This window comes from Mytilus trossulus, chromosome 1 (assembly GCF_036588685.1).
Source record: "Mytilus trossulus isolate FHL-02 chromosome 1, PNRI_Mtr1.1.1.hap1, whole genome shotgun sequence".
NCBI classification, from domain to species: Eukaryota; Metazoa; Mollusca; class Bivalvia; order Mytilida; family Mytilidae; genus Mytilus; species Mytilus trossulus.
The window spans coordinates 109,069,003-109,314,968 of record NC_086373.1 but is presented as its reverse complement, the minus strand read 5'-3'; the positions used below and the strand labels follow the sequence as shown (position 1 = coordinate 109,314,968).

The window sequence follows — 245,966 nt, the reverse complement described above, 5'->3', positions numbered from 1 at the left end:
TACGGACGGACGTACAGACGAACAAGGGCATACCTGCCAACTGTCACTATTTGCGGGGGATTTCCCCCATGGAGGCTCCCAAATTGAATATTTTATATAGCAATTATGTGCACAATTTTTCCAAAACAATTAATTTTACAATGAATTGAGGCTTGTAAAGGTATGAAGAAGCCAAAAAACAACATTACACTGTATTTGAAGGCCCCTTTGAAGTTTTTTAGGAGTATGGCAGCCATCTTGCACACAAAACCCCCATGGGCATTTTGAAAACTTGGCAGGTATGCAAGGGTAAAACTTATTGCCCCTCAGCTTAGGCGTGGGCCTAAGTTATAGAATACAGAAATGAAGGATCCACCATCATGACCCTCATAAGTAACCAACCATTCATCTTGGGAAGGGGGCATAAAAGACTAAATTGTCAGTTACATTTAAAAAAAAATATAATTTTTGTCATTAGATAATATAAAACCATTTTTAACCACCTTATTGGAAAAAAAATTGGCAAGTAATTAAGAATCAAACAGTAATCTAAAACAGCCCTTCCTCCAAAAGAAAAAAAGAATCAGCATGTAAAAAAGATTCCAGGACCAGAAGATAAATAATAAGTTCCAGCTGTATACAGAATAATGATGTAATCAAAATAGTTAAAAGTTTCCTACTCCATCAACTAGAAGGAAAATGTCATCAATCCTATAAGTCAATCATTTGTACATGGGATTATAATACATTTTACATACTGTTTTCTATACAAAGTGTCAATTAAAGGGAAATAATTAGCATCCTTAATAGTATGTCAGAATTTATCATTGATTCAATGACAGATGTTTTGGTGAATTATTAAAAATAATGAGAATGAAAAACATGTTATTTACAGTTATCACTCAACTATCAAGTCATTACCTCTATATTCTATAGTCATGGATTAATTCAATTTATGGGTAATAAAATGTATGTTTTTGAGCCTATTTGTTAATAACCTATAAATGAATGACCTTTATTGGATAGGAAGTCTGATGGCATAGAGAAGATGATCTTGTAAATCAATACCTTAAATTACTGGGAAATCCTACAAACTTAATGATTTGTCAATTAGTTTAATGTCTAATGCCATTTATGCTATTTCTGGAACATATTAAACATGATGTCATGGAAACTCAAGAAAACAAAGAACTGTTTACTGTTGTAAGGAATTATATTTGTGATGGTGCTATGAGCTGAAACAAACACATCAACCATGACGACTGAAAACATCTGCTGGTTCCAGCAGAGACATATATATATTTATACTGCAGCCTATATCTACCAAATATTGTTATCATATTGATATTTCCTGCAATTTCATTTTCATGCAGTGTCACTTTTCTTCACCGTTTGGGAAACATTATAAGAGATGGAAATGCATTTTATATTTTGTATAAATATTTTCATAACTATAATATACGCTTATTTTCTTATCGGGCCTTTTATAGCTGACTTAAAAATGGGGTATGGGCTTTGCTCTTTGTTGAAGGCCGTACGGTGACCTATAGTTGTTAATGTTTGTGTCATTTTGGTCTTTTGTGGATAGTTGTCTCATTGGCAATCATACCACATCTTCTTTTTTTATATTATATTCGGTCAATGTCAGAAAAATATCAACTTTCTTGCATTGTGCACTAAACAGTTGAAGGGCTAGGTAAACCTAGTGTATCCCCAGTTCCTAAGCCTCATACAAAAAGTTGATATTTATCTGACATTGACCTTATATTGGACATATGTCTCTGGTTCTAGCTATGAGATTTAGTTTTTTATTATTGCATATCTCAGAAAATGTGCATATTTTATTTTCTCTTTATCTAATAACATTGTACATTCTTGGGTCCCAACTGCTGGATTCACAAAATATAAAAACACAATCATTGTGACAAAATCATGAAACTTTCTAAGACCTTCTATATATCTTATCAGGGAATAGTATACTAACAACATATTATAATCCAGGATTTATAAAATGATTTTTTAGCATGAAGATTTCTCAATATATAAAAGGGGAGATAATTCATGTGCTTTGCATTATCATGATTTCTTGTTAAGTTTTCCTGGGAAATGGTCAAAATAAAAAAAAATTAAATAACTGATTCATAAATAAATTCAAAACCTTGAATCCTTATAACTACTAAATCATGTACAATAGCCAAATCAACAAGTATGTAGTCTATGAAACACCCCTTTCTCATTTTTTTTAAATTTTGAAAATAATCTGTTCTCAGTGTCCGCCCTTTTTTTTTTATAAGTTTGCTCTGTAGTAACTTTTGTATGGCTTCCTAAAACTCAAAACATTTACATGGCTTCATTATTAAGGGCCTGATAAAAATAGGCTTCATATACAATTTTTGATATTTTATCTCTTTTATCTTACAAACTATAAAAAGGATAGGTTTAAATAACAATATAAATACCAATATATGATTGTTATTCTTTAATGTAAGAATGTCGGTTATTGTTGTTAAAACAAGGTCATGTAAATGTTTTCTTTGTCATCTGCCAAGGATAATCTTTGATTGATTCAGAATAAAGACATTGGGTTCGTGTGAGAAAAAACAACAAAGTTTGATCCTTTTTAAAACACTCATAGAAAGAATTAAAATCTTTACAAAACTGTAACACTTTAAAATGTATGTGTGAGTAATTCACAAACAAAACAATGCCTCCCTCCTACACACCATCAGCTACTTATAGTTATGTACTTTATAATCAGGTCAATGCTTATTTTCAAAATAAAAATATAAAGCAATAATAATTGTATGATTTTTTGCCAAATATTGAGTCATCATAAATGATCAGAATAAATGGGATTAAAATCTAAATTGATCTAATCACTTTGCAGGTGGGTAGAAAATTTAAAAAGTACTTAGCAATGACTACAAGGTTATCGATGTGTAGGAGACACAAATATTTTACTTTTCTATATTGCATTAAAATTTGTTTGAACATTAATATTTTTAATGACCCATTAAGTTTTAAAGAAATTATTTTTTAACTTAATATACCTACACTTGGGATAATTATACATGATATACATGTAAAGCTTCAATAGCTTAACGTTTAAAAAAAATCCTTTTGAGATAATTTAAAACCAGAAATATTATTGATCTGTATGTATTTCCTACATCTAGCAATGTATAGTACAGGGGATCGTTTCCTGTCTGGTAGATCTGTACATATTCTGAGATGTAAAGCTTACATATACATATTGCTTTTATTCAAATTAACAAATATTGTGTAATAACAGACTTATATACTCCGTGGAGTTCATTACTTTAGCTATTGTGTAAACAGATTTACTCAACTACTGTTCATATAAAGTTGTCGTCAAAATATTTACATCTTTGAAAAAATAACTATATTAAAATTTATTAGAAGTATTGTTAGTATCGGTTTTAATTTCATGATCAGACAATAATATAAAAGTTTTACATGAAAACACATGCTTAAATCTGAAATAAGTTTCTATAAATAAAATCTAAATTGTTAACACTTTTGGCTGCCATTAGACGTTAAAATATTGGATCTCTGGGAGTATCAATGACTTTTAAAACATAGAAAACTCATAAATTCATAATAACAAAACAACTTTAAAAGCACAAATTACTAGTAATAATATAATCAACCAAGTTTTTGAAATACTGCATACTTCAGTCATACAAAACTGGCCTTGCAGATCAGATGAAATTTCACCATAATGATTTTTATTTAGAGATACTTTTTAAACATAACTAGACTTTTAAAATAATTACATAATTACTATACAATCATCTAGGATATCAACATTAACACAGTAAAATAGCCATAAAGTTACAATCCAGGGAAAAAGCAACAAAAGATAATTGTGATAATGATATGGTATACCCAGGGGATATTGTTTCACTAAATTATCTGATATGTTTTATATTATAGACTAGACATAGTTATCAACACAATTAAACAAAACATCAGTTACATAAAGGTGATAAATAATCAGTCTGAAAAACTACCCCCTCCCCCTTCTACGGGTGCAGAGGGTGAGATGAAAATCTGTCTGCATCTATACATAAGATTCCAATTTCACTTTTATAAATAAACTGCTAAGCCCCATTTGACTTATGGTCATTTTGATACAAAAAACATGTCTTACAACATTAAGATGTAAAGATATATGTGACCTTAAATATTCCAGCATCAATTGGATGATCATGTATTCCAGCAGGTTTTTCAGAGGGCTAGATAAAGCTTTGCCTTCTATTCCTTTACACAGGTGACAGGAGGCGAGATAAATTTCTGTCCTCATTTTTACCTGCAGGTTTTCAAAAGGCTGGGATCAAGCTCTGCCTTCTATCGATAAATTGCTACACAATTCCTTCCTGCAGAGGGCGAGATAAAACCTTATCCCCATCCTGAACCACAAGTGGCATAATACTATGGCCTGATTGCCTCCTACAGGGGTCAGAGATTGGGATAAAACTCAGCACCATCTTCCTCTGCAGGTGGCAGAGGCAAAATAAGACCAGCTTTTTCCAACATTTTAAGGTGTCAGTTTGGGTGACTATGCCATAGAAAGGGTTTTATAGTTTATTGAAAAACGTAAGTTATAATTCATTCCAGCAACCTGATCATATTTATTTTTATAATTAGTTTTTGTAATTGGTTACTTCTGTAAATCAGTTAATGCAGGATGTTACAAGTCATTGGATAACTACCTAGTGTACCTTCAGTTACAAGTCATTGGATAACTACCTAGTGTACCTTCAGTTACAAGTCATTGGATAACTACCTAGTGTACCTTCAGTTACAAGTCATTGGATAACTACCTAGTGTACCTTCAGTTACAAGTCATTGGATAACTACCTAGTGTACCTTCAGTTACAAGTCATTGGATAACTACCTAGTGTACCTTCAGTTACAAGTCATTGGATAACTACATAGTGTACCTTCAGTTACAAGTCATGCAGTGTAACTTCTGTAATATAATACTGATCACATGGTGTGTTATACTATCATTATAAACTACTGCACACTGACTAATAGACCCCGAGTATACTACTAAAACCCTGAATATGACTATACTATTCAGTGGCAGATCCAGAAATTTTCAGAAGAGGGTGTGCACTGACTGCCTATTATAAAGAGGGGGCACACTCCAGTCAGTTATTCCCTATATAATCAACCAAATTTTCCCCACAAATGTATGGGGCGGGGCATGCTCTATCCCCCCTACATTTGCCTCTGCTATTTCTATACTACATCAGGATTTTATACACATTGTTCTGTTCTTTTATTTCAACCAGGAAAACATCACATGACTTATTTGATCTAGATGTAATACAGAGGTTACAGTCGATTAATAATAATTCAAAATATATAATTTATTGTTTTTAATTTCTATGAATGAATGATGTATGTTTATTACAATCAAAATAAAATAAAGATATTTCACATTGTAAAATACAATGATTTATGATCAAAATGATTATTGGTATGTCATCAAAGAAGGTCACGATTGATATTGCAAATTAAAAATTCAAAACAATGTGAGATGAACATTAACATATATATCATTAAAATGTAACTTGTAGTATATCACATGTACTCTCAAGGAAAAACCTTATTTATTGAAAAAAATTTAACCCAATTGTTTTAGTAAATATTCTGTAAAATTATCTATACTATATTACAATAAAAGTAATTTATATATGCTGCCACTCAATTCTTATTTTCAACAATTCTTAAACTGAAAAGCACCACTTTAAAATTGGTGAGCAAGGTTTTCAAAATGTGTGCACACTACTTTTAATCTAGTGGACATGACTTTTAACCCCTAAAATGGAGTGTGAATAACCATCATAGTGCCAGTTAGAGTTGAAATTAAAAATATTTAAGAGTTAAAATTATTAGTTAAAGGGATATCAGGGATTTCTACCTCATTTCAATTTTATCTTCCATTTCTTGAATGCAACCAATTATATTTTTCCTACATTATCAAAAGCAAACCTTTTTTAACAAACAGTCTTCAACCAGATTCTCCGCAGGGCGTAGCTTTATACGACCGCAGAGGTTGAACCCTGAACGGTTGGGGCAAGTATGGACACAACATTCAAGCTGGATTCCGCTCTAAATTTGGATTGTGATTAAATAGTTGACACAGCATAGGTTTCTGACACAGAATGAATGTATTCAAATGAACTTAAAATTTTTGTTTTCTCTTAGAGCAATTCACTATGCTGTTGAATATTAATCCTCTCAAAAAAATGTTTGAAGAAATTTTCTTTTTATTTATGAAATTTCAAATGAGAAAAATTGAACCCAATTTTTTAATCACATCCCCCTTTCCCTTATTCCAAAACTAATTTCAATTAAAATATTCTAATGGAGTTTGCAACAATTACTACTCATTTAAATACATCATAAAATATTAAGATGTAAAAAAACTGCTTGTTATCACTGAATGGTAAAGATTATTTAAATTTATCAGTTGGTAGTAAAAAGTGAATATACATTGTATATTGTATATAACAAAGATTTAAGTTGATTCTGGACAAAGAAAGATAACTCCAATTAAAAAAAATTCTTGCAGATATTTCTTGCTTACTATACTGGACAAAGAAAGATAACTCTTAATTAAAAAAATAATTTGCTATTTCACAATATTGTGAAATTAGATATTTCTTGCCTTTGCACAATACTGTGCAATTGAAAAGACTTGCTATTGCACAATACTTAATATAATAATTTTAGATCCTGATTTGGACCAACTTGAAAACTGGGCCCATAATCAAAAATCTAAGTACATGTTTAGATTCAGCATATCAAAGAGGCCCAAGAATTTAATTTTTGTTAAAATCAAACTTAGTTTAATTTTGGACCCTTTGCATTTTAATTTAGACCAATTTTAAAACTGGACCAAAAATTAAGAATCTACATACACAGTTAGATTTGGCATATCAAAGAACCCCAATTATTCAATTTTTGATGAAATCAAACAATGTTTAATTTTGGACCTCGATTTGGGCCAACTTGAAAACTGGGCCAATAATCAAAAATCTAAGTACATTTTTAGATTCAGCATATCAAAGAACCCCAAGGTTTCAATTTTTGTTAAAATCAAACTAAGTTTAATTTTGGACCCTTTGGACCTTAATGTAGACCAATTTGAAAACGGGACCAAAAATTAAGAATCTACATACACAGTTAGATTCGGCATATTAAAGAACCCCAATTATTCAATTTTGATGAAATCAAACAAAGTTTAATTTTGGACCCTTTGGGCCCCTTTTTCCTTAACTGTTGGGACCAAAACTCCCAAAATCAATACCAACCTTCTTTTTATAGTCATAAACCTTGTGTTTAAATTTCATAGATTTCTATTTACTTATACTAACGCTATGGTGCGAAAACCAAGAAAAATGCTTATTTGGGTCCCTTTTTGGCCCCTAATTCCTAAACTGTTGGGACCTCAACTCCCAAAATCAATGCCAACCTTCCTTTTGTGGTCATAAACATTGTGTTTAAATTTCATTGATTTTTATTTACTTTAACTAAAGTTATTGTGCGAAAACCAAGAATAATGCTTATTTGGGCCCTTTTTTGGCCCCTAATTCCTAAACTGTTGAAACCAAAACTCCCAAAATCAATCCCAACCTTTCTTTTGTGGTCATAAACCTTGTGTCAAAATTTCATAGATTTCTATTAACTTAAACTAAAGTTATAGTGCGAAAACCAAGAAAATGCTTATTTGGGCCCTTTTTGGCCCCTAATTCCTAAAATGTTGGGACCAAAACTCCCAAAATCAATACCAGCCTTTCTTTTATGGTCATAAACCTTGTGTTAAAATTTCATAGATTTCTATTCACTTTTACTAAAGTTAGAGTGCGAAAACTAAAAGTATTCGGACGACGACGACGACGACGCCAACGTGATAGCAATATACGACGAAAATTTTTTCAAAATTTGCGGTCGTATAAAAAGTAAACATTTTTTGTTTATACATACAGCCTTCAAAAGTGAGCTTGTTTCTATGTCTAAACCGTCCAAAATACTGTTTCAATCTATTCCCTATTGTGCATACAAATACAGTTTGACTCATAACTTCTTCTTGACATTCATTGTTTAACTCATAACTTCTTCTTGACATTCATTGTTTAACTCATAACTTCTACTTGACATTTGACTCAGTTTGAGTCAGCTGAAATCTATATATAACTTGTCATTTGTAAGAGTTTCCTTTCCTCTTTGAATTTTATGCCGATCAACCAAGTTTTCTCGCTCAGCATAACTTACTAAAATGATTTGTTCTTTATTTTTGTTCTTGTCATGTTTACCAAACATCAGGTCCGAGTACACAGTTATCGTCCTTTGATTTTCGTTGTCCACGAATATAGTCCTTAGTGTGGACAGTGTGTTACTTGTCAATTTTTGTTATACCCCTTCCAAATTTATTTCTCCATGTTTTATGACTCATATAGCAAGTTGGGGGGTCAAATGACACTGTAAAAAAAACTGGGTCATAAATATTAATGTAAAGTAGTGATAAGGTCCAGCTGAAAAAGGTCAAAAATTAGCACTTCGTAAGCTGTCAAAAGATTGCAAGACACCCTTAACACAAAATTGTCCATATTTTGAGTTAGAGCTGATGAAGTTTTCTATAATTTTGATATAATATGTCCCAAAAGTAGTACAACACACTGTAAAAATATTATTGAGAAAGCGCAGGTGGGATTTTTTTAATTTTCTAAAAGAAATGCACTACGAAATAACTGTGTACTCGGACCATCATTCAATTTCAAACAATCAGTCATGATTCAAGTATTGTACACTCTTAAACCAGAGTTTATATTGGTTGTTTTAAAACTTTTAAGGCAAACAGTCATTTATTGTCCAATAAAACATTAAAGTTCTTGTATGCTTTTAAGAAACAATTCCTTGCTCCAGTTTTACTAAACCAGTAAAAAATAATAAGATACTTTGATAATTTTTATTCAGTTAACATGTACACTTAATGGGAGATAACTCTTACGTTACAAATTGAAAGATAAATGTGAAACTGAGAGATTTTAAACTATCTGAAAAGAGAGATAACAAGTGCATAACTTGATAAAGGTAAAGCAAAATATAAACTGAGATCTAGTTTAAAGCTGTTTGTTCTTCAGTTAATCAGAACAGAATAAATGCTTAAAATAACCTGAAAATACAATAAAGAGCTCAAAACAATATAATGAGGCAAGATATCCTAAGATTATTGCCTTCCTTTTTTGGAACTCCTTAATTGAACTCATGTTTTGTCTTTTGATTTTAGTTTGGCTATCTGTGAAATACTAAATAAAATTTCAAAATATTGCACTTTTCAAAATAAATGAAATCTTATTAAAGCTAAAGCAAATGCCCTTCCTGTGACTTTAGATAATAATATCTTAACCCTAATGATAACAAATAAAATCTGCCCAACTTAGATATCAACATCAACTGGTATTTATTTTCAAAAACAATTATTATAGAAATGACATGTCAAAAATATATTGACAAAATACCAGGCATGATGAAATAAAACTTAATATATAAGTATTTTACACAACTATCTACAGATTTGAAATAAATTCACCATAATAAAGAAATAAATTAAAATACCCTAGCTATCAACAAGTCCATGATACTTAAATAAGTTGTAATTTAAGTTATTATTATTCTAAAACTTTGTGGGAAATATTTGGAACAATGTTATAAAATCTATTATTACAGTTAATGGTATATAGCTATAAATAATATTATATAGCTGTAAATTAATGGAATATAGTTATAAAATATAAACAATAAACAAAAATAAAAATCTGTAAAAGATGTAAATACTGTCACAACCACAACAAGGATTATATTTGGTTTTTAATTTTTTGGCATGTAAAGTATAACTAAATGTATTCTGAATAAATGAGAAATATTTTTCTGCAAAAGATAATGGCTAATAATTTTGAACCTTACATTAATTCATTCTCCAATACTGCCACATATATAGCAGAAAGAAACAGTGTAAAACAGAACCATACTTCTTTAGAAAGAAGTTTTATATTTATGATAATCAAATGTGATCATACCTAAAGGGAAGTATCAAACACCAAAGAAGTAAGAAAATCCTTGCATATTTCCTCCCTACATTCTTCGCATGTTTAATGTAAACATGGAAAAACTTCAATACATTTTACCTTATGATTAATACTGTAAATTCATAAATTATTGCTTATTATTACAGGTTTATAATCGCATTAATTTAAACTTGCATTTTGATTTTTTTTTCTGAATTAAAAACCGATTTTTTTGCAATATTGCAAATGTTTAAATCACATTTTAGTCCAAAATGACAATATCGCAATAAGAAATGCACCCAATAATTTCTAAATTTACAGTAATTAATAATAAAAAACATAAAACAGAAATATTTCAACAGATCATATAGCTGTCATAATGGCAGACTTCCCATGTATGTTGAAATGATGATCAACCCGTAAAAATCATGAGACAAGAAAAATTATTATTTAAAAAAAAAAAATTAAAACAGTCTCAGCACCTTTAACAAGAACAATTAAAATTTCAGATATTTCAAATTAAATTATTATGCTTTAAAATTAATAAGTATCCATATTACATAAAATTGAGAATGTTAAAGAGAACATGTACATATCAAAGACATATACAGATAATGTGTTTGAAGGTTTATTAATTTAAGACTACATAAATAAGTATTTATGTATTTGAAAGAACATTTTATGAATAGGAAAGTCCTTTTCATGTATAGAAAAGTCATTTTTTTCAGCAAACAGAAAGAAGTGAAAACTTGTCACATGGTAGTTACTGACAAAAATGTAACAGAAAAGTGGTACACAGACTCAAATAGGTATTCCAATTCTTAGCAGGTGTAAATAAACCATTTAGCTCCTCCTTCAGTTAAAATGTATAAAGTTGACCAAACATAAACTTTCTCAAAAGCAATACATGGTAATGAAAGAATCCTTACAAGTACAATGTTTACATTTTTTTCATAATTAAAAGCCTATAACAAATATAAAGAACACAATAATGGAATTTATAGTTGATCATTAACTCATTATTATACAACATATATTACAAATTATAGACTCTGTAAACATAACCAAATAGATCATATCAATCAGAATGAAAGACTAACTTGATCTTAAAATTATTACTGTATATAACAATATATTGAAAATGCAATACCGGAAGAAAGATAAGTATATATGTCTAAGCTCCTCTGGTGCAGGCTTTAGAAAGTTTAGTTTGTATGATAGCTTTTATACACTGATTCAACCAATGGGACTAAAACTTAACGATAGAGGTATTCCAAACTTTTTATATGTATATACAGAATATCAACATCAATGGTAGATTAAAATTTATGAAATTTCAAGTTTAAGGATAACCTCATCCTAAATAAAGGGCTATTCTCCACAACTTGAATAATATTACATTAATATAATGTATGGTTGAAAACGTTCTGCTATTTGTAACATGGTATTTTGTAAATTTAAAAAAGTTGGCTGTATTTCAAACATACCAGTTTTTTAAAAGATGTTTGTCAAGTTTTATAAACAGTTCCTTAATTACCAGTATTTAAATTCAGATCTGACAATTTCCCATTATGTTCTTATCACAGATACTTTTCATCAAGTCTTCACAAATTTTGTTGGTTCTGGAATGTATATTGGTTTTATATTTTCGGGCTTATGAACTCTGAAATATAAAATACATTTTTTTTAAATAATCTTCTGCATTTAGTGTACAACTGCCATGATTTTACGGTTCATTCTCATTTATCCAACTTTTTAAAGTTATAGGTAGTTCAGGTAAAAAAAAAAGTTGGATAGATGAGATAAAAGGTAATGAAGAACAAATGGGTTTTCAATTAGAGTTTGGGTTGAATGACAGGTGAAAAATTAGACTGAAAATTATACCCGGATTAAATTTTCTGTAGTATTATTTAGCATATAACATGTTAAAAGGTGCAACTGACATTTAGTTAATGTAATGTTAATCATTTGAAAGTATTTTAAAGTTTTTTAACTGTTAATTAAAATGTGAATTGGATAGAAAATAGTTGCACTTTAATTCATGAAAACATCTGTCAATGAGATGGAGTTTTTTTTTGTAATAGATCCTCTTCGTTCTTTTTTTCTGTTCTTCTGACCAAATGATCAAAATGGGACAAAATAAAAGTTGAATAAGTTTTACTACACAAAGACTGAACAGAACAAAATTCACACATCATATATACTAGTATGTATATATGGCAAAACGAATGAGATTTTTCTAGTATATGAAGTAAAACAAACATGGAAAATAAAAAAGGGGAAACATGAAGCACACAAATCAAGGCAAACACAAGAAAACGAGAAATAAAACGTTTAAAACACGAAATACAGGAAATAAAAGATAGAAAACGTTGCACGAAAATAACCCTTTACCACCTTCTAAAATGGCACTAAAGAAATGTTCAGTATCAGTTCACATCATACACTTTTTTTTTAAATAGTAATGCATTATTTATTTGATACTAAATTTTATTTAAAAATGAATTGTAACAAGTTTACTATTGCTTATTATTTATATATTTTAAATAATATAAAAACATACATGAACAAATTTACTGTCAAATTTTAGAAAGACACCTTATTATAACTAAACAAGCAACCCAATAATTAACAAAAATAAAAAGTTGGCTAAATGAGAATACCTTATTATAAAAAGTTGGATAAATGGGAAGACACCAATTTTACTCCTATGAGTAATTTTTTGTGTACAACTGTAATCTATAAAACCTGACTGTTATGTTTTGTGTACATTTTTTATTCATTCAGTAATATTGTGTACACTTGTTATCTTTTTATTCTTTGTGTACTATTTTGTGTACAACTGTTATCTTTTTATTCTTTGTGTACAACTGTTATCTTTTTATTCTTTGTGTAATATTTTGTGTACAACTGTTATCTTTTTATTCTTTGTGTAATATTTTGTGTACAACTGTTATCTTTTTATTCTTTGTGTACAACTGTTATCTTTTTATTCTTTGTGTAATATTTTGTGTACAACTGTTATCTTTTTATTCTTTGTGTACAACTGTTATCTTTTTATTCTTTGTGTACAACTGTTATCTTTTTATTCTTTATGTAATGTTTTGTGTACAACTGTCACCTTTTCAATTTCTACAATGTGTAAATTCTTCAATAAAGTTGTAATAAATTGGTGGAATGTAGGTAAGAGGTCGAAATTCAGGTAAATCTAAGGTTTAAAAAAGAATAAAGTACACATTTTGTGAATATATATTGACTTATTACCTGTAAGGCGAGGCAGGAACACCAACCATCATTACAGGGGTACCATTAATGAATAATCTCCACATACTCTGTATAAAGAAAATTAACACTTTACTTGCAATAAAATACATTACAATCATTTTTTAATCATCAATTTCCTATATTGTAAAATGTATCTGTTAAATTTGATCTAACTTTTGATCTTAGTTGTTTTCTTTTCAAATATTCAATTTAACAGATTGCAATTATTATGAATTATAAATCATCTACAAATTAATAAAGAGAGTTATCTCCCATTTTTCTACAAAGTTTGAAGCCTCTATGAAAAGATTAACATGTGTTAAGCCATTGAGACCTCTGAATATTTTATCAGGATAGTCTATTGGTATAAAAAGAAGGAGGACCACTATTTTCAATGGTGGAAAAATTGGAAAACTATTCTCCATAAGTACAATCTGTTTTACCTTATGAAAACCTCTTACATCTAGGTCCCATAGATGATAGCACTAAAAAATACAAAGTGATATTATAGTATCAGATAACACTTTAAATCAATACTTAAACCATTTTTGTTTAAAGTCAGGCTATTATAGCATCATACTTCAGTATTGACAACACATTATGAAAGATTTCAACCACATTAAATTTAAACACTAAGTTCTCGGTGTTAAGTGCGAGATTTAATGTGCATTGTGAAGGCATAAAAGCAAATAATGTCAAGATTATACACAGCAGCAAAAGTGAATTGAAAACTAATATCAACAAGAGTGCACACGCTGAAATGTCTCGCCTTCTTTTCTAATCATTGATATTATGTTGATAGTCCTTAATTTAAAGCTTTATTACAACTGTCACATACACTTAACATTAACCAAGATAGCTAAACATAGACCAATGAACCATGAAAGTGAGGTCAAGGTCAGATGAACCATGCCAGGCAGGCATGTACAGCTAACAATTTTTTCATACAACAAATAAAGTTGACCTACTGCTTATAGTTTAAAAAAACCCAGACCAAACCACAAAAACATAACACTGAGCAATGAACCGTGAAAATGAGGTTAAGGTCAATTAAAACCTGCGCAACCGACATATAGATCATATCATATAATATTCCCATACACCAAATATAGTTGATCTATTGCATATAGTATTAGAAAATAAGACCAAAACACAAAAACTTATCTTTGACTACTGAACCATGAAAATCAGGTCAAGGTCAGATGACACCTGCCAGGTAGACGTGAACACCTTACAATCATTCCAGACACCAAATATAGTAGACCTATTGCATACAGTATAAGAAAAACAGACCAAAACACAAAAACTTAACTATAACTACTGAACTATGAAAATGAAGACAAGGTCAAATGACACCTGCCAGTTTCACATGTACACCTTACAGTCCTTCCATACATCGAATATACCTATTACTTATGGTATCTGAGATAAGGACCTTGCAAGGTAGACACATACCAAATATAGTTACCCTATTATTTATAATAAGAGAGAATTTAACATTACAAAAAATCTTTTTTTCAAGTAGTCACTGAACCATGAAAATGAGTTCAAGGACATTGGACATGTGACTGACTGAAACTTCGTAATATGAGGCATCCATATACAAAGTATGAAGCATCCCAGTTTTTCATCTTCTAAAATATAAAGCTTTAAAGAAGTTAGCTAATGCCACCGCCGTAGCCAGATCATTATCCATATGTCGAGCTTACTGCGACAAAAGTCCCAGGCTCGACAAATATAGATTTGCAATTTTTGACGTTCTATTATGGCAAATATGTAAATGTGAGATCTCAAAAGCCTTCACCTCATGGAATATAAACTCTAAGCCAGGAATGTCACATAATATACCCTATCTGAGACCTGAATAATATATAATATCATACTGGAGTGAAATATCCTGGCTAATCCTCCAACTTGATTGGTAAACTTGCTAGGGAATAAAGCCCATATCCGGTGAAGAAAATGAAGACCAGAATGGTATTTAAAGTTGAAATCAGAAACACTCCATTTAATTATAATTGAAATATTCATATCGTTTTACATTGTCTTATTGGGGCCTTTTATAGCTGACTATGCAGTATGGGTTTTGCTCATTGTTGAAGGCTGTACAGTGACCTATAGTTGTTAATGTCTGTGTCATTTTAGTCTTTTGTGGATAGTTGTCTCATTGGCAATCATACCACATTTTCTTTTTTATATATTCCCTGATAGTGTCCTATAACCTCTTAGACTTACAGTACAGGGAGTATAGAGCACTGACATTGAATATGAGCCCATATCCCCTGTGATAATCCTAAATAAAACTTATAATGTTTAAACTACCTTTGCTAACTGTTTCCAGGTAACATAATCTGTTGATATATTCATGGAAATATACATTAAATGAGGTTCTAACTGAAATAAAAACAAAAATCTTTAAATTGTTATATACACATACTTGTATGAGGCAAAAACATACTATAAAAAAACAAGACTCTGAATCACTGATATCTGAAAATATATACTTTACATTTGTTATCTTATCTATGGCTTATTATCAAAACACAAGCTAGCAAAACAAATAATGTTTAATTCGGAATAACAAATTCAAGTTTAAATAAAATAGCAGGACTGAGACATAACAAAAACAACTGATTTTTAGAAATATACATAATTTTTCATCAATTTATATGTGCTTCTTGAACTGTTTGTATGTGCTGTAAATGTATATGTTGGTAAAAGTGATGCCACCAAAATTAAAAAAACTTGATCTGAGTTTTGTGGTAATAACCATTGTGTATTAGATTCATAACATTTGGTTGACATGGTTGAGGCAAACTTAATTCAGTGAACAGAAACGAACCATTCCTCAATTTTTCCATATGTAAATGGGCATAACTCTAGAATGGTAAATGATGCCATCCAAATTCTGTCTTGATCTGTGTTTTGTGGTTATGAGTATCGTGTATTAGTTTCAAAACATTTGGTTGAAGAAAACATAAGTATGAGAATAGAAACCAACAATTTTGCAATTTTTGCATTTGTAAAGAGGCATCATTCTTCAAAGGTTAAAGTGACACCACACAAATTCTGTCTTGATCTGTGTTTTGTGGTAATAAGCAATGTGTTTTAGTTTCATAACATTTGGTTGAGGCATGCTATAGAAAATGAATGGAAACTAATTTTGGGACGTATGTATGGTCATACAGACAAACAACGGTAAAACTTAATGCCTCCTCCACTACGGCAGGGGCATAATTATAGAGAACTTGCCTGATTATGAGGTATAAAGTTTTCTTTACATGGATCTAATGTATGGTCTAATATTACAGATGACTTGATTAATTCTACAATTAATTCTTCATATGCATCTTTCTTCATTCTGAAAATGAAAACTTAAATGTACTTTACAAATAATCATTTACTACAACAAAAACATATTATTACACTACATGTATGTTTCAGATGTTTTTGATTGGATAACAATAAATGCGCCTAATATAAAAAAATACTTTTATATCCCAATGAGATGGAAAATTTATGATGACATGTGCCATCACAATAAAGTGCACAGGTTAATATGGGGACAAAGTCTCCAATTACGATAGAATTTTATTTTTTTTTAAATCGGGAAAACTTCCAGAACTTTACATTCTACTAATGCACTCAAAATTGTTTATTTTTTATTTTTCAGACTTTTTTAAATCACTGCATTTGTGCAGAAATCTACTTCCTTTTTTCAGATTTGTTTGCATGAGACTTTGAATGAAGGAAGGAATTCAATTTTTAATAATTGTGTGATATGAAAAAACGTTACCTGATGACAGGGTTTCTTTGTTTACATTTAATATGACGTCATAACTTAAATAATGTCACAACTAAAATAACGTCAAAACTAAAATCCTAAACAGCAGAACCAAAATCAGAAAAGTTACAGTATTTCCGTTTCTTTATTCAACATGTTTAAATTAAAAAAAAAAAATCACACAGGTAATGCCTGCCTCATATTTAAAGAAATAAATGATAGATCGATATTTCATGACCCTAGTGTAAAATGTCATTATAAGAATTGTATGCTTCTTTTAGTTATTTTATAGGGTTGTTAAAGTTTTGATTGTGCAAACATTTCTAGGATGAATCTAACATCAGACATATTTTTCTATGGAATACAAAAGTGAACTGAAACCTTCCACTCTGTGTTTTAGTTAAATTTATTTCCTCTTAATATCCATGGTAGTTAACCCTTTTTTAACTGATTTTTATAGTTTGTTCTTATGTTGTACTATTACACTACTGTATGTATGTGCCTGACCCAAGTCAGGAGCCTGTAATTCAATGGTTGTTGTTTGTTGTTTGTTGATGTGTGATTGTCATTTGTTTATGTGTTAAATATGTTTTTCGTTAATTTTTGTACATAATTAAGCTGTTAGTTTTCTCTGTGGAATTGTTTTACATTTGTCATTTTGGGGCCTCTTATAGCTGACTATGCGGTATGGGTTGTTGAAGGCTGTGTGGTGACCTATACATAGTTGTTAATTTCTGTGTCAATTGGTCTCTTACGGAGAGTTTTCTCATTGGCATTCATACCACATCTTCTTTTTTTTTATATATATAATACACAAATATAGCTTTATACATATTTAGCAAATAATATTAATTAATACTGTCAGATGTTAGAAGCTATATTAAACTTGCAGAGATGACCGAACTCTTGCTGCTTATTTAAATTTTACTTTGAGATGGAGAACCACAATCCTCTCTTTTGGATTTGTCAAGTGCATGTTGGCACTTTGTGAGTCGAAATCATTTTTCAATGGAATGTCATACTGCTAGTATAAAAACAAGATTACTAATACTAATATAAATATTGACTGTCTTACCTGTCTACATCCTTTAATTTAACATTAGGTTTTGTGAGAAAGGAATGTTTTTTAAAATAGACTTCTTGGAAGTATGGATTCATATTAAGTCCTTTAGAACCAAAATGATATGTCCTTGATATATCTGGTATAATACACTCTCTGTCTTTACGTATCATATTGGTTCTCATCCACATATCCCAGTCCCATTGCTGTATAAATATAAAGATTGAAAGAAAATATCAGTTACTGTTCACATATCCAAGCCCCATTGCTGTACAAATAAAGACATTTGAAGAACATTTATTCGTGTTCAGATAAACTTCTTTTTATAAAGCCTATTAAACAAAGAAAGCAATATTTTGAACTGAATTATCTCCCTTTGTCTTAAGTTGCAGGTCTAATAGAGTAAATTATAATCCATGAAGCGTAAATTCAGAAATTATTGCGATCTTTTATCAATGTTAATAATGCAACAAAGTTTTACAGATTACCAGTAATTTAACAAATAATCAAATTTGAAATTACTTTTTCAGGAGTCGGCCACTGTGGTTCTAGTTCATTTTTATATAACTTTCTTTTTAAGAGCCATCCCAAACCTGGCATAGTTTCTACTTTGTATAATAATGTCTCGTCTTTACAGGAATGGTTATAACCCTGAAATGATACATGTGAAACTCTCAAATAATACCCAGGTGTAAAATACGTAGATTCTCCTTCTGTAGGAAGGAAATAAAACTCAAAATATCAAAAACTTATTAATGTAATAAAGAATCTGTGATTATGACAGGGGTGAATACTGTTCAGCAAATAAATATTTTGAAAAGAGATATACAATATATCTACAAACCAATGTTTACCGTACTTTGTGAAAAAGCAAGAAGAAAAGAATGGGAATCCTTTCTTTCTCTCTTCATCACATTTCAATTGGTTCACATCTATCTCTTTTATATAAAAGGACAGTCCTCTTTGCAGGAGTCTTGATGTTTCAAAGATAACCACATATCTATCTAATTTTTGTTCTCTCTATTTTTTTCTATCTAATTAATCTAAAGAATTCTAATGTAATCCAAAATTTCTCTAAATACCTGATCATTCCAAGCAGATATGCAGTAAAGTGATTCATCTTCTTCTAAAAGGTGGAGGGTCTGACTAAAATAACTTAAATAAAAACATAAGTAGATTATATAACTAAATTAACTTGTAGTATAAACCAAATTCGCATAGTTCCCACTAAAATACAGAGATAAAAAAACCATAGAAATCGATACAATCTGTTAAAATTTTTGTTTAGCTTTTGATTTGCTGTCTGTTACAACTACCTCCCAGATCTGTTCTTGTAATGCCAGTTCATGAAGAAATTTATTAGCATTTTTTTTACAGTGGCTCTTGAATTCTATCATTTTACATGGAATTCTACATACTTTATATATTCTGAGAACAAGGACTGTGTGGAAAATACTAGGTAAAAAAATCCAATAAACAGCCTGAAAATCATTTAATTGTAAGTCTGAAGACCATGCTTTTTTCAAATAAAGATATGTATAACACTTACTTGAGGAAATCTGGAGAAACATCCAAATCTTCTTCTATAATGATGGCATACTTCGATTCCTGTATAAGATTTATATTTAACATGAACTGAAATCCTGAGTATGGATATGATGTGATATTTAGAGAAAAGATAATGATTGGACATGAAATACTTTCACTGCTCACTTATTGACAGTTTTATGCCCTTAAAATCAGTTTCAAAATGCTGTTATATTCTAAATCTTTAGTGCATAATTTGCAAAACATAGTCAGATTAATTTTCAAAAATGAAAATCCATATATGAATATCACAGGATAAAGATTAAACATAGCGGTCAGACTAGCTTTATAATGTTGAGATACTCTGGTATTCCTGACACCTAATAGGTCAAGTTACTTACAGGATGAAGATTAAAAGTAGCGGTCAGACTAGCTTTATAATGTTGAGATACTCTGGCTTTCCTGACACCTAATAGGTCAAGTTACTTACAGGATATAAATTAAATGTAGCGGTCAGACTAGCTTTATAATGTTGAGATACTCTGGCATTCCTGACACCTAATGGTGTATGCTGTATACCACGTAAACCAAACAACTTTGTCACTTGTAAAGGTTCCTGGAAAAAAAACATTAATCATAAGTGTATATGTTTGCTGATTAATGGGTTCTTACTGGAATCTACACTAAAATTGGTTCATTTCAAGAGCGGAGAAAAACAAAACAAAATTACCTGTATTTTATTGGCCAATCATAATGCACAGGATATTTAAATCATTATTATAAAACAAGAAAACAAAATTTTTAACACATGTTGAAATAGTCTGACCTTTAATTTTGAATAAGTGAAAGAACTGTGTTTCCTCTGTTAAACATAAGGTTTAAACTTCTTTAAAACTTGTCATACTGGGTAGCTGTTCAAACTTTATTTTTTTGTTGTTTTGTTTGATTTAACTTTATATATCAACAAATTATCTGGTTGCTCAATAAATACAGCTTTTTTGGAGTTCAAATGTATGTCCCCCTAATTATGCCAATAATTGATCCCTTACTCCATGACTCGTTTTACCCTATTCCTCTATATAAGTACTTACATCAAAATATCCATCAATGAATACTGTAATCATCTTAGGATCAGCTCCTGGTATCTGTAGTAAATTCTTTAACATTCTGTAATTAATGAAAATAAGGATTTTATAGTTCATCTGTTGTATATCAAACTAGATATTTTACAATTTACTTGAATGAGTTCCACAAATCTCTTGTGAAGAAGTCCAAATGCTTTACATAAATTAATATGATAACAAATTAAATCACTAAAAAATATTTCAATACTGCCACCAAAATAATTCTCTTTGACTTTGTTACAATATAGATATAGGTTAATGATGATCCTTTGATTTGCACCAGAACATAAATATCGTTTTAACTCCTATGGACTAAATTTTAAATTATGTATATGGCATAAATAGAAATTCCAGCATTCCAGAAAAAATTGGGAGTATGGATTATGACTTTCTTAATAATAGTTGTCTCCACAAAATGTTTTCAGTCTAGTTATACTCAATGAAGAAAACTTCGGACTTGTAAAAGTGCACATGCTGACCACTATATATTTGTTCAATTTGTGTTGTTGGTTTGAGGCTTCCCAACATCATCTTGCATAATTCTTTTGTTACAAAACTTTTAACACAAATGTAAAATTTTCTATGATCTTTTGTTCTATTGTATTATTAGATAAAAAAATCAAAGATTAAATCTAAATTTGGATGTGGTCTCAAAATCACATATAATGGAGATGTAACCTTCAAACTAATATAGCTGAAGCACGGTACATTAGATATTTATTTTTTCATAAAGTTACATAAAATTACTCACCTAAATAAATAATGTGGTCTGTCACTAGCTATAATAACTAATGGTACTTTTCCTATATTATTAGGTATCAACTGAAAACATACAAATATTCAAATATTCAAATTAATTGTCCAAAATTGTAATAAAAGCCATGTTACAGTACCGGTATGTATATACTAGAGCTCAATATATAGAATTGATAATATAACAAAACTGAAGAAAGAATTCATATTAATCATATGACATAAGAAAAACACTTTAAAGCTTTAAAGGTTTATAAAATGCAAACTTTACCAAGTGTAGCTCTACAATAACATATACTTATATCTCACTGAATCTTTATAATAACTGGACTAATAAATCACATTTGAAAACTTAAGCTTACAGTAATCAGTGTCATGATCTGCTAACTTATAAATAGATGAAGTATCTAAAACGACAACTAGCTGTATTACCAAACATACACTGTAAAACTGCACCAATATAATAATATAACCCAACCTTTTTCTGTGTGAAGACAACAGGATCTGGATGAGTACAGCTACATATATCACCATACCCCTCAACTTTATTACAGAATGTCTGTCTTCTCTGGCTTATTTTGGTCTCTCCCCAGTGACACTCAGTGTCTACAAAATAAAACAGGAACATTGAGGTGTGTGGTATGATGTAAGGGAAGGATTATAAATGGTTCAATGACAAAACATTCAAAATGACCATTAACAATTTTCATTCTTATATTTCTTTCAGATATTGTTTTCATTATTTAATAAGGTGAGCTGATTGTTTTTACCTTTGATATTGACGAGATCTATGGTTGCTTGGATTGTAACTTTCTCTCCCCAGCTATCTAAAGCAGGAGATTTTCCGTGGGTTTCTGCAATTTTTCTTCCTGTAAAAACAGAATAAAAGTATTCATTTAAAAAAAAGCCTGTAACTTATTTACACATAAAATTAAGTTATGATCCTCTAGCTGTAGAATATTTAATTGTTATCAAACATTCATTAATTGGAAATAGAGATAGGTTTAGATTTAGGCAATTTGAGCAAGAGTAACTAAACTAATGTTGCCATGTCGGAGGTACCTGTGCAGAAATAAGGCCGCTTGATTCTAAAAATTGCTTCACTAATTTGTTTGGGAATGAGTCATTCATCTGTTCTTGCAAAAACAAAAACACCCAGTATCTTTAAACTGAAAGTAAATATAGTTTAATTTAATACTATGCATATGAGAAATAAATGGGGAATGTGTCCATAGAGACACAGATGATGCCCCAGCTAGCATATAACACTATAAAGGGACATAACTCAAGAACTGTAAAAGTGAAGCTTCAAGAAATTGTACTTAAAAGACTTTTTTTGTGGTAAAAAGCAATTCATATACATTTCATTACATTTAGTTGAGACAAACTCAAGTGAGAGAATTGTAACAGAAAATTCAGCAATTTTTTATTTGTAAAGAGGCATAACCCTAGAACGGTAATTAATGGTCGTGTAAGCACTGAATGGTAAAGATTGCTTCATTTTATCAGGAGGAATTAAAATTATAAAGCATGATTTGTAGTTGATTCAACTACCATTCTGGACAAAGAAAGATAACCCTGATTTTAAAAATTACTTGATTGATATTTTTAGAAATTTTCCATTTGTAAAGGGCAAATTCTAGAACAGTAAAAGTGATGGCACCAGAATTCAAACTTGATCTGTATTTTGTGGTAATAAGCATTGTGTATAAGTTTAATAACATTTGGTTGAGGCAACTTAAGTGACAGAATGGAAATGAAAAGTTTAGCAATTTTTTCATTTGTAATGGGGCATAGCTCTAGATTGGTAAAAGTGAAAATACCAAAATTCAAACTTAATCTGTATTTAGTGGTGATAAACATTATGCATAACATTAGGTGGAGGCAATCTAAAGTTAGAAAACGGAAACCAACTTTGGGACGTATGGATGTAGAGGGATGAACGTACAGACAGACAAAGGTAAAACTTAATGAAAAATGACAGCCATCATCCTACAGTCAGAGCTCAGACATAAACAAGTCTATTTCTGTTTTTGACTTAGAGAAGTCAAAACATGTATTTTTTATAAAAATGTGTTTTCAATTTTAGACTTATCTAAGTCACAAAATGACAGACTTGTTTAGGTCTATTTATGTTGATGAAAAAACTTAACTTGACTTGGTGGCCAAACTACACCACCTATGACAGTAAAAACCTGTATGAGAGTTCACAAGGACTTGATCTATCTATATTTAATTATCTTATTGAACATCCTTACTAAACACAGATGTTTTACCTCATTAAGTGTGGATCTAGGTGGTTGCATTGTGAGGTTAATTAACATGATCCCCGATTTTTTACTCTCATTCATATTTTTCTTTAGAAGACAAGGCATTGGCTATCAATGTTGTCATTATTTGATTTAGATGCATGACCTTTTTATAAGTATGCATGGGTCTTGAAGTTAACCAATTTTGGTAACTAATCGACTTTAGGAGTCGACATTTGCAACTTTTTGATTCTGGTCAATCATTTCTTGCTTAACAATATTTGACTTATTTAAGTCGTATTTTGTCTTGCATTAAAGGGAGACAAATCCTAAAACTTACAAATTAAGACCTCTATAAGTCAAAAGCAGATTCAGACTTATTTATGTCTGAGCTCTGACATGTCCTAATATTTAAAATTTAATAAAAAAGTCAATATTCCTTAATAGTCTTGCATAAGGCCAGGATTTTTTAATTTGTTGGTTTACGGATCCGCCGACCCGATTTTGCCGATTCCGAGAATAAAAATAAAATTGACTTTTCATGCTTTTAAATTTTTATTCCCGCAGACCCAAACAAATACATTATCCCTAAAAATAATTAAATTCTTCTTTTTTTATGAAATGAAATGCATGAATCACTAACAAAATTGATAACACTCTCTGTTGTGAAAAAATAAAACTTCCAGTTTACGTTTCTAAAAATAGACAAATCAATTATAACTGACCTTAAAATGTCGTTTACGCAAATAATTTTGTGGAACGAAATCTGTGTTTAAAACCCATTACACAATAAGTTCCTTTCCCTTATTTGTCATCAGTCTGTAAGATGCATAATCTCATAGAAATAGACTTGTCCAAATGTGGACAGGTGGAAAGCACCTTCCAAGTAAAATTACTGAATATCAACAAGTCATTTAGAATTTTCTTGTTTCATGGATAATAAAAAAAAAATATCGTCCATTTGGATTAAAAACGGGAATGCATGACACTAGATTAACCCAATATTCTCGTTTTCCGTGGACGAGTCTATTACGTTTTTGACACCTGTGTTGAAACTTATTTTCGTACGACATTTTTTACATTTTTTTCTTTATCAGTTTTCGTTTTTGAAGATCATTACTCAACAAGTTTCCTGGAACTGATTAAGAGCTACGCGAATTTGTTTTTCTTGTTTTTGAAAAGACTATTTAATTTCGTCTTTGTCTGTGAACACCCCCCTTTTCTACGGCAAATCATTAGACAATGTCATGCGATATTTATGACAGCTGAGCAAGAATATTTCATCGAACTAAAATTTGAAAAGATGACAAAATAGAATAAAAACATTTTGTTAGAAAGGTAAAATGTATATTAATTTTGCATTTTTTTTCTGTCTTGAAAGATATTTTTTTTCCGACCGACCGACCCGACTTTTTCATGAGGAAAATCCGTAAACCAACAAATTAAAAAACCGTGGCCTTATGTTCAAACTAATAATTTCTTAGCAATGATATTGGACATTTGACTGAGGTTAACCATCTGTGAAAATGTCTCAAATTTATGAAATTAGTCATCACACATATCAAGGTGGATAAATGAATGAATGAAAAGTCAACTATTATCACCTACCTGAAATGAATTGTGCATTCTGACTAATATAGTAGTGTCTTTAATAAATAATACCTTGCAGTTTGTCTTACCTCCTTTTTTTACAATGAATGCCCATGTATCCCTGAATGCAAGGTTTTCTATCTTTTCACTTCCCATTTCTTTTAGATACTGCCTGGCTTCTGACTTCAGATGGAATGAAGCTTCATCCTTGTTAAAAGACAGAATGTGTTAGTTGGTTAATAGTCTTTAGATCTATCCAGAATTTGAAAAGATTTACCACATTCTTAGCTTTTAGACATTTTCAAAAGTATGCGACACCTTTCAACTTAATGAAATAAATTTAAAATCTACAAACATGTGGAGTTTAACTTTCAGCTTATATTTCCTACTGTTGTTATCATAAGTTGACTTGAAAAATTTGTGAAATTTCGTGATATGTGAATGATTGTACATTCAAGACCAAAACAACAACAATGTGTCCATAGTACATAGATGTCCCACTAGCATTATTATTTTCTATGTTCAGTGGACGGTGAAATTGGGGTCAAAACATAATGCCCTTAGGTGAGGCATAAAAACAAAAGATGAGTCTTCATCGAGTTGGTGTGCGTGTACACTACAGTGAAAATGTAAATGCATATAATGAAAGTTGCATATTTCAATTTTCTAAACTTAAAATCTAAGTGGAAAATACCTTTATAGTAAATACAATAATTCTACCAATGGAAATCTTCTTCAGATAGGATAGTAAAGCTTCATCTTCATGCTGGCTATAGGTATCAAATATGTTCTTAGACATAACACTTCCCTGAAATCGCAAACTACGTATTTATATATATCAAATATATTCATGAACACAACACTTCCCAAGAATCACAAAGAACAAATAGGTAAAACATATATTGTTAGGGGGAAGCCTCTGTGGACAAGTGATCTTAGATGTCAAACTACTGTATCACTCACCATTCAACACTGAGGTTGTGATTTCGAATCCTGCACGGTGCAGGTGCACTCAAAATGTTTAGGATTGCCAGTTTTACCATAAGTAATAACTATCTCTGGGTACTCCAGCTTCCTCCACCAATTAAAACTGAACACAATAAAATAGCACAATAGTATTCAATACAGTGTTATACACCAATCAATCAATATATTCTTAGACAAAACATTTCCCAAGAATCACAAAGTACAAACAGGAATCGGATACATTTTTAGTCATATCACTTCCCAAAAATCACAAAGCATGAATAGATATCAAATAAAATTTAAAACATAAAACTTCTATTTCAAACATAAAAGAAGCAATGAAATAACAAAACACAATGTTATATTATTAGACATAACATTACTAAGCAGCTCACACATGTTGTTAATCAAAAAGACTGAAGGAAAGAAAAAGCCACACTTCAAATAAGAATGAAATGTGATGATAATGTGAAGAATGATAATAAGATCTTATTTGCTTCTACTGTTGTATGTTTTGATAAACATGGTTAAGTAAGATTGCCTATGAGACCACTACCCACCATCAAAATGACATGGATGTATGCAACCATAAATCACTTTACCACCTTCAACAATGAGCAAAACCCATACTGTTTATTCAGCTCTTAAAATTTACGTGTTTTCTGTTAGGCATCATCTTCCCAATTCTAGAACAACATGCTACCATGAGAATATCAAGGTGGTTGCAGAAAGCTTAATGCTATTGAAAAGAAACATGCATACATAACGTTTTTTGTTAATAGAGATGTCCCCATTTATCGTTAGCTGCAGAAAGAAAAGGCCAAAATCTTAAATCCAGTAATTGTTTTACTAATGTTTATATTGTCAGCTTTAAGGGAATTGAATCCACTCATGTGTTATTTCATAGTCGGGTAGGTTTAAGGACTCAACACTCCACAAAGAGATATGGACAGACTGCTTGGCTAAAATGTGTCTTGTGTTCCCTTCAGCTTACTTCTTGCTTTGATAAAAAAAAATATATGAACTTTGAAAAATATATCAAAATGAATGTTGTATCCCTATTGTTTTTTACACAAAGACTGGCTACCACAAAAAGAGTGGTTTTTTCACTGAACCATCAGAAAATCCCTGACAAATTCTGAAAGGTCATATTTAAGGTGTTGAATGAAAGCATGTTTCATTGCTAGATTTCAAGTTAATCTATAGAGAATATTTTTACTTAAACTTTGAACAAAGGAGTAGGGGCAATAAGGCCCTTATTTGGCCCAAAAATTACTGTAAATTTAAAAGTTATCGAACATTTTCTTAAATTACTTAAAAATTTACTAAGGTTCAAGGTATTCAGAAAAACAAAACAAATATGACCTTTAACAAGTTACCATGGCAACAAATCATGACTTAATTTGCATATTTTGTAAAATTTTGTGATTTTGACCTGTTTTTCATCAAATTTTTAGGTACATTTTAGATTGAAAAAGTATGTGCGCACCCAAGAAACAACTTTATATTTTTTGAGATTATGTAAATAGTTATAATAAAGCTTCTGTTAGATTATTTTGTTGTTTCTCGGCTGCGCACGATGTTTCCATAACAGAAATGAAGATAGAAAACTGCATAAATTATGTATTTTTCATCGTTTTTGTGAAAACCGTACATATTATGACGTAATTGTGACGTCATCAGATAAAAATCTTTGTTTTTCATTCATATTTCTTCACCCTTTGCATTTCTAAACATTATATGCTCATTTGAAATAGTTATCAAACATTTTATTTTCTTGGGCCAAAATCAGGCCTTAATGCCCCTACTCCTTTACAACTTACAGTAGCCTGATTCAACACAGCAATATGGATGCCTCTATTTTTCTCAAATTCTTCATCTTGTATAATCTATAAATAAATTAATTATCTAAAATTATAAGACATTTCAATACTAAATAAAAGAAGATTGTTATCAAAATGCTTCAAGAACTGAGTAGCTGATAGTACAGCAAGATAATTCTTCAATAGATACTGTAAACCAACTAAATTTTGCGAGTGATTTATTTTCGCTACTTTCATGAATAGAACAATAACGCGAAATTAAATCGTCACAAAAAAGGAACAACTTGGATCTTTCCCTATCAAACTACATTAGGAAAATAGGAAAATTGAGAAATTAAATCGCCGCAAAGTTGACTAGCTGGGTATAAACTCCAAATAAAGTATGCGTGAAAATAAGTTGGTTTACAGTAATTAAGTGTGTGTCCAAGAAGCTACATCTATAAGTTCATTACCATAGCTCTTATGTCGGGCTGTTTACTTTTTGAAATATTCCCCATAACCATTCTCAATTTCATTTTATTTCAGTTTGTCTTTAGTGCTGTGTGGAGACAGTAAAGTGCCTCCCCATGCTTCATGTGTATGATCTTATAATATACTAGATAATGGAGTGTGTGTCATAGCAGAAACTTTTCTATGTTTATTGCTTTAAGATTAATCATCTGCTCTTTGATCAGGTTGTTGTCTTATTGACATATTCCCCATTTCCATTCCCAATTTTATTTCAAAGAGAAATTACTCCTTGAAAACAGTTTCCACTGACACTTGATTTTGAATTTGATTGAGATTTTATAGAGTTTCATGTATCAAAGTTTGTAAAGATCTGTAAGGGAGCACTTACAAGGCAATTTGCAACCTTATGTTTCATAGATTTCAAAGGAGCATGATTCAAAATATTTGTATTTTTTTATTCTTAAATTAGATATGTAAGGGTTAAAGCTTTTTTAGGCTGACGACAGAAAGTTCAACAATAAGAAGAAACAAGGTAAAAAAAACATGGATACTAACATAATGGTTTACTTTTTAAATTGTTATTTGGATGGAGAGTTGTCTCATTGGCACTCACACCACACCTTCCTATATCTATCTACTTGCAACTGATTCAGACTTACCACAGTTTCATCCACTTTGACTACAACTGATGTCTTACTAGATTGTACCACTACAGACAGGAATTTAGGTTTTGTCATTTCTACTACATTTTCTCTTCCCTCTTTTCCTGTGGACCCACCATTCACTTCATCTGGAAGATATAAGACAAATCATACATTTGACTTTTTTAGTGCTATTTTTTACTTTTTTCTTCAATAAGGCATACCTCCAGTCTACTTTTAAGCAGTGCTCCAACTAAAAATTCCTTGATGTATTCATCAGGTTAAAGTTCTCATACTATACATGCTGTAGATTAGTTACTACTAAGTACGTACAAAGCTTTAAAGATAGCAAAACAGTAAGTATAGAATAATTTATCAAAGAATAGTCAACAAGACCTGGGCAAGAAAGAATTATCAGAGGTGTGTGCGATTGTTAGATAAATAATTTTGGATATTTTAAATCTTTGATTTGTTAAGTTTTTTTTTACTTTCACTTTTAATGTTTAACAAAGTAGAAACTGAAAGGAACTGTTATTTTTTCAACAAGTTCTCACTTTATTTTGATGGATCTTTGCTATTGTACCTGGTCTTGTATAATGTTTCATATTCAAATATAGATTTGCTATTTCATTGCAAACAATGTAACAAATAAAGTATCAGAACCAACTAACTTTGATATATGGCTAATAGTATGATTGATGTTCAATAATGTATATATTTTGACAAATAATAAAAAAAAGAGTTTCAGTTGACATCAGTTAAAACTGCTTGCTCTGTCAACTAAAAATCCCATCAGTAAATTCACTGTTTGAAAATTAATAGCTATATTTTACAAACTTTAATATCATCTTACATGTATGTTTAGCATATTACAATATATCAATTCTTTTGTCAGGCAGTTTAACCTTGTATTTAGTGTACCTTAACTTATCAACTCTATGAACTAAAAATAACATCAGCACATTCAAAATGTTTTAAAAGAGTAACATTTACTTATTTTACAAAACTTCAGTAGAAATATATAACAATATATTTTTGACATAGTTTAATCTTAAATATATTGTCTATAAACATACATGATACATGTATACCACAATATTTTTGACATAGTTTAAACTCTTATTTATTGTTTATAAACATACATGATACATGTATACCACAACTGTGTAAGTCTGAACAGTATATCTCCACTGTATAACCTAAACTCCATGTCATAATAATAATCCAAACCAGCATTATATAAGTCAGCTACTATATACATGATGTACACTAGTATACAAACAAAACAATTATCCCTCAGAGCAGATAATTAAGATAGGAGAATACATGTGTTTACCTATCCACGTAAACAATTGTTTATATAGTGTAAACATTAAAGGGACTCTGGCTACAGCTGTTGGATAGATGACAATGAACTCTATAACAATGTCAAATTGGGTGGGGCAATAAATGTGTCTATCTTCCTGATTATATTGATGATATTTGATACTTTACAAAGTAATATTATCCTGATTATCTGAAAATAAAAGTCAGCTATGCTCTGGTATAATATGTAACATTAGATACTATACTAAGTGAAAAAGATTAGCAACAAATATCTTAATTTTCTGTTTGAAAATTCAACTATACCCTTAAAGATAGAAAAATCGTTATTTTTGTGGCATATAAAATGAAACCATAAGGTTCAACTTTACTCTTCAAAACATGATAATAAAATGTATTTTCACCATATTGAAAATTTTGTGTTTTAAGTTTTTTCAAATAATGTTGCTAAACTTAAGTAATCAGTATAAATACAAATGATCAAGGGGAGATAATTAAGACATTAGTAACTACTTACCCATTTACTGAGGATCGTTCATCTTTCTGCTGGTTTCCTCAGTATAATTACAAATTATTAAGGGGAGATAATTAAGACAATAGTAACTACTAACCCATTTCTGAGGATCGTTCATCTTTCTGCTGGTTTCCTCAGTATAATTACAAATGATCAAGGGGAGATAAGTAATACACCAGTAACTACTAACCCATTTTCTGGATCGTTCATCCTCCTGCTGGTTTCCTCAGTATAATTACAAATTATCAAGGGATGATTATTAAAACATAAGTAACTACTCTACTTACCCATTTTCTGAGGATCGTTCATCTTCCTGCTGGTTTCCAAGATGAATGTTATATTGATTACTATGGTAACAATCAGCACAATCACAATACCACCCTAAAGAAAAATTGTTATAATGTTTTAAAAAAGTCTTTAAAAGCAAATTATAGGTTTGTCTTAAGCTTATTATATTTAACCTTAACGATAATTAAATATATAATCATAGGGCCATTTTTGCCAAAGTTTTTCCTGTTTAATTTTTTTTACAATATCTATGGTTATTATAAATTTTTATGATAACATCTGTGCCCATGGTCACTATGATTAAATGACCTCATTTTTGTAAAAAAAAAATCAAGTTGTTTTATTAAATAACTTCAGGCATAACACAACTTACCTGAAATATTTTGGAAATACATTTTCTCTTTGAAAATTCTGTAATTCCAGAACTGTTAGATTTGGCAGAATTCCTCAATCTCTTTGGTATGAATGGCTTGGCATTTGTGTTGGGTATCCAATTATCCATACAGTTATCTGTAAATTGAAAGTTGTGTTCAAACCCATGAGAAATAATCTAACTGAATAAATATTGTGAAAACTTTAAAGTTAGTAATTTTGTAACATTTTTTACAGAAAGTTTAAACAGGTACACTTGTACTAGTGTATTGTAACTCAGTTATATGTCCAAAGTTGTAAAATAACATGTTGTTACAATTTTAAATATCAAGTTAAATACAGTTTATCAACACTTCTACTTCAAAGTGGGATTTATACCAGTATACAGCATAGTTTAACCATAAAAGTAAAACTAGTCTCATTCAAATTTTACGTTTTTTTAATTCTCCTCAAATTTCAAAGTTGACATATAGGTCTGGATGTCAGCGCTATTTGACTTTTTAACAAAAGTTTACATACACCAGCTACACATTGCAATTAACATATAAAAACAATGCACTTGATAAGCAAGCTACAGTATATATTGCACTGAGGTAATGTCAGTATCTGCCAGCCTGCATTGATTTTATATAACAACTAATGAATAATCAAATTGATTTTCTATTCCATAAATGATTCAATTCAAAAGATATTAAAATAGTACAACTGGTGAATTAAATTTAACTCTTATTTAACTAATATTATCAATATTTATTTTAAATATACATCAGTTTGTAATTAGGTTATAGAAATGTCAATTTGTTTACGGTATAAATTGAAGGGATGGTACATGGAATAAATACTAATTACAAGACATTAAATAATTAACTACAGAAAAAAATCTTCAAAAATAACTACAGAATGATAAAGGCTTCTCAATTGACACACTGAAAGGTGATAAAGAATACCCCTTCTCAATTGACACACTGAAAGGTGATAAAGAATACCCCTTCTCAATTGACACACTGAAAGGTGATAAAGAATACCCCTTCTTAATTGACACACTGAAAGGTGATAAAGAATACCCCTTCTCAATTGACACACTGAAAGGTGATAAAGAATACCCCTTCTCAATTGACACACTGAAAGGTGATAAAGAATACCCCTTCTCAATTGACACACTGAAAGGTGATAAAGAATACCCCTTCTCAATTGACACACTGAAAGGTGATAAAGAATACCCCTTCTCAAATCAAACTTTTCCAACAGTTATGAATATGACAGAGAGCTGTAAATACAAATTAAGCAGAGAATGGAAATGGGGAATGTGTCAAAGAGACCCAACCTTAGAGTGAAACAAAAACCAGCTGAAGGCCACTAGTGGATCTTTAAAACAGTAAGAAAACATACAGGTATTTTCTCCAAAACTATAAAGAAAAAAAAAGAAAAAAATACATAAACTAGCCCTTAGATATTGAACAAATATTGATCAATACATATTATAAAACCATGTCCATAAGCTCTAAAGCAATTCTTTTCAAAGACACTTTGAGAGATTTTGATTTTGCCATTTGATAAGGGACTTTATATTTTAAATTTTCCTTTGAGTTTGGTTAGAGGTATTTTTGTAATTTCACTTACTATATTTTACATTCCTCTCTTTTTTGTCCCATTGAGGCTATTTGTTTGGTGATTATCTTACTTTGTTCATAAATTTAAAATTCATATTATAGTACCTTCAAGTTTATCATTTATGCATTAATAAATAAATAGCCCCAGGAAATATGGTCATGATAGTTATCAGTATCTGTTTAAATCTTCAGGAACGTGAAACAATATTATTTCATTTGCTAAACTAGAATGTTAATCAAGTGATATAGACCCAACTCACTATTATAAAGGTCCTTCTCCTTAAAACTTTCCAAATTAAGATAGATATGGGGTTCTTAATTTCCTCTAAATTCAGGTGTATCAAACAAGAAATATAGTCAATGCTATATATGTATCCAATACAAACAACACATGTCCTTATTGGAATTTTTGAATTTTATATTTTTCATCTTAAATTAGATGGCAGATTCCAGTATCAAGATTTTACAATAAATAAGTTAAATAAAATGAAATTTGAAACCAGAGTATCAATGGTCAGCAAAATATAAAACACTGGACACTTGACCTCTTATTGTTTATAATCATAAAACATACCTGTTATACTATGAATACCAAATGAACATACAATAGATAAATGATAAAGAAATATATCAACTGAGACATTGCTGGGTCAGTCATGCATACATGGACATTGTCACCAGTAGAGGTTAAACCTTCATCAATATATTATATCCTGAACTATGTACATCTTTCAAATTCTTTGTGAATACAATGTTAAACTTTATTATTTATTACATGTACAATCATAGAAATTGAGAGTGGAACTTCAGATATATGCAACCCCAGTTATAAGTGATTTGTCTGTTTATTGCGTTTTATTATCATATTTTTAATTAATTTTTTTCGTAATATATCATTTCGGCCAAAATTAAAAATATGTTTGTTTCCCCTCCCACCACCCGGGTCAAAAATAAGCCACCAGGTCAAAAATTATTTTCCACAAAAAAATCGAAACTATTTTTTTCCGGAAAATAATTTGTTTCCATTTTTGGAAAGTGTTTTCTAGAAAGCAGATGGATTCATAATCTAAATAAATTCACTCAAGTTGAGTACAAACAACTGATAAGTGGCCTGGACTGGACAAGTCAAACCATTTCATGTGACCATGCTATGACAATCACATCCAGTGAAAAAAAAAAATTGCCTTCCTGGCATGGTCTGTTTACAAAGGGTAGACCCGGGGGAGGGGAAACAGACATTCTTTTAAATGTGGCCTTACCAAACTAAAACTGAAAACCAAGAGCCTATCAAACATCATGGCAAAAAGATGACAGTAATTGATACAACCTGACCTATATCAATATGATTTGAGGAACTGACCTATATGTACATTAGTTGTATAGGCTGGAAAATAATTTGTCTGAGAACTGCACAAAAAACAAAGATTTTCACAATAAATTTGATGATTCCATCCATCTCATCACTCTCCTAAGGTACCTTAGTTTTAATTTCCAAACCATAATCAAGTCACCCTAAAAAAATTATTAAATTTGAAAAAAATGTGGAAATATGTTTCTTTAGTTTAATAAACATATTTATTTATAGAGGATTGGAAACAAGTTTTGCAACTTATATTAATCCCTTTCCACTTTGCGGGTGCGAGTGCTGTCTTTTAGCGGCATTAGCCTACTCTTTTTCGAAATCTACAAGGGTGTCTTTAACGGGCAAGAGATATGTCTCTCTCTTAACATGGTTCAGCCATTTATCTTCCCCTTCTGACGGGCTATCCTCGTTTCCTCAAGACCATACTCGAGGATGGTGTCAAGGGAGAGCCGAAAATTGAGTTCCTGAAATTTTCATCCCGAACAGGTAAGATTCATGCTGATGTAAGGATAAGGTGTAGTTTCGACATGAAATAACTGCTACTTTATAAGAAATTAAGACAAAGTAGCCATTTAATAATGCTTGAAACTGCGGAATTTAACATTTAAAGCAATGGGGCTATGAATTAGTGGTTTTTATATGTATATACCATAAACTGGTATCACAGGTCATTTAAGTTACATCACACCTTGTATGCTAGTTAAGTGGATGACTTCATTGCTTTCATTTCACAACTAAATGCTGTAACCAGTAAACCAGTTCCTTACAATACTGTATACAACTGTAGTTGTAGGAGATTTTTTTAATAAATCAGACCAAACTGTGAACTTTACTGTTACACACTCTTTCTTGAAAATGAGGCCAAGGTCATATGAACCCTTTCAGACAGACAAGTGCACATTACAATCATTCCATACATCAAAATTTTATTCACTTATTGATTTATTGTTTAAAATATCTGGAAAAGAGAATTAACCTTGAAAACTGAACATTCACCAGCAAACAATGAATGAAAATGATTGATTGATTTTTGATTGTTGATGTTTTAAAGACACATTTAAGTGCCACTTTTGGGCTATATTGTGCCAGCCAGTTTTTATTGGTGGAGAAAATGACAGTGCCCAGAGAAAACCACCAACCTTTGATAGGAAAACTGACAATCCAGTAAATTAAGATTAGAGTGGAGTGCACCATCACAAGCAGAGTTGGAACACACCTCAGTGTTAACTGGCTAGTGAATACAGAAGTAGAACTCTACTTAGACCACTTGGCCATTGAGGCCCCTATGCACGAGCAGAGTTGGAACACACCTCAGTGTTAACTGGCTAGTGAATACAGAAGTAGAACTCTACTTAGACCACTTGGCCATTGAGGCCCCTATGCACGAGCAGAGTTGGAACACACCTCAGTGTTAACTGGCTAGTGAATACAGAAGTAGAACTCTACTTAGACCACTTGGCCATTGAGGCCCCTATGCATGAGCAGAGTTGGAACACACCTCAGTGTTAACTGGCTAGTGAATACAGAAGTAGAACTCTACTTAGACCACTTGGCCATTGAGGCCCCTATGCACGAGCAGAGTTGGAACACACCTCAGTGTTAACTGGCTAGTGAATACAGAAGTAGAACTCTACTTTTTTTTTTTTTTTTTTTTATTATTTATAACTTCCAATTTACAACATAATATACACAAATATAATAGCAATATATAATATATAAATCTATAGATATTATCTAATCAATACATCTTTCTATTAGGAAGCAATTTTTTTTTTATTTTTTTTTTAAATATACAAATATAAGATAAAGAGTAAAGCAGTTTGAACACCGGAGAGAGAGAGATAGAAAGAGAAAGAGAGCGAGAGAGAATAGTGTGGTGAGTTTTCAATATAATTCATCTAGAAATTGAATTCTATTTTAGTATAGTAAATACAGCATTTTCATTTATAACATGTATATACATTTTTGTACTTAACTAAGCATGCTAAGTAATATATCAAAAGCATTCCATTCTCTGAGAAACTGATGTTCACATTTGTTTTTCATAGCAATATTTTTGTCCATTGCATACACATATTTTATCTTTTCTTTTACTGAGTTTATTGTCAGTTGTTTTTTAAAACATCTGGAATTATAAATATATTGCTTTATGGTAAGAAAAATAGTATTTTCTGCATTGCCTTTTGATATTTTTGCAGTGTTACCAAACAAAAAAACTTCTTTTTTAAAAAGTACACTAATTCCATTGGTTAGAAACCAATTTTCAATCTGTTCTAATAATAATTGTGTATGTTCACATTCCCAAAATAAATGTTCTAATGTTTCAATTTCTCTATTACAAAATGTACAATTTGGATTATCATAAATCTTAATTTTATGAAGAAATTTGTTTGTAGCTAAGATTCGATGATTGAATCTAAACTGTAGCCACTGTAACTTAGTATTATTTGTGACAACAAATGGCAGTTTATAAATTTTTTTCCAATGATTTTGATCAAAGCCAAAAATTTCAGTCCATCTTAACTGACTAGTGGGAACACTTCCATTTTTATTCAAAACAATATACATATCTTTAGATCCTTTTGAACTTTTAACAAGTCTTTTAATAGCAGATGGAATTAAAGGTAGTTCTAATTTGTGATTTTTTCCCACAAATGATTTTGATGCTTGATGTATAGCAGATATAATACTATTATATCTCATGAAATTCACATTTATCTGATACATTTCTTCTATCTTTTGATGAGAGAAAAAGGTCCCATCTTCATTTACAATATCATTTATAAATCTTATACCATTTTCAAACCAGTCTTTATAAAAAATAGGTTTATTTGCTACCTTTATATTATTGTTAAGCCAGATTGGACTAGCAAGAAAGCATTCCCAACTGTCATATTCATCTTTTTCTCTAAGAAGTTGCCATGCTTTCAGAACATCTAGCCAAAATTTATTTTTGATATGTTGCTGTAATTTTTGGATATAAACACTTCCACAACCATAAAATTTTTCAAGTTCTACATGAACATTTGACAAAAAAACATTCTGCCATTTGTTGTCTGTTTTAAATAATCTCCTTATCCATGTACACTTCAGTGCTAAAATAAATGCACTAAGATTTATCATTTTGAGTCCACCATCTTCAATATCATTTTGTAAAACATCTCTCTTAATTCTATCAATTGGTGAACTCCATATAAAATTGTACATAAGTTGAATAACATTTTTTAAAATATCATCACTTGGATTTGGTAAGGATATAAACAAATGATTTAAAATAGGCAATATCAATGTCTTTACTACAGTAATTCTACCAATAACAGTAAGATTTCGTTTTGACCATTGTCTTATTACACATTTAATTTGTACAATTTTTTCATCATAATTAATTTTTACAATTCTATCAAGATTAACATCAAAGCTTATACCTAGTACCTTAAAACATGTTTCTCCCCATGTAAGGTTTCTATTTTGGCATAATACCTCATTACTATACTTTTTATTTCCTATCCAAATAACTTGTGTTTTAGAAAAATTAATATTTAAACCAGATATATTTCCAAACCAATCTAATTCATTTAATGCTTCATTCAGAGATTCTTCTTTACCATCTAAAATAAGAGATGTGTCATCAGCAAATTGTGAAAGTTTGTGCTCAACTTGTGTAATTGTAATACCATTTATTTTATCATTATTTCGTATTTTTAATGCTAATATCTCAGCACAGAGAATAAAAATATAAGGCGACAAGGGATCACCTTGTCTACAGCCTCGTTCTATAGAAAAAAATTCTGATAGATGTCCTCCCTGGTTTACAGCTGATTTGATATTGTTATAAAAAACTTTAACCCAATTAATTATTGATTCTCCAAAATTGAACAACTTCAAGACACTGGTTAAAAATTCCCAAGAAATCGAATCAAATGCCTTTTCGAAATCTATGAGCAGCAAAAGTCCTGGAATATCTTTTTCCTCAGTAAATTGCATAATATCATAAATTAAACGAAGATTTTCTCCAATATATCTCCCACTTATAAATCCAGTTTGATCGAAATCTATCAGTTTATCTAAAACTGTTTTAAAGCGTTTTGCTATAACTCCAGAGCCAATTTTATATACTGTATTTAATAAAGATATAGGTCGCCAATTTTTTAAGAAATGTCTAGGCTTATTTCCCTTCGGCAGGCATGTAATGATTCCTTGTTTTTGCGTAACAGATAGTTCACCAATCTCAGTACTGTAGTTCAAGGAGTTTACAACAAAAATTTTCAAATCTTTCCAAAAAAATTTAAAGAACTCTGTGGAGAAACCATCAGATCCTGGTGTTTTATTATTTTTCATATTTTTCAATATCAAACCAGCTTCTTCAATTGTTATTTCACCTTCAAGATTTTTTTTCTCATCATCAGTTAGTTTTTTTAATTTTATATCTTTCAATCCTTCTTTAAGTTTACTGAATTTATCTCCCTTTGACTTGTCTTTATTCTTGTACAAATTTTCATAAAAAGATTTTACTTCTTTTAAAATATCTTTTTGTTTTGAAATTACATCTCCATTTTCTTTTACTACTTTTGGTATTATCTTATTTGTAAAATTTTTTGATTCTAGCCCACAAAAATAGCTAGTAGGTTTTTCACCCTCTTCTACCCATTGTATTCTTGATCGAATTATCTTCCCTTTAATTTTTTCTTTTCTTATATTTTCTAATTCACATTTTTTATTTTCCAAAATCTGTATTGAACCTTCATCTACCTTTTCTTCCAAAATAAGAATTTCATTTCTAAGATCTTTCTCTTGTTTTTCTTTTACCTTTTTCTTATAACTTGAATAAGATATAGTTTTACCTCTAATTTCCATCAACATTGTCTCAAGAAATAAGTGACTATTAATATTAAAATGGAGATCTTCATTATTCATGTCTTCAATTCTATCTATATCATAAATTACATATTGTTTTTTAACTTCTACTATTTTTTCTTTAACAATCTTTATATATTCTGGATCATACAATAATGAATTATTAAATTTCCACAATCCTCTACCTCGATCAAAAGGATTAAATTCTAGATTTAATACAACCATAGAATGATCAGAGCGATAGCTAGGCTCGATATTACAATTTTTCAAACAGCATAGTAAATCTTCAGATAAAAGAAAAAAATCTAGCCTTGCTTGTTTAAAGGGGGTTCTTTTTCTCCATGTGAAACGCTTCAAATCTGGGTAAAGTTCACGGAAAGGGTCAATGAGACACCTTTCCTGAATGATTTCTAAAACTTTCTCCCGAGCATTTGGGTTATTTACATGTAAATAATTATAATAGTCTATATCAGGGTTGAGAACAAGATTAAAATCACCACATATCATATAGCTATCATTACCAAAATCATCTATAATTGACATAATTTGATCATAAAAAATAGGAGTATCTATATTTGGTCCATAAATAGTTACAAATGTAAAATGTAAAGTATCAACAACTAAGTCTAATACTAAATAATTACCACCAACATCTTTTTTTTCTTTTAGGACCTTTAACTCAAAGTTGTTATTAGACATAACTGCTACACCTCTTGAATTTGAGCTATAAGATGAAAAATAACTATCATATCCCCACATAGCTCTTATATTATTTTCATTTTCACATAAGAAATGAGTATCTTGTAAACAGTAAATATTGTAATTCTTTGTTCTTAAATAGTTAAAAACATCTCTTCTTTTAACACTATCTCCTAAACCTTGACAATTAACAGTTAATACCTTCAGGGCACACATGATATGATGTCAGTAAATACACTAGCACATAATATGACCTTAAAAAAATCTAACAGTAATATCTGATTATTCTCAATGTGTGTAAAAATACTAAAGAAAAACATTTCACCAACATAAAGATGCATAAAAATGATAAACAGGATAACTCACCATAAACTAAACCAAAACAAAATGTAATGGAATGATATTGCAGAAATGCAATAATTAATAAAAAGAATAAAGGACTGGAAAGAAAAAGAAAGAGATAAAAACAAGAATTTAGCATCAAAATGGCAGACATTTTTGATTGAATTAATGTCAAAACAAAATTCTAGTTTTTTGCAGTATAATTGTTCTTTCAATTTTATATATCCTGTATATGATTTATCAGTTATGACATAGTCAACTATTTTACAAAGTGGAGACAACTTTTATAGTATTAAGATTTGTCCCATGAAAATAAGAATGGCACTTTTAACATGTTTAAAAAATAGATCAAAGTTCATCAAGACATAATGTACATGTAACAATGAGAGTCAAGTACTAAGTTAACTACTTATTTCCTTTGTCTCAATCTAAGAAAAATGTCATCAAATATATTGAACTTCAGCTGTAGACCATCAGATATCCTTCCAAGTACTCTACTTAGACCACTTGGCCATTGAGGCCCCTATGCACGAGCAGAGTTGGAACACACCTCAGTGTTAACTGGCTAGTGAATACAGAAGTAGAACTCTACTTAGACCACTTGGCCATTGAGGCCCCTATGCACGAGCAGAGTTGGAACACACCTCAGTGTTAACTGGCTAGTGAATACAGAAGTAGAACTCTACTTAGACCACTTGGCCATTGAGGCCCCTATGCACGAGCAGAGTTGGAACTTACAACCTCAGTGTTAACTGGCTAGTGAATACAGAAGTAGAACTCTACTTAGACCACTTGGCCATTGAGGCCCCTATGCACGAGCAGAGTTGGAACACACCTCAGTGTTAACTGGCTAGTGAATACAGAAGTAGAACTCTACTTAGACCACTTGGCCATTGAGGCCCCTATGCACGAGCAGAGTTGGAACACAACCTCAGTGTTAACTGGCTAGTGAATACAGAAGTAGAACTCTACTTAGACCACTTGGCCATTGAGGCCCCTATGCACGAGCAGAGTTGGAACACACCTCAGTGTTAACTGGCTAGTGAATACAGAAGTAGAACTCTACTTAGACCACTTGGCCATTGAGGCCCCTATGCACGAGCAGAGTTGGAACTTACAACCTCAGTGTTAACTGGCTAGTGAATACAGAAGTAGAACTCTACTTAGACCACTTGGCCATTGAGGCCCCTATGCACGAGCAGAGTTGGAACTTACAACCTCAGTGTTAACTGGCTAGTGAATACAGAAGTAGAACTCTACTTAGACCACTTGGCCATTGAGGCCCCTATGCACGAGCAGAGTTGGAACTTACAACCTCAGTGTTAACTGGCTAGTGAATACAGAAGTAGAACTCTACTAAGACCACTTGGCCATTGAGGCCCCTATGCACGAGCAGAGTTGGAACTTACAACCTCAGTGTTAACTGGCTAGTGAATACAGAAGTAGAACTCTACTTAGACCACTTGGCCATTGAGGCCCCTATGCACGAGCAGAGTTGGAACTTACAACCTCAGTGTTAACTGGCTAGTGAATACAGAAGTAAACTCTACTTAGACCACTTGGCCATTGAGGCCCCTATGCACGAGCAGAGTTGGAACTTACAACCTCAGTGTTAACTGGCTAGTGAATACAGAAGTAAACTCTACTTAGACCACTTGGCCATTGAGGCCCCTATGCACGAGCAGAGTTGGAACTCACAACCTCAGTGTTAACTGGCTAGTGAATACAGAAGTAGAACTCTACTTAGACCACTTGGCCATTGAGGCCCCTATGCACGAGCAGAGTTGGAACTCACAACCTCAGTGTTCACTGGCTAGTGAAAACAGAAGTAAACTCTACTTAGACAACTTGGCCATTGAGGCCCCTATGAACGAGCAGAGTTGGAACTCACAACCTCAGTGTTCAATGGCTAGTGAAAACAGAAGTAAACTCTACTAAGACCACTTGGCCATTGAGGCCCCTATGCACGAGCAGAGTTGGAACTCACAACCTCAGTGTTCACTGGCTAGTGAAAACAGAAGTAAACTCTACTTAGACCACTTGGCCATTGAGGCCCCTATGAACGAGCAGAGTTGGAACTCACAACCTCAGTGTTCACTGGCTAGTGAAAACAGAAGTAGAACTCTACTTAGACCACTTGGCCATTGAGGCCCCTATGAACGAGCAGAGTTGGAACTCACAACCTCAGTGTTCACTGGCTAGTGAAAACAGAAGTAAACTCTACTTAGACCACTTGGCCATTGAGGCCCCTATGAACGAGCAGAGTTGGAACTCACAACCTCAGTGTTCACTGGCTAGTGAAAACAGAAGTAAACTCTACTTAGACCACTTGGCCATTGAGGCCCCTATGCACGAGCAGAGTTGGAACTCACAACCTCAGTGTTCACTGGCTAGTGAATACAGAAGTAGAACTCTACTTAGACCACTTGGCCATTGAGGCCCCTATGCACGAGCAGAGTTGGAACTCACAACCTCAGTGTTAACTGGCTAGTGAATACAGAAGTAAACTCTACTTAGACCACTTGGCCATTGAGGCCCCTATGCACGAGCAGAGTTGGAACTTACAACCTCAGTGTTAACTGGCTAGTGAATACAGAAGTAAACTCTACTTAGACCACTTGGCCATTGAGGCCCCTATGCACGAGCAGAGTTGGAACACACCTCAGTGTTAACTGGCTAGTGAATACAGAAGTAGAACTCTACTTAGACCACTTGGCCATTGAGGCCCCTATGCACGAGCAGAGTTGGAACTTACAACCTCAGTGTTAACTGGCTAGTGAATACAGAAGTAGAACTCTACTTAGACCACTTGGCCATTGAGGCCCCTATGCACGAGCAGAGTTGGAACACACCTCAGTGTTAACTGGCTAGTGAATACAGAAGTAGAACTCTACTTAGACCACTTGGCCATTGAGGCCCCTATGCACGAGCAGAGTTGGAACACAACCTCAGTGTTAACTGGCTAGTGAATACAGAAATAGAACTCTACTTAGACCACTTGGCCATTGAGGCCCCTATGCACGAGCAGAGTTGGAACACACCTCAGTGTTAACTGGCTAGTGAATACAGAAGTAGAACTCTACTTAGACCACTTGGCCATTGAGGCCCCTATGCACGAGCAGAGTTGGAACTTACAACCTCAGTGTTAACTGGCTAGTGAATACAGAAGTAGAACTCTACTTAGACCACTTGGCCATTGAGGCCCCTATGCACGAGCAGAGTTGGAACTTACAACCTCAGTGTTAACTGGCTAGTGAATACAGAAGTAGAACTCTACTTAGACCACTTGGCCATTGAGGCCCCTATGCACGAGCAGAGTTGGAACTTACAACCTCAGTGTTAACTGGCTAGTGAATACAGAAGTAGAACTCTACTTAGACCACTTGGCCATTGAGGCCCCTATGCACGAGCAGAGTTGGAACTTACAACCTCAGTGTTAACTGGCTAGTGAATACAGAAGTAAACTCTACTTAGACCACTTGGCCATTGAGGCCCCTATGCACGAGCAGAGTTGGAACTTACAACCTCAGTGTTAACTGGCTAGTGAATACAGAAGTAAACTCTACTTAGACCACTTGGCCATTGAGGCCCCTATGAACGAGCAGAGTTGGAACTCACAACCTCAGTGTTAACTGGCTAGTGAATACAGAAGTAGAACTCTACTTAGACCACTTGGCCATTGAGGCCCCTATGCACGAGCAGAGTTGGAACTCACAACCTCAGTGTTCACTGGCTAGTGAAAACAGAAGTAAACTCTACTTAGACAACTTGGCCATTGAGGCCCCTATGAACGAGCAGAGATGGAACTCACAACCTCAGTGTTCACTGGCTAGTGAAAACAGAAGTAAACTCTACTAAGACCACTTGGCCATTGAGGCCCCTATGCACGAGCAGAGTTGGAACTCACAACCTCAGTGTTCACTGGCTAGTGAAAACAGAAGTAAACTCTACTTAGACCACTTGGCCTTTGAGGCCCCTATGAACGAGCAGAGTTGGAACTCACAACCTCAGTGTTCACTGGCTAGTGAAAACAGAAGTAGAACTCTACTTAGACCACTTGGCCATTGAGGCCCCTATGAACGAGCAGAATTGGAACTCACAACCTCAGTGTTCACTGGCTAGTGAAAACAGAAGTAAACTCTACTTAGACCACTTGGCCATTGAGGCCCCTATGAACGAGCAGAGTTGGAACTCACAACCTCAGTGTTCACTGGCTAGTGAAAACAGAAGTAAACTCTACTTAGACCACTTGGCCATTGAGGCCCCTATGCACGAGCAGAGTTGGAACTCACAACCTCAGTGTTCACTGGCTAGTGAATACAGAAGTAGAACTCTACTTAGACCACTTGGCCATTGAGGCCCCTATGCACGAGCAGAGTTGGAACTCACAACCTCAGTGTTAACTGGCTAGTGAATACAGAAGTAAACTCTACTTAGACCACTTGGCCATTGAGGCCCCTATGCACGAGCAGAGTTGGAACTTACAACCTCAGTGTTAACTGGCTAGTGAATACAGAAGTAAACTCTACTTAGACCACTTGGCCATTGAGGCCCCTATGCACGAGCAGAGTTGGAACACACCTCAGTGTTAACTGGCTAGTGAATACAGAAGTAGAACTCTACTTAGACCACTTGGCCATTGAGGCCCCTATTCACGAGCAGAGTTGGAACTTACAACCTCAGTGTTAACTGGCTAGTGAATACAGAAGTAGAACTCTACTTAGAACACTTGGCCATTGAGGCCCCTATGCACGAGCAGAGTTGGAACACACCTCAGTGTTAACTGGCTAGTGAATACAGAAGTAGAACTCTACTTAGACCACTTGGCCATTGAGGCCCCTATGCACGAGCAGAGTTGGAACACAACCTCAGTGTTAACTGGCTAGTGAATACAGAAGTAGAACTCTACTTAGACCACTTGGCCATTGAGGCCCCTATGCACGAGCAGAGTTGGAACACACCTCAGTGTTAACTGGCTAGTGAATACAGAAGTAGAACTCTACTTAGACCACTTGGCCATTGAGGCCCCTATGCACGAGCAGAGTTGGAACTTACAACCTCAGTGTTAACTGGCTAGTGAATACAGAAGTAGAACTCTACTTAGACCACTTGGCCATTGAGGCCCCTATGCACGAGCAGAGTTGGAACTTACAACCTCAGTGTTAACTGGCTAGTGAATACAGAAGTAGAACTCTACTTAGACCACTTGGCCATTGAGGCCCCTATGCACGAGCAGAGTTGGAACTTACAACCTCAGTGTTAACTGGCTAGTGAATACAGAAGTAGAACTCTACTTAGACCACTTGGCCATTGAGGCCCCTATGCACGAGCAGAGTTGGAACTTACAACCTCAGTGTTAACTGGCTAGTGAATACAGAAGTAGAACTCTACTTAGACAACTTGGCCATTGAGGCCCCTATGCACGAGCAGAGTTGGAACTTACAACCTCAGTGTTAACTGGCTAGTGAATACAGAAGTAAACTCTACTTAGACCACTTGGCCATTGAGGCCCCTATGCACGAGCAGAGTTGGAACTTACAACCTCAGTGTTAACTGGCTAGTGAATACAGAAGTAAACTCTACTTAGACCACTTGGCCATTGAGGCCCCTATGCACGAGCAGAGTTGGAACTCACAACCTCAGTGTTAACTGGCTAGTGAATACAGAAGTAGAACTCTACTTAGACCACTTGGCCATTGAGGCCCCTATGCACGAGCAGAGTTGGAACTCACAACCTCAGTGTTCACTGGCTAGTGAAAACAGAAGTAAACTCTACTTAGACAACTTGGCCATTGAGGCCCCTATGAACGAGCAGAGTTGGAACTCACAACCTCAGTGTTCACTGGCTAGTGAAAACAGAAGTAAACTCTACTTAGACCACTTGGCCATTGAGGCCCCTATGCACGAGCAGAGTTGGAACTCACAACCTCAGTGTTCACTGGCTAGTGAATACAGAAGTAGAACTCTACTTAGACCACTTGGCCATTGAGGCCCCTATGCACGAGCAGAGTTGGAACTCACAACCTCAGTGTTAACTGGCTAGTGAATACAGAAGTAAACTCTACTTAGACCACTTGGCCATTGAGGCCCCTATGCACGAGCAGAGTTGGAACTTACAACCTCAGTGTTAACTGGCTAGTGAATACAGAAGTAAACTCTACTTAGACCACTTGGCCATTGAGGCCCCTATGCACGAGCAGAGTTGGAACACACCTCAGTGTTAACTGGCTAGTGAATACAGAAGTAGAACTCTACTTAGACCACTTGGCCATTGAGGCCCCTATTCACGAGCAGAGTTGGAACTTACAACCTCAGTGTTAACTGGCTAGTGAATACAGAAGTAGAACTCTACTTAGACCACTTGGCCATTGAGGCCCCTATGCACGAGCAGAGTTGGAACACACCTCAGTGTTAACTGGCTAGTGAATACAGAAGTAGAACTCTACTTAGACCACTTGGCCATTGAGGCCCCTATTCACGAGCAGAGTTGGAACTTACAACCTCAGTGTTAACTGGCTAGTGAATACAGAAGTAGAACTCTACTTAGACCACTTGGCCATTGAGGCCCCTATGCACGAGCAGAGTTGGAACACACCTCAGTGTTAACTGGCTAGTGAATACAGAAGTAGAACTCTACTTAGACCACTTGGCCATTGAGGCCCCTATGCACGAGCAGAGTTGGAACACAACCTCAGTGTTAACTGGCTAGTGAATACAGAAGTAGAACTCTACTTAGACCACTTGGCCATTGAGGCCCCTATGCACGAGCAGAGTTGGAACACACCTCAGTGTTAACTGGCTAGTGAATACAGAAGTAGAACTCTACTTAGACCACTTGGCCATTGAGGCCCCTATGCACGAGCAGAGTTGGAACTTACAACCTCAGTGTTAACTGGCTAGTGAATACAGAAGTAGAACTCTACTTAGACCACTTGGCCATTGAGGCCCCTATGCACGAGCAGAGTTGGAACTTACAACCTCAGTGTTAACTGGCTAGTGAATACAGAAGTAGAACTCTACTTAGACCACTTGGCCATTGAGGCCCCTATGCACGAGCAGAGTTGGAACTTACAACCTCAGTGTTAACTGGCTAGTGAATACAGAAGTAGAACTCTACTTAGACCACTTGGCCATTGAGGCCCCTATGCACGAGCAGAGTTGGAACTTACAACCTCAGTGTTAACTGGCTAGTGAATACAGAAGTAGAACTCTACTTAGACCACTTGGCCATTGAGGCCCCTATGCACGAGCAGAGTTGGAACTTACAACCTCAGTGTTAACTGGCTAGTGAATACAGAAGTAAACTCTACTTAGACCACTTGGCCATTGAGGCCCCTATGCACGAGCAGAGTTGGAACTTACAACCTCAGTGTTAACTGGCTAGTGAATACAGAAGTAAACTCTACTTAGACCACTTGGCCATTGAGGCCCCTATGCACGAGCAGAGTTGGAACTCACAACCTCAGTGTTAACTGGCTAGTGAATACAGAAGTAGAACTCTACTTAGACCACTTGGCCATTGAGGCCCCTATGCACGAGCAGAGTTGGAACTCACAACCTCAGTGTTCACTGGCTAGTGAAAACAGAAGTAAACTCTACTTAGACAACTTGGCCATTGAGGCCCCTATGAACGAGCAGAGTTGGAACTCACAACCTCAGTGTTCACTGGCTAGTGAAAACAGAAGTAAACTCTACTTAGACCACTTGGCCATTGAGGCCCCTATGCACGAGCAGAGTTGGAACTCACAACCTCAGTGTTCACTGGCTAGTGAATACAGAAGTAGAACTCTACTTAGACCACTTGGCCATTGAGGCCCCTATGCACGAGCAGAGTTGGAACTCACAACCTCAGTGTTAACTGGCTAGTGAATACAGAAGTAAACTCTACTTAGACCACTTGGCCATTGAGGCCCCTATGCACGAGCAGAGTTGGAACTTACAACCTCAGTGTTAACTGGCTAGTGAATACAGAAGTAAACTCTACTTAGACCACTTGGCCATTGAGGCCCCTATGCACGAGCAGAGTTGGAACACACCTCAGTGTTAACTGGCTAGTGAATACAGAAGTAGAACTCTACTTAGACCACTTGGCCATTGAGGCCCCTATTCACGAGCAGAGTTGGAACTTACAACCTCAGTGTTAACTGGCTAGTGAATACAGAAGTAGAACTCTACTTAGACCACTTGGCCATTGAGGCCCCTATGCACGAGCAGAGTTGGAACACACCTCAGTGTTAACTGGCTAGTGAATACAGAAGTAGAACTCTACTTAGACCACTTGGCCATTGAGGCCCCTATGCACGAGCAGAGTTGGAACACAACCTCAGTGTTAACTGGCTAGTGAATACAGAAGTAGAACTCTACTTAGACCACTTGGCCATTGAGGCCCCTATGCACGAGCAGAGTTGGAACACACCTCAGTGTTAACTGGCTAGTGAATACAGAAGTAGAACTCTACTTAGACCACTTGGCCATTGAGGCCCCTATGCACGAGCAGAGTTGGAACTTACAACCTCAGTGTTAACTGGCTAGTGAATACAGAAGTAGAACTCTACTTAGACCACTTGGCCATTGAGGCCCCTATGCACGAGCAGAGTTGGAACTTACAACCTCAGTGTTAACTGGCTAGTGAATACAGAAGTAGAACTCTACTTAGACCACTTGGCCATTGAGGCCCCTATGCACGAGCAGAGTTGGAACTTACAACCTCAGTGTTAACTGGCTAGTGAATACAGAAGTAGAACTCTACTTAGACCACTTGGCCATTGAGGCCCCTATGCACGAGCAGAGTTGGAACTTACAACCTCAGTGTTAACTGGCTAGTGAATACAGAAGTAGAACTCTACTTAGACCACTTGGCCATTGAGGCCCCTATGCACGAGCAGAGTTGGAACTTACAACCTCAGTGTTAACTGGCTAGTGAATACAGAAGTAAACTCTACTTAGACCACTTGGCCATTGAGGCCCCTATGCACGAGCAGAGTTGGAACTCACAACCTCAGTGTTAACTGGCTAGTGAATACAGAAGTAGAACTCTACTTAGACCACTTGGCCATTGAGGCCCCTATGCACGAGCAGAGTTGGAACTCACAACCTCAGTGTTCACTGGCTAGTGAAAACAGAAGTAAACTCTACTTAGACAACTTGGCCATTGAGGCCCCTATGAACGAGCAGAGTTGGAACTCACAACCTCAGTGTTCACTGGCTAGTGAAAACAGAAGTAAACTCTACTAAGACCACTTGGCCATTGAGGCCCCTATGCACGAGCAGAGTTGGAACTCACAACCTCAGTGTTCACTGGCTAGTGAAAACAGAAGTAAACTCTACTTAGACCACTTGGCCATTGAGGCCCCTATGAACGAGCAGAGTTGGAACTCACAACCTCAGTGTTCACTGGCTAGTGAAAACAGAAGTAGAACTCTACTTAGACCACTTGGCCATTGAGGCCCCTATGAACGAGCAGAGTTGGAACTCACAACCTCAGTGTTCACTGGCTAGTGAAAACAGAAGTAAACTCTACTTAGACCACTTGGCCATTGAGGCCCCTATGAACGAGCAGAGTTGGAACTCACAACCTCAGTGTTCACTGGCTAGTGAATACAGAAGTAGAACTCTACTTAGACCACTTGGCCATTGAGGCCCCTATGCACGAGCAGAGTTGGAACTTACAACCTCAGTGTTCACTGGCTAGTGAAAACAGAAGTAAACTCTACTTAGACCACTTGGCCATTGAGGCCCCTATGCACGAGCAGAGTTGGAACTTACAACCTCAGTGTTCACTGGCTAGTGAAAACAGAAGTAAACTCTACTTAGACCACTTGGCCATTGAGGCCCCTATGAACGAGCAGAGTTGGAACTCACAACCTCAGTGTTCACTGGCTAGTGAAAACAGAAGTAAACTCTACTTAGACCACTTGGCCATTGAGGCCCCTATGAACGAGCAGAGTTGGAACTCACAACCTCAGTGTTCACTGGCTAGTGAATACAGAAGTAGAACTCTACTTAGACCACTTGGCCATTGAGGCCCCTATGCACGAGCAGAGTTGGAACTTACAACCTCAGTGTTCACTGGCTAGTGAAAACAGAAGTAAACTCTACTTAGACCACTTGGCCATTGAGGCCCCTATGAACGAGCAGAGTTGGAACTCACAACCTCAGTGTTAACTGGCTAGTGAAAACAGAAGTAAACTCTACTTAGACCACTTGGCCATTGAGGCCCCTATGAACGAGCAGAGTTGGAACTCACAACCTCAGTGTTCACTGGCTAGTGAATACAGAAGTAGAACTCTACTTAGACCACTTGGCCATTGAGGCCCCTATGAACGAGCAGAGTTGGAACTCACAACCTCAGTGTTCACTGGCTAGTGAATACAGAAGTAGAACTCTACTTAGACCACTTGGCCATTGAGGCCCCTATGAACGAGCAGAGTTGGAACTCACAACCTCAGTGTTCACTGGCTAGTGAAAACAGAAGTAAACTCTACTTAGACCACTTGGCCATTGAGGCCCCTATGAACGAGCAGAGTTGGAACTCACAACCTCAGTGTTCACTGGCTAGTGAATACAGAAGTAGAACTCTACTTAGACCACTTGGCCATTGAGGCCCCTATGAACGAGCAGAGTTGGAACTCACAACCTCAGTGTTCACTGGCTAGTGAATACAGAAGTAGAACTCTACTTAGACCACTTGGCCATTGAGGCCCCTATGAACGAGCAGAGTTGGAACTCACAACCTCAGTGTTCACTGGCTAGTGAATACAGAAGTAAACTCTACTTAGACCACTTGGCCATTGAGGCCCCCTGCATGAACATGAAGTCAGACAACATGTAGCAGAATTTTGGGAATTGTAAATTCTATTATTCAAATTGTTCACAGATGACTGTAACACATACAAAGCTATCAAATCATCCTGGAATATCTAAACATTTTTAAATATGATGCTGCAGAAAAGTGGGATGAAACTTGTTGATAAATTTTTATTTAAGCAAATGTAATGCACAAACAAGAAAACTCTAATAAACCAGATGCTCCGCAGGGCGTAGCTTTATACGACCGCAGAGGTTGAATTTTTTAATCACATCCCCCTTTCCCTTATTCCCTTATTCCAAAACTAATCTCAATTAAAATTTTCTAATGGAGTTTGCAACAATAACTACTCATTTAAATACATCATAAAATATTAAGATGTAAAAAAAACTGCTTGTTATCACTGAATGGTAAAGATTATTTTAATTTATCAGTTGGTAGTAAAAAGTGAATATACATTGTATATTGTATATAACAAAGATTTAAGTTGATTCTGGACAAAGAAAGATAACTCCAATTAAAACAAATTCTTACAATAAGATATTTCTTGCTTACTATTCTGGACAAAGAAAGATAACTCTAATTAAAAAAATAAATTTGCTATTTCACAATATTGTAAAATTAGATATTTCTTGCCATTGCACAATACTGTGCAATTGAAAAGACTTGCTATTGCACAATACTTAATATAATAATTTTAGATCCTGATTTGGACCAACTTGAAAACTGGGCCCATAATCAAAAATCTAAGTACATGTTTAGATTCAGCATATCAAAGAGGCCCAAGAATTTAATTTGTTAAAATCAAACTTAGTTTAATTATGGACCCTTTAGACCTTAATGTAGGCCAATTTGAAAACGGGACCAAAAATGAAGAATATACATACACAGTTAGATTTGACATATCAAAGAACCCCATTTATTCAATTTTTGATGAAATCAAACAAAGTTTAATTTTGGACCCTTTGGGCCCCTTTTTCCTAAACGGTTGAGACCAAAACTCCCAAAATCAATACCAACCTTCCTTTAATGGTCATAAACCTTGTGTTTAAATTTCATAGATTTCTATTAACATTATGTTGCGAAAACCAAGAAAAATGCTTATTTGGGTCCCTTTTTGGCCCCTAACTGTTGGGACCTTAACTCCCAAAATCAATACCAATCTTACTTTTGTGGTCATAAACATTGTGTTCAAATTTCATTGATTTCTATTTACTTTAACTAAAGTTATTGTGCAAAAACCAAGAATAATGCTTATTTGGGCCCTTTTTTGGCCCCTAATTCCTAAACTGTTGAAACCAAAACTCTCAAAATCAATCCCAACCTTTCTTTTGTGGTCATAAACCTTGTGTCAAAATTTCATAGATTTCTATTAACTTAAACTAAAGTTATAGTGCGAAAACCAAGAAAATGCTTATTTGGGCCCTTTTTGGCCCCTATTTCCTAAAATGTTGGGACCAAAACTCCCAAAATCAATACCAACCTTTCTTTTATGGTCATATACCTTGTGTTAAAATTTCATAGATTTCTATTCACTTTTACTAAAGTTAGAGTGCGAAAACTAAAAGTATTCGGACGCCGACGCCGACGACGACAACGCCGACGCCAACGTGATAGCAATATACGACGAAATTTTTTTCAAAATTTGCGGTCGTATAAAAATCATCATAAATATTGTCATGATTGTTATATGCCTACATATGTACATTGTACATATGGATTTAAACAAGAGTGCACACACTGAAATGTCTCGCCTTCTTTACTAATCATTGACATTATCTTAATAGTTATAAGTTATAAGTATAAAGCTTTATTACAACTGTCACATCAACTTAACATTAACCAAGACAGTTTAACAAAGACTAATGAACCATGAAAATGAGGTCAAGGTCAGATGAACCATGCCGGGCAGACATGTACAGCTAACAATGCTTCCATACATTAAATATAGTTGACCTATTACTTATAGTTTAAAAAAAATAGACCAAAACACAAATACTTAACACTGTGCAATGAACCGTAAAATTAAGGTCATGGTAAAATAAAACATGCGGGACTGACATATAGATCATAAAATATTTCCATACACCAAATATAGTTGACCTTTGGCATATAATATTAGATAAAAAGACCAAAACTCAAAAACTTAACTATAACCACTGAACCATGAAAATGAGGTCAAGGTCAAATGACATCTGCCCGCTAGACATATACACCTTACAATCATTCCATACAACAAATATAGTAGACCTATTGCATAGGCTATAAGAAAAACTGACAAAAACACAAAAACTGAACTATAACCACTGAACCATGAAAATGAGGTCAAGGTCAAATGACATCTGGCCACTAGACATTTACACCTTACAATCATTCCATACAACAAATATTGTAGACCTATAGCACAAAGTATAGAAAAAACAGACCAAAACACAAAACTTAACTATAACCACTGAACCATGAAAATGAGGTCAAGGTCAGATGACACCTGCCAGTTGGACATGTACACCTTACAGTCCTTCCATACACCGAATTTACTAGTCATATTGCTTATAGTATCTGAGATATGGACTTGACCACCAAAACTTAACCTTGTTCACTGATCCATGAAATGAGGTCGAGGTCAAGTGAAAACTGTCTGACAGGCATGAGGACCTTGCAAGGTACCCACATACCAAATATAGTAATCCTATTACTTATAATAAGAGAGAATTCAACATTACAAAAAATCTGAACTTTTTTTTCAAGTGGTCACTGAACCATGAAAGTGAGGACAAGGACATTGGACATGTGACTGACGTAAACTTCGTAACATGAGGCATCTATATACAAAGTATGAAGCATACAGGTCTTCCAGCTTCTAAAATATAAAGCTTTATAAGAAGTTAGCTACAACAAGTTAGCTAACGCTGCCGCCGCCGTAGCCGCCGCCACTGCCGCCGCCACTGCCACATCACTATCCCTATGTCGAGCTTTCTGCAACAAAAGTTGTAGGCTCGACAACAAATTAATCAACAAGTTCAATGCTATCAGCCTATATTGTATAAACTGTTTGATAGAGTGCTGCATCATGTGCATATTAACAAAACTATATGGTATAAAATTTAAGTGTATAAAAGGTTTCGATATTTAAATTGATAGTATAGAAAACTGCAGTTCTCTAAAGCTATCTACTGAGGGTAGCATAATTTCTAGAGAACTCCCAAAAACTGAAAATTGACCTGATAATCAATAGATGTACAAAGACATATCAAAGTAGTTTACTCCTTTGTAAAGGATTATTTAAAGGAAAAACATTCATCACAGTCATTTGTAAAAAAATAATTTAAAAAAGAAAGGATTATCTATACTATAAAACGAGAAGACCTCATTTTGGGTGTCACTTCTCTTCCTTCCACAATAAATCAATCATCATGTCTCTGTGTCCTATAGGTAACATGCATAGTCCCATTTGTCATCCATTCTTATGATTATTCAGATTGAGTTATTTTGGGAGAAAAACGACAAAAAAGTAGTTCGGATATGATTCCGTCATCGGACTAACTTTTAGTCATAGATTAGATTTCCGGTTTGAAAGATGCGCAAATACAACCAATCGTATGATAGATAACTAAATATGAAAAATAAATAAGCCAATTAGAGCGTTCTCCATAGCATGGGGTTAAGATCGCATGAACCACAACTATCATACCTCCTTATAGAGGACAAAAATTATTTTTCGTGTTCATCTATATGTAAACTACGATTATGATACTTTAATATATATAGATACTCTCTGTATTCTGTCTACTGTTTTCTTTGAAATGTTTACTATTAAGGGGTCATACCAGTTGTGTGTATATATATATATTAAAATAAGTAAAATATTTGACACAAGTACAACCAATCGTATGATGGATAACAAAAATGGAGATAAAAATAAGCCATTCAGAGCTTTCTCCATATCATGATGTTTAGATCGCAAGAATCAACTATTATACCTCCTTAGAGAGGACAATTATTTTTCGAGTTTCATATCATTGTGTTTAGATCCCAAGAACCACAACTATTATACCTCCTTAGAGAAGACAATTATTTTTTGCGTTTATCTACATGTAAACTACGTACGATTATACTACTTTAATACATAGAGACTATCTAATTCACTCAGGGACTTTCTATGTTAGTAAAGAAAGTCGGGCCTGATTCTGTCTACTGTTTTACTACTTCAGGGGTCATACCAGGTGCATATATATTAAAATAAGTAAAACATGCTTAACTTCATCTAAAACTACCTCGACCAAAACCTTTAATCTGAAGCGGGACAGACACGAACGGACGAACGAGCGAACGAACAGACTAACCTGAAAACATAATGCCCATTAAATGGGGCATACAAATTTAAAGTTGAAAGGGAAAATAGTGATTTGGCAAAAATGAAAGTAAGGTAGAGATTAAAAGTAGGCGAGCATTTTTCGGGGCGTCGGGATCGTGTGTTTTTAAGTTGATCCCTACTAGATCCTGGAATATATTTTTCGATTTCGTGATTTCGGGATATGCATTTCTTTTAATTCTGCATCTCTGGATTTCATGGTTTTAAGCGCGGGATTTCGGGATCAGGACCCCTCTGGCCACCCTTCAAATTAGCCTTAGTCATTTATACATGATTCATATCCTACCATTGACATCTTAACAAGGCTCTCAAAAGAAAAAAAGACTGACGGATTGTCCTATTTTATTAGACTAATAATGATCTATATATAAGCAGTTAGATTTATTTCATGTTTGAAACGGTGCAAATTGTTAATTTTATTTGACTTTTACCAAAAGCAGCATTGTACCAAAGGAGAAGAATAATTGTGGTCTGAGGCCAGACACACGAAAATATTTGAATTTAATTGAAAGGAAACAAATATCGGACTATTGAACTAAGATGAAAGCTTTTTATACCTTTTATGAAATTTCCCATACATACTATCTTTTACAAAAAATCATCCTACAACAGTCCACAAGCTGTATATGCCCGCGATTTCGCGGGTGTGTTCTAGTAACTTTTAATTCATACATTTTTTGGTATTTCTTAAATCAATATTCAGTTTAGGGGAAATTGTGGTCATGATGATATATATGGTACTGTTCCATTTCCATATTGTAAACAAAAAAATAAGAGCCTGTATGTAAATTTAAGATCTACATGTATGTGTTTAACAGTGAGTTAATGAAATTTTCTAGTTCTCTGGTCTGCAAGTACATTTTTTGTAAATGAAGGTGTCTAATGGAATACACCTTACACAAATTTATTCAAATTCTGAAAAGTTTTAAAATTAGTTAAAATTACATAAATTATTCATCCAGTTCAAGGCTTGAGGCTATCTAGATCTTGGGCCATTTTAAACAATGCATTATCCATATAACTTTTCAAAGAGACATTTTAAACCATAGAAAACACTTCAATAAAGCATTTTTCTTATCTTTATTTTGTGTTTCAAAAAAGTGGATCATAATCTATCGAAATTTCAACATATAAATCCCCATCTTAATAAAACCACTTCATACACTCTTTAATAGCATATTCAAATCTGGTCAATTTCCGAGAATATGGAATGAGAGCTTACTTGTTCTCTTGCATAAGAAAGGGGACAAATTTGATCCAGGGAACTATAGAGGTATATCTATTAGTTCCAACCTGGGTAAACTTTTTAATAAAGTTTTATATAAACGTTTATTAAAATTTATGGATATCAAAAATTTAATAAGTAAAAATCAAATAGGTTTTAAAGAGAAAAGTCGTACAGCTGACCACATATTCACTCTTAAGACCATAACTGATCAATATAGACAAAAAAAGAAAAAAGTTTTTGCTGCCTTCATAGACTTAAAAAAGGCATTTGATACTGTATGGCGACTAGGTTTATTTTCTAAACTCATAAAACATAATATCCCCCAAAAAATGTTTAATGTTATTTATTCAATGTATACTGATACAGTAGTAGAATAAAATTCTCTAATGGGTTGAGTCCTCCATTCCTATCAGAAAGGGGTGTTAAACAAGGTGACGTATTGAGTCCCCTTCTTTTTAACTATTTTATAAATGATCTAGTAGGTAATCTTGATAACAAACATACGGATCCAGTTGCTATTGGGGATACCTCTTTGAACATTCTTTTAAATGCAGATGATATTGTTTTACTATCTGAAAGCAAAGAGGGTCTACAAAAATCACTTGATATTTTACATGAATATTGTTCAACATGGAAACTACAAGTTAATACTGATAAATCAAAAATTATGATATTTAATTCTAATGGCAAGACATTGTTAAACCATTTTACTTATGATAATGCATATCTTGAAACGGTAACAAATTATTGTTACTTAGGTATTGTTTTAAAGTATAATGGCAATTTTTGCCTTGCTGTGAATACTCTAATGGAAAAAGCCAGGAAGGCATACTATAAAATAAAGAAAACTATAGGTCTCAACAACCCATGTAGACTTCTTGAAAAAAAATTTGATTGTTTAGTTACTCCCATTCTTACATATTGTAGTGAAAGTTGGGGGGTGGATTCACATTTTAAAGACTCTGATCCATTTGAAAAACTTCATGTTAAATTTATCAAAGACATATTAGGGGTTCACTGTAAGGCATCTAATGATGGATGTCGAGCTGAACTTAATAGAATTCCCTTGAAAAATAAAATATTATATTCAATATTCTACTACCTGAACCATATAGTTTCTTCGGAAAATTCTTTGGCATATGATATATTCACTAAATCTGTAGATTCAAACCCTTGGGTCATAAAGGTCAAGAGTCTTTTGAATGAACTTGGAATGTCTTATATCATCAATAACTTTAATTATGTTAAAGGTAATTTAAAATCTATTGAACAAAGAATTAATGACCAATGTTTGCAAGTTCAAAATGCAAATATATTTGAAATCCAAAAAGTTAGACTTTTTCAAAAGTGTCTACATAATGGGCAGAAGACCACCCTATGTTGATATATGAAAAAACAGAAGTGACAAAACTGCAATATGTAAGATCCGTATAAGTGCTCATACACTGATGATTGAAAGAGGGAGACATCTAAATATTCCCAGAAATGAGAGATACTGCTCTGTATGTAATTCTGGTCAAATTGAAAATGAAAAACATTTTCTTTTACATAGTGAAAAATACTCAACTAAGAGGGACATATTTTACCATAAAGTTTCAAATATAATCGTTGATCCTACAAAATTTCAAAAACATGAAAATAATATAATCTTTTTATTAAATAATAATTCATACACAATCCTAAAATTAACTTCCTCTTTCATCTCAGACAGATTGAACCTGCGTAAAGCAGAACAAACTCTATAAAATTGCTAATAATCATTGTTCATAATATTACATATTAATATTGTCATTATTTTCAATACTTATTATGTTTGACCAACTATGTAATTGATATATTTTTTTTTAATCATTTACTGTTGATGATATTGATATCGTTCGATGATATTGTTCGAAATATGCCTATTGATATTCTATAGATATAGGAAGATGTGGTGTGAGTGCCAATGAGACAACTCTCCATCCAAACAACAATTCAAAAATTAAACCATTATAGGTTAAAGTACGGCCTTCAGTATGCATTATTACTATTTGTATACCAGTTGTATGGGCCATTGCCAATTATTGTAATTGTGTTTGTGCCAATAAAATATTTGTATATGTATTTATATAAAAAGAAGATGTGGTATGATTGCCTATGAGACAACTATCCACAAAAGACCAAATGACACAGACATAAACAACTATATGTCACCGTACGGCCTTCAACAATGAGCAAAGCCCACACCGCATAGTCAGCTATAAAAGGCCCCGATAATACAATGTAGAACAATTCAAACGAGAAAACAAACGACCTAATTTAAGTAAAACAATGAACGAAAAAAACAAATATGTAACACATAAACAAACGACAACCACTGTATTACAGGCTCTTGACTTGGGACAGGCACGTACATACATGTAAGTAATGTGGCGGGGTTAAACATGTTAGTGGGATCCCAACCCTCCCCTTACCTGGTTACAATGTACCTGGGACAGTGGTGTAAAGTACAACATAAGAACGAATATAAAAATTAGTTGAAAAAGGCTTAACGCATCAGATGGATAAAAATATTTATCTCAATTTTTTTCATCCCTCAGCCGGTAAAACATGTAAAAGATGAACTTTTTTTTAACACTTGATCCAAACAGGAAATAATTAATAAGCTTTATTTAGAGTCAGCAAGGTTTGCAAACAGAGACAACATACATGTAGGCTCTAATGAGCTTTCAACCGACATGAAGAGTTTGTAAGTGAATGTTTACATCAGATTGGACTAAACAGCTATAAGATGTGTTGCACCTAGATGATTAAAGATCTTCTTATTTATAAAGCAGAAATTCTAGAATGACACATATATGCTCTTCTGATTGGTTTAAGTGCTATTAAGAATGAATTGTGACATCAAAATTCCATAGATAAAGCATGCATAGTTCAAATACATCTTATCGCTATCACTTTTCAATTGTGGCTTCAGATATTTTGTATTATGACATCAAAATTTTACGCGAAATTTTGTGATGTCCAGTAAATGAGGAAAAAATACTGATAAGGTGTATTCATACGACTACATGTACCAAAACATATGATCTGACAATACTCTAGTCTCTACCAAATAGAACAGTACTTAATATTCGAATATATATCCAAACTGTTTACATTTTTATTTTTGCCAATATTCATGATATTTGTACTTATCAAACCTATGCAAAAAAATGTATATATGTATATTGTATATATGTTTGTATGTACGTAGATTCCTATATTTCAAGGCATTCTTATCAGTATTAATGGAGATGTGTCACTAGCATATTGACAAGGACATTCCCCATCCCAACACAAGGGAGTGTTAGAACCCCGGCAGAGTCTGTTCTTTGGTAGAGGAAGCCAAAGTCAGTGGTGGATCCAGAAATTTTCATAATTGGGGGCCAACTGACTGCCTAAGAGGGGGCCCGCTCCAGTCACAATTTAGTTATTCCGTATATACTTGTAAGCAACCATTTTTTTCCAAAATAAGGGGGGGCCGGACCCCCTAAATCCGCCTCTGAAAGTACTCAGAGAGAACGCCAGGCTGTTCAGCGGAAACAAGACAAACCAAAGAAATATCAGTAGATTGATCTCCAGGTAAAAGTCGGAAGCAACTTTGACTAACCGAGGCCCCCATAGTCATAATAGTACCATTCTAGTTTAACTCAGGTGTGGGTACCAGAGATGTGTGAGAGGGTGAAAATCACCCTTCTGGTGTACTGTTATTTTTAGCACCCCAAATAATAATCGAACTCGGGACCTTCAGCACTGTAGCCATCGGCCTTAACCATGCCACTACACTACGAAATCACAAAAAAAATCTATAACAAGCACCTGTACGTATTTTTGTTCTTTTTATGTTTTCCTTTCTATTGGAGCTCTCATTGCAATTAACGCTTAGAACTTGGAATATGTTATTCAACCACATACCTTAAATGCTCAATCATTAACAGTGTTTTTCATTTGTTTGAAAATTCTTCGTCACAATTTCTTTTTTTCAAAACCGGAACACCTTTCGTATATTTAAATTTGGAGTCAAATTCGGAATAGACAAGTGAACATTTCCGATAATTGTAAGTGAGGGTCTAGATGGGGTTCGTGTAGAGAAAAATGTAGAAACAATTAAAAAAGAAATAGGAAAAAAGACAAATTTGAAAAAACTTAGAAGATAACGATGGGTGGTCAAATATAAAGAAAAGAGAATAATAGTTAAAAAAATATAAAGAAAAGAGAATGATTGTTAAAAATATATTTTTTTTTTAAACAAGAGGCTCTCAAGAGCCTGAATCGCTCACCTTAATTTTTTTGGTTAAATCTCTCATCAATGATTCTTTTCCCTTTTCAATTTATTTAAATGTTCTTTGAATCGTCCTATTTTCTTCAAAAGCAAAAAAAAATCATTTTCTCCTTTGTTCTATTTTAGCCATAGGAGCTATGTTTCTTGACATACAAGGAAATGATATATAAAATTTATACTAGATACTCTGAAACTCATTTAGCCTAAGTTTGGCTGAAATTGATACAGCAGTTTTAAAGGAGAAGATTTTTTCAAGTAAGTCAACATGATGAACAAATTGTGAAAAAAGTCTTTAAAGGGCAATAACTCCTTAAGGCAGCCATGTTTTTTGACAGATCAAAAATCAAAGCACACACTCTGTGCAGGATAATCTAAGGAACAATCATGCTAAGTTTTAACCAAATCCATTCTGCAGTTTCAGAGGAGAAGATTTTTAAAAGTTAGCAAATATGATGAACAAATTGTGAAAAATTGTCATTAAAGGACAATAACCCCTTAAGGGGTCAATTGACAATTTTGGTCATATTAACTTATTTGTAGATCTTATTTTGCTGATCATTTTTGCTGTTTACAGTTTATCTTTATCTATAATAATATTCAAGATAATGACCAAAAACTGCAAAATTTCCTTAAAATTACCAATTAAGTGGCAGCAACCCAACAATGGTTTGTTTGATTCATCTGAAAATTTCAGGGCTGATAGATCTTGACCTAATGAACATTTTACCCCATGTCAGATTTGCTCTAAATGCTTTCGTTTTTGAGATATTAGCCAAAAACTGCATTTGACCCCTATGTTCTATTTTAAGTAACAGCGGCCATGTTTTTTGAAGGATCAAAAATCGAAGCGCATATTTTGTGCAGGATATACTAAGGAACAATCATGCTAAGTTTCATTCAAATCCATTCAGTAGTTTCAGAGGAGAAGATGTTTGAAAAATTGTTAACGACGACAGACGACGACGGACGCCAAGTGATGAGAAAAGCTCACATGGCCTTTTAGGCCAGGTGAGCTAAAAAGGTCATCTCTTGATTATCTTTAATATTGAAAACTTGTTATGACTCTGGGCTTGTCCATCTTTAATAACTGATATGATGAAACTTTACAGTTCTATTTTGGTTGTTTTGTGTTGCTTCCTCGTTTTATTGAAATGACCATTTTGGTAGGTAGAACTGTAAGCCAGGGTATGATGTTCCTTTATAAATAACGACTTGTATATTGTTTCTCCCTAATTCATACATCTGCGCTTTGGTTTACATCTGATAATGTTCGACACCATAGATTCTTTTCAATATTAGTAAAAGCTTGAATACTTTTATTATAGATTTTTTTCATCTGTTGAAATAAATATGTTCCTGTAAAAGCTACTGATACCCACTGCAGTGCACAATAGGTTGAAGGTTGAGCAATGTCCTATTTAAAGCCATCTTCGCTAGCCAAGGGTTATGGAGAGGAGGGGAGTGGATCATAACTCTCGGCTAGTGAAGATGATTTAGGGCCCACTGAGCTTTCTTAAGAGTAAGTGCTAAACTAGTTGATAAAATTTAGAATGAGGATGCACAGAATGTGCTAATACGTTGAATATCAGCACAGTTATATGACAATAACATTTTTTGCCTGAATAAACTTATTATAATTATAAGTTGTTAATTTCTGTGTCGTGTGGTCTCTTATGAAGAGTTTTCTCATTGTCAATCTTACCACATCTTATTTTTTATAATTATGGCAAAACCTTTTAGTCCCCATTTTGTTTATTGACAACTTTCCATCACTCTTTAGACAATATTGTATAGACCCAGTCTATTGTTAAAGACTGCATGTTGCTGACTCCATATCATTTGTTCGTTTTTATTATGTGAGTTTGCTGTCTCAATCTTAATATCAGCAGATCATTTAGTTCATACATGTATATGTTTGTCTTGCAAATTAGGCACTAAGCAATCTATCAATACGTGATAATATAGATCGTAAAGATCCTGGCAATTTAAACAGGTAGATATAAAGCTGTTTTTCCTGAAGTTGTGTATTCTTGAGTATCTTAAGTCAATCGAAAATCTGACAACAAAGATGTACTGACTAAGTGACTGTTTATCATTAAGATTTGTTTGTAAGGAAAATCATTGGAGGTCTACTTGTCTAAATATTGTAAGGTTTAAATATGGCTGTCTGACAGTGATATATTCAAACTGACTTCTTAATAGAATTTTTGTAGGCATTAGGTATAAAATACTATAATAACTATGAACTATCCAGCTTTACTGAGAAGCTGTAAGTTCAAAATAGAGGTAACAGATGTACAAATGTAGTCAACAACAAAAAGAAAACAAACACTAAAACTATCCATGTATTTTATTTTGGACAGGAATGGACAAATAAAATCAACACAATTAGATCATAGAATAGTAAACTTAATACATCAAAAATACTGCACTAATTTTAGATTTCAGAACAGCAAGGATAAATCTACTTCAAACAGTCAGTGTTGTTTAAAACAAATTATAAGTACAGGGTCAATACATCTTATGCAGGCATATAGCCCGGAATTTCCAAGGCGGGTTATTTGGACTCATGAACTCGACTTTAACAGTCATAATTTCTCATCTTCTTCATGCCCACTAAAAGTTTGTGTTCTATGAGTATCAATAGTACTATATATAGCTACCATAACATTGACTTATTACACAAGGTATGCTACAACTATTTTTATTATTTGAAATTTATAAAAGTGAGAATTTGTCATTTCTGTCACAAGCAGAGAGACATTTCATACTTTCAGAAATGAAATGTCAGAAAAAGAAATTCCAACTTACTTGTGCATCAACACATGTATGTTACTTATATAAAAGTTTTATTAACAGTCTGTTTTAAATTAATGGTGATCAGGATTATTTTAATATTTGACCAATTCTGTAAATAAATCTTAAATACAGTGAGACCATAATAAATACTGTTATCAGGTAATATAGGGTTACACTGTTCATGGGGTCATGCAAGTCATTTATTCCTTTATATGTCAATTAATCAGGACCAATTCATGTTCATCTAAAAAGAGAGCATGTCTCATAAGTGTTATTTACTTTTCTCAAGACTATTTTCATAAATAATTAACACAATGATCAGTAAAATCTAAATATAGTCCTCCAGCAGACAAGGAAGTAAATTTGATATAAATTGATATAAAAGCACAACCATCAATTTTTAGATTACATTGCTGCATTCAATAGTATATTTTTATGGCTAATTTTGTATAATTTATAAGGAAAAGGATATACAACTGATCCCTATATCGGGTCTATAAAAATGACAGAAAATATTTTTACAAAACATGAAGTATAAACAATTAAAAATTAAATACAGTAAATGTATTACAATACATTTTTTTTTATCTATGATCTGTTTACATTAATTGTATTATAAATAACTTTACAACAATCAAAACATAATTTCTCTAGCGCGTAACAATGTGCTCCCACATAACAAAATCCTGGGGAGATCTTCCTTTTCAAAAGGTAATAACATGTATGTATGTCTTTCACAGAAATACTATCTGGATTAAGTATATTTAAAGAAGCCGCATCTTAAACATCGCACCAAAGCAAATTTTTTTTCTTGAGACAATTACATTACATAGGACATTACAATAAATAATTTGAAACACTTTTTACCCTTATGTACAAATGAAGTCATTAAAAGCAATTGGTGGCATTTTAATAACAACCTGCATACAAGTTTGATACTTGTGTCTATATTTGAACCTTTAGACGTTCACAACTCTGTTCTAAAATAAACTGCTATAAATTGATAGAATATAAATAACATACTAAACTTAAATAAAAAACAGGAGGTCAGTGTCCTTTTTTGAGATATAAGTAATTGAAATTTGGTTGGAAATGAATCTCTCTAGATTTTTCATATATATTTAACAACGGCACCATTTCCTTTAAAAATTAAGAAGAAAAAAATGATTTTATAATATTTTCAAAACAGCCTTCTAACAATGAATAAAAGTAATAGAACTATTAGGGTAAAAATTGGTGTTAGTTTGCAAATCTATATTTTGATGTAAAACAAGTTTACAACATTCACTGGCGTATGTTTGATGATCATGGTGGAAATGACATATACCGGGTTTGTTTCTGTGAATAGTACAACAACAATGTCAATCACAACACACACAACTTTACACATCCTATCTACATATACATTTTAAACAAATCTATTCAACATTTAAAATCTGCAAAATGACTAGATCTTTTTGACATACAACTTAGAAACAACAAAAAATATTCAAACTAAAGTTAAATCAAGACAAAATCTAAAGTTTAATCAGGACAAAATCTAATTTAAATCAGGACAAAAACTCAAATTAAATCAGGACAGAAAATCGAGTTAAATCAGGACAGAAACTAAAGTAAAATACAATGGGGTTTATTCATTATTGAATAGATGTATGTGCAACGACCATACAAGAAATGGCCAATATGTATACCAATTAATCAGAAAATTTAAGAAGAAATTATATATATGGAAGTGAAAGCATGGCACACGTTTAATTAATTTCCAAAAGAATTAGTGATGCTTCACCTGATGCCACTAGTGACCACTTTCAACCTCTAATTACATTTTCCTTATTCTTAATTTAGGATGAATATGATGAAAATAATGTTATTTCTATACAAAACATACACACCATTTAACATGAAGCAATTTTTTATATGCTTTACCCAACTTTAAAAAGTGTATTTATCAAAATAATGTAACAAAGCATCCATTCAAATATTTTCACACAACATGCATTAGATTGAGAAAAAAATATGCTCTTAAAATTTGATTTCAACAATACAATGACAATAATATACTTTTACAACTAACATTTAATTTGCTATCTATAAAGCTTTTGAATCATAATGCATAATCTATGTATCAACGATGGAATATCTTATAGTTATTAGTACTGCTTACATGGTTTAATGATTAGCACCTAAATTTCTATATTTGTGGTTAAAATGTTCAAAAATAGATATATAAATGACTAGAAGTTTGTTATAGTTCCGTAGAACATTGATAATTGCCTTGATAGATCACTTGCATCTAATGTTTTAGAGCTATAGCCTATGCTGATCTTTAAAATTGCTTCTTTTCTGCCAAAAAAATGATAAAGAAAAATTAACCCCTTGTCAGAATACCTGTAAATATACATCGACAGATCTAATACCTAGAATTAATGCTATACATGAGGTAGGAATCAAACAATATTTCACGGTCAAGCTTAAATAATATACAAGATTATAGGCCATTTAACTGACCTGTTAAAAAATACCAAACAGGCATGGTCTTTTCTATTTGTAAAATTTGAAGTTTTTTTAAAAGTACTTAATTTGATTTATTGTTATGTATCTACTCTATAAACTATCAAAACTGATTGTCAAATAAAAAAATCCTCTATATTTGATTACATCTTTTCTAAATATAAATTTGATTTCACATTATAACTACATCTATTGTTAAATACTCCTGAAGTATAGTTCAATATTATCTATAAATAATATACCAAAAATTGTGTGAAAAAAAAGGATGAGGATCATACAATTGAATGCGACATTTCAAATGTGTTTAGGTTACAATAAACAAATTTCAGCTTCCAGATATAATATGATTCAGATCACATGAACCTTTCATAAATCTCATACTGAACAAATATCACAACAATACTAAAAGTTTTACATTTCACACAAGGAATGGCAACTACTGGGTTCCAAACTAAGTGACAATACTAGCTCTCAATAGAATCTTTCTGTTGATTCCTATTGGCCAAAATGTTCGTACATGAACATTTATAAACATTAAAAAAAGTAAAATAGCCCTAGAGACAATAAGTGCGTAGAAAACAGAGTCTTGAATAAGTTTTACTTTCTAAAACTCAACCACATCAAACTAAAAGATATTTCTTTCAATGATGCTACTCTGTGTATAATTGCCTTCAATTACTTAATTCTTGTTTCTGAATTAATTGCTACAAGCATTTTCTTTATATGTTGCACATGTTTTGTAATTTTTTTTAATTCTTTTTTTACATGTTTTTACTATTTTTATTCAGTTTTTGTGGTTTCAATAGGAATGTTATAACAGAAGATATGCACCTATCAAGCAATTACAGGTTAGTTTGGCAAAAACATTTTTTTCCTACAAGTCCTTAGTCATTCTTTTTGTCTTCCTTGGTCTTTGTTGTGACATCAGTTTCTTCCTTGGTTTCCGTCTTAGTAACGGCTCGTCTCATGGCATCCCACATTCCTCCCATAAATATGGCACAGAAAAGATTCTCAAATGGTGCAAATGGATCATGGATACCTAACAATATGGCAGACAGTTTGAAGTAGACAAAGAAAATGACAACTCCGAAATAAACAAGTGGATGTGGTGCAGTGATGTAATTGAGTTTCTCCAGCAAGAACACAGTGGCTGCCACCGCTACAGCTTTGGTGGTGCTGAAAAAAAACCCAATATAATTCAAATGTTATCAGTAGAGTTTTCTTCCATGTGATACGATAGCATTAAGGCAATCTAAAAGTTAATACATGTTTAAATCCATTTAATAAACCAATGGCAATGGGGTAGGAGTTCCTAGTACTTCAAACACAGGCAAAAATGTTTATGTTGATGAAATGTTTTAACTGTATATATATATATTTCTTTTTGAATCTTATTTTGATTAAAAGCAGTATAGCTTAGATTTACAAACTGAATGATAAAAACTAACTTGGTCTTTCCCTCTCAAACTGAAGATAGAGCAGACTTCATTTAAAGTCTGAGTGATAAAGTGGAGATACACATAAATAAACTCATTAAAAATATATAGATTCCACAACTGCAACAAGTTTGTTACAATATTTCTTTACTCGAGACAGTTAAATTTTAATATTTAAAGCGAGAGGCTTTGCCGAGCTTTTTAAATATGTAAAATTTAACTGTCGAGAGTGGAGAAAAATCATAATACACGAGTGGTGGAATCTGTTTATCTAATGATTTTTATCCTTCTTTTTCAAAGAAAGTTGTGTACTTTTTATGTGAAGTCATCAGACATGGTCGCCTTTTTTCATGAAGTGACAATAGAAAAATTCAGAAGGAACAAAGAAAACTTAACGTCACAATAAAATTTCGACCAATCATTTGCTGAGAACAAATTTTTCACTAGAGATTATAAATACTTTTCTCACACCGGTCAGGAAATGTGAAAATAGTATGAAAATTAGAGAAAAACATTTTTACTATAATGAACAAACACTTCATTAAATGAAAATATTTTTTCACATGCTTTGAGTATACAACTTGATTATAATATGAATACTGTGACTAATTTTCGCTAGCTGTTTGTTTTCTTGATTTTCAAAAGTAGGAAAATAACTCAAATTAAAACCATCTCAAATGTGTATAACTTGTATCTTTCCTTATTTAACTTCATCAAGTAAATTTATTAGAAAATTGAGAAATAAGAATCAGATTATAAAGGACTGTCTGATTGTGATATAAATCATCCAAGAAAATAAGTTGGATTACAGTATATTGTGTGTCAGCTGATTGGAAACACCATGATTCAGCTTTAATTATGTATAACAAAAGATTTTTACTTACAATGAAGGTTGAAGTAATTCATTGGATCCAGGAATCCAAAAGCCTCTGATTAACCGTTCAAAATTCTTCATAAATCCACTACCAGCACCTGAAATACATCAACATATAGACTATCTTATTATGATCCTCATTTAAATATTCAAATTAGTTACCTTGCAATGACAAAAATCTGTTCCAGGTTTATCAAAGTCTTGCTCTGTTGAGGTATATTTGTTCCTCCTAACAGAAGTTCCAATGGTAAATTTGTAATAAACAATGCAATAATATCTGTTCCTGTTGAAATAACTTCTCTATACCATTTATTCCCTCAAGATTGAAAAAAAATACTTTAATAATTCTTTCAGTGAAAATAAAAATTCAGATTATTTTATCTCATTGGAACTCATATCATAAGGTCTGAGACTACAATTATTTCTTAGTGCTTAAAGTGCATTGCTTTTAGACAATAATGAAAATAAAAAAAATCCCACCTGTGCTTTCTCAATATTTTTTTTTACAGGATGTTGTACTACTTTTGGGACAAATGATGTCAAAATTATAGAAAACTTCATCAGCTCTAACTCAAAATATGGACAGTTTTATGTTAAGGGGGTCTTGAAATCTTCTTTAATATAATATATCATGTTCTCCTAGACTTAAATATCAATTAGTACACATCCAACAGATTTAGTGTAAAGACATCATAAACAGTATCGAGAAACAAGTAATTTTGTGTAATGCCAAAACATAAATAAAACAGAATGTTAGTGTTGACAATTTTTTTTAAAGATGTACTACTATTTCGAATTGAAAACCTTTAAGGAATAATTTCTTTTCAAAGGATCAAGGAGTTTACAAAGATAGTATCTACAACTCATGGCTCTATTAACAACATCACAACAAATATGAGGATGGGATTTCTGATTTTTAATAAGATTTCTACAGTTATACATGTATGTCAGTAATAATATCTTTAGCCGTGAGTCACAGAGTCAGTGACTGTTCCAATGAATACTTCATGTTGATATCTGTATCTTTTGACATCCCTATGAGTACTTCTTATATATATATGTCAATGACATTTTTACTTTTGATTGTTTCTATGAGTACAATATGTAAAATAATATTTACTTTTGACTGTTCCTATGAGTATTTTATGTAAATAATATATCTTTACGTTTGACTGTTCCTATCTGTATTTTATGTTGTTTTTTTAAATTAATCAGTTTTATTGCACTATCTGTATTTTATGTTAATGATATATTTAACTTTGTCTGTTTCTATATATGTAAGTAATATCTTTACCTTTAAGGGTTCCTATGAGTACTATAACTAAATATGAATTTGGATATAGCTTCATGGTACACTTTGTGTGAACCCTGTACTTCCTATTACTTAATAATATATCTTTACCTTTGAGAGTTCCTATGAGTACTATAACTAAATATGAATTTGGATATAGCTTCATGGTATGAACAACTGCATGGTACACTTTGTGTGAACGCTGTACCTCCTTTAGACCACAGATTACCAGTTTAAATGGAAGAAACTTGGCTACCTTATACACTATATCAAATGGAGAGTAGTTTACTAAATACCTGTAAAAAATATATGTTTTAAATGATTAAAATATTGTTTAATAATGTTACAATTCAAAACATCACAATACGACCCAAGAAACTTGGGCCAAAATCCAATTCTTATTAAGTGCCAGTGTTCTCCACAGATATTTCATATAGCATCATGGTAAACAAGGAAATTTGAAACACCATCCTGTTTCTAAAATTATAGCATCACATCCATAACACAATCTAAAACAAAATCAATTTTGATACAATCACATTCAGAAATATAGCATCACATTACCATGGGAGAACACTGAATGTCTTACATTTTCATTACATTATTTTTTACTTCTTTCTGGCACTTGACCAATCATTAATACAGAGTTCTTCTAAATCAACTCAAATTCCTGGCAAAATCTTTGAAGAATTTATTTCCTAAGTAAATTTTTCGCTGTTATTGTCAATCTGCATTTGTTAAATCTACAAATGTATAGTTTGATAATGTCTTCTGAATTTGTTATTATACTAAGACATTTCTACTACAAGTTAGTCAAATTATTGTCACATGACTTTGAATGTGAAAAATGGTTTGTTTTAGGTGTGTACTCGATCTACATGCCAAGCTGGATTTTTAACAAGGTAACAGTTGACAGTTCATCACTCTATACAGGCACATTATTTTGACTCCAAGGAGACCAGTCTTTGATCTGACTCTATGTGTTGCATGCTTAGCAGAAATATCAAATACCAATTTTAAAGTGTTTGGGTATTCACAACTGGGGTTCAAACCAATGACCTCCCACTCTAGGCAAGCAGGCTCACATGAGACCATATTGTATGTAATGTGTTATACAATATAGACCTTCCCATTCTTTTCAATTGTTTTTTTATGTAATACAGCTGACTACTGATGACCCCTATGATCTATAAAATGTAATTAAATTCGGCTTTATTGCCTATCGATCCATTAGGTGTCAGAAGTAAACTTATTATTAACTATACCATTGTAGTACCTTTTTAAAGGACATCTTACATGACATGATCTTCTGTCATATACATTCTAATAAGTTACACAGAAAATAATTAAACAGACTTACCATACAGCTGAAGCTGTAAGAATAGCTCTGTGGTCTTTTAAAGGTACTATCAGTGGTTCCCCTAGTAGCAAGTTGGCAATAATACCTCCACCAAAACATAGTAACATACTGGATAACCATAGCGATAACGGATGTTTACGTGAAAATATTGGAGAACCTAAAATAGACAAAATACATTGTAGGACTAATCTTAATTTTATATTACAATTACATTGATGTGAGAAAAAAACAAGGTTTATTGTCATTTGCGTAATGCCCAGTTTTTAAGTATTCACACATGATCAGGTCAAGAATGAATTAACAATATTTGCAATCTGTAGGTCCTGTAATAAGGGGTCATCTAGGTTGAAGGGCCAATAAAATTTTGACTGGCAATAACTTTACAAGTACAAGGGTGCTTTAATATGTGAGCGGGTATGAAATTGAATTACATAAAATTGAGAATTGGAAATGGGGAATAAGTCAAATATATAGACAACAATTATCCAGAGAGCAGACAAAGGCCACAAATGGTCTTCAATGCAGTGAGATCATGCACCCAGAGGTGGGCCTCAGCTGGCCCCTAAATAAAACAACAGTGCACACACTGAAATGTCTCACCTTCTTTTCTAATCATTGATATTATGTTGCATTGATAGTCCTTAACATAAAGCTTTATTACAACTGTTACATAAACTTAAGATTAACCAAGATAACTAAACAAAGACCAATAAACCATGAAAATTAGGTCAAGGTCAGATGAACCATGGTCCCTAAAGTAAAGGAAGGCCAAGAGTTATTTAATAACTGCAATCCCATGATTTACCATATTTGGCCGATTTCCATTAAAAAAATTACATTATCAGACATGTCAGATAAAATTTGTTTTATTTTAGTCAAATTTTTTTTCAGATTGACATAATTTTTCCTTTTGCATTGGGATGATCCTTGGCAGTGTGTTCGGTTCAAATTCAGGGCCTTCTTTTACTTTAGGGGTCCCAACATTACTGTTAAAAAACAGAGGGTCCCACAATATATAGTGTATTAAAATGTATTGTATCGTCTTTATATTATATATTTAGTTGTTGTGATTGTTTATATGATATTTCTATAGTTTTAGCTTGTAAATAGGTTTGGGCACCCCTCAAGTAAATGGAGGCTTTATAGCACTCTTTTACTTTAGGGGTCCCAGTTAAATTTATTATATATTCTGTTGTTTTGATTGTTAATATAATATTTATATAGTTTTAGCTTGTAAATAGGATTGGGCACCCCTAAAGTAAATGAAGTCATTATAGCACTCTTTTGGGGTCCAAAATTTTGTGAGGAGTAAAAATTAAATACACTTAGAAAAGTTAGGATACTGATTTTTTTTATTTAATTATTACAAAAAACTTAAATTATGGAACGGGACCCCTAACGTAAAATCTTAAAAAATCTGGATCCCTAAAGTAAAAGAAGGCCCAACTCTTGAACTTATCAATTTCATTCTTTTATCCTTTCTGAAGACAATAACAAGAACAATTTTATTTGTCTAACTGTGTTGATATGAAAAAATCTGCTAATGTGCCATATCACCAGCCGCCCAGAGACCCGGGATTCCACTATATTTCATTATGAGTTGGATCTACTTGGGGTTGGAACAACCTCAGACGGATCTACTCATTACTCACGACTCAGGGACAAGATTAGTTTGGGGTAGGAAGGACCTGATACATACTGTCAAAATTAATAATTTATATGGATACATTTGTATAGTTGACCTCAAATTAATACTGATGGAAACAAGTGCATGATGTTTTGACCCAAAAATCATGTTGATCGGATGGAAACATCATCAAAAAGAGTAATCTAGCCTATATATATTTAGAATTAGCGTTAAAATTCAAACAATTCATCGGTCTTGTCGAGCGTGTTTATATTATAATTAAAAAGATTGCGAGTATCGAATGCCAACCTGGAGTTCCTTGTGGGATATCATCTCTCACCGCCATGCACATCAACATAAAATGGGCTATATCGAAATATGGATACATCTTCAGTTTTGTTACTGTTGTAGCAATGTCAAGAAAGGTCTGTGGATCCATGTTTGCAGTTTTTTATTTCTACTCTCCTTTTTCTTGACTAGTGCTCGGTAGCCGGCGGAAACTGCTACTGCCACCTCTGATGGATATCAAATATCAGGGGAGATAACTCATTCGTACAAATGGAATCTTAGGCCACAACAAAATTTATATCTGTTTTCCGAAATGGATTTCTTCGTTTTCAACTAAATAGCCAAGAGAAAACTTTCGGTACCACGATTTCCCGAGAAATACGAGAAAATTGTAATATCCCGAAAACAAGATTATATATCCCGAGAACAAGATTTTTAATTGTGTTATAGACTATAGGTGTTTTATTGTGTTTTTACTACTTTTTATAATAATAAAGAATACTAATAAGAGATATGACTCGTTTTTATTAAAAAAAAATGCAATTTCAGGTCAAATATTCGATTTGTATGTCTTGTATGCAAAATCCTTGTTGAACACAATATAGCGGACATTCTAAAGGTAGACAACGAAAATGCAGAATGATCACAATTAGATAATGCAAATGCACCAGATCACAAAAAAATTGCCGAAATTCTACAACATAAAATCCTCAGTGAGCAAACAGTACTACAGTAATTTTTGCTCACTGAGGATTGCGTGTACTTTTATAAATTATGAACGCCATAAACCTTAATCATTGTATGCTGTTGCACTAATTTAAGCAAAAAAACACATATATCACCATTAAAAATCTTGTTCTAATTTGAATTCGGTTCCTTACCTGGAAAAAGAAGAAGAATGCTTTCGCTTTAAATTTCATTCATTCATTCATTCATTCATTCATTCATTCATTCATTCATTCATTCATTCATTCATTCATTCATTCATTCATTCATTCATTCATTCATTCATTCATTCATTCATTCATTCATTCATTCATTCATTCATTCATTCATTCATTCATTCATTCATTCATTCATTCATTCATTCATTCATTCATTCATTCATTCATTCATTCATTCATTCATTCATTCATTCATTCATTCATTCATTCATTCATTCATTCATTCATTCATTCATTCATTCATTCATTCATTCATTCATTCATTCATTCATTCATTCATTCATTCATTCATTCATTCATTCATTCATTCATTCATTCATTCATTCATTCATTCATTCATTCATTCATTCATTCATTCATTCATTCATTCATTCATTCATTCATTCATTCATTCATTCATTCATTCATTCATTCATTCATTCATTCATTCATTCATTCATTCATTCATTCATTCATTCATTCATTCATTCATTCATTCATTCATTCATTCATTCATTCATTCATTCATTCATTCATTCATTCATTCATTCATTCATTCATTCATGCATGCATGCATGCATGCATGCATGCATGCATGCATTCATTCATTCATTCATTCATTCATTCATTCATTCATTCATTCATTCATTCATTCATTCATTCATTCATCATAGTCATTCATTCATTCGTTTATTGCCATATAATCTTAAGGGCATGCAATACAGTTACAGGGGAGGTATTATAAATGACGTTGCCTACGTAAAATGTTATTTTTGTGGTTAACTTTTAAAACAAAAAAAGTTATGTGTTTCTCTGAAAGGGAAAATACGGCCACAAATCTGAATTTTGAGCAAATATACAAAACTTCGACCTCATTTATTTCAAAAAGTAGCACATGAAGGTATATTTTTTTATTACATACTTGATTCCATCTGGTAAAAAATAGCCTCAATGCAAATTTTCATCAACTTGTAAATACGGGATCAAAACTGTATCGTATGCCCTTAATTAAGGATAGATTCCTAAATTTTGAAGAGAGAGTCGGAATATGAGTAACGGGGTCATATAAATTCGAAGGAAAATATAATACAAGCCCAACGAAGGAAATTATAAACGACGTTCCAACCTATATATGATTGTATTGGATTAAAACCGCAATTTTTATACGTGTGCATGCACAACTTTCCCAAGTTGGTAGAGTGGTCTAAATACAACACAAACAAACTTTTCAACATACATGTATATATAAAGTATATATTTCAGAAATATATGCTTCTTTTTATACCTTTAATAGGTTGCCAAAGTGTTGATCGAACCCAATTGTGTACGACGAGCGGAAGCACTTCAACCTTATAAAATATGTTTGCACGATCAAGACTATTACAAATCTATCAAAAGAAGCATCATTTTCTGATAATGACATTGTTATGCTATGACCACGATAAAGAAACGTTTTATCATGTTTTCTTTTACCAGGATTGAAATTTTATATTTACGTCAGACGCGTAAATTTCTACAAAAGACTTATCAAGACGCTGGAATCAAAAATGTTTAAAAGGATTCATTTGGACGAAATAAATACGTCCTACTAATCATGGGATGAATTACCAGCTGCTATGGTTATTTTTTTTTATTAAGAATTTGAACCTGAAATGTTGTTTGAAAGATGTTGTGAATCAGATGTGGATACTTAAAAATTCCAAAGATCTTTTAGAGTACATACAATCTAACTCTCTTTCATCTTGTAACAGTATTAAAACATTTGACTTTTCTACTCTTTACAATAGTATTCCACATTCCAAACTAAAAGACAAATTGAAAGAGTTGGTATTGCTTTGCTTCATAAAAAAGAATGGCCAACATAGATACAAGTATCTTGTCTTAGGGAGGAATACATCCTACTTTGTAAAGGACCACTCTGAATCAAACAAAAAATTCTCTGAAACTGATATTATCAAGATGCTTGATTTCTTGATTGACAACATATTTGTTACGTTCGGAGGACGTGTTCTTCAACAGACTGTCGGCATTCCAATGGGAACAAACTGCGCCCCTCTACTAGCCGACTTATTTCTTTATTACTATGAGGCTGACTTCATGCGGGAACTTCTTAGGAATAAAGATAAGAAGTTAGCAATATCCTTTAACTCTACTTTCCGCTATATAGATGGTGTTCTTTCACTAAATAATTCAAAATTTGGTGACTATGTGGAACGCATCTATCCCATGGAACTTGAGATAAAGGATACTACAGATACAGTCAAGTCGGCTTCATATCTTGACTTATTAGAAATTGACAATGAGGGTCGATTAAAACAAAACTTTACGGCAAAAGAGATGATTTCAGCTTTCCAATTGTGAACTTTCCATTTCTAAGTAGCAACATTCCAGCAGCACCTGCATACGGGGTATATATCTCCCAATTGATACGATATTCCCGTGCTTGCATTTCCTATCATGATTTTCTTGATAGAGGTTTGCTGCTCACAAGGAAGCTATTAAACCAAGAGTTCCAAATGGTGAAGTTGAAAACATCCCTTCGTAAATTTTACGGACGCCATCATGAGTTGGTTGACCGTTATGGAATAACCGTTTCAAAAATGATATCGGATATGTTCCTTACGTCGTAACTACAATCCCCTTCCCTTTCGTGAATGTGACCTACCGAATTAGACTATTTACCGGATGTGTTATCACATAAGCAACACGACGGGTGCCACATGTGGAGCAGGATCTGCTTACCATTCCGGAGCACCTCAGATCACCCCTAGTTTTTTGTGGGGTTCGTGTTGTTTATTCTTTAGTTTTCTATGTTGTGTCATGTGTAATATTGTTTGTCCTTTTGTCTTTTCATTTTTAGCCATGGCGTTGTCAGTTTGTTTTAGATTTATGAGTTTGACTGTCCCTTTGGTATCTTTCGTCCCTCTTTGTGTCAACAAGAGTTCAGGAATATACCAAATTTTAATCGGAATTTTATTATCCTCAGTAAGTTGCAAAATATTCAGAATAATAAAAAAGTATGTTAATTTGTAATCTTGTCCTGTACAAAGTTAAATCACAAAAATACTGAACACGATCGGAGAAAAATTCAAAACGGAAAGTAACCTAATCAAATGGAAAAATCAAAAACATAAACCGGCACATCAAACGAATGGACATCAACTGTCATAATCCTGATTTTGTACAGACATTTTAGTATGTAGATAATGGTGGATAAAACCTGTTTTTGTAGATAGCTTATAACCTCTTGCTTGTACAACGGTCGCATCAAGTTGCATTATAATGACAACGATGTGTGAACAAAACAAATGCAAGTCCATATCACCACGAGATAATAACGAAAAGAAGGTTAACAACAGCATTGACAGTCGAGTGATACAGTAGGACAACTTAGACCAATTGGCAACCAAGTACCCCCTTTTGATGCTCTATTCTATGTTATGTTAGGCATGATTAACCCGGTGTTAACTTATTTCCTACGATTTATATGTTTATGCCATATCTATTTTTTTTCATTCTTATGACATGGCTGTCTTGAGTGCAAATGTACCCAAAATGATATGATGAACTAATCATAAATACCAGGATTGAAATTTTATATTTGCGCCAGACTCGCGTTTTGTTTACAAAGAACTCACCAGTAACGCTCGAATAAAATGATTGTTAAAAAGACCAACTAAAGAACGAAATTGAAGAGCATTGAGGACCAACAATTCCTAAAAGGTTTTTCCAAGTACAACCAAGGTTGTCTATTCCTGGGGTAGATAAAGGTAACAGTAGTATACCGTTGTTCAAAAGTCATAAAACGATTGAGAGAAAATACGGGTTTCAAACTAAAATCTAGGGAAACACATCAACTATAAAAGGAAACCAACGAAATAACAGAACACAAAAGTGCACCATTAACAAACAACAATGCAACATCCAAACAAATGAAGTATTGGATAACAACTGCCATATTCCTGACTTGGTACAGGAGATTTAAGAAAAAAATGGTGGATTCAACCTGGTTTTGTGGCTTAATATTTCAAAAAATCAAAGTTTATGAATAACTTAATTTATAATTATGGCCATATCAATGATAATTCATGTCAACACAGAAGTGCTGACTACAGAGCTGGTGATATGACAGTTTATCAGTTTTGCGAACACAGTATGTCTAAAACTAGTATACTTTCTTAATCTCTTTTTTGGGCAAGCTGTGATAGATTGATCAATTTGCTATTTGCTCGAGTAAGAATTTTTTTTATATAAGGAAGCATTTTAAACAAAAGACTTGATTAAACTCACAAGGAAGTGAACAGGAGTTTTTATGTAATTTTCACTTTCATAACTGGCACAGCTTTCTTTGAAAGTGTAGAAGGGAATATATCAAATACAAAAGTAAGTAAATAGCCGCATCACAGTAATGAATTACAAACCTTTCAAGATTAACTCGTATATTATGAAATCAAATATAAGCATGTGTCAGGCTGTTTGACTTTAAAAGGTGTCAGATCATCCTGTCAAATTGATGGATTTTTTTGTAATGAATATCTAGTGGCAAATATTGAATGTATCTGCAAAACAATCGCATTTTACAGAGTATTTATTTGTCACCAAGACATATTAAAAAAAAATCAACTAAAATGACAAATGTAAAACATTTCAAACGAGAAATCTAAAGGCCTATTTCTATTTTATGTACAAAATAATGAACGGCGGGGTAAAACATTTTTTTGAGATCTCAACCCTCCCCCTATACCTCTAGCCAATGAAGAAAAAACGAACGCACAACAATACGCATAGTAAAACTCAGTTTAATTTAAGAGAATACTAAAGAAAATGACAATAATACATAAATTAACAACGAACTACTAGCAGATACTGACATGCCTGCTCCAGACTTCAATTAAACTGATTGAAGATTATTTCTTCATCATATGAATATCAAACACAATCCCTCCCGTTAGGGGTTTTGTATTATAGCATCATAAAATATACGAGAAGAACATAACCCGTGTCATGCCAACAACTGGTTTTAGAATAAATATGTTTAAAACCGATGAAAAGACCCTATAAGTGAATCAATCTTAAAACCAAAATATACAATCTTAAATGACCTGATAAAAGTAACAAATAAATGATAATTAAAAGGAAATGTAGGAAGTTTTAATCTTATTTTTCAGCATCATTACTAACATATTATTGTTATGGCTGTATATGTAGATGGAACAATATTAAATACAAAGTGAGTTGGCATACCATATGTCATTATAATCACTATAACTGGACACATCAGTCTCTTCCATTCTAGTCGTCTGTTCTCACTTTTAAAGCTTTGTTTGTCTTTTGAAAGTGCATTCGATCATTAATCTTAACTTAAAAGCAGAGTAAATTTCGATGTTTTCGGGTGAAAAGATACATACGGTTTTAGTTTTCCCAAATTTGGCAACATTTTATGCTACTTGTTTTAGATTTTAGAAATATAGATTGAGAAATTTCTCATTCTTACCACATTTTGTGTTGATTTACTCAGAAACGGTGTTTAAATGTGTACTCGTATCAATAAGAAAGTAAAACAGTTATATGCAATATAATTGCGACCTCAAACAAATTAACTGGGTAAGTGAGTTTCTAATAATTTTAATATTAGTTTAAAACCTGTGCAAATACAGAGATTAAACCAAAGACCTTCCGCACTTGAGACGAGCATGGTACCGCCAGTGACGCGTTCACGGAGACGCTTTGTGATAAGTCAAACTCATTATTATATGATCGAACAAATAATACTATTAAATGAGAAAAAATCTATATTTGTTCCATGGAATTGACAACTTGACAACTTTCCTCCTATTTATCGAAACTGTTTTACATTAAGGAAACTTTAAATATCCTTCATCATCTAAAATTTCCTTGTTTACATTTTAAAATTCTAATTACTGTCTTTCTTGGGAAGTATTTTTAAAAGAATAATTTACATTGTTTTTCAACTTCATCGATAGTTACAACTTTTTGATTTATAAATTTCTAAAACGCATATTTGATTTTTTTTTATGATAATGAGAATAAGTAATGTGTCAAAGAGACAACAAAGAGCTAGATATAGCACAAGGTCACAAACGAGTCTTCATCACAGTGATCAAATTCGACACCCTTTAAACAATACAGTATAATGGTTCAGCGAAATTGGACGTCACACTAAAATTCGAAACATGAAAATGGACCAAAATTAAAAACAAAGATTAATGTTTAACAGAGGCCAGGAGTTCTTGACTTGGGAAGGAGCAAAAATATTGCGGTGTTAAACATGTTTTATGAGACCTCAAACTTCCAGCGTAAAAACCATATGAATGAATCATTATTGATTCCAAAAATGCTGCCTTTAAAGACCTGTCCTAAGTCAGGAATCTGATGTTCAGTGGTTATCGTCTGTTAATGTGGTTCATAAGTTATTTTTTCTTTTCGTTTTTATTTAGATTAGACCGTTGGTTTTCCCATTTGAATGGTTTTACACTAGTAATTTTGGGGCTCTTTATAGCTTGCTGTTCGGGCTTACTTTTATTAATTGTTACTTGGACGGAGAGTTGTCTCATTTGCATTCATACCACATCATCTTGTATCTTTCTACTGACAACAATATTGTAACTACATTCCTTTTGAAAAAGTCTGTTTCAAGGTTTGGTAAGATTTTGAGGTGAAAGCCGTAATTTTTATGCTTTATATAGAATATTACTATAAAAGATGGAATGTAAAATTTTGCCTGAACGTATAAGATTTTTGCACTTTGATTTATATTTATATTGTAATGATGATTACATTTAGTAATTGTTTTGGCAATTTGTGAGATTGAAATCCTTGGTGAAGTATTTTTTCAGTTACCTAGATTTTTCTTTCGATACGAAAGAATACGTTGCTACATACACGAGCGAATCGCGAAAGTTGGGATATATGAAAACTATAACATGGTGGCAAGGAAACTTCACCATCTAAAAAAGAAAAATTACCAATAAGAAATAAAACATCATCTCTTTTATTATAAGACTGGCACATTTGATAACTATTACCTCATAAACATGTTTAACCCCGCCGCATTTTTGCGCCTGTCCCAAGTCAGGAACCTCTGGTCCTTATTAGTGTTATATTATTTTAATTTTAGTTTCTTGTGTACAATTTGGAAATTAGTATGGCGTTCATTATCACTGAACTAGTATATATTTGTTTAGGGGCCAGCTGAAGGACGCCTCCGGGTGCGGGAATTTCTCGTTACATTGAAGACCTGTTGGTGACCTTCTGCTGTTGTTTTTTCTATGGTCGGGTTGTTGTCTCTTTGATACATTCCCCATTTCCATTCTCAATTTTATTATCGTAAATTTTAATACCAAGCTTCCTTAATAATAAGGATATCAATCATACTCAAAAATCTCAAATTGTAACTCATACCAATAAAGTAACATTTCGACAACTAGTGTTCCTCAGTTATTCCCTATTGGAATTTCGTAACTCGACGGAATCTCCAGTTGTCGTATTTAAGCAGGACCAATTGACATAGTTTGTTTTGTTTCTGTTTGTTGAAGTAAAAAAAAGACGTAAACAAATTTCAATATGTATTTTTGCGTTTGACTTTTGAATGATCATTAAATTGGGTATGTGAATTTTGAACAGATTTGAAATCACCTGTTCCAAATCAGGAATATGAAAGTTGTTATCCATTTTTTTTTATGTATTTGAGCTTTTGATTTTTATGATTTTACTTTTTTTCAATTTACTGCTTCAAAGAGCCGTCGTTCAGAGAAAAATGATATTTTCCGACCAATGTTAGTTTAATGTATCCTGTTAGTGTGAAAACCTCGAATAAATAAAATATATGTCGAAAAACTGATTAGACATGGACTATTTAAGATGCTTTAGAAAACCGGATAGTCCTCCTTTAAATCGTTTAGTTCGCATAGTTTATTTGAAGGATATTAGGTATACTCTTCAATTCAGACAAATGCGAAATTCAATCTACATATAAACAATTCGTGTCCCGCAGAACCCTAGTGTCTCAACTACTTTAGCTGTTGTGTATGTTTTCAGTGCGATAACGTTGTTTGGTTGATCGATGACGAAGGAATTTTGGATCGCTAGGTCTCGCTTTTTCGACAAATGTCACAGGCTCAACGAAAAATAAAAACCCGATTTACCTTTCTAGATAATAGTTATCAAAAGTACCATGATTATAATAAAATAAAACACCAGACGCGCGTTTCGTCTACATAAGACTTATCAGTGACGCTCATATCAAAATAGTTATAAAGCCAAACAAGTATAAGGTTGAAGAGCGTTGAGGACTCAAAATTCTAAATCTTTGAACTTTATCTGCAGACTGTATGTAATGTTAACTGGAAGAAAGTTTATTTATAAGTAATATACAGAAGAGGAAATATTTTTTTACAAAATTTTACTTCTAGATACTAGCATTTGATCATATTCAAGCTTCTGATTGAATTTGGTACTGACCCAAGATAGTCTAAGAAAGTTTTTTAAACGGTAACCCCAGAGTGATTGTTATGTGAACTGGAAGAAACAAGTCAATTTATAAGTAAAATTAATGATAAACAAGATATTTATTTTCCAAATTTACTTTTGCATACTATCTTGTCATCATAAACAAGCACCCCATTTCCATTCTCAATTTTAATCTGTCTAAGTTTGGTAGAAATCCAGGATAGCGTAAGAAAGTTATAAATTTTTTTAAAAACTTTAACCACAAAGTGAATATTTGTAGCCGCCGACGACGACGGAAGGTAGGATCGTAATGTCTTGCTTTTAGACAAAAGTAGCAGGCGCAACAAAATCTGTGTTCTATATCACATGCAAAGTGTTACTAAATATATAGTATTTTTTTGTAGGTAAGAGACTATACATTCAGAATGAACAACGTTAAAGACTGGTGTAAATCGATATTTATTCTCCCCCTGACAGCTGGGAACTGCAAAAGCAAAAGAGACCACAATCATATCTCCCATGATGGAAGTATCGCAGGGTTAATTATGCTTACCACTCTAGTAGTCGTTCTAGCTGAAATAATACTCATGTGCCGTTCGGTTCAGGAAACAAATAAAAGAGCACCTGATATCTCACAGCAACTACTCACTGCGTTGAACTGCATAGGAATTTTGTCCTGTATATCAGTTGGAGTACGAGAACAAATAAGAAAGAGATATATTTTGAATACTCGATCTCATGATAAAAGCCAATCCCTAAAGTTGAAATTTTTATGTTTGTTTTGCTTTGGGTGTGTAGTTTATCGTACCATGAAGATAGCTGTTCATGTTAAATGCAAGGTGTATGTCCGTATCGAGGATAGTATGGAAAGCACCGTTTTATATGATGTGTCATGTCTTTCCTTCTATCTGATACAGACATCCTTTGTCCATTATTTTTCTAGATACCAGTTCGTCAATTCTTTGTTTACCTTGTATGGTTTAGTCATAATTGTAGTGACAAACATTTCCTCATGGGTTTACCAAGCTACTAGAGAACACGATCTTTTAAGAAGTTCTCCTGAAAACACAACAGATCGATGCCTAGAAAGTAATACATCTCTTTTCATAGGTCATCTTTTTCAAAATGCAAGACCTTTTACTGAACCCATGCTTGCCGAGTATCCTCTACTGTGTTTAATATTTCTATCTGAAATGTGGCCAGGGACAACGAATAAACACTGTAATATAGAAGAGAACTGTAATGAATCTGAAGACGCAACAGAAATGACAACATTGTTACAAAGCGATAGTAGCGTTTCGCGTAGACTAGTCTCTGTTCGACGGAAAGTATGGATAACTGTATGTACGGTACTAATAAGTGGTATGATATATTTACCTAAACTAGTTACTGAACTGTTGAATTTATTCTGGGATTTAGGAACTAATTTTTTCTGGATTTCCTCCATAACTACGACACTCGAATATACTGTACAATTCCTTGCTCTTGCTGTATGCTTTCGTGCAGTGCGACGTCAAAGACCGCGTAAAGAGCACACCTCATATGACATGGGAAAAGTTCTGTTGATTCTTAGCTTTATCATATCGACAGGATATTTTATTCTGCCCTTAATGATGCAAATACTTCCCATTTTCATAAAATACCGAGGTTTCTTGATTTATAAAGATATTTTAAGAATTATTGTCCTGTATCTCCAAACCGTTTACATTTTGCAGATGACAAAGTATACAATTACATCTCCAGGATCGCAGTATTTCTCGTTTCATGATGCATGTCTATTCATCGGTCTCATCAATTTTGGTTATTGGTTTTCAGATACTTTCATCGTGGTTCAATATAAACAGAAATTCACCCATCCTTACTACCGTAGTGTAGAAATAGGAAACAGTAATATTTTCTGGTTTCCTTTCATGTTATTTTACAGATTTGAATGTTTCATGTGTTTTTATTCTTTGTACAGGTCTTAATTTCCATAACACATTTTTATAAGTCGCGTCTGAAAATAAAAGTAAAACTGAAGCACCTGAGATCACCTCCAGTTTTTAATGGAAAAAAGTACGGTGACCCATGCTTTTTATCATATTTTTGACAAAAGCATGATATAAACTTCATTTTGACAAATTATCAAAAAAATATGGATTTAAAAAAGAGGGACGAAAGATACCAAAGGGACAGTCAAACTCATAAATCTAAAATAAACTGACAACGCCATGGCTAAAACTGAAAAAGACAAACAGACAAACTATAGTACACATGACACAACCTAGAAAACTAAAGATAAACAACACAAACCCCACCACAAACTAGTGGTGATAACAGATGCCCCGGAAGGGTAAGCAGATCCTGCTTCACATGTAGCACCCGTCGTGTTGCTTATATGATAACAAATCCGGTAATTAAGACACCCAATGTGCAAAACATTCGATTATTCGAAAAACAACTATTATGCTATTGGCCACTTTAGCTCTCTTCAATTTTTGCATTTTTTGTCGTTTTTATGCAAACAATATTTTGTACCCTGTACAATGCAACGATGTGTTGCAAAAAGTCAATTCAATGCAATTAATATTTGACAATGTAGTACTTAACGTCGGAGGAGGGTTCACCCAAAGTACATGCTATTTACAGTTCTAAGAGACGGGCTATAATTAATGTGCAAATTGAGATTTAAAAAAAAACAAACAAATTCTTACATACGAATGATAGCAATGGCATAGCAGGATATGGTGTATATTTTAATGAGGTAGCAATAGGAGATAAACTTGATATATCTCACCACGCAGGTTTAAATGTTAATAACGAATCTATACAGGGCAGTTATGTCTCATTCCTCTCTACAGTGTACTTATCGGACTAACAACTAAAATATATCCCAATGCTGTTATCAAATTGACAAGAAGAAAGATTTTGTATCATCTTAAACTAATAGTGTAAAAAGAAGTAATAACAAACATGAATTAGTTTGTACTGATTATCAAAGCAGTTATTTGCTCATTCATTTGAATTATTTCTTATTTGAATTATTTATTGTATAATTATGTATGTTATGGAAAATAAAACGTAAAATGTGAATTATAGAGGCTATGGTTTATCTGAACTATATTCATCTGGAAAGCATTCCTAAAAGTCACATGTACACACATGTATAGATCTCGGGAAGTGATATTGTTCTTGACGCATACATCCAATGTGTCTACTAAATCCTTTTGATTATTATCAAAGTTAAATAAAGTAATAAATATTGCTGTGGTTAGTTTTTCTCTCAGAATTTTTACCTTGAAAATAATTATCATGAGGAAGTTTTTTTTTATCACAAAACATTGTAGAATAATTGACAAGGAATTGAAGCAAGTTTTAGCCCCAATTTTCGCTATCCTAACTAACACAATATTCCTCGCCGGGTAATGTAGATGGAACACATCTAAATAAAAATAGGTTACACATATTGATAAATATGACATTCTTTTTCTCATGAAATCAAGCACGCATACATATACATATGCGACATATCTTCAGGTATTTAACCGTAAAGTTGTTAGATTAACATATTTGGTCAAAAATATAAGAATAAAAGCTTTACATTTCCAAGAGCTTGCAACTGCTATTCAAACTTTATAAACGTCATCCGTTTCAGAGCAGAAAATTAACGAACAAGGGTGACATATATGTCAAATGACGTCTCGTCCTTTTTCTAAAATAACGTGAGCAGAAAAAAACCAAAACATTCTTGATGAATATTCTGTTGTTTATTTTCTGAATAGTCACTAATCAAATGGCAAAATCAAAAGCTCACATCAAACGATTGGACAAAAACTGGCATATTCCAGAATGACAGTTTTCTACCACACCGGAAATTTAACCTGCGACAACTCGCACTTGAAAAGAGATTGGTACCTACAATGACAAGGCCAAACAGACTGTTTTATAAAATGGCAGCATAATTATTGTATTATCACAAACAACGACATAATATGTTTGTTCCATGGTATTTAAAATATTCATTCCTTGTTAACGAACTGCTTTCTTTTCTCTTATGGTTCTATTTCTTACATGAAAAGATATTTCTAGTATCACACGCAGATACGAAAAAAAAAATTAGAAAAAAACTGCAAACATTATTCGCTTATCCAGCATCATATGACGATATCATGACATTTCCATCGGCTATTCGTTATGTCACTGATGTCTTTCATAAATTGAAATGATGAACAGTTCTTCAAAAATTTGTAAGGGTTCCTCGGAACCCAGTGTCTCGCCTACTTTTGCTGTAAATCGCAGGCTCAACAAAAATGAGGCAAAAAATCATTAAAAATATTCCTCTTGATACTATCCTATGATTGTAAGAAGGTTCTGTCCAGGTTTGGTAAAAATCTAGGTCAGTTAATGAATCTAATAAATGTGTTGAAAACTTTAACTGCAGACTGTATGTAATGTTAACTGGAAGAAAATCTAAGTTAATTCAAAAGTAAAATACAGAAAAAATGGAGTTATCTTTATACAAAATTTACTATCTTATGATCATAAATAAGCTTCTGTCCAAGTTTGGTACAAACCCAGGATAGTTTAAGAAAGTTATTCAAATTCTAAAAACTTTTACCACAGAGTGAATGTAATGTTTCCCTGCAGAAAAAATAAGTCCATTTAAAGGTAAAATACGGAATAAATGGATTTATTATTTTATAAATTTTGCCTCTGAATACTATCTAATGATCATAAACAAGCATCTGTCCAAGTTTGGTACAACCCAAGGATAGTTTAAGAAAGTTATTAAAATTCTAAAAACTCTAACCACAGAGTGAATGTAATGTTTCCCCGCAGAAAAAACTAAGTCCATTTAAAAGTAAAATACGGAAAAAATGGAATTATTTTTTTATAAAATTTGCTTCTGGATACTATCTTATGATCATAAACAAGCATCTGTCCAAGTTTGGTACAAACCAAGGATAGCTTAAGAAAGTTATTAAAATTCTAAATTTTTTAACCACAGAGTGAATGTAATGTTTCCCCGCAGAAAAAAACTAAGTCCATTTAAAAGTAAAATACGGAAAAAATAAAATTTTATTTTTACAAAATTTACTTCTGAATACTATATTATGATCATAAACAAGCTTCTGTCTAAGTTTGGTAGAAATCCAGTATAGTTTATGAAAGTTATTAAAATTTCAAAAACTTTAACCACAGAGTGAATATTTGTGGACGCCGCCGCCGCCGCCGACGACGACGGAGTGTAGGATCGCTTAGTCTCGCTATTTCGACTTAAGTCGAAGGCTCAACAATAATACACAAAATACGCACATTTCATCTGAAAATCTTCGTTTTGTCAAATTTTGTCATATTTTGAAGTGAACGACTCTTTTTTAAATGTGTGATTTTAAAGTTTGACTTCGGAAGAGCATATTTGACGTCATACTGGTATATTCTGAGCAGTTCGCGTTTTATATACATGTTTGTGTGTTTAATCCACAATAAAAATAAACAAAACATAAGACAAAGATTCTACATTTATGGTAAAGAAATATGCTGTTACCCCATAAAGCTTTGTCATCAATATACAGCAACTATAGATAGAGGTAATAGTGGCCTACCCAGTGCGTGAACCGGTGACAAAATATTACCTCCCCTGTAAACAGTGCGCTCTTATGACTAGAGGTAATCGGTAAAGATCAGCGGAAAATGTTGTACATTGTTTACGAGCTTGAAATGAGCTAACACAGACGAACTAAGACGTGTCAACGTAATGTGAATATGATAATGCACCAGGTAAATTATTAATTGTTAAGTTTATCGCATCATTGTATTTTCATATGATAGGTAAATAAGTGAATTTTCGATTTTAAGTGTCGTCAGGGCTCAAACCTGAAATCTTGCCATCCTTTCATTATTTTTTTTTAATACTAACCTATAGTCGGAACATCTTGATTTTCTCCCAATTTGTAAAGTTAATTATGCTGCTTGACATATATTTTTTTGGGGGAAAAAAATTGATATGCAGTCAAATGTGGCAGTTTTTAATATTTGTTGCTATGTGAAATAAAGGGAAGTAAATTAAAGTAAAAGAAGGCGGGCTTTTTCAAATAGTAAACAATTTTATTCAGATGCATAGTATTTTGTCAAATGATAAAGAATATCGTAGAAACTTGCTAGAAATTCATCTAATTTATAAAAGATATACAACATGACATACTGAAATTTGAAAATGGGTAAAACCATCATACCTTGAACAAATTCAGTAAAAAAAAAGGGGGGGGGGAAGAGGTAAATGCTACGAAATTTAGATTTTATTTTATTTGTTGTCGATAGCCAAAAGATGATTTGACATGCAACTAACTACTTTTTCAATTTCATTGTAAAGTAAAATTGTATTTTTTTTGGGGGGGTCTGTTGATTGTGGTCTGATATTCTCAGGTTCTCTTTGGATTGCCAAATAATATTATAATCATCTAATTAAATGTTCAAATTATTTTGCAGCGATGGTCTGTATGGAAGGAAGACTGTCATGAAACCCAACAGTTCCGAAAGGCCCTTTAAATAATTGCTTAACATCAATAGCGATGCCTTCCAGTGGTTGATTTAGCACAAGTTTAGCCAGGTTTTCCTTGTAATTGTGGCAGAAAAACCACTAGACAGTGTCATGCATTGAAAGGATATCAAACGGATATTTTATAGAATGATTCTCATACATATGACAAACATATGCATAGGAATGTGGAGCTAGTGTCTTTCATGCAGCAATTTTTAATTTCAAATATAAACTCCGAAAAGACAAGAGCATAGAAATGTATACCAATGAGAAACATTCTTTGTGAATAAAATCATTCCAAAACTTAAATGTGTCATAAGTGTCGCATTATTTATCAGTAGAGATAATCAGATTCCAGTAAGATTGTCCAACTGATGGTTTTTGTTTGTAATGTTTTGTAAATCTTAGTTGTTTTGACAAACTGGGCTGTACAGGTTGCCCGGCTGCCCCTTTCAGTGTGAGACAATACTTTGTTTATGACAAACAAAATTTATGATTCAAGACTGGAGCGGACCCCTTTTAGACAGTTAGTGCGAATTCTTTAGGTTTCAACCTTTACATGCAATACGGGGGGAGGGGGGAGATTTTTGCTACCGAGTCAAACATTTTTCCTAATAGTAATACATTGAGATTTAATATATACTTTGCTATATATAGTGTTTATATTAAAATATTGCCAAACAAAATTCATAAAATTTGGGATAATAATATTGTTTAAGAAAAACCCTTACCCCCTGTTCATCATAAAAGTTCATAATCTTCTGTAACACACGTGCATGGTTAATTCGGATCACATATTTTCTATTCCGATATTATAAGAATTTGAAGGTTAATATCATTTACAATTTCCTTCAAAAATTTTCTGGGATTTTTTTTTGCTATCAACGTTGAACCTCGAGGTAACATTGTAGTAAAAAAAAATCCAATAAAAACGTTGAATGTAAATGATATGCACCTTTAAAATCTTATATTGTAGAACTCATGTTGTTCAAACATAATGTGTAAGTTGATCAATTATGTTATGATGATTTTGATAAACTTCACATTAGGTAATCGTATATTGATTACATTATATCGAGTTGTCCCAACGATATACTTGTCGGTGTGCTCGATCATACGAATTTACCGACATTCATATAGACAAAATGACACAACTTTGAAAAATTCTTGTGACGAAACTACATTTCGGAACACGTTAAAAATTGGATACACAGAGAGCTACATTATTAAGGTTTGATATATATTTTTTTCAAAAAAAAAGAAAAATATGCAGTCAAATGTGGCAGTTTTTTACACACCCCTATGTTGAACAATAGGCTGTTCAATTAACAGCATGTTTGGCAATTAAAAAATCATATAGTAACAAATTTAGCTTTAACATATACTTTATTTATATTGGTTGTATAAAAGTTATATAATGGTTTTGTGTTTTAAGAGATATTCATCCCTATGCATATCGGGTTTTATGCGTAAATTGTCTCTCCTGTTTTTAGACCTTTTCTATCTCTTTCACGGTCTCACTAATTAGCGACAACAAGAATTTTAGCGACAACAAGCGTCAACAAGCGACAAGAAGCGACAACAAGAATGATTTTAGCGACAACAAGCGACAAGAAACTATTTAGCGACAAGAAAACATATTTTTTTTAATTAAAATTAATTATTGCAATAAAATTAAAAGAATATGCAAAAGAAAATAATTTTAGCGACAAGAAAGTTAAAATTGATAGAAAAAAATGAAACATTATTTACATATTTATTTTATCATCTATTATGTATAACAGCCAGTATTACGTTTAATTATTGTATTTTGAGATTACTTTTCCTTGTATTTTAGAACATATAATATTATTTATCTTATAATTTGTTTTTTAAAACTCTTTTCGTGCAATATATATATTAAGCTCACAAAATGAATTATTTGTGCATCATTGTCCTGAAAATATTGATACAAATTGTGAAATACAAAGAAACATCACATACAAATTTCTTTATATTTAATGTTAAAAAAAATGTTTTCTTGTCGCTAAATAGTCTTCTTGTCGCTTGTTGTCGCTAAAATAATTCTTGTTGTCGCTTCTTGTCGCTTGTTGACGCTTGTTGTCGCTTCTTGACGCTTGTTGTCGCTAATTAGTGAGACCCCTCTTTCATAAGAAGAGTGACTTTTCTATTGTTCTGGTGTCACTGGAAATCCCACTGTACCACTATTCAATAGACACATATTCTAAGTTTTATTTAGTTCTAAGAAATCGGACATTAGCTCAACAATACAATGCAATCCGTTGAATCATCTTTGTATCAACAAACAGTATTCTTCACCGTATTTAATGCTCTACTAGATAAATTGTATTTTTTTCAGGTAATGACTATACAACCAGAATGAACAAAGCCAAAGACTGGTGTAAAGCGATATTCATTTTTCCCCCAGAGAGCAGGGAACTTGACAAATATAATACCCCTTATGCCATATCTCATGATCTCATGATGGAAGTATATCGGGAATAATTGTGCTTATTAGTTTAGTTGTCATGCTAGCTGAAATCATGTACATTTCTCATACGTATCAGAAAAACACATAACAGCACCTCTTATCTCCCGATCTCGTCTCATTGTATTGTTCTACATAGGAATGGTGTCTTGTATCTCAGTTGGAATACAAGAACAAATCAGAAAGAGGTATACTTTAGATTATGATTTTCATGATAAAGCAAATCCCTTAAACTGAATTTTTTATGTTTGTTTTGTCTAGGCTGTGTAGTGTTTCGTATCATAAAGGTAACTGTTCATGTTGAATGTAAGGTAAATGTCCGTACCAACGATAGTCTTGAAGAAGCCATTTTATATGATATTTCGTGTATTTCATTTTATCTGGTGCATACAGGATTTATCTATCATTTCTGTAAATATAGATTCGTCAATTCTTTGTTTACATATTATGGTTTGATTATAATTGTAGTGGCAAATATTTCTTCGTTGACCCACTATGCCGATAGTAAACACGGTCTTTTGAGAAATTCCCCAGAAAACAACACAGATCGATGCTCCAACAAAAACTCATCTTTTTATGTAGGTCATCTATTTCAAAATGCAAGACCTTTTACAGAACCATTGCTCACCTAATATCCGCGTCTATGCCTAATATTTCTGTCTGGAATATGACCGAGGACAAAAAATAAGCCAGTTCATATAGAAGAGGATTGTTATGAATCTAATGAAGCGAATGAAATGACAAAATTGTTACAAATTCAAAGTAGCGTCCCGCGTAGACCAACCACTGTTCTTCAAAAGTAATGGATAAAACATTGTACTATACTAATAAGTGGAATAATATATTTACCTAAACTAGTAACTGAACTTCTGAGAATATAATATTTAGAAGCTGATTTTGTCTGGATTTCCTCTTTAACTACAACACTCGAAAAACTGTGCTTCTCCTTGCTCTTGTGTGGTGCTTTCATGAGGTGCAACGTCAATGTAGGCCACGTAAAGCGAATACCTTATGATATGGGAAATTTTCTGTTAATTCATAGTTTTATCATAACGACAGGATACCATACTTCTTTCTAAATGATGCAAATACTTCCCCCTTTTACAAAATATCGAAGTTTATTCATAATGGTAGACATTTTATCGATTATTTCTCCAAACCGTTTATATTTTACAGATGACAAAATACACAATAATATCCTCCAGAACACATTATTTATCAATTCATTATAGATGTCCAGTCCAAAATATCAAAAGAGGGACGAAAGATACCAAAGGGACAGTCAAACTCATAAATCCAAAACAAACTGACAACGCCAAGGCTAAAAATGAAAAAGACAAACAGAAAAACAATAGTACACATGACACAACATAGAAAACTAAAGAATAAACAACCAGAACCCCACCAAAAACTAGGGGTGATCTCAGGTGCTCCGGAAGGGTAAGCAGATACTGCTCCACATGTGGCACCCGTCGTGTTGCTTATGTGATTACAACTCCGGTAAATAGTCTAATTATATATAATTATATAATATATAAAAATCTTCCAAAATATCAACTGTCACAACCAGTGACGTATTCCGGGGTAGCGTTGGGTTATAGAGGGCGTACCTCTTTTTGATTGGAATGTATATATCTTTTTGGCAGGCAACAAAGGAATCAGTACTTTGACGCTGTTCAAAAGTCATAAATCGATTGCATGAAAACAAATACGGGCTACAGACTAAAAGCGAGAGAAACGCATCAATTATCAGAGGAAATCAACGAAACAATCGAACACTGAAGTGCAACAAAAAAACACACGACATTGCAACATACATAGAAACGAATTGATAGATAACAACTGCCATATTCCTGACTTGGTACAGGACATTTTCAGAAAACAATGGTGGGTCGAACCTGGTTTTGTGGCTTTGCGGGTCTTATTAAAAATCATCTATAGATTTCAACCAATATATGAATATGAGCTTGTTACTGTAATGTTATTTCACGAAATAGCAATTGTATTAGGCTATTTTAATTTGAATGTAATTTTCAAACTATGAAATATTTGTAAGATAAGATTATTGTACCATGTTTTACTAAAATCATGTGGTGTTGTTTGTATTTACTATGTACTGATGACGCATGTGCCAACCAGCTGGCGCTTGTCCCAGTTGTAAAGAGATAGTTTCACTGTGAAATATGTATACAAGTGTATTTTACCCATTCTCAATTTTATTTGTTCTCGTTTTTTATATAGATTTGGCCGTTGGTTTTCCTGTTTATATTGTTTTACAGTAGTTATGTAGGGGTCTTTTATAGTTTGCTGTTCGATTTGAGCATGTTGAGCAAACGCAAGTTTGAATTTTTAAGTAGCACATGAACACATATTGAAATGACTGTATGTCTGTCAGTTGTGCAACCAAACATGGACGCCTATTACACTTCAATAACCTCCTAGGCTTTTTGGGACTTCATTAAGACGAACTAAATACATCCGTTTAAACATTATCAAAGCTGAATTAGGATATAAATTGTTTATGACTAAAGTTTAGCGTGTTAATGGTGTTATAAGGAAGAATCTTAAACAAAAGAATGAATTACAATCACAAGGAAACTTTTAGTTCTACAAATATTTATCGTTATTTTCACTTTCAAAACTGTCAAAATATTATTGGGATTAATGTGTAGATGGAACAAATCTGTACACAAAGTAAGTTAGCAAAAACTGTATATTTATGCAGTTAAACACGTACTTAATATATTTCATCATTATATTAAAAATTTAAAAAGGACTCTGGCTGTTCGGCTTTTACGATATCAATCAATGCAGTTGAAAGGGCAACTTGTGGCAAGTATTGCAAACATACAAATGGTGACAACATGTGAATTAAGGCAACATTTAATTTACCGATTTACCGATGTTGAAAGATCTATATCATTTAAAGAAATAAATATGGTAACAAACAAAACCTGAGGGAATCAAATGAATTAAACAAATAAGTCAAACAACATTTAAATACTGTGCTATAAACGGTAGGTCTAAAGAATATCTTTCAACTTAACTACTACAGTTTCAATAACATAGCTTCATTCGTGCGTGTATTTTGACTTCATATGTCTTTTTTTCAAACATATGGTCAATATTAATGTGAGACAAATGATAACAGAGGGACATCCGAACTCATAAGTCGAGAATAAACCGACAACGCCATGGCTAAAAAAGAAAAAGACTAACAGAGAAACAAGGGCACATAATAAACTCATCATAGATAACATGACTAAATTTAGAACGCCATACGCGCGTTTCGTCTACAAAAGACTCATCAGTGACGCTCGAATCCACAAAAGTTAAAAAGGCCAAATAAAGTACGAAGTTGAAGAGTATTGAGGATTAAAATTCCTAAAAGTTTTGCCAAATACAGCTAGGATAATCTATGCTTGAAGAAGAAAAGCCTTAGTATTTCAAAAAATTCAAAAAATTTTAAACAGTAAATTTATAAATATAACCAACAATTCATGTCAGCACAATCAGTGCTGACTACTGGGCTTGTGACACAACAAAGAAAAGTAACGGCTGAGCAACACGATCCTAACCAAAAACTGGGGATGATCTCATGTAAAATGCTTAAAGACAGCTTAACTCTGCAATTTTGTAAGATTTTGGCATATTTTTATATTTAAATACTAAAGTATGATACGAACATTCTTAGCAAATTTTAATTAAAGCTTTGTATTGTGTTTTAGATACAGATTATTTCAGTTTGGATAAAGGCATATAATTAAAATTGAGAATGGAAATGGGGAATGTGTCAAAGAGACAACAACCCGACTATATAAAAAACAACAGCAGAAGGTCACCAACAGGTCTTCAATGCACCCAGAGGCGTCCTTCAGCTGGCCCATAAACAAATGTATACTAGTTCAGTTGAATATCAAAAACAAATGTATTTAAGTTAAAATACATTTTTGTTGTTCAACTTCCTGTACCTTTAAACAACTTTCTGATTAAAATCATATCAAAGTTAAACAGGGAAATATACCCTTCCTCTTTGTACTAGACCGTTTCACAATGTTGACTTGTTAAAAATCTTGTTATCAAGATTTATTGCGGATGTATCTTAGCTTTTTTTACTGTTAAAATTCTTTTACATTGTCATATCAGAGTATTTTTTGGCATTTCTTTGTGATTTTGTCTCCGGTTGATTCGTATCAAAGGCAATCTTACCAAATTTATTCATATTATAAGGGGGATGATAGGGAACCATGGTGAAGAAATTCTATAATACTCAATTAAATTGGTCTAAAGGTTACTGACAAACAAGATTTCGTCATACATGGTGTCAACCCTTAATTCATACAGCATGCAAATCACACCTCCAATTCATCCATCAAGACATTGCATATGTTGTTCTTTATTTTCTCTCGCTTGTCTTGGGTGATTTTTGTTGTCGTTATTTTTGTCAAAAAAAACTGTTGACACAGAGATGTGTTGCGCTTTTATATATTTGGTAGTATAATGCAATGAAAAAAAAATGGCAATACATAAACATTTAAAATTATGCAAAACACTCAAGTTCAATCAACCATGAATGAAAGGACAAGTTTAATATACGTCCCTATTAGCTTATGGTCAATTCTATTTTAATCTTATAAAGAATTTTAAAACAATACTTAAAAAAACAACATTTGTAACCTAAATTTCTCAGTCGGAGCTCAGGTATATGCATGAATGAATATTTTAATATAGGACGCAACCTGAATTATAACAAACAATTACACAAGTAATATATACAAGTAATTTTCAGACGGCCAAATAGGCTTGATGCACTGTAAATTGAGTAGCATTATTGAAAATAAATTTATGTAAGGTTAAGTCATCTCTACGCCAAAACAAATGAATAAAACTGGTTCCAAATACAACAATAGTTTAAACATCTAGATTAATGCAGATTAAGCATCGAACACAATACTAGTATTCTAAATCATATTACATAAACTGTTATACAACGGAACTAGATATTGCCATTTCACTTGTAAAATCAACATATACCCACAAAATGTACAAAAGAGGAAATCCTAAACACTGGCATGTCTGCTCTATGTGCCGTTGGAAATTCGACAAAGTATGAAGAAACTTCTGTCACTGAACTGGATACCAAACATTCTTATATTGCTGGTGTCATCAAGTTCTCCACGAAATATCGTTTATCCTAGCTTTATATAAATCTAAGTCTTTCCCCCTTTGTAATAATGTGAAATTATTTGACTTCTCTACTTTTCACCCAAGTATTCCACATTCATAACTAAAGTATTTAGTGATAAGTCAAATGTTGTTTCATTGTTGGTTTATGGCTTACTGGTATAAATGTCTTAATTTAGAAAAGGAAAAAATCCTATATGATTTACTTGATAGGAGGTACCTTTTTACAAAAAGGCTATTTGACTAAGAGATTGAAGTTAGTTAGTATATGTCACAGATAACCACTTGTATGTTCTGATGATTAAGTTCACAATCTTCTTATCTTGCCCTCGAATTTGACGTCACCAAATGAGATTTATAACCAATATATACTTGCAATGAGCAACATGACGGTTGAAAATTAGCTCATCATAGATACCAGGACTTAATTTTGTATATACACCAGTTTCGTCTACAATAGATTCATCAGTGACGCTCGAATCCAATAAAGTTAAAAAGGCCAAATAAAGTACGAAGTTGAAAAGCATTGAGGATCAAAATTCCTAAAAGTTTTAAATCAAATTGTTTTTCAGGTTCGTATATAAACTTGGTCTTTATATATCTATGAAATTTTGTGTAATCATTCTTTTAGACTTTCGTTTTTGACATGGCGGTCAGTGATACTTCGATTTATAAATGTTTTAATATTATCACCTTGATATATTCTGTCTCTCTTATCCGTCTGTTTTATATGTATATACTAAATCAAAAATGAAGAGGGGGGGGGGATAGTTCAGCTTTCTTTAATTTGGTAGTTCATTGTATATTTATAGGTGGTAACTAGATCTTCAAAATGAATAAAGTCAAAGACTGGTGTAGAGCGATATTTATTCTTCCCCTGACGGCGGGAAACTGCAAAAAGGAAACACACCAAACTTCAATCTCCCATGACGGAAGTATAGCTGGAATAATCGTGCTAACCAGTTTAGTAGCCATGCTAGCTGAAATAGTGTATATTTGCAACACCTTTGAGCAAAAAAGTAGAACATCACCCGAAATATCCAGACCACTTCTGATTGTACTAAACTGTCTTGGAATTTTGTCCTGTATCTCAGTTGGGATTCGAGAACAAATCAAAAAGAGATATATATTAGATACTGATACTCATGATAAAAGCAAATCCCTTAAGTTAAAATTTTTATGTTTATTTTGTTTTGGCTGTGTAGTGTATCGTATCCTGAAGATAGCTTTCCATGTTGAATGCAAGGTGTTTGTCCGTATCAGCGATAGTCTGGAAGGAGCCGTTTTGTATGATGTTTCTTGTCTTTTGTTTTATCTGATACAAACATTGTTTATCTATTATTTTTGTAAATACCAATTTCTCAATTCTTTGTTTACCTTTTATGGTTTGATTGTAGTTGTTGTCACAAATATTTCGTCGTGGACGTACCATGCTACAACCAGTCTAAATTTTTCGGACACGTCGCAAAATAACACAGATCGATGCTTAGAAAGCAACTCATCTTTTTCCGTACGTCAACTGTTACAAAACGTTAGTCCTTTTACAGAACCCATGCTCGCTGAGTACCCGCTGTTGTGCTTGATATTTTTGTCTGGACTATGGCCGAGGACATCAAATAAGCCTTGTATTAATGATGTGGACAGTAATGTTACTTTTGAAACGTCGGAAATGACAGCATTATTGCAAAGTCAAAGCACCTTATCGCGTAGACCTGTCACTGGAGCACAGAGATTTGTGTTAACATATTGTGTCATACTAATAAGTGTCATGATATCTTTACCTAGAACAGTTATTGAAGTTCTCAGATTATTCGGGGTCATGGGTGCTGATTTTTTCTGGATGTCCTCAATAACTACCATATTCGAACATGCTGTGTTACTTCTTGCACTTGTTCTGTGTTTTCATACAGTACAGCATCAGTGTAGACCGCGTATTGAGACTACTGCATACGACATCGGAAATGTTCTGTTGATTCTTAGCTTTATCATAACGACGGGATATTATACTCTGCATATAATGACTGAAATACTTCCAATTGTCACAAAATTTCGAAGCTTATTTATTATAAGAGATAGCATACGGATAATCGTTCTCTATCTCCAAACTGTGTACATTTTACAGATGACAAAATACACGATAACATCTTCAAGATCACGGTATTTCTCAGTGAATTATATATGTCTATTAATTGGCCTAATTAATTTCGGTTATTGGATTTCAGATACTTTCATCATGGTTCAATTTATCTACAAATTCCAAAATCCAGCATACTACAGTAGTATTTATATGGAAAACACGGATTCATTCTGGTTTCCTTTTGTTATGTTTTACAGATTCGAATGTTTTATGTGTTTTTATTCCTTGTACAAGTCTTAATTGATACTATGTACTATGATATTGTCCTGGAAATTTAATAAAACATTTTTTTAAATACTTAACCAGAAACACGTTTTCTGCAACTAATGTCGAAATACGGATATTTTTTCATTGACACCGTAAAAGATGTTACTAACAGACTTGACTCTTTCTTTTTTTAATTCTGTATGGTTTTAAATCATATCTATATTTTTGTATGAAGCACTTTCGTCTTGTAAGCATGTTTATTTCTCAAAGAGGAGTCTCAATTATAATAAAATGTTTAGTATAACTGCAATGTGTATTCATTCCTCATTTGTTCTTTCTGTATGTCCTTTCACAGTAAAGGACATTTCTGTTCTTTCAAAAAGCTCACAAAGTTTTGTAATAAGAAAATTTATAAAAATTACCATATAATTGATATTCATGTCAACATCGAAGTGCTCACTACTGGGCTGGTGATACGCTCGGACACGAAACGTCATCCAGCTGTGGCATCGACCCAGTGGTGTAAATAGTTATCAAAGGTACCAGGATTATAATTTAATACTCCAGACGCGCGTTTCGTCGTCGAAGGGCAGAATAAAGCAAGTTGTTGTTTACTTCCGCCTATGAGTGGAAATGTTTGTGAATAATATATTAATATATATAATAATATTGTGTTGTATCAGTACTCTTACTTGCCTAAGGAATGAATTGTAATTATGGCATTACAAACTAGAGTCTCTCAAGAGCATGTGTCGCTCATCTGACTCTAATTTTGCTTTTACCCTAGGATCATATATTCGGTGCAGGAAATGCTTACCCTTCCGGTTTTCACTCCATGTTTTAAGTGGAGTTCGTGTTGTTTCTTAATTATTATTTATAACTGTTGATGTAAATGTCCTTTGGTTTTGTGAGTCTTTGTTAACTCCTTGGTTTTGATTGTTATTGCCTTAAACGAAGTCCCCTGCTAGCGCCCCTGTTGATGCTGGATCCACTTCAAAGTAATAACACTTGGTTAGCACCTCATAATGAACATTTATGCCATGTCTGGTTTCATTCAATTTAGTGATTCTCTTTCTCACTACAACCAAATATCTATGCTACAATTCAGCATTATCAAGCTGCATATATTAAATCATTCCGTTCATAGAAACAATCAAAATTCTCCTTATACAGTGAGTAAAGGGAAATTTTTAATCAGGAAGTAGTTACATACAACTTTTTATTTTTTTAAATATTCTTCAATTGTTAAAATCCAACACTTTTGCTTTAAAGGAGCAAAGATAAATAAATAAATAAGTAACGACAACATTGAACCATAACAGTTTTATCATTTTCAGATGAATCTTTATTCATACCTAGGCTTTTAAACAGACTTATAACAGAATTCCGAGTGTCCATTGAACACGTTATGTGCAAGTTGAAATGCTATAAGGTAATGGAAATTCTTTGGTGACATCCTCGTCAAAAACTGAAACCCATTGTTGAAGTTTGTGGAAGTTTGGTAAATCGCAGAAAAAAACTTTTCTGTTAGTATAAAATCACAAAAACACAATATTACATTGTTTTGACTGTTTTGAGATAGCCCCCGTCATTTAAACTGTCTTACTATGACTCGTAGTCAGACTCGCGTCGGAGTCAGACAGTTATGTTAATCTCTAATACTAGCTATTGTACAGCATTGCTAAGTATATTTAAAGCACAGGTCAACTAGATATGATGAACATGATTGTCCACATCTGTTATGACAAGATGGAAATAAACGAAGTTGCAGTATTTGAATCGTTCTTGTTGATTGTTACGGCTGTTAAGTTTGGTAAACAAAATGAGACAACCATGTATTGTATTCGACAATATAAATTAATGAACTATGATTTTTGTTTGCCTTCTCAAAAATATTCCTAAATTTGTATGAGAAATTTTTTTTTTGCACATTATCAAAAGGATTAGATCAAATTGGTTTAAAAGACAAAATATGATGTATTAATTGGTAATATGTCATGCAAAATCAGTACCAGAACAACTGATTGGTGTTCGGCAATCACAATCAATAAAATAAAAGACACAATGTTCGATATGCAAAAAATCAGCGTATGCTAGTTGGGCAGAAATATTGTCTTGCAAATAAGATTCTGTTAACTCAAAATTTATCGCAAGTTTTACAAAAAATTCGAATATATAGCGACTGGGTGATATCACAATGATAAAAACTTGCATTGGGATATATAAAACTAACATTGTCGTCTAGATTTTCCTGAAATAGCATTCATATATCTGGCATTATTGTTTATTTAAAAAAAAAAAGCAGTAATAAATGCTTGCAATAATTTCTGGATTTTCAGTTATTGTTGCAAGGCTGTTTAACGTGCAAGGAGCATTGCATTTATCCTACATGGGTCAAATGATATAACATCCTCATTATTGGTCGGACGAACTGCATATTTCCACATCCCATTTACAGGTTTTTTTCTGTAGAATGGAAGGAGAAAAGGAGAAAAGTCAACCCTTGAGTATGGGTAAATATCTCTTCATTATTGACGAAATATAAAAACTGACAGGTAAAATAAGCAATCTCTAATGTATCATTTATCTCTCATATGTACATAGTTTTGAGGTAGATATTTTATTTCTGGTTCATGTGGATGTTTATCAATTGTAGATTAAAAATTGGAAGAATATATACCTAAATCAGTTGACATGTTTTTTGGTTTTTTTCTTCAACCATTTTTTCCAGTTTACTTGCAATTTCATACATTATAAGCCACAGTTGTTATCCATTCGTTTGATGAGTTTGGACTTTTGATTTTGCCTTTTGATTTTTGATTTTCCTTTTTGAATTTTCCTCGGAGTTCAGTATTTTTGTGTTTTTACTTTTTAGATCACCTCAAGTTTCTGATAGGGTTCGTGTTGCTCACACAAATTTAATACGTCCTTCCAACACCAAAGCTAAATATGGCATAAATCAAAAGCTACGGTGGTTAGTTTTGTTCTAAGAAGTTAAACCTTGAAAAAATTGTCAACAAAAGAATGAAGAATAATTGACAAGGAAATGTTCCAAGTTTTAACCATTATTTTTACTATCCTAGCTAAACAATATTTATTTGGCCATATGTGTAGATGGAGAAATATTAAATTCAAAGTAAGTTGGTATAACATATGTAAGTATACATTTATATGACAAAACACGTGAAAAAAGCTTCTCCTGCAATGCATACATCACCCGCCATACGAATTAACACTCGGTCAATATATATATCACAATCGTGTTTAGGGCACAACCGGTAAAATTACGAACCAGAAGACTAAACTGATATCCTAAAGATCTAACACCGCAAAAAACATGTCAATAGTGACACCAACACATTGGCAAGACACCAACACATTGTATCGGTCAACCAATTTGTGATAGTTACCATAAAACTTCATCCTTGACAGGGCATTGGATCGTAACCACTGTCTAGTGAAGATGATCAAACTTATGATGTGACGATTTCCGTCTTTTTTCTTCTTCATTAGGCTTGATTTTGTCCGTTTCAATGGGTTTTCCTTTTTTAATTTACCTTGGATGTCAACATTTTGTGTAATATTACCTTTTTATTTATTTTCTTATTACCCCGTTGGAGCATTTTTTTTGTGTAAGAACGAAACCTCTGTAATTATAGTCCCTGTTGTGTGAACATGCACGAGATAAACTGAGTAAATATAAACACCATAGTATGTAGCATAGAATATGTTACAAATTGTACTATTGATAACCTGAAAGCTGACAATTGTAACGTCCTTTTAAGGTTTTAATACCAAAGGAGAGAAAAGCGGCAGTTTGGAACTGACATGAATAATAGATTTTATGGATATATGAAAATTTGTTCTGTACCTGTATACAAATACGGATATTTATTTATTCAAGTTTGCTGCTATAAAATTAGGAAATGATTGTAAATTAAGGACTGTATCTCAATCAGTTCTGATTCATTGTCTGACTTTTCTTTGGGTCCTTTTAGGTTTATTCAGCTCCTCTATGTTGGATTTAAAACAATTGTTATACGGAAGTTTTTTTCACAAAAGAATAGAGAACATATAACTGACAAGGAAATTTAACAAGCTTTAACCGTAATTTTCAATATCCTTACTTGCTCAATATTCGCTGGGTCGTATGTGCTGAAGAAACAATATCAAATACAAAGTAGATTGTCATTGCATTTGTAACTTAATGATTCGCTCACAGTGGGTCCACTTGAAAGGTAAATAACAGTTAACACAAGTTATTAGTATGTACGCCAAAAATGTGACATCGTTTAATTCTAATATAAAAAAATCCACGAATGCAATTTAGCGTAAATAAAGATAATAAAGGATGAAATGTTTCACTACCATATGCGACTTAATCAAACAATTTTTTTCATTGCGCTATAATCTATAATTCTGCATATAAGTGGATATACATTTGTAAGATAAAATACATATATCATGCATATGTTTATCATCAAAGTATTAAATGCTCTTAAGATAGCTGAAAACAGCACTTAGTGTAATTAACTATAAAAGAGGGACGAAAGATACCAAAGGGACAATCAAACTCATAAATCGAAAATAAACTGACAACGCCATGGTTAAAAATGAAAAAGACAAACAGACAAACAATAATACAAATGACACAACATAGAAAACTAAATAAAAAGTGACACGAACCCCACCGAAAACTAGGGGTGATCTCAGGTGGAATAAAAGCTAACAAAAGGCACCAGATTTAAAATTTAATAAGCCAGAAGTGCGTTACGTATACACAGGACTAACTAGTAACGCCCAGATACAAAATTTCGAAAGCCAAAACAAGTATTAAGTAGAACAGCACTGAGGAACAAAAGTTCAAAAAAATTGTCCCGAATACGGCTAGGTTTTTCAGCTTGGGATAAGAACATTCTTATTGATTATAATAATTTATACTTTTGAAAACGGTAAATTTTATAAAATGACTATATAATAGATATACATGATTAAACTGAAGTACTAACTTATTACAGAAAAATCCGATACATTACATAAACCAACATAATCCAACACACAAAAATACACACACATAATCCATATCATTCCATCAACTGGTTGTATAATAAATGTGTTTATTTCCGATGTAAAAACACTATGTGTGAACCAATATTAATTCGAAAAAAAAGATAGTATACAGCTAGTTCCCTATAGAATTCGGATAAGATGACAATATACGGAATCTCCAGTCATCATATGAAGCAGGTCCAGTTGACATAGTTCTCTTGTTCGTTGGTTCTAGAAAATGACAAAAAAAAAGAGTTCGAACAAATTTTTAGCATTGTGATATTTTAAATGCTTATATAATTAGGTATGGGATATTTTTCATAAACCAGATTATGTGGCAAAGAGGTATATGTATATAGGGTAGAAGAAAATAAACTTTGAACAAATTCGAAATCACCAATATGATCATTTTTGACACTCCTAAAGTATCTAATACAACTATTTTCAAAGGCCTTATACCGAACTACGAGGAAAACATGAAAAATTAACAATATTGTATTTTTTACAGGTAGTAACTATTAGTCCAGAATGAACAACACGAAAGACTGGTGTAAATCGATATTTATTCTCCCCCTGACAGCTGGGAACTGCAAAAGCAAAAGAGACCACAATCATATCTCCCATGATGGAAGTATTTCAGGATTAATCATGCTTACTAGTTTGATAGTCATGTTGGGTGAAATGATGTACATTTGTCGTTCGTTTAAGGAAACAAACAAAACAGCACCTGATAACTCCCAACAACTAATGACTGTATTGAACTGTATAGGAATTTTGTCATGTATATCAGTTGGAACACGAGAACAAATAAGAAAGAGATATATTTTAAACCTTCAATCTCAGGATAAAAGCAAATCCCTTAAGTTGAAATTTTTATGTTTGTTTTGCTTGGGATGTGTAGTTTATCGTACCATAAAGATAGCTGTTCATGTTAAATGCAAGGTGTATGTCCGAATCCATGATAGTGTGGAAGGAGCTGTTTTATATGATGTGTCATGTCTTTCCTTCTATCTAGTACAGACAGGCTTTGTCTATTACTTTTCTAAATGCCAGTTCGTCAATTCTTTGTTTATCTTATATGGTTTGGTCATTATTGTAGTGACAAATATTTCCTCGTGGATATACCAAGCTACTGGAGAACACGATCTTTTAAGAGGTTCGCCTAAAAACATCACAGATCGGGAAAGTAACTCATCTCTTTCTTTGGATAATCTTTTTCAAAATGGAAGACCTTTTACTGAACCCATGCTAGCTGAGTACCCACTGCTGTGCTTAATATTTTTGTCAGAAATGTGGCCAAGTACAACGAATACGCAATGTAATATAGAAGAGGATTGTAATGAATCGATGGAAGAGTCAGAAATGACAACATTGTTACAAAACCAAAGTAGCCTATCGCGTAGACCTGTCCTTGTTCCAAGAAAGCTATGGATAACCTTATGTACGGTACTGATAAGCGGCATGATATATTTATCTAAACTAGTTACTGAACTTCTTTATTTGGAGATTTAGGGGATCGTTTTTTCTGGATTTCCTCTATTACTACAACATTCGAATATAGTGTACAACTGCTTGCTCTTGCGGTTTGTTTTCATTCAGTTCGACGTCAAAAACCGCGTAAAGAGAATACATCATATGACATGGGAAATGTTCTGTTGATTTTTAGCTTTATCATAGCAACAGGATATTTCATTCTGCCTTTAATGATGCAAATTCTTCCTATTTTCAAAAAATATCGAGGTTTATTCATTTTTAAAGACAGTTTAAGAATCATCGTTCTATATCTCCAAACCGTGTATATTTTACAGATGACAAAATATACAATATCATCCTCAAGATCACAGTATTTCTCAGTTCATGATGCATGTCTGTTTATTGGACTAATCAATTTTGGTTATTGGTTTTCTGATACTTTCATCGGTGCTCAATATGAAAAAAAATTTCCGAGACCCTTACTACAGCAACATGCTGATAGAAAATACCGACATCTTCTGTGTTCCTTTTGTTTTATTTTACAGATTTGAATGTTTCATGTGCTTTTATTCTTTGTACAAGTCTTAATTTTCATCTTATATTTTTATAAGTTGATTCTGAAAATAAAAGTTAAACACATCTTTAAATACAACCGTTCAAACTATTGCTTTTTTTATTTTTCAATTATTGTGCTTAAAATGATCATTGAATCTTTAACCAGTCAAATAATTATTTTCTCTGCATAATTAATTTATGTGCTCCAAGCGATCCTTGTATCACAAAAAAGTGAACCCACAAACAGTAAAAATAACCCCTTCCTCCTCAATATTGTCAAATTCTGTGTTCCAAGTGAAAATCGAGTCTATGATGCATTCGGTTGTAACAAGTTGAAATAATGAATAATTCGGGTTTACGTCAATGATGCAGCAGTTATTGACACAAATATAGAAATTTAGAGGCCATCCTACGGTTTTGGAAAATACTAGTTTACCCATGGATATCTAATGAGTCCAACTGTAACATATTTCCACTGCTGAACAATTGTGATTATATTACCTTATATATCCTATGGACAATTCTATAGGGTAACATGTGATCACGTGACATGGAATAAGTAAATTTTCATTTCTTTGAAAGGAAGAACGACAACCTTTAAACCTATTCACCAGCCAATAACCTTTTGGCCCTCAATGCTCTTCAACTTCGTACTCTATTTGTCCTTTTGAACTTTTTAGGATTCGAGCGTCACTGATGAGTCTTTTGTAGACGAAACGCGCGTCTGGCGTATAAACAAAATTTAGTCCTGGTATTTATGATGAGTTTATTGAGTTTCTTTGTTTTGTAGACAACTTATCTTCCATAAAAGTCACGTAACAGATGCAAGTATTTAAGTTACTTGAAGCCAATCGAGTGACGAGGAAACAAGGTTTTGTACATGGATCGAGTGCATATGATATCTCTTCTGGGCCATTACTATTTTACAAAGAGATATTATTGTGGTACATACGAGAAATTCTAAAACACACATTTATAATTTTCAAACTTTATATTATGTTATGTTTGCTAATATACAGTATAAAGGTAAATGCTTTGCCTACGGTTCAAACGACCCTTTTTCGGTTACTTCGGTATAATGCAATTGTGACCCGTACTTAAATAAAAAGAGATGAATATCCAAAACTGTCAACCCTAAAACATTATATCACTTGGGGCGGTGCCCTCAATGATATAAGCTTCTTGTGGACAATTTTGGATGCTCACCTCTCCTATGAACAATAATTGTATTATACATTAAACAAATACTGACAATTTATTGCCATCAATACCAAAATCTTTTAAATGACAAATCATTAAGGATATAACAAAAGAAATCATTAATGGCGTTCCAAACTTAGAAATACAAAAGATGGACATTTGGAGGGGTTATTTAAGTGATTATACACTCAAACGAACTTTATATTTCGATTAGTTGAATAGCATATTGTGTAATGAACTTACAATGAACAGCTTGGTACTCCATTTATAGCATAGTGATTTTCCATTTTCTGAAATATTTTTGATAAACTGTTGTTAAAAGAGTACGTTTCAATTTAAAATTAGTACAACAAATGTACATCAATTACCTCTCAAGGGCCAATTGATTATAAAAAAAGTATTAAGCACGTATGTACCTAATGAGTTTGACTGAACAATTAACTCATATTCCATGCTCAGTGTGAAATAACATCCAAAGTTTAAAACATTAATAAATGCAAATTAACCAGACAATAACAATACAAATTATCAGATATTTATAGTTTTGAAATTTGGTAGATACCATGGCATAGAACCAAAAGAAACGAATGATACTGATTTCAGTGTATTATATATTGAAAGGTCCACTTGATCAGGAGGGTAATCGTTGATCACTGAAATGTCATTCAACCTAGAATCATTCGTTCACTCTTTTTCAATTAGACTTATAAAACAAAATGAACCGTGACATGTGGTGTATGCAGTACCTATTTTTTGCTTATGGGAAATTCTACAAGTGTGAGGATGTAAATGAAATATTCTAACAGGATGCCTTCAAACGCTTTGAGTACACATCCGTGGTAAAATATGAAAATATAGTTTTGGCTGTTCCATTCGTACTACCACGTCATATGCTTTTTTTTCTATGAATGACCAACCCGACGTTCTAGAATGATGACGTAAGAATATAAGCATTATACGGGAAAATACACGCTTGTGACAATCATCACAACAAAGAAATGTAAACAAATTATGTTAAATTGTGTTATAAGCTCTCTTTTTTATACATATAAGATATATAAATAAATCATCATTTGAATTCATTCAAACCTATCTAATACGCTATTGTAAATGGTTTAAGCATGTCACTTATTCAGTTTGCTCCGCTATATGATGTCAATGTAGTAGTGCATTTAATAATGTAGATGGCAAATATATGCTATCGTCAAGAGCGTTAGGTCCAAAGAAATTGCCGTATTTGTCCTATCAGAATCTAAATAATTCATGGGGTCTTGAATTTAAACTGATTTTCCCACGAGTTGGCCCTTTAAGCTAGATATTTTACCACGAGCGACACCATGAATCATTTCTTAAACAATTTTGTCAGTCACTTTCAGGAACAAGGAAACACACCCAATGAGTTGTGAAAAAGGTAAATTGTGGCTAACATTGTAAGTTTCTGAAGTAAAAATATTTAAAGTTATCATAAGGAAACACTATTAAACAAAAGACTAAAGTATCACTGACAAGGAAGTGTACAATAGCTAACGTTCATTTCTGAACTAGCACAATATTATTTGGACTTGATGTTTAGATGGGACATAGTCCATGTATAAAGGCATAGACGTATACACATACCCTCGTAAATATCAAAAGTAAGTATGGTTCAGACTGTTTGGCTTATTAATATGTCAGCTGGTGCTGTTTATTAACGTCTACAATTTTGCAGGTAAACGTAAAATGATGATACCGTACAAATGAGTACAGGGTATATTATAGACATATTCATTGGATATCAATTCATGTGTATTTTGAGTTACTAACAATATCAAGGCTCATTATGTATGGTGGAATTTAAATGCTCAAATATTGCTGAATACTACAATTTGTAATAATTTGACACAGTTTTAGTATTTTTATAACAAAAGATGAGTAAGACCAAATGCTAAGCCAAATGAAACTTTTATTCAAAGTAAAGCTATCATCGTCCAGATATTTTTTTTCCTATTTGGAAAAGGATGTAAAAATATTAATTTCAAAGCGTGAAAAATCATAACAAAATCATTAGCAGCAATGTACTTTATTTTAATTCTATTTACTTGTATGTATGTGAAATTGTTGAAAAATGTTGCTAGTATTTACATAATTGCCATTTTGATTTTTTATGTTTAGCTTTCTTTTGTTTAAGTTAAACTGCTGTCTTATTTAAATCATATGAGTGTAATAAGTTAATGTTTATTTGTAGGCTAGATCCTCAAAATGAACAAAGCCAAAGACTGGTGTAATGCGATATGCATTCTTCCACTCACTGCGGGTAACTTGAAAAACAAAATGCACCGATATAACATCCCCCATGATGGTAGTATCGCGGGATTAATCATTCTAATAAGTTTGATAGTCTTACTAGCCGAAGTTATGTACATTTGCAACACGTTTGAAGAAAAAAGCAGCATAGCACCTGTGATAACGCGACCTCTTCTGATTGTCTTGAACAGCATTGGAATTGTGTCTTGCATCTCAATTGGGATACGAGAAAAAATCAAAAAGAGATATATTTTGGATACGGAATCTCATGATAAAAGCAAATCCCTTAAACTGAAATTTTTATTTTTGTTTTGTCTTGGATGTGTAGTGTATCGCATCCTTAAGATAGCTTTCCATGTTGAATGTAAGTTTTTTTTCCATATCAATGACAGTCTGGAGGGAGCCGTTTTATATAATATTTCGTGTATTTCATTTTATGTGGTTCAAACATGTTTTATCTTTTATTTTTCTAAATACCAATTCGTCAATTCTTTGTTAACCTTTTATGGTTTAATTATAATTGTGGTCACAAATATTTCTTCGTGGACGTACCTTGCTTCAAGTAGTCAAAACTTTTCGGACATTTCTCAAAACAGTACCTATCGATGCGTAGATAATAACTCATCTCTTTCCATACGTCATCTATTACATAACGTCAGTCCTTTTATAGAACCCATGCTCGCTGAGTACCCGCTTCTGTGCTTGTTATTTTTGTCAGGAATATGGCCGAGGACATCTTATACGCCAGGCTGCATAGAAAAAGACAACATTGCTACTAGCGAAACGTCAGAAATGACAGCATTATTGCAGAGTAATACAAGCGTCACGCGTAGATCAACCAGTATTTCACGAAAGCAAGTATACTTTATCATACTGATAAGTGGCATAATATCATTACCTAGACTAATTATTGAAGTACTCAGATTATTGGGGTTTATAGGAACTGATTTCTTTTGGATATCCTCTATAACTACTATATTCGAATATACTGTGTTATTACTGGCTCTTGTGGTGTGTTTTCATGCAGTTCAACACCAGTGTGTGCCGAGTATTGAAAATACTGCATATGACATCGGAAACGTTCTGTTGATTCTTAGCTTTATCTTAACGACGGGATACTATACTCTGTACTTAATGGCTAAAATACTTCCAATAGTCACGAAATATCGAAGTTTATTCATTACAAAAGGAATTTTACGGATTATCGTCCTATACCTACAAACTGTGTACATTTTACAGATGAAAAAATACACGATTACATCTTCAAGATCACGGTTTTTCTCAGTGAATCATATATGTCTATTGATTGGACTCATTAACTTTGGTTATTGGATTTCTAGTACTTTCATCGTGGTACAATATGTATACAAATTCCAAAATCCAGTTTACTACAGCAGTTTTCATATCGAAAACACTGAAAAATTCTTGTTTCCTTTTGTTATGTTTTACAGATTCGAATGTTTTATGTGTTTTTATTCGTTGTACAGGTCCTAATTAGTTTTGTATATTTTGATATTAACCTGAAAATGAAAAAAATTGAATACCCAGTGAGCAGGAAGTACTGACATGAAGATGCTGATAATGTTTAATGTAAAATGCTTTTACAGTTTTCAAAATTGAATGCTTCTCTATGTGATTTTATAGGGTTTTTAACTTTTGAATATGTGCTAACTTCAAATTGATTCGATAATAAATTGCTAGCACAATCCCAATTGGAACTCCTGATTACTAGTATGAAAAAAAAAATAATCAGACATACCAGCTCATTATAATAATAATAATAATAATAATAAATTCTTTATTTAAAGAGGGTAAACACAGTTAGTTACAATCACTAATCTTCCCTGAGGCCCTCTTTTCAAAACTTACAATAGACCCGCGTTTCGTCTAGTAGTGACTAGTATGTATGTAATATATAGTAGTCAACAAAAGAAACGATACACAACTTTTTTTCAAATTTAAGATGAAGTTTTCCATTTAAAGGACCAATATTAAAGGTAGTAATACTTAATGACCATGTAAATCCGTTTGAAAAAAAAAAAGTTTTTTGCTTTCATGACATAATTTGGTTAAATTTTTTTATTTTTTTTTACAAAAAACGGTAATTTTAAAAACAGAAGTGCCAACCTCTCATTTAAAGGTAAAGACAATGTTTGCCATCAATTCTTTTTCAAAAATCATCAATTTTCTTTATTTATTTGTAAAGCAAAGTTCGGCCCACAAGAAACCGTTAAAATGTATACATTATCATTTGATTAATTGACAGTATGTGTAAAGTATACGATTACAATCTAAAAACTAATCCGAAATGTTCCAAATTTACAGTGTGTTGTTTTCATATCGTAAGCATTGATTTGAGAAAAAAACATTTTTTTTTTCTTTTTGCATTTTTTGAGATTTCAAAAAACACTATTTTCACCAAAAATCTAAAAAGAACTATATTTCAATCTATCATTTACAACATGGACATAACTTGATTAAGTTATTGAATATTTTTAAACAAATTTAAAAATTCATTTGGTACTTAGAAAATTGAGTGTCGATTTTTTATCCAACTTTCCGCAAAACTAATTTGCGCACTGTGATCGTTTACATGGAATTTATTTACTTTCCAACAGGTTTTGTTATTCATTATCATATGTGCATACATTGAAAATGAAAGCTTTTTAAAATAGTGTATCTCATTTCGTTTTATATTTATTACTTTTTGATAAATTGTATTCCAAAGTCGTGTACCGTTTCTTTTGTTGACTAGTATATATTGGTTACTCTACTTGAAAAAAGTGCAAAGCAGACAACAATTTGAAGTCTATATCCTTCCTCAGAGAACAAAATGGATTGATATATATGTCCTTCAAAAAGGCCAATTACTCAATTATACAAAAGTAATTGGTATGGATGTATATTTATAAATAAAGGCAACAGAAGTATACCTATGTCATAATTTGTTACAGTAAAAACTAATCCGGGTAATAAACCAAGTCGAAGGAAACACATCAACTATAAGAGGAAAACAACGAAACAACAGCACATCTGAACTACCACAAATGCCAACGCCACCATACATAGAATTGGACTATATGATAACAACTGATATATTCTTAACTTGGTATAGGATATTTTAAGACAAATGGGAGGTTGAACCTGGTTTCACGGCTAGCCAAAACTACCGCTGAATAATGTTCAACAAATATAGTTAATGTGATAACATTAAGTGACAGGAATACAGTACAGTACAGTACATACTAAAGTTAATTCAAGAAAAAGTTAAGTAACAAAAAATATTCGAGGAGCGACAAGTCTCTAAGCAAAAGGCAGAATCCAAAGCCCAAACACATCAAACGAATGGATAACAACTGCCAGATTCATGAGGATAACAAGCGCCATATTCATGACTTGGTACAGGCATTTTCTTATGTAGAAAATAGTGGATTAAACCTTGTTTTACTATCTAAACCTCTCACTAGTATGACAGTTGTATAAAATTGTATATAAATGATGTGTGAACGAAAGAACAACAGACATTATAGGTAAAATGTCAAAAACTCAGGGTTGAAAAATGAAAAGTATTGACCTGTTTTCAAATGGTGAATCATGAGAAGGAGTGTATTAAATATCAAAGTAATGTTAGTTAACTTTGATTTCAGAGCAAGATTGAGATATAAATTTTCCAGAATTTCTTAAAATAGGGGCTAAAGATACCAGAGGGACATTCAAACTCATAGATTAAAAATAAATAAACTGACAACGCCGTGGCTAAAAAATAAAAGGACAGACAGACAAATAATAGTACACAATACTTTTCGTTCAACCTTTCATGATATTCATGTTGAATTTTGTTTAGATACTCAGTATTAAAATGGCTTAAGGGGGGGCTGTAAATATCAAACGAGTGGGAACAGTCTCATGTCAGATGTTTTTAGTCAAGGTCCTGCAATGCAACACTCAGCACAGAGATCAATAAATAAATGATATGATACTACATTGCAACATGAAGCCGCAGAATAACAACGGACAAATCCCATGAAATTACGACAGCACACTAGAACATCTTAAACTAAATATAAACTGCGCGTCACATATACGTGTATCATATGTGACGGTTTTTTTTTTGTGACGTATATATTATTTTTTTACATTATGGTTTGTCATTTCTGTTAAAGTGGTGGCTATTTTTCAACTAGACAGTAATCAAACGACTAGAGGTGTAGTATACTAATATGATTGCCAATGAGACATCTGAACTAAAAGTTACCACACGGCCTTTAACGCGGAACATTGGCTTGCACAGCTAATATCGCATAATGGCTTGAGACAGCTATAAGAATATACAAGCTACTGCAATGCAATCATAACACTTTTTTTCTTACACATATCGTATTTTAAAAATATTGATAGGATGTGGTTTGATTTTCAATGAGACAGCTATCCGCAAAAACCCAAAAAAATCCAACTATAACATTATCCAACGCCGCAAAGCAATTATAGAGCAACACAACGACCCGTTTACAACCATATAAAAGAGAAAGACAACTGCTTAACTTACAAACAAAACAAAAAACAAAAAAAAATAATAGGAGCATAGCAACAAACAAAAACCATTGTCTAAACTTCATTCCCATTACACCATCGAGCTGTAGCATAAAGTAATATCACAAAAATATGGAACTCCGAGGAAAAGTCGAAATTGAAAAGTCCGTTATCAAATTGCAAAATCAAAATCTCAAACAAATCAAACGAATGGACAACAAATGTAGCAATTTATACCGATGGAACATCTCACCAAACCTTTGCACGTTAGCGCGTAATAAAATCGAAATTTAGCAATTGACATGATTGATTTGAATAGCACTTTAAAGTCCTGCACACACATACTGCTATGGCATGATTGATTAATATAAAAAAAAACAAGAAGATGTGGTATGATTGTCAATAAGACAACTAGCCACCAAAGTTAAAACGAAGTGGATGTAAGCCAATTATAGGCAACCGTATGGATTTCAGCTATGAGAAAACCACAACCCGTATAGTCGGCCATAAAAGGCCCGACATGAAAATTTTATATGCCTTATTTATAACGAAACTATTAAGTCAGTTTATCAATTCGTTTCTACTGCCAATAAACCGTGACATATGTGGAATCTGGGTTTTCAGTCTATTTTGCGAATTTTAAACGCCTAGTTTACTTCATTAGCCTTCTTCTTTATTGCGACTTAAACGGTTCCGAGTAATAAGTGTGAAAGATGAGTTATGGCTAAAATTATAAGTTACTAAAGAAAGAATATATAATGTTGTTATAAGGAAACAGAATTAACAAAAGACTAAGCTATCGCTGACAAGGAAGTTAGCAGTAGGTAACTGTCATTTCTGAACTAGCACAATATTCTTTGGGCGGTATGTGTACATGGGACAATATTGCATACATGTTCAAATGAAATGTTCATTTTATATTTATAAAGGCATAGACGTATACATATATCCTTGACGAAATGTGTAGGTATGTTTCTGACTGGTTTGCCTACTGATATGCTGACTGATGCTGTTTTATAAGCCAAAATATGCATGCATGTACAGGGCCGAAATTTAACATGTAAATGTGAAATGAAGATGTCGTTCTCATGAGACGAACCATTTTTTTTACTTGCGGGCCTTTTCAAAGTTTTTCCATATTAAACTCATTATTCATACCAAGATTGAAATTGTGAACGCCAGGCGGGTGTTTCGTCTTTTGTTGGCTCATTCAAAGTTGTTCCATATTAAACTCATTATTTATACCAAGATTGAAATTGTGAACGCCAGACGAGTGTTTCGTCTATAACCCTCTTGATGCCGATTTTTTTTCTTGCTTTGTCGTCTGGCGTTCAAAATTTCAGTGACAGTTGAATCATGTTATGACGTCACTGAACTAGTACGCATATTTGTTTAGGCGCTGGTGAAGCCAACTTCGGGATTGCGGGATTTTTCTAGCAATGTTGTAGACCCTTTGGTGGTCTTCGCCTGCTATCTGCTCTTTGGTCTGGTTTTTGTCTGTTTAACATATTTCCCATTTCCATTCTTAATTTTAAATAATTTATTTTAGATTAATGCATGCGTATTTCGAGATACTTATTAGCGCTTAGGGTGATTTTAAGATTATATAATGCGCTTTTATAAATACTGTATAATATAATAATATATTTAAAGGGCATAAGCTGTTAAATTCATTCTCTTTAATCTGAACAAAATTCTCATATTTTATCTATAACATACTATAAGGTTTAACAAAATTATAAAAAGTCCAAAACAATGTGTAGGCTCTCTACAATGTATCAACATTTCGTACGTATTGTAAACCAGACGCGCAATGTAGTTATCTATCGAGATGACCTCCGCAAACTGCCGATGATCTTGTAAGCCGATTTAGTTATACATAATGAAAATAGGTAGATAGCGAACACATGAAGTCAGATTTTAGGGGAAAATTATAACATGAAAAGGTCTTTTTGGGACAGTCCGAAAAATGATGATCCGGAAGATAGTGTATGTACATGATTGTTTCTTTTTTTTTTATCAATATGCATCAAATTTTGGCATTTTTAAATTTCAGTTTCACAAGCTTATAAAGCAATTATCGCGATTAATACTGAACACAAAACTGTATATTTCTGATAACACAGTAAACAAATAACTTCTTTAAAATGTATAAATATTATTAAGAAATAACTTTTGATCAGTATCGTATCCAGTATTAGTGTATTATTGACTTCTCTTTTGTTTTCGTTCACTGGATATCAAATTGAGAACCTTTACAAAAAAACAATGAAAAAGTATCTTGCAATTCTAATTTTAATTCCAGATATGATGATGTATAAGGTTCTGTTTCTCAATTATCCATATTTCAATGAGTGCTTACATCTCATATCCGAATGAAATAATAACGGGTGCTACAGAGAGTAGATAGCCTGATTCCGATCTACATCGAAATCTTCTCCTGGATTTTGACAAAATGGACGACTTTAAACTAGAATCTATGACACATGTGAAAATTTCAGCTTTTCAAATTTCTCAGCAGTAACATACCCTTCTCTGCTCCATCGTATGGAGTTTGTATAACTCAGTTAATTAATACGTTATGCTAGTGTTAGATCACTCAAAGAGGACTTTGTAAACAGGGGTGTGCTCCTTGCAAAAAAATGTCATTGCAAAATTATGAAGAACGACTAAAATCGAAACAACAAAAGTTCACTCACCATCACAAATTGTTTGATGTGTCGGTGTTTCATCTCACTACCGATATATTTCCCGCTCTTAGATCGTTGGATACCAATACGGTGGTCCGACGATTTCTTACTCCCGATTATGAATCTAAATTTGCAAGGCAGGTGACGGTGACTTTGTCTCATTCTTTGAATATTAAACGGACGGCGTAATCACGAATTGTTTTTGCATATATGTGTCACAGATTGCCACGGATATGAACAAATGATTGTTTCTACAATCCCCTGAAATATGACATCTCCGAACGAGGCTCTCGTCGAATTTGTACTTACTTCAAATTACCATAAGGTATGTCGGTTGTTCCCATATTTTGACTATTTTATTGATTGTGACTGTTTATTTAACGCATCATGTAAATGTAACGGAATTTGATGAGACTGTTATTAAAGTGAGAGGGTTAGCGCTATAGAACCAGGTTTAATCCACCATTTTCTACATTTGAAAATGCCTGTACCAAGTCAGGAATATGACAGTTCTTGTCCATTCGTTTTTGATGCGTTTTGTTTTTTGATTTTGCCATGTGATTATGGACTTTCCAAATTGATTTTCCTCTGAGTTCAGTATTTTTGTGATTTTACTTTTTGCCACCTGTAAAGCAAAATTTCGTTACCCTTCCAGCAGACCATATATCATCCCAAATTATTGTGGGTTTACTCAATCATAAGATATCTTTGTAAAATATAATGTATAAACATCTATTGTATATTTGTAGAAGGGAACTAGATCTTCAGAATGAGCTAAAGCTAAAGACTGGTGTAAAGCCATATTCATTCTTCCCATGACAGCTGGGAACTGTAAAAACATAATACACCAGAATAACATATCCCATGATGGAAGTATTTCATGGTTAATAATGCTAACGAGTTTAGCACGGCTGGTAATCTACACACGCAGAACATTTGGTTCTGCAATGAAATTCGTGAGAGGATTTTCCGGTTGTGCTTGAGTGGAGCAATTGTCACCGCTTCAAAGGGAATAGACATTTCTAAATCGCAATTTTCTTATTCGACTGATCAAAATATTGAAAATCGGAGAATGCTATGCTGTGGTGAATACTTGAACAAAGAGATACATGTATCATTTACTGTTGTACGTTGAGTTAGACTCCTACAAAACCAGTTGCCGCACGAGATTTTGCCTAAAAAAGTGACATTTAAATTTTGAAATGGTTCTAATTACAGACCTACAAGTTTAAGGATCATCATAACAAACGGACACATGGCTGTATTTACATGCCAAAAATTACTCTGAGCAGAGACTTACCTGTAAAGTTGGAAAAGTTTTAATGCCTAGCATCCACTAGATATAAAAAAAGTTAAATCCATTTTGTGTTTCAGAAAGATAAAATCTCTTTTGGATTTTGATGGGCATTTTTTTCCTTCATGCAAAAGGTGTGAAAATTGACTAAGTTGTGGAACAACTATGAGATGCTCCCTCAGGTAAAACACCGGTTTGTATTGTTTTGTAGTCCTTAATTGACCTGGACACCAGGTATCTTCACAACTATAGGTGAGTTAAAGAGTTTATCTGAGTCAGTGAGTGGACAGTATCAAAGTAATGCAGGTGTTTGTTTATTTTTGCACCTTCTGAAGAAAGGAAAAAAAATGCCCAGCAAAAACCAAGAAAGATATTATCTTTCTTAAACACAAAATGCATTTAACTTTTATATATCTAGTGGATGCTAGGCATTAAAAATTTTCAAACAGCACAGGTAAGTCTGTACACAGAGTAGTTTTTGAGGTAAAAATACGGCCATATTCGTCCATTTGTTATGATGAACCTTAAATTTACTAATTATTCGTTCAATGGGTATGAATGTCGATTTGGGCGGCGTGTTCGCTGTCCGGTGTTGATCGACATCTTAATAAATGTAAAACCCTCATATTTTTATTATAGCATGCGTGAGGGGATCGGTTCTGATTGAGGACATCGTAAATGCGTGAGGGGACGTGAAATCATAATATTATTTCCAAACTATGAGTCTTTGAAAGTTGCCTAAATGTGGTCAGATTGTTCATGAAAAAACACATTTGTGTGCATAAACAAAATAAATGAAATAGAATTTTGAAATACCTTGTAGAAAGATATGTTTTACGAACAATAAAAGGAAAAAATATGTCAACGATTTGTTTCTAGCTACAAATAAAAGTTAAAAAAAAATCATATCAGCCCATCAGCCCAGTATATATGTAGGACTCAAATCTATGATGGGTTCCAAATCTATGGCTGATTCCTAATCTATGGCAAATGTGACGTTTCAAATGCCAAACAACTAAAATCTATGGTAGATTTTAGTTTTTCCCAAATCTATGGCAGATCTTTGACTTGCGTCACAATTAAATAACGCCCTATTTCATCGTCGCCCCTGCAAACGTTGGCGCGGAACCCATAGATTTGAACACCATTCCAAATATAGGCCTTTCCCTCGACAACAATTTGCGGATAGTCTCAATGAAGATGTAACCTTCTACTAGTATCCGGAAGTCAGAGAAAATGTGCTGTACCGGCCAAAGCCCGCGATGACCAACGGCACCGCCTTTTTCATCGATTTTTTTTTTTGAGAGAAATGAGTTATAGAAAACATTTTACTGTCAACGGCTGGCAAGGTTTAAAAAGTGAAAGATAAAAAACTGGATATCAATTTGATTTAAATCGTCATTAAATAAAAAAAAAAAGATGCATTAACGAAAAAAATAAATAGAACTTGAAAATTGAAACTATTAATTTTTATTTATCATTTCTGTTTTATTAAAAAAAAAATCCGTTCTTGTTTGTTATGGACTTACTAGATTAGTTGGTTTAATGAATGGTTGAACAGGTACCATGCAAAGATTAGAAAAAGGTTATTTTTACGGTGCACATCATTTCAATTTTGAAGTCTGTATAAATTTATATGAATTCATCAGTTATGTTTTATTTTTACCATCACGCAATTGGTTGACCATTATGGAATGTTTATTTCACAAATGTTTATAGACATGCTCCGGTTGCCGTACATGTACACTTGTTTAAGACAAATCATTGGTCGTATAGGTACTGCATTGTTTTCCATTTGCACAACATTTGCAATACATTTGGAAATCGTGAATACAAATCCGCCATAGATTAAAAATTACAAAACTTGCTATAGATTTGGGATGGCATGACGTCACATTTGCCATATATTAGGAATCTGCCATAGATTTGGGACCCACCATAGATTTGAGTCCTATATATATTTTTTACGAAAAGAGTTAACGTCCCTTATATTGCGTATTTAAAAAAAAATGGATTGCTAAAACACAAATTTTTATATTTGTTTGAATATTTTGATTGATACAATACAACACAAAGTTATCTGTATATGAATAAACCGTCTAACCAATAAATTGCAAATATGTCTCTAATAAAGGCAACAGTAGTAAACCGGTGTTTGAATTCATAAATTGAAAAACAAATTCGGACTACAAACTAAAACTGAGGAAAATACATCAAATATAAGAGAAAAACTACGACACAACAAAAACACAAGGAAAAATGGTTGGATGAACCCGGTTTTGTGGCATGCCAAACCCCCCGCTTAGAACTACGGCAATGGTAAATATATAATTTAAAGACAACATTACATGACAGGACTACAATACAAATAAATGAGAGAACATATAGGACAGAGAAACACGCCAATTATAGCTTACAAAAGGTACCAGGTTAAAAAAACTTATACGTCAGACACACAAGGCTTATCCGTGACGCACAGATGAAAAAAGTTCGAAAGCCAAGTACATTAAGGAACAAAAGTTCAAAAAAGTTGTGCCTAATACGGCTAGGGTTTCTGTCTGGAATAAGAACATCTTTTTTGTTTCCAATAATTCATAATTTTGCAATCAGTGAAGTTTTATAAAATGACTATATAATATATACATGATAAAATCGAAGTGGTGACTAACTACACAATAAAAACGGATACATAAAACAACCTAAACCAGTACATAAAAATTCACAGCCGAGTTAGCCATACCATCAACGCACAAGTGACGTCACATGAAATTCTTATACAATATTCCAAAAATAGGATAGACAAAATTCAGGATTAGATTTGCAATATTATACTGAGTTAACAATGAAAATTACAACATAAATTAATATCAAATTGTGGTAGTAAACTATACCGATTATTTGCCCTAATCCACGACTTTGGAGACATATTTGAAATTCATTGGTTAGACTTTTATTCATAAAAAGAAAACTTGGTGATTTATTGTTATTTCAAAATTCGATCTCATAATTTTAATTTATGCACACAAATGTTTTTTCATAAACAATTTAACCATATCGAGGCAACTTTCAACGACGAATAGCTTATATATAAAGATATAATTCCAAGTCCCCTCACGCATTCACGATGTCCTCAATCAGAACCGATCCCCTCACGCATGACAAAATGAAAATATGAGGTTTTTAGATTTATTAAGATGTCTATCAACACCGGACAGCGTCTACGCCACCCAAAACGACATTCATACTCATTGACCAAACAAAAAGAAAGTTTGAACTTGTAGGTCTGTTAATTAGAACCATTTCAAAATCTAAATGTCACTTTTTTCGGCAAATTCTCGTGCGGCAACTGATTTTGTAGGAGTTCAACTCAACGTACAACAGTAAATGATACATCTATCTCTTCGTTAAAGTATTCACCACAGCATAGCATTCTCCGATTTTCAATATTTTGACCAGTCGAATAAGAAAATTGCAATTTAGAAATGTCTATACCCTTTGAAGCGGTGACAATTGCTCCACTCAAGCACAACCGGAAAATCCTCTCACGGTTTTCATTGAAGAACCAAATGTTCTGCGTGTGTAGATTACCAGCCGTGTTAGAAGTCATGCTGGCTGAAGTAATTTACACTTGCAACACGTTTGAGAAAAACAGCAGCACAGCACCTGAGATATCTCGACCATTTCTGATTGTTTTGAACTGCATTGGAATTTTGTCCTGTATCTCAGTTGGGATACGAGAACAAATCCGAAAGAGATATATTTTAGATCCTGAATATCACAATAAAAGCAAATCCCTTAAATTGAAATTCTTATGTTTGTTTTGTCTTGGATGCGTAGTGTTTCGTATCCTAAAGATAGCTTTCCATGTTGAATGTAAAGTGTTTGTCCGTTTCAACGACAGTCTAGAAGGAGCATTATTATATGATATTTCGTGTCTCATGTTTTATGTGGTACAAACATGTTTTATCTATCATTTTTTCTAAATACCAATTCGTCAATTCTTGGTTTACCTTTTATGGGTTGATCATAGTTGTTGTCACAAATATTTCGTCGTGGACGTACCATGCTACAAGCAGACAAAATGTTTCGGACATTTCTCAAAACACAACGTATCGATGCACAGAAAGCAACACATCTCTTTCAATACGTCAACTATTACATAACGTTAGTCCTTTTACAGAACCCATGCTCGCGGAGAACCCGCTACTATGCTTGATATTTTTGTCTGAAATATGGCCAAGGACTTCGAATAGGCGATCTAACATAGATGAGGACAACAATGATACTTATGAAACGTCGGAAATAACAGCATTGTTACAAATCAAAACAAGCGTCACGCGTAGACAAATTGCACGAAAGCTAGTGTTAACATATTGTATTATACTAATAAGTGCCCTTATATCTTTACCTAGACTAGTTATTGAAGTACTCAGATTATTCGGGGTAATGGGAGCTGATTTTTTCTGGATGTCCTCAATAACAACAATACTCGAACATACTATGTTACTACTTGCTCTTGTTGTGTGTTTTCATGCAGTACTACATCAGTGTAGGCCGCGTATTGGGAATTCTTCATACGACATAGGAAATGTTCTGTTGATTCTTAGCTTTATAATAACGCCGGGATACTATACTCTGTACTTAATGACTAAAATACTTCCAGTTGTCACAAAATATCGATTTTTATACATTATAAAAGGTATCTTAATGATTATTGTTCTGCATCTTCAAACCGTATATATTTAACAGATGAAAAAATACACGATAATATGTACAAGATCACGGTATTTCTCAGTTAAATATGTCTACTTATTGGCCTTATTAGTTTCGGTTATTGGATTTCAGATACTTTCATCGTGGTTCAATATGTCTACAAATTTGAAAATCCAGCATACTATAGTAATATACATATAGAAAACACTGATGCATTCTGGTTTCCTTTTGTTATGTTTTACCGCTTTGAATGTTTTATGTGCTTTTATTCGTTATACAGGTCTTTATAGCTTGTTGTTCGGTGTGAGCCAAGGCTCCGTGTTGAAGGCCGTACTTTAACCTATAATGGTTTAATTTTTAAATTGTTATATGGATGGAGAGTTGTCTCATTGGCACTCACACCACATCTTCCTATATCTACTTAATTTGTTTTGGCCTGAAAATAACACACTTTGAAAATGAAACCATGCAGTAGCTAGTACTGCACAACTGGATTTGAAATACGGATATTGTCGATTTGTAAAAATTTGTTACGAACAGAACGGACAGTTTATTTTGTCATTTTGTAGGGTTTTTAAAGCCCTTATCACACGTTTATTTTTTGTATGAAGCATGTTTATACTTCCAAGAGGACTCTCCATTATAATAAAAAGGATAACCAAATTATTTGTTAGTTCTTTAAGTTTTCTCTGTTATAAATGTTCTTGCGTTTGTTTGTGCTGTATTTCTGTCACGTAGTGGTTTTTTTCTAAAGGAGTAAGTCCGGTAAAGACCGATTTTGGCCTCAAATTTCAGGTTCATCTGACGAAAGATTTTGACCACTTTTTAAACACTAAAGTGTATATTTCATTTGATTCAATTAGTTTATGTGAAAGATTTTAACATATTTAGTCATTAAAAACGCCCGATTCAAGCTCAAATATGAAAAATCTACCAAATATGTCGAAAATGTCACTTTTCATATGGTTTTGCCAAAATCGAAAGTGACCACATCCGTGTTTATCCTCAACCTTTATATATGATATGTTTTATCATCAAATACAACTTACATTTCAATATTAAGGATGAACACGAATGCGGCCACTTTTGTTTTACACGAAAACCGTCTAAAATTAAACTAAAATGCTAGAATTGTGACGATTTCAGTATTTTAGCATGATTTAATGGTGCTAGTACCCGATGTATGTGCATTGCATTGTTAAAAACAGCCCATATTTATGTAGCAGAAGCATACTACTGTCCAATAAATAACTCAAGGTTTACATTTTAACAATTTTGTAAAAGTGCTATATGTTGGGGCCAAAAAGAGGTCTTACTGGACTTTCACAAGGAAAATAATATTTTATTTAGGAAATATTTCAGTACGACCACAAATGAATGATCGGTGTTCTGCAATCACAATCAATCTGGATTAAGGGCACGATATATCAAACGCAAATAATCAGGGTAAGCTTGTATGAGAGGCCGATCATGTCAAAAACCCGATAACGTAACGCGTTAAAATTTAACGCGATAAAATCACATTTAACGCGATAAATACAGTTTTAACGCGTTAAAACAAGATTTTAACGCGAAAAGAAATCAATATATTTAACGCGTTAAACTTTGCAATTATCAAGTTTGGGATTTATCCTGTAGATGAAAATAGACGTTTATCGCGATAAAATATCCGTCGCACTGGCCACATGTGTCATAATAAATCACATTAACGCGTTAAATTCAACACAATAACGTTGCTACGATACATTATTTTAACGCGTTAAAACATCATTTAACGCGTTAAAATGTCATTTAACGTGTTAAAATATCATTTAACGCGTTAAAACTTCATTTAACGCGTTAAAACTTCATTTAACGCGTTAAAACATCGTTTAACGCGATAAAACATCGTTTCACACGATAAAGTATCGTTGGTTGGAGTTAAGGAATAATGTTGCTAACGGATACTATGATCTGTTCGCATTTTTTTGGAGTAGCGTGTTGTCCTGGCCTTGCGGTCATAACACTTTCGAGTCTGTTTTTTGTACTCGTACTCAAAAATCAACAAATTAAAATGCTGGATTTCATGTTTCGAGCACGATTTTTGTGCTCCGAGCACTGAGCAAAGTTTTATGGCTTTAACCCAGGACATTTCAGACGAGGAGGATAATGAAGATATTACATTTCGTCTTCCTCTCACGATTAAACCATTCTCCTTAACAAACCAGATTTCAAAATACTGAAAACCATACATGTTCTAATGTCCTATTTGTAACAGGTATCTTGAACAACATACTATCAAAAACAAGTGCCGCAAACAAATGAAAACATACCACCACAAACACAAGAAGATGACACCAATGAAGACGATAACAATTTAGCACACTCAGTAATGAATTACAGCCTTCAATTATAGTCTTGGCTCACACTGAACAGCAAGGCACAAAGGGCCTTAAAAAGACTAGTGTAAAATCATTCAAACAGGAAAGCCAACGGTCTAATCTATAAAAACAAATGAAAACACTTATGAAGCACATAAAAAAACGACAACTACGGTACCAGGTACCTGACTTAGGACAGGTGCAAACAAATGCAGTGGGTTTAAATGTTTAAATAAGCACTAACACCTATCCAACTTGAAACAATAGTGTAATATCACAACGTAGAAAGACACACTTTAGAATATCAACTGAAATGGTTTTACTCAATCAAATGACATATCAAAAAAACTAATGAAGATACACTGAACGAATAAATGTGATATATGACTCAATGTAAATACAAAATAAAACAATGGGGTTAGAGTCAAACAATATCAGAAAAAAAATCATAACGTTGAATAAAATTCAGGACTGATAACGGACGGACAGAGAGACAGTGTCTTTCAGCCTTTACAGGTAGGGCATTGATAATAGCGCCCATTTTAGGGGGGGGATAAATAATCTGTTCTCCGTACATGCCATATTACAAAACAACGCAGTATTTAGAGGTTATCATGTCGAAAGTGAATGATTGCGCGGCGAAAAAAAAACCGACTTAGTAAGTAGTAAAAATAAAGAATAACATCCTCCTTCCTCAATGGATATCAAATGGTCATCCTCTTACTTTTGGCACAGATTCATTACATTATTGGGCATGCTTTACTAGATGCTCGATGCACGCTCTTAAGGGCCTCTTGTTTTAAATATGTTCACACACGATTGCTAGCTGATAAATTCATAATAGATACCAGGATTGAAATTTTGTATTTGTGCTAAACGAACGTTTCGTTTACATAAGACTCATCAATGACGCTCGAATGAAAAAATAAATAAAAAAGCTTCAGTTATCTGACTGATAGCCGTGTAACAATATCCGATTGTAATGCTTAACTGAGACATGGTCGATAGATATAGTAAAGATATGTCATGTATTCACCATCTGCAGAAAAAAAAACTTCATCTGTAGAGACTTATGTAAGTATACGTCAAACTACCTATGGTAAACCATAATGTTAGATACAGACATCACTTAATGCAAAAAGACGAAGTAAAGTATCTGAAAAACCTGACATATAAACAAAATTTATTCAAGACGAAGCGTAAAGACAGGTTGACAAATTTAAATCTAAATAGCCTTTTAATTAGCATGATCAGTCAATATATATATACATATGAAAAGTAAGCTTTAATTAAATCAAACGTTGCTTAAAACACGTAACAGTAGCTTTAAACGCTGTAAAATTGCAGTTTACGCGTTAAAGTAGTGTTTAACGCACTAAAGTTGGTTTTAACGTGTTAAAATAACATTTAACGCGTTAAAGTTGCATTTAACGCGTTAACATTGCATTTAACGCGTTAAAGTTGCATTTAACGCGTTACAGTTACATTTAATGCGTTTAAGTTTATTAACGCGTTAAAATAACATTTAACGCGTTAAAGTTGCATTTAACGCATTAAAGTTGCATTAAACGCGTTAAAGTTGCATTTTACGCGTTAAAAGTGCATTTAACGCTTTAAAGCTGCTTTTAACGCGTTAAAGTTGCATTTAACGCGTTAAAGTTGCATTTTACGCGTTAAAGTTGCATTTTACGCGTTAAAAGTGCATTTAACGTGTTAAAGCTGCTTTTAACGCGTTAAAGTTGCATTAAACACGTTAAAGTTGCAGTTAACGCGTTTAAGTTGGATTTTACGCGTTAAAAGTGCATTTAACGCTTTAAAGCTGCTTTTAACGCGTTAAAGTTGCATTTAACGCGTTAAAGTTGCATTTTACGCGTTAAAGTTGCTTTTAACGCGTTCAAGTTGCTTTTAACGCGTTAATGAAGCTTCTACGTAATGTGCTGCTAATCTCAACATTATCGCGTTAATTGACGAAGATTTGACACATCTGGCCATTTCATTTATTAGGTTTCGAGTAAAATCTGACGTCTTAAAACTTAGTTAAGGCGAAAGTAGAAAGTTTTTCTGTCACTTTTTGTAGTGAATTGCTTAACGCGTTAAATTATCAATTAACGCGTTAAAAATTATTTTAACGCGTTTAAACTACATTTATCGCGTTAAATGTGATTTTATCGCGTTAAATGTTAACGCGTTACTTTATCGGGTTTTTGACATGAACGGCCTTTCATAAGCTTGTTGGGCGATAAGACATTTTTATATTTATAAATGCTCATAATGCTATTGGGTGACTGGATATGACAATAACAACTACAGCCTCTAACGAGCCTATGACATTCACCTTAGTCTATGTGTATATCAAACAAAGGACACAGCCTCTAATGAGCCTATGTTGCTCACCTTAGTCTATGTGCATATCAAACAAAGGACACTCTCCAACATCGTAGACAAGAATAGACGTCATAACAAAAACATTTCGCTCTATCCTCTTTAGCTGTTGCTAAAAACAAAACAGAGTGTAAACAAAAACTCAGTTAAGAGCATTCACACTTAAGAAGAGTGACAGTCCACTAACTATTGGCAAACTTTGCCTTTTTTTAATAGATCTTGAATGCTTAACCATTCGTGTGATTTAAAGTGTTAATTCATTTATTATAATTTAAATCATATAAGGCATAACAGAAAAAAATGTTTTCTCTCTAAATATCATAGTTTTCATGATAAAAGGCCAAAAAAAAAAAAGATAAAATTTGTCATTTATGGCCTATTGCTCCTATAAGAATTTGTCTTATAGGTTTGACATCTATGGACAATTGGCAGTAGAGCTCATTATTCTGAAATTTGTTGTTTCTTTCAGATTTTCTCTATTGATAACTGTTATAAAAAGTAATAGACATAAATGCATTTTACCCCTATGTTCTATTTTTAGCCATGTCAGCCATTTTGATTGGCAGGCAGTGTCATCTGACACATTGTAAGCAAGACACCCTAATGATGATTGTGAATAAGTTTAATAAAATTTTCTTTGTAGTTTCAGCAGTTTTTTGAAAGATTACAATTTTTAAAAAAAACACGTTAAAATTGATTATAAAGGGCAATTACTCCTTATGTGGTCAATTGACCATTTTGGTCATGAGGCAGATTTGTAGATCTTACTTTTCTAAACATAATTTCTGTTTACAGTTTATCTCTATACATAGTAACATTCAAGATAACCAAAATTTGCAAAATTTCCTTAAAATTACCAATCTAGGAGCAGCAACCCAACTATGGGTTTTGTCTGAAAGTTTCAGTGCAGACATATCTTATCATAATGAATCCACATTTACCTTGTCAGTTTTGCTCTTAATGCTTTCTTTTCGAAGAAATAAGCCAAAAATCTGCATTTTACCACTTTCTTCTATTTTCAGCCATGTATTGGTTGGCAGTCAGGGTCATTGACATATTTTTAAAACAAGAAACCCTAATGATGTCATGATCGTGGCCAAGTCTGGATAAATTTTTTACTTTTTTTAGAGGAGAAGATTTTCGTAAAAAGATTACAAAATTTACAAAAACCAGTTAAGAATTTACTATCAAGGGCAATAACGTCATAAGGAGTCAAAAGATCATTTTGAAAATTACAATTTATATCTATCTATGATAATATTAAAGACAATAATCAAAGCTTCAACATTTTTTTTAAATTACCAATTCAAGGGCAGCAACCCAACAACAGGTTGTTTGATATGTCTAATCATTTCAAAGCAGATAAATGTTGACCTGATGAACAGTTTTACAAAAATGTCAGATTTGCTCTCAATGCTTTGGTTTCAAAGATATTTAGCCAAAATCTACATTTTACCCCTATGTTCTATTTTAGCCATGATGGCCATCTTGGTTGTTGGGTTTGGTCATCAGTCACATGTTTAAACAAGATACCCCAATGATGATTGTGGCCTTGTTTGTTTAAATTTGGCCAAGTGAGTCAAAAATTATATTCAGATATCTACCGTAATAAAATATTTCCTTAAATCGCATTAATCAATCTTAATTTCTTACATTTTTGTTTATTTCTCATAAATCACAATAATAAATGCACAAAATAATTTCTGAATACATAGTAATTGTTGCACATCTTTATAAGGTGCAAGGAGCTTGGCATTCATCATAAATAGGAAAAATGATATAACATCTTCATTCTTGATAGGACAGGCTGCATATTTCTATATCAAACTGACATCCCACTTGACAAGGATTTTTACTGCTGAATAGAAGAAGAGTCAACCCTTGAGTATGGGTAAATGTCACTTCATTACTTTCATCACAAGATTAACAAGTAAAATAACCCTAATGTATCATTTATCTCTCATATGTACATAATTTTGAGGTAGATATTTTATTTCTGGTTCATGTGGATGTTTATCCATTGGAGATAAACTTGTATTTTCCTCACTCATTCCTTGTTTCTCCTCACTTATTTCTGTCACTGTCTCTTCATCACTTAGTTCAGTCAGTTTCACTTTAGAATTATCCATTTCCTGTTCTAACATTTTCTGTTGATCAGCTTTTTGTTTCAGTAATGAGAATGACCATAAAAAGTCTTCCTTCCATAACTCTTCATCAGCTGGATTTAAATGTACTGCTCTTGAGAAACTCTTTATTGCCTGAAATAATTGTTTTATAGCATTAATTCCCATAAAACAGATTGTATTTTAACCTTCAATATAGAAACTTCTATTATTCTTATGGATCAAGCTTCTCTTAAAAAGATTCAATGGGTATAATATACCTCAGGTAGTTATTTACCTGTCTCTTAATTAAAAATATTGGGAGATTGTAAATATTAATGCCTTCTGTTATAAGTGCCAGTCTGCCTAAGAATCAGGCAGTGGTGAAAACATGACCAAAAAAACTCACCCAATTTGACATTGATCTCAGTTCATAATATGTAGTTATGCACAAAAATAACATTCATTTCGGTTTTCTGTTCTGGTAATAGAAGATACAATTTGGTTGAAATGCACTAGAAATTAACAAATTTCTAACCGAGTTTTTTTATATTACCAGACACACACAAACACAAGACTTATAATTTTTAACTCAGGATGGTGGTAAGTATTTAATAGAATGATTAGCTCAGTGGGTTTTTTCTGATCATGTTTTGTTTTTACCTAAATTGCCTGATTCTTACAAAGACTGGCACTTTTACAACTTTTTTTTCCTAATTCCTTTTTTACACATGTGACATATTGTTTCCATTTGTGTTATGCAATGACAGAATGTTTCTATCAATCCTGCAGACGAACATACATATAAATGAAGTATATGAAAAACAGACATAACCATGACAATTTAATGTTGACTAATAAGGAATGAAAATAATGAACTCTGCCAGATAAAACTGTACACCCTACATTCCCCTCAAAAACCAAATGTATTGTTTAAAGAATCTAATAAACTGACTAAACAATGACAAATTAACATTGACCAATGAACAATGACAAATTTACATTGACCAACGAACAATGAAAAAGAGTTAAAAATTCAGATGAGAGTTCATGAAACCCGCCAAATTAGACTTACAGCCCAGTAGTCAACACTTCGGTGTTGACATGAATATCAATAATGTGGTCATTTTATAAATTTCCTGTGTACAAAAATTTGAACTTTTTGAAAAACTAAGGATTTTCTTATCCCAGGCATAGATTACCTTAGCCGTATTTGGCACAACTTTTTGGAATTTTGGATCCTCAATGCTCTTCAACTTTGTACTTGTTTGGGTTTATAAATATTTTTGATTTGAGCGTCACTGATGAGTCTTATGTAGACGAAACGCGCGTATGGCATACTAAATTATAATCCTGGTACCTTTGATAACTATTTACACCACTGGGTCGATGCCACTGCTGGTGGACGTTTCGTCCCCGAGGGTATCACCAGCCCAGTAGTCAACACTTCGGTGTTGACATGAATATCAATAATGTGGTCTTTTTATAAATTTCCTGTATACAAAACTTTGAACTTTTTGAAAAACTAAGGATTTTCTTATCCCAGGCATAGATTACCTTAGCCGTATTTGGCACAACTTTTTGGAATTTTGGATCCTCAATGCTCTTCAACTTTGTACTTGTTTGGGTTTATAAATATTTTTGATTTGAGCATCACTGATGAGTCTTATGTAGACGAAACGCGCGTATGGCATACTAAATTATAATCCTGGTACCTTTGATAACTATTTACACCTTATCACATACCTTCCAACTTTTCAAAATGTCCATGGGGGTTTTACGTGCAAGATGGCTGTCATGGTCTTAAAAAACCTTCAAGGGGGCCTGCAAATACATTTTAATGTTGTTTTTTGGCTTCTTCATTCTTTTATAAGCTTAATGTCATTGTAAAACTAATTGTTTTGTTTAAATTGTGGACAGAATTGCTCTTTCAAAGTTTCAATTTTGGAGCCTCCATGGGGGAAATCCCCCGCAAATAGTGACAGTTGGCAGGTATGTTATCATTCCATAAATAAATTGTGGTTGAACTGATTTTCCTTGTTTGGGTAATGAGGCAAGCAATGGGAAATAAAAATTGTGGAATTAGGTGGAACCTTACATCAACGCTGAAAGATCTTGAATTTGCAGATGATATAGCTTTACTTTCAAGCAATGCTGACCATCTTCAAAATAAAACCCTAAATCTAGCCAAATACCCACACCAAACTGGATCTTCAAAAGAAAACCCTAGATTTAGCCAAATACCCACACCAAACTGGATTGAACATCAGCAAGAAGAAAACAAAAACAATGCAACTTACTCCTACCTTCAATGCGATCAAACTAGTGGTGAACCGCTAGAAGAAGTAGACAACTTTAACCATTTGGGCTCGATATATCAAACGCAAATAATCAGGGTAAGCTTGTTGGGCGACATAACTGAAAAAATAAAAATAAAGATCTACCAGAAAAATGTTCTTTCTACCTTATTGTATAGTGCAGAATGCTGGAGAATAACACAGAAAGACAGCCTAAGACTCTCTGGACTCCACACCAAATGTATAAGGAAAATATGCAGGATATGTTGGCCAGCAAAGATATCAAATAAAGAACTGTACAAAAGAACAGGACAAAAAGATCCCTTATGTCTGACTTTAGAAACAAAGTATTGTATTGTACCTGTCTGACTTCACCCAGGCCTAGCTGGGCACGCCCTAATGTCTGATAACCAGTCCACCATGTTGGTTTTAATTTCACAACCTTTTCAGCCATAGCTAGGGCAGGGAAAACTTCACACAATGCTAATAAAACCTGTGAAAAGACAGTTATACATTAGTCTGAGTTTACTCATACAAATAGAAGTTTTTAACGACCTTGACTGGCTATACATCCCTCGAATTTACTCAGAATATTGATGGCCTTTTTATGGAGTAGGTGGGGCTGAGGGACCCAGACGACAAAACAATCTAGAACTTGTTGTAAATCAAATCATTATTGAGCATCAGACATTATGTCTAAGCAGGTTTTAACTTCAAATAGGTTTGCTACTTTCCCCTTGATATAAAACTTCAATTAACAAATAGTTTTAAACTGAAGGCCATACACAGGGGCGGATCCAGGATTTTCAGTTAGGGGGGGTGCACATTTTTATAAATTGGGGAGCGGAGCGAGGCGAAAATTTTTTGGAGTTTTTTTAAGGTAAAATTATTGAAATATTCTTCTAAAGGGGTGAAATGTAAATATCTCGAACTATAATGTGGTAAAATTAGTGAAACATTAAAGTTTCAAGCTGAAACCGCCTCAGTCCACACATGACAACAATCTACAGATAGACGGGCGGACAGACGGACGCAAAGTGAGACGAGACAGATCACAATTGCTCACCTAACCAAAATATTTTTCAAACGAAAATTTCTACTTTTACCAGCAATTTTTAATTGTCCTTTCATATATATCTATCTGTTTTTTTTTACTTTTTGACTATCGGAGGTCGTGCCAGACTTTACTGTGTTCGCCACAAACAACTAACATCAGAATGGGATGCATGCATTTACGCAGTTATATTAATTTTCTTGGGATCTCAAGCATACAGTAATACGGTACATAAATTATTCGGCTAAATATTTAGGTTGTAAGTGAGAAATAAATATAGACACAGAGATACAAATTAATAAACTAACCTTTCTCTTGAAACAGTTTTTCTATCTTTCATTAAAAGATATTATAAAAGAATATCACCTGCCGACTGTTTTCTTGACCGTGTCATGATGAAATTGTGAAAAAGAGTAAGGGATGTTTTGGAACTTCGATTATCAAACAAATTGATTATAAAAACCGCAAATACAATTTAACATTTGTTTTTACTTTAACTGCTTAAACCCTATTATATTTGTCATCAAACGCAGCTCCGCGTTTGACACCTTCCTTTGAAATTATTTATAGAACTTTAATAAAGCGTAGACGGTCAGTTGATTAGTTATCACGTTGATTCTGTTAAACTGACTGTTTTATATACTTATGATACTTTGAATGTTAAAAAAGATTGAATTGTCTCTTCTGATTCTTAAATATGTTGAAGTCAACCCATGCTTTGCAAATTTTAGGGGGGGCGCACGCCCGCCACGCCCCCGCCTAAATCCGCCCCTGATACAATCTTCAACCCATCTGAACTGATGGAAGAAAATTTGGACTCCACTAGATTGAAACTAATGCTTGTTTGATATTTCTTGTAAAACACTTGATGACGTATCAGAAGTATTTCTCAGAATACACTTTTTTAGAGACTCAGAGTCATAAGAGACCGAAAAAAAGCTGCAAGAAAATTTATTGAAAAAATCAGAACTGATTCATATCTATGCAAGATCAATTTCTGTAAATGTTAAAAGTAAATTAAAGAGCAATAGAAAGAAATTATGTTTTCCTGTTACTTAAGAATGTAATATGAAAATATTAATAAAAATCTTAATTTCAATTTTATTAAATTACAGTCCACTATAACACTTAAGCATTTGACTGTACTTTTAAATAGCAGTCTACCAGTCATTATAAAAATCACCATAAAGTATATTAATGATTGTCTTTTATTAAGAACATCTGTATAACTTGTATTTCTTTTAATATGCAATGCCAACCTAATTTTTGTTTGTGTTCTTTTTTCAATTGTTCATGAACATTAATAATGTGTTAACTGTTGATATTTATAGCCTTTTTTCTTCTTTGTTGTGAATACCACTGTCACTCTAATATAATTGTAATCAATTTAACTATTGTACGTTTATTGTCTTAATTTTGTATGCCATAACCATTTAATGTAAATGTGTTTGTGCGAATAAAATATTGTCTATTGTCTATTGTCTATGATGTCTTCAGTAACGTTCAAATATGACAATGAGACAAGTTAGCAAACAGTGTCCAAATGTCATAGTTGTGAGCTGTTCAATTTAATTCATGATTAGGAAATAATTGTTTTTACATATATATAGAATTAATATTGAAAAATACTGCATACCTGAGCTTTCATTTCATAGATTGTTTCATCTTCAGGTGTAAACTGTATGGCCTCATCCCATTTCTTAATGGCTTCCCAGTACCTATAAGTATACAGGTTTATTTAGACATTACAAAAAATCATTATTGCATCAGTTATAGAAAAAGACCAAAACATGCCACCTTTATTTCCTTTTTGTTCTCATGTTGTTTTGTGGTCTCTGAACAAATAAAAAACTAAAACTATAACCCCTCTTTCTTTTTATTCTAAAATATTTATGGAAAATTAAACAGACATGATTCATCCAATAAAATCTTTCAAATTTCAGCAACTCATTAATCTTCATCTCTGTTCTAAAGTCTTGGTTTTCTAAAAACCTTTCAAATTCAGCCACTAATGTTTCTTTATCATTGTTCTAGTATATTTTAGGACTATTCTGACATCTAAAAGCCCAAGCAATGTCCAAATAAAAATTTATTTTGAACACCGAACATTACTTTATTTGAACTTTGGTGGATAGTTGTCTCATTGGCAATCATACCACATCTCCTTTTTTTTTTTATATCAATAAAGCAAACTGCAACTGATTTTTACAGTTTGTTCTTATTTTGTGTGCAGGTATACCACTGTAAGTGGTTGTTGTTGGTTCATATCTGTAATATCTGTTATTTTGTCATATGTTCTGTTATAAATCAGGCTGTTAGTTTTTGAGTTTGAATTTTTGCACATTTATTAGGTCAGGCCTTTTATAGATGACTGTACAGTATTGTTTTCTAATTATTAAAGGCTGTATGGTTACCTATAATTGATAACATCCACATCATTAGTAACATTTGATAGTTGTAGTTGAACTGGAACTTTTTTGGATCAGATAGATATAACTGTAACGGTTTATTTCTTCCTCTGTGATATTTTATCCTGAGGATAATTTGTCCCGGTAATTTTTTTCCAGGTATGGTATTTCACAGGTAGATTTTTTCCAGACGAGTGAAAATCTTATCTGTTTTATGCGGATAGTATGTACCGGTATATATTTGCCGTACTATATTTCACAGAACCGTGTGAAATAGAGTCCCAGTAACTACTCTGTAAGTTACTCACAATCAATATATACCTGACTATAATTATGAAATGTTTCACAAAGGTAGAACAAATTTGCATAATTTATCAAAGGGAGGTAATTATGAGCAATTTATATTTTAAAGATATTAATATAATATATTTCTGAATCTATTTCATAGTGAAATGTTTCCTTGAATCTTTTTTTTTATATAAATATTTTTTTTTTTTTTAAAAGATGACTTACAACTTGATTTAATAAGAAAGATAACATTTCACAGGTAAATACTATCCAGCTGTTAAACAGGCTTTTGTTCAAATATATTGTTATGCTATGATTTATCTGATTTCCATATAATCAACAACTGCATCTCTGTCCCCAGACAAAACTATTTAATAGTTAAAAATATCATAATAAAATTATTCTATTACTGTTAACAGTAGTAATGCAACTATATTTCTATCTTACTTTTTAATTTATATTTGTACTGAGATCTGAAAACAACTCGCTTTTACATGTATTTCACTAACCTTATATAATCATGATATTATTTTCACAATTATGATCTTTGTGAAATTAATTCTGGTTTTCTTCCTTATGTTTCATGATAATTTTCGTTTTAAAAGGATGATAGTGACTTCAATATTTCAGGAATTTTTTTCAATGATAATTTGTGAAATTATTTCCCATTATAATACATTTTTTTTTAACAATTTCTCTTTTATTCAAATACACTATTATTATTCCATAGAATTTGTAAAGGATAAGTATTTGTCTAATAACTATTCAATAAGTTAACTACCCAGATAGAATTTCACGGCTAAGGAGAAAATATCCCAGGGAAATATTTTCCTCCAGATAAAAAAATAACAACAACTACTGGGACATTTTTTCCTCCGGATCAAATTTCACCCGGATATAATTTTGCTTTACATAACCACCATACACATCTTATATATGTAATTTTTGATAAAAAAAAAAAGGTCTTTCCAAGTATGGTTAAACCAATACACAAACTGTTGTAACTTAAATAGTTGTTTACATTGTTATAAATCAATAGCTTGACATGGGCATGAATAAAATCTAAAGAGTATTTACCACAATGCTTTGCGTTATTTGAACTCTCAAGATGAGGCTTGGAAGATATAATTATCAAGCCATTACACTAAAAGGCAAAGTAGCTTTATCTATCATTGACTGCAAATTATGCAATATTTGCCAAACAAAAGCTGTGGGATGCCCACCCAGTCACCTGTCTGAGACTAAATCTTGCAATTTTACCTTTCAGATTCAGCCATTAATGACCCTTCATTTTTAAGTCTGGCACTTTTAGATAAAGCATCTTCAAGACAAACAATTTTTCTGTGAGGAGCAAGTGTCAGCCAATCAACACCTTCTAACTGTTCATTGTCATCTTTAGTGTCTTCTTCAAATGCTGTTGATACAGATCGCTTTACACTACTGCCTGTTTTCTTCTTCCAAGAAAATGATTTCATAATTCATTCTGTAACAGACTAGCACATTTATTCTAAAACCAGTAACTGGTCAGATCTATAGTGGTGAATAAAGCCATAAAATTGTAAGGGCTTGGGGCAAAACATTGTAATCATTGAATTCTGAGGGCAAGTCCAATTTACCTACAAATTATACATCAGATCTAATTTTACCCAAAAGAAACAACCTTGATCCTGAGATAAATGAACAGGGAAGAATGCTAATAGATTTTTGTATAGAATCAAAGATGAGAATACTTAATGGTCGAATTGACGGTGACTCGCTGGGGTTCCATACCTACTACTGTCCAAGAGGAAGTAGTAGTATTGATTATTTTTTAGTTTCTGAAGATATTTTTCATGAATTTGTTTATTTACATGTCTTTCCACCAAATGAGCTTTCAGACCATAGTTTATTATGGACTGGTTTAAAAAACAACAGTAATTATATATACTCACAAATTAACAACAACATTAATACTAAGGATTGTGATCTTCTTCCAGGTAAATACAATTTGGAATCAGGCTCAAGAGAAAAATTTGTAGAAGCCATACAAGATTCAAAACTTTTAATTGATCAATTTTTACTAGAAGTCAATAATCCTGAAATGGATATAAATAATTTATCTGAAAATCTGAGCAATATAATTTTAGACTCAGCAAATAAAACATTTAATTTTAGACCATTCAAGGGGAAAAGAAAGAAAAAGAAAGGAAAACAGAAATGGTTTAATGGAAATTGTAAATTTTTTAAAAGGGAACTTAACAATCTTGGAAGTAGATTACAACAACATCCTAATAATCATGATTTAAAAACATCATACCACCAGTTAAGAAGGGAGTACAAAAAATTACTAAAAGATACAAAAAAGAAATTTATAACAGATATAATTGATAAATTAGATTCTCTTCATGAAGATAACCCTAAATTATTTTGGAAAACCATTAATAATCTGAAGAAAAATACAAATAGAGAAGAAAATCCTATACCTCTATCTGAAATGTCAAATTACTTAAAAAAGCTTTATGAAGAAAATAATACTGATTTAGATATCTCGAAGATAGAAATTGAAAATATTAATAATAAACATTTAGATTATGCATTCATTTGTAAAGAAGTCAGAGATGGCATTAAAAAACTTAAGAAGAATAAACAACCAGGAATAGACCTTATATATAATGAATTCCTTTTATATGGAAAAGACCTATTACTTTTACCTATTGTTAATTTATTTAACAGAATTTTATCAAGCGGAAAATTTCCAGATGCTTGGAATTTATCTTGTACTTCCTTCTTACACAAAAATGGTGACATAAACATATGCGATAATTATAGATGTATTAGCCTTACCAGCTGTCTTGGCAAGCTTTTCACCTCATTATTACAGAAAAGACTGCATAAATATATGGAAGAAAATAATCTTTATAATCCCTTTCAAGCAGGATTCAGACCAGATTATAGAACTGCAGATCATATTTTCACTATTAAAACTTTGATAAATAAATATTTACATAAATTAAAAAAGCCTATTTTTGCTTGTTTTGTAGATCTCTCTAAAGCTTTTGACTCTGTTTGGCACTCAGGATTATTTAAAAAACTATTAAATCTTAAAATTGGAGGAAATTTCTATAAGATAATTAAACATATGTACTCTAATTCAAAGTTTGTGGTAAAAAAAGAAAACTTTATTTCAGAAGCTCATAGAGCCAATAGGGGTGTTAGACAAGGTGATGGTCTTAGCCCTCTGTTATTTAATATATACACTAATGATCTGCCAAAAATATTTGATTTTTCAAAAACATTTCCTGTGTCACTCATTACAACACAATTTAATTGTTTACAATATGCAGATGATTTAATTCTACTGTCAGAGAGTGAAAAGGGTTTACAAGCTTGTCTGGACAGCCTGGGAATATATTGTAACAGATGGAAGTTGAAAGTCAATATTACTAAAACTAAAGTTATGATTTTTAGTAAGGGCAAGAAAAAATCTGCCATCAAATTTAAAATTAATGGTCAAAATATAGAAACAGTCGATAAATATAAATATCTTGGAATGCTGATTTCATTTAATGGCAATTTAAAGCATGCCGCAGAACATATGTATAATAAAGCTCTTAAAGCAGTATTTAGTCTTAAATCAAATATTCTAGATTATAATTACTCTGGTACCAAGCTTAAGCTAAAGTTATTTGATTCTCTAATTAGACCTATTACAACCTATGGATCAGAAGTTTGGATATCCGATTTTACTTTAAAAGATTTAAATAAAGATAATATACCATTTGAAAAAATACATAATAAATTTTGTAAATATCTACTTGGAGTACATAAAAAGGCATCAAATTTAGCCTCCAGGTGTGAATTAGGAAGATTACCAATTATTAATTTTATTACTAAATTGGCTTTTAAATATTTCATAAGACTGCAACAACTTCCATCTGATAGATTTCTTGCTGAAGTGTATAAAGTAGATAGAGGACTTTTCAAAGAGGGGTCAAAATCATGGTATTCATTTATTGATTATAGTTGCAAAAAATTTAAATTGGATGTAAAGAATTTGGAAAATGAAAATCTAGAATTGAAAATACACGATCAAACCATCCAACTAATTAAAGAACAGCTTCAAAATTATTCTAATTACAATTCTGACTCAAAGCTTAAATATTTTTCATTTTGTTACACAAATTTTTCTCTTCAAAAATATCTTGACTTTAATATTCCAAAAGCACTATGTAAAAATTTGACTAAGTTAAGAATTAGTGCACATTCTCTTTTAATAGAAAAAGGTCGTTATCATAGACCAAAAATTCCGCATAACTCAAGACTTTGTCAGACTTGTGATTTATTAGATGATGAAAAACACTTCATTTTATACTGTAAAAAGTTTTCAATTTTAAGACAAGATCTCTTCAAAAAATTAAATATCGACCCCTCGGATTTAAATAAAAGGGAAAAGGAATCTACTATTCTACATAACATTATGTATCCTTTAAATAAAATTGATACAAAAGCTATCTGTACTTTTATTGAAAAAGCTTTTGAACTATATTAATGTTTTACAACTTATATTGGCTCTGTCCAGATATTATTTCTAATGTATATGCATTTATTTTGTATTAATTGTTTTAATATCTGTTCATTGTGTGGAAGACATCAATTGTGCACTGTACATATATATTGATTATCCAATAAACATATTTGATATTTGATTTGTAATCATAAATAGTGCCTCATTTTCTTAATCTGAAATTGTACGTTGCAGTGCCAGTATAAGATAAAATAAATTTTATAAGCCAATTTTGGGCACTGTGTAATTATTATAAATTATTAAAAATAATTATTTGGACTAACTGTGGGCATAATGATTATAACAAACAAAGAATGAAAATTCAATGAATGAATATCAAATATAATGTTTATGGCATAATTGGCAAAGGGAATTTTTTGTTTTTAGATTTTGAAATTTAAAAAAATTATTGCATGCTTGTTTTTTTTGTTAAGTTATAATATGTCAGTTAGAATCTATGAAACTATCTATTTATCATTGTTTATTTATGTACAAAAACTGTACATAAATTAAAACATTTATTCAAATGAACAAGCAAAACAAATGTTGTATTTCTAGTCCCCATTATATGCAACTGACAATTTAAACTGACAATTTTTAATATATGTATACAATATTTTTACCCCAAAAAAAATTGCAAAATATTTCTTCTTTCACTTTCATTTTGACAATAGTCCTGAAAAGAACCCCTTTGTGATTGGTCTAATTTAACAAAAGTTCTAATTGGATAGTCATTCTTTCGGGAGTTTTCCTCTGGTAAATAATAAACTCCGAGAACTACTAATTTTGAATCCTCGCACTTGTTATGAAAACTTACAGACGCGAACTAACTTATACAGGTGCTCAGGTAGTGTTTAATATAAGCTTCAGCAAATTAACAACAAACTTTTTATTGGCATAGTACAAATACTGATATAAGAGTCAAATATTCGCCAAAAGGCACAATGCTTCAGTTCATAGTAAATAATTTTGACAAAATAGTCCAAATAATTATGACGTCTTGAAAGGCTATTTTATTTTTTTTCCAAATACGAACTTTTTTATGTTTATTATCGTAATATAACCATCTTCGCTAGCCAAGGGTTATGATCCACTCCCGCTCTCTCCACCCTTGGTCGGATTGACAGGTAAAATTTTGGAGACACAAAGTACAGATTTTTATTGGTTGCAGTCGAAACTCGCTGCGTCCTATTAAAAATTGCCTATAACATGATTACGTGTAAATGTAGAAAGTGTTCCTAAACAATTGGCCGTTTCAGAATCTAAAGCATCATTGGTAATTTCATTGTTCGTACCCCACAGTGAAAATAACGTTACGTCATCTTCTTTATAATTCTTTCCTCCACTGTCTGGAGTACCACTACTACTTTTGTAGTGCAGACCTGCCAACTTTTGAAAATCTCCATGGGGGATTTAGCGCGCGACAAGATTTTTAAGGGTTACAATTATAGCGACTTTTCTGTGAGCATTGTTTTTTACTCCTAAAATAGTCTAAGTCCTCTTCTTTTTTTTTGTATACTAATGATGAGCTTATAGGGCTTGATCTCTTTTATTTGCATGATTCTTGTACTATTAAATTATAAAATAACTGAAGACTAGAGAAAATGGCATTAAAAATAAAAGATTCAAAGTAGAGACACCCCCCTTCCCTTTTCCCCCTCCAAAGACCTTCTCATCTATGAACCTTGACTCAAAACACCTAAAACTACATGTCCTAAAGTAAGAAGGATGAAGACAGATTTTGATGTAGTCTTATGGTCTTATCAGTATCAATGAGAAAATGGATAACATTTGAGTTATCTTTCTTTGTATTCAGAGGTGCTCTTACCTGTGGAATACAAAATGGCGTCGATTTTAAATCAACAGACACACGATGTCTGATTTCAAAAATTAAACAGATTTCAAGATAAACGATATTTTCTTGAGAGTTCATTACAGTTCTCATCTTTCAATTAATTATGATTTTGCTGTGGAACTACGGCAAATGTCGCAAATTTTGCTTGTATGATGAATTGATTAAAATTGAAAGGCTGTTTGACCAAATTTGTGTTTACAAATTAATTTTGAGATCTGTCACGACCCATTAGGTAATCTGATTACCTACAACCACTAATTATGACACCTGTTGTGACTTACTCATTTACTTGTCACAATATGTCCCCAGATAAAATGATTGATTTTTTAAAATTGATCAGAAAAACTTCAAAATCGGTAAAAATATTATATTTGTTGAAATTCGGGATTTTGACTAATTTTACGATCCCGATATCGGGATTCGGGTTGAGGGATAAAAATCGGGATGATACCGCGAAAATCGGGATAGTTGGCAGGTCTGGTAGTGTAGCACGGATAAGCAACTGATTACTATACACTGTAAGCAACTGTGTGCATGTGCAGGAATATTGTACAGTGAATATATGATCGGTGCACAAACCAGTATTATTTCGCCTAAAATATATTGTTCTAGATACTGGTATAAAGGATATCAACACAGCCTGGCGTACCAACCACCAATTTACAACGCAACGGCAGTTGGTCTAATCCAAAATGAGCTAAGGCTGCGATCCCAGCCAGTGCTCAATTCAAACATAAACTTTAAAATAACTTAATGTCAAATCATTTTTGTAGTCGTGCAGGAAACTGTTCCATCACCATACTATATATACATTTGTGCTCCATATAAATCACACATGTTATGTCAATTATACACTAATCAATGTACATTTATATTACTTTAAAACTTCATGCACTGTGGCATATACTAAAATCTAAAAACACTTTGTGTACCACCAAATTATCAATGTTACTGTGACGGTTTGTAACTCAGCACATAACTCAACTTTGTATTGTTCATTCAAAACTAAACCAATATGCACATTTTTATTGGTACTTCACTCAGGTTTCCTTACACTGCACCAGTAGTCTTATATCTCCTACTTCAGTAAAGAAACACACAAGAAGTTAAGTTAGGGAGGGAATAAGTAGCTTACATAATAGTTACTTTATCACCTATTTGGGACAAATATTTATTTATCCGAGTATAATTTCCTTATACCTTAATAGAAAAATCATTTCTTAACTTAATAGAACACACAACCATTTATCAACCCTTAAGTTTCCTTACAACCTTAAATATAAGTATTGCAATAAATAACAGGACACAAGGCTTACTTAACATTAAATTGTCATATTAAACCTTAAACTATTAATTAATAGTAATTTGATAAATTTCTTTATTGGTCATTGGTTTAATTTCCATTGTTTATAACGTTTTTAACCAATCAAAACGCTTTGGTGTACGCTTTTAAAAATATTACCCAGGATGCATTAGATTCTGAAACGGTGAATTGCCACATGATTGTTGTGCAACAAGTCTTTACATCCCTAAACATACGACCACATTCAGTGAAAATTTTAATATTTTTAATAGACCAATAGAAGTTCCTTTGTATATTTCTTGCACAAATGCATGAATGTCGATGTATATTTTCGTTTCTGGCTTCACCAAGTGTGTAGAATATTGGTACAAGCATGGACTTCAACAGATACACAGAGCCTCAGCTCACAGCCTCACACCTAACACCAAGCTATACAGGGCCCCAAAAATGACTAGTATAAAACCATCTAATCAGGAAAACTAACGGTCTTACTTATATAAAAAAATGAGAAACACTTATAAACCACATCAACAAACAACAACTACTGAACATGATGTTCATCAGGTTCCAAAGACTTGAAAATGTAGAGAGCTACAGAAGACAAGTGATATATATATATCATTAATATCTTCAATTTTTAATTTACCTGCATATTGAATTATTACAGCATTGTAGCATGAATACATCAACGTGTAGTCCAAATAATTATGATGTAACAGGCTACTCTACATGTTCTATTTTTTGTTGAGTCTGCGAAACTTTGTCCCAGAAAGCTCAACATAGGGATAGCTATCCGGCGGCGACGATGTTAGCATTCTTCTTAAAAGCTTTATATTTTAAAAGTTGAAAGACCGGGATGCTTCATACTTTTTATATAGATGCCTCATGTTAAAAAGTTTCCATCAGTTGCATGTCCAATGTCTTTAACCTCATTTTCATTTTTCAGTGACTACTTTTTAAAAAAGAAAACTAGGTTTTTTGTAATTTTAAATTCTTTCTTATAAGTCATGTAAGTAATTGGATTACTCTGTTTGGTATGTGCAAACCTTGCAAGGTCCTCATGCCCGTCAGACAGTTTTCACTTGACCATGTTGACCTCATCCTCATTTCATGGATCACTGAACAAGGTTAAATTTTGGTGGTCAAGTCGATATCTCAGATACTATAAGCAATAAGTATAGTATATTTGGTGTATATGCATGGAAGGACTCTAAGGTATACATGACTAACAGGCAGGTGTCATCTGATCCTGACCTCATTTTTATGTTTCAGTGGTTATAGTTAAGTGTTTGTGAGGTGTTTTGGTCTGTTTTTATTATACTGTATGCAATAGGTCAACTTTATTTGGTGTATGGAAATATTTTATGATCTACATATATATATGTAAGTGGTGCAGGTTGTATTTGACCTTGACCTCATTTTCATGGTTCATTGCTCATTGTTAAATTTTTGTGTTTTAATGGTCTGTTTTTCTTAAACCAGAAGCAATAGGTCAACTATATTTGTTGTATGGAAGAATTGTTAGCTGTACATGCCTGCCTGGCATGGTTCATCTGACCTTTACCTCATTTTCATGGTTCATTGGTCAATGTTTAGTTTTCTTGGTTTATGTTAAGTTTATGTGACAGTTGTAATAAAGCTTTATCATGTTGATCATGTTGATATCAAGGACTTTCAACATAATATCAATGATAAGTAAAGAAGGCGAGACATTTCAGCGTGTGCACTTTTGTTGCTGTCAAGGCTTACTGCCACTTGCAAAAAAATAAAAAAGCCTATCAAATTGAATCATTTGGACTAGTACAATGTATACATCATGTACATGTAGTATGACTATCAAATATTGATTAAATGAAGAATCAAAAAATTTGTAAACAAAATTATTTGTTAAATCATGAAATACTATTAAATATGTAAACATCAAAAAAGATTTGACTCCTATATAAAATATAAAACACATTAAACATTGTTAAAGCTTAAACTGGAGAAAAGACTTATCCTGCGATTAAGGGTATACATGTACACATGTACAATACAGTTTGATCCCGTATTTACATTTTTATAAAAATTTCCATATAGACTATTTTTTACCTAATGAAATCAAATATGTAATAACAAATATACCTTCATGTGCTACTTTTTGAGTAAAATGAGGTTGAAATTTTGTATATTTGCTCAATACTCGGATTTGTGGCCGTAATTTCCCTTTCAAAAGAAAGACATAACTTTTTTGTTTTAAAAGATAAACACAAATTGTTTTTTGTTAAATATTTTGTAATTTCTGTATTTTATAAGTATCCTAAAAATTTATACATTTTTTATTCAGAAATAACTCATAATTATCAAATGTTCATGAATGTAGAAAAAAACATTTTTTTTTGCTGTGTATTTATCAAATTAAAAAAAAATTGCACTATTTACGTTTTCACGAAAATTGGCACACATAATCTTCTTCTGTAATCAAACCAAATGACATTTTAAAAAAGAGGGGTCCATGAACTCGTTTTCAAGTTAGATGAGTTTGAATGATAAAAATCAGCTGAAAACTGCATCTTTCCACGATAAGTCATAGTTTGACGTAGCGAAAATAACAATTTACATTAGCAATGTCATTACCTCCCCTGTAACTGTATAGTATGCCCTTAAAAAGATTTGGTAAACAATTAATTACTAGTATATTAAAACTCTGCAACAAAATTTTGACAAAGGATCTGACAATAAGGGGGTGTTGCTAAATGTACGCTAAAAGTTACTCTGTTATGCATGTTTGTCAGAATCTGTAAAGCAAGTCAAGTTTTTTTGTCGAGCCTGCAACTTTTGTTGCAGAAAGCTCGACATAGGGATAGTGATCCGGCGGCCACGGCGGCAGCAGCTGTGTTAGCTCACTTCTTAAAAGCATTATATTTTAGAAGGTGAAAGACCTGGATGCTTCATACTTTGTATATAGATGCCTCATGTTACGAAGTTTCCGTCAGTCACATGTCAAATGTCCTTGACCTCATTTTCATGGTTCAGTGACCACTTGAAAAAAAGTTCAGATTTTTTGTTATGTTGAATTCTCTCTTATTATAAGAAATAGGATAATTATATTTGGTATGTGTGTACCTTGCAAGGTCCTCATGCCCGTCAGACAGTTTTCACTGGACCTTGACCTCATTTCATGGCTCAGTGAACTAGGTTAAGTTTTGGTGGTCAAGTCCATATCTCAGATACTATAAGCAATAGGGCTAGTATATTCAGCGTATGGAAGGACTGGAAGGAGTACATGTCCAACTGGCAGGTGTCATCTGACCTTGACCTCATTTTCATGGTTCAGTGGTTATAGTTAAGTTTTTGTGTTTTGGTCTGTTTTTCTCATACTTTAAGCAATATGTCTACTATATTTGTTGTATGGAATGATTGTAAGGTGAACATGTCTAGCGGACAGATTCATCTGACCTTGGACCTCATTTTCATGGTTCAGTGGTCAAAGTTAATTTTTTCATTTTGGGTCTTTTTGTCAAATACTATACGCCATAGGTCAACTATATTAAGCGTATGGAAATATTTTATGATCTATATATTAGTCGCACAGGTTTTATTTGACCTTGACCTTATTTTCACAGTTCATTGCTCAGTGTTAAGTTTTTGTGTTTTGGTCTATTTTTATTAAACTATAAGTATTAGGTCAACTATATTTGTTTTATGGAAGCATTGTTAGCTGTACATGTCAGCCTGGCATGGTTCATCTGACCTTGACCACATTTTCATGGTTCATTGGTCTTTGTTTAGTTATCTTGGTTAATGTAACGTTTATGTGACGGTTGTAATAAAGCTTTATACTAATTAGGACTATCAACATAATATCAATGATTAGTAAAGAAGGCGAGACATTTCAGTGTGTGCACTCTTGTTTTACAAAGTTTAATGCAAACTTACTCTCATACAAGTTAAATGTCTTCTAGTATGGGTGATAGTTATCATGGTCAGTAAAAGAAAGGTAAATTCTGAAATAGTATTTTATTTTACGACATGTTTTTATTTTTTACTTTATAGAAAGTTACAAAGCATCATGGATATGAATCTGCTAACCTGCTCTGTAGTTGTAGAAGACTTGACAAAAACAGGAGATGTCATCAAACGCACACCTTATAAAAGTTTGTCGTTATCATTAGGTCGTAACGAATTCAATGATGTTACACTTAGAGTGGATTATGGTAAAAAAGATATCAAATATGCATTAAGAGAAATCAAACTCTTCAAAAAGTTTGCCAAAGATGGGAAGGCTACAGTCAGAATACCAGATCGGAATATCCAATTTATGTTGTCCAACTGTCCTCCTGATAAACTGCTGATGTTCTTAAGAACCATGCATACAAAGTTAGAAGTTGGTAAACAGAAAGGATTCATATCTGATCGAAAGAAATTATTATCAGAGCGTCATAGAACTTTTGATGAAATAAGCCCTCTGACTTTGAAGGATGTTGATACTGTACATGAAGCTAGAGCTAAAGAGCTGGAGAAAGACTTGTTCACACCTAAAGGAAAGAGGAAAAGAGTAGACGATAACAAGGAAAATCACCCTCCTAAGGGAGTTAAAATGGCCAGAAAATTAGTAACAGCCGTACCAAGATCAGTTATTCCAGTCAAACTAAGTAAAGAACAGTCATCTGTATTAGAGGCAGTGTCTAAAGGAAGGAGTGTTTTCTTTACAGGGAGTGCTGGTACTGGAAAATCATTTCTCATGAAAAGAATAATAGGTACCTTATAAATGTAACAAAATCAAAATTACATTTGTACAAAAAAATCCTAGCACACCATGATTTTTTTTTCATTCATACATTGTAAGACAGAAATGACGTACGACAGTGCAAACAATTACAATACCATGCATGAATACATGTTTTAGTATTGATGAAAAAATAAGCGAATGACTGATAATTAAAGTAACCTCAAGTTTTGTCAAGTATATATGGTATATGGTCCCAAAAATACTATGAAATGCAAGGTTTGTTATTTAATCTAATGTGAAAATTAAATGAATCATCTGGCATATTTTTTTCATATACGTTATGTACATGGAACATATTTAACAGGAAGGAGTCCCCAGTACACGGATGCTCCATCCCCACTATCATTTTCTATGTTCAGTGGAATTTGAAAATGGGGGGAATCTCTAATTTGGCATTAAAATTAGAAAGATAATATCACAGGGAACATGTGTACTAAGTTTCAAGTTTATTGGACCTCAACTACATCCAAAACTATATCTGACAAAAACTTTAACCTGGAGCGGGCCAGACAGACGAACAAACAAACTGACAGATGGATGCACAGACCAGAAAACATATTGCCCACAAATGGGGCATACAAATTAAGATTCTTTTCATGAAGATAGTATTATTGTAGCATTGATGATGAATAGAAAAAGGAAAGTAGAACTAATTTATTTAATTGAGATAATTATGTATTTTAGGGACTTTGCCACCACAGCATACATTTGCCACAGCTAGTACTGGTGTTGCTGCTTGCCATATAGGGGGAACAACTCTACATGCATTTGCAGGTAAGTAATTATGAAATACATGTTTATGCAACACATATAATTAGCAGTATGTATCTTATCAAATCAAGTTCAACATATACATGTATGAAGAAATAATGCAAAAAAATGAAAGGGATTGGTGAAACTACATGTACATTTAATTAAGATTTAATTTTTAAAAAGAATTCTACGCTACCATTTTAATTACATATTATAAAGATGCTTTCTATATATTCCATGTATTTGTGGACACATTTTCAAATGTGTATCATATGCCCAGCTGGTTATTTATATAAACACTAAATATATTATATATTAGCCCGAATGGCAAATATACCAATTGTCAAAAAAGTTTGAAAGGGAGGGATGTGAAAAGTTTAGCAAAAATAATTAATTTGATTTTTAAAAGGAAAGAATAGTGGCTTTCCTGAAATAATATATTATATAATTGCATTAACTAATATTCATAAACTCAGCTGATTATAAAGTCAGGCAGATAGAGATTGAGATTGCACCAGAAAGTCATTTGATAGATCATATATATTTACTTGTTGATATAATAGATCAAAAGGTTTAGGGCAATTTATTACCTGGTGTGACACAGCATCACATCGGACTGGGAGAGATGTCACTTATACAATAAACAAACGATAGCAATTATTCGAGGAAGTCGGAGGGAATACTCCCAAATTTCTCTGTGGATTTAGGGAGGGATGTCAGAGTTTCTTGGTGTCACACCAAGAAAAAACTTGGTGTTTAGAGTTTGGGAAGGCTTTCGCAAAATCTGTACTGAACATTCTACATTTTGTTCTTACAAGATAAATGCTGTCATTTCTCAAGTTTTGTTTTACTTTGTAGGTATTGGATCTGGAAGGGGTACATTAGAACATTGTGTACAATTAGCATCACGAGCACAGGTAGCTCAGCAATGGAGGAAATGTAAACATTTAGTTATAGATGAAATCTCCATGGTGGATGGAGAATTCTTTGAAAAATTAGAAGCTGTTGCTAGGTAACTTTAACATAAAGGGAGGTTGTAACTAACTCTCAGTGGTTACCTTCATTGATAATGAATAAGATTGATCTTCTAATTATATCCCATGCATAGGGTATAATGATTTTGATTCTTTCATAAGTCAGTCCTGAAACCACCCAACAGAATTTCATGAAACTTTGTAGATAATAAGAACATACTATGTACATGATGTAGATATGCATATTGACAGATAATTGTGATTCAATTTTCATTCTATAAGTTATGTTCAATTGAACCTGAACATACTTCTGCAACATTTTGTCATCCAAACTCCTCTGACACCTTAATTACACCAAAATTTCATGAAACTGTGACATTGGGGGCGTGGGGTATGTGAATGTGCTATCAAAGGCTTTTTAACTGTTGTTGGTTTTGGTAGGCTGCTTACTTGTGTAGAATGTGTTGTATATCCTCATTCTTTAATTTCTTTTTAGTATCACATTTTGGTTCTTTAATTAAGAAAATATTAAAAGAATATTGTCTACACCAGCAGATTTCAACTCACTTAAGTGTACTGCACTGTTTGATGATTTAAAATATGTTATTTGTAATATTTAAGGGATCTAATATATAGGTAAACTTCTTTTGAATGTTTGAGTGCTATGATCTAACTGCATGTTCTTTCTTAACAGAGTGATAAGAAGGAATGACCAACCTTTTGGTGGAATACAGCTGATAATGTGTGGAGATTTCCTTCAGTTACCTCCCGTTACCAAAGGCAAAGAAAAAGTCAATTTCTGTTTTCAGGTAGAGCTCAGTTCAAGAAATAGAATCATGTATTGTTTAACAATACCTCTCTTATATTGGTTGTTAATGAATAGTAAATTATTCTGTTGGAAGGACTTTATTGTATTACCTGTACTACAAAAGTTAAATAACTTTTGATCTGTTCTCATAATCATATTTAAGGTTAACAGCTTGGCCTACAGTAAATACCCATGCAAGAAAGTAACCAATAAAAATCACTAAAAGACACCCAAAAGGTAACATACTATCTTCAACAAGTAAGGGGTAAATGAAACCATGTAAACTATATTCTCAAAAAAAAATTAATATTGTTAAACCACATAATTACAGTTTTGTTTTGAATAATGCCTATTGAACTTTGAAACATTAGTTATTGTTTGAATAATTTCAGACTCAGGCTTGGAAGAAATGTATTCAGATGAATATAGAACTAACAGAAGTAAGAAGACAGTCAGATAAATCATTTATAGATGTTCTTCAACAGATCAGATTAGGAAGGTTTGTAGAAGGACAATAGTTTTATTGTCGAGCCTGCAACTTTTGTTGCAGAAAGCTCGACATAGGGATAGTGATCTGGTGGCGGCGGCATTAGCTAAGTTCTTAATAAAAGCTTTATAGTTTAGAAGGTGGAAGACCTGGATGCTCCATACTTTGTACATAGATGCCTTATGTTACGAAGTTTGTCAGTCACATGTCCAATGTCCTTGACCTCATTTTCATTGTTCAGTGACCACTTGAAAAAAAAATCTTTTTTTTTTGTAATGTTGAATTCTCTCTTATTATAATTAATAGGATAACTATATTTGGTATGTGCATACCTTGCAAGGTACTCATGTCCGTCGAACAGTTTTCACTTGACCTCGACCTCATTTCATGGATCAGTTAATAAGGTTAAGTTTTGGTGGTCAAGGCCATATCTCAGATACTATAAGCAATAGATCTAGAATATTCAGTGTATGGAAGGACTGAATATTTTTCCATAGTTCATTGGTCTTTGTTTAGTAATCTTGGTTTCTTTCAAGAATCAAGCAGGGGGGTCTTGACAAAATGAAGGTAAAAAAAAGTTTATATTCAAGATTCTATATAGATTTATAGGAGGGAAGCTTGATTACTTAATCATAAATTGTTATATCCCAAAAATATATGATATCTAGTTTACACAAAAAGTATTTCATGCATTCTAAATTTTTGATAACACATATGAACTTGGACGAGTTAAACCTTGGATAAGTCTTAATTCAAATTATTTTGTCCATTCCCTTTGATTTTGAAGCTAAAAGTATTGCATTTAACTATTGTATTTGTATAATTAAATCTTGGTATTATTGTATCAAGTGTTTGATTATATAACTCTGTTTACATCTATGTACTATTCTTATAGGTGTCCTGACTATGTCTACACAACCTTGAGAGCTACAGCCAAACAAAACATACAGAAAGATGGTATCTTAGCAACCAGACTGTGTACACACAAAGAGGATGTCAACCAGATAAATGAACATCATCTACAGAAATTAAATGGTATGTTTGTACTGTTAATTTAAGACTCCAATTTTCATCTGTTTTAAAGTTAAGGTAATGCAAAATGAAAAAAAAAGGCAGCTATGACATCAGGAAAGAGGATCTTCTCCATGTTCTAGAAAAAAAAAAAAATTTTGGTAATTTTTTACATAGTTTTGGAATCTTAATATACCTATGCTGCTGCACACCTCCTTCTTGGTTTAACTAATAGAAAACAGATGAACATACAGTAACTCATTGAATCATAATGCCTTTTTATTCTAAAGCAATAGATTTGATTTATAGCTTAATTAGAAAAACAAATGAAAGTAAAAGGTTCTTTCTTTATATGGCCTTTTTAACTTTTTTTAATCAGAACGTTACTGATGAGACGAAAAGCTCGTCTGATGCAAATATAATCTTTCAATTCTGATATTAATGATGAGTTTATTTGATAGCTTATTAAAATGGTAAAGTTATTTACCTCTTTGCAGGAGAATCAAAGTTGTTTACATCCACAGATAGTGATTCTGTGTATACACAACAAATCAATGGGATGTGTCCAGTACCAGACAAACTAAATCTCAAGATTGGAGCACAGGTAAATATTTATTGTAAAGTCATTGACTAGGGCTATCACTGGTAATTTGTGTTTGTTTGGAATAAAATAGAACTTTTTCAAAATTAAAATCTGAATTATCTCCCTTTAGACTAAATTATACCATTACAGTATAGAAACTTCAGCAGCTAGTTTTTTGTGGTAAGTGATGAAAAAAGAAGTTACAGTTAATCAAGACTTGCTTCTATCATTGAAAGAAGATTATTTGACCCATGAATCAACATAGGGTTAAAGTAGCAAATCCAATATCCCTCATTCTGCAATAAACAGAAACAAAGAATTTTGTCATGACTCCTTCACAAATTGAGCTTGTTTTTAGTTTGTGAGTCATCTAGATAGTAACAGATCAATCTTTTCTTCATTGTGATAAGGGTAATTCATGTCATTCTAACACATTTAGTTTTGTTTTCAGGTAATGTTAACAAAGAATTTAGATGTACAGAAAGGACTTGTGAATGGAGCTAGAGGAATTGTTATAGGATATCAGAAAGATAATGATGGTAGGTTTGAGTTGTGAAAATACAATGTGTTATGAAAGAAAGTATGCTGTAATGTTTTTGAGAACTAACAAGATATTCTGATTATATTATGTCAAGCAACTTTTTTATTGTTGAGCCTGCAACTTTTGTTGCAGAAAGCTTGACATAGGGATAGTGATCCGGTGGAAGACCTGGATGCTTCATACTTTGTATATAGATGCCTCATGTTAGGAAGTTTCCGTCAGTCACATGTCAAATGTTCTTGACCTCATTTTCATGGTTCAGTGACCACTTGAAAAAAAAGTTCAGATTTTTTGTAATGTTGAACTCTCTCTTATTATAAGATAGGATAATTATATTTGGTATGTGCGTACCTTGCAAGGTCCTCATGCCTGTCAGACAGTTTTCACTTGACCTTGACCTCATTTCATGAATCAGGAACCCTTACAACTTTTTGTGTTTTGGTCTATTTTTCTTAAACTTTAAGTAATTGGTCAACTATATTTGTTGTATGAAAGCATTGTTAGCTGTACATGTCTGCTTGGCATGGTTCATCTGACCTTGACTTCATTTTTATGGTTCATTGGTCTTTGTTTAGTTATCTTGGTTAATGTTAAGTTTATGTGACAGTTTTTAATAAAGCTTTATACTTAGGACTATCAACATAATATCAATGATAAGTAAAGAAGGCGAGACATTTCAGTGTGTGCACTCTTGTTTCAAAACTTCCTGTTTGGGTCAATGGTGAAGCAGAACAAAGATCATCAGTAATTAGCTGAGGAAGGAAACATTTTAGAAAGCGATCACTAGGAAACTTTGATAGATAATGATCCACTTTTTCGAAATTCATATTAATATTTTGTTTGAAATATTTACAATGGTTTAAACAGGTCTCATTAAAAAGTAACATGACACATGTTGCATTGTTTAAACAGGGTCCCAGATAGCTTCAACTGAATGAAAAAGTTGTGTAAATTTCGAACTTACCTGGAATGGAATAAATAGCGATAAGTGTTAAGGATTTCTCGCTACATTGAAGACCTGTTGGTGACCTTCTGCTGTTGTTTTTTCTATGGTCAGGTTGTTGTCTCTTTGACACATTCCCCATTTCCATTCTCAATTTTATTATCAAATGATGTGTTATGATAAGAATTCCCAAAATCACTTGTTACACAGTGTGATAGTGATCTAATATGATATGTAAGGGGTCAGACTATCTTTTGGTGTGGAATTATTTGTAAAAGAAATGATAACAGGTCATCTTGTCCACTGGTGTTGTATATAGGTCAAATTTTGTCATATGGAAAGTTCTGGTAATATAAGAATGACAGGTTATACTCTTTTTTGTGAAGCTAGTGACTTTTGTTACAGAAAGCTTAACATATTGATAGTGAACCGGCACCAGCGTTAACTCACTTCTTAAAAGCTTTATATTTTAGAAGGTAGAAGACCTGGATGTTTCATACTTTGTATATAGATGCCTTATGTAATGAAGTATCCATGGTGACTACTTGAACAAAAAGTTAAGTTATTTTGTAATGCTAATTTCTCTCTCATTATGAGTATTACATTTTACTGTTTTGGGTTATTATCTTGAATAGTATTATAAATATAGATACTGTAAACAGCAATAATGTTTAGCAAAGTCAGTTTACAAATAAGTCAACATGACCGAAATGGTCAGTTAACCCCTTTAGGAGTTATTGCCCTTTATAGTCAATATTTATTCATTTTTGTCAAGCCTTCGACTTTAGTCGAAAAAGCGAGAATAAGTGATCCTATTTTCCGTCGGCGGCAGCCTCCATAAATATTCACTCTGTGGTTAAAGTTTTTGAAATTTTAATAACTTTCTTAAACTATACTGGATTTCTACCAAACTTGGACAGAAGCTTGTTTATGATCACAAGATAGTATCCAGAGGTAAATTTTGTAAAAATAAAATTCTATTTTTTCCGTATTTTACTTATAAAAGGACTTAGTTTTTTCTGCGGGGAAACATAACATTCACTCTGTGGTTAAAGTTTTTAAAATTTTAATAAACTACCCTGGGTTTGTACCAAACTTGGACAGAAGCTTATTTATGTTCATAAGATAGTTTACAGAAGTAAATTTTGTAAAAAGATAACTCCATTTTTACTGAATTTTACTTTTAAATGGACTTATTTTCTTCCAGTTAACATTACATACAGTCTGCAATTAAAGTTTTCAAAACATTTATTAGATTCATTAACTATCCTAGATATTTACCAAACTTGGACAGAAGGTTCTTACAATCATTAGATATTTTCAAGAGGAATATTTTTGTTGATTTTTTTCCTTATTGTTTTTGAGCCTGCGATTTACAGCAGAAGTAGGCGAGACACTGGGTTCTGCGGATCCCTTACAAATTTTTCGTAAGCCTTAGTAATCTTTTACAAAAAATCTTCTCTGAAACTACTGGGCCTAATTAATCCAAACTTAGCCACATTTTTGGGGTATTTAGTTAAAAAATTTGTAAGGGTTCCGCGGAATTTTTTCTCATTTTTGTTGAGCCTGCAATTAACAGCAAAAGTAGGCGAGACACTGGTTTCCCGGGAAACCTTACACATTTTTGTGTTTTGGTCTTTTTTCTTTAACTTAAAGCAATAGGTCAACTTTATTTGTTGTATGGATGGATTGTAAGCTGTACATGTCTGTATGCCATGGTTTATATGACCTTAACCTCAAATTCATGGTTCATTTTAGTTTAAACATATTTATTTATAGTGTATTGGGAAACAAGTTTTGTAACTTATATTAATCCCTTTCCACATGGTTCATTGGTCAATGTTCAGTTTTCTTGGTTAATTTGTTTCTTAGAAACTATAAGCAACAGGTCAACTATACTTAGTGTATTGAACCATTGTATTTCTCAATTGGTTTATATGAACTTGACCTCATTTTCTTGGATCATGTTAAGTTTATGTGATAGTTGTAGTAAAACTCTATATTTAGGACTATCAACATAATATCAATGGTTAGTAAAGAAGGCTAGACATTTCAGAGTGCACTCTTGTCTATCTTAGCCAAGATTAAAATCTTTATCCTTTTGTTGATCAGGTTCTCCCCTAGGAGTTGTACTTTATTATTACAATATTTATCATAGCTCTCCTAAACATTTTCTTTGAAATTTCTTGTCATTGCACTTTTATGCAACTCTCATTACATGAATATTGGAAAGGAAAGTAGACCTTGATACTATTTTAATCCTGTAACATCTCTCAAAATCTAAATTAATATAATGTTTAAGGGAGAAAAAATATAATATCAATACAAATGCAATATATGTCTTCTTCCATTTTTAAATAAATTGCATTCTGATACATAACAGAAAAATGATGACAATGCTGCATCTATAAAAACATTGTTTTAATTCATTCACCTGTGATATCATAATTACCAGGTAAAAAAAACAGGTGAGTAATGCAATTAGGTCGTCGTAGCCTTGGGTTTGTATACAGTATGAGAAATCTAAATAGTATCTAAAGTGTTAAAGGAGGATCAAAGATTAAAATACAAGTTAGGTTCAGAGCATGACATGTGGTTGAAATAAGTTATTTACCATCCGTTGTCTATATTGGCAATGTGGTATAGTATTAAACAGTAAAGTGTCTTATTTTGTTTCAAGATTGAAATGTATTTACCTTGTAATTAACATACTGATGATACTATCATTAACTATAAACATTTACTGCTTTAGGTAAATATTTGATTGCAGGGATTCAGTTTTGTTGTACAATTCTGATGTTTCCTGTTCCTAGTTTAGATAACTGGCTTAACAAGTCGTGAGAAAATTTGTTCTTTAAGATAAGAATTGTGTAAATTTAGGTCAAGGGAAAAGCCGTTTTTTACCAAGTACATATTTTTTCTCTTGATTTGTACCCAGAACCAGTTGTGTATTTTTTTAGTCAAATTGTTATAATGATTTCTTGTGATGTCTGGCTGTAGGATCATTTTATGTCTGTCAAAATAGCCTTACAACATTCAATATTATTTTTTTTTGCATATTAAATTTTGTTGAATGAAATAGATGATTTCATCTAAGACAGAAACAGAATATGATGTGTGATACCTCCAGATAGAGTGAATCTATTCACCAAGTACAATGATTAAATGATAAATTAGTAATGGAGCAGCAATATTTGTCTTGTATTCATGAAGTCATGGATGTGACTTAAAAGTTCTGTTTCTGGGGATTTGGTGGTGTTTTTGTATTTTGTAATATGGTCAGCTTAAGAGGAACCACTTATGATTATCTAATGGCATTTGTTAAGCAGTTGTATTAGCATTGGCACATTTCATTTCCATTGAGATTATATGGGCAGGTCCTCTCAGTCTCAGTGGTTCTACTTTGAAAGATTTGCATAAATTTTAAATTCTACAGTAACCTGTAAAATATTAGTTCTAGTACATGACAGTCAAGTACACATATCTAGTAAACTTGCACATTACAGAGTGTCGGGTATATATCTAGTAAACTTGCACATGACAGAGTGTCGGGTATATATCTAGTAAACTTGCACATGACAGAGTGTCGGGTATATATCTAGTAAACTTGCACATGACAGAGTGTCGGGTATATATCTAGTAAACTTGCACATGACAGTTGTAGGGTATATATATAGTTAACTAGCACAGGACAAAGTGTCAGGATTATATCTAGTTCACTAGCTCGACTGAGTGACAGGTATATATACAAAGTGTCAGGTTCATATCTAGTTAACTAGCACATGACAAAGTGTCGGTTAAATATCTAGAAATTTAGCATTTGTCAAAGTGTTAGTTACATATCTAAGATAACAAGCAAATAGCAGAGTGGCAGGTTTATGTCGGGGAATCTAGCAAATGACAAAGCATCAAGATATTGTCAAAGTATTATAAAAATACCATATTGTCAGGAAAATGTAAAAAATGATTTGGAAACTATCAAAATATGAGTAATACTAAACATGCTAAAATGACAAAAAGACTCAACATTGTAATATTTGTTTTTGTTAACAAAATGTCAAAACACTCCATAAACACAAACTCTTGGGACGCACATATAGATATTGATTTTGATAAAATATATATATTATGTGTTGTGTGATAGATTAATCTAATATTATAAACGAATTTTCAGGTTATCCCATTGTGAAGTTTAGATGTGGAATGGAGGAAGAAATCAAACCTATTAGATGGTCATTTAAGTTCAGTGGAGGAAATATATCTACAAGGAAACAGATTCCATTAAAATTAGCGTGGGCCATCTCCATTCATAAAAGTCAAGTGAGTATTGGTCAATAAAAGGAACATTCAAGAAACTGAAATTAATTTGATGCACTTCATGCACATGTATAACTTATCAGTAGTGCATTTGGAAATCCTCCAAAATTGTAATGAGCAATCAACCAAAAAAACAAACCTAAAAAGACATAAAATATGGAAACCAAAATCAACTAAGCAATAATCATCATCAGAATACCACCAATTTTTGGTTATTGAAAACATTGCCCTTACATTTTAATGGATAAGAAAATAAAAAGATGCATGTATCTTTTATGTTATTTTTTGTTTGGTTCTATTTGAAAAAGCTTCTACAAAGTTTGCATTTTTTGTTGTACAAAATGTCTTAGAAATTGCAAGTCATCAGTTTTTCATAATCAGGTACATATCTTGTATATTGATAATGAACTATTCTTTAAAAAAATTAATAGAAAACTTTCTGAGTTCTTGTTTCACTATAGTGTTTTTTTATTCATTGCAGGGAATGACATTAGATTGTGTAGAAATATCTCTGTCTCGTGTGTTTGAATGTGGACAATCCTATGTAGCACTGTCTCGAGCCAAGTGTCTAGAAGGTTTACGAGTATTGGACTTTGAGAAAAGTTGTGTGAAAGCTAATTCGGAAGTTCTCAGGTTTTATCATAAACTAGATCTACACAAAAGAATGATGCAGACAAGTATAGGAGATTATTAATGACAATTTATTTAAGGGTTGATATTTAAATTTGTATGATGTACATGTGCTGTGAGAGGTTACTTCAAATATTGATTGCTTAATTTATTAGAAATCATGCCATATAAAAGTGAGATTAGATGTTATTTCTATTCATGGTTATGATGTAATCATGTGCAGTGAGAAGTCAATATGAGAGTTAATTCTAAAATATAATGGTGTTTATTTGTTAAATAAAATGTCACATTGACTGTTTGGTACATTAACACATAAACAGGTTAACTAAAGAGTGATGTGTTATACATGTCTGTGAGCTACTAGTTTTTTTGGTGGATTTTTAGATATTATGTAATGTGTAAGTTGTGAGAGAAAGTTGTTGAAAATATGTTATTTTTAGACATTTATTTTTAGTACACATGTGTTCATTAAATGGCAGCTAAGTTAAATTGTCCAGTGATATTATTTCTGGTATAGGATGATAATGCTTTATACCTCATCTGGTTGTATAATCTACCTGACTCATTCCTCACATCAGAAATCTATTTTATTAGTTACTGTCCCAAACAAGGCTTTATACAGTTTAAAAAGGATGTTAGGATGCCTATGGGTTTTGTGTTTTGGGGTTACTGTCTCTAAGAAATATAGCCAACATCTTTTATTCATCTTTTAATGTATGTATATTTGTTTCACAACATTGTCCCCTTCAGTGTACTAAAAATGCAATAGAACTATTTTTATAAACCCTTATACCTCATAATTTAAAGGAAAAATCAATGTCCTTCATACAAATTATGATGTTTTACATGCATATGTAGTATAATGAATTTTGATATCATCTAGACTTCCATTGATGATGAGTTGGATTAACACATAAGACTCAACAAACATTATTTACAAGTGAACCTTTAATTTATTATTCGGTATGTCAGTTACATGCTGTGTGTAAGATTGTGTGTTGAATAGTGTGTTCGTATGTATTAATTTAACATGTATTTTTCTTTTAATGTATTTTTTATATATTTTTAAGTTGAAATTTTTTTAAATAAAATCATTTTACAACTATTTGGAACTCATAACCTCAGTGTTGGCAATAACAACTTAGACAACTTGTTCAATAGAAACATAAAAAAAAATTGGACATCAGAATGTTACACTACAAAACCTTCCAATACCAATACATCTAAGAAAATCTCAAGAAATAAACCAAAGACTGTTCACCTTATTGTCAATATAAAGATTTTCAATATAAAGATAAGAATATATGATATGATAACCCACTTTCCAGAGACCAGATTACATAGAAATTTACAACTGAAGTTACTGTACGGTCTTCAAAAATGAGTAAAACCCATACCACATGGTCAATTATAAAGGCCCCAAAATGATCAGTATAAAATAAGTCAAACAAAATACCAATTGCCTCATTTATGTACAAAATATTGAAAGAAAAACAAATATGTTACATAGCAACAAACATGCACTGAATTATTTCACATTTTGTATGGATTGTCAATAACACACAAACAAATAAACATTAATATGATGAGATAAAGTATCATAATTTGAATAGAAGGTTAACTAAATGTCAGAATTTTGATATTGAATATGAGAAGAAAGCTCTTAATGTTTTCAGAATATCAAAAGAAAAAATGGGTATCACTGAATTATCTGCTATAAGATAAAATAGAAAAATGTCCTACAGATTCCTTTAATAGAAAACCTTTTCTGGGAGTTATCTCCCCTTAATATATGACGGTTAAATATCAAAAATAGTTTATCTTTGAATTAATATGGGTTATAATAACCTGATATCACTCTAATTTGTTCATTATTTGACAATTCTCGTTTATAAGTTGCATTTATGCATCAAAATTTGCTGGCCTATTAAAATATTCTCCACCTATTATGCACTGCTATTCCCCACCTAAAGACTGTATATAGTGCCCTCTATTTTTTAAATTTTTTGGATGGGAGGGTTATTGTATCTGTGTTGCTGTCTCATCAATGTTAAACTCAACAACTAATATGAGGGTGATCTAAACATTTTGAGGTTGAATTATTGATGGTCATAGACCAGAATTAATTTAGAAAAGTGTTCCAAAATGATAACTCTAGCACCATATTTTTGCAGTTTGCACTAGCAATTTGATGTGGAGGCAAAGGATACCAGGTGAGTTCCATTCAACTTCCTTTGGTAAACTTTATATTTGAGAGGCTTGGTAAGCAAATGATTAAATAATATTGTAAGCTTGTAATTGTATACAGAACAATTTAAGTCACCTTTAAAAATTATCTTGCATATGTTGCTTATTATACTGAGTTTATTAATTTGTAGAGTACACTGGTTAGTTGATTTTTTGGTTGTTGTTTGCTTATTTGATTGTTCAGTGTCAAACATGTTATACATATCATGGACTGTGTACAAGCAAATTGTCAGAATTACGTTGACATCATGTTTCTTTTCATTGTATGGAAAGATAACTCATCCGATGTTTTGTCAACCTTGCACCTGATCTTGTTCTTCATTTAGTTCAATTTCATCCATTAATTGATTGCTATCTGATCTGAGTTCTTCTAATTCCAATGGTCGAAGTCCTGATGTTTTCTTTGAAAACAAATGTCTGATGCTTTGACATTTTATATTTAGTTTTGTACGGACATCTTTTGACAGGAAGCACAACAAAATTACATTGACGAATGCCTGAGAATGGTCTCCTATAACCTGTAAAACATATAATATACATAAATTACACATCAATGTTGACAAAACATAGATTTTGAGTTTCTGAAAGATCATAATAAAACTTGATGCTATTTTGACACATGCACTCATGTCTGGAAAATATTACTTATGTATTTTAATTTAGTTGTTTTCTTATCAGTGGCGGAACCCTGTGGAAACCCCATATTTTAACAAAACGACTTAGTACTTTGACCTATAATTATCTACTTTACAAACTTGTGACTTGAATGGAGTGTTGTCTCATTGGCACTCATACCACATCTTCTCATAGTATCAACCTAATCTTAATGGTAATAATCATATTCTTCCATATATTGAATTAATTAACATCAAGACAAGTGGTCTTTTTTTTAAAAGTAATATAACATCTCATATCGATAATTACAACTTCACATTATTTAACTCATGATAATACAAAACTGATTTGTTTGTTACATCTTGTTATGAAGTGTATTTGTCAATGTTACAACCCAACAACAACAAAAACCCAGATAACAAGCCTCAAATTGCCCGTAGTCTAGTACAAATCAGAAATTGAACATTTATACCTTTTAAGATATGTGATCAGAATTAAATTATCTTAAGTACAAAACAATTGATTGCATCACTTTCTTTACTTTACACTTTGATTTCACCCCTATTGCAAACAAAAGTGTACTATGGAAATGTCCGCCCTAACTTAATCAATTAGATATCCAAGGTACTGCAATTATGAATTACCACAGTTAAATGACTTAGATGCTGTCCCATTATAGACTATTCAGGTGGCATCTCTGGACACACTGTCACTTTACTCACTTTGAGCATGCTTTGTATTGCAAAATAAGCTGGTGATGAAGAAAACACTATTTGTATGATGTATAAACACTTCTAGTCAAACTTGAACCATTTGATGAATATTTCATTGTTGCCAGAACAATGGTCATGTGTTCCTTGACTCCTCTGGCAAAAGTGTTCTTTTAACATATTGAAACTAGCAAGTTTTATCACTCGCTAGAAAAACAAGGCAAGCCAAGAAACAAATGTATCGAACAGAGGTCAACTTCTTGTAAAATTAACGATAATATTACCTGCATCAATACAAGCCAACTAGCCGTTGTGGAGAGGGCAGACGCCATTTCTTGCCAGGCACCCCATGCATTTAGTACAACAAAAATCAATGGTATATGTCTTAATTTACGGTTTGCTTTCTGTATTCTAAGTGTCAAGTCTTCCTCAAACTCATCAATTTGTTCTTCGTCTGGTTTTCCCTGCTTAATGGAAATACTATGTTTAGTGTTTTGATTTGTTTAGGGTATCTTTAGAAAAGCATAATATATAAAAAAGAAGATGTGGTATGATTTCCAATGAGACAACTATCCAACAAAAGACCAAAATGACACAGACATTAACAACTATATGTCACCGTACCGCCTTCAACAATGAGCAAAGCCCATACCGCATAGTCAGCTATAAAAGGCCCCAATAAGACAATGTGAAACAATTCAAACGAGAAAACTTACGGCCTTATTTATGTAAAAAAATGAACGAAAAACAAATATGCAACACATAAACAAACGACAACCACTGAATATACAGGCTCCTGACTTGGGACAGGCACAACCATAAATAATGTTGCGGGATCCCAACCCTCCCCCTAACCTGGGACAGTGGTATAACAGTACAATATAAGAACGAACTAAAAAAATCAGTTGAAAAAGGCGAAGTTAACTCATCAGATGGACAAAAATAAAAGTGGACGTGGTCAGGTACTTATACATACCGACACAAAATCTAAGAGTACTAGCAGTTATCTGACAGCTAGTTAAAATCCACTAACAACTAATAAATAAATCATGCATCTAAGATGTATGTACTCGGGGTCAATTTCTAAAACAGGCGATAGTGTCCTCCTTTAATTTGAAACCTTGTTAAATCGTGAATTGAACTTGATCTTTAAGATATATACCAAAGTCGCACCAGTTGGAAAGAGGTAGGGACAATTTTTGGTCCAGAATTTTACGCAAACCGAAGTTTTCATTCACAATCTTAAATGTGCCCTATCATTTCTATGCCAAAAGGTGTTCACGAAAATAGAAAAATATTTAACATTTGCCAAGTTGTCATAGTGACGCAATTCTCGGTATATTATATACTACGAGTCATAAGACACATTGGTGCAATTAAAAGTCGAAGTCGATGAAACCTATGATTTCGGTATAGAAACGTGTCACTATTTCAAGGGTGACCAGAACTCATTCTTTTATTAAACAAAACAACAACTTTTTATAAAAATAAAAAAACACATTGAGCAACAAATAACATTAGGTTTATATAAACATGATGTCATAAAAAGTTTTAAAAAAAACTAAGAGCTTAATAATAATACTTTATTCAGAAGCAATACAGCTTATAGAATATACAATTTTACAATATTTTTTGAATGCATCAGTGAAATATAAATACAACAATTATACACAATACATGCATGGCGGAGAATGAGACAAAAATTCATATGATAAATAAATAATACAACTACATATTACGAATTTTTTCAATATTAAACAAAAATTATTAAGTTCTTTTACATTTATGACCATGCAAGTCGCTTGGTGTGAGCATTATAGTTGTCTGTCATGATAATAACATAAAAAAGATAATCGGCATTAAGGTTGAACGTATGGATTATGGATTATTGACTAATTTTACAATTCTAATAGTACGAGTGACATCTTAACCTAAAATCCCAAATGTAAAACTAAAACATATTAGTAACGTTATATTTTAAATTTTGTTTGATTTTCTTTGCTTAGTGTCGATTTTAAGATTTTTTTCTCGGATTGAAAAACTGTGTGCACAATAAGGAAATAACTTTTAAGTTGGTGAGATTTGACTACTGAAAGCATTTCTAAAAATATATATATTGTAGTTTTATGGCTGTATACGATGGTTTGACAAAAGAAATATGGACTGAAAATTATATTAAATTAATATTTCTAAATTATCATTATGGCGTCATTACATGATAAATCTTGGTTAATTAATTCAATATTTTCTTGTTTAGTGTACTTTCCTGAATAATTATTGTAATTGTTATTTTATGTGAAGGGGAAGACTTCATAAGTATTTGTCTTTTTGAGCAAATAAAATAGTTATTAACTTAAACTATAAAATGCAACTTTGACGTAGAACCATCACTTCGATGACGGCCTAGTCAATCTTATAAATATTTTATTTATTTCAAATTGTATTTACATTAGAACTATTAAAGGTCAATCTGAACAAAAAACAATCTATATCCTTGACAAAGGAAAAAAACCCGATACGTTTGATTTATAATACTTTACAAATTGTGTTAATTATTTTGTTTTTGTATTTATTTATTATGCGGGTATGCTCACCTGGACTGAAAGCGAGAATTGTACAAAACTGTAAAGTGCAGTACATATAATGATGGTAGCTATCCTCCACCCTAATCCTGTAACTAGTTCCCACATCTCAAATTTCTCTGTCTCTCGGTCTATCCAACACCATGGAGGTCGACGCTCAACCTTTGCTTTCCCAAAGTTAAACCCTATCACATCTGAGGCAGTGGCTATTACCATTACGGCCACTAAAAAAGGTGCAATCATATTAATGTTTCATAATACATTTTCATTCCCAGTATAGTAACGAAAATCGGCTTATTTTATATATCAAACACATTCATCACTGAATTGATTTTTTTAAACAGTTTGTTTATAATTGTTTTATGTCCACTTCATTTGAACTTTGGTGGATTGCTATCTCATTGGCAATCACGTCACCTCTCCTTAAATTTATATTGATTTAAAATATTTTTAAACTTCGTTTGAATACTCATATCTGTTGTCATTTGCACTGAATTTTCACATAAAAAGGGAAAATGTACTTAATATTACAGCAATAAATTTAAATTGAAAACCATACTGTGTATAAATGTCATGATAATTACCTGGAAATCCCCAGCAGACAAGATGAAAAACCCCTCTCAGTTTATCGGCAAGAACGTCTTTCTTCCAGCTGATGCACAGATAAACATATAAACTTATAGCACATGTCCACAGATAGGCACACACATTAGACACTATAGAGATTGCGCTAGCAGCGGCACAGACGGGGAAATTACTCCATGTTAGTTCTGGTGTGAACACCGATACCCCCGCAGCCACAATACTACCAACACAGGACACTAAGTTAGCCACTGTCAGACAAATCAACAAAGTTCGTCCATTAGTACGCACTGATTTACAAGATATGAGGACAGTGATAATAATGAGACAAGACAATATGGATAATGTTGACATGACAATGGCTATCCCTGCATAGGCCTTGTCTATTGTGTGTAGAAAAGTAAACTTCATGGTGGAGTCTGGAGTCTGGTTTCTGTTGTGTTTAAGTTTCAGTCTGATCAAGGTTTACTGACTATTCCATAACTGGTTTATATTGATAATTGTCGTTTTAATCATTCAGGAATTGAGAGACTTCACCGCATTTTCATGTTTAATTGTCCTGAAGTGAAATAAATATAACGTTTAAATGCTGAGTAAAAGAAGCATACATTTTAATTTCAAAACTTTTAATCTTTAAAATGAAGTAAAAATTGCACTTAATGATTTATTTTCTTTGTGATAATAATTCCTGTATTATCATATTGTCATATTAGAGGACTCTTTTTTTTTTTTTAGATATGAAATATAAAATCTAAAGTATTTGATGCAAAATGTATATATGACATATATATCTCAAAAATAAACTACCGTATACTTCTAAACAAATTGATTTTTTTAAATCATTGAGCAATTCGGTATTATATCCTTTTTAGTTTACCCCTCAAGATGTATAATTTTAGTGTATTTTCGTGTACATAACTAGAAACAATTACCTTAAATGATTAAATTGTCAAAGTGTTAAATCATGTGTATTGCCTTGCATATCCAGACCCGCAGGAAGTTGACAACATCAAATAAAATGTCGCTGATCAAAGTCTCTGATGATATCTCGTTGTTAATCATCACACATTTTTATCAATTTTGATAAATTTTAATGTTATGCATTTTGCCTAGCTTTATCGTTTGATGTATACGTATAGTCTGGTATCCTGACTCAATTTCTACTTTGCGTCACCTATTGTCAAGCAGGAAGCCAGGGAACAAAAAAAAATATGCCTGAACCAACTCCGAAGAGACAAAATGCCGTCGATTGTGACAGAACTTGATATGTTAAACCTTGTTTTTGGATTGCAAACTGCTTTAGAAAATCGTAATAAATGTTAGTCTTTTAATGAATATCTATCACATGAAGCTTTAATTTTGATTCATACCTGTAATGCATCCGTCGCATCTTGATTTGTTATTTCTATTGATGTAACGTACACCCTTTTGTATCCTTTCTAGTTGGTCTGGTTTTTTTTTTATTTGTTATTCCATGGAGATATCCATTGATGCGTATTTTCCTCATTATTTTTGTCAATATTTTAGATTGCTTCTTGTGAAACCAAGATTAAAACATGGGCGTCAAGTTGGTTACCTATTCCCTATTCCCTATTCGTTACCTATTCCCTATTCCCTATTCGTTACCTATTCGTTACCTATTCCCTATTCCCTATTCGTTATCTATTCGTTACCTATTCCCTATTCCCTATTCGTTACCTATTCGTTACCTATTCCCTATTCCCTATTCGTTACCTATTCGTTTCCTATTCCCTATTCCCTATTCGTTGCCTATTCGTAACCTATTCCCTATTCCCTATTCGTTGCCTATTCGTTACCTATTCCCTATTCCCTATTCGTTACCTATTCGTTCCCTATTCCCTATTCGTTACCTATTCCCTATTCGTTACCTATTCGTTACTTATTTGATTTTTAATATCCTTCCCCCTTTTTAATTATGGCATGGAAAAGTTTAATATGGTTGCTATGGAAACGGCACAATTGTGAAAATAATCTGTTTTAGGTTTTTGGTAAACTGTTTGGATATGCTTCAACTCAGAATCATCATATTTTAAAACAATGTAGGTGCCCTCTATATACAGGTGTTGGATGACTTTGGCGATCATTGGAACTACTATGTTGCCATGGAAACTACACCAAAATTTTCAAAATTCTCAAAATGCTCAAAACTTCATGAAACTTCACAGTAATGATTAGCAACAATGGTAGATGTGGCATTTAGAGTTGGAATTTCCAAAATAGGTCTTGTTACCATGGAAACAATGCAAAAAGGTCAAAAATTTCTAAAATAAGAATTTTGAGTAAACTGGATGAAACTTTACAGGAATGGTAACTGGCATAGGCAGAGTTGGATTTTGAAGTTAGAATTTTCAAAATGGCCGCCGTAACCATGGAAACAGCAAAAATATCAAACATTTCAAAATGTTCAAACTTTATGAAACTTTGCAAAAATGTAACTAAACATCTGTAGATGCTCTCTTTGACTTTGGAATTGTCAAAGTGGCTGCCGCTCACCTGGTAATAGGGGGAAGGGTGCCATCCGTTATTGCTAGCAATTACAAATCTAGTTGTTAATACTCTTACATATGGTAATAGTTCTAAATCTGTTGAGGTAAAATGATCTTTTTATGACCTATTTATATGTGTTTGTGCTCAACCGATCCTTTTACTTCATGTTCGATACGCATTTGACCCTTACTTGTTTTTTTATACGTTCTACCTTTTAACTGCTTTATGTCCGTATGTTTGAAGATGGATCTTGGTTCGACGGGATGAAATCATCGTGTTAGCGCTTGCATAAAAAAGAAGATGTGGTATGATTGCCAATGAGACAACACTCCACATTCGACCAAAATGACACAGAAATTATCAACTATAGTTTACTGTACGGCCTTCAACAATGAGCATAGCCAAAACCGTGTAGTCACCTATAAAAGGCCCAGGCATGACAACCTCATACAATTCAAACAACAAAATTGACCGCCGTATTTCATATACAAAAAAATAAACGGAAATATGTAACACAAAAACAAACAATAACTACTTATTTCAGGCTCTTGTCTAGTGACAGGCACATACTAACATAATGTGGTGGGGTTAAACATGTAAGCAGGGTGTACATCGTTTCGGAGCATGCTATTACCTTGTTTAATTCGTTCGATCACTCACTTATAATTCGCTTATAATACGAGTATCTTACGTTGCACCTTTTAAAACATCATTTTCAATTGTTTTGTTGTCTCTGGTGGAAGATTTGGGCTCTTAGAGGTGATATAACTCTATAAGTGCATTTGTATCCGTTCCAGCGCTCGGAAAATACCCTGTTACCTATTCGTTACTTATTCGCTTTTAAAAAGTTTGTTGTACGTTGCACCTTTTAGAAAAGAATTTTCAATTAAGTTCATATGTCTGGTGGTAATAATGTGTTCTTATAGATGAAATAACCCTATTACCACATATGTACTCGTTCCAGCGCTCGGATAATACCCTGTTACTTGTTCGTTCCTTATTTGCTTTTAATGCACGAGGTATACGTTGCACCTTGAAATAAATCGTGTTTTGATTGTGTTCATGTCTCTGGTGGTAACAATGTGTTCTTAGAGATGAGATGACCCTATTAGAGCGCATGGACCCGTTCCAGCGCTCGGTTAATATTCTGTTACCTATTCGTTACCTATTCACTTATAATACGTTTGTTGTACGTTGCACCTTTAAGAAACGGATTTTTTATTGTCTCCATGTTTCTTGTGGTAACAATGTGTTCTTAGAGATGAAATTACCCTATTAGAGCGCATGTACCCGTTCCAGCGCTCAGTAAATACCCTGTTACCTATTCGTTACATATTCACTTATATTACGTTTGTTGCACGTTGCACCTTTTAGAAAAGGATTTTCAATTGTGTCCGTGTCTCTGGTGGTAACAATGTGTTCTTAGAGATGACATGACCCTATTAGCGCGCATGTACCCTTTCAAGCGCTCGGTTAATACCCTGTTACCTATTCGTTACCTATTCGTTACTTATTCGCTTTTAATACGTTTGTTGTACGTTGCACCTTTTAAAAAAGGATTTTCAATTGTGCCCATGTCTCTGGTGGTAACAATGTGTTCTTAGAGATGAAATGATCCTATTAGAGCGCATGTACCCGTTCCAGCGCTTGGTAAATAACCTGTTACCTATTCGTTACTTATTCGCTTTTAATGCGCGGCGTATACGGTGCACCTTCAAATACATCGTTTTATATTTGTGTTCATGTCTCCCTAATGGTAACAATGTGTTCTTAGAGATGAAATGACCTTATTAGAGCGCATGAACCCGTTCCAGCGCTCGGTTAATACCTTGTTACCTATTCGTTACCTATTCGTTACCTATTCACTTATAATACGTTTGCTGTCATTGCACCTTTTAGAAAAGGATTTTTAATTGTCTCCATGTCTCTTGTGGTAACAATGTGTTCTTAGAGATGAAATTGCCCTATTAGCGCGCATGTACCCGTTCCAGCGCTCAGTAAATACCCTGTTACCTATTCGTTACCTATTCGTTACTTATTCGCTTTTAATACGTTTGTTGTACGTTGCACCTTTTAAAAAAGTGATTTTCAATTGTGCCCATGTATCTGATGGTAACAATGTGTTCTAAGAGATGAAATGACCCTATTAGAGCGCATGTACCCGTTCCAGCGCTTGGTAAATAACCTGTTACCTATTCGTTACTTATTCGCTTTTAATGCGCTGGGTATACGATGCACCTTGAAATAAATCCTTTTTTAATTGTGTTCATGTCTCTGGTGGTAACAATGTGTTCTTAGAGATGAAATGACCCTATACGAGCGCATGAACCCGTTCCAGCGCTCGGTTAATAGAGGTTTCCACATTTGCTACGTATCAGGTACGGTTGGTACGTAACGCAACCGTTGGTGTTGTTTGGGAGATATCATTTACTGCGTGAAAGTATTGTTTTCGTCATGATGAAATTAGAGAAATCGAAATGCATTTCAACGATAAAAACCTTAATATTTTATTTATTCAGATTTGCACTAGTTATGAAACACCTTGTGTGTACTTTTATACGGTAATATTTATTTTGTACACACGGGAATGAATCAAACAGTCCTCACAGGAACTGAGTTGCCTCGACCTTTATATTCTAAATATAGATTTGCGATTCTGTTTGTTTGGTTTTGTTTTTGTTTTGAGTATATTTAGACAAAAATAAAACAATATATTCTAATACTTTCAGTTAACAGAATTTGGAATAGCTCGAATTTTTTTATTATAACTTTCGTAGTCATATCTTATCTTACTGATGTCGTTATAACTAGTGATGCAAATTGTGTTCAAAATTGTTTTGCCTTTTCATCAAAATAAATAGATATCAATTCGAGCATAGCAGCAACATTTTTATATTCAACACAACACACATGGTAAAAATATCGATCTAGATTTTTCCATATATTTTGTTGATTTTTATGAATGAATATGAATTTTATAACACTGATGAAAAACATTTCTTGAGTCGAAATATTTATCAGCACGATATAATTTCATCTTGTTCGTTTATTATTATGCCATAACATATTATTATTACATTAATATTGGTAAATATTGTCGCAAGGAAATTAATGTCAGGGCGGATCCAGTCATTCTAAAAGGGGGGTTCCAAACACACGTTCCCATTCAAATGCATTGATCGTATAAAAAGGGGGGTTCCAACCCCCGGACCCCCTCCCTGAATCCGCCAATGAGTGTACTTCACGAGCTTGCAATAGTATGATATATATAAACTACGAGGGATAATGTGAACCAAAATTCATCCATTAAACCTTTTGTCCTACAGCAATGGTTGAAAACTGGACTCTAAATTAAAGATCATTTTCTTCGGATGTTAATTGTTTTTAAGCAATTTCTTCAAGTTTATATGTATCATGAATATGATCTTACCCAAGATAGCTTAACTCTAGTTTTTCTTCATTTTCTCACTCGGCTTACTGTAAAACAGATATATAAACTGTTTGTTTTCTAAAATTGATATAACATGGTGATTTGGGGATTTTTTTTAAAAAAGAAAAACTTCGCCCGAAGGCATGAATAATTTTCCAAAAAGCAAGGATGCCAAGTGAAAACGATATCAGTTATAATTCTATGCATAGTTGTTCAGGCAAATTATTTCTTTGCTTTCATATATTGAAATATAAAAAAAAACTATGTAAAGGCTCTAAAGCCAAGAACATAATTCATCATTAAAGCCTCTTTTTTGTTGGTCATTTTTCTTTTCAATTTTTCTCTATCATCTCTCTTTTTGGCGTTCTCTTAAACACAGAACATGTATTAGAATTGTAATTAAAGGGCAATAACTTTCATTTTCAAACAACTGACAATGCCATCTATACCTGTTTTAGTAGATCCTGTAATATTTATCACTTTGCCATTTATTGTTACTATCAATCTAGATCAATTACTACCATAACAAGTCGACTGACGAATGATTTAGGATTGCTGATAACTTTTTCCTTTGAAGTAATTCTCGGTCTCTGAACGGGTACAAATATCAGCAAAAATATCACTTGGCTCGTCATCAAGATATCAAGAAAAAATATAGATGTAAATCAACCAGCAGCTAATGTGAATGATAACATAAAAATAGAAAGAACAACTGTCAAATAATTTATACCGACTTGAATTAATTGATTAGCGTATTTTATACAGTAAAACTGTGAAATTTAGCCCTAGATTGTTTGCTTTTGATATTGATGATTTGTCTCGCATAAATGTAGGGTTACTGTAAGTTATGGCTGGAAAAGAATTTAAAACTATTGTAAAAGGTTATCATATTACTTTTGATTCACACGTAAGAGAATGGTAGGCCATTTTATGGAAAGCTGTCTTACAACATGAGGTTTAGTTTTGTTTGTTCTTGAAATAATTAAACACTAATTTAACCGGATCAGGTAGCATACTAATGGAAAGTTGGAATTCTTTTACTGGTTATACTGTGTATGTTTCCAGTATTCGCGAGATCGGTTGTCATGTACACTTTTGTGTGATTTTTAATTTATTTCATCAATACTCTTTTGTTTTCAAGGTCAAAATATTTTGTTAAAATATAGTTATTTTGTTCATATTTTCTAAAACCTACCAAAAAAAAACAAAATACTTCATCATTTTATATTGTTAAAAGTTTATTATCAACAAAATGTACAAACAATAATAATTTCATTTGTTATTCAGCTATTTTTTTGTCTATGCAATTTCAGGGGGAAATAACTCTAAAATATAAACCGTTCGTACCAACCGTTACTTGCAACGGTTGCTTGAGGGCATAATCGAGTGCACACAATATTGTTTACTATTAATACAAGAAGTAACCACATGAAATTAGTACCAAATTACAGCTAAAAATTCTCAAAATAGTTCTATATATGATTCATAAAACATACGTTGATATTAACTGTATACATCAATTATTTCCAAAAGTTAAATGACGGCTCCCAGTTCGTACTACGGTTGGTACGGTTGCAAATGTGGAAACCTCTAATACCCTGTTACCTATTCGCTACCTATTCGTTACCTATTCACTTATAATACGTTTGTTGTACGTTGCACCTTTTAGAAAAGGATTTTTAATTGTCTACATGTCTCTTGTGGTAACAATGTGTTCTTAGAGATGAAATAACCCTATTAGCGCGCATGTACCCGTTCCAGCGCTCAGTAAATACCCTGTTACCGATTCGTTACCTATTCACTTATAATACGTTTGTTGTACGTTGCACCTTTTAGAAAAGGATTTTCAATTGTGTCCGTGTCTCTGGTGGTAACAATATGTTCTTAGAGATGAAATGACCCTATTTGCGCGCATGTACCCGTTCAAGCACTCGGTTAATACCCTGTTACCTATTCGCTACTTATTCGCTTTTAATACGTTTGTTGTACGTTGCATCTTTTAGAAAAGAATTTTCAATTAAGTTCATATCTCTGGTGGAAATAATGTGTTCTTATAGATGAAATACCCCTATTAGCGCATATGTTGTCGTTCCAGCGCTCAAATAATACCCTGTTACTTATTCGTTCCTTATTTGCTTTTAATGCACGAGGTTTACGTTGCACCTTGAAATAAATCGTTTTTTAATTGTGTTCATGTCTCTGGTGGTAACAATGTGTTCTTAGAGATGAAATGACCCTATAAGAGCGCATGAACCCGTTCCAGCGCTCGGTAAATACCCTGTTACCTATTCGTTACCTATTCGTTACCTATTCACTTATAGTGCGTTTGTTGTATGTTGCACCTTTTAGAAAAGGATTTCAATTAAATTCATACCTCTTGTGGTAACAATGTGTTCTTAGAGATGAAATTACCCTATTAGCGCGCATGTACCCGTTCCAGCGCTCAGTAAATACCCTGTTACGTATTCGTTACCTATTCATTACTTATTCGCTTTTAATACGTTTGTTGTACGTTGCACCTTTTAAAAAAAGGATTTTCAATTGTGCCCATGTGTCTGGTGGTAACAAGGTGTTCTTACAGATGAAATGACCATATTGGAGCGCATGTACCCGTTCCAGCGCTTGGTAAATAACCTGTTACCTATTCGTTACTTATTCGCTTTTAATGCGCTGGGTATACGGTGCACCTTTAAATAAATCCTTTTTTAATTGTGTTCATGTCTCTGGTGGTAACAATGTGTTCTTAGAGATGAAATGACCCTACAAGAGCCATGAAACCGTTCCAGCGCTCGGTTAATACCCTGTTACCTATTCGCTACCTATTCGTTACCTATTCACTTATAATACGTTGTTTGTACGTTGCACCTTTTAGAAAAGGATTTTTAATTGTCAACATGTCTCTTGTGGTTACAATGTGTTCTTAGGGATGAAATTATCCTATTAGCGCGCATGTACCCGTTCAAGCGCTCGGTTAATACCCTGTTATCTATTCGTTACTTATTCGCTTTTAATACGTTTGTTGTACGTTGCACCTTTTAGAAAAGGATTTTCAATTGTGTCCGTGTCTCTGGTGGTAACAATATGTTCTTAGAGATGAAATGACCCTATTAGCGCGCATGTACCCGTTCAAGCGCTCGGTTAATACCCTGTTATCTATTCGTTACTTATTCGCTTTTAATACGTGTGTTGTACGTTGCATCTTTTAGAAAAGAATTTTCAATTAAGTTCATATCTCTGGTGGAAATAATGTGTTCTTATAGATGAAATACCCCTATTGGCGCATATGTTGTCGTTCCAGCGCTCGAATAATACCCTGTTACTTGTTCGTTCCTTATTTGCTTTTTATGCACAAGGTATACGTTGCACCTTGAAATAAATCGTTTTCTAATTGTGTTCATGTCTCTGGTGGTAACAATGTGTTCTTAGAGATGAAATGACCCTATTAGAGCGCATGAACCCGATCCAGCGCTCGGTTAATACCCTGTTACCTATTCGTTACATATTCACTTATAACACGTTTGTTGTACATTGCACCTTTTAGAAAATGATTTTCAATTGTGTTCGTTGTCTCTTGTGTGTAACAATGTATTCTTATAGATAGAATGATCCTATTAGCGCGCATGTATCTGTTCCAGCGCTCGGTAAATAACCTGTTACCTATTCGTTACTTATTCGCTTTTAATGTGCGGGTATACGGTGCACCTTGAAATCAATCCTTTTTTAATTGTGTTCATGTCTCTGGTGGTAAGAATGTATTCCTAGAGATGAAATGACCCTATTAATGCGCATGTACCTGTTCCAGCGCTCGGTTAAAACCCTGTTACCTATACGTTACCTATTCACTTATAATACGTTTATTGTACATTGCACCTTTTAGAAAAGAATTTTCAATTGTGTCCACGTCTCTGGTGGTAACAATGTGTTCTTAGAAATGAAATTACCCAATAAGCGCGCATGTACTTGTTCGAGCGCTCGGTTAATATCCTGTGACCTTTTCGTTACCTTTTCGTTACCTATTCACTTATAACACGTTTGTTGTACATTGGACCTTTAAGAAAAGGATTTTCAATTGTGTCTACGTCTCTGGTGGTAACAATGTGTTCTTATAGATGAAATTACCCTATTAGCGCGCATGTACCCGTTACAGCGCTCGGTTAATACCCTGTTACCTATTCGTTACCTTTTCACTTATAATACGAATAGGTAACAGGGTATTAACCGAGCGCTTGAACGGGTACATGCGCGCTAATAGGGTCAATTCATCTCTAAGAACATATTGTTACCACCAGAGACACGAACACAATTGAAAATCCTTTATTAAAAGGTGCAACGTACAACAAACGTATTATAAGTGAATAGGTAACGAATAGGTAACAGGGTATTTACTGAGCGCTGGAACGGGAACATGCGCGCTAATAGGATAATTTCATCTCTTAGAACACATTGTTACCACAAGATACATGTAGACAATTGAAAATCCTTTTCTAAAAGGTGCAACGTACAACAAACGTATTATAAGTGAATAGGTAACGAATAGGTAACGAATAGGTAACAGGGTATTAACCGATCGCTGGAACGGGTTCATGCGCTCTTATAGGGTCATTTCATCTCTAAGAACATATTGTTACCACCAGAGACACGGACACAATTGAAAATCCTTTTTTGAAAGGTGCAACGTACAACAAACGTATTATAAGTGAATAGGTAACGAATAGGTAACAGGGTATTTACTGAGCGCTGGAACGGGTACATGCGCGCTAATAGGGTAATTTCATCTCTAAGAACACATTGTTACCACAAGAGACATGTAGACAATTAAAAATCCTTTTCTAAAAGGTGCAACGTACAACAAACGTATTAAAAGCGAATAATTAACGAATAGGTAACGAATAGGTAACAGGGTATTAACCGAGCGCTTGAACGGGTACATGCGCGCTAATAGGGTCATGTCATCTCTAAGAACACATTTTTACCACCAGAGACACGGACACAATTGAAAATCCTTTTCTAAAAGGTGCAACGTACAACAAACGTATTATAAGTGAATAGGTAACGAATAGGTAACAGGGTATTTACTGAGCTCTGGAACGGGTACATGCGCGCTAAAGGGTAATTTCATCTCTAAGAACACATTGTTACCACAAGAGACATGGAGACAATTAAAAATCCTTTTCTTAAAGGTGCAACGTACAACAAACGTATTATAAGTGAATAGGTAACGAATAGGTAACATAATATTAACCGAGCGCTGGAACGGGTCCATGCGCTCTAATAGGGTCATCTCATCTCTAAGAACACATTGTTACCACCAGAGACATGAACACAATTAAAAAACGATTTATTTCAAGGTGCAACGTATACCTCGTGCATTAAAAGCAAATAAGGAACGAACAAGTAACAGGGTATTATCCGAGCGCTGGAACGAGTACATATGTGGTAATAGGGGTATTTCATCTATAAGAACACATTATTACCACCAGACATATGAACTTAATTGAAAATTCTTTTCTAAAAGGTGCAACGTACAACAAACTTTTTAAAAGCGAATAAGTAACGAATAGGTAACAGGGTATTTTCCGAGCTCTGGAACGGATACAAATGCACTTATAGAGTTATATCACCTCTAAGAGCCCAAATCTTCCACCAGAGACAACAAAACAATTGAAAATGATGTTTTAAAAGGTGCAACGTAAGATACTCGTATTATAAGCGAATTATAAGTGAGTGATCGAACGAATTAAACAAGGTAATAGCATGCTCCGAAACGATGTACACCCTGCTTACATGTTTAACTCCACCACATTATGTTAGTATGTGCCTGTCACTAGACAAGAGCCTGAAATTAAGTAGTTATTGTTTGTTTTTGTGTTACATATTTCCGTTTATTTTTTTGTATATGAAATACGGCGGTCAATTTTGTTGTTTGAATTGTATGAGGTTGTCATGCCTGGGCCTTTTATAGGTGACTACACGGTTTGGGCTATGCTCATTGTTAAAGGCCGTACAGTAAACTATAGTTGATAATTTCTGTGTCATTTTGGTCTAATGTGGAGTGTTGTCTCATTGGCAATCATACCACATCTTCTTTTTATGCAAGCGCTAACACGATGATTTCATCCCGTCGAACCAAGATCCATCTTCAAACATACGGACATAAAGCAGTTAAAAGGTAGAACGTATAAAATAACAAGTAAGGGTCAAATGCGTATCGAACATGAAGTAAAAGGATCGGTTGAGCACAAACACATATAAATAGGTCATAAAAAGATCATTTTACCTCAACAAATTTAGAACTATTACCATATGTAAGAGTATTAACAACTAGATTTGTAATTGCTAGCAATAACGGATGGCACCCTTCCCCCTATTACCAGGTGAGCGGCAGCCATTTTGACAATTCCAAAGTCAAAGAGAGCATCTACAGAAGTTTAGTAACATTTTTGCAAAGTTTCATTAAGTTTGAACATTTTGAAATGTTTGATAGTTTTGCTGTTTCCATGGTTACGGCGGCCATTTTGAAAATTCTAACTTCAAAATCCAACTCTGCCTATGCCAGTTACCATTCCTGTAAAGTTTCATCCAGTTTACTCAAAATTCTTATTTTTGGAATTTTTGACCTTTTTGCATTGTTTCCATGGTAACAAGACCTATTTTGGAAATTCCAACTCCAAATGCCACATCTACCATTGTTGCTTATCATTACTGTGAAGTTTCATGAAGTTTTGAGCATTTTGAGAATTTTGAAAATTTTGGTGTAGTTTCCATGGCAACATAATAGTTCCAATGAATGATACTTCGGTGATCCTAGTCCCAACGATTGTGGATTGTGAAGTGTATAATTCCTGTGCCGCTAATGGGATGAAGCACTAATCAATATAAACTTCGATTAGCACTGAGTATGAGGTGAATAAAAGTTCAAACCATGTCACATTTTCTAGTCAGCGAAAATAGCATTTGTCTCAATTCTAGGCAATTAATCGACTGAACTATTTCATAGTGTTTGGTCACGGTAACCTTTTGAGACCAGTTATTAGTCATTCTGAGAGAGTTATTGCATATTAATCCTTTTTCTTATTGACATGCTGGTATCTCTGTTTACGAGTTATGATTTTCTTTGTCAATGAACGTTTAAGTGTAAGTTCTGACCCCGTGCAGAACGAAGTAGGTATTGTAAGTAGCTTAATCTAGGTATAAAACAACTAGTGTTGTAAATAGTCGATAATGCTTATAACAAGGTACTTAAGGGACGAAATCCTCCACGGAATGTCTCGTGCTCTAGGTGTACGTCTGTAGGTAGATAGCTCAGTCACCATGATATCTGGCTGTTAAACTTTTATTATGATGTGAAATTGCAGAAGTATTTTATTCATGAATTTTTCTATAGAACGACAGGTGTGACAGCTGTTACTAACTAAAATATTGTTTTATCTAACCGTTTACAACTGTGAAACTGGTAATAACTGTTGAAAACTTATTTTCATAATTTCGTTGAATCAAATTTTAATTCGGAACAATTATAATGTTCATACAGTATAATCGAAAGTAAACAGTTTTGTATATGCTGTACGATTTTTTTGTTTACCTTTGTTGTTTATCGACCGTGGTAGCGTCACGCTTCAATTATTTACCTGTCATACCTGTACAGGTATATTCATTGTTACTAATCATGGTTCCCGTGTACGGGTGTCTGATAGATATATTGTCAAATTTTCTATGTGACTAATTGATAAATGGATTAACATGTGGTGGAATTAAGTTAAATATTGTTGTTTGATTGTTTTTGATTCTCATACAGGTAGGGACAGGGAATATTGGATTACACTTACGTTTACACCGTTGCCATCTACTGTTCTGGTGCTACAAACTAATTGAAAATGACAACCGCTTCGGAGGAAAGAGGATATCGCAGACTTTCATCGATATTTCAGGCACCAATACTTAACCCTAAATCATGCCACAGGTGCAAGGGGTCAGTTTATCAAGCAGAGAAAATGGGGCCTGTTCACGACGTTTTATTTCATAAGTCATGTTTCAAATGTGTGGATTGTGGTACCCATCTAAACATCAAAAATTATTTTTCAAACCAGCTTGAAGCCAATGACCGGGAGATATACTGCCATGCACATGTTCCTCGTGTTGGCGCAGCGAAGTACGACAAAAATGCCCTGGGAATTAAACAGGCAGTTGACGTCCAAACTAACTACAAAAAACATTCTAGAAAACTAAATCCGCAGATACGAAAAGCGGGAACAATAAGAAATCCAAGCTTTGATTACCAAGCAATGGCCATCAGAACAGCAGTGTCGGCACCCAGTACAAGAAATTCTAAAGTGATAGAACCAATAGCAAATATTGATTCCAATGCATTGCATATCAAAGGTGCCATAGATGCTCAGCTGTTGACCAGAGGCAACCAATTCCCACATGACAAACATCACTTTCCTCCAAATATAGTAAGTATTGAAATATTCTTATCTTATCTTATCTTTACGTTGATGGAGTGCTGCAGTAAAAAGAAAAAGGAAAGAAAACGAATACTTCACGGTAATGGAGCTTTTGAACCACTGGTCTAAATACTTCACGGTAGTGTCGGGAGCTTTTGAACCATTGGTCTAAATACTTCACGGTAGTGGAGCTTTTGAACCACTGGTCTACCTACAATTTTATGACAGACCTCACTAACTTCCAAAAATAGTAAAACCATACTGGTATAACTTATCCAACACTATCAACCTATAATCTTCCCACAATGGAAATATTGGTCCACAGGTCAAGGGCAACTCACGAAAAACATCCAAATGTCTTAAAATTGGTCAAGCGCAACCAAGTACTTTGTGATGTCGGCAAAAAGCTCTACAGAGCTTATGTTTGTAGTACATTGTATTTCATGTTATCCGACTTAAAATAAATTTTCTTATCTTATCTTATCATGTATTCCATCAGTATAGAAAACAGGTTAAAATGTCAAATAACACTTTGTAGCTTCTGGAAAGCTAACTGCCACATTACTAGCAGATACATTACTTGTATAGTTTATAACAACATTATAGATAGATCATACCAAGAGGTAAAAGATAAAATAAGGGGGAAAACACAGACAAATAACCAAACAGGAAACTGAGACCTGAACACGAATATTGCTAATAACTGTGATTGTTTCGCGTGCTCTGGAAGGGTAAACAGTCATTATTTCTGTTAGCGTCTAATTCTGTAGGATAAGATAAAATAAACATTGTGCACACAACAACAAAAACCATATTACACTCGCATATCTCTATTATTGTCTTAGAGTAAAGCAAGCAAACTTATTTGTAATTTTCGATTATTTATAAATGTATCAACTTTTCCTCAGTGGACCAGTGTTGTTCAATACATATTACTGAAGTTACATTTAGGTATATAAAGTAATATGTTCCGGGTATGTATTTTAATGTTTTTCTTCCTTGCATATGATGTTTTCATTGTTAGTAGGCTATAAAACTGGCAGTTATGTGCATTCATCCATTAAATATGATATAAATGTTCTGCATCGAAAATATATAAAACCGGTAACTAGAATGAGTAAGCTAATATATCGTACACGCTGCACCATTAGTTTTACACACTACACTGCGTTCTAATTGCTGACAGTAACTCATGAAAAGGTTGTCTAATATTCACCCAGTATACAGAAAATTGAGTTGGAGGAAACATATAGCACCAGTTATTAATACATTGTTGCATTTTCACATCAAAAATAATTCCTGTTTTAGTTTTTTCAGGAGAAAGTCTTTATTTTATATAAGATATTTTTCTCTACAGGTTTTGGGTTATCTTCCAGTTAATTTCCATAAAATTACTTTGTCTTTATCTAGGTTTATCACCAGAAAAATCAAGATATACCCCATAAGAGTTAAGGTCTGAATTTGGTTTTATTACAGAATACAGATGTTACATTGGTTTTCATCAAATACGCAATTGAGATCATACATTTTGAACATGGTTTTCTAACACGTTTTTTTCGTCATGAACATGAATGAAATATTTGCCACTGGACGTAAAGCAACCAACAATCCATTATAACACGTTTTTCACAAATTTTATATATTATAGTAAACATTTTTGAATTTGACCTGCCACAAATACACAATTATGACACGACTTTGCTTAGTACAATTCTAAAATCTAAGTTCCTTTACTCTTGACCATGCATGGTTAGTTATAAGTACATGATTGTATGAAATGACCTTGCATTATATCATTCCATTTAAATCTTTCTCTCATTACTTGTTTTTCAACCTTTTATCAGCTGACGTCTGTTGGTATTAAATATTAAATCTCACATAAATATCTTCTATTGAATAAGTGAAAGAGGCCACATGATACCCGTTTAATTGAATGCCTGTAAGATTATCCTTGAAAAAAAAAGAAATGGAACGCCTTTTGAACATATGTTTAGGTATTGTGGAGTTTAGATATTATCATTGTGAAATTGAGGCTTCAGTTTGAAGTCACTGTTTGCCATCTTGACTGCTTTAATCACTTTTGAAGTCTCTGATTGTCATTCTATCTTTTTTTTCTCCATGATGCCTTATAGTCGCAATTTGCCAATATGGTTTAATCTTCTAGGTGATTCCTTGAATTCTCATTTTGCAATCCTGTCTGGTTGAATATTCTTGGTGATGTCTGAAGTATCGGTTTGCCATCCTCCCCGGTTTTATCTTCTGCGTGGTGTCTTTAAATATCAGTTTGTCATGCTGTCCGGTTTGATCTTCTAAGTGGTGCCTTGAATCCTCAGTTTGCCATCCTGTCCGGTTTTATCTTCTGTGTAGTACTAGTATCTTGAAGTATCGGTTTACCATCCTGTCCAGTTTGATCTCCTAATTGGTGCCTTGAATGTAATGTGGTGTTTTGAAGTATAGATTTGTAATGTGGTGTCTAGAAGTAAAGTTTTGCTATCCAATCCTATTTGATCTTCTCAGTGGTGCCCTGAAGTCTCAGTTTGTCATCCTATCCGGAATCATTAATATTCTCGATGGTGCCTTGAAGTCTTGGTTTGTCATCCCTTTTTGTTCAATCTTTTAGGTCGTATCTTGAAGTGTCAATTTGTCATCTTGACTGCTCCTTTGGTTCAATCTACTATATTTTCTACATTTGAATGTCTGTACCAAGTCAGGAATATAACAGTTGTTGTCCATTCGTTTGATTGTTTTATCATTTGATTTTGCCATCTGAATAGGGACTTTCCGTTTTGAACTTTCCTCGGAGTTTAGTATATTTTGTGATTTTACTTTTTAGACTTAAACCAGGTTATTCGATTTAATGTGTCCTCTAACGGGCTGTAAAACTGTGAGATAGCATGTTATAAAGCAGGCTAATGTCGGCCTAGTACATAGCCACATAGTTATAGCATACTCTTAAAAACTTAAAATCGTTATCCTTGACCGTTTTTAGAATCTTCGACATTTTTTGTCAAACAAGTGTCATTATAATTTCACCTTTTGACCGATTTACAGGTAGTTTTCTATTCACAAAGAAGAAAAAGACTGAAATGTAACATTATATCGATTTTCATTTATAAAACAAAATGATATTTAATGTATAGATTGAAAATAACCGTATAAGAAAGTCTTTAAATCAACATAAAAAGTCCATTACATGACCTAAAATGAACAGAGATCAATATGATGTTATTAACAAGCCGCAAGATTGAATCACATAAACCAATGTCATTTACTGACGGAAAGAAATGAAAGACCTAGAATTTTAAATGTGAATTTTAATGCAGTCATTCTTTAAACGTTGCAATAATATCCTAATGTCGTTTACCTCAGTCTCAGGTACAAAACTGTATAAAGTAAAATATCACCAATACAAGTTCATTAAAATAATGGCTCGAGGATAAACAATTTATCTTAAATGTCAATTGAGGTGGATTGTGCGTTTACTTAGTTAAATGTAGATGTATTCATGCATCGATACTTAGATATGTATGTGTTACTTAGGTTTTACTTTTACTCTCTGTACTCCTAAGTACTGGTACCACAAAGGACCGCGCGAAGAATATTTGAAGTAGCCATACTTCCTTTTTATCTTAACCGATTGATATCTTTTTTGTTCACCGACTACGTTTTATATTTACTTAATATATCCTTATTGAAGCGCTACTGCCATCTTATCCTTACCTTGTCCGTACGGAGAACATGTTTTTGAATGTTTGCCAGTGGCGGTTCCAGAACATTCTATAAAAAGGGAAAGGGGGCTTACCTAAGTGGAATCCGCTCCAGTTATGAGTCTGTGATTCCCTATACTATCAACCAAATATTTCTCACGAAAAGAGGGCCCGGGCTTCCTAGATCCGCCTATACTACATTTTTTTTTTTATCATAATCCGTGTCTTTTCGGAAAACATAATTTAGTAGCGTTCTCCCCTTTCATCTTTACTTGTACCCGTATAAAGAACACGTTTATGTATCTCTACTCTTTTTTCATCGTTACTTGTATTTCACGTACAAAAAGACAAGGTCCGTTTGTCTGTTCTGAAGAGTTTTGTTTTGTATAATGCAATTTTGGACTGTACCAGATAACCTATTGGTCATAATTTCTTACTAATTTCAATCGGTTAAACTTATTTTCATTTCATCTAACTTTTTGATTTGTAATTTTTGTCCTTTAATTTAATTGCATTTACTTTCAAGTTGGCAAAGAATCCTTATTAAACGTTTTATTACATATACTTACATTATAAGCATTCTTATTGTCAAATAATTTCTATTCATTATGTAAGAAATACTTCGTCCAAACATGTCTATAATCCGCCATTCATTATATTCTATTGTTAATTTGAGTGCTAATTGTATATTTCTAAGTGTCATGCGATAACCTCGTCTCTATTGTGAAATCGTAAACTAGCGAAATTCTTATTTTTAGTCTGTTTTCTGAAGTTTTTACTCCAGTGAGAGTCAAGCATCTGGCAACATCCGCCATATTTGTAAAATAACTTTTATTTCATTCAGAAATCATTAAATTCTTAATTACTGCAAACCGGGACTTGTGCCTAATCCCACTAGGGGCGTTAAAGCGAGCACTCTAAGGCAAGGTCCTAGTCATTCTCTATCATTGGCTATGCCTATTTCTACAACCAATCGTATTGTGTCTCGCTATCATCCCAGTTTCCCTGTTGCGCATCTCAAATATGTTCAGAGAAGATAACTCTAAAACTTGTGTTTGGATTTAAGAAGTCAGGACCGGCCACTGGACTGTTCCGTTGGTGAACTTTCGTAGGGCTGCATTTACTGGCCCAATTAATACGCCATGGTCATTCCTTTTTATCGGACGTCCATATTACAGTCTGATTCTTTTTGGCCTGAATATACAATGATCGAAAAGCTAAAAATCAGTAAACAAGTAAAACCACACTGATTTCGTTTTCTTGACCACCACTTGATTTTTAATGATTTATTGGACCATTTGTAGATGTTCATTAAATGTTTAAATTACTAGGAGTTAAAACTATTTGTGAATGTTTATGGTATTGTTTTGTATACCAGTAAGTCATACATAATCTTTTGTATACCAGTAAGTCATACATAATCTTTTGTATACCAGTAAGTCATACATAATCTTTTGTATACCAGTAAGTCATACATAATCTTTTGTATACCAGTAAGTCATACATAATCTTTTGTATACCAGTAAGTCAGACATTTGTATACCAGTAAGTCAGACATTTGTATACCAGTAAGTCAGACATTTGTATACCAGTAAGTCATACATAATCTTTTGTATACCAGTAAGTCAGACATTTGTATACCAGTAAGTCAGACATTTGTATACCAGTAAGTCAGACATTTGTATACCAGTAAGTCAGACATTTGTATACCAGTAAGTCAGACATTTGTATACCAGTAAGTCAGACATTTGTATACCAGTAAGTCAGACATTTGTATACCAGTAAGTCAGACATTTGTATACCAGTAAGTCATACATAATCTTTTGTATACCAGTAAGTCAGACATTTGTATACCAGTAAGTCAGACATTTGTATACCAGTAAGTCAGACATTTGTATACCAGTAAGTCAGACATTTGTATACCAGTAAGTCAGACATTTGTATACCAGTAAGTCAGACATTTGTATACCAGTAAGTCAGACATTTGTATACCAGTAAGTCAGACATTTGTATACCAGTAAGTCAGACATTTGTATACCAGTAAGTCAGACATTTGTATACCAGTAAGTCAGACATTTGTATACCAGTAAGTCAGACATTTGTATACCAGTAAGTCAGACATTTGTATACCAGTAAGTCAGACATTTGTATACCAGTAAGTCAGACATTTGTATACCAGTAAGTCAGACATTTGTATACCAGTAAGTCAGACATTTGTATACCAGTAAGTCATACATAATCTTTTGACACCAAGGCTGTTTTGGTTGAGTTATTATTCTCTTCGCGCTGAGTTTTACCACTTTGAAAGAAGAAAAAAATGACAATGAATTAAAAATCGGTCTTTATTGTCACCAGTCTTATTGTGTCGTATCATTCAAACGGGTAAATCTTAGTACAAAGATACAGATTATGATACTTATACGATTTGTTTTCTTTTATTTGGGATTTATCTTTTTTCTTACCCATTGAACAATGAAAAGACATGAAAAGGATGATACATTATTATCTGATCTTTGGTAAACTGTTCGTTGTTCTAACACTGAATTATATGTATTCACCAGTCCTCGTCAATGGTTTTATTGAAGGGTCGAACTACTAACATATATATTTTGTGAACGTGGGTGTGAGCATTTTTTTTAATATTTTTTTCTTCATCAAATTAGTGGTTAAGTTGAGACCCATTTATACCATGTTTGTGATAAGTCAATAAACTTTGTAGAATGTACTATGTTGATAAACACTTAAGGTTGAATAAAGAATCGGCTACCTATCCCCTTTACAAACTAGCTGTGTGATATTAGATCTCTTGTATCTAGGCTCGTATCTTGCATGCACAGAAGTAGTCTGTGAGCATGATTTTTAACACAAACAAAACCTTTTCTAGTTGAAACTTGTTAAACAAAAATACATATCTTGAAATGCTGTTAAACCATCTGTTTTATTCAGTGCGCATAAAGTTAATATATGAAGTTTAATTACTTGATAAAATGAAATGCATCACTGCATTTGAGAAAATTAAAACTTTAAAATAGCACAATTTTATATTTGATCAATGATCAAAACAAAAGCAAAGCTCTCTCCAATTTTATCCTAAAATTTAACGCTGAAAATCCTTCTTACTTTTCTTAAAATCACGATGGATACAGTTTTATTGAGTAGAGAATTTTATAACTGAATTACGAATAACAAAGTTGAAATGAATTATGATTAATATATGATTGAGTTTTACGTCACTTTTAGCACTGTTGTGCTTTTTCGTGGCTGTCAAATTTTATTGATGGAGGAGATTGGAGTGCCCTTCTGTAGGAAAAATGACAATCCTAGGCAATTGAAATTGGGAGTTTTTCTCTGACTGTTTATGACGTCTTTTTACACTAAATCCATTGGATGTTGGATGTGTAAGGATTGGTAATTTAGTCTTAAATCTATGAATTTCTTATTCGTTGTTAGAGGCTTTGAACTAGCTGTCAGTTAACTGCGAGTACTCTCAGATCTGTACCTAATGTCTTTTTGTTGTTGGGATGTACAAGTACCCGGCAACGTCCACTTGTATTATTGTCCATCTGCTGAGTTCAGTCTTTTTCTACTGATTTTTATAGTTCGTTCTTATGTTGTACTGTTATATCACTGTCCCAAGTTAGGGGCGGGTTGCGATCCCGCTAGCATGTTTAACCCCACCATACTATGTATGTATGTGCCTTTCCCAAGTCAGGAGCCTGTAATTCAGTGGTTGTCGTCTTCATGTATTACATAATTGTTTTTTGTTCATTTTTATACATACATAAGGCCGTTAGTTTTCTCGTTTGAATTGTTTTACATTGTCATTTCGGGGCCTTTTATAGCTGACTATGCGGTATGGGCTTTGCTCTTTGTCGAATGACGTACGGTGACCTATAGTTAATTATTAATTTCTGTGTCATTTTGGTATCTTGTGCAGAGTTATCTCATTGGCAATCATACCGCATCTTCTTAATATATTCGACTACTTAGACGAGACCCCAAACAACTTGTGACGACCGCAACCAAATTACAATGAGATAGAAACAGTTTCTCATATTTTTTTTTATAAACACCAGTATTTTAACATGGAGACTACCAACACAAAAATTATCCAGCAGAGAAAAAGGACGTTGTCTATATAGGACCTCCAATAATGAACCAAACCCATATTATGTCAGATATAAAAGTCCAGAAATGACTAGGGCCATTTCTTAAAAAGCGTTTTTAGTTTAAAAAGGTCAAAATGGATTACTTGATTATTATTACCAAAGATTTTTTAGTCTGGGTTTACTGAGACGTCTGGCAGTATGGTTTCAGAACTTGTTGGAGAGAAAAGCTGCTGTACATACAAACATACAAAAACAATTGTTTTGAATAAGAAGACCAAATTCTATCTAATCTATCACAGCTATAGCCGAAATTAGGGTGTGTTAATGAGTCAAATAATTATATGAAAACACAACGTTTATTTTGATTTAATTAGTAATACGCTTAATCATAATAACAAAATAAAAAATATGTGTAGTGGGCGGATTCGAACTAAATTTTACATAACTATGTCAAGATTTTAAAAAGATTTTAAGAGATGTTAACTGAGATTTATTTTACGTCTTTTAAAATTTAAATACTTGTCATGCACGGGTGGGCGGTTCAACCTAGACAGATCAAATGAACAAATAGCTCAACACAAAAGACCATTTGCGTAAAATATTGAAATTATTTATACTTATGCTCCCGATTATTATTATCATGTGGGTAGGTGTAGGCTATTCTTATGATGTCAGAAGACAGAAATCTTCGATCACGTATATTCTACTTTTTTTCTTCATGGTTATAGACATTGAATAAGTAATTGATAAATGATGGACCATGATAATTCATGATGTTATTTAAACTACACTTCATTTTTAAAACCTTATATCGCTCTTTTGATAAGTTTATAAGGCCATCATTTAATGGGTTGATATTTGAACACGACAGTGAATATTATAATTTATTATGTAATTGCTGTATACATGGATACTGTACTTTTAGAAAAACTTTTTTTGAACTTGGTATAAATAATGAGTTGCTCGCTCTCTTAAAATTATTTCTTTTTTACAACCAGAATATTGTGAACTTTTTTTTTCGTTTGAATTCAAATCGAACTATTACCGAAACAAATGAATATAGCTTATACCCCGCCACATACTTCACCTGACTGTCCAGTGGCGGATCCAAAACTTTTTGTAAAGGGCGACTGACTGACCTAAAGGCGGGCCCGCTCCAGTCATGTTTTAGTGATTCCCTTTATATAATCAACCACATATTCCCACAAAAAGGGGATCAGGTTCCCGGGTCCGCCTATGCTGTGCCCCAAGTCACGGAGAAGCCTGTTATTCAGTGGTTGCCGTTGGCTGCTATCTTTCACATTTGTATTCGTTTTCGTTTTTAATATTTAAATATGGGCCTCCAAAAAAAACAGAGAGCTAAATGTACAATATATCAAAAGTCTGACTCATCATTTTCCCTATGTTATATAAAAAAATAACTACAGAGAGATACCCAGGACCTCGTTCATTAACGTGTACAGGAATTATAAATTACAAATAGACAAACTTAAATCTATAAGATAAACTATAAACTCTGTGATACCGAAAAAATACAATCGCTGAAAAGGAAAATTCTGTTGTACACCATGTCGTGCTATGGTCTAATTTTGGCAGCTTAATTTCTTTTACGATTGAGGATGATACTTTTTCGATTGATTAATAAAAAAAATCAATTTAATGAAGCAATCATTCATTCTAAAACCCGTATTGCACCAAAAACAAATATTGCAAAGAAAAGGGTTAAGCAGAATAACCTTAATGTAGCATGTTATCCTTTGTACAATAACTGTTCACCCTTTTTCTTTCTCCCAAACATAAATAAAATAAAAGAGCACGAACTAATGACAATAACCAACATAGAGCAACTATATAACTACATGGAAACATATAGAACACTTTTCCAATTGAATTAAGTATTAGTATATTTCATTTGTTCTTTTTAGTACAAAAAGCGACAACGCCTCATAGATGCACAGAAGAAATTAGAAGAAGAACTGAGAAAAGAAGAAGATGCTGTGATAGATGAAATGATGAAAAAACGATCGGAAGAAAATAATAAGCTTTCAGAGGAAATAAAGAAAGAATGGGAAGTCAGACTGAAAGAGCTGACGGAGAAATTTGACAAAGAGATGGGCAAAAAAAGTAAAAAGCTTAGAGATTCAGAGAAAAAGGTACTTAAAAATGTTTAAGATTGAAATATTTTATTACATAAAATCTTCAAGTATAAAGGGGAACATTTTGAGCGAGATTAATAACTCTTAAATGTACAATGATCCTGATGTCTTCATGGAGCTGTAGATCTGAAACTATTTTTCGAATATAATAGTTTGTCTGTAAGATTTTTAAACTTTTTAAAAGGATCACCAAAGTCGAACCCTCGTAGGAACATGTTATTGCATCAGTTGCAAGTAAATGGTATTTAAAAGCAGCAGTTTTAAAGTTTTCAGCTTTAAAGTTTGAGTAGGAATGACGAACTTGCGAGGGTAAGGCCAGTCGTAACATTTGGTTAGGAGTGCCTTAAAAGGCGAGGATATCACATAATGATATATCATTTAAACATAAACAAATAAGAATATTGAATGAACATTGTTGATATGATAAAAACTTCAAAAACCAAATGACTAATTGGTATTTTATTTAGCTGTCATATTTTAGTTTGACAGGAATATCCAAGAGAGCGTGAGAATTTGTTTGTCTATTTTCACCTTTACGGGATCCCAGTAAGAGTAACTCCTTTTACTAATATAAGCAAATGTATACCGTATCTTGGATATAGAGGAATTCAATTAACAACAATCGAGATAAAAACTTGAGATAAGATGTCTTTAAAATAAAATGATATTCACTTTGATTCGACTACTGTAAACAGTAAAACCTTTTACCCAATTTACTTAGTGTATTACACATTCCTTACTTGACCTGAAGAGTCTATTTGTCTATTGCACAATATAGGCTAAATATGAACACAAAGTACTTATAATTATTCCCTAGATACATAGATTTGATTTGCAAGTTTGTTTGTTTACCCATAGAAAGGGGAGGATGAAGCGATTTCGCCACTTTTTTTAAGTGTATGTCTCCCAGTTCGAAACTTGTTACCCAGTGGTTGTTGTTGGTTGCTGTCTGCAAAAATTCCTCCCCTAGGAGACAGATTAAATTTCTGTTTACTTTGATATCTCCCCTTGTATCAATGCCAATGATAAAACATCAATAATGTTGAGAAAAAGTAGTATTTAAAACAAAAGCACGTTGTTTTTGACAAAGTTTGATCTGACTGTTTTCTCCAGGTCCGTTTCAATCACTTGGAAAAGATTAATACTGAAAGTGAGACAAATAAAGGAGAACAACTGTTAAAGAAGAACACATGTTTAGGGTCCAGCTGAAGGACGCCTCCGGGTGCGGGAGTTTTTCGTTGCATTGAAGACCTATTGGTTACCTTCTGCTGTTGTCTGTTCTATGGTCGGGTTGTCTCTTTGACACATTCCCCATTTCCAATTTCAATTTTACATAAACATTATCAGCAGTCGTATGACGTCCTTTATCGCTGAACTGTTATACATTTTTGTTTAGGGGCCAGCTGAAGCACACCTCTGGTTGCGGAATTTTCTCGCTGTATTGAAGACACATTGGTGGCTTTCGGCTGTTTTCTGTTCTTTATATATAAAAAAGGAAGATGTAGTATGATTGTCAATAAGACAACTGTCCACCAGAGACAAAAAGGACACAGACATTAACAACCAAAGTTCATCGTACGGCCTTCAACAATGAGCAAAGCCCATAACGCATAGTCAGCTTTAAAAGTCCCCAACATGACAATGTAAAACAATTCAAACGAGAAAACTAACGGCCTTATTTGTATAAAAAAATTAACGAAAAAAAAATATGTAACACAAAACCAAACGACAACCACTGAATTACAGGCTCCTGACTTGGGACAGGCTCTTGTATACTTTAGTCGGGTTGTTGTCTCTTTGACACATTCCCCATTTCCATTTTCATTTTATAGTAGTTCTGTTAATATTTTTATTATAGCTGATGACCGTTAACTTTGAAAACCAGAAAAGAGAATTGGGGAATATAATAGAAAGAAAGAAGGCAGAAAAGAGACAAAACATGACAATACGTGTACGAGAAAAGGAACAAAGAAAAATGGCGCATTTGGTTGAAAAACAGAGTCAGCAAATGTTACAGCTGTTGGCCGCCAAACAAGAAGAATTAAAACAGGAAGTGGCTCAGGAACTTGTACGTGTTTGTTGATCTAATTTGCTTTTTTTCTGTTAAAAGGCCACACAAATTCTTCAGTAAGTTGAGTTGACCTCGACAAATGAATCTGAAGATATAGAAAATCTCAAGTATAATTTTAAATAACAAGAACAAATGCAGAAATACATAATATATTTACTAATAAAATCAACGGTACCAATTTTGTTGCACCAGATGCGCATTTCGACAATACATGTCTCTTCAGTGATGCTCGTGGCCAAAATATTTGAAATCCAAAGCATATATAAAAGATGAATGTCGCATGCTTAAGTGACTACGTGAATATTTGAATGGCATACCCCTGTGCATTCATCTGAATGTCACACACCTTTACATCCATATCGATATCACACATCAGTACATCTATCTGAATATCACACACCTATACATCCGATGAAAGTCGCACACCTGTACATTCAACTGATAGTCGAACACCTGTACATCCATCTGAATGTCATACCCCTGTACATCTATCTGAATATCACACACTCTATCTGAATATCACACACCTATACATCCAATGAAAGTCGCACACCTGTAAATCTAACTGATAGTCGCACACCTGTAAATCCATCTGAATGACATACCCCTGTGCATCTATCTCAATGTCACACACCTGTATATTCAACTGATAGTCACACACTTGTACATCAATCTGAATGTCACACACCTATATATCTAAGTGAAAGTCGCACACCTGTAAATCTAACTGATGGTCGCACACCTGTACATCCATCTGAATGTCATACCCCTGTTATTTATCTCAATGTCACACACCTGTATATTCAACTGATAGTCACACACCTGTACATCAATCTGAATGTCACACACCTATATATCTAAGTGAAAGTCGCACACCTGTAAATCTAACTGATGGTTGCTCACCTGTACATCCATCTGAATGTCATACCCCTGTGCATCTATCTCAATGTCACACACCTGTATATTCAACTGATAGTCACACACCTGTACATCAATCTGAATGTCACACACCTAAACATCCAACTGATAGTCGCACACCTGTAAATCTAACCGATAGTCGCACACCTGTAAATCCATCTGAAAGTCACACACCTATACATCCAAGTTAAAGTCGCACACCTGTAAATCTAACTGATAGTCGCACACCTGTACATCCATCTGAATGGCATACCCCTGTGCATCTATCTTAATGTCAGACAGCTGTACTGTACTTCCAACTGATAATGAAACACCTGTACATCTATCTGAATGTCACACATCTATACATCAAACTGATAGTCGCACACCTGTACATTCAACTGATAGTCGCACACCTGTACATCCATCTGAATGTCATACCCCTGTGCATCTATCTCAATATCACACACCTGTATATTCAACTGATAATCACACACCTGTACATCCATCGGAATGTCACACACCTATACATCCAAGTGAAAGTCGTACACCTGTAAATCCAATTGATAGTCACACACCTGTACATCCATCTGAATTCATACTCTTGTGCATCTATCTCAATGTCACACACCTGTACATCCAACTGATAGTGACACACTTGTACTTCCATCTCAATGTCACAAACCTTTACATCAAACTGATAGTCGCACACCTGTACATCCATCTGAATGTCACACCCCTGTGCATCTATATCAATGTCACACATCTGTACATTCAACTGAATGTCACACACCTGTTCATCCATCTCAATGTCATTTGTTAAACAATCTCAGTCGAATGATAGATAATCCTCTTTTTTAAATTAATTATTCAGCCTACAAATGGTGATATTGCTGAGCCTGATGTTATAGAAAATGTAATGGAAGCTTTAAACTTAGAAGTCACAACTACAGAATTACCACCGCCCCATCCACCAAGCTGTAGGAAAAAAGATCTGTTTTCAGATGTTAGTGTGTTCAACGAAATCGACAACCAAGTTATTCAGGTTTGTTCTGCATTTTATAGATTAGATTCAGTTAAATCCCTTTTGGTAATTCTTTTTATAAATTAGCATATCTTCTAAATATTTAGGCAAAATATTTTTTTAAATTCTCTTGAAGAATCATGCTAAAATTCATTTCTTTTGAATTTACCTTACCATGCTTCTACAATGTTAAACAACAGGTTTTCATGCTTATTTGTTTTCCTGTTGTAGGTAGCAAAAGATGACCATCTGACATATACAGACATGATGGAGAAATTGACTGGAAATCTACCAAATGATATCGACAAAGCAAGGTAATGATCGTTCTAAAATATCTTTATCACATCTAAAGGGTCTCAAATTGTTTTACAGTGTGGATAAAGTATCATTTTACGTTCCATTTCTAATGTTTTGCTTATTGATTTTTCTGAATGTTCTTAATAAACTCTAGTTTTGAATAATTACATTGGGTAATTTTTATCAATAATATTAAGCAAATCTCTTTTTGTGGATCTAGATAGACTGCCTTTCTTCTTCCAGGGCAATCTATAGATGGATAACTGTGAAGGATTTAAATATCATGGAATTTGAAGAAGCAATCGATTCCAATACACCTTTAGGATTGTTAAAGGGCATTAAGTTTGGAACAGAAACATACCATGTTTTGTTCATGCGATTGTGCAGGTGAGTGGATAATTACAATGTCGCTGATATGCGTAACATAGATGTATTTTGAAAATTTAGACCAACTATAATTTGATGTTTATTCAATCATCAATTCTAGATTTGTTTTTCTTCAATTGAGAACCTTGACTTCGGTGGTCGAGTGGTCGTAGTAGTTCATCTACAGTGATCACTAGCCTGTCAACTCTAATGTTATATGTTGGAAAAAGTATAATAACAAAAATCACGACCTTCGAAGAAAATCAAATGGCAAAATCAATGCTGAATTACATGCAATCTGGCCCAATGGATAACAACTGTCGTAATACTGGTTTGTAAAAGACATAAAGATATAGCTAGATAAACCTCACTTGTATGACAGTCGCATCAATTGTCATTCAAAGCGTTATAGATATATATTCAATACATGTTTGCTCTTGCAAATACATTAAAGAAGACAAATCTAGATCTATACATATTTCGTTTCATTTTTATATCGTGAACATTTTTGTTTTCAGCGTTTGAGTTGCAACAGTTTATTTTTTCCGATCGTTACGAAATGAATTCAACATAGTAAACAGAAAAAGAGTAAAATCTAAAGATAGTTATATGTTTTTCATTGTAGTTATGCGGGTTTACACTGTAAAGAGATAAAGGGCCATTCTAAAAGTGTTGGTTATGAACCAGGAATGAAGATTGAACCAGAAAGTTTTCAGAATACATGGAACGCTGTCCTTATTGATGGCGACTGGAGATTGGTACAGTGTAACTGGGGTGCTAGGTACGTTTGGTGTTAAGAGTAAAGGCAACAGTAGAATACCGCTGTTCAAAACTCATAAAAAAGGAGAAATGGAATAAAATACGTTTGTCTTAAAATAAAAATATGACTTGCAATCATTAAAATACATTTTTCATAATGCCAATGTTAAACTTAAAGTATGATACCATGCAAACTTATGCAGCGTTTATTATTCTAGACGTAAGGTTTTTATTTGTGAAAAGAAAACTGAACGAGTTTGTTATTTTAAGGCAACATCAGTTTACCGAGGTTCATACTAAAGTAACAAACAAAGCTTTAGGGAATCGCATGAATTCCAAAATGATGTGTTGCCAGGCTAAGTGTATTCTGCTATGCATGTATCTACCACCACGCAGGTCCACACTCTGTCAAAACGTCACAATTGGAAATAGGACACAATCGATAACACTTTAGATCAGACAGATAAGTGGACCCCAGGTCGAGAAAAATGTAATCCGTGAGCTGAGTGCAGTGGATCTGTCTTTTAATGAAGGAATTAGTGCTGCTAGAAATACTATTGTCTTTATTGGCGGAAAGTTAATTCATATCTTCCTGCTTTGTTATGAAATCAATATTTTTTCAATATCCATGCAATTAAAATGTCCATAATAAATGCTTGATTGCACGAATGTAATACTATCTTTACATAATGTTGCTAACAAAAATATCCTTTACTGGTCGATTTTCAATTAAGCAGTTTCAAACTGGTCTTACATTTAATAAATAACCGTAAACTTAAAATCAAATTTCGATAATGACACAGCTTTAATTTTGTTTTGTTATTATAGACATCTGGTTCTGAACAAAGATAAGAAAAAACCAGATTCTCCAAGAGAAAAAGAGAAAGAGAGAAAAGAAGCAGAGAAAAAAGAACAAGAAAGAAAAGAAGCCGAAAAGAGAGAACAGGAGAGAAAAGAAGCTGAGAAACAGAAGATAGATGGAGAAAACGATGGAGAAAATGGGGATGCGACAGAAAATGGTAAAGGTGACGATACAAAGGTGAATGACACAATCCGATATCAGTATGACGAGCATTACTTCCTCACAGATCCAGATGAATTCATTCAAGAATTCTGGCCTAATGAGCCAGAGTGGCAACTGTTAGAGAAACCGATAACCAAAGAAGAATTTGAAGAGCTTCCCTTTGTCAGATCCGTATTCTTCCATTTTGGGATGCATTTTGACCGAGGATTGAAGGCAGTGGTTGAAACATCGGACAGAGGAGGATGTGACGTAAGACTTAAGGTAAATGAAAAACTTGAAAATGATATTGTATTTTTCTACCAGCTACGGTTTGCGGACAGGGAACGTCGACACGAGGCTGGTTACCGTGGTGCTTACTTAGAGCGGTTTGTATACATGACAATGATTGATAACACAGTCATGTTTAGTGTGCACGTGCCAACGCCAGGCGAATACTTCTTTGAAGTGTTTGCCAATCGACTTGATGAAGCAGAAGGTCCAAAAGGTAATGCCTCCGATGGTGTAGTATCATCATTTAGATTGAAGTGTGCTTGTAAATTTAAGATCGTTTGCAAAACTCTTGTTGGTAAAATGCATCCATTACCGGAATGTGCTGCAGGTGAATGGGGTCCCAAAAAGGGAAAAAGGCACTTTGGAATCAAAGCTGTATCAGTTAAGCATCAGGACAAGGATCATGAAACTATTTCAGACGACTCCAGTGAAACAACATCTTTGAAATCTGACACAGAAGTAATTGACACCCAATTAAAAGATACCCCAGATAATCCGAAGGGTGGAATTGTTAATGTCAATGAAACAGTGGATTTAGTGTTTAAGTTGACAAAGCCATTACAATTTGTAATCAAGTTGAGAATGAACTCTGTTGATAGTAAATCTTTGGATCCCTTCGTACACCACACAGTAGAGAAGGGTACAACATTGAGAATTACAGTATCACCTCCACAAACGGGACAATATGGAATTGATGTGTACGCTAGACCGCTTGATTCACACGACAAAAAACTTTCACATGCATTTAAATATCTCTTGAATTGTTTAAAGGTGACGGAACCGGTGGAAATTCCAAAGATTAGACCGAAAACAACCCCGAAACGTGATTCACAATGGGGACCGTCTCCTATGTTTGAAGAGCTTGGAATGAGAACTGTTTCTCATAATGAACCAAAAATAGAGTGTTCAGAATCAAATCAAATTACAATTGAAGTGTTTGTTCCACGATCAGTTTCCGTTTCTCATCAGTTTCTTCGGGAACCTGGTGGTGATATTCGTGATCAAGTGGCAATGGCAAGACAAGAATCAAATCCAGAGAAAACTTTCTTTAAAGTTACTCTCCCTGAAACTGGCAATTACATGTTGGCAATATATGCTCGCCTAAGAGATGGAGAATCCAGGAATCTCTCAAATGTATATAACTATCTAATTGTGTATAGAAAATCGCCTGTTCCTGAAACTGCGCCTTTGGCAAAAGGCGGAGATAGAAAGTCGTCTGGTAGTTCTATATTTAGAAAGGGATTGTTCAAGAAAACTGAAAAAGACAAGCAAAAATAATAAACTAATAACATTGTATCATAATAATTTTATACACATGACAGTAACAATATTACTCAAACCGGTTTTTTATATATATACTTTATACTTTTATACCAACTGCCATTCGAATGCAATGTTTCATATTAATGGGGAAAAGTGCTATGCATCATTGGGTATACCTTTGCAATATATCAGCTAATGACACTGTGATATAAGCTTTTATCTATTATGTATGCAGGGTAAGGTTTCAGGGTTTCATCGACAGATTAAATCATCATGCTTTGTTCTATTTTAAAGTGAATATTAATATGATTTCAGAGGTAGTCAAATAAAAATCAAAGGTTCCATGTTCATCATGAAAGGTCATAAATAACAGTTTGTAATGATTTCAAATACATTGCATCCTTTTAACACATGTAATGTCTTAAACGGAATTTAAAAATCCCTATTTACTAATTTACTGCAAAGTGCAATTAAGTGTTTGATGTTATCTTTAATTGATATTAGAATTGATCATAATTTTTAAAAGAATTATAGATACACAATATCCATAATATATTGTTTTTTGTTTTGTTTTTTTTTGTTTATAAGTAATATGTTTTCTAATATATTTTGACAACAGTAAAAAAAACCCATTAAAACTAGATTGAAACTATGATTGGAACAAGAAACATTTCGAAAGCTTACTTTTATTTTTACCAAGTATATCATTATTCCAGTCATGGTTAGAAGACAGTAGTTATAGAGAAAACTTTAAAAGTAGTATCAAAACGGCTTGACATTCTGTTAATTAATTATAATACACTGTGTCAGTGATAGAAAATGTAGTTGATTTGCAAAAAATGAAAGTAGTTACTGATTATTACAGAAGAATTTAAAAAGTTTATTGATGCATAATAATCACGTGATAATTTGATTTGTAAAATGGTTCAAACAGTTAGTATGTAAGTTAACTTATATCAAAATGAATGTAACAGTTTTACATGTGTTATGTGTTAAATAATGTTGTCACAAGTACAAACTCTTAAATAATATTTTATTGATATTGCATTTAATATATGATATTAATATATTGCGTTTATTTTAAATGATCTGTGAACATTTCACATTTGTGGTTTGTTTGTTAATGTTGAGTTTATCAGATTATGTACATCTTATTTTGTTGACATTATATAAGATATGGTATTAATCCTTATTTGGTGCGTATCTTTATAGTTTGTACTATCTACCTTAATGATATTCTGGATGCATTGAACCATTAAAACATATAATCTGTTTTTATTGTATGAGATACATCATTTGTTGTGCTTGATCTTCTCACAATCTTGTCAAAAGAAGTAGCAGATAATAGTCAATTTTGCTCATATAGCTCCTAACGTTGCAACTATAACGTATTCATGACTTTTAACGTTTGGGCTTTCCTGATGAAGGTAAATCAAGCAAAGCGCTTCGAATGTACACAATTCATAAATTGTTTGTTCCTGGTAAAAACAAAAAATATGGAAATTATTGATCAACTCCCTCATGTATATATATGATTTCAGGTTTCCTTTATATTAGTATTTGTTCTTCCTTAATATAATTTGAATTCTCAATTTTGTTATTGAATATCATAATTTTGAATAAGGATCATATGCAGTTACATATTATAATAAATAAAGGCAACAGTAGTACAACGCTGTTCAAAAGTCATAAATCAATCGAGAGAAAACAAACCAAGGTTACAGACTTAAACCGAGAGAAACACATCAACTAAATAAAGGCAACAGTAGTATACCGCTGTTCAAAATTCATAAATCGATAGAGAACAACCAAATCCGGGTTGCAAACTAAAACTAAGGGAAACGTATCAAATATAACAGAACTACGACACAACAGAGACACAACACCGAAATGTAACACACACAGAAACGAACTAAAATGTAACAATGGCCATTTCCCTGACTTAGTACAGGGCATTTTAAAATGGTGGGTTGAACCTGGGTTTTTTGGCATGCCAAACCTCCCGCTTTAATGGCAGTGTAGAGGAAAACAACGAAATAACAGAAACATTGAAGTGCAACATAATCAAACAACAATGAACATACATAGAAACGAACTATTCGATAACAACTGCCATATTCCTGACTTGGTACAGTAGTTATTAAAGGTACCAGGATCATTAAATACGCAAGACGCGCGTTTCGTCTACATAAGACTCATCATTGACGATCTGATAAATAAAGTTCTAAAACCATACTAGTACAAAGTTGAAGATCATTACGGATCTAAAATTCCAAAAAGTTGGGCCAAATACGGCTAAGACAAAAGAGGGACGAAAGATACCAAAGGGACAGTCAAACTCATAAATCTAAAACAAACTAACAACGCCATGGCTAAAAATAAAAAAAGACAAACAATAGTACACATGACACAACATAGAAAAAAAAAAAAAAAAAAAAAAACCGAACCCCACCAAAAACTAGGGGTGATCTCAGTTGCTCCGTGAGGGTAAGCAGATCCTGCTTCACATGTGGCACCCGTCGTGTTGCTTATGTGATATCAAATCCGGTAAAAAGTCTAATTCAGTAGGTCACATTCATGAAAGGGAAGGGAATTGTAGTTACGACGTAAGGAACATATCCGATATCATTTGTGAAACGGTTATTCCATAACGGTCAACCAACTCGTGATGGCGTCCGCGGTTTGCAAAATTATAACGATTGACATACTTTGGTAGGATTGCTACGGATGATTCCGACAACAAATGTAGGCATGTTATACACCATTGTATAGATAAATCAATTTAGATTTACGATATAACAAGCTTTAGTGGGGTTGACAGCCTATAAAGCGGCATATAACGGAACTTCGTCACCACCTCACATTTTTCTAAAATGCAAGTTAAGTACCTTGTGTTATAATAAGGTATATAGGATTTTTTTTTCTGAGACAAGTGCCTGTGTATACATACACTAAATTTATCAAGTGCTATTTCCGTTTTGAAACTAGTTAAATATATCTAATGTAACAATATCACAATTATTAGCTGAAGAAACGAATATTATTGTTACATTGGTAATTATTCAGTTCCTTACCCAACCCTGTATTCTGACAATTTTTCCCCTAAATACAATATATTTTTTTTTATTATTGTTACATTTTAATGTAACCGTAGTCGATGCAAAAACAAAAACACAAAAGATGATGTCAAAATGGGAATTTTTGATTGAAAATATATCAATTGAGTTTGGTGGATATTTCAACAGGCAGTTGGTATTGAAATTATTAAATTGTGTACCCTTACTTACCGACTTGTATTTTTAGTAAATCTAATTTTTTCTCATACGAAGTTAAATGCATAGAAAATCCCTTAGATAATACCAATCTAGCAAAGTTTCTTAGCGACGCTTTCGGATATATTTATTATGTACTGTCACTGCATTCTTTATCCCGGTGACCTTGAGATAAAGAATCGAAACAAGAAGGTCCGTCTGACATCTTGAGCTTTCCCTTAATATTGAAATAGGTAACCGTTTAAAAACTAAAATCTATAAGAATCGTGATGATTTCCGCAATCTTTTTATCACTTCCCATTACTGAGGAGTACAATCCCCTTCGCTCCATCAAATGACATTTAAATAACTCAAGTATACGTTAAGTTCCTGGTTTACGAACTTCATTAACAGGAGAATATTCCTTACATAAAAACTGTTCCAAAAGAGTTATGAGGCAGAACGACTATAAGCGATACTAATATTACTTTTTTGTACCTTAAACGGAATCAACTACTAGTCAAACTGGTACAATAACATTAACGGTACCAATTTTTCTGCACCAGAAACACATTTCAACAAAACATGTTTCTTCAGTGATGCTCGTGGCCAAATTATTTGAAATCCAAAGTTTATATAAAAGATGAAGAGCTATAATCCAAAAGGTCCAAAAAGTATAGCGAAATCCGTGAAAGGAATCAGAATCTGGTTTAGGACGCAATCGGTAAAATTACATTTAAACGACTGCGTATGAAGACATAAGACCGTGAAACATGTCACTAGTTAGTTGAGACCCATTTTAATTATAGAAATATCGTCTAGCACAAATATTAAATTTCAATCCTGGTATCTTTAGTTTATTTGTACAAGTCTACCAAATTATGTTGGTGATCGTAAACCCTATGTAATGTAGATTTCAGTCGTTTTCTATAAATAAAGGCAACAGTAGTATACCGCTGTTCAAAACTCATAAATCCATGGACAAAAAACAAAGTCGGGGTAACAAACTAAAACCGAGGGAAACGCATTAAATATAAGAGGAGAACAACGACACAACACCGAAACGCAACACACACAGAAACGGACCATGCAACAGACAAAACACCACGTGAATAACAAATATAACATCAAAACCAAATACATGAATTTGGGATAGACAAGTACCGCACCACGTCTTATCTCAATATCTCAAAAATAAGAGAAAACACAAACGACTCAACGTTAAAATGCAAAACACACAGAAACGAACAATATTATAACAATGGCCATCTTCCTGACTTGGTACAGGACACTTTTAAAGGGGAATAAAAGTGGTGGGTTGAACCTGGTTTTATGGCATGCCAAACCTCGCACTTTATAATGGCAAAGTTAAATATAACATTGAAATGACAACATAATATTACAGGACTACAATACAAATAAAAAGGAGAACATATTAGACAAAGAAAAGCATGATTAATAGATAACAAAAATTAAAGCATCAGGTTTAAAATTCAATACGCCAAAAACGCGTCTTGTCCACACAAGACTCACCAGTGACGCCCAGATATAAAAGATCGAAAGACTATAAAACTCTGTTTGAGCAGTTTAGTGTTAAAAGCACTTCCTGCTAATTTAAGACATTTTAAGAAAGAAACTGGTGGGTTGAACCCGGTTTTATGGGTAGCCAAACTTTAAACGACAGTGCAGATGGTATATTCCTGTTGTGAAATAGAAAGTTGACATCATTAAATAGTCATACTAGGCGATTCTAGATTGAAATCTTTCATCTCATGGTGTCAATGTATAGAGACGATGAAGATAAAAAGTACACCTTCTGGTTTTGGTAGTATCCTAAACTTCAAGTTCACTGGAATATTTGAGATGCAAGCACTCGCTGAAATGTTGGTTATTGATTTAAAATTAATATTCTTGTTATTGTTATAAAATACATCAAATAGCAAAAGTGGAAACCTAATCTTGATTTATATCCAATTTTGGTAGAAATTTATCTATGACCTTACTTTTTGTGGTGTTATTGCAATTGTGTGACAGATACACATACTTTCGTAATTCTATTAAGCTGTTTTTCTGGAATACCCTAACTTCATTTTAGGTATTTATTGTAATTTTGTGGTTAACATGCCGAAATGTACTAATATATTATGTATTTATGCATTTCTTTGACAGTTGTATTCCTTCGTTTGATGTGGTTGAGCACTTGATTTTGTCACTCGAATAGGGTGTATATCTAGAAATTGACTATGAGGATCGAGTGAAAACAAAACTTTACGACGAAAGAGATGATTTCGGCTTCCCAATAGTGAAGTTTTGGGAAGCTGAAATCATCACTTCGTAAATTTTACGGACGCCATCACGAGTTGGTTCATCGTTATGGGATATCTGCTATATAGATGAAATCGGATATGTTCCTTATGTCGTAACTACAATCCCGTTCCCTTTTCACAAATGTGACATACCGAATTAGACTTTTTACCGATTGTTCACGCATCATTATCAATATTATTAAATTTGACGCGACTGTCGTACAAATGAGAGGTTAAGCGCTTTAAAACCAGGTTCAATCCACCATTTTCTACATTTGAAAATGCCTGTACCAAGTCAGGATTATGACAGTTGTTGTCCATTCGTTTGATGTGTTTTGTTAATATATTTTGACATATGATTAGGGACTTTCCGATTGAATTTCCCTTGGAGATCCGTATTTTTGTGATTTTACTTTTTGGTTGGTATTGCATTTATTTGTACTGTCATGTAATGTCATTTTAGCGGTATATTCATCAATGCCGTAAAGTGCGGAGGTTTGGCAAGCCATGAAACCAGGTTCAACCCACCATTTTTCCTTAAAAGGTCCTGTGCCAAGTCAGGGATATGGCAGTTGTTATCTAATAGTTAGTTTCTTACAAAAAACAAAGCAGACAGTAAGGATGCACAAATACACATTTTCGAAACTATTCGATATTGGCACTTACACCTATGCATTTGACCACAGATAACATTTGTAGAGAAGGGGTTATCTCAAAGTGAAAAACGACCAATGAATTGTTAAAGTGAGTTCAAGATCCAAATAACCCTGTCATACAGATAGGTTAAATTTACAATCCTTACATATTACAATTTAATGTTCACCTATTGCTTCTTTTCTTAGAGAACAAACACAAAAGTGAAATTTGATCACTGATCCATCAATGAAGTCAAGGTCATGTGAACCCTGTTTTACAAGTACATGGATACTTTGAAAAGACACTTTTTACCAAACAGTTGTGTTATTACTCATGACTGTAAAAAGAAGTAAGAAATTAAGTTTTTAATCATTTGCTGAAAAGCATGAAAATAAGATCATGGACAATGATATATGTTTGATGGAAAATCGAGATCGTAAGTCATCTATATAAAGATTGTTGGGTCTAATATCAATGCATACCCAGCACACAAAAATGACACTCTGTAAACTTTACGGAGACATCACAAATTGGTTGATCCATACCATGTGTCTTTGTCCAAACTAACGGACATTTTTACCACGTGTTAGATTGTGGTTTTTCATTAAGTTGTCTGATCTTTTTATAACCAAACGTTACTTATTCCCGATTGTGACTGTTTTGATGAATGCGAATTCGCATAGCTATAAGACGTGTGACTGTCACTACTTTTTCATCCCAAATTCATGCATTTATACGTTTTTTGATTGAGTTAAGTCTGCTAATTGATATTTTATCGTATGTTTTTATATGTTGTGATGTTATGCTATTGTTTCAGAAAAAGGGAGAAGGTTTGGGCCCATTAAAACGTTTAATCCCGCTGCAAATGTTTGCACCTGTCCTAAGTCAGGAATCTGATGTACAGTAGTTGTCGTTTGTTTATGTAATATATACGTGTTTCTCGTTTCTCGTTTTGTTTATATAGATTAGACCGTTGGTTTTCCCGTTTGAATGGTTTTACACTAGTAATTTTGGGGCCCTTTATAGCTTGTTGTTCGGTGTGAGCCAAGGCTCCGTGTTGAAGGCCGTACTTTAACCTATAATGGTTTAATTTTTAAATTGTTATTTGGATGGAGAGTTGTCTCACACCACATCTTCCTATATCTATTTATTTTTATTGATGTTATATTTGTTATTCTCATTGGATTTTGTCAAATGTCTTAATGTTTGTAGTTGTAAATCTTATTATTTTTCTATTGTATTCGTGTGTTATGGTAAAGATAATAAATCATCCAAATCATTTATTAGATTTTAGTTTGTACCAATGAAATTTATACGATATATCTAGTTTATAGTTTGTTTCAGATGAAACACCGACAAAGCTAGATAATACAATTAATTATTTAATTACTACCACAATTTGATATTAATTAGTACTGTAATTTTCATTGTTATTAATAATGTTATACAAGTCTTACAAATCTAATCTGGCTTTGGCTAACTCAGCTGTGTATTTTTATGTTCAGGTATTCAGGTTGCTTTATGTAATGCATCCGTTTTTATTCTGTAGTTAGTCATCACTTCGGTTTTATCATGTATATCTATACATGTATATATATTATAAAGTCATTTTATGAAATTCACTGTTTGCCAAAGTATGAATTATTCTAAATAATAAGGATGTTCTTATCCCAGGCATTAAACCCTAGCCATATTGGTCACAACTTTTTTGGAACTTTTGGTCCTCAGTGCTCTTCAACTTTGTACTTGTTTTAGCTTTCAAATTGTTTTCATCCGATAGTCACTGGTGAGTATTGTGTGGACGAAATGACATCTGGGGTATTAAATTTAAAACCTGGTACCTTTTGTTAGCTATTATTCGTGTGTTTCTCTGTCGTTTATTTTTTCCAATTTATTTGTATTGTAGTCCTGTCATGTAGTGTTGTCATTTTAATGTTATATTTAACATTGCCATTAAAGCGTGCCACAAAACCAGGTTCAACCCGACATTTGTTTTCTTAAAATGTCCTGTAATAAGTCAGGAAAATGGCCATTTTTATATTATAGTTCGTTTCTGTGTGTGTTACTTTTTAATGTTGTATTTCTGTTGTGACATAATTCTCTTATATTTGATGCGTTTCCCTCAGTTTTAGTTTGTAAACCTATCTGATTAGGTTTTTTTTCTCATTCGATTTATGATTTTCAAACAGCGGTATACTACTGTTGCCTTTATTTATTTGCCCGGTATTTTTTAACATCTTCAAATGAACTATATGAGATAGACCCTGTAAAACAGCAGTGAACTCTTCATAAAGATAGAGTAAATATAATGAGAGAATTCCTTTGTTGTCTTTACTGAGGTTATAAAATGTTTTATACAACAGCACCAATCACATTAAATAATTTTCTGAACATTTACATTTGACATGGTTTTCTTTCACAGGTAGCCATCCTCATATTTCACTATATAATAATACATACATTTCAAAATAAGGAATTTAAACCATGTTATCATCACAATAATGATTGAAAATAACACACTTTTACTCAAATTTAAATGAAATAAGAATGTTGAAGATTATTTTACATCAAGAGCTACTTAGACAACTTAGTAAATGAAAAGCTCATCTAGATCAGAACACTAATAATTTAACCAATTATAGGAAACAAGGGATTATACAGTCAATATCACAGTGAGCAGCAACTCATATTGAATGTAACATCACAGTGAGCAGCAACTCATATTGAATGTAACATCACAGTGAGCAACAACTCATATTGAATGTAACATCACAGTGAGCAGCAACTCATATTGAATGTAACATCACAGTGAGCAGCAACTCATATTGAATGTAATATCACAGTGAGCAGCAACTCATATTGAATGTAACAACACTGTGAGCAGCAACTCATATTGAATGTAAAACCATAAGGATGTTAAAAAATATTGTCAGAAATAACTATCATATCTGTAACAACAAATTGTGATTCTATAAATCGATAATAAATAGGTTGAAATAGGAGAAAAGTACATAATGAATGAATTTCTGAATATCTTGAAAAATATTGTTAGACACAAACACATCATTTTGTACCTTGAATATATGAGAATAAAGTTATTGATTAATTACTTGATATGTACATAAATTGAATGAAAAAAATGTTCAAATAAATGAATTATGTTTGAGCTGTGATGAGGTCTTGCAAAAAGATCTATAAAGCCAGTGCCAAATGGGTTTTGATTATGCATGCAATCTTAAACCCAAAAACAATAGGAGATGATATCATCTGCACAGTTAATAGTTATCAAAGGTAACAGGATTATATATTAAGCCAGACATGTGTTTCGAGTTAAGCTTTTATTCTTTTTTTGGGAATACTTCAATAACATATATTTGTATACAAAGGAGAGTTCTAGATAGAATCACTCCTTTATGTCATGTATAAAATAGTTTAATTTGGTGGTGTAATTTGAATAAAAAGTTCTATTTCTAAATTTAATAAAATTTTAGTAAAAAAGTCAAACCTTTTCATCCACATATTTTGATATTTTTTAAAAAAGTATGAAAATTTGTATTTTCAACTGTGACTCAGACTCAGACTCAAGACTAAATAATGTGGGTTAAGAATTTGTTCATCCTAAAGCTAAACATCTAAGAAGGGATTTTTGTTATACCCCATGTAAGCCGTATTAACAGAGCAACCTAGGTCTACACAAGGCACAAATGATACCAGGGCAGAGGTGTCAACATAAGAACACTGAACATGTGTTGATTAAAGCCATGATGAGCATGATATTGTTATGAACACAGTAATATATAGACATTTATTAGATTATATGTTCCATGTACAAAAAGGATTTGTCCATTAAGGCCTCAAATTAAAAAAAAATTACACAGGAATAATGGAAACATGTTCTTCATAAATCTGAAAACATAACAGATATCACAATTCCTAATGACATAGCAATTCATCTATTGTCATATAATTCACCGGTGAAACTGCAACATGCATTTTAGAGATTACCCAATAACTGGTCCCTTACAGCTTGGAAATTTGAGAACCTTACAGAAATATATGTGATTACAAGACTTTATCTACATGCAGATGGAAACAAGTTAGACTGTGAGTTATTGCTCACATATTATAATCCACCCCTTACCAGTTGATGTGCAATGGATGTTAAAAGCATTAAACTGTATAGGCTGCTTCTTCAGAAAGCATAGCCATCACCTGTAAGGCTGTAAGGTTATATAAGTATTTGATACATAAGAAGTTGTTGAGCAATATATCACATGGCATAGAATGCTCTCATGATGCTTCCTGTGGGTAGTTATTGGCAAAAGTCAAATTTCAATCCTTGTATTTCTGGCAAATGGAAATTAAATGACAGATCTATTGCCAAAGTCTGCGTCTCAAAGAATGGATTTTTCTAAGGAATTTCAAAAGAAAAAAATATAAAATTTTAATTTAAAACTTAACAAAACAATTCTATTTCACTTATAATTTCTTAACTTGTATTCAAACAGGTTTTCAAACAAACTGTGAAAAGCTGGCACTGCCTACTGTTGTTCTTTGAAAAGTACTTTTGAATATTCAAATGTGATCTTTCCAAGAAAACTATATAAGTGTCCTGCCAAGATATTCTGCTTAGAATATAGGTATTATGAAAGCTGATTTGTCTGTATAAACATGCAAATTTCAGAAAATAATGAACAGGATTGTTTAAAAAATTATCCAAAATGTTAAACGTCTGAATGAGAGTGAAATGTTTTCCATATAATTTAAAAGAATAGTAAAGAAACTGAATATAGCCAGTGGCAAATTGTCTTTAATACTGGCATGTCAACTCCATTTATAAAGTTGTCACAAACATAGTATTACATTGTATACTACTGTTTAGAAATTCATAAATCGGTTGAGAAAAAAAATCAAGGTTACAAACTAAAACTGATGGAAACACATCAAATATAAGAGGAATGATTCAGGTCCAGAAAACCAAGAAAATAGACTGCTGTTTATATATCAATTTAAGTCTGAGTCAGCAAAGCATTAGTTAAGGCACAAAATAAGCTTAAAATGTGTATAGGATATGGAATTCTTTTTCATGATATATTTTTTTTAAATGGTGGGAAAAGCCTCAAAAGGCTAACTTTGACTTTTACCTAATATCTAACATTGGCATTATTTGTGTCTCAAATGATTAGAAAAGAAATCTAGAACCTGCTAAAGTTTTGAAAATGACCTTGCATGGGCTATTGAAGTCTTTTTAAAAAAAATGGGTAATATGGGGCAAACATTTATTACCCTGGATCATAGAAATAAACCCAAAGAGTCATAACCTCTAACAAAGTCCTAAACCTGACATGACTATCAGTACATATAAACCAATTTTTTTCTATGATTTTTTGTAATTATAAGCACTTCTTACTAATTTCAAATTTTAGCTGGGGAAAGTGCTATTTTAAGGCCTTACCAAATTGTTTCCTTTATTTGCAAAAGGCGAAGAATAAATGTAAAATGTAGGTCTTTGCTCTGCATTTCAAACTGTTTCAAGCAAATGACAAATAAAATTTAAAACTAAGTTTTATACTGCAACTTTTATGACTTTTCAAAATAGCTTTTTTTTTTTTTTAAATATTTACATACAGGAATAAATAATTAATGGCATTCCACCATGCAATTGCTGTATCAAGGCAGTTGCACATTTTGTTTTACAATACATATTTATGAATGAACCTAATCAATTGAACCTTTTCTGAGTTACTTTCTGCACAAACATTTGGTTTTCTTTTGATACTGACAGACATTTCGTTGTCTGTGTTTACTGGCAGACATTTAATGATAACACAATCAAGATAGGTACTGTATTATAAACTGTTGCATTTTTTTCTAATCTTGCACATTTTTAATCTATACAAAACAAATTTTAATTCACAATTCCTTACCCAAAATAGCATTTCGATATTTTCAGTCTTACCATTACATAGTTTCACAAATTAACTAAGATTCATGATGTGGAAGTTTGTTCACTATCACAGTTCTGAAAACTTTGACTAGATCTAGATGATTCAAGTGTTTGATCTGAGTCACCTAAACACTTTGATGAATCTCCATTAGAATTCTCATTAAGTGAAGTAGTACTATTGCAAGGTTTATGAGAGAGATCACCAGTACTAGTTCTATCAGTGTTAATTAGAGATTCATTTTCTGAATCTTTAGGAATCGTTCCATTCATAGTTTTTATAGAATCTGATGGTATATGAGAATTATTTTCACATTTTACTAAATTATTTTCAGGTATAAAAGATGCTTGTTGACTATTTTCTAATGATGTATCTGTTCCTGCAGATACACCTTCTAACGGTGATTGTGTATTAGTTACTTCTGTATTAGTTTCAGTAGATAAAGCTCCTAATGATGGAGGCTGATTATTTTCCTCTGCTATATTCTGTCCAGCAGATTCAGTCTGTACTTCTGACTCTGAATTATTCTGATTTGATTCTTGTGTAGGCAGATCTACTGGTACATTAGGTTCTGCAGGCTGTTGATCTACTGGTACCTGATTATCTTGTGTATCTACTGGTACCTGATTATCTTGTGTAGTATTTGCTGGCTGATTATTTTCTCTATCTGCATTAGTTTGATTAGTATTTTGGTTATTTACTATCTGTTGTATTCTGGCTTGTTGTAGAATCGCAGGTAATTCATAGTGATGGAAAAAATACACCATTGAATGCTGTAATGTAAATGTTTAAAGACCAATATTATCAAAAGTGGCTTACCAATGATGAAAACAAACTGAATGAAAACTATTTATTTCTTGAATTTGAAGCTAATATATTTTCACAAAAAGTCATATTCAATCAAAAATTTTACCCAACAAAAATTGAGCTGTTGCAATACTTAATAACTCATACATAAAGGAAACAATTAATGTTGAATCATTATTCACATAATGCTACCAAATCACTGTGAAATCTAAATGTGAGCATTTGTGTTTCAAAGTCCTCTAATTATAATTTCTTTGAATATGACAAAATTTCACTATGTAGTTTCAAAAGATTTCACTTTGTAGTTTCAAAAGAGAAAAAAAAAAACCACAAATAAGTGACTTTGGTCTGGAATCTTTATATAAAGGGAAATAACTCTGTCCATGAATCAACAGATTAGGCACACTTACCTGTATAAATAACCAGGATGTAAATAAAGCTAAACCACTGTACTGTCCATTAAATCTATAGTGGTAGGCATAAAATGCCAAATGATATAAATAGAAAAACCTGAAAAGAAATTTAAAATCTTTGTAAAAGCCTCTATTATCTTGTATTCACAAAACTGTTTCATCTTTATGTTGTTCTATGTTTTCTTTTAGTATCATTTCAGATATGATGTTCAGTTTACAATGTCTTGCAGTGATTTTTATTGCATCTAATGACTTTTATGGATGTGCATATCACAGACACACTTACACATAATCAGAATCAAGAATGTGTCCATAGTACACGGATGCCCCATTTGCACTATCATTTTCTATGTTCTTGAAATTGGGGTAAAAACTCTAATTTGACATTAAAATTAGAAAGGTCATATCATAGGTAACATGTGTACTAAGTTTCAAGTTTATTCCAACTTCATCAAAAACTACCTTGACCAAAAACTATAACCTGTAGCAGGACAGACAGATGAATGAACAGACGAACAGGCCCACAGACTAGAAAACATAATGCCCCTCTACTATTGTAAGTGGGACATAAAAATAACCACAAGAAGAAATTATTAAGTCTTCAAAAGAATATGTGAGTTGCCTGCCATATATAAATAATGAAAAGAAAGGATTTTGATATGAAAAACCCCAAAAATCATTCAGATCAATTTTCAAGCTAGATAGAACGATTATAGTGGACTACAACATGTCTCCTCTTCATCAACATAATACATACTACACGGTACACCTAAAGAAAAGGTAAAACAAAAACAATTTTGTACTGGAAAGGTTTTGTTATGGTGAAAAAGAATAAATATGATAATTGGGCAAATACCTTAACCTTTCTTGGCAAGTCTGATAATTTCATAGTATGAATAGATGGGGTGGGATCAAAACATGTGGGCTCAAAACCTATGCTGAACAAATAAGGTTTGAAGAAAGCTATTGAAAAAAAGTATGGTTCAGGAATAGGAATATAAACCAATTTCAACATATTTAACAGTTAATGATAATCATGATATGAGGAGGTTGGAGCAACTAGAAAATTCTCACAAAGCAATTATGAATGCATACAGTTTGAGGGAGGGTATCTGAACCATCTTTGGGATATTAAATTTAACAAAGAAGTAATAGAACAAGTCATATTGACCTTTCAAGCTTTCATTTCTTCTTCTTCAAAGTTGGGAACCGGATTTAAGAACTGAATATATAAAGTCTCGCAAAAACTTTTTTCTGAGAAAGTGATTGGTTCAAGTTTTTTTGAAATTTTTATATTTTTGGTCAAAGGGTCAAAGTCAATATTTTGTCAAAATTCTATGTAAATTTCTTTAATAACAATCTCTTACTTTATTGTCAGGAAATAAACTTGGTTTACAGTAGGTAAGTTTTTATCGAAATAAAGAACAAAAAGAAAACAGGTAATCAATTTGTTAATGAATATGAGGAAGATATATCATTTGGATGCTTGTCCTTGCCTAGAGATATTTACCTAGTCAAGGGTCATTAATTAGGACATATCTTGTAACAATATAAACAACCAGCAACTTCTTTGATGATAATATTTATGAAACATTTTAACAATAATTAATTATTTAGTGCTCAAAGTAAAACAGATGGATATTTATTTTATTGTTGAGTTAATGTTTTACTAAAAATATTTCTTAATGAGGTACCTAACACTACTATGTAAAATCAGCTAAACATTTAAATCCCTTTGTATTGTTTAAGAAATATTAAGCTTCTCAATGATCATAATAAGTGTTTATCAAACTGCTATGTTTCCAATGAAATTTTTCTGAGAAAGTTATTGGTTTAAGATTTTAAATTTTTTGATATATATTTTTTTCAAAGGGTCAAGTCAATTTTATGTCATTTTCTTTGTAAATTAAATGAGCCAAATTAATTTCAGTCAAGGTGTTTGGTACCACCTTAATATGAGATTTCACATCTATCTCTTTGGAGAAAGAAAAATTCTTATCTTTCAACAAAATTGTACTTTTGTATAAAGAAAACAAATTGTTTCATCCCTTTTTCTATGATTTTGTTTACACAATTGCATATTTACCTTAACCAATGACGTTTACTGATGTTGGTATGACAACAAATAGCATCATACTGGTCAGCTATCCATACTATTAGTATTATGTAAAATGCTGTTGTGGTATCGTTGAAAAATTCTGACATAATGGCTTCCATACCTGAAATTAAAAGCAATTATCAATTTCTCCCCTCCTGTTAATCATATATTTTGTAACTGTCTCCATAAATTTAGTATTTCCATTCAGTAAGATTTAAGAATATGATATAATATAAATTTAAAACCCTCCATGATCAAATTTTTAAATACATGAATAATCAGCAACTGACTGACACTTATAATGGGTTGAGTATCAAACCTTTTTGAGGGCAAACCTTTATGAGGGATTTTTCAGAACACATTTGTCTTTTTCTGCAACCAATACGGAAATTGAAAGTTTCAGAACAGTACAAGCTGCAATTGTTTATGTTGTCATTTACTGTTAGAACTATACAAAACATGAAACTGATCATCCAGACTACTTCAAATGACACTAAATGGCTTTAGAGTCAAAGGATTAAACTATCTATTTTTTTCAAAGATCATTTCCAAAGATTATGAAGATATTTGTGTATGTATGTGTCTAAAATATTTTCTGATTAAAAACCATAATTCCATGTAGACTGTATTGGAAGATTAGATGGACAGATAATAGAAATATTTTTTAAGGATGTCCTATTTAGAAATATAACACAACCAAATTTCATAAGACTGAGTAGGACTTACCAACTAAAGCCAGGATTACAGTCAATAGTGGAGCAGCAGGGAAGGCAATAGTGATATTCATCTCCAACATCTGTAGAAAATCAACTGTAAAGGAAAATCAGAACAAATCAATAATTGTCAATCAATAGTACATTAAATTGCCAAAGAAATTAAATTTAGAACATATAGAATTTGTGCATTTGACATAGATGGTGCCACTTCTGGAATTTAACCGTATAAAGGGACATAACTCAAGATTGGTAAAAGTGACACCACCCAAATTGGAACTTGATATATGTTTAAGATGTTTTAGATGTTTTGCAGTAATAGGTATTATGCATTAGTTTATTCACATTTGGTTGCAGCAAACATTAGAGAACTGATATGAAAAATTGACCCATTTTTCCATTTGTAAAGGGGCATAACTCTAGAACAGTAAAACCAAAATTCTTGATCTGTGTTTTGTGGTAATAAGCATTGTGTATCAGTTTCATAACATTTGGTTGAGGTAAACTAGATTAGAGAAAAGAACTTATTTCATGACATACATACAGACAAAATGTGTCAAAAGTGTGTTAATGAGATATACAAAACTTACAACAATTCACTAAGTAGTACAAAATAATTGTCACATTCACTCAATACTGTTTTGACTCACCTATAAAGATAAATATCTGGTGGTGTGAATATCTCAACAAAGTTGAAACAGAGACAGTCTACAAAAAAATACAGAAAACATGTTATTCTCATAATCTTTCATCTTTATTTATCACCCGGTATCAATCTATTATTATTTTACAGTGACTTGACTGTTAGTGTTGCTATCCACCAATTGCAACTCATTCAAAATTTTGACAAAATTGCAATTTGTTTTATTAAACCAAATTGTTCAACTGGTCAAAAATTTAAACAAATTGTACAGTCAAATGTGAAAGTGCAAGGTGATAAAATAAAACATACTTACAATCCTATAAGACTTTAACTCCACTGTATTGATATAGTTACTAATTCTGCCTATAAAACTGTATAGTTATATTAAAGCCATTACCATACTAAAGGTCAACTGATTTATTTTGAATTGCTGTAAAAATGTCTAAACTAAGATTTTACATTGTTTTTCTTTCAAAAAGTATTCTTTATTCATAATCAAAGCGCTGTAAGCACTGTAGGCAGTTAACCAAAAACCAAGGCAAACATAATTATGAAAACTGTGGCAATGTTGCTTAAACTTTTTTTAAAGATTTAAAAGAACAAACATTAAACATTCATATATAATTGTACATTTATGTTCATTTAATGAATTAATCTTTAAGGCAAATAATTCATATTTTATCAAGGTTTTCAATAGCAATGCACATGACCACGAATGGCCATGAGTCTTTCATGAATCAGCAGTGGTACAAATTTGCAATGATTGCAGTTCTGATAGTTGATCGTCAGGGGCAGATTCAGGATTTCCAGTAAGGGGGGTGCAAATTTTTTATTGCCGAACGGAGCGAGGCGAAAAAATTTTGGAGGTTTTTTTATTTAAAACTATTGAAATATTCTTTTAAAGGGGTGAAATGTAGATAGCTCGAACTATTGTGTGGTAAAATTAGCGAGAAACACACCTAATAACAAACTAGAGATAAACGGGCGGACAGACGTACGCAAAGTCACTGAGACGAGACAGATCACAATTGCTCACCGGACCAATATATTTTTCAAACAAAAATTTCTACTTTTACCAGCGATTTTTAATTGGCCTATCCTACTATTTGTTTTGATTTTTGGAGGTCATGCCAGACTGATCTGTCCCAGGTTAGGGGGAGGGTTGGGACCCCGCTAACATGTTTAACCCCGCCACATTATTTATGTATGTGCCTGTCCCAAGTCAGGAGCCTGTAATTCAGTGGTTGGCCATTGTTTATGTGTTACACATTTGTTTTTCGTTCATTTTTATTACACAAATAAGGCTGTTAGTTTTCTCGTTTGAATTGTTTTACATTGTCTTATCGGGCCTTCTATAGCTGACTATATGCGGTATGGGCTTTGCTCATTTTTGAAGGCCGTACAGTGACCTATAATTGTTTATGTTTGTGTCATTTTGGTCTTTTGTGGATAGTTGTCTCATTGGCAATCATACCACATCTTCTTTTTTATATTATCTGTGTTCGCCACAAACAACTAAAATCAGAATGAGATGCATTTACGCAGATATTTTTTTTTTCTTAAAGCATACAGTAATACGGTATGAATTTAGTGAGAAATAAATATAGACACAAAGATACAAATAAACTTTCGCTTGAAACAGTATTTCTATCTTTCATTACGGATATTATAAAAGAATCTCAGTTTTCTTGACCGTGTCATGATGAAATTGTGAAAGTGAGTAAGGGATGTTTTGGAACTTCTATTATAAAACAAATTGATTATAAAAACCACAAATACAATGTAACATTTGTTTTTACTTAAACTGCTAAAAACCTATTATATTTGTCATAAAACACAGCTCCGCATTTGACACCTTCCTTTGAAATTATTTATAGAACTTTAATAGATAGGTCAGTTGATTAGTAATCACGATGATTCTGTTATTATATAACTGACTGTTTAAACTTTTATATACTTTGAATGTAAAAAAAAATTGAATGGTCCCTTCTGATACTTATATATGTTGAAGTCAACCCATGCTTTGAAAATTTTAGGGGGGCGCACGCCCGCCACGCCCCCGCCTAAATCCGCCGCTGAGCGTAATTGTTCGTATTAGTTGACTGTTAGTAGTTCAAGATGACTTTAGTACGAGCTTGTAAAAGTATGAATGGACTTGCTTCCCTGGAAAGAAAACTGAGTTTGTGTTGTACAGTACAAAAGTTATGAGACACAAATCAGACAAATGTTTACTACTACAGGGATTAATCGTGAGGTCTGACTGACCTGTCCATAGTAAATGTAAATGACTCCCACCTTCACCCCAAATCCATGATGTCTAAGTTTGGAATAAAATGACAGGTGTTAGGGTCTAGCAAAGTGATATGCATTTTTCATTTTTTTTTATATTGTCCCATATATGAATGAATATAAATAGTTTATGGGTGGGGATCTCGGCCGTTATCAAGTTTTCAAACAGGAGGGGGTGGGGACCCCAGTGACTTCCCCTATATTTCATTTGATTTGTTATATTGTCCAATACATGAATATATATATGGTTGAGGGGTGAGGATCTCATCTGTTTCTAAGTTATCAAACAGGAGTTGGTAGGGTGACCCTAAGGAATCTCCCTATATTTCATTTGATTAGTTCTCATACATGAATATATATCTTTTAATTTAAAGGTGGGGATCTCGACTGTTTCCAATTTCTCAATCAGGTGACTGCAGGGACTCCCCTATATTTCATTTAATTTAGAGTTGGGTATCCCAACTGTTTCAAAGTTCTTCAACATGCATATGAGGGGTAGCGTGACAACAGGGACTTCCCCTTTATTTCATTTGATTTGTTATATAGTCTTATACATGAGTATATATGGTTAAGGGGTGATGATCTCGAATGTTTCCAAGTTCTCAAACAGGAGGGTTTATAGTGACCATTATTATACCATGCATAGATGCAAAGATGTATTTTTGTCACCTGTCTGGATTTTTTTAGCCAAATCCAGGATTACCCTTATCCGCTTCCGGAATCGGATCAGATATTGTAATCTTGCGGCAGCCATATTGGTTTCAATGTTGTTTTTGACAGATAGTGAGATACGATTTTTCTCGGATTTACACATTATTTATCGGCGATTTTATGTATAAAGCTAGTGGTTGAACAAATTGAACATCGCTGTCATGAAAAGTAATTATGAAAATAAGTTTGAGATCGTTTATTAGGAAACTTTGGTAAAAATGTTTGCAAAGTTATTTTTTTATATTCTTTCAAGGTCCATCGGGCATGTCGTGCGTAGCTAGTAACCAAGTAGAAAGTCCGACTGCAAAAGTGGAAGGTCGTAGACCTCGGGCCACCCTTAATTTGAACCCCTGCGTCCAAATTGAAAAGATACAAAAATTTTGTCTTCTTTTAAATTCAAAATTGACGCCAACAGCGTGATCAGTTGAACTTATATACGTAGTTCACTACGTATTGACAACAAACAATATTCCTACGACTTTTGCAATTTGGGAAATCTTAACGACTTGTCTTTAGAGATTTTCGGCGATTAGATATTTCATACATTTGTTCTTTGACATCTTAGCCAAAAGCTCAGGGGATAATAAACTACATAAGGATTCCTAATGTGCTCTACTTCCTATGTGCAACTTCCAAACTTTTGGGAAAATCGACGATCATTTAAGGTTTTTCTGGTCATATTTTTTGTAATCCAGAATGAAATGTATAAAAAAAACTGTCTAATAAGTTACAAATAATATAGTAGCCAGCTAGATGATAACAATGGCATGTATTTCAGCATTTATTGGGTAGCACTCAAATCCAGGGTGCTCGCATAAGGCAGCTTAACTGCCTAAAAATCACACATTATGTGAAATAAAAACATTTCATATTCAGTAAAATATTTGTGAAATTGCAATATGTTTGTAGGAAGGGGAGATAATCGTTTTTTGGTTTCAAAAAGTCTTTATTCAAAAGAATAGTATTTTAGGTTATCTCCCCAAAGAAACTTATCAATACCATATTGTTATTTCACACATATTTTACTGAATATATGATGTATTATTTTAAATGATATATGATTCTTATAAATATAAAATCCTTTTCGAAAGAAAAACTATATAAAGCTTAGTTTGGACATTTTTACAGCAATTCAAAATAAAACAGTTAACCTTTAGTTTGGTAATGGCTATAATATAACTATACAGATTGATAGACAGATTTAGTAACTACATCAATACAGTGGAGTTAAAAGTCTTAAAGGATTGTAAGTATGTTTTATTCTATCACCTTGCACTTTCACATTTTGACTGAACAATTTGTTCAAATTTCTGACCAGTTGAACAATTTGGTTTAAAAAAACAAATTGCAATTTGGTCAAAATTTTGAATGAGTTGCAATTGGTGGAGAGCAACACTAACAGGCAAGTCACTGTAAATTCTTAATGTTATTGTACGATTCAGATTAAATAACTGATCATATAAAAATAACTACTGCACATGTTACAATGTTGTAAATTTTAAATTTTAAAGGTCTCCCACGTTCATTATAATTCTCAAGATAAATAAACAGCCATATTAGAGGTAAAAAAATTGTAATCTTCAAGTCTGCTCATAAAGTATTGTGGAAAATTATCAATAAGACCATACGTTTATTGCTAAACAAAATTCTTGGGATATAAAGATCTAGTCTCATTTTAATACAAATTTCCTAAATCTATACGTACTTCCCACAGGAAGGGCACATGTTAGACATAAGGTTGTTGACAGATTACATAATTATGCATCATTCTATGATTTTGATAAATGGAAGTATAAGACCTCTTTGAGATAACATATTTTAGCCATTACTTATGTATATATTTTAAACTGATCTCTGAGAATATTTTGGTAACTTTAACTTACAAATATTAGCATAATGAAAGCAGCAGCTAAATAAGAACTTCTAGCCATCCACATACTGACAAATCTGTAATGCTCTCCAGACACCACATTTCTAAGGTAACCTGGAATAAATAATAATAATATCTCTTTACAAATCTGTAATGTTGCACAATATTAAAAAGTTCCCTGTTTAAATTAACTTTTGCTGTTAGTTTCAGACAACCATCAGACAGACAAAAATGAACTTCTCAGGTCACAAATTAGAAGTCAAAGTCTCGCTACTTCTTGATAATTAATATTTTAGATCAATGTTTATCCAATTAAAAAAGAGGAGGAGTTATTATTATTTAAAGTGAAAGCATGCATTCCAAATATTCAGATTAATTTGTTGGATCTTTGTGAAGAAACGTTTATATTTTGGGTAAATGAACAAATGTAAATCACAAAACATACACATTTGAATTTTCAAATAAAACAAATATAATACTATTAAAGTAGTTGATGAAACTTTTGAAACTTTTTATTTCACTAAAGGCCTCACATGAGGCATAATAGTACAATAAATTTAACAAACAATAGAAATGCATGAACTAACATATATACATATGAAGTAGGTGAATGCAGATGAAAGAGTAATATCCATATATTATCATACAGACATAACAATTTTGCAAGACTTTGCCAACCCAACAAGTACATACTTATTTTGACTATTCATTAAATTTGACAGGCTTACAGTATTTTTGTTTTTATATATATGATATATAATGCAGCTTTTTGGTTATCTACCTTTGTTGTCTTCCTGTTCCGCTAACTGTTTGATACTAGACATCAATATGTCGTCATATCCCAAGAACTCTGCCAGTAAAAATCTACTGATACTATCTCCAAAACATACATCTCTGTCTGGATCTGTAAGGTAAAGATATCTTATATTTAATACTTTTATCAATGTTATCTAATCATGCTAATGTTGTGCAACATAAAAGATGACAAAACAAAACCTCATCTAATACATGAAATTTGACATTCTTATGCAACATCGTTTGTAATGTTCATTTTGATTGGATATTATCACTTATTTTCATGACATGAAATTCCCAATTGAGGCAATGAAAATGTATGTGCCAGCGCAGACAATATTTGACAGATTTTAAATGAATGTCAGATTTGATGGTGTTTTTTTTCAGTTTCACTAAGTCGATGGATATAACAATATTATACTGTAAACCAACTTATTTTCGCGACTTTTGCGAGTAGAAAAATAACGCGAATATAAATCGTCGCGAATATGTCAATCTTTGATCTTTCCTTAACAAACTTCATCAAGTAAATCAGATAATTGCGAAATTAAATAGCCACGAAGTCGTCAAGTAAGGGTAAAACGCGAAATAAAGTATCCGCGAAAATAAGTTGGTTTACAGTATTTAAAGCAATCAATCAGTAATGTGTTGCCACAAAGCTTAATTTACTGCTATCAAATAACCAATTGATGCAGTCTGAGCTTAAAATACAATACAGTTATCTCCTCATTGTATTCTATAGTAATTGTCTCCCCTTTTTTTAAAATGACTTTAATCAAGATTAAACTAAGTTATATCTACAAGTTAATATTACCTGCTATTCATTCAAAATAATAAGCTATAACTTTACTTTATTTAGCTGCCAATGACAGGAAAAGCAATACAGACCTAGTGTTACCAACATGACTGTTATATTTAGTTTCTGTCTGGTCTTCGGTGATAACCGTAAAAATCCATACTCAAGAGCATATTCTACAATGTACTTTTCTTCAGGCCAAACTAGTAAAAAAAAAAGAACAACAGAATCATTTATGTATTATGGAAATTTTATATTAATCATATAAATCCAGTACAATTCTTTAACTCATGTTTATTGTGAATACAGAGACTTTTCGGTCATGGTTGAACCCCACAATAGACAGGTTATATGCTCAACTACATGTTCTAAGAAAGAGCTTTATTTAAAGGTAACTTATTTATCTTGTTATTTTTAAAATTACAAGTATAAATTTACAACTAATTGATATCCATATTCTATGTGCAAATGCTGAAATCAGAATCACAGGAGTCATATCAAATTTTTTTAGCAAACCACAAACTGGAATCAGACCCCAGAATCTGCAAAACATTGTAAATACAAATAAACTTTAGTAAGCAATACTGACTCAGTATTTTTTATCCTTTAAAAGTGTAAAACCATATATACTGAAATATGAAAAACTTTAGCACACTTATCAATGCTTAAGCATACAATTTTTTTTTTAATTGGTAAAGCCATAAACGTAAATACCTACCAACTTTGGCCAGCATTTCTATTTCAGATGGTGTAAAGCCATAGATAGACGTGGTATCAGTGTCATCTACTGTTTTGTCCTCTGCACTTAACAGTGTGGTATTATCTATAGTTGTCCAATTATCTAATTTCATATCACTGTTCTTTTCAGAAAGAAGATGGTCTATGAATTTAGCTTCCAAAATTTTTTCCTCTGTTTTCAATTCTTCACTTCCATCTTCAGATTTTACTTCTGACTTTTCTGAATTACCACCAGGTGGTGCTTCTTCATTTTCTGGAGCTGCCGTTTGCTCTTCATATGAGTGTTCCCCTTCTGATGGCTCATCTTCTTCTTGATTGAGAACTTTGCCATTATTAAAGAATTGAAATGTAAAGTCTGTGTATTCTTTCTCGTAAGAATTAATCAACGTGTAGTTTGCTGTTGCATTGTGTACAATTTCTACTCTAAGAATACCATCTCTAGGCCATGAGTCTTTTACATGAGACAAACAATTAATAGGAGTTCGAGCAAAAACAACATGTATATAAACTAATATACTCAAAACAACCAGTGCCTGGAACAAAAATAATATTGTAGAAACTCAATCATGTGAGGTAAATAAACAGTATTAGGATACATTCAAATGTACATTTAAAATGACTAGTCATGAATATACACATCAAGTTTATACCAATGCTTAAAAGCTGCTAACTTCCATGTGGTGTCAAATCTAGTCACCAATGTCATTATCTCTTAAGCATGTTAAGTGAAAATAAAAATATATATTTCTGATAAAAATCACATTGTTGCAGTCATATTTGAATTCAATTGTTCAACAGACATGAAAGTTTATGTTTTAAATCCTGTCAATTTGTACAGAGAACAGAATGGATAATTTTTACAACATTTTACCTTTAATAAAATTGCAAATTCCAAAACTCTTCTGATAGGTTTAGGAAAGGCCCTAGCATATGTTAATGCTACTCTGTAGAACAAAGCATGAAACAGTCTGTCTCTAACATTCAACAAAGGGTTCTGTCCTGTCCGTCCTCTAGCTCTTGGCTCATTGTTATTGTTCTCTTGGTCAGGATTGTTCATAACTGGCTCTGGTGGTCACTTATAGTCCAATACGGTTCATCAACAACTACCAAAAAAGGAATGCATGACATAATTTATATAGTGATATGACATGAAGTGTTTCTGATTTTAAAGGTACATATAAGTTGTCAGTTCAGTGAGCATATCTTTAACATTTAGAGATCATCCAACTTATGATTTCTGGCCTCTCCTCAATCTTATACTCTAAAAAGGCCCTTATTGCAAGTGATTGTTACATTTTAGAATGGTACATGTACCGCAAGAAAAGTAAAGAGATTAAATATTGTCATTTACCAACCTAAACAAACAAATTGTCATTCAATCTTAAATGTCAGAGATATGAATAAGATTTGTTTCTGTGTAGGTCTTCTTCTGATTCACAGGTTCATTGTAAATCTAAAGCTTGAAATATGGCAATGGCGTTAACACTAATTGGCAATGCAAAGGATGCAAAATCAATAAACTACATGTAGCTTCTGTTAAATTTAATTAAATAAAATATGTCAGATTTTTTAACTGAACTACTCAAAAACTTCAAAATGCAGTAAACATGGTAAAAGGAATCATTTCATCATAAACAAAATATACTCTATCATTGTCTATAGAAACAATTATTTCTTGTCCAATGGAAACCGTATATGACATTTATGATAAATACATTAGTCTCTCCCATGTTGAAAAGGAAGAAAAGAAAGAAAAAAAAATTGACAGTGTTCTGTGACTGTGAATGACCTCTGATTACAAACTTTGCATGATTTGAAACCTCATTTAAACCACCTTCACATCAACTTTGCAAAAGGCATGTAATTTACCATATTATTGAGTAACAGGACAAGGGATCTAGCTTGACTAGTGCTGACATCAATCTAGCTGCTGAAACCGTAATCTATTAGTCCTTATGTTTTCAGAAGTTAGAAACCATATTGTCCCAAATTGTGAAAATATATATCAGGATTGAGGAAGGAAGATAAGAGCTAAGGTCCCAAAGCAAGCTTATATCAATTTTACATGATGGCAACCCTACATGTTGGGAGTGAACGTGAATGGGTGGGACCATGTTTTTGGGCAAACAGGCCAAGATTCGTTTATATATTTGTTAGAATTTTACCTAACCTAGTTAACCATATGTGGTATCAGGTCCGTTTGCGCCCAATATACTTTCGCACCCTACACGTTCGCACCTCGCATGTTCACACCCAAGGTCCGTTCGCACTCTACACGTTCGCACCCAATTTTAATACAAATTCCAGTTGAATAATTGGAAAATCGTGATTGTTGTTTTTAAATGCTTTAATGTAAATACTGAATGTATTTATAGCTTGGTATGAGTAAATGATTGAATATTTTAAATGAAAAACACAAAAGAAAATTGTTTTTAACAGCTTGGTCCCTTTGATCTGAAACAATGACATAATAAAATATGCAATACACTATTAATATATAAACCAAAACATGATAAAATTTATTCAACGCACAAAAACAAACGTAGTCAGAATCTCACTTCATTTTGAAACAAGTCAATGAAACAAAGTTATAGGCAATACACTAAACAAAACATGATTAAGTGTTATTCAATACAAAATAAAACGTTGACAGAATCCCACTTTAATTAGAAAGGAATATTATTTTTTTAACAATACACTCTCAAAAACATGATTAAGATTTATTCAACACATAAAAAATGCTGTCTCGCTTTATTTTGAGACAATGGAATCAATTATACTTTTAAGAATACCTACTTGCCAAAACTTGATATCAAAGTTATTAAACACAAAACCAATTAAAATTGGGCGCGAACATGTAGGGTGCGAACGGACTTTGGGTGCGAACATGTGGGGTGCGAAAGTAGAAGGGAGCGAACATGAGAGGGTGCGAACGTGAATGGGCGCGAACGGACCTGGATTCACCATATGTAATGTGTGCCATGTGGGTAAATTATCCTCTTGATTTGACCAAAATAGACTAGAATTTAAGCCTGTTCGTCACAATTTTTGTTTTTAATGCAGATTTTAAGAATATAAGGCAGAGTTGTGATTTTTTGTCTATCCAGGTAAATTATTTGTTCATAAAAGAAATAAATTCGACTAAATTCGAGTTCAGTTTACAGTACAATCATTGATTAACAATAATCGTAATTTTGAATAACTATTCGGCGCTTATTGGGCTATGTTTACATGTAATTTTCATGAAAGAAATCATAAATATCTTGTTTATATGGGTTATTAATAAAACCTCATGATTTTTGTGTATCCTTTGATGTGCGACATGTCAATAATGGTTATGAATAAACGAAAGACTTTAAGACAGGTTATTATTTCTCTCAAGTCTAATATTTCATTTCGAAATTATTAATTCTTATTCAATGAAATAATGAGATTCTGAAGGAACAATTATTTGCACATGATTTCTGACAGATAGATAAATATTTTACATGACTACTTTATAATCATTCTTTTACTCAATTGGGCAAGCCTAATACCAAAAAGATGCATCTCCTATAGAAGACTATTTCCACTGATATTATGAATAATGCTTGGTTATCTAAAAACAAGTCAAAAGATAATAGATCTGATGAAACAGAGAAAGAAAGAATAGCAAACATTGTTTCTTCTGTGATTCACGAATATGATGTTATAGACGACCCACCCTGTGCTTCCAAAATGGCCCAAAATGATCAACAAGAAAAAGTTTTGACAAATGACCAATCAAAGCTGTCACAATCATCAAATGAACGAATCATAATGTCATACCCAAGAATAAACTGTAAAGAAAAAATAGTTAGTAATTACATTCATACACAAGCATCTATTAAAAATTAATTTTAAAGAGCACTTTCAATAGCATAGGATCAGATTCCCCTATGTTACACGTCATCTAATGAGATTGAGATGCAGATATTATAGCTATTCTTATCTCTGAAAACCCGGATGTTGCGGACAAACACTCAGCATGATTGTATTACTTTAACTTATAACATGTACAGCAGTAATGCATATCAATTTGTAAAATTGGAAAGTAAACATATACATTTTGTTTAACTTTATTAATATATTACAATAAAAAATAAATTAACAAAAAATCTAACAAAATGTACAGTTGAATAGATTTTCAGTGTTTTATATTAATGATTAAATGTACTTATATTATCAATCTTAACAAAAATTTTCTTATTCTAATTTTCCTGTTTAGAGAACAGATTTTACTTTATTTTTCATTTTTGAATTTTTACCTGCTGGAAATGTAAACAATTATACAGTCCATACTATTATAATGAATAAGTTTCACAATAATCCTTATAAAAAGTATTCTCTGATTATTATAATAATCACTGGTAAATTCAATTTTGAAGTAAATTATGTGACTCAATAGAAGATACTTTTTGCATTCATTTTTGTGAAGATTTTTGCATGGAAAGACAACTAAAAATTAACTCTAATCTGAAACACAATATAAGAATTAATATTCCAAATATATGATTTTGGTCTTGGTTAAGAGGGTCTTTGAAATATATGTATTTGGTGGAATAAATTCCCTGCATTTGATTGTCTTGCAGGGTCAAACATTAAAGTTGTCAAAGCCTACTTGAATTCGAATATTATAAAGTCTATATCATATACTTGAAATATTTGTCATGAATTTTTGCACTTTCGTATTTTGAAAATGTTTTCCAGCGCTATTAGGTGCTGTTGAAGCCATTTTGATATGATATTGCGAATTTTACATGTTTTTGTACAATATTTCATCAATCATGTTAATAGATATCTCAAACCAAAATCAAAATTAATTTCTATCCAGATTTCTCTTTAAAAACTTAAACATCCAACACATTGTTGTTTCGGTTGAAAAGGTCCTTCTCATACATTTTTGGGATGAATACTCAAAATTTTATAAAACATTTCAAAATTGCGGTTTTCTGTTGTCGTAAGTCTATTATTTATTTTTATTGAAAATGTCAATTTATTGTAAGAATCCTTAAGAACATAAACATGACAAACGGAGCTGTAAAACTTTGAATTTGAGTATAAAGAATAAAAAACTATTTGAGAAGGACTCTTGTGTGAAATAGATTCAGAGTATATTGATTCTGTGTACTTTCTTAATAAGTCTTATAGATAAAATTGTATACATATATATGTCATTTTCTATAAAATGCTGTCCTTTTGGGGCTCTAAACTATAAATATTCATCTATAATATTCTTCCATGGTAAGTTAAAATAGACTCTTATAGAAAATTTTAAAAGAGAGTTTGTAGCAAATTTTGTTGCAAAGGGTACTTTTTTCTTCTTTTTATATATATAGGGAATTATGTAAGAGGACTTTGTGTGGGTTTCTTTTCAAATAGTACTTACCATCACTATTTTAAACTAATATTTCAACCAAAAAAGAATATTCTTCGATACTTATTTTTTTCTATATAGACAACCAGGGATGGCCTTTAAGTGTATATATTTGTTATATAAGCATTCAGAAATGATACTAGTTATAACAGAATGTTGAATCAGTCTTTAATAAATAATATTTAATTGAAATTATAAAAAAACAAAAAGTTATACTATTTCATATTTCCTATAGCAATGTATAGTATTATTGTTTGTTTAATACAGTAACACTACTGGTATGGGATAAGTTTGTCCGCAAGTGAGAATGATTAATCAGTGAGTAGATAAGGTTAACTATAAATAGAACAATCAGATAATCTGAACCTATGCTATTTGACTTATTTTCCCGTACATTTGCAATGTATGTACTGGTAGATCCCTCTGATGTCCAAAGAACCACTCAAGAGCTGTGGGGGTACAGTGTACACTCCCTTTTGCAATTAATGGAGATGTGTCACTAACGTATTTACAATGTTTATTATTTACAAGGACAATCCCCACCCCATCAACAAGGAGTGTTAGGACACCAGGTAGGGTCTGTTATTATGGTGGAGGAAACCGATGTACTTTAGAAAACCACCAGGCTACTCGGCGGGAATAGGCAAACTGAAAAGATATCAGCAGATTGATCTCCAGGCCCCCATAGTACCCATGCTAGTTTAAACTCCAGTCTGGGTACCAGAGATGTGTGTGAAAGGGTGAATATCACCCTTCTGATGTACTAACTTTTTTAGCATCCCAAGTGATCAAATTTGGGAGCGACAGCACTGTAGCCATCGGTCTTAACCACTAGACAATGAACTCATCATGCAATGTCATAATGCTATGCTTCATTTATCAGTTTATGCACATTCGGTCACAATGTTTTTCAGTCTGTGCGGCCGTTCATTCAGGTTAAAGTTTTTGGTCAAGGTAGTTTTTGATGAAGTAGAAGTCTAATAAGTCATTTCTAGAATCATGTCGTTCACTGGAAAAGATTGTCAATTAATTTTGCACGCCTTTATGACGTCATTTACCTAATAGAAGGCGCACCTGTAACAGTGATTTGATTCCACCAGTGTGGTTTATCCAGGGGATGAGAATTCCTAGTGTTCTTAATCCACCAACAAAAAATCACTAGGGTTTCTAATCCATGTCCACTGTAAATTCTCCACCACTTTTGATAAGATTTTAAAGAGTTTTTTGAAGTAGAAATATATAAAAAATGTGGCTTTGTATTTTTGGGGGGTATTTGAATTAACTTAAACTTAAATAGCTGATTTATGTAAAAAATTGACAAATAAACTAGTGTTTTTCATCCACAGGATGTTCACACTTTAATGATTTGAACCAGGAATGATTACACTACTCACTAGTTACTGTTAAACGGGATTTATTACACTAGCATTTAAGATTCATACATTGATGAAGTGATTAGCACTCATTTTGAACACTTGATAACACAATGTAATGCTTTATATATTTGGTAAATGGAAACAGGGAATGTGTTAACATGTGTTAAAGAGCTTGAGACTACAGTCCCTAAAAAGAGCAAAAAATGTTCAAAGATAGTAGTTCATAGTTGTACTTGATAAGAAGCAGCATTTTATTATTAGTATTGCATTCATTTTTGTCCCATTAGAAGTAATGTGGCTATAAATTACTAATCTAACATGACAATAGCAAATGTAAACTTATGTTTATGTAAACACTATAGATATTTGAATATATTTGAAAGTTTCTAATTATTAATATTTTTTTTCTGAATATAGGTGATATGTGTAGACCTCAGTTCAGAAATGGACAAAGTGACATTTAGATCTAGAGCTGGGTATGTATCTAAGCTTTTATAAATAGATTCAGAAAACAGATTTTAAGAAGTTTGTTTTGTGTAGTATAATTGCCACTGAGACAATTATCCACAATATATATCAACACTGACAGTAAACATAGCCTACATATAGGTTCAGCACTGACAGTTAGGCTATGTATAGGTTCAGTACTGACAGTAAGTCTATATATAGGTTCAGCACTGAAGGTTAGCCTATATATAGATTCAGCACTGACATAAAACCTATATGTCAAGAACTGAGTTGGTATTTATCAGCACTAACAGTTAGCCAAGAAATACAACAGTTTCCTTGGATATAATTTAACATTGGAGGGTATAATTCATTGTGTTGATAATATAAAAAAAGAAGATGTGGTATGATTGCCAATGAGACAACTCTCCACAATAGACCAAAATAACACAGGAATTAACAGCTATAGGTCATCATACAGCCTCCAACAATGAGCAAAGCCTATACTGCATAGTTAGCTTTTAAAGGCCCCTAAATGATAATGTAAAACAATTGAAACGAGAAAACTAATGGCTAAGTTGATAAGTTGTTTTTTTATGAATTTTAAATAGTTTATATAAAATAGGATGTCATTGTTGTTTATTCTTTATTTTCAGTGATAAATGGACACCACTTAAACTGGTAAAAAGAGCGTTAGGATTTTTTCTTCACAGTAAATCAAGAATAAATAAATTACATGAATATTCTCTAGTCGTTCTACATAACTCAGCCAAATGGGTAAGAAGATTATTATTGCTAAAATTTTTAAAAAATGTATGTTTTCACATTAGTCTAAATTCCAATTCTTTAATTTACTCTGTTATTAGAGATTGATTTGTATGAATTATTTCCCCTTAGAGGAATACATTTAATTTGCCAAGAAAGATTTTATACAGCGACATGGAATATTTTCACCATCCATTTGATTTACCCTGAGGCTTTGTTGTTCATAGTCAAATGAGTTTCTCTTTAATCTGCATTTACTGTAAATTCAGAAATATTTGAATTGTTTTTATTATTGCAAAGCATTCCGTAGATGCAGTATCCCATTACTAAGAACTTACATTGTTGATTCTAGCCATATATTTGTCATTTCCTGAAACCACATTGACTTTTATCTGTTGATTTGCAATAATTTGTTTTTTATACTTTTCAGGTGAGAGATTTTACATCAAATCCAAAAGAAATTCTGTCGTTCTTCGAAGATGAGATACTGTTAGATACAATAGCCTGTGAAACATTTGACGCATCAGCATTATTTGATGTTTTGTAAGTTTGCTAAATATTTAACCAGTCAAAGATAGAGTCTGCCTACAAGTCTTGGAGTTACTGCTCATTGTTGAAGGTCATACAGTGACCTAAAGTTGTTAATTTCTGTGTCATTTGGTCTCTTGTGAAGAGTTGTATCATTGGTAATGATACCACATCTTCTTTTTTATATTCAATGTAGCTTGAGGGATTATGGTTCAGTCAACATATAGGTCTAATGAAAATTATATTAATGTCAAAGATATATGAAAAATGTCCCATTTTTTTTTCTTTCTGATATTCATATGTTAAATGACAATTTAGAAGTGACTATATAATTTAGATACTTATATATATTTTAGATTGAAGAGATTAGATTTACCTGCAGTGGAAGGAGATGTTTCTGTTACCCCACCACCATATATTGTTCGTGTTTTAATGATTTATGGCCGATCACATTGTCCAATAGAGTTCAGAAATAAAGAGGTAAGAAAATATATTTCTTGTTATTTTTTGCTTTTTCTTGTATTTTTTTTCTCTCATCAGTAATACCTTTTTACTTTGTTTAGCACCATTACTTTTTCTTGATTTTCATAATGCATACTTAAATGTGTAGAATTAAATAATGTCAGCTATTAAATTATGTCCACCCGATACTATTTTTGGAAAATGACGCAGTCATTGATCCATTACTGGCAACCTGAACTTCATTTCATTTCTCTGCCTACCGCGCTTGGTTTCATATTTACTATTTTCCATACAAACTGGATTCTGCTTGTGTTATCATTATGCATGATCATTGTGTAGTAATCAGCCAGGAACCAGTTTACAAACTAACTGGTTTCTGCTTGTATTCCAATACACTCGAACAAAGTGTTGTAGTTTGACGGGAACCAGTTTAGAATTTGTAAACTACAAAACGTAATCGGTTATTGTTCATTCCGTTTTGGTGTTTTATACCGACTTATATGGTTTGAATGTTTGAAGCTTAAGACCCTTCAAACATTAATGTGATAGGTATATTAAAGACTGTTTTACAAAAGGATGGAACTGTTTTGCTTTCAAAGTCGTACTATAGTGATATCTGTCATGTACGGATTTCCACTCTCACCGGTTAATTTCTTCTTTTACACGTGCTTTTGAAACTTCCTGTTTAAACATCACAAGTTTTAAAATTGTTTTTTGAGTGAATCAAACTTATTTTAACAATCATGAAGCGATGCAGAATCATTTTCAAGCAGTTTCTTCTTCTCTTTGATGATGGAAAATAGGTTTTCTCAAGAAAATACCGCAAACGATCGCAGAGGAATTGAAACGTACAAGTCAAGTTGGCACCTGGTCAAATGGCATCTAGTCAAATCGGCACCTATTTGACGACAATTCGGCATCCAATAATATTTGTTATAATATTTTCTATTCAATTAATTAATAACTGTTACCAATTACATAGTGAATATGTTGTTGTGTATTTAGGTAAACAACGAAACCAAAGTGAATATGTTGTTGTGTATAAAGGTAAACAACGAAGCCCTTACCCAAGCTGTTGTTTTAACAATAAGACAATTATTAAAATTAAATGGAAATCTATGAGTCCCTTTCAATAAATCAAACTTTCATGCCAAATAATTAGCAAATTTAAGGTGTTTTTTTTCAGTAAAGTTTAAACAGCATTAAACCAACAATCCTGTAAAATGCTCAACTGGTTAAAATAATGCATAAAAATATCCAATATCTCATGTATTAGTCCAAATAATTATGACGTCTGGCAAGGCTATTTTTTTTTCTTTCTGGGACACCTTCCTACGACGTTCACCTTGCGGTCATAGGAAGGTGTCCCAGAATAAAATTTAAAAAGCCTTGCCAGACGTAATAATTATTTGGACTACTCATATATATATCATTAAAAATACACCAAAAAAGTCATTTAGTTGAGAAAAATAAATATATATAAAATGTACATGAACAACCAAAAATGTGAAAGTTAGAATTTAACTCTTTTTGCTTAAATACTGAAAAAAATTCTGGCAACCCCTTTCTTATTTTTACTCTTTTTGCTTAAAATACTGTTAAAAATATATATTTAACATGGGTGACGAATTGACTATATTAGGTGCTGATTTGTCCAGGTGCCAATTTAACCAGGTGCCAGTTTGACTAGAATTCTTTGACAAATGTTTGAAATTACCTGAGTTTCATTAGACCTTTGATAACAGTAACAAAAAGATTATTTACTTAATATTTTGTGGGAGAAGGGGGTTCAGACTATGTGGTATCAGGTCTGTTCACGCCTAATACACTTTCGCACCCTACATGTTCGCACGTTCGCACCAAGGTCCGTTCGCACTCTACTCATTCATGCTCAATTTTAATTCAATTCAAGTTGAATAATATGAAAATCATGATTGTTGTTTTAAATTGCTTTGGTGTAAATACTGAATGTATTTATAGCTTGGTATGAGTAAAACATTGAAGATTTAAAAGGAAAAACACAAAAGATAATTGTTTTTAACAGCTTGGTCCCTTTGATCTGAAACAACGAAACAATAAAATATAGGAACCAAAATATAGCAATCCACTATTATAACCAAAACATGATAAAATTTATTCAACACACAGAAAAAAACATAGTCAGAATCTCGCTTCATTTTGAAACAAGTCAATGAAACAAAGTTATAGCAATCATAGCAATACACTAACCAAAACATGATTAAGAGTTATTCAACACAAAATAAAACGTTGACAAAATACCACTTTATTTAGAAAGGATTATTATTATTTTTAACAATACGCTATCCAAAACATGATTAAGATTTATTCAACACAAAAAAAAAATGCTGTCTCACTTTATTTTGAGACAATGACAACAATTATACTTATAAGAACACACTTGCTTACAGAGTTATTAAACACAAAACCAATTAAGATTGGGTGCAAACATGTAGGGTGTGAAAGTGAAAGGGGGCGAACATGAGTGGGGATGATCATTAGTGAGCGCAAACATGAATGGGCGCGAACGGACCCGGATTGAGAAATATACAAGCCTTTCTACAGTATTTATTTGTACAAGTCAGGTAGTCTTGACCTATTCATTTGTCTAAAAAAAACAGCCAGTTGTCACCTTCACTTCACACACACACATATATGAATATCAATTATATGCTTACGAGACATGTTGCATTGTTAAACTCATTACAGTATGTGAAAATCAAGACTTGCATAAAAACTATCCCAATATTAGAGACGGTGGCATCATTTTTCTTCAGAGCTTTCAGCTCTTTGATTACAGTAAATTGTGTCCATGGACATAATGTTATTTTGATAAATTGTCCAGAAGATAATTTCCTTTGAAATTGTGTTATCACCATGTGTAATTAAACATAATTTATACAATAAAACATGCATCTTCATCCAGCTTACCTTCTTTACAAAACTTTAATTTTTACTTTTGTTTGTATGCATGATATTGCTATTGCCCAGGATCAAAATAAAAGCATATATCATGCTTTGACCTATAAGGGTTTACTTTTACAAATTGTGACTTGGATTGAGAATTGTCTCATTGCCACTCATACCATATCTTCTTATATCTATCATTCAATTATTATTTTATTTGTGTATTTCTATTTTTTGCAGTCTTTCAAGCAGCTTGATTCATCACCATATTTCTTTGTTGATGTGATGTATATACATGAAGCTCCATCAGAAGAAAATAAATGTGAGGTACGAACACTATTGTTATAAATGGACTGAGCCAAATGAGGTAGTTCTCCCAGTTACCATCCCTAGAATTAGGATTTTTTTTCAATGTTGAACAAAATGTAAAATTATACATGAAATGGCTCAAAATTGTATTCTCCTTGCACAATTTTTTAAAGATTGAAGTAGTGCTAAACTATAGAATTGAAAAACAAAAACTCCACAAAGCAACACAGAGTTCTTTAATCTTGAACAGAAAAAAGTGAAATGACCTGAACACACTTAACTAGGAAAGCCAGATATACAAACACTTGACTTGAACACACTGAACTAAGAAAGCCAGATATACAAACACTTGACTTGAGCACACTTAACTAGGAAAGCCAGATATACAAACACTTAACTTGAACACACTGAACTAGGAAAGCCAGATATACAAACACTTGACTTGAACACACTTAATTAGGAAAGCCAGATACACAAACACTTAACTTGAACACACTGAACTAGGAAAGCCAGATATACAAACACTTGACTTGAACACACTTAATTAGGAAAGCCAGATACACAAACACTTAACTTGAACACACTGAACTAGGAAAGCCAGATATACAAACACTTGACTTAAACACACTGAACTAAGAAAGCCAGATAAACAAACACTTGACTTGAACACACTTAACTAGGAAAGCCAGATATACAAACACTTAACTTAAACACACTTAACTAGGAAAGCCAGATATACAAACACTTGACTTAAACACACTGAACTAAGAAAGCCAGATATACAAACACTGAACTAAGAAAGCCAGATATACAAACACATAACTTGAACACACTTAACTAGAAAAGCCAGATATACAAACACTTAACTTGAACACACTGAACTAAGAAAGCCAGATATACAAGCACTTAACCTGAACACACTTAACTAGGAAAGCCAGATATACAAACACTTGACTTGAACACACTGAACTAAGAAAGCCAGATATACAAACACTTGACTTGGACACACTTAACTAGGAAAGCCAGATATACAAACACTTAACTTGAACACACTGAACGAAGAAAGCCAGATATACAAACACTTGACTTAAATTCACTTAATTAGGAAACACAGATACACAAACACTTAACTTGAACACACTGAACTAGGAAAGCCAGATATACAAACACTTGACTTGAACACACTTAATTAGGAAAGCCAGATACACAAACACTTAACTTGAACACACTGAACTAGGAAAGCCAGATATACAAACACTTGACTTGAACACACTTAATTAGGAAAGCCAAATACACAAACACTTAACTTGAACACACTGAACTAGGAAAGCCAGATATACAAACACTTTACTTCAACACACTGAACTAAGAAAGCCAGATATACAAGCACTTAACCTGAACACACTTAACTAGGAAAGCCAGATATACAAACACTTGACTTGAACACACTGAACTAGGAAAGCCAGATATACAAACACTTGACTTAAACACACTGAACTAAGAAAGCCAGATATACAAACACTTAACTTGAAAACTTAACTAGGAAAGCCAGACATACAAACACTTAACTTGAACACACTGAACTAAGAAAGCCAGACATACAAATACATTTGAGCTAAATAATCTTAAATATGTTTTGAAAAGTAGCAACAACAAAAAATAATGTCAATTTACCCGATATCCATATAATAGTTAAACAGGATATTCAAATAGAAGAATTGGACTTTTCACTATTCAATTTTGTATAGACTTTATATAATATGTCGTCCAAATTGTTTATGTTTTCTCTGTAGATGATTTTTGACAGCCTTTGTGACTTTGATGAGAAGGGAATGTCTTACATATTTGAAGCAGCTAGAAATCCCACTAAATTTTATGACCAGATGTCACAGTTATTAGCTCACCCCTTACAAAGACCTTTACAAAAAGACATTGCTTGTAGACTTCATAATGTAGCAGAACTCGTAGAACAATCTTCATCTTCATCTTCATGACTTGTTTATAAAAGTTTCTAAATGATGTTTAATTTCTGAAGTATTATCAACATAGGTTGTAATGAAAAAGTGTTATCAGATCTGAGACATAATAAACTGAATAATATGTGTCCATTTATTTTGTATGTGTAGTTTGTTTAAATTATAGTTGTAATACTTCCTGCTGACCAATAAACATCTAACATTTAGTCAATTTGTTATATTTTAATATTATAATAAAGTTTTGAGGCTGATGCAAGATCATGATATATAAAATGAAATAATACTGAGGAAGGTTTTAAAACTCATCTAAGAAAGGAACAGTGGTTATACCTGTTCAACCTCTTGCTTTCTATCGATCTTTGTTTATTTTGTCAGGAACTATAAATCAGAGCCTTCTGAAATTTTGTATTAAGCTTCATGTTAGCATGCTCTACTGGAAAATGCAATTTGCACATTCACAACTTATCAACTTTTTGCTATAAAAAAACTAAAGTATTCTTGCATATAATGGCCATACATGAAACTTTAGTCACATTTTCTTGGAGACTACTAACCATAGCTACTTGAAATTCTTTATCATGTTTTATACATTACCATGCGATTATTCCAAGATGCATCACTCATCAACTTACTGTGTACCAAATATCGTGGATTCAAAATTATTTAATTTTCATGGATTTCTTGTGTAAAGGTGAACTATGAGTTTTAATTCCCCAAAAAGTAATAATAAATCACAGTTTGTATGTAATCTTGAGCACATCCACAACTAGAGGCTCCAAAGAGCCTGTGTCGCTCACCTTGGTCTATGTGAATATTAAACAAAGGAAGCAGATGGATTCATGACAAAATTGTGTTTTGGTGATGGTGATGTGTTTGTAAATCTTACTTTACTAAACAGTCTTGCTGCTAACATTTATCTCTATCTATAATGAACTTGGCCCAGTAGTTTCAGTGGAAAATGTTAATAAAAATTTACAAATTTTATGAAAATTGTTAAAAATTGACTATAAAGGACAATAACTCCTTAGGGGGTCAATTGACCATTTTGGATATGTTGACTTAATTGTAAATCTTACTTTGCTGAACATAATTGCTGTTTACAGTTTATCTCTTTCTATAATAATATTCATGATAATAACCAAAAACAGCAAAATTTCCTTAAAATTACCTTAAAAGGGGCAGCAACCCAACAATGGGTTGTCAGATTTATCTGAAAATTGTAGGGCAGATAGATCTTCATCTGATAAACAATTTCACCCCATGTCGGATTTGCTCTAAATGCTTTGGTTTTTGAGTTATAAGCCAAAAACTGCATTTTACCCCTATGTTCTATTTTTAGCTGTATAGCTATTTTGATTTGATAGTCGGGTCACCGGACACATTTTTAAAACTAGATACCCCAAAGATGATTGTTGCCAAGTCTGGATTAATTTGGCCCAGTAGTTTCATAGGAGAAGATTTTTGTAAAAGATAACTAAGATTTACGAAAAATGGTTAAAAATTGACTATAAAGGGCAATAACTCCTAAAGGGGTCAACTGACCATTTCGGTCATGTTGACTTATTTGTAAATCCTACTTTGCTAAACATTATTGTTGTTTACAGTTTATCTCTATCTATAAATATATTCAAGATAATAACCAAAAACAGCAAGATTTCCTTTAAATTACCAATTCAGGGGCAGCAACCCAACAAAGGGTTGTCTAATTCGAATGGAAATTTCAGGGCAGATAGATCTTGATCTGATAAACAATTGTACCTCGTGTCAAATTAGCTCTAAATGCTTTGATTTTTGAGTTATAAGCCAAAAACAGTATTTTACCCCTATGTTCTATTTTTGGCCGTGGCGGCCATTTTGTTTGGTGGACCGGGTCATCGGACACATTTTTTGAACTAGATACCCCAATAACAATTGTGGCCAAGTTTGATTGAATTTGGCCAAGTAGTTTCAGAGGAGAAGATTTTTGTAAAAGATTACTTTAATTTAAGAAAATGGTTAAAAATTGACTATAAAGGACAATAACTCCTTAACGGGTCAACTGACCATTTCGGTCATGATGACTTATTTGTATATCTAACTTTGCTGAACATTATTGCTGTTAACAGTTTATCTCTATCTATAATAATATTCAAGATAATAACCAAAAACTGCAAAATTTCCACAAAATTACCAATTCAGGGGCAGCAACCCAACAACAGGTTGACCGATTCATCTGAAAATTTCAGGGCAGATAGATCTTGACCTGATAAACATTTTTACCCCATGTCAGATTTCCTCTAAATCCTTCGGTTTTTGAGTTATAAGCCAAAAACTGCATTTTACCCCTATGTTCTATTTTTAGCCGTGGCGGCCATCTTGGTTGATTGACGGGGTCACACCACACATTTTTTAAACTAGATACCCCAATGATGATTGTGGCCAAGTTTGGTTCAATTTGGCCCAGTAGTTTCAGAGGAGAAGATTTTTGTAAAAGTTAACAACGACGACGGACGACGGACGACGCCGGACGCCGGACGCAAAGTGATGGGAAAAGCTCACTTGGCCCTTCGGGCCAGGTGAGCTAAAAATGCAAATTTTCGTCAATCTATTTTAATTGGTACCCACAAAAATGAATTGGTTTTACACATTTGGTCTGTGTATGAAAAGTTTGTCACATTTTTCTAAGGGACTACAAACCAGGACTTTCCTGCGATTTCTGCCGTTAGCTCACTTCATTAAAGCTAAATATTTCAGAAGCTATAATACCTGGATCCTTAATACTTTGTATATATGTTGTGTACAAGTTATCATTTTGTATAAATTATAATTTGTACAAAATAATTGTACAAATTATAATTTGTATTTTGACTTTGTACAAAAAGTGCCTGTACACATTATAATTTGTACAATATAAGGCTTAATTTCACTTATAACTTGTACAATATTTTACATAGAATAAGTTTCAAATTAATTGATAAAAAACCATTTCAATTTTAATTACGAATCAATATGAGACACACTGATAACTCTATTTACAATACTATACAATAATATACAATGCTCTTATTTGTTGGAGCAGGTGAGCGAACCATGACACTTTGAATAACACAATACATTCTGCTTTTTGCATTTACAATTTGAATTGTTACAACCGCCTTTACATTTGCAAGAGAGATAACCCTGTCCACCAGTTTTTAAACAAAAATTCATAGCTTCCCTTAGGGAAAGTTTAAATCTGGAATTTGTGCAACGGACAAAGAAGAGTCACTGATTGATTCTAGTTGGTTTCTGCTTAAGACTCCTGATAAATTACCAGCTATTGTCCTTACACCATAGCCAAAATTTCCTACTTCCACACCAAAGAGAAGAAAAATGTCAAGTAATTTATAAGCGACTTTAGCAGCTCTCTTAGATTTCAGAGCTCTAAGCACGCTTTTGGTAAGATGATCTTGATAGTGCATTATCCATTTAAATTCAGGGTTGGGGGCAGATTGCAGGTCTACAAGGTCAACCTTTACAGTTGAAGTCAGCAGAAATTATAGGTGTAACAACAAGTTTTGATATGTCAGTACGTTTTCGTTTCAAGATACATTGTTCACAGTTGGTTGTAAATATGTGTAACGCTTCCCGGCTAATGATCTGTGAAACAGTTAAGTTCATATGGTCTTCTGTTTTGTGACCTAATGTTTTTTAAATAATACTTGTACACCCTTATTAACTGTGATCATATAGTTGTAGTAGGTGGTTTTCTATGCTTAGGAATAACACCAATGAGAGCTTAAGGTTCTGATGATTTATTACCAGTATATAAAACAAGTCACTTGTGGAGTGAGTTGTGCTGATACGGTTAACGGCACATCATATACACATCACAATCATGTGTTCTATATAATTACATTACATGGAGTCAGTATTCTATAATAATGTTGTCCAAAATATATAAGGTTTACAGGTAAACTATGTGGTCAAGATAAACAGACATAAATTCAATGGACTGTCATGGCTATCGTCCGTGGAAATGTACAGGTACAAAACAAAGGAAATTAAACTTGACCGCGAAATATAAACAGCCAATCAGATACAATGATTTAAGTAAATCCCTAATGAATATTCATAAAATAACGTGAATATTACTATACATAAAAATAAGGTTTGCAAGTAATAATTTAAACTGAATATACAATATTCAAAATATGTAATTAAGCTTTTATAATAAATATAGTATTTAAATAGATGATTTTTACAATATATAAAATGATCATAAAAATCACTCTACTACATTCTCCCCGCTGTAGAAAAATGACTTCCACGTCATTCCCGTCTGTTTCCCCCTTCACGGAAGGTTGACGTCCTCGGCAAGCCATTAACCAGTTCGCATGATGTCGAGGACGGTTCTTGACAACTCCATCTCTAAGCCTTTAAATCTTCCTTTTCTTGCTTCAGACTCCAACCAGTGAATCCTCATTAACCAATCGGGTTGTTGGATAGTAGTAGCCTGCTTAGATAAAACATAGTCATCCAGGTATTTCGGTGGTTTCCGTTCTCTCTGAGGTCTAGTTGCTACTGGTGGATCTCGTGGTGGTGTCGGTAGTTTACGTCTTCTCCTTCGTTGTTGTTCCGGAGCTACATGTATGGTGGGTTCATCTGCCTCTTCTAGTGATAAGTCTGTTGGCGCACTCTCATCCTGATCAATAGAAGTGTTTTCTTCAGTTGTCTGAGCAGTCGCTTCTTCAGGTTCCTCATCACTCACAGGGTTTTGTTCTGCAGCTGTAATAATGTCCACAGGAAGAGCGTCCCCTCCTAAACCAGTTCCCTGCTGATCACTACTCTCAGCTCCATCATGGCCGTCACCAGTGAAACCAAGAGTTCCTTCTTCTTGTAGGTCCACAACTGGTACATCACTGTTAGTGTTGTCCTGTGTATCCTTATCAAGTATCCAATATCCATACTCCTGCTCCGACTCCTCATCTGATACTTCATCAGTGGTCCTGTTCTCACTGTTCCCTTCAGATTTCGTCGGTTCCTCGGGCTGCTTCTTTCTTGGTTGCCTGGGCGCAGGACGTTTCTTTTCTTTGTCAATATCTATATCTTTAGGCAGATCTGCAATAGGCAAGAACAGATTCCTATGTAGAGTCCTCTTTCTTCCTTCCTTATTCTCTTTTTGAACCACGTACACTGGTATTCCACAATTAGGCTGACTAATTATACGGTACGGGTCATCTTCCCACCTATCTGCTAACTTGTGCTTTCCATCAAAAGCTAGAGTCTTGACTAAAACTCTATCTCCCGGTTTCAGCACAGCTCCTTTTACCTTCTGATCGTAGTGTGTCTTTTGTCGTTTCTTGGCAGCAAAGATGTTTCTTGTTGCTGTATCATATGCTTTGCGAAGTCTTTCTTGCATTTCTTCTGCATATTTAGTTGTAGTAATAGGTTCAGCTTCATCTCCAATTCCAAAAGCGATGTCGATAGGTAGCTTTGGTTGTCTTCCAAACATCAGATTGTATGGCGAGAATCCAGTTGATGTTTGACGAGTGCAATTGTAAGCATGGACAAGACCAGCAACATGCGACTTCCAATCTTTCTTCTGGACGTTCTCAAGTGTTCCTAGCATACCAAGTAATGTCCTGTTGAATCTTTCAGTGATGCCATTGCCCATTGGGTGATACGGTGTTGTTCGTGACTTCGTCATACCAGTGATGTTGCATAATTCCTTGATAATTTTGGATCCGAAGTTGGCACCTTGATCGGAGTGAATTCTTTCTGGCAAACCATAGTGGACGACAAAGTTGTTGAAGAATGCGTCTGCAGTTGTTTTTGCTGTCTGGTTTCTAGTTGGTATTGCCAAGGCATATCGAGTGAAGTGGTCTGTTATTACTAGTATGTTTTCAAATCCACCTGTAGATCTTTCCAGTGAGAGATAGTCCATACATACTAGCTCAAGAGGTTGTGTTGTCTCGATACTAATAAGTGGTGCTCTGTGACTTGCAGGTTGCTTTCGTCGAATGCATCTGTCGCAGTTTGATATCCAGTTGTCAACATCTCGATTCATTCCAAACCAAACAAAACGATCTCTAACCAATGATACTGTTTTGTCTCTGCCTTGATGTCCCATTTCATCATGTAATGATGTAAGTACTTTGGAAATGCAGACTTCAGGTAGTACAAGTTGTTTATGTTGTTCCCCATTGTCGTGGATAATACGATAGAGTACGCCATCAACCATTTTCAATTTGTCGTAGTTGTTTATAAACCAAGTGTTCCATGGTGATCGTTCTAGCTGTTCCTTACGTGGTTTTCGATGTTCATCAACCCAGTATATCCAATCTTTAAGGTAAGTATCTTGCTTCTGTTCCATCTTGATGTTAACTAGGTGTTGTGATGGTAAGTATGGATCATCAGTGGCTTTAGGTGTTGTCATCGATAACGTCTGAACATATGGTTGTGCATGTTGTAACTGACAAATGGCTTTCACCGAATCTGTACTAATGTTGGAGGTGTTGGTACGACCAAGTAGTTCTGGAAGTCTGGAAAGTGCATCTGCATCAGCGTTGTTGGCACCAGGTCGATAGACGATGTTAAAGTTGTAAGATGACAAACTAGCTATCCAACGATGACCAGTGGCGTCTAGCTTTGCTGTTGTTAAGACGTAAGTAAGTGGGTTGTTGTCTGTAACAACGGTAAATGTGTTGCCATAAAGGTAATCATGAAACTTCTCTGTTACTGACCATTTCAGAGCAAGGAATTCTAATTTATGGACTGGGTAGTTCCTCTCAGTCTTGCTAAGTCCTCTGCTGGCATAGGCTATGGCTCTTGTCTTTCCTTCTTGTGTTTGGTAAAGTATTGCTCCAATACCAAGCATAGATGCATCTGTATGTAGTTCAAAAGGTTCCTTGTAACGTGGATAACCAAGAACTGGTGGCATCGCTAGTTGACTTTTCAGCTTCTGGAAGGCATCTTCTTGTGGCTTGTCCCAAACCCATGATGTAACTGTTGGCTTCTTAGGTTTTCTCTTACTGGACTTCTTTGGTGCAGGCATCAAGTCTGTGAGCGGTCTTGCTATCTTAGAGAAGTCTTTGACAAACTTGCCGTTATAACCGACGAAACCAAGGAAGCGACGTACTTCTTCTGGCGTTGTGGGTCGAGGCCAGTTGATGACTTTCTCTAATTTATCTGGATCAGGTGAAATACCATCTTTAGCGACTATGTGGCCGATGTACTTGACTTTATCTTTGAAGAATGCACATTTCTTGGGCGAAAGTTTTAAGTTGTGTTCTCTTAGTCGTTGTAGTACCATCTGTAACCTTTCAAGATGTTCTTCGTACGTCTCTGAAAAGATGATCAAGTCGTCAAGGTATATAAAGCATATATCTAGGTGAAGATCTCCAAGTATCTGTTCCATGAGACGTTGGTAAGTTGCTGGACTATTTACGAGGCCAAACGGAAGTCTGTTAAATTCATAGAAACCAAGAGGGCCGACTGTAAATGCTGTTCTAGCCTTGTGTTTCTCTTCTACCTCTACTTGGTGATAACCACTCTTCATGTCCATGACGGTATAGTAGTTGTTTCCTCCCAAGGCGTCAAGGATTTCCTCACTTCTAGGAAGAGCATATGAATCTTTAATTGTCAGCTGGTTCAGTTGTCTATAGTCTACACACATTCTGAGCTTGTTGTCAAAACGTTGGTTCCAAGTAGAAGTGGTACTAGCTGGTTGTAAGAACTGTCTGGAACGACTAACAGTAAGCATTGTTGAGGATCTACTGATGTAGATGTACCTGGTAACTGTAAATCTGCTGAGATGTAACCAAGATATGGCATGTTCTGGCCATCTACACATTCGATGTTAAGTATCTGGTTGAGTGTCTGTATAGGAGTGTCAGCAAGGTACTGTCGATGGAATGACTGGCTAACGGTACTAACTGTAGAACCAGTATCTAGTAGTGCTGCTGCTTGAAATCCATTGATGACTACTGCGACTTCGTTAGGGCTACCAAGTAATCCTTCTGTATCACCTGATGACTGTCGTTGTTGGTACATCTTAGCTTCAATGTCCCTACGTGGGCGCTATTTGTAGTAGGTGGTTTTCTATGCTTAGGAATAACACCAATGAGAGCTTAAGGTTCTGATGATTTATTACCAGTATATAAAACAAGTCACTTGTGGAGTGAGTTGTGCTGATACGGTTAACGGCACATCATATACACATCACAATCATGTGTTCTATATAATTACATTACATGGAGTCAGTATTCTATAATAATGTTGTCCAAAATATATAAGGTTTACAGGTAAACTATGTGGTCAAGATAAACAGACATAAATTCAATGGACTGTCATGGCTATCGTCCGTGGAAATGTACAGGTACAAAACAAAGGAAATTAAACTTGACCGCGAAATATAAACAGCCAATCAGATACAATGATTTAAGTAAATCCAAAATGAATATTCATAAAATAACGTGAATATTACTATACATAAAAATAAGGTTTGCAAGTAATAATTTAAACTGAATATACAATATTCAAAATATGTAATTAAGCTTTTATAATAAATATAGTATTTAAATAGATGATTTTTACAATATATAAAATGATCATAAAAATCACTCTACTACATAGTTACGATTTTAGGTTGATGTGCGGCCATAGTGACAGCAATCTTCTGTATGTAATACTGCATAGTATAATTTGATACATCGTCATGAACATGCATGAAAGATTTGCTACTGGATGTCAAGCAACCAACAATCAATTATTTAAAATTCCAGGATTTCATTTGGTATGCATGTAAATTTTTATTTTTTATTATTATTGTACAAGTTATAAGTGAAATTAAGCCTTATTTTGTACAAATTGTAATTTGAACAAGCACTTTTTGTACAAATTATAATTTGTAGAAAGTCAAAATACAAATTACAATTTGTACTATTTTTTTGTACAAAATGATAACTTGTACACAACATATAAATGCCTTATGTTATGAAGTTTCCGCCTGTCATATGTCCATCGTTCTTGACCTCATTTTCATGGTTC

The 245,966-nt window shown here is 32.8% G+C and overlaps 10 protein-coding genes across 15 annotated transcripts; 5 read left to right on the top strand and 5 right to left on the bottom strand.

Moving 5' to 3' along the window:
• Positions 1-8,736: 8,736 nt before the first annotated feature.
• Positions 8,737-61,126, bottom strand: LOC134697187 (protein O-linked-mannose beta-1,2-N-acetylglucosaminyltransferase 1-like). Its single transcript, XM_063559283.1, has 21 exons — positions 61,025-61,126; positions 31,815-31,951; positions 31,441-31,534; positions 29,335-29,465; positions 28,226-28,291; positions 26,131-26,244; positions 25,526-25,643; positions 22,368-22,466; positions 22,076-22,203; positions 21,596-21,666; positions 20,812-20,887; positions 20,211-20,336; positions 19,743-19,801; positions 19,276-19,348; positions 18,716-18,844; positions 18,209-18,399; positions 16,598-16,710; positions 15,672-15,739; positions 13,793-13,834; positions 13,350-13,417; positions 8,737-11,748 (listed from the first exon to the last, which is right to left on the bottom strand). Exons 2-21 carry the CDS (start codon positions 31,941-31,943, stop codon positions 11,682-11,684), a joined length of 1,962 nt encoding a protein of 653 aa, XP_063415353.1. The 5' UTR covers positions 31,944-31,951; positions 61,025-61,126; the 3' UTR covers positions 8,737-11,681.
• Positions 61,127-63,723: 2,597 nt separating this feature from the next.
• LOC134697180 (trimeric intracellular cation channel type 1B.1-like) lies at positions 63,724-73,824 on the bottom strand. The gene is made up of 5 exons (XM_063559272.1): positions 73,599-73,824; positions 71,663-71,819; positions 70,414-70,598; positions 69,022-69,109; positions 63,724-67,877 (listed from the first exon to the last, which is right to left on the bottom strand). Exons 1-5 carry the CDS (start codon positions 73,726-73,728, stop codon positions 67,586-67,588), a joined length of 852 nt encoding a protein of 283 aa, XP_063415342.1. The 5' UTR covers positions 73,729-73,824; the 3' UTR covers positions 63,724-67,585.
• Positions 73,825-78,796: 4,972 nt separating this feature from the next.
• On the top strand, positions 78,797-86,141 carry LOC134697174 (uncharacterized). Its single transcript, XM_063559259.1, has 2 exons — positions 78,797-78,883; positions 83,374-86,141. The coding sequence occupies exon 2, from the start codon at positions 83,395-83,397 to the stop codon at positions 84,934-84,936; it is 1,542 nt and encodes a 513-aa protein (XP_063415329.1). The 5' UTR covers positions 78,797-78,883; positions 83,374-83,394; the 3' UTR covers positions 84,937-86,141.
• A 3,219-nt stretch (positions 86,142-89,360) lies between these two features.
• Positions 89,361-99,815, top strand: LOC134705772 (uncharacterized; the record flags this gene model as incomplete). Its single annotated transcript, XM_063564493.1, has 2 exons — positions 89,361-89,374; positions 98,020-99,815. Coding segments are annotated over 2 exons (1,533 nt in total), but the record flags the coding sequence as incomplete, so codon positions are not given.
• Positions 99,816-129,695: 29,880 nt separating this feature from the next.
• On the bottom strand, positions 129,696-141,450 carry LOC134697164 (tetratricopeptide repeat protein 33-like). 2 transcript variants are annotated; one of them, XM_063559239.1, is made up of 5 exons: positions 141,350-141,450; positions 137,444-137,666; positions 135,124-135,205; positions 132,795-132,926; positions 129,696-130,292 (listed from the first exon to the last, which is right to left on the bottom strand). In XM_063559239.1, exons 2-5 carry the CDS (start codon positions 137,656-137,658, stop codon positions 129,984-129,986), a joined length of 738 nt encoding a protein of 245 aa, XP_063415309.1. In that variant the 5' UTR covers positions 137,659-137,666; positions 141,350-141,450; the 3' UTR covers positions 129,696-129,983. The 2 variants fall into 2 exon arrangements, with proteins under 2 accessions (XP_063415309.1, XP_063415317.1); XM_063559247.1 differs by having other exon boundaries at positions 137,444-137,676; positions 141,350-141,386.
• LOC134697152 (ATP-dependent DNA helicase PIF1-like) lies at positions 141,442-160,717 on the top strand. 2 transcript variants are annotated; one of them, XM_063559221.1, is made up of 11 exons: positions 141,442-141,573; positions 147,920-148,623; positions 149,340-149,429; positions 150,267-150,420; positions 151,077-151,191; positions 151,583-151,689; positions 152,573-152,712; positions 153,186-153,292; positions 153,723-153,810; positions 158,930-159,075; positions 159,554-160,715. In XM_063559221.1, the coding sequence occupies exons 2-11, from the start codon at positions 147,936-147,938 to the stop codon at positions 159,764-159,766; spliced, it is 1,848 nt and encodes a 615-aa protein (XP_063415291.1). In that variant the 5' UTR covers positions 141,442-141,573; positions 147,920-147,935; the 3' UTR covers positions 159,767-160,715. The 2 variants fall into 2 exon arrangements, with proteins under 2 accessions (XP_063415291.1, XP_063415300.1); XM_063559230.1 differs by having other exon boundaries at positions 141,450-141,565; positions 159,554-160,717.
• A 620-nt stretch (positions 160,718-161,337) lies between these two features.
• LOC134697137 (G-protein coupled receptor 157-like) lies at positions 161,338-167,538 on the bottom strand. 2 transcript variants are annotated; one of them, XM_063559201.1, is made up of 5 exons: positions 167,371-167,538; positions 166,441-166,997; positions 165,869-166,080; positions 163,559-163,741; positions 161,338-162,467 (listed from the first exon to the last, which is right to left on the bottom strand). In XM_063559201.1, exons 2-5 carry the CDS (start codon positions 166,847-166,849, stop codon positions 162,243-162,245), a joined length of 1,029 nt encoding a protein of 342 aa, XP_063415271.1. In that variant the 5' UTR covers positions 166,850-166,997; positions 167,371-167,538; the 3' UTR covers positions 161,338-162,242. The 2 variants fall into 2 exon arrangements, with proteins under 2 accessions (XP_063415271.1, XP_063415278.1); XM_063559208.1 differs by having other exon boundaries at positions 163,559-163,738.
• Positions 167,539-179,985: 12,447 nt separating this feature from the next.
• On the top strand, positions 179,986-200,037 carry LOC134697131 (hillarin-like). Its single transcript, XM_063559188.1, has 8 exons — positions 179,986-180,829; positions 190,562-190,789; positions 192,651-192,860; positions 194,635-194,805; positions 195,016-195,098; positions 195,325-195,468; positions 196,073-196,228; positions 197,035-200,037. Exons 1-8 carry the CDS (start codon positions 180,251-180,253, stop codon positions 198,776-198,778), a joined length of 3,315 nt encoding a protein of 1,104 aa, XP_063415258.1. The 5' UTR covers positions 179,986-180,250; the 3' UTR covers positions 198,779-200,037.
• A 10,751-nt stretch (positions 200,038-210,788) lies between these two features.
• Positions 210,789-226,116, bottom strand: LOC134697113 (membralin-like). 3 transcript variants are annotated; one of them, XM_063559169.1, is made up of 11 exons: positions 226,064-226,116; positions 223,646-223,877; positions 222,755-223,307; positions 222,129-222,239; positions 221,227-221,349; positions 220,459-220,559; positions 215,583-215,640; positions 214,946-215,029; positions 214,208-214,340; positions 212,119-212,218; positions 210,789-211,674 (listed from the first exon to the last, which is right to left on the bottom strand). In XM_063559169.1, exons 2-11 carry the CDS (start codon positions 223,829-223,831, stop codon positions 210,946-210,948), a joined length of 2,178 nt encoding a protein of 725 aa, XP_063415239.1. In that variant the 5' UTR covers positions 223,832-223,877; positions 226,064-226,116; the 3' UTR covers positions 210,789-210,945. The 3 variants fall into 3 exon arrangements, with proteins under 3 accessions (XP_063415239.1, XP_063415247.1, XP_063415230.1); XM_063559177.1 differs by having other exon boundaries at positions 226,006-226,097; XM_063559160.1 differs by lacking the exon at positions 226,064-226,116 and adding an exon at positions 224,644-224,915.
• A 182-nt stretch (positions 226,117-226,298) lies between these two features.
• On the top strand, positions 226,299-237,163 carry LOC134697105 (BRISC and BRCA1-A complex member 1-like). Its single transcript, XM_063559149.1, has 7 exons — positions 226,299-226,608; positions 229,963-230,021; positions 230,649-230,769; positions 231,188-231,300; positions 231,642-231,765; positions 234,913-234,999; positions 236,775-237,163. The coding sequence occupies exons 1-7, from the start codon at positions 226,354-226,356 to the stop codon at positions 236,973-236,975; spliced, it is 960 nt and encodes a 319-aa protein (XP_063415219.1). The 5' UTR covers positions 226,299-226,353; the 3' UTR covers positions 236,976-237,163.
• The last annotated feature ends 8,803 nt before the right edge of the window (positions 237,164-245,966 follow it).

What these genes read in the sequence shown, in the direction of transcription:
- LOC134697131 (XM_063559188.1), top strand. Translation starts at nt 180,251, where the DNA reads ATGACAACCGCTTCGGAGGAAAGAGGATATCGCAGACTTTCATCGATA. An exon ending in AGGAAGTGGCTCAGGAACTT is followed by an intron (nt 192,861 to 194,634) that starts GTACGTGTTTGT and finishes TTAATTATTCAG; the next exon opens with CCTACAAATGGTGATATTGC. An exon ending in TCGACAACCAAGTTATTCAG is followed by an intron (nt 194,806 to 195,015) that starts GTTTGTTCTGCA and finishes TTCCTGTTGTAG; the next exon opens with GTAGCAAAAGATGACCATCT.
- LOC134697187 (XM_063559283.1), bottom strand. Translation starts at nt 31,943, where the DNA reads ATGGATAATTGGATACCCAACACAAATGCCAAGCCATTCATACCAAAG. An exon ending in AAATTAAAGGATGTAGACAG is followed by an intron (nt 16,711 to 18,208) that starts GTAAGACAGTCA and finishes TTTCATTTTCAG; the next exon opens with AATGAAGAAAGATGCATATG. An exon ending in CCTGGAAACAGTTAGCAAAG is followed by an intron (nt 13,835 to 15,671) that starts GTAGTTTAAACA and finishes TGTATTTTTTAG; the next exon opens with TGCTATCATCTATGGGACCT.
- LOC134697174 (XM_063559259.1), top strand. Translation starts at nt 83,395, where the DNA reads ATGAACAACGTTAAAGACTGGTGTAAATCGATATTTATTCTCCCCCTG.
- LOC134697105 (XM_063559149.1), top strand. Translation starts at nt 226,354, where the DNA reads ATGAATAATGCTTGGTTATCTAAAAACAAGTCAAAAGATAATAGATCT. An exon ending in ACATTTAGATCTAGAGCTGG is followed by an intron (nt 230,022 to 230,648) that starts GTATGTATCTAA and finishes CTTTATTTTCAG; the next exon opens with TGATAAATGGACACCACTTA. An exon ending in TACATAACTCAGCCAAATGG is followed by an intron (nt 230,770 to 231,187) that starts GTAAGAAGATTA and finishes TATACTTTTCAG; the next exon opens with GTGAGAGATTTTACATCAAA.
- LOC134697152 (XM_063559230.1), top strand. Translation starts at nt 147,936, where the DNA reads ATGGATATGAATCTGCTAACCTGCTCTGTAGTTGTAGAAGACTTGACA. An exon ending in TCTCATGAAAAGAATAATAG is followed by an intron (nt 148,624 to 149,339) that starts GTACCTTATAAA and finishes TATGTATTTTAG; the next exon opens with GGACTTTGCCACCACAGCAT. An exon ending in ATCTCAAGATTGGAGCACAG is followed by an intron (nt 153,293 to 153,722) that starts GTAAATATTTAT and finishes TTTTGTTTTCAG; the next exon opens with GTAATGTTAACAAAGAATTT.
- LOC134697113 (XM_063559169.1), bottom strand. Translation starts at nt 223,831, where the DNA reads ATGAACAATCCTGACCAAGAGAACAATAACAATGAGCCAAGAGCTAGA. An exon ending in AATTTGCAATTTTATTAAAG is followed by an intron (nt 223,308 to 223,645) that starts GTAAAATGTTGT and finishes TTTTTGTTCCAG; the next exon opens with GCACTGGTTGTTTTGAGTAT. An exon ending in AGAAATGCTGGCCAAAGTTG is followed by an intron (nt 222,240 to 222,754) that starts GTAGGTATTTAC and finishes TTTTTTTACTAG; the next exon opens with TTTGGCCTGAAGAAAAGTAC.
- LOC134697180 (XM_063559272.1), bottom strand. Translation starts at nt 73,728, where the DNA reads ATGGATCCACAGACCTTTCTTGACATTGCTACAACAGTAACAAAACTG. An exon ending in CTTACAGCTTCAGCTGTATG is followed by an intron (nt 70,599 to 71,662) that starts GTAAGTCTGTTT and finishes TATTTTTTACAG; the next exon opens with GTATTTAGTAAACTACTCTC. An exon ending in GAATTACTTCAACCTTCATT is followed by an intron (nt 67,878 to 69,021) that starts GTAAGTAAAAAT and finishes GTTTTTTTTCAG; the next exon opens with CACCACCAAAGCTGTAGCGG.
- LOC134697137 (XM_063559201.1), bottom strand. Translation starts at nt 166,849, where the DNA reads ATGAAGTTTACTTTTCTACACACAATAGACAAGGCCTATGCAGGGATA. An exon ending in AATTCTCGCTTTCAGTCCAG is followed by an intron (nt 163,742 to 165,868) that starts GTGAGCATACCC and finishes ATTTCCATTAAG; the next exon opens with CAGGGAAAACCAGACGAAGA. An exon ending in GTTGGCTTGTATTGATGCAG is followed by an intron (nt 162,468 to 163,558) that starts GTAATATTATCG and finishes TATGTTTTACAG; the next exon opens with GTTATAGGAGACCATTCTCA.
- LOC134697164 (XM_063559239.1), bottom strand. Translation starts at nt 137,658, where the DNA reads ATGAAATCATTTTCTTGGAAGAAGAAAACAGGCAGTAGTGTAAAGCGA. An exon ending in TTAATGGCTGAATCTGAAAG is followed by an intron (nt 135,206 to 137,443) that starts GTAAAATTGCAA and finishes GTATACTTATAG; the next exon opens with GTACTGGGAAGCCATTAAGA. An exon ending in GCCTGGGTGAAGTCAGACAG is followed by an intron (nt 130,293 to 132,794) that starts GTACAATACAAT and finishes CAATTATTTCAG; the next exon opens with GCAATAAAGAGTTTCTCAAG.